The following is a 288358-nucleotide window of genomic DNA, read 5'->3' as shown; positions in this document are numbered from 1 at the left end:
GTATGACATCACATCTGGCTCTGTTTCAACCAATCGAGTTCTTTTACAGCGAGTTAAGTAAAGCATTTAATTATGTGCATTAGCGTCGGTATGATTTATGCGTCAGGCTGCCAGGAGAGAGTCGAGAGATTCGAGAGAGTCGAGAGAGTCAAGAGAACGTGTTCGTACCGCTGCAGAGTCCAATAACTGAGTGTTTTACATCACTGTAGTCCTTGTTCTAGTCTCTTTTTTACACTAATAAAAGAACACCACACTTTACCACATCATTACCATGTTAGTATTATTGCAGTGATGTGAAGCGTCCACTTACCAAACATCATCTGGTAAGTAAGTCTGTCTCCTATGGGGGTATTTTTCCATTAATAAGTGGGGTAGGAGTGGGTTAATAAGGCATACAAATCAACAGATGAGCTACAATGAGTAACTGTATACCCACAAAGTTGATCCACACAATAGGTGTAGCTTATTGGCTGTGCCCCTGTGTACAAAGCAAGCTCTATAAATAAGTATATGATATGAACAAAGCTCCAGCGTCCTGCACAGAGCCCTGACCTCGGCCCCACTCAACAGACTGTATTTTAAGGGCGTTTGTTTTTTAATTAGATGTACAACAAGCTCACAGTCAGGTGTCCAAATACTTTTGGCCATATAGTTTACTTACAGCTAGGTAACATTTTCAAACATGTCGATGCTGTAATACTGAATCACCGAACACTGTCATACACCCACAGATGACCGCTGAGTCACACGCGCTCCGGTAAGCCGCCCGGATCAGAATGATCGAGTTAGAAATGAAGTCACGCTGTGGTGATTTCATCTCACGTAAATCTGAAGCGTCCGTGTGTTTACTGTCGGTCGTTTAATGAAAAAATTCGAGAGATGCGCGTACCTCAGGCGCCAGATACTCAGGAGTCCCACAGAACGTCTTCATGGTGGCAGCGTCAGTGATGCCCTCCTTACACAGACCGAAATCAGTGATCTTGATGTGACCGTCCTTATCCAGCATCAGGTTTTCAAGCTAAACACACACAATGATGCAAGGACAATAAGCCATATATAGATCTATCAGTTTTATGTTTGTTTGTTTATTAGGACACATCCATGACAGGAACGGTAGTCACTCATTACACAAGATTCATCACTTCTCAAGGTTATATTGAACACAGTCATGGACAATTTAGTGGGAGGAAACCCACACAGACACGGGGAGAACATGCAAACTCCACACAGAAAGGACCCGGACCGCCCCACCTGGGGATCGAACCCAGGATCTTCTTGCTGTGAGGCGACAGTGCTACCCACTTAGCCACCGTGCCGCCCTATCAGTTTTATGTTATACTGATCATATTTCACCTCTACTGCTGCAGACCTCCTCTCCTGACCAAAGAGGGTCATAACCAACACCCCCCGTCCTGACACGAGTGCAGTACCAACCGCTTATTTTCACCTGTACTAGACAATCTCCGGTATCCCCCGTCTCTGTGCAGGGGGCATCAATCAGCCAGCAGTTATGAGGAATCCCACCCTCGAACCAGCCAATCATTGTCCGTACAGGCATACAGCCGGCCAATAGCAGGGCTGAGATTCAAACTTGCGGGTTTAGACCTGGTTCTAGGTTTTCAGACTCTTTCAAAGTCCTGCATGAATAAAATCTCTCTTCTCAGTGCCTTTACAGTGCAAGCAAGCAAACCAATCAAAATAAAATCTGCACCTCAACTTCATGTCAAGTCAAAAATACAAGGAAGCAATACTGGATCAATAATGAAAACAGCACAGTGAGCTGAAGTACCAATTATTAATTATTATACTTATTTTTATACCTATTACTATTTAAATACAGTATTAATGTATTCTGGTAGCCAACCACAAACCCTGATCTCAGCGGGGCTGTCAGCTGGCCGGGAGTCTACACAGACATGATTAGATATGTCATGGTCAAGGACTGGCTCCCTGTCTATAATATTCCTGCCTTGCACCCAGTGTCTTCCGGTAAAACCAGACCTGCCGCAAGTTTGACTGGGATAAAGCAGATGATTAAAATAAAATAAAATATTTTTCTATTTTCAATTTCCCCCAAAGAAGCCATGTGAAAACTGTCCAATAACGGAACAGTACCCCTTACTAACTAAGTCCAGATTTAATACCGTGTATGGACTGGAGAATTTTAACCAAACACCAGCAAACTAAAATGCACCTGACATGCAGGATTAATAAGCCCAGCAATTTCATACAATAACATTTTCTTTTGTTTTTTGTTTTTGTTTTACCCACAAGCTAAAACATGATCACATGAGACATTTTCAGCTTGCAGAAGAAGCGTGGACGTGAGTTGTTCACCTTGAGATCACGGTAAACGATCTTCGCCGAGTGCAAATAGTCCAGCGCCGAGACGATCTCAGCTCCGTAGAACCGGGTCCGGTTTTCCGAAAACACTCGCTCCCTCGACAAATGAAAAAACAGCTGCAATAGAAACACGGATAAATCAAACTGGGGCGGACGAACCAAGACACGCACGCTTCATTTTTCTAAACACAAACTGCGGGACTCCTCACCTCTCCACCGTTGACGTACTCCATTACAAAACACAGACGGTCCTTGGTTTGAAACGAGTACTTTAGAGACTGTGGGAGAAAAAAAGAACAAATGACGGTATGTTTCAGCTCATAAAAACACCAAGTCCTTCCCGTTTTCATGTATGCTGCAGTGTGGGGAGAAGAGCGGTCAGATTTAACCAAAAATACTCACGGTTAAAAATGGATGTCTAGTGTTTTTCAATACCCTGCTTTCAGTCAACGTGTGAGCCACTTCATCCTGGAAAGAACAGAAAGACACAAGATAGAGTGAGATAATACAGATCTGATTATGTATTTTGTCCAGGCTGCTCACAGATTTTGCCCTTCCTGAGGCAACTGTCCTATTCATATCCGGGCATGGGGCATGGGACCAGCACTGACAAGTGCACCTCCTCAATGGCTCGGCTGTTTCGGCCCGTCTTTTGTTCAAAAGGTTGAACTTTTTGGTCGTAATTCCAAAATGTCTGTTTGGTATAAAAACATCACCAAAAGAACACCACACCCACAGTGAAGCATGGTGGTGGCAGCACTATGCTTTTGGGCTTTATTCCTCAGATGGCTCTAGTCAAGATTTACATTTTTAGCATTTAGAAGACATTGACTTTTATTCAAAGTGAGACTGTGACAGTATACTGTCTAAGCATTTGAGGATTAAGGAGCTTGCTCAAGGGCCCAACAGTGGCAACCTAGTAGTGGTGGGGCTTGAACCAGCAACCTTTTATTTACTAGTCCAGAACCTTAACCACTAGGCTACAACTGCCCTACAGTTCCTAGGCTACAGCTCCAAATATCAGTCAATTCTGGCACAAAGCCTTCAGACCTTTGCTTAAAATCTGACGATGAGGAATTTTAGCTTTCAAAGCTTTTAGTACAACAATTTTCAGCGCCATGTTTAACAAATATGTGTCATTTAATGGCAAGACAGGTATTACATTTCTGTCAGCTTATTTTTTCAGTGTCTCCAATTAACCTGACTGCACGTCTTTGGACTGTGGGAGGAAACCGGAGCTCCCGTTGGAAACCCACGCAGAAAGGACCCGGACCGCCCCACCTTGGGATCGAACCCAGGATCTTCTATGTGAGGCGACAGTGCTACCCAGCTAACCACCAGGAGAAAAAATTCTAAATTGAATGTTTTTCATTTGTGTAGCGTTCCAGTGTCTCACATTTACTGGTTAATCTGCACTATGAGGCGTCCTAGCAATCCTACGGCAATTCAGTTAGCACTTGCTTAGTCTAAGTCCAAGATGTCAAGTCAAGTCTAACGCTGCTAAAAACACGACTCGGGGTACTGAGTTTGGCAAACTCCCAACCAATTCTGTGGACGTTGGGGGTGGTGGGGTTCAAAACACGGCTGAGACTTTTCGTATTCGAGACGGCTGGATGTTCTAGGTTTACATTCAACTAATAAGGTAGCTGTGCTGTGTATTATAGCTTCTATTTATTCTATCATTCAGTTTATGAGCGTAATTTAATGACTACTATAAAACGTGGCTCTTTTCTTAAAAAATCTGTGAAATTCCAATTCCGTGAAATTAAGCTCATCTTCCCGTAAAATTAGTAGCACCCTAATGATTGTAGGGGGGTGCTGCAGTCTAACCTTGGCGACAATGACCTCCTTCTTCAGGATTTTCATTGCATAATAAGTTCCGCTGGCCTTCTCTTTCACCAGAATCACCTTCCCGAACGTGCCTTTGCCCAGAAGCTTCAGGTAGTCAAAGTCATTCATTGTCTGATGGAACAAAATAAAAAATAACAAATAAAAATACATTTACATGCTCAAGAGCCCAACAGTGGCAGCCTGGTAGTGGCAGGGCTTAAACCAGCAACCCTTCAATTACTAGTCCAGTACCTTAACCGCGAGGAACAGAGAACCAGCTCTTTTCCTTCTCCTCACCTTTCGTTTGTGGTGGCTGATGGAGATGTCCATCTCCTCTTCGCTGACGATCTCGATCTGGGTGGTGGGACTGCACAGGATTCCTTCCTCCTCCTGCTTGGCCAGCTTGTCTGCGACCATCTGAATCGCCTCCACCCATTCGTCCCTGTCAGCATGGAAACAGTCAAAGATGGCTTCGCAGACTCAGGCATTTATTAAAAAAATTATTTCTTTGCATTTCTTAGGTTTTTTTTTTACATTACACAAAGCCAGTGAGTGGAAGATGATTAATTCTTATTTTTACATCAGTATAATGGGGGAAGGGGCATTCTGAGCATGCCTGAATATTGAGGGATGTGTCCCCCCCAAATATATTGTGATTATGACCTTGCTTTTATATAAATCAGTGCTTCTACACTTCAAGGGCACACAGGTGGCACAGTGGTAAAGTACACTATCCCACTACTGCTGAGAATCTCAGCGATGCTATCGACCAGTCTGGTGTCTGCATGGACATGATTGGCTAATGTCCACAGCGAAAAGATAGCGAAACAGCCTAGCCATTGAGAGGTGCACCTGTCAGGGCTCTCTCAGTGCTGGTCCCAAGCCCAAATAGAAATAGGAGGGATATGTCAATAAGGGCATCCAAAATAAAAACAGACCCCTAAATACAGGAGGAGCCGAAATGAAAAAAAGTGTCCTGCTCATGAGCCCTGGCTGCACTTTTTCTTGTCTGGTAGAAGCTCCTGTTACTGTTGTTACTATCGAAAGTGATTTGTTCATCTGCATGTGGTGAAATTGTGCTACAGCGACACACTGGAATGATAAAGCGACGCGGAGGATGTAGGCTCGTGTTGGTGTCATAAAAATCTGGTTCCATTAAGATGGGGTCGCCGCCCAAAACAGAGCGACGTGTAGCTAATATAAGTCAGCGGCTACGTTCCCATGCATAGACTTTTATCAGCCTGACTGCAGACAATCGAATCCTCGCCTTAAATCTTTAATTCCTTCCTGATTAGACGTGATCCAAACTGTACGTAAGAGCACGTGTAAGACGGCGTAAGACGGCTTTTAGCGTAAACGTTGCCATAACGATGAGAAGCGCAGACGCCCCGCCAATAATGAACGTACGTTTCTTATATGTATGATAATGAGCAGCTTACATGAATGAAACCAATGTCCACCAAATCATTAATAACCCTAATAACAGTCCTTGTTTTTGTATCAAAAGAAATGTCCCCCACAGAACAGCTTCACCCACAGAACAACATCCCACCCACCCCAAAGCCCAGCGTCCCCACAGAACAACGTCACCCACAGCACAGCGTCCCCACAGAACAGCTTCCCCCACAGAACAGCTTCCCCCACAGAACAACGTCACCCACAGCACAGCGTCCCCACAGAACAGCTTCCCCCACAGACATAATACTGTAGAAACATGATTGGCTAGTTTTGGTGGGGTGTAGTGTGGGGTGGTATCTTTTACTCAGGACGTTAGCCAGGTAAACCTGCTGGCTCTGTTTTTACCCCGCTGTATCTCAGGATGCACTCACCTCTCCTCAGGTGAATCCACGTGAAAAGTGCGCTCAATCACAGTGGTCCACTGTAAACATCTGATGATGAAGGTGTTGGGCTTCGGCCTCTCCGTTTTCATTAACTGACACTCTGAGAGAGAGAGAGAGAGAGAGAGAGAGAGAGAGAGAGAGAGAGAGAGAGAGAGAGAGAGAGAGAGAGAGAGAGAGAGAGAGAGATGGGAGGTGGCATTAAAAGCTGTGAAGTGTAGGATGTTTATCTGACTGAAATGTGAAGTGTTGGTTGTTTGGACTGGTCACTTCGCTACACGGTGATGTGAAGAACCAGTTGAAGTGAAGTTCTCACCAGTCTGAACAGTAACGGAATCTGAAACGTAAGTATTTGACTCACAGTGAGTCAGCAGGCTGTCAAAACACTACAGATCACGGCTGTGACGTTCTGCTGCGCTCTTCAAGGACTGAACGCAAACACTTAACATGCTTTTGGTGTAAAAGGAGGGACGATTATACAGAAGAGAAGCAAATTCCCGACGTTATGTGTGCTGAGGGATCTGAGGGGTCTTTTCTTCCAAAGCTTTTAGATCTTCCAACAGAAGAACGATTCAAAACACACATCTTACTCCAAATTAAATTCGTTTATGAGTACAGAATCAATTCTGGGTGGCACAGTGGTGCCTCACAGCAAGAAGGGTCTGGGTTGGACTCCCCGACTGGGCAGCCAGGGTCCTTTCTGTGTGGAGTTTGCATGTTCTCCCTGTGACCATGTGGGTTTGGTTTCACAAGTCCAAAGACATGCAGTCAGGCCAAATCAAAGCTATTAAAAAGTGCCATTAGTGTGTGTGTGTGTGTGTGTCTGTCTTGTGAAGGACTGGCAACCTGTCCGGGGTGTTTCGTGCCTTTCGCCTCGCCAATCAATCAGACCCGCCGTGACCCTGACCAGTATAAAGCAGTGGTAAATTGGACAGTGAATGAATGAAAGAAAAGCAGGGATGCTCACTGGCCACTGAGAAGTTATTCAGCGGGTAGGCGAAGTCCACGTCCTGAGGCTTTTCCTTGTAGCCGATGAAGGAGCCGTCGGTCTTCAGCAGGAAGTAACGCGGCCTCCAGTTCTTTATATACTCGCCTGCACCAACAGAGAGAGGAACAGCGGTCTGGTTAGGCTCTGGTCTAAAGAACACAAGACCTGGACCCCAGAGCAACAGGAAAACATCCAGGACCTGTTACTTGTTAGCATCAGGCCAATTGTACGTGAACAACTTTGAGCCGACACTTTTCTGATCAAATATGATACAAGAACTAGGGTTAAGGGCCTTGCTCAGGGGCCCAACAGTGGCAAATAACCTTTCGACATTGACCTTAACTGCCCATTTTGCTCATCTGAACTGGATAGTGAGCGTCCCATGTTTACATTTAGCAGATACTTTTCTATCCAGGGGCACTAAAGTACACTAGCCCACGACTGCTGAGATCAAATCCTAGTAATGGGGCTGAAACCACTGACCTTCTGATTATCAGGTCAGTTCATCAGACTGTAACACCCGAATGTAATGATTAAGAGGTGCGTCCCAATACTTTTGTCCCTGAAGTGCATGCTCTGGATCCCTCTCACCTCTCTTCTGCACCCATCCTTCCTTCACCACGTTCTGGTCGTTCATGTTGACGCCGAGCTCAGGGTTCAGAGGTCAGGGGGGAGCCCAGTGCTCGTCCTCTTCTCTTAGGGTCCCCTGTCCCGACCCTGCCACCGTGCTTCCTTCTTCTTCCTTTCTTTCCCTTCTGCTTCGGCCACCGCTCGGTTTTCACACGTCTCTCTCTCGTGGGACCCTTCAGTCCCTCAGAAGTCGAATCGGTCTGGAAGGAAGTGACCAGAGGAATAAAAAAACGAATAGACGTACGTATAGACACCCACACACATGATTCTAACCCTGCTCCCATAGAGCTCCCCTCTCTCGCTCTCTCACAGGCCTTTGCATGAGAAATTAAGTCATTGTTAAGAGGCGACGTGGGTTTCCCACCCCTCCCCGGCGGCTCTCTCTCCGCCTAACCTTCCTCCCTCTCTCGCCCACACTCTTTTTACAGACCCTGAAGTGAAAGACTGATCTGAGAGCGGTCGGTGGTCCTGCATACTTCCTGTACATGACCTCAGATTTTTGCCCTTTGTTTAGGGGGCTAATTAAAGCGAGTGACTGTTTGACACCGCACATATAACCCAAATATAACCTGTACCTCAGCTCAGTCAGGTTTATCATTTAATTAGATGAATGTTATATATTATATATGTTATAACTCTGGATGCTCTTCCTGATGCAACCCTCCTGCTGATCCGGGCTAGTGATCGGCACTAAGTGTGCACTTATACACCGATCAGCCATAACATTAAAACCACCTCCTTGTTTCTACACTCTGTGTATCTGTGTATGTGTCCCCACAATGGCTAGGTTCACGTAACGCCATGCACCTTCTGTATTTGTGAGTCCAGCCCCGGATTCAAACCCCCAAAACTCAGGTATGTTTGTTTGATTCTTAACGGAATGACAGCTGCTATGGCTATTATCATGGCTGAATTATTTATTTATTAGGATTTTAACGTCCTGTTTTACACTTTGGCTACATTTGGACATTTTTGTATCTCTAATTCACCTCACTTGCACGTCTTTGGACTGTGGGAGGAAACCGAAGCTCCCGAAGGAAACCCACACAGATACGGGGAGAACATGCAAACTCCACACGGACAGGACCTGGGGGTTGAACCCAGGACCCTCTAGCTGTGAGGCGACAGTGCTACCCAACGAGCCACCGTAAGAAAGACTCCACACGCTTGGGTGGCACATTAGTAAATTAGCTAGTCCAGTACCGCCGGGATCCAGGGTTCGAATCCCCAGCAGTGTTATCTGCCATCCATCCATTGACTCATTCAAATACCCAATGACTCATTCAATTACTCATTAATTTAACTTTCCATTCATTAATTCATTCAGTTATCCATTCACTCATTTATTCCTTCATTAATTCACTCGTTCATTCATTCAATTATCCATCCATCCAATTATCCATTCAATTATCCATCCATCCAATTATCCAGCCATCCAATTATCTATTCAATTATCCATCCATCCAATTATCCATTCAATTATCCATACAATTATCCATCCATCCAATTATCCAGCCATCCAATTATCTATTCAATTATCCATCCATCCAATTATCTATTCAATTATCCATCCATCCAATTATCCATTCAATTATCCATTCAATTATCCATCCATCCAATTATCCAGCCATCCAATTATCTATTCAATTATCCATCCATCCAATTATCCATTCAATTATCCATCCATCCAATTATCCAGCCATCCAATTATCTATTCAATTATCCATCCATCCAATTATCCATTCAATTATCCATCCATCCAATTATCCATTCAATTATCCATCCATCCAATTATCCATTCAATTATCCATCCATCCATCCATCCATCCAATTATCCATTCAATTATCCATCCAATTATCCATTCAATTATCCAATTATCCATCCAATTATCCATCCATCCAATTATCCATTCAATTATCCATCCATCCATCCAATTATCCATCCATCCATCCAATTATCCATTCAATTATCCATCTAATTATCCATCCATCCATCCAATTATCCATTCAATTATCCATCCATCCATCCATACAATTATCCATTCAATTATCCATCCATCCAATTATCCATTCAATTATCCATCCATCCATACAATTATCCATTCAATTATCCATCCATCCATCCATCCAATTATCCATCCATCCAATTATCCATTCAATTATCCATCCATCCAATTATCCATTCAATTATCCATCCATCCATACAATTATCCATCCAATTATCCATCCATCCATACAATTATCCATCCAATTATCCATCCATCCAATTATCCATTCAATTATCCATCCATCCATCCATCCATCCATTCAATTATCCATCCATCCATACAATTATCCATCCAATTATCCATCCATCCATCCATCCATTCAATTATCCATCCATCCATCCATCCAATTATCCATCCAATTATCCATCCATCCAATTATCCCTTCAATTATCCATCCATCCATCCATCCAATTATCCATCCAATTATCCATCCATCCATACAATTATCCATTCAATTATCCATCCATCCATACAATTATCCATCAAATTATCCACCCATCCATCCATCCATCCATACAATTATCCATCAAATTATCCATCCATCCATACATCCATTCAATTATCCATCCATCCATACAATTATCCATTCAATTATCCATCCATCCATACAATTATCCATTCAATTATCCATCCATCCATACAATTATCCATCCAATTATCCATCCATCCATCCAATTATCCATTCAATTATCCATCCATCCATACAATTATCCATTCAATTATCCATCCAATTATCCATCCAATTATCCATCCAATTATCCATCCATCCATCCATCCAATTATCCATTCAATTATCCATCCATCCATCCATCCAATTATCCATTCAATTATCCATCCATCCATCCATCCAATTATCCATCCAATTATCCATCCATCCATACAATTATCCATTCAATTATCCATCCATCCATACAATTATCCATCAAATTATCCACCCATCCATCCATCCATTCAATTATCCATCCATCCATACAATTATCCATCAAATTATCCATCCATCCATACATCCATTCAATTATCCATCCATCCATACAATTATCCATTCAATTATCCATCCATCCATACAATTATCCATTCAATTATCCATCCATCCATACAATTATCCATTCAATTATCCATCCATCCATACAATTATCCATCCAATTATCCATCCATCCATCCAATTATCCATTCAATTATCCATCCATCCATACAATTATCCATTCAATTATCCATCCATCCATCCATCCAATTATCCATCCAATTATCCATCCAATTATCCATCCATCCATCCATCCAATTATCCATTCAATTATCCATCCATCCATCCATCCAATTATCCATTCAATTATCCATCCATCCATCCATCCAATTATCCATCTAATTATCCATCCATCCATACAATTATCCATTCAATTATCCATCCATCCATACAATTATCCATCAAATTATCCACCCATCCATCCATCCATTCAATTATCCATCCATCCATACAATTATCCATCAAATTATCCATCCATCCATACATCCATTCAATTATCCATCCATCCATACAATTATCCATCCAATTATCCATCCATCCATCCAATTATCCATTCAATTATCCATCCATCCATTCAATTATCCATTCAATTATCCATCCAATTATCCAATTATCCATCCATCCATCCAATTATCCATCCATCGTTATCCATTTATGCATCCATCCATCGTTATCCATTTATGCATCCATCCATCCAATTATCAATTAATCATTTATTTATTCAATTATCCATTCATTCATTGTCTGTTTTACCACTGCTTTATCCCGGTCAGGGTCACGGTGGGTCCGATTCATTGGGCGAAAGGTAGGAAACACCCCAGACAGGTCGCCAATCACAGGGCATGCACGTGCACACACACACACACACTTTTCTAGTAGCTTCACTTAGCCTGACTGCATGTTTTTAGACTGTGGGAGGAAACCGGAGTACTCAAGAGGAAACCCACATGGACACAGGGAGAACATGCAAACTCCACACAGAAAGGGACCCTGGCCACCCTAGGAATGGAACCCAGGCCCCTCTTGCTGTGAGGTGACAGCAGTAAACATCCACTGGGAATCATACACACATGCATTGTTCCTTCAGCCACTTTTACCACATTCACATTTGAAATGTTTCGAGTTAGAAATGAAAATGAAGTGTTTATCAGCGGTCACTGAAGCGAACGACGGGTTTAAAAAGAATAAAAAAGCCAGCGAGCTCGGCCAGTGTCAACAAAAGCACCGGCCTTGGCCTCGACCACGACCATTCCTGCGCTGAAGTCTTCCTGCTCTATTGTTCACCGCTTCCATCCAAAAAACTGCTGTAGGTGAGGTAATGAAGAAACCCAGCCACAAACAAACTAATAAAACCTCTCTGGCTGTGAGCAGGTGTAAATCATTGACCGTCACGTCGTTAAATAGTTTATTCTGCAGTTATATAATCAAACACGACAGAAACCAGTTCAGTTATAGATTCTTCAGTCAGGACTTCAGCCTGGTCACTGGATGCAAACACAGGAATTCGTTCTGAACCGTCTGTTGCAGGGCATCACACACTTATTCACTCATCACACACACACACACACTTCCTCAATGGTATGTTTTCGGAATGGGAGAGGAAACTGTACAAATGTACACAGATGGAAGGAGAACATATCAAATTACACACGGATGTTTTGCTACCCTGCTGCGGCAAAATGCAGTCAGGTTCATTGGAGCTACTAAAATTGTCCTAAAATTGTGTGTGTGCCCTGTGATGCACTGGCAACCCGGGGTGTTTCCTGTCTTTTGCTCTATGAATCAGACCCACCACAACCCTGACCAGGATATAGCAGTGGTAAAACAGACAATGAATGAATAAATGTTTGGTACAACAGACACAGAGATGTAACCAGATTTCTAAATGTCATGAAAGCTACATAAATACAAGGAAAGCATTCCCTGAAGAGTGGAGGCTGTTATAGCTGCAGGGAGGAACATTACTGCCCATAATTTTGGAATGGGCGCTCAGGGCCTGGTGTCCACATACTTCTTAATACATCTAGTGTATTAGATTAGCTATAGGGCTACTGTACACTAGAGGTGGGTGATATAACAATAATCCTTTATCACAATATATATTAAACATAGCTTGTCAGACACCTCATTCCAAATCTATGTGCATTTATATACATTGAATTGCTCCATTGATCTTTTATAGTTTTAAACTCTATTACATCCCAAAGTGTGCCTCAGAGATTCAAACCTAGAACCTGGGGAGGCTCATTAAAGCTCACGAGACTCAGGGACATGGTCATGAAACCAGTTTGATATGTCTTGTGCTTTTTGAGACAATAACAACACCGTGGAATGACTGTGGCATTCAAATAATGCTTGATTGGTATTAGAAGGCCCACCAGTCTATTTATTAGGCTGTCCATAGGTCCGGTTTTAAGGTGGACACGCCGGTTTTCCATCTGCCTGTCCGCAGTCCAGCGCAGTGCCTGGACGGACACGTATTTGTCCTCGTTTGGAACTACTAGATGCTCGTGACTATTATAATTGATTCTCCTGCCATTGGATTAAAGCTGCACTTTCTGTGAAGACGTCCACCACTCGTTATTTACTAAGTTTTAATAATGATCACATTGTCGACACGCCAAAATGAAAAACAACGTTCAGCTCTGAGTGGTCGTCTCACCACACGTTCATTTTGTACTAAAGTATCACGAGTGGACGTGGTGATATTCTACAGGGTCCCTAAAGTCTGGACACATAGGAAATATCACTAACTATAAATACACACACATACATATTAAATTATGTTAAAGATGTTATTGATTTATATTCTAATGAAATAAAATGTTGTAGAAAAATGTATTACAAATTTATTGAAATTATGCATTTTGTCTGTGTGTCCAGACTTTAGAGACACCCTGTAATTCATCACAATAATATCAATTAAGGTTTGTGTGCTGCAGCACCATCCTGACTACCCACTGCCATGCCCTCCTTATCTGGGGTCTAATGAATAGAAGATATATAGATAGACAGAAAAACAGACAGACAGATAGAGAGTAAGATACAAAGAAAGCTAGATAGACAGGCAGACAGACAGATATATTAATATAGACAGACAAAGATAGACAGACAAATAAATAGACATTATAGATAGAGAGAAAGATAGAAAGATAGACAGACAGACAGAAACAGGCAGACAGATATATAGATATAGACAGACTAAAAGATAGATAAAAAGACAGAAAGAAGGAAAGAAAGATAGATAGACAGGCAGACAGACATATAGATATATACAGACATACAGAAAGATACAGACATACAGACAGAAAGACATTATAGAGAGATAGACAGATAAACAAAAAAAAACAGACAGATATATAGATATAGATGGACAGATAGATAGAAAGACAGGTAGAAAAAAGATAGATAGACAGACAAACAGACAGACAGATGGAAAGACAGATAGATAGACAGTCAAATATATGTAGATAGACAGACAGGCATATAGATATAGACAGACAGACAGATAGACATAATAGATAGACAGACAGATGGGTAGATTTTATAGATATTATAGACAGAAAGAAAGACAGGCAGACAGACAGAAAGAAAGATAGACAGACAAACAGACAGAAAGATAGATGGATATACATATATAAATATACATATAGATAGACAGACAGACAGGCAGGCAGACAGATATATAGATATAGACAGAAAAACAGAAAGATAGATAGAAAGACAGACAGACAGAAAGATAGATAGACAGGCATACAGACAGATATATAGATATAGATAGATAGATAGATAGATAGATAGATAGATAGATAGATAGATAGATAGATAGATAGATAGATAGGCATACAGTCAGATATATAGACAGAAAGACAGATAGACATTATAGATAGAGAGAGAAAGATAGATAGATAGACAAATAGACAAACGGATAAATAGATAAACAGGTAGGCAGACAGATATATAGACATAATAGATAGACAGATGGGTAGATTTTATAGACAGACAGAAAGAAAGACAGATAGAAAAAAGATAGATACAGACAAATATATATACATAGATAGATAAGTAGATAGATAAACAGACAGATGGATGGATAGACAGACAAATATATGCAGATAGGCAGACAGATATATAGATATAGACAGACAGACAGACATAATAGATAGACAGATGGGTAGATTTTATAGATATTATAGACAGAAAGAAAGACAGGCAGACAGACAGAAAGAAAGACAGATAGATATGCATATATAAATATACATATAGATATATAGACAGACAGATAAAAAGACAGACAGACAGACAGTGCGGCATCATGTTGATAAGGCCACAACACGAGCACACAATCGTCGCTTGAATAGTAAAGCACAGCAGCCTGCCACAATAAAAGCATGATGAATATCAGAGCTCTGACCGGCTGGATGTCATTCATAAAGCTCAACCCGAACGTGTCGGTGTGTCTGTGTGTTTTGGAGGGGAGGAGGAGGAGGGTTAACGTGATTGAAAGTGATGCACAATGGTCGCGGCCTGCAGTCTAACAGAACAACAGCACAAACAAATAAAGCCCGGAGCGTCAGACGCACAATGCGCCTCATTCACACCGGACAGCCGCTGACCACAAACATCAGAACCGTCCAGGGCAAAAACATCACTGCTGTCATGTTCTCTACATGTTAAAGCATCACATACTAACAGTAGCATCCTGACTCGTGATGGAGAGGAGGGGAGCTCACACACACACACACACACACACACACACACACACACACACTAGGGTGGACGCACAGAAAGCGGCCTGCACACACACACACACACACACACACACAGGGGCGCACTCGTTCCTCCGTCCATGCAGACATCCTCATTCATCCAGCCCAACAGCTCAGCTCAGCCCAGCCCAAAATAAACACCCCATCCGACCATCTTATTACCTCTGCAGACAGCGCGGCCGGTTTGATCCCCACTCGCCCTCTTTATTCCGGCTTTTTTATTATTAATATTTATTCCCGAGGAAAATCCCAAGCCGCTCACGGAAGCGCGGGGAGCCGTGAAGGTGGCATCGCCGCTCCGGATGAACCGAATGACCCCCCGGCCGGGAGCGGGCAGATAAACGGATAGAAAAACGGGATTGATAGAAGACGAGGCGAGGCAGCAGAAAGAAAACGCGAAGAAACGCCCGCCCACAGCCACCCTCCTGACCAATCAGCGGCTGCTCCTGGATGGACGAGGTTGCCAGGTCAACAAGAATAGAGCGAATTTCCAGAACCGCCCGAAGCACTAGGCTGAAGAAATGTTCATAACAGGGGCGTAACAACAGGGGCGTAACTACAGGGGGGGCAGGGGGTGCAGGGGCAGGTGCACTGGGGCCCCTGGCAGGGCTGAGATTCGATATGATGTATTCGAGATCCCAGCCCTGGTTCCAGCGTGTGTTTTTACCGCTGCGCCACCTGAGCGGCAATGGTAATATACTGTACATATACCAATATACAGTGTATCACAAAAGTGAGTACACCCCTCACATTTCTGCAGATATTTAAGTATATCTTTTCATGGGACAACACTGACAAAATGACACTTTGACACAATGAAAAGTAGTCTGTGTGCAGCTTATATAACAGTGTAAATTTATTCTTCCCTCAAAATAACTCAATATACAGCCATTAATGTCTAAACAACCAGCAACAAAAGTGAGTACACCCCTTAGAGACTACACCACTAAATGTCCAAATTGAGCAATGCTTGTCATTTTCCCTCCAAAATGTCATGTGACTCGTTAGTGTTACTAGGTCTCAAGTGTGCATAGGGAGCAGGTGTGTTCAATTTAGTAGTACAGCTCTCACACTCTCTCATACTGGTCACTGAAAGTTCCAACATGGCACCTCATGGCAAAGAACTCTCTGAGGATCTTAAAAGATGAATTGTTGCGCTACATGAAGATGGCCAAGGCTACAAGAAGATTGCCAACACCCTGAAACTGAGCTGCAGCACAGTGGCCAAGATCATCCAGCGTTTTAAAAGAGCAGGGTCCACTCAGAACAGACCTCGCGTTGGTCGTCCAAAGAAGCTGAGTGCACGTGCTCAGCGTCACATCCAACTGCTGTCTTTGAAAGATAGGCGCAGGAGTGCTGTCAGCATTGCTGCAGAGATTGAAAAGGTGGGGGGTCAGCCTGTCAGTGCTCAGACCATACGCCGCACACTACATCATATTGGTCTGCATGGCTGTCACCCCAAAAGGAAGCCTCTTCTGAAGTCTCTACACAAGAAAGCCCACAAACAGTTTGCTGAAGACATGTCAACAAAGGACATGGATTACTGGAACCATGTCCTATGGTCTGATGAGACCAAGATTAATTTGTTTGGTTCAGATGGTCTCAAGCATGTGTGGCGGCAATCAGGTGAGGAGTACAAAGATAAGTGTGTCATGCCTACAGTCAAGCATGGTGGTGGGAATGCCATGGTCTGGGGCTGCATGAGTGCAGCAGGTGTTGGGGAATTACATTTCATTGAGGGACTCATGAACTCCAATATGTACTGTGAAATACTGAAGCAAAGCATGATCCCCTCCCTCCGGAAACTGGGTCGCAGGGCAGTGTTCCAGCATGATAATGACCCCAAACACACCTCTAAGACGACCACTGCTTTATTGAAGAGGCTGAGGGTAAAGGTGATTGACTGGCCAAGCATGTCTCCAGACCTAAACCCAATAGAACATCTTTGGGGCATCCTCAAACAGAAGGTGGAGGAGCGCAAAGTCTCGAATATCCGCCAGCTCCGTGATGTCGTCATGGAGGAGTGGAAAAGCATTCCAGTGGCAACCTGTGAAGCTCTGGTAAACTCCATGCCCAGGAGAGTTAAGGCAGTTCTGGGAAATAATGGTGGCCACACAAAATATTGACACTTCAGGAACTTTCACTTAGGGGTGTACTCACTTCTGTTGCCGGTGGTTTAGACATTAATGGCTGTATATTGAGTTATTTTGAGGGAAGAATAAATTTACACTGTTATATAAGCTGCACACAGACTACTTTTCATTGTGTCAAAGTGTCATTTTGTCAGTGTTGTCCCATGAAAAGATATACTTAAATATCTGCAGAAATGTGAGGGGTGTACTCACTTTTGTGATACACTGTACATACCTGGAAGCTAATAAACTGGGTGCAGCACAGCAACATGGGTCCTCAGGACCTGGGATCAATCCATTTTACATTTACATTTACGATGCATTGGTCCAAAGCGACTTACAGCACTGTGACAGTAATTTGTCTGAGCAATTGAGGGTTAAGGGCCTTGCTCAAGTGGTGAGGCTTGAACCAGCGACCTTTCGATTACTAGCCCAGTACCTTAACCACTATAGGCTACAACTGCCCTGCACACAATCCCTGCACACAGTCACTGTCTAAAGAATCTAAAGAGTTCCCTCACAGCGAGAATGGTCTGAGTTTGATTCCCTGACCAGGCAGCCAGGGTTTTTTCTGTTTGTTTGTTTGCATGTTCTCCCTGTGTCTGTGTGTTTGTGGTGTTTCCTACCTTTCGCCCAATGAATGAGACATTTACATTTGCAGCATTTAGCAGATGTCTTTTTTCAAAGCAACTTACAATTAAGGCTGTATACACTGCAAGCAATTAAGGGCCTAACAGTGGCAACCTGGCAGATGTGGGGCTTGAACCAGTGACCTTCCAGTCACTAGCCCTGTACCACTAAGCTACCACTGCCAGATTAAACGTTCATAATGGCTAGTAATGTAAATCAACAAATTATACATAGTGGGAAGCTAATAGACTAGGTGCCGCACAGCAACGTGGGTCCTCAGGACCTGGGTTCGATCCTTGTCTTAGTTTTTTTTTTCTCAGAGGTGCCACAATGGAGAGAAGGGCTTGAATTTAATTCCCTGACCAGGCAGCCAGAGTCATTTCTGTGTTTGTTTGCATGTTCTCCCTGTGTCTGCGTGGGTTTCCTCTGGGTGCTCCGGTTTCCTCCCGCATATCCAAGCACCAAACACATTGCCCTGTGTGTGAATGTGTGTGTGTCTGCCCTGTGATGAACTGGCGACCTATCTGTGGGGTTTCCTACTTTTCTCCCAATGAATTACACCCACTGTGAGCCTGACGATGATACACCGTTGGTAAAATAGACAACCAATGCCTGCAACAGACTGGAACCTTTAATAGTGTGTTATCCTGTTTGGTGCCCAGTGTTTCAAGGTGGCACCAGAACCATAGCAAACCTCAACCAGGATGAAGTAGTCTGTGGAAATGAATGAATAAATGTCATTCACATTCATGACATTCAGCATACGCTTTTATTGAAAGCAACTTAATTCATCCAGACAATTGGGAATCAAGGGCCTTGCAACCTGGCAAATGTGGGGATTGAACCATTGACCATGTGATTACTAGTCCAGTATCTTAAGTGTTTAAATCCACCTATTGAATTCAACATTTGTTGGATTTGTAAAATCAGGGCCAAAATAAAACTCCCCCTTTCTTGTCAAGGCTCAGAGAACAAGGTTTGACCTGAGCTGGTTCGCCTTTGCTGTTAATCAGTGTAAAATCCACAAAATGCACCATTCCTGACAGTCTTACAGACTTTTCTATCAAAGTCTACAATTATTTCATTGTTTTAGGGATATTTCAGTTGGTGAGGCATCAACCATCTAAAAAGCATTTTTTTATTTATTACTCTCATGGTCTTACCAGCTAATCAGTATTTCAAGCTTGAGGTATCATTTCACATTTGTGTCCACATCATTGCTTTAACTTACCAGAACAAACTAATAAAATAGACATGTTGTATTTTTGAACACTGTGTACCATTCTTGTAAATCCTTTCCTTCCAAGACCAAGAAAATACTGTATATTAACAGCAAATCCCCAGCAATAACTAGGCCACAATCTGGCAACACTGGGTGACGTGAAGCAGAGCACGATAAGATATACCGTCTACACATCTGTGTAGTGTCTGATTCAAACAGCTGGATTGTATAACATAACTGAGTTCTGTATACTGTATACTATATAGCAATCGACTTGTATTTACTGTTTAACATAACTGAGCTCTATATGCTGTATAACATAACTGAGCTCTATATGCTGTATAACACAACTGAGCTCTATATGCTGTATAACATAACTGAGCTCTATATGCTGTATAACACAACTGAGCTCTATATGCTGTATAACATAACTGAGCTCTATATGCTGTATAACATAACTGAGTTACAGTATATATGCTGTATAACACAACTGAGCTCTATATGCTGTATAACATAACTGAGCTCTATATGCTGTATAACATAACTGAGTTCTATATGCTGTATAACACAACTGAGCTCTATATGCTGTATAACATAACTGAGCTCTATATGCTGTATAACATAACTGAGTTCTATATGCTGTATAACACAACTGAGCTCTATATGCTGTATAACACAACTGAGCTCTATATGCTGTATAACACAACTGAGTTCTATATGCTGTATAACATAACTGAGCTCTATATACTGTATAACACAACTGAGTTCTATATGCTGTATAACATAACTGAGCTCTATATGCTGTATAACACAACTGAGTTCTATATACTGTATAACACAACTGAGTTCTATATGCTGTATAACATAACTGAGCTCTATATGCTGTATAACATAACTGAGCTCTATATGCTGTATAACACAACTGAGTTCTATATGCTGTATAACATAACTGAGCTCTATATACTGTATAACACAACTGAGTTATATATGCTGTATAACATAACTGAGCTCTATATGCTGTATAACACAACTGAGTTCTATATGCTGTATAACATAACAGAGCTCTATATGCTGTATAACAACTGAGTTCTATATGCTGTATAACATAACTGAGCTCTATATACTGTATAACAACTGAGTTCTATATGCTGTATAACATAACTGAGCTCTATATACTGTATAACACAACTGAGCTCTATATGCTGTATAACATAACAGAGCTCTATATGCTGTATAACACAACTGAGTTCTATATGCTGTATAACACAACTCAGTTCTATATGCTGTATAACATAACTGAGCTCTATATGCTGTATAACATAACTGAGCTCTATATACTGTATAACACAACTGAGCTCTATATACTGTATAACACAACTGAGCTCTATATGCTGTATAACATAACTGAGTTCTATATGCTGTATAACATAACTGAGTTCTATATGCTGTATAACACAACTGAGCTCTATATGCTGTATAACATAACTGAGTTCTATATGCTGTATAACACAACTGAGCTCTATATACTGTATAACACAACTGAGCTCTATATGCTGTATAACATAACAGAGCTCTATATGCTGTATAACACAACTGAGTTCTATATGCTGTATAACACAACTGAGTTCTATATGCTGTATAACATAACTAAGCTCTATATGCTGTATAACATAACTGAGCTCTATATACTGTATAACACAACTGAGCTCTATATACTGTATAACACAACTGAGCTCTATATGCTGTATAACATAACTGAGTTCTATATGCTGTATAACATAACTGAGTTCTATATGCTGTATAACACAACTGAGTTCTATATGCTGTATAACACAACTGAGTTCTAAATGCTGTATAACATAACAGAGCTCTATATGCTGTATAACAACTGAGTTCTATATGCTGTATAACATAACTGAGCTCTATATACTGTATAACACAACTGAGCTCTATATGCTGTATAACATAACAGAGCTCTATATACTGTATAACACAACTGAGCTCTATATACTGTATAACACAACTGAGCTCTATATGCTGTATAACATAACTGAGTTCTATATGCTGTATAACATAACTGAGTTCTATATGCTGTATAACACAACTGAGTTCTATATGCTGTATAACACAACTGAGTTCTATATGCTGTATAACATAACTGAGCTCTATATGCTGTATAACATAACAGAGCTCTATATACTGTATAACACAACTGAGCTCTATATACTGTATAACACAACTGAGCTCTATATGCTGTATAACATAACTGAGTTCTATATGCTGTATAACATAACTGAGTTCTATATGCTGTATAACACAACTGAGTTCTATATGCTGTATAACACAACTGAGTTCTAAATGCTGTATAACATAACAGAGCTCTATATGCTGTATAACAACTGAGTTCTATATGCTGTATAACATAACTGAGCTCTATATACTGTATAACACAACTGAGTTCTATATGCTGTATAACATAACAGCTCTATATACTGTATAACACAACTGAGTTCTATATGCTGTATAACATAACTGAGTTATATATGCTGTATAACACAACTGAGTTCTATATGCTGTATAACATAACTGAGCTCTATATGCTGTATAACATAACTGAGCTCTATATGCTGTATAACATAACAGAGCTCTATATACTGTATAACACAACTGAGCTCTATATACTGTATAACACAACTGAGCTCTATATGCTGTATAACATAACTGAGTTCTATATGCTGTATAACATAACTGAGTTCTATATGCTGTATAACACAACTGAGTTCTATATGCTGTATAACACAACTGAGTTCTAAATGCTGTATAACATAACAGAGCTCTATATGCTGTATAACAACTGAGTTCTATATGCTGTATAACATAACTGAGCTCTATATACTGTATAACACAACTGAGTTCTATATGCTGTATAACATAACAGCTCTATATACTGTATAACACAACTGAGTTCTATATGCTGTATAACATAACTGAGTTATATATGCTGTATAACACAACTGAGTTCTATATGCTGTATAACATAACTGAGCTCTATATGCTGTATAACATAACTGAGCTCTATATACTGTATAACACAACTGAGCTCTATATACTGTATAACACAACTGAGCTCTATATGCTGTATAACATAACTGAGTTCTATATGCTGTATAACATAACTGAGTTCTATATGCTGTATAACACAACTGAGTTCTATATGCTGTATAACACAACTGAGTTCTAAATGCTGTATAACATAACAGAGCTCTATATGCTGTATAACAACTGAGTTCTATATGCTGTATAACATAACTGAGCTCTATATACTGTATAACACAACTGAGCTCTATATGCTGTATAACATAACTGAGTTCTATATGCTGTATAACACAACTGAGTTCTATATGCTGTATAACACAACTGAGTTCTATATGCTGTATAACACAACTGAGTTCTAAATGCTGTATAACATAACAGAGCTCTATATGCTGTATAACAACTGAGTTCTATATGCTGTATAACATAACTGAGCTCTATATACTGTATAACACAACTGAGTTCTATATGCTGTATAACATAACTGAGTTCTATATGCTGTATTACACAACTGAGTTCTATATGCTGTATAACATAACAGAGCTCTATATACTGTATAACACAACTGAGTTCTATATGCTGTATAACATAACAGCTCTATATACTGTATAACACAACTGAGCTCTATATACTGTATAACACAACTGAGCTCTATATGCTGTATAACATAACTGAGCTCTATATGCTGTATAACACAACTGAGCTCTATATACTGTATAACACAACTGAGCTCTATATGCTGTATAACATAACAGTTCTATATGCTGAATAACATAACAGAGCTCTATATACTGTATAACACAACTGAGCTCTATATACTGTATAACATAACAGAGCTCTATTTACTGTATAACATAACAGAGCTCTATTTACTGTATAACATAACTGAGTTCTATATGCTGTATAACATAACTGAGCTCTATATGCTGTATAACATAACTGAGCTCTATATGCTGTATAACATAACTGAGCTCTATATGCTGTATAACAACTGAGTTCTATATGCTGTATAACATAACTGAGTTCTAAATACTGTATAACATAACTGAGTTCTATATGCTGTATAACATAACTGAGTTCTATATACTGTATAACATAACTGAGTTCTAAATACTGTATAACATAACTGAGCTCTATATGCTGTATAACAACTGAGTTCTATATACTGTATAACATAACTGAGTTATATATGCTGTATAACATAACTGAGTTCTAAATACTGTATAACATAACTGAGTTCTATATGCTGTATAACATAACTGAGTTCTATATGCTGTATAACATAACTGAGTTCTGTATACTGTATAAAACAACAGAGTTCTGTATACTGTATAATGTAGCTGAGTTCTATAATATATCTATATATTGGTTATATATATCTACATATACCCAAGTTCTACATACTTATATATCTTAAAACATACCTGAGTTAGGTATAGTGGTGTTAACGTAGTGTGGCGTTCATGCAGTCCAGTTAATGACTGTAGTTCGTTGCTCTGAACACTTAATGACCAACCCTAAACCAGTCCATTAATGGTGAGAGAACCTTACTGAGCAGATATTATTTGGGTGGTGGACCAGTCTCAGCACTGCCAACACGCTTTAATAACAAGGTCGTTTTACTGTAGGCCAGTTTACATTCTACATTGTTCTCTGCTTCCCTCCCAAAAAAATATAACCGGAGGTTCCTGTGAGGGAAACGACAGCCACATAAATCACTCAGTCTGCTTCAGGTTGTCTGTGGCCGATTTTAGGTTAAGTAATCATCAAGTAATCGTCTCCAAAGTGGTAAAGTGGTAAGAAAATCAACTCTCAGACCTATAATCCACCTTCACATCTGAACCGAGAGGATGACAAACCAAACCTGGCTCATAACTCAACAAATAAAACCTCATTTAAGCTCTGTCAAATATAGTGATAGTTTAATACATGTGAAACCTCCACTGGGCAACAGTTTATTCTTGTTAGTGTAAACAAATAAGGTGAAAATATTTCTGAAGCAAGCAAGTGTATCATATGTCTTAGAAAAACTGCATAAAAACACAGATCCGGACCGATTTGTTTACATCCTTCCTGCAGACACTTTATACTCGCTAACTCCATCCCATTGTAGCCTTTAACTGAAAAAAATAAATCATCATAATAATGATGTCAAGCACAATTACACAGCAGATTTTCCATGTTTGGACAAACCTCCAGTTTACCGAGAGGTATAAATTGGACAGCAAATCAAAAAATCTGTCAGTATTTAATCCTCAGCAAATTCTGCCTGATGTACAATTAAGTGAAATGAATACAGGATTCAAATCCTTCAAAATGATTCTTAAACACAGTAAGTACTTTTCTTCTGTACTGTACCTAACACGTTTTGTCTGCACAGACAGAAACAAGGCTCCATTATGTGGTGTAATAAATTCTGATGATTGTATTGTTACACTTTATAAGCACTGATGAGCTTAGAGAAATGCACATCTTAGACTAAGCTATCATTAATCACACCTTTGCTAACAGTAAATTTATAATTATGCTGGTTAAAAAGATTTAGGAAATGAATTCTGACCATGTGTGGCATTGGGTAAGGTTACTACTAACCATGTAGGTAGGAAAATCTCTGATAAATTACATCTTATTGTTTAAAATATGTGTTCTGTCCAGGTCTGTCATGTGTTCCTTTAAGATACACAAAAAACCTTTATAGTAAAATTGGTTCATCCATCCTTTTTATGACACCCCCCCCCCCCATACAAAAATGTGTCCTAGTCTAGTCATATCCAATTACTTGACCATATTTTACCTCTACTGCTGCAGACCTCCACTCCTGACTGAGCAGGATTAATATAGAAAAATTTCCATCATCTCCCATCTCTGTGCAGGTGCCATCGATCAGCCAGCAGAGGTCATAATTACAGCAGTTTTGATGAATACCCTCCGGCCCTCCCTACCTTGGACGAGCCAATCATTGTCTGTATAGGTGAGTTTGAGATGTCAGCGCTGGTGTGCTAGTGTGTTTTACTGCTGCACCCTCTGAGCGCCTTTACATCCATCCTTTTGTTGTGTTGCAGGAGACCCGTGATGGTTACTGCGTCTCTGCTGTGCCCTTACACTACTGTAATGGGCGTATTAACATCTTTAAAAATAAAGCATGTGTGGTGCCGCCTCTCGTTAGACATGTGAAATGAGACAGGATACACAGGACCTGCAGTTTTATCATGCTTTAATGATTTAACAGCAGCTACTGGAACTACTAATATTTATAGTGAATTTTTTAATTACAGTTATAAAAAGGAGTTTAATTTGTGTGATTAAAATGAAGAGTGAGATTGGGGATAGAGTTGGGATTAGTGATGTTGTATTTAACAGGTGGAGAAGTACTGCAGGTCCACCATGTTCTTACAGCTCTGGAAAACCCCATCGAAACTGCAACACAGATAAAAATCAAATATAAAATATAGAAATGAGCAGAACTAATAACAATCATAGTTCAATTAAAACAAAGTCATCTTTTAACATGAATCTTTACATGTTGTATTATTTACTCACTATTTCTTGATCAGCCCTTCAACTGGACCTTGGAGCTTCCCAGCTGACAACCTGTTGTGGTGCGGTACACAAATTACAGGTTACAGGTATTATAAATATTGTAGTTAAGAGAATAAAAACAGAAAACAGACCATAATAGAAAAATATATTTAACAGTGTTGTCACGAATCAAGCCTCTATGCTCCTGGAGTTTGTTTGTTTATGTGCCACGCCCCTCTCTCCAGGAGCACAGGCTGGAGTGTTTTCAGCTTGAAGCCAACACCCCTCTCTATGATTGGTCCCATGCTAATTATCCACAGCTGCACCTCGTTGAAGAGGTAATGCTTAGGGCATTTAAGAAGGAGCTGTGGATTCTGCATTTAAAGCTATTTTGACTTGTCAACACGTCTAACACATCTCTTTAAAATCTTCCATATGAAGATCATGTTGTCTTGATCACATTTAAACACATCTGATAAGCTAAAAGAGTTTCCACACCAACATGAGAACAAACGTTATCCATGCTGAAGTACCAGCTGCACCACTGTGCTGCTCCACATCCATTATACAGTAGTATTAATATTAAATATAAAAGAAAATAAGCTTAAACCACTAATACATCTAAATAAAAAGCACAAATTGAATATTTTCTGTCTTTATTTTACTTATTTTTACTCACGTTTTGTTTAGGAGGGTCCCCATGCAGGTGATGTCATCGCTGATGTCGTCATTGAGGAAGCCTTAAAAGGGAAACATTAATCAGCAATGATAATAATAATAATAATAATAATAATAATAATAATAATAATAATAATCATTCTAGGTGGCATAAAGAGGTGGTAAAACAGACAATGAATGAACGAATGAATGTAAGAAATCTGTTAAATTTACACTGAAATATTTTAACCACATCTATCTATCTATCTATCTATCTATCTATCTATCTATCTATCTATCTATCTATCTATCTATCTATCTATCTATCTATCTATCTATCTATCTATCTATCTATCCATCCATCCATCCATCCATCCATCCATCCATCCATCCATCCATCCATCCATCCATCCATCCATCCATCCATCCATCCATCCATCCATCCATCCATCCATCCATCCATCACATGCGTCCAATAATGTCACTGTTCCATTATTAATTTTAAGTTGTAGTAATTGTATAAGGAAACAGGGTGTGTAGGTGTGTGTATGTGGGCAGGAGATTGGCGGGTGGCACTGATTGGTTTCCACTGAATAAGGCTGCGTTTCCCATTGGTTACTGCTCAGTATTTACTCTGATTATAACGATGGACCTGACTGTGGATTTTAACGACTAATAAATACAATAATAGAGTCGATGTGAAGCACTGGGGTGTGTGAGTGAGTTATTTTGTACTTACTGTCACAGGTCACGTTGCAGAGATTCAGAGATGGTGCGGCGGCCCCTGACGTACAGGCGATGCCATCAGGCAGCTGGAACAAACCATACAGGGTCCACATGACGTTCTCACTGGATTCCTCACTGGATTTGTGACCTGATTCCTCACTGCTTGACCCTTGTGCAGATGTGCCACGACATCCGATGCAACCTTTTCCTCCTTTTTCTCCTTTTCCTCCTTTTTCTCCTTTTCCTCGGTTCTCATTGCTTGAGCCATGTGATCTGGTGTGGCGTGAACGGGAACCGCCTCTTGGAGCGACGACTGGGTTGATCGTAGTGAGACGAGAACCTTGTTTAGTCATCTTGCCACTCTCATTACTGGATTCTTCATTGGATTCTTCGCTGCTCGACGCTGGTACAGATCTGCGGTGTTTGCCACCACGACCTTTTGTGTCATGGGAGGGTTTTTTGGGGTTATTGCCACCACCCATACCATTATTTTTGACAGGATGGTTACTGTGAGAACCGTTTCCAGACATGGAAGAGTTGTGGTGTGGTGCTTCTGTGTGATTGGATTTTACCTCGTACTCATCATGGTGCTCACTGCTTGTCCCGTGTGATCTGCCCCGGCGTGGGTGGTGCCCACCTCCTCTTTGGACAGCATCTGGGGCTGGAATGGAATCAGAACCGTTTTTGGGCTTCCTGAAGGTCTCCTCACTGGATTCCTGGCTGCTTGAGCCTGATGCGGATCTTCTGTGACGTCCACCGTGACGTCCTGCGGGGAACATGTGAACCTCTGGAGCAACGATCTGGTTGATGGCGCTGGTGTTAAAGCCAGAGCTCAGCTCCACATAGCACACGACTGTGGAACAAACAGAGAAGATGAATGAGGTGCATAGAAGTCAGATGGGTCATGAGGTGTTTACCCACATTTCTATTATACAGTGTTCTTCAGTATTTTATTTCTACAGTCCTTCATTTCTAGTCCTTCATTTCTACAGATATTCATTTCTACAGTTATTGCTTCTACACTTCTTCATTTTTAAAGCGTCTTTCATTTCTACAGTCCTTTATTTCTACAGTCCTTCATTTCTTAAATTCTTTATTTCTGCAGTCCTTTACTTCTACAGTTCTTCATTTCTACAGTTCTTCTTTTCTACAGTCCTTCATTTCTACAGTCCTTTATTGTTTGTTTTTGTTGGTGATTCCACACACAGTGCTTTGAAAAAGTAACTTCATTTCATTTTCATCAACCACTTTATCCTGGTCAGGATCACAGTGGACAGATTCCACTGTAAACATTGGGTGCAGGGCAGAAATTCCCTGGATGGGGCGTCAATCCATCGCATGGCTTTGGCCATACCTGTTTGTCAGACAAAGCCAATCATGTCTGTGTAAACGCCCGGCCTCTATCACAGCTGAGATAGTGTAACAGACCTCTGCAAAACCCCAACACCTCAATTGCCAAATGTTATTTGCAAAACTGAACAAAGCCAGATCTGATTTTATCAGTCCTGTAAAGCATAAAAAGTACTTATCTTTCATTTTACTTTCAAGTCAAACAGACATTTTAAAGTTTCTACAGGAACACCATGGTCAAATTGAGGAAATCATCAATTGGCTTCCAACAGAGAAAACCTAGATCTGAGGGAATCAAGGTGGAATGATGTTTTCATGGTGCAGCATTTAGTCTCCAATACAGATCGACCCCTGTTCTGAAAACATCTAAATATACAAGTGCACACACGTTAAAATCAGCTGTTTATTTCACTCACTCTTCGCCACCGTGTTGGTTTGGTTCAGCACGCTTTCAGGTAGAGATGAGTTGAGTTGATCCCTGAGCTGACACTTGTCTATCAGCAGACCCTCACATGCAGCGGGTCCCAGTAACAGCACTGTCAGCCCTGCCAGCACCGCCAGCGTATTCATCTCAACACGACCCTTCATGATGCGATGCGTCATCCCTAACTGTGCAGGTTTGAATCTGGGACCTGTTTTATAAAGCACGTGAAAGTGCTGAGTCACTGAGATACATGTGAGATGTGCAGATCACAAAGAGTTATAGAAGTTTGGTCAGGTTTTAAGTTACATATGTCTACAAAAATCTGGAACGAAGTGTGTGTAAAGCAACCAGGAAACAATGTGCTATTTTGGTCTCGGAGTGTCATTAATATCTTAGTATGAATAGAGTTCAGTCATGAAAGGGTTGAATAATGCTCTTTTGTCACTAACTCACACCTAAGCTCATAAAAAAGAAGATTCTTTGTGGATGAAGAGAACTAGAAAAATCAGGTGATCGAAACCCAAAAGAAAATACACAGGAAGGTGCAATTAATGATTCAGCAATTTACCTACAAAACCCTATTAAGTGGTCGTTACAGCGGACCCGTCTTGCATGCTAGACTCTGCACAGTTTTTAAACAAGATGACCTTTCTGACAAGGAAAACACTCCTATTTTTAATTTTGCTAGGGACCAGCACTGAGAGAGCAAACAATTAGAACCACCATCCAAATATGCTGTCAAAAAGGCTCTGATCCTTGAGGACATGATGAACTCTACACAACATCTAAATAAGTCTGGTAGCATCTTGTACCAGGACGTTACCAGCAGATCCTTTTAATTCTGTACGTTGTGAGGTAATCGTCCAGCAGTGCATCCTGGTCCTATCCTTTTTTTGGGAATATGGCAATCTGATCATTACAAACACAGCTGAACAAATAAGTTCAATTAGACTGTCTAATCATGTATTGTGCATGCTGTTTACTCTCACTTACTCACTCACGTTTAGTAGTTTCACCACCAGGGGGATCTACTGGCACTGTCCTTTGTTAAATTAATAATAACAATAGAAATAATAAGAATAGTAATAACAATAGTAGTAGTGATAATAATAATAATAATAATAATAATAATAATAATAATAATAATAATAATAATAATAATAATATTAATAATAATAATAATAATAATAAGTAGAGATGTGCATTTCCTGAAGAAAATGCGAGTGTGATTGCGGTGCAGCAGGTGGGCGTGGCAGGTGAGAGGGAGTGCGTATCCCCATGCTGTACTTAAGTCGGGGTGTCATCAGTGGGCTTTACGATTTAGAGTTGGAACAGCGTTGATATCTCGAACTTTCAATAAATGAATGGAAGTAAATGGGGCCGAAAGATGGGCATGGCAGGTGGGTGGGGGTTCGATTCCCCATGATGTATGTGAGTGGGGGTTACAACAGTGGGAAGTGAGTATCTAAATGCTGTATAGAAGAGCAGCAGTGTGTGTGTGTGTGTGTGTGTGTGTGTGTGTGTGTGTGTGTGTGTGTGTGTGTGTTTAGTGGGGCGACTCTATCTGAATCCTGAATAATACCTACTGTATATATCACGTCAATGGGTTTTGTTCATTGTCCACCAGAAGAGCTCATGAATCTGACCATATAAGGTTCCAGATCAAATTTCCACAGAACACGAGACTCGTAAATGTCCTGGTCAGGAAAATACAGAACAGAAAAAACTGGCCGAAGAAAACCCAGTCATACTTCTAATTAGAACACAAAGAACCTGAACATTTTATTCTATTAAAAGCACACTATCAAACAGTGGCATGTTCAGCTGTCCTGATTGTCCCTGATAATAGATCAGTGTCCGGGAGTCCATGAGAACAGAATTGGTTATGTTTTCAAGGTAAAAGGGAATTTCTTTTTGTTGGCTACTCTTACAGTTGGACCCTGAATTCCTAACGAGCTGAGACGTGCTGGGAATCGAATGTTTTGTTCTGTATACAGGCACAGATTTATGTATATGCACCTTTTTTAAACAGTATTATGGGATGTCAGTTGGCACAACAATAATGGCTGAGAAGAACTGATGAGTAATCAAAATAATTTTAAGGGTGTGAATTTAAAAACATTTTAGACATTTGAGACATGAAATCTCTCACAACAGATTACATGATTAAGCAGAATAGATTGTTTGTTTGTTTATTAGGATTTTAACGTCATGTTTTACACTTTTGGTTACATTCATGACAGGAACGGTAGTTACTCATTACACAAGATTTATCAGTTCACAAGGTTATATCGAACATAGTCATGGACAATGGACAAACTCCGCACAGAAAGGACCTGGACCGCACCGCCTGGGGATCGAACCCAGAACCTTCTTGCTGAGAGGTGACAGTGCTACACACTTAGCCACCGTGCCGGCCAGAATAGATTGTATTTTAATGAAATTGTAGAGATATGTAAGGCATATATCTCTGGCAGCATTGTGGCCTGTCTGTTCCGAGTTCGGCATGTTCTATTGTCTCTGTGTACAGCTTGCCAGTCCATCACAGGGCACATACACACACACACACACACACACACGCACACTTAGAGCAAATTAATAATGAACATGACAAATGGGTGCGGACACACAGAAAGGACCCTGGCCACTCGGCCCCAGGAATCGAACCCAGGCCCTTCTTGCAGTGAAGAGACAGCACAATCCACTGTGAGGTAATAATAGTAATAATACATGTTATGCAGTTAACTCATGTATTAGGGCAGCGGTTCCCAAAGTGTGGGGCCCTTGGGGGCGCAGAAGCATGGGGGGGTTGGTCTGACTGAAATTAAGCATGGTACCGATGTTTTTACTAGATCGGGGAGCTTAATACATCGATCACTCAGTACATCGTTCCTCATTCAACAGCTCAGCGGGACTGACTTGAAATGTGGCCGCTGTTTGGTTAATTTGCGGTTTGTTATCATAACTACACCTCAGCCCGCATAAAGCACTGCGAATCTAGAACGTTTTCTAGACAGTTTGGAACTTCCACATGTTTGACAGCTGTTTCGGGTCAACCTACCTGTGTGAATCAGCCTTTTCTCACAAGAAAAAAATGAAGTGTAAATATGGGCCCATCCTTACACCTGAAAAACTGCTTGAGCATCAGCAGCTCTTGTCCAGATACATAAACATGTCTGATACCATTTAGAGCAAATCATCAGAAAAAAGTCAGTGTGATTTATCAGTCACTTGCCCTGTGAAGCTGAATATCAATACAGGAACTGAAGTGCATTTAAATAAGCTTCAAAGCTTTTCTGAAAAATGATCATGATGACATGATGACTACTGAAACAGTAGATCTCAAGCCATGAAGGTGTGGGCACCCCAGTCTAGATGTACAGAATGAAGAATAACTGACAGGGATGAAAATAAAAACATGAAAAACTTGAAGTGTCACAAATTGGCACAGATTGAACTTTATTACTTTATTTTGTTGAAACGGGATGGGGGGGGGGAACCACTGTATTAGGGTTTGCTTAAGTTGTTTATTTTGATGCAATACATTTATTTACATATTCAAGATAATTTACGTTGTTCTCTCTTTACAGCAGGAATATGACACACTTTTTTACCAAGCATACATAAAAATAGTAATATAGTTTGTACATAGTTTATAATAATTATTATTGTAATAATAATAGAAATAGAAATAAGAATAGTAATAATAAGAATAATAAGAATAATAGTAGTAGTAGTAATAATAATAGTAATAATAATAATAATAATAATAATAAAAATAATAATAACAATAATAATACAAATAATAATAGTAATAATAATAATAACAATAATAACAAAAATAATAATAGTAGTAATAATAATAACAATAATAACAAAAATAATAATAGTAGTAATAATAATAACAGCAGCAATAATAATAATAATTATAATAATTATAATACTTGGGATGATGAGCTCCTGTACTCTAGCTGTACCCGAAATGAGTACGCGAGAGCGGTCAGTATGTCCAAATACATAGTATACACAAAAAGGTACGCGAGAAGTACCCGGATGATCTACTTATTGGGCAGCCATGTTTGAGTATGCAAACGATGCACACTTGTGGTCCACTGATGTATCCCATAATGCAACTGGAGCTGCGTAGGCGTTTGAAGCGGAATAAGAAACAAGAAAGATGAGCGGAAAATGGAGAGTCCTCTGTTTACAAGTGTAAGTAAGATAAATAAAATAAAAAATTTAAAGACGAATAAATAACAAAAAGACGATAAATATCCAAAATTTTTGGTTTGTAATGAGTCTGTATCTATGGTGATCTTACGTCCTCACGTCCTCACATCATCACTTGACGTTGGTAAGATGGCGGATGTAGTACGTAGCGGTGTTGTGTGCATACTGCACACTTCTGTACTGAAAGTATGTACTTTTTTACTGGCCAAGTAGTGCGTACTTCCTCCAATCTTTTTTTTAATTTATTATTATTAAATGTAAACAACAATTGAACATAGTTACAGTAAAAAGACATAAGTTCAATATTTATCATTCGTCAGAGAAAGAGAAAAAAAAAAGAGAAAAACAATAAACAAAAAATAATACCATTTGGCATTCAGATAAAATTGAAAAGCTTTAACAATGAAATTGATCTAAAACACTTCTTAATTTGGCTTCTGTCAGAATTTTACCAATGTATCTGTATAGTTATACAAGTCCGTTCTAACAAAGGTCATAAATGTAGGTGTTTTCCTTGCAAATTTCATTTTATGTATATAAAATATGGTTAAGCGCTCTTCGGGGTTAAATAAATAAAACATGTTGGCCTTTCAGAGGAATTTCCTTACCACATCTTATTTTTAAGTCTAGAAAGAGATCAACCCAGAAAGAATATCAAAATACACAATCAAAAAATAAGTGTTCAATGGTTTTTGTAGTCCTTTTACAGAAAACACATGCATCACTCACATCATAAAATTTACTCAGAATTGCATTTACAGGGTGGCATTAGTGTAAAATGTTATAAATCAGCTCTTTTATTTTGTTATTAAGAACATATTTGTAAGGGAGAGTCCAAACTGAGCTGCTGTTTTTCCTTTGTTGAGCTGACCACTGGTAAGTTATTATGGAGTGGATTTAACGGATAAGAGCTGCCTTATGAAATTATTATTACATTTCTTATCTATTATATCAACCCCATTCAAAGCTATAACATAGTTAGTTAAAGAAAAGTCTGTTGTTGTCTTATAGTTACTTTAAGTAAAGAGAGAAGACCATCAGAAATAGAGTCACAAACCTTCTTAATTCAGTAATGGAACTAAAAAAAAAAACAAATCTGTTACAGAAATCAAAGTAGGAAATAAAATTATAACAATCATCAAGTAATACTTCCGTGATTCCGGACGCAGCTTCTGTCTCCTGCCATGCCCCGAGCCAACACCCCTTTTCTGTTTGGTTCCCTGAGACTATTAGCTCCAGCTGTCCCTCATTTCAGGGAGTATAAGAGGGGAGCTGGGGGAAACCTCAGTTGGAGGGTATTTGCTTTACTCTTGCTTTGTTAGCCCTGTTTAGTTATGTGTCACCTTGTTTAATTTGTGTGTTCACTTTGTCTAGTTTAGTTTTTTTTTGTTATAAATAAATATTAGTGTTTCTAGTACATCTCTCCGTGTGTGTCCGCCCCTTTGTCTTGTCTTGGCCACACAGCGTGACAATACCTATATATCACGTCAATGGGTTTTGTTCATTGTCCACCAGAAGAGCTCATGAATCTGACCATATAAGGTTCCAGATCAAATTTCCACAGAACACGAGACTCGTAATGGTCAGGAAAATACAGAACAGGAAAAACTGGCCGAAAAAACCCAGTCATACTTCTAATTAGAACACAAAGAACCTGAACATTTTATTCTATTAAAAGCACACTATCAAACAGTGGCATGTTCAGCTGTCCTGATTGTCCCTGATAATAGATCAGTGTCCGGGAGTCCATGAGAACAGAATTGGTTATGTTTTCAAGGTAAAAGGGAATTTCTTTTTGTTGGCTACTCTTACAGTTGGACCCTGAATTCCTAACGAGCTGAGACGTGCTGGGAATCGAATGTTTTGTTCTGTATACAGGCGCAGATTTTAGACATTTGCGTCATGAAATCTCTCACAAATGATGAAAATAGATGAAATTGTAATTGAGATATGTAAGGCATATTTCTCTGGCAGCTTTGTGGCGCAACAGTGTTGGTGCCATATACGCAGCTCCAGGAAAGTTTTAGTGTGTCGGTTCAGAGTTTGGCATGTTCTATTGTCACTGTGTACTCAGGTTTTCTTAAACATACCAAACATATCAGGAGGGTATTTGGCTAGATGGCATTTCCAGTAGATATGTGTGAGATGAAATGATGCCCTGTCAAGAGTATTCCTGTATGTGCATTTTTCATTCATTATCCTGGTCAGGGTTACGGTGGGTCTGATTAATGGGGCAAAGGGCAGGAAACACCCCAGACAGGTCACCAGTCCATCACAGGGCACACACACTTTTAAAAGCAATTTAATAATTAACCTGACTGCATGTCTTTGGACTTGTGAGAGGAAACCGGAGCACCTGAACACAGAAAGGACCCTGGCCACTCGGCCCAGGAATCGAACCAAGGTCCTTCTTGCAGTGAAAAGACAGCACAATCCACTGTGCCATCGTACTACCCCACGTACATTATAATAAAGGTAATAATAGTAATAATACATGTTATGCAGTTGACTCGTGTATTAGGGTTTGCTTAAGTTGTTTATTTTGATGCAATACATTTATTTACATATTAAAGATAATTTACTCTCTTTACAGCAGGGATATGACACATTTTGTACAAAGCATACAGAAAAATAGTAATATCGTTTGTACATAGTTTGTTAGATTAATCTTTAAATATATAAGCATAATTTCTCTTAGTAGCACAGTAAGAAAATTATCTACATTCTACAGCCTGATCATTTACTATTTAAATTATTGCACTTTTTAACCCATTGCACCAAGCTTTAATATATATTTCCCCACAGAAGCGAAAAGCCCCACAGCTGGCAGAGAAGGAAGCCGATTGTCAGAATGCACATGCCGTGGTTCAAATGTGCTTAACATTCAGAGGAGTACTGGGAGTACACCGCAGCTCCACATTCACCCTGGTGCAGCATGCGGTACCTGCAGGAGACAGAACAGAACGCACAAGGTGATTGCAGCAGTTTTGTACAGCTACGTGGTTTAGCAGGTTCATTCAAATGTCACAAAATCCACTAAATCAGGTCCTAAGTGAACTCAAAGTTTTACACGTTGGGAATTCGTCGGCATCTGCCTTGCCCGCCCAAGTTACTGTAGGTGAGCTATGCTACATCGTCCTCAGTTAACCATTAAAAACACAACCATACAGGACAAGTACAAATGTGACAATTTAATTGGCCTTTAATCTGACTAACTGTGAACCATGTAGCTACATTTATGTAAATAGAATATCTACACTTTCACAGTACAATGAAATTCTTTTTTACGTATCCCAGTTTGTTTGGAAGTTGGGTACCTATAGAACAATTCAGTGTCTCCAATTAACCTGACTGCATGTTTTTTGGGCTGTAGGAAACCGGAGCTCCCGGAGGAAACCCACACAGACACAGGGAGAACATGCAAACTCCGCACAGAAAGAACCCGGACCTCCTTGCCTGGGGATTGAACCCAGGACCTTCTTGCTGTGAGGTGACAGTGCTACCCACTTAGCCTCACAGCAAGAAGGTCCTGGGTTTAATTCCCAGGTGAAGCACCCCAGGTCTATGTTTGTTTCCTATGGTTCCTATGGAGTTCCGATTCCCCTTCCACAGTACAAAGATTCCCAGTGAATTGTATATACAGTGGTACCTTGTAACTTAACATCCCCTAAACTCAAAATCTTTAAAACTCAACATGTTCAGTTTGTTTTTTTAAATGTATTTATTTAATTTTAAATTAACAATGAACAGTCGCTTTGTTCAGTGCTTGTCTTGAGCGGTGTGGTAAAACGTCATCAAAGTGTTCATATGAGATGAATCTGCATTTGTGTGGAATATCCATCAAATCCAGTCTGAAAGCTCCACGTGTATCTGTGTTTATCTGGATTTTCCTCACTGTCTCACTTTTAAACTTGTGTTACAGCTCGAGCTTCTGAGAAATTGTAAGAATCAGCTTTTTATTTCAGTGTTTTTATATTATATTTGTGTTATTTTCAGTGTATAAGTTTCAAAAATAACCTCATTATTTTACATTATAGTAAAATATACGGCATTCCAGTGGTCCATGGAACGCATAAACAGGTTTTTCATACATCCTAATGGGAAAAAATACCTTGAAACACAACGTCTTTCAAGGTACCACTGTACTAAAATTGGCCCTTGAACTTAAATTATGGGTAACCTGTAACTACCTGTCTTGTTTTGAAAACATGAACTTAAAATCCTAATAATTAAATAAATAAATAACGCTCGGTTGCACACAGTGATCTACAGCCTGGTGGATTTTCTGGGTTTGACTGGTTAAATCCAAATTGATTTAATCACTTTGTTAGTTCTTGTCACTACTTACATTTTCTTGATGAGTGCTTTACTCTGTTCATGAGCGCTGGTTTTGTTCCTGTTGAAATGATGGAAAAAAGGTTGATTATGTTGCAGATTTAAGACTTTTAAAAAAGAAAGAAACAGAACAGAAACAGATGAACAGGCACAGAGTTTCCTTTTCAATTCCCATATATATATGAGAACTGCACTGTTGCGAACCCAAAGGCACTGCAACGAGTGGTGAAAACGGCCCAGTGCATCACAGGGACTTCACTTCCACCCATTAAGGACATCCAGAGGAAACGCTGTCCCCTCCCACCCTGCACACAGACTGTTTGCCCTTCTGCCCTCTGGCAGGTGCTTCAGGAGCCTCCGGACCAAGACCAGCAGATTGAGGAACAGCTTTTTCCCCAGAGCTGTCTCCTTACTGAACCCCCCACATCTCTCCTCCTGGTAAAGGTTGCACTACAAACCTCTTCTGCTTAGTATAATATATTATTGGTACATACCTCATACCTCATTTGTTCATAATTTCCATCTATACCGTATACATCTGTTTACTATGTTTTAAATATACATTCATCTATTATGTTCATAGCACCTTAATCTGTATCACTTTAATCTGCACCTTAATCTGTATATTATGTCTATAGCACTCCCATCTATATATCATGTTTATAGTACAGTACATTCAATAATATATTCACCTGTATATCTTGTTCATACCACATACCATATCCTGTAAATAATGTATATCGTAGATACTGTTTATCCTGCACTTGCTGCTTATTGCACTTCTGGTTAGATGCTAAACTGCATTTCGTTGCCTTGTACTTGTACAATGACAATACAGTTGAATTTAATCTAATCTAATCTAACCTAACCTAATCTAATATGGTGATTTTAAAGTTAAAGGCTAACAAACATTTCTCTAGGACACCACAGTACCTTTTCAGAGGGCAACTGATCACACTAATCACTCTATTCTGTACAGACAGGTTTGCAAATGCCTACAACTGGCGAGCATCATTTTTAAGTCCTACACAACAATAGTGTAGATAAACAAAGTAAACTGACCACTCATTACTTACATGCTGTTGATGATGGTGCCCACACAAGCGATGTCATCAGTGATGTCGTCATCTGTGAGTTCTTTTAAGAAAGACAACAAATTTAGAATAAATCAGACATTCCAACTTGTTTAGAAGCTGTTTATTTAAAAATGCAACAAAATATATAAAGGGACACTTCAACACCCCCCTCCCCAATTCTCATCTACTCATCTAGTCTCCTTTATCACTGAAGCTTGCACCTACACCAATCAGCCATAACATTAAAACCACCTCCTTGTTTCTACACTCACTGTCCATTTTATCAGCCCCACTTACCATATAGAAGCACTTTGTAGTTCTACAATTACTGACTGTAGTCCATCTGTTTCTGTACATACTTTTTTAAACTACTTTCACTCTGTTCTTCAATGGTCAGGACCCCAACAGGACCACCACAGAGCAGGTATTATTTAGGTGGTGGATCATTCTCAGCACTGCAGTGACACTGACATGGTGGTGGTGTGTTAGTGTGTGTTGTGCTGGTATGAGTGGATCAGACACAGAAATAACACCTCACTGTCACTGCTGGACTGAGAATCGTCCACCAACCAAAAATATACAGCCAACAGCATCCTGTGACCACCGATGAACTCAAACAGCAGCAATAGATGAGCGATCGTCTCTGACATCTACAAAGTGGACCAACTAGGTAGGAGTGTCTAATAGAGTGGACAGTGAGTGGACACGGTATTTAAAAACTCCGGCAGCGCTGCTGTGTCTGATCCAGTGAGTGTAGAAACAAGAAGGTAGTTTTAATGTTATGTAATGTTAAAATGCTCGGGTTTTTCCATTGGTTCTCATGCACCAGATACTTTGCATACTCGCTAGTCGTGCTGCTGTGTATATTACTCACTTTCACAGGGCAGTTTGCACAGGTTCTGTGAAAATACGCCGCTTGAGCTGCAGGCAACACGGTCAGCCAGTTGGAAAATCCCATACAGGGTCCATTTGCGGTCCTCGGCACTTCTTGCGGGTCTGCGATTGCCAGCAGTGATGTTAAGCAGTTGACTGGGCTTTGGTTCCATTTGGGGTGGACTGTGGGCAGGGGCGCTGGGCTGTGATGGAGGAGGAGAACCTCCATGCACTGAAGCTTCTGGTGGACCGCCACTAGGGAGGATGAGCTTTGCTAGAGTAGAACTTTTAGGCATGGGAGGTTGAGTGGGCCTTGGTTCCAGTTGGGGTGAACCATCAGCAGGGCGACTGGGCTTTGATAGAGGAGTAGAATCTTCATGCATAGGTTTAATGGACCTTGATTTACGCTCGGGTTGACCTCCAGCAGGTAGGATGGGCTTTGATGAAGGAGTAGAACCCAGAGGCATGGGAGATCCAGTGGACCCTGGTTTCAGTTGGGGTTGACCGCTAGGAGGGTAGTTGGGTATTGATGAAGAAGTGTAACCTACAGGCATTGAAGGTGCAGTTGACCCTAGTTTCAGTTGGGGTTGACTGCTAGGAAGGTAGATGGGCATTGATGAAGAAGTAGAACCTAGAGGCATGGGAGATCCAGTGGACCCTGGTTTCAGTTGGGGTTGACCGCTAGGAAGGTAGTTGGGTATTGATGAAGGAGTAGAACCCAGAGGCATGGGAGATCCAGTGGACCCTGGTTTCAGTTGGGGTTGACCGCTAGGAAGGTAGTTGGGTATTGATGAAGGAGTGTAACCTACAGGCATTGAAGGTGCAGTTGACCCTGGTTTCAGTTGGGGTTGACCGCTAGGAAGGTATTTGGGCATTGATGAAGGAGTAGAACCTAGAGGCATGGGAGGTCTAGTTGACCCTGGTTTCAGTTGGGATTGACCGCTAGGAGGGTAGTTGGTCATTGATGGAGAATTAGTACCTTCATGCATGGGAGGTCCAGTGGACCCTGGTCCCCATTGGGGTTGACGGCTAGAAGGTTGAGGACCACCAAAAGTAAAATTGGTGACCACTGGCTCGCTCTGGTTGATTTTGTCAGGGTCAAACATTTCCTCAGTGTAATTTGGGGTGGTGGAGTTAAACTTAGGCACAAGTGTTGGGTCCGGCTTTTTAGCAGATTGTGTCGTCTGGGGCTTCTTGACACCTCTGGTCTTGCGACCCTTGTGGTCATCCTCCTTCTCATCCTGAAAGGGAACCTGCTTCACCAGGCTGGTGTTAAAGCCAGAGGTCTGCTCAGCATGGCATGCAACTTTGAAAAAGTGACAAGAAAAAAAAGCCTTGTTATAAGATGCACTTGTTTTACTCCTATTACTGGATAAAATGTATTTAATTATGTAAAATTAGTTTTATTTTGAGTGGGTGATTTTTCTAGTTCCTGTTGTTTCAGTTGTTTACAATGTTGTTTGTTTTTTCTCCACTCACACAAACCCAGAACTCCAGCCATGCAAATACTGCAAATTTGCAATGGAAAACCCCAAATGCAGAATAACACACCCTCTGCATTGACTTCATCTGCTAGTCTCAGGAACTGCAGTATTTGTACTTCTCTTGTTTGTTTGTTTTGTTCATTTTTTATTTTATTTTTTAGACTTTTAAGCACATTTCTGTGAGTAACAAATTATAACAAATACAGAGCAAATACTGACCCTATATATTTATATAGCAAAACTATAAACAATAGGGACAGTGGTAGCCTAGTGGGTAGAGCTTTGGGCTATCAACCGGAAGATTGGCGGTTCAAATCCAGACTCTGCTATGCAGCCACTGTTGGGTCCTTGAGCAAGGCCCTTAATCCTGTCTGCAGGGGCGCTGTACGATGGCTGACCCTGCGCTCTGACCCCAGCTCCCAAAACAAGCTGGGATATGTGAAGAAAGAATTTCATTGTACTGTACACAAGTATATGACAAATGAAGTATATCTTCTTTTTCTTATGTTCTTACAAACATTAATAAATGCATTTCCTATCATTGATAACAAAACAAATAAATAAAATAAGTGTTAATATTATTTTGAATAATTTTAATAAAATAAATAGATTACAAAACATTCTCTTGATTATGCAAATAATCTGGAATCTGCTGATAGTTTTTTTTTTAAATAAATGATATAGATTTCTGACAATCTTATAGTTTATAATAAATTATTTATACCCATAAAATGCAAGTAACTGCATATATATATATATATATATATATATATATATATATATATATATATATATATATATATATATATATATATATATAGAGTATATATTAGGATTTTAACATCATGTTTTACACTTTGGTTACATTCATGACAGAAACGGTAGTTACTCATTACACAAGATTTAGTCATGGACAAAAAACTAAAGTGTTAATATTATTTTAAATTATTTTATTAAAATAAATAGATTCCAAAACATAATTTTTCTCTTCATTATGCAAATAATCTGGAATCTGCTTTTATAGTTTATAATAAATTATTTTATATATAAACACACACACACACACACACACACACATACAGTATATATATATATATATATATATATATATATATATATATTAGGGCTGTCAAACGATTAAAATTTTTAATCGCGATTAATCTCAGAATTTCATATAGTTAATCGCGATTAATCGCATTAAAAAAAATCTGTGTAAATGTTATAGAAAACAAGGATTTTTAAGTGAAATGTTACAATTAAAATGGTGAACACATTTTATGCTAAATGTACTTATGTTAAAAACTGCTGGGACAAGAGAAAACTGTAAGGGAGTTTTATTCACTCACATACTAGGCAGTAAATGTCAGATTGTAGGTTAGAATTTCTCCATCAGCAAACATTGTAGATCAGCGGTGCTTTAGGTGGGATAAGGCGTAGTTATTGTATCAGACTTGTCTGTGGTTGTATCGTGACGATGGTTTGATGGACGTTTCTACACGAAGTGAGTGTGTTTTGACCCTTTGGGGCTTCCATAGTTTATGAACTAACGTGCTCGACTCAGCTTTCCGGTATTCGGTACAGAAGAAGAAGTTAATTAAGTGTAATAAAGTGTTCTGCTCCCGACAACTTGTGAATATAGCGTGTATTTATTTCTTTATTATGCAAGTGCATCACTACCACGATCGGTTACATTATGTTAACAAACCGCAAATGAAAAACGGTGGCAAGTCCGACATTAAAACGTTTGTTCTACCAGTCAAGTGTCAACATGAACTAGAATTTGCGTTAATGGCACTAATTTTTTTAATCGCGTTAAATTGAGGTCGCGTTAATGCGTTATTATCGCGTTAACTTCGACAGCCCTAATATATATACAGGGGTTGGACAAAATAACTGAAACACCTGTCATTTTAGTGTGGGAGGTTTCATGGCTAAATTGGACCAGTCTGGTGGCCAATCTTCATTAATTGCACATTGCACCAGTAAGAGCAGAGTGTGAAGGTTCAATTAGCAGGGTAAGAGCACAGTTTTGCTCAAAATATTGCAATGCACACAACATTATGGGTGACATACCAGAGTTCAAAAGAGGACAAATTGTTGGTGCACGTCTTGCTGGCGCATCTGAGACCAAGACAGCAAGTCTTTGTGATGTATCAAGAGCCACGGTATCCAGGGTAATGTCAGCATACCACCAAGAAGGACAAACCACATCCAACAGGATTAACTGTGGACGCAAGAGGAAGCTGTCTGAAAGGGATGTTCGGGTGCTAACCCGGATTGTATCCAAAAAACATAAAACCACGGCTGCCCAAATCACGGCAGAATTAAATGTGCACCTCAACTCTCCTGTTTCCACCAGAACTGTCCGTCGGGAGCTCCACAGGGTCAATATACACGGCCGGGCTGCTATAGCCAAACCTTTGGTCACTCGTGCCAATGCCAAACGTCGGTTTCAATGGTGTAAGGAGCGCAAATCTTGGGCTGTGGACAATGTGAAACATGTATTGTTCTCTGATGAGTCCACCTTTACTGTTTTCCCCACATCCGGGAGAGTTACGGTGTGGAGAAGCCCCAAAGAAGCGTACCACCCAGACTGTTGCATGCCCAGAGTGAAGCATGGGGGTGGATCAGTGATGGTTTTGGCTGCCATATCATGGCATTCCCTTGGCCCAATACTTGTGCTAGATGGGCGCGTCACTGCCAAGGACTACCGAACCATTCTGGAGGACCATGTGCATCCAATGGCGGTGCCGTGTATCAGGATGACAATGCACCAATACACACAGCAAGACTGGTGAAAGATTGGTTTGATGAACATGAAAGTGAAGTTGAACATCTCCCATGGCCTGCACAGTCACCAGATCTAAATATTATTGAGCCACTTTGGGGTGTTTTGGAGAAGCGAGTCAGGAAACGTTTTCCTCCACCAGCATCACGTAGTGACCTGGCCACTATCCTGCAAGAAGAATGGCTTAAAATCCCTCTGACCACTGTGCAGGACTTGTATATGTCATTTCCAAGACGAATTGACGCTGTATTGGCCGCAAAAGGAGGTTCTACACCATACTAATAAATTATTGTGGTCTAAAACCAGGTGTTTCAGTTATTTTGTCCAACCCCTGTATATATATATATATATATATATATATATATTAGGGCTGTCAAACGATTAAATTTTTTAATCGCGATTAATCTCAGAATTTCATATAGTTAATCGCGATTAATCGCATTAAATAAAATCTGTGTAAATGTTATAGAAAACAAGGTTTTTTAAGTGAAATGTTACCATTAAAATGGTGAACACATTTTATGCTAAATGTACTTATGTTAAAAACTGCTTGGACAAGAGAAAACTATAAGGGAGTTTTATTCACTCACATACTAGGCAGTAATACTATCCAGCAGAGACCCTTGACTTCGTATAAATGTCAGATTGTAGGTTAGAATTTCTCCATCAGCAAACATTGTAGATCAGCGGTGCTTTAGGTGGGATAAGGCGTAGTTATTGTAACAGACTTTTCTGTGCTTGTATCGTGACAATGGTTTGATGGACGTTTCTACACGAAGTGAGTGTGTTTTGACCCTTTGGGGCTTCCATAGTTCATGGACTAGCGTGCTTGACTCCGGTATTCAGTGCCGTAACAGAATAAGTTAATAAAGTGTTTTGCTCCCGACAACTTGTGAATATAGCGTGTATTTATTTCTTTATTATGCAAGTGCATCCCTACGACGCTCAGTTATATTATTTTAACAAACCGCAAATGAACAACGGTGGCAAGTCCGACATTAAAACGTTGGTTCTACCAGTCAAGTCTCAACATGAACTAGAATTTGCGTTAACGGCATTATTTTTTTTAATCGCGTTACATTGAGATTGCGTTAATGCGTTATTATCGCGTTAACTTCGACAGCCCTAATATATATATATGCAAATTAGACTTATCAGGTAAAATATAAATACAGGTGTCCATTATAATATATATGGGTTATCTAAGTAGTATGAAATCATTACAAGCTTAAATAAACATCTTAATAATAATTGTTTTAAATTTTAAAATGTTATATTAATGGCAGTTCCGATTATAACAAGTTTTACAGTACTTTAAGAGTCCTTACCTTAACATATTTATTAAAGCTGCAGATCATAAAAATATATAATAGCAAATATAGACTAGTATAAAGACTAGACTAATATAAAGATTAGTAGCAGTGCTAGTAGATGTAAGTTTAATATTGGTAAACATTGTTTATTTTTTATTATTTTATTAAATCACTAAATTCAGGTTTATATTTCCACACACTGATGAGCTCAGCAACGACAGAGCAAATCCTGTTTATTTGTTTGTTTATTGTTTATGCAGACACACTGTGTGTAATTCCTGTTCTGTATTACAGCGACACTTTAAAAAATGACATCTATTTCTGAACTCACGCTGAGCCACCTCGTCCACTTCATCCTGCAGGTTTTTGGGTAGATTGGACCTGAGTTGGTCCATCAGCTCACACTTGTTCATAGTAAGTCCATCAGACACACTGGTACCCAGTACCAGCAGCAGGGCCAACGCCTTCAGCATCTTCACCCCCACACGGCCCATCATACTGCAGTGTGTGAGTGTGTAGATCACCTCTGTAAATCTGGACCTGTACCTGCTATTTAAAGATGTACCAACCCTCCGCCCATCCACACACCGTCCCAACCCCTCCACCACCACCCTCTTTCAGGCGATTCGCTGTGTCCTGCTGAGTCTCTGACTGACTTTCTGGACTCCAACGCTGCCTGGTGACAGAAAATGCAAAAGATCTGGAAGGTTTGATCTAATTACACTTTGCATGAGTCAGGTGTGTGGACTTTACTATGGTGTTATTTTACAAACAGACTGAAATTCATCAAGAAATGAAATTGTAATATTCCAAATGAAATAAAACTTCTGAGGAATTTAGAACCAGGCTGGGAAAGGTTGTTTCCCCTGGTCATGTTATACACGAAGAGGTTATTAACATGATCCTTAATGCTCACAAATACAAACATGACAGACAAAAGCAAAAAATAAATACAAAAATTAACATTTCTAATGTTTTCACTTATTAACTTTACAAAGAGGAGAATCAGACAACGGCGACTATGGACTTTTAAGCAGCTTAAGTCTCTTGTCAAGCAAATTCTGACCCAAATAGGGCAAGTATGAGGCAGTTTTGCAGGAACAACCTTTTTTATTTAATGTCATTTATACATTCCAGGAAAATAGAGATGAAAATGTATTAAGTGGTTTGATGAACAGTGTTAGCTCAGTGGTTGAGGTACTGGACTGTTGGGGCGGCACGGTGGCTAAGTGGGTAGCACTGTAGCCTCACAGCAAGAGGGTTCTATCCCCAGGTGGGGCGGTCCTGGTCCTTTCTGTGTGGAGTTTGCATGTTCTCCCCGTGTCTGCGTGGGTTTCCTCCGGGTGCTCCGGTTTCCTCCCACAGTCCATAGACATGCAAGTGAGGTGAATTGGAGATACAAAATTGTCCATGACTGTGTTTGATATAAACTTGTGAAGTGATGAACCTTGTGTAATGAGTAACTACCGTTCCTGTCATGAATGTAACCTAAGTGTAAAACATGACGTTAAAATCCTAATAAACAAACAAACAAACTGGACTGTTGCTTGGAAGGTCACTGGTTTAAGCCCCACCTCTTTAGGTTGTCACTGTTGGACCCCTGAGCAAGGAGCAAAGGAAATAAAGATTTAGCAATTAGAGAAAATAATTACAGATACAATCGGGGAGAGTACACGTTCACATTCACCTCTTTTTTGCTTTATTTCTTGTGTTTTTTTGTCCATAAATCATGGCGGCTAGAAGATGTAGTACATCACTGGTATGTACATCAAAATCTTGAGTAACTTTAGGTCTGAATATGGCAAAATCAACGTAATCCACAAAAAATGTGAAAAAATGACCACAGATGAAGCCAGATTTGCTGCATGCAAATCTGTACAGGGTGTGCAAATGGGCAGAGCTGAGTAATGCAAAACAGCCAGCTGGTGGAAATGCAAAAAGCTACCTGTGTCTACTTCATGTACATCACGAGATTGCAGCATATCCCAGACTACAGCTCCTGTAACTGCAGATACTGTGTCATTTGGATGTGTATTGTTGGTTTAACCGTTTATTTGTAAGGGACTTGTGTGGCGGTCTTGGGATTCTGTGACTGTTATTTAATGTTTGGTAAAATACTAAGGTGTCTATAAACTTTTGGTAACTTGTCCTTCTCCTCTGACCTCTGTGTTACAATATAGGGGCTCATTTCAGTAAAGGTTAACCACAGAACCTATCTGTTCCCCCTCTGAATGTTAAACACCCCAACACACCTAACCATTAACTTGATTCTCACTCACTCACTCACTTTCTTAACCGCTTATCCAGTTAGGGTCATGGGGGGGTGCTGGAGCCTATCTCAGCTTTTCAATGGGCGCAAGGCACACAGTAACACCCTGGACGGGGCGCCAGTCCATCGCAGGGCAGACACACATACACACACCTATTCACCTATAGGGCAATTCAGTGTCTCCAATTAACCTGACTGCATGTTTTTGGACTGTGGGAGGAAACCGGAGCTCCCGGAGGATACCCACGCAGACACGGGGAGAACATGCAAACTCCGAACAGAAAGGACCCGGACCGCCCGCCTGGGGATCGAACCCAGGGCCTTCTTGCTATGAGGCGACAGTGCTACCCACTTAGCCACCGTGCTGCCCCAACTAAGCTTGGAAACAGGCTCACATTCTCACGTACATGTTATCTCCTCTATATAAACTCGACCCTCCCTGTAATAAACTGGAAGCTGCTTCCTGTGCACACTCATGTTTTGCAGGGCTCTTTCTCCCAGACTCATAGTAGCAAATAACACTGGAGTGGAAAATCAGAGCACCAAGATTTCTTGATGTTCTAACACTTAATAATGGACTACAGTCGCTAATTTCACTGCCCATATACAGCCAAAACACATGAGCGGATTAGTAAAAGATCATTTAGATCATTTGTGTTTGGCGATGGCAGTGGTAGGATTAGAGCAGAAGGTGTGCCCTGTGTTTAGAGTTTCTAAACATATTATTGTGTAGGCTACAGGATTCTCACATGCAAATCACATGCTAATTTCTCCAAAAATAACCACTGAGTCACTCATGTGTTAGTAAAACTTCTCATGTGCACCATAGGGACGGAAGACACGCCCTTCTATGTAAATAATATTGTTCGAAACATACCTAGTATAGTTGTTTATGAGCACATTTAAGAACACAGACGTGTAGCTGGAGATTCTCCTGTTTTAACAAACCTATAATACATTAGTAAGATCAATCTAAAAACAGTGAATTCATTGTTTTGGTCATTTTACACTATTTCAAGACACTAGTGGTTGTGATGAATGGTAACGAGAATACGGGTTGAATTAAGGGACTTGAGAAACATTCAGTGCAAGATGTAAACACACTATATGTCTTCTAATTATTAGATTCAGGTGTTTTAGCCATTTACATTTTCCAAGCATTATATTGCCCAAGCAAGAGCCCAATAGTGGCATCCTGGCAGTGGCAGGGCTTAAACCAGTGACCTTTTGCTTACTAGTTTGGTACCTTAACTGCTAGGCTACAGATGCCCAAATTGGGCAAATCCATATTAATGCACATGCTTTTGGAATAGGATTTTCCAACAATCTGATAAGTAGGTGTCCACATACTTTTGGTCGTGTATTCTATTTTGAGTGCCATAACCAATGATGTGCATTGATAAAATAATAATTCCATACTAATACAAGTCTCTCTTGTGTAACTCTTTATCTACATAGGTACTAAGTGTTTACTCCAGTATTCTCTGAGTGGGCGTGGCCGCTGTGCATTACATAACTATTGCTGGAATGTTTTGTATATTGCACAAACTAATGTATGAGAAGTATGTGCCCTCCTGCACATATATAATATATACAATAAGGTCACCTTGAGCTCTACTGACTTTAATGTTTTAAAGGACATTTATATGCGACTAGACTGCAGGGAACAAGTTACCATGGTAACAGGGCGTGGCATCCTGACTGGCTGGAATTCAAACTGGACTGAGCAAACGTGAACAAACGTGACTGAGCGTCCACACATCTACATCACATTCAAATAAAAAAATCGGTATGAGTGGATCAGACACAGCAGTGCTGCTGGAGTTTTTAAACACCTCACTCTCACTGCTGGACTGAGAATAGTCCACCAACCAAAAATATATCCAGCCAACAGCACACCGTGGGCAGCGTCCTGTGACCACTGATGAAGGTCTAGGGATGACCAACTCAAACAGCAGCAATAGATGAGTGATCGTCTCTGACTTTACATCTACAAGGTGGACCAACTAGATAGGAGTGTCTGATAGAGTGGACAGTGAGTGGACACGGTATTTAAAAACTCCATAACAGCACAACACACACTAACACACCACCACCATGTCAGTGTCACTGCAGTGCTGAGAATGATCCACCACCTAAATAATATCTGCTCTGTGGTGGTCCTGTGGGGGTCCTGACCACTGAAGAACAGGGTGAATGTGTATGTTCTACCACGGATGAAACTGTTAGGCTGTGAAAGCGAGTGTTTCCAGAAGATGGCAGCGTTGTTCTCCAAATATGAATCGTCTCTAAATTGATTTCTGGTGTTGGTGAACTTAAGTGGATCACCTGTGCGCTCAGGAGTTTGGTGCAGTTTTGAGAAATGGCTACAACGCGGAGGATTCAACTAACTACTCTGGCAAACGAAGATGTAGTTCCTCCTGCCTCGGAGAGCCATGCGGTACAACATCTGCCCAACAGCTCGGTGTTAATCACACCATCGGAATCAACCAAACCAGACAATGTCTCCTCGATTAGATTGGATCTGGTTCTGTTCGAGTCTGATGATCTGCACTGTCCTGAGTTTTACTATTCTGAGCTCATCTTCAAGAAAATGAAAGACAACCTGAACACGGTTTGCATCAGTCAGGTGGAAATGGTTCAGTAAAATAAGGTCCTACAGAGTCCAAGTGGTGAAAATCAGATTGTTTTCTTTCTTATAGGTGACAGGTAATAACAGTCTTGACGTGGTTTTGGAGGACAAAGAGAAAGATGAGCTGTTGGTGCTGGCAAAAAAGTTTGAAGAAAAATATGTGAGTCCAGGGAAGGAATTCAACATGTGGGTCATTTATTATCAAGAGTCAGGTTTTCTTATGCAAAATAGGGTTATTATTTGGGTCATTCCTACAATTTGGTGCCTTTTGTGTCTCCAGTACTGATCACTGTATTTATTAAGTAAATTTTAAACAATACAATTTCTAAACATCTTACTGAAATAATGAAAATGAACACTTTCAAATACTAAACACAATGTTTTCAACCCCCCAAATGACTGTATACATTTTACACTGTTGTTATCTGTTAGATAGCAGAGGTTTTCCCAGTGTCCCCAGTGCTGTACATTCTGATTTAGTGATGATATATGAGGTTAATCATGAAAATATCTCAGTCTTTCAATACTGTTTAAAAGGTTTTGCTTAAGTCGCTCTAAACCCTGAATTTTTTTTTCCTTAATGAGTTTGATTTTATTGCTGATTATAAGAGTTTTTCACACGTCCCTCAAGTGGCTGGTCCACCCTGTTATTTCTTACTACTGTCTCTTAAAATGAAGAGCTGTTTTACATACTGACATCATTTCCTGGAGGGAAAACAACTGTGGAAGATGAGTGGCTTATTAAACTCCTCATTTTAATGTTGTTTTTTCCACATTTTATCCATAACATGTCCACCCTGTTACGGGATATATGAGAAAAAACAACACGATTTAATCATTTTAAAAATATCACACTAAAAAGCTGAGAATTCTTTGTCTGAATTCACTTTTATGCTAGCATGGTTTTGCTCACTTGCTAGCTAATGGCTATTTTTATGTCAGAATGTCCACCCTGTTATGGTCCACGCTGTTATGGTCCACCCTGTTACAACCTAACACGTAACAGGATGGACGTCACGGTGTATATGAGGTACATGTGTAATTTAGCTTGACCAATATTAGTTTGGAAAAGTATAGCACGTCCTTTTTATAATAAAACATGAAAAACAAATTAAAACAGTGTTTCGGTTTCAAAAAGTTTTAAGGTCCCAGGAATGGCCCGTATACATGGTAGAAATTGTATGTTGGAACAGGTGTATGTTTAATACAGTGCAGTTATATTGATGTAGGCTTAACAGCTATACAAAGCCTGCCCTTGACTCTAATTACCACAGATATTTAAAATGTATTTGAACTAATCAAATATTAATTTGTATATGAGTTTGACATCCCTTTTGTCAAGCATTTTCACTTAATTCCAGTTTTGTCAAGCATTGTACTTTTCAGAAGATAATCTGAACAGATACGGTACAGTATTTAATTATAAGACTGTTATGTTACACTGTCTAGCTAATGACCCTAATATATACTGCACATTTAGTGGAGTAAACTTTAAGTTTGATTTCTCATTTCATGCTTTATGGGTTTATGGTCAAGCAGTTTACCAACCAACTTTTAACTCAAGACCTTTTCATCTGCATGATATCATGCTGCCTATAATTAAGAAATTCTTCTTTTTCAAATGAACCACTTTAAGTTTTCTTAATGCATTTGAGATGTTCTCATAGAACCATGAATTATCAAACAGCATGGGATAGATAGAAAGTGGTGTTCATATCCTAAAAGTCTAACCACGTTTACACTATCTGTAATGAGAACTTTGGGGCTCATTCTAAAGCTGGAATGAAAATAGCCATTTGAGACACAGATAGTTGTAATTTAATATTACAAATGCAACATGGTTCTTGTCACCAAATATGTCAGAAGAATTTTGACCATTTTGTATAGCACTTGAAGTAGATAGTACTTAGCCACCAAATGACTGTTGTGGGGAGTCTCATACAAAGTGGAGTAGAGGATAGTGTTTAAAGTGTAACTTCTGTGTTATTTATTATTAATGTAAAGCATTTAGACTGCAGGGCTTCTTATAAACTTTGGATGTTCACACTGCAAATCACAAATTTGATTTGTCTCTTCGTGTGGTCATTAGCCTGCTGTTTGCTATGCTAATAACACGTTCCTTCCTCTGTGAGTAGTGCAAAGGCGACGAAAACAAAATGGCTTTACCACAGTGTATCACATGAGGGCAGCGTTTAGTTATTATTATGAATGGATTTGGTGTCAACAAATCACTTTTTTGCCCATTAGGCATGAAATGTTCATGTTTTGGTTGATTACACCACATCTTTATTGCTACAGGCTGAGGTTCTGTCCTCCTGGCTCATCTTACTGGTTTCCATTTGTGTTGTTGCTGATTTGCTGCATAAAATACAACCTGTTTGAAAATGTTTGGCATGTCTAGAAATGTGCTTGGCAACAGTTTAAAGACCTGCACTGATGTACATAAAAGCAGTATCAAGCTACTTAACCCCGTGTTTGCATGGGTTTCCTCCGGGAGCTCCGGTTTCCTCCCACAGTCCATAGATCTGCAAGTGAGGTCAATTGAAGATGTGTTTGAAATTAAAAGACTTGAACTGATGACTCTTGTGTCATGAATGTACCCAAAGTGTGTAAAACATGGTGTTAAAATCCTAATAAATAAATAAATCTGCCTGCATTTATGTAGGGTGGTGATCCTAACCAGCGGAAAGACAGACTGCAAGATTTGGTGGACATAGGCTTTGGATATGATGAATCAGACTCCTTTATCGACAACTCCGAGGCTGTAAGTTAAGTATGTTTCTGTGTCATTTTATACTGTTTTTCCAAAAGTGTTAATCAAATTAATGAAATTTGTGTGTACGTTCACTTGTCCGTTCAGATCCCATTAACCTATATCTGAATTCATTGAAACGTTGATTGCTGGCCAGGCCTTCTCGTTTAAAACCAGTGCCTGACCTGACGAATGCTCATTTGTAAGATTGTGCAAAAAAGAATCATCAAACCCCATTTTAACCCTGTTGTTTTAAAGTTGTACATTTAAAAATCTTATCTGTTGTCCACATATTTTTGGCTTTATAGTGTATTTTGTTTTCATTGTTATCTGCATGGGATTTGTCCTACGATTTCTTTTTATCAATGAATAGATCTATGAAAGCAAATGTTTCCAGAAGATGACGGCATTGTTCGTCTTTTAATTGACTCCTGGTTTTCCTTGTTTAATATTTTTGCCAAAGTATGACGAGCTGGTTCCTGCCTGTCTTACAACCAAACTTGGAGGATTTTACATCAACTTTGGGACTCTTCAGTTCCGACAAGCTTTGGATGAAGATCAAGAAAACGAGACTGATGACTTTGAGGAAACTATCAAACCAAAGGTATGTAGACAGAACTGATTGGAAGAGCTCTGAAGTGGCATTAGGTCATTTATTTAAAGACAGGGATGTTTCTAACCATTTGGGTGACCTGTGCATACTTTTCTGGGTTAGCATCTAACTGTGCTAGTTTGACAACCTATTCCAAAATCATAGACATTACTATGGGCCTCCTGGCAAAGACTTTCTCCAAAACTGCTTGTGGTGTTCCTCTGTGTGAATTTGTGCACATTTAATGTCAGACGCTAATATGATTTAAAAAGTTTTGGCTTGCTTCAACACAACTGTAGTTTCTCCAGACCAAAATTGTCAAAGCATGTTTTTATAGAGCTTGCTTTGTGCACAAAAGTAGTCACGCTAAAACAGAGAAGGGGCCTTCCCCAAACCGTTGCCACAGAATACGAATCTTTTATTTCATAGAATTCATTATATACCTATTACATTTATTTTAATCAATTGTTGTGGCTAAAACATAATTGTTATGTGAGTTGCCCACATACTTCTGGCTTTTTATTGTGTGTTGTGTTGCAGTGTTTTCTGTTGCTTGACTCCTTTACTTAAAACATTCAGGGTTTTGCCCCCCATAGAAACGAAAACTCAAAGACGGAGTGGAGGCGAAGATGAACAAGAAGAAGAAAAGGAGAGAAGAGAAGCAGAATGAGAAAGAGAATGTGAAGAACAGGTTCTTGTTTGTAGATAAAAGTTTTAAGTTTGGCAGATGTCTTTGTTGCTTCTTGAGTAAAACTGGCTTGTCTGTGTATTTAAGACAATGAATGAACGTATCAGAATTAATATATTTTGATTCGTACTTCTGTCTATAGTGTACTGACTGGTAAGCAACCAGCTGAGAAGAAAAAGAAAAAGGCCAACAAGGAGTTGAGCATTGATGGCATGCTGAAAAAATTCCACAAGGAGAAGATACAGCAGCTTGAGATGTTTAACCTGAGAGGAAAGGAGGCACCTGAAATAGCCAGCTGTGGACCGGCCAACCAGGTCAAGGTTGCAGAAGAGTCTGTTCCAGCCGATCCACTCCTGACACTTATTAGTTCAGCCAGTGCAGGTGACCTTCTCCAAGCAGCGAATACTGTAGATCAGGATTTCGACCTGGACGGGCTGCTGAGTGATGATCACAACAATGGTCATCCTGTCATGGAAAAGAACCAAGAAGCTTCAGTTGTATGCCAGCCTGTAAAGTCTTCATGCTCACTTCTTGATGGCTTACCTTCAACGCTGGAGCTATCCATCCAAGAACTTGCTCAGGTATTGATTGGTTTGAATTTTGACAGATTTATGCTTTTGGCACTTTTTGCAGGTAAGTTGATGAATGTCCACCATATAGTCAAAAATATGCAGACATCTCTTCAAATGATTGGGTTCAGGTGGATCAGCTCATGCATACTGAGTTTCAGGAAGACATGATTTGACAAATTTGGTCCAGAGAAAGCTTTGGGAGGAACTGGAGCCAGGTCCTTCTATTCAACATCAGTACCTGCCCTGACACACCCCTTGATCTTGTGGAAAGCTTTACTGGAGAAGTTGAGGTTGTAGTAGCTGCAGGAACATGGCTTTGTTTTGAAATGGGCAAATAATTCATAGGTCATTGTTGTGAGTGAATGTGTGAAGGTGGCACAGTGGCTGTCGGTAGAGTGTGTGCTGCACTATGGCATAGTTACAGGGTTTAGGCCTAGCTTTCCAAATACTGTCTGCAAGGTTTTATATATTTTTGTATTCATTGGGTTTCCACCACATACTGTAGTTTCCAACAACCTCCCAAACAGAGAACTATGGAAGTTGCAGAAGTTGAAATGGCTGCTTTCATTCACCCCCTGTATCCCTGCTAAGGTTTGGAACCCAGTCCGGAGTTTTCCACTGCCTTGTCCCTTGCGGTTCCATGCAGTGCCAGACCCACTAAGACACTTGGCATGATTATGAATATACGTATAATAATGACAGAAATGAATGTGAGATGCTGGTGTGGTTTTGGTATATTCCAACCTTGTTCCCAGTGTCTCCAAGGTTCATGTTACATCCCTAATCAGGACTTGCAGTTGCTTAAAATGAGTGAAGGAATAAAACGATGACTGTGTGTAATTTTTTCAATTAGGGACTTAAAGAAACTGAAGAAGGGAACAAAATGGAGATCTTTGCTCCAGAAATAAACCATGTTTTGCTAAAGTAAGTCACCCCAAAGCTTTTACATCACTAAACTGGTAGTTCATTATATTTACCTTTTGCAGTAATGTTACAGAGTCTGTAAACTGTTTCCCTTTGTGGGGTTTTTGTTCTTTAGTATGTCGTTTAAGTCCAAGGAGCTGTCCGATGAGGTGCGTTCCAGAACCTTCTCGTACCTGGCCTCACAGCTTTCCTGCAAGAAAGCTACTCTGGTTAAGAGGGCGAAGAAACTACAGCTTCTTCAGCTAGTCAGTAACCTTAACTTGGGGTCTTTTTATCCTGACTGAGTTTAGATATTTGGAATACATTTAGGGCAAGCATGTGCTTCCTTCTGTTTCCAGACTGCAATAACTCGGAGTGTCTAATGAGCACCTGAAGTGGTCAGAGATAGGGGTGAACTGGCTGTTCTGTATATGATGGCTCTCAGACACCCATGATAGCCAGTGTCTTTGATAGGATGAAAAGAAATGTCTTCTACCAACTGTAGAGAAGATCCAATTATGATCTTATGGACTCCCTGCCAATGATAAATCTAATTTCTAAGCATAGACCATAAATACAAACTATATAAATACAAACAGTGTAAGCAAGTCTTCATTTGCAGTTACTTATGACTGTTTGGTGACCTGGGGTTGAAGCAAGGCTTAATGGTTGTAGCTTCCAGTTGAAGTAACTTGTTGAGCCTTAATTGATTCTTTAAGGCTTGTTAGGCAGGTCAGTTGGAATTGAGCCGCTGGAAGCTCGAGTGAATTATATTTTCTGATTCTTTAAACATTGTGCTAATGCCCAACAACCATTGGCTTCTCCAGACTGCTAACTGAAGAGCTAATTATTGCTTGACAACACAGGAGGGGCTATAAAAAGGTACAACTGTTATGCCAATTACAACGCCATTCAGTGACTGAGGGAGGGAACTCAAACGTGAATATTTCAGCTTGTATATCTTATCATATAATGTAGCTCAGAAACAACTTGATTGTATTTATTTTTTCCCATTTTCAGGATGATCAGTTAAGAGATCTGCTTCAGAAACTGAAGGATCTGGTTACCAGTGCCATGCCTGAGCAGATTGACCATTTCAACAACAGTTGCCAGGCGTTCTCTAAAGCCAGGGCCGCACGGTACGATGCAAATTGTTCGATCACACGCGAGATTGTTACTGCATAATCATTTTAACAGATGAAATCAACATGGGTTGTGCAAATCATTCAGTCTTGTTTCTATTTTCAGGCTAGAGGCTGAGAGAGAACAAAAACCCATTGATGGATCTGATGAAGAAGAGGAAGATAAAGGTGGGAAACGTGTGTTTGGACCTCGCAAGAGATTTAGATGGACTGCAGAGATCAGGTTTTGTTCCTATTTATATTTTGACTAAAAGAAAGTGTCCATTTTATTGTAATTCCCCTGCCGCATATGGGACATCCACACTGAGAAGGGCTACGGGCTAGCACACAACCTTGGGATGTGAACCCCACTTGGGATTGCCTGAGATGCTGATGGGTGTGTCTTTCACACCCTTGATCATACCAGCTACATAAATATGAGATTTTTTCTTTCATTGATGTGACTGTTAAATGTGTTTATATGCACATGCTGCTAAAAGTATGAAGATTTTAGCTTTCTAGAATTGTCAGAGAAGGCCTGTGCAAGCCCAGCGTGGGCATTGTACAATTAGCTGAGGTCACCAGAATACCACCAGACTGGTCGTGCCACCACTCTAACTCAGTTCTCCTTGGTGTTTGGGCACTGGAGCACTCAGGTTTTTTTTTCTTTTTTTAGGTCTACAGTTTGCTTGTGAATGTTCTAGAACGTACTCAGAATCATTGATTTTTATGGTGTGCTTTCAGGGAGTTGTTGTCCGAGGCGGTGAAGTTGAAGATGAGCAGCTATGAGCTCGAAGCTCCTTGTAGCCAGACACTGGAGGATCACCTCAAGTCTTTTCTGGAGGCTGATGTGAAAACACTCTGGCCTAAAGGATGGATGCAGTCCAGGTGAAGCTCTATACATGTAATGCACTTTTAGTAACCCGCTGGTACAACGCAGTGTTTTTGTAACCCATAAAAATACACACGTTCTGAAATGACTTCTTGTACTGCATGAAAGTTCATAGTAAAATCACTTTGGTTCTAACAGGGTTTTAGCATATTTGTGTTCTTGGACTGTTGTCTACTTAAACTAGAGTAATTAAATGTTTACTATGGAAGCACCTTTGTAAGTCGCTCTGGATAAGAGCGTCTGCTAAATGCCGTAAATGTAAGTAAATAAATAACGGGCACAGAAGGATTTTTTTTTTTTTTTTTTTTAAACACTTCTTGGTAAAGATACATGGCACAACCAGTAATTAGGTTAAAAGGGAACAAGCCATTTCACATTGGTGAGAAAGGTGTTGCAGAACTCTATAAAAGCTGTACTTTGTGTTTACTCATGTTCTGTTTCTTTATTTAGAGTCTCGATTATTGCCACATATGGCTCAGTTGTAAAGTACTAATGTTAGTAATTTGTCGTGTCGAATTTTATATCTGACGTGTTTATAAATACCAAGTCAAAAGACTGTATGATGTATCATGTGTAAACATGGTGTACCTGTGCACCGGAATACAAAGAAAACGTGATTGATATTTTGTCTCACTACAGGATCCTGCTGATTGAAAGTCGTAAAGTACATTGCCACATCACGGGTGTAATGTAAGCGTAATTTCAAATCTTTTATTTACTGATACAAATAGTACAGTACAATAAGAAATCAGTTAGGAATCCCGAATAATCTGATAGAAATTTTCAACTCAACACTATAAAAAAGTAATAAAATTTCTTGCAATAACTGAACTAATCAATCAAAAATCTAACGAAGCACCTCTCAGCCACAATTATTAATTACATGAAGACATGATGTTAAACCCCTTAATCAACAAATCACGGAAAAAAAAAAACTGAGAACTTACATATGAAGATAAATAAAACTAAGATGAAACAAGAAAGACTAAGACTTGGAAAATAAATAAATAAAATTTCAATGATCCTGCCATTAATGTGACCAACGTGTTAACATGGCGTTAAACCATAAAATAAACAAACAAACAAACTAATACAAATAGATGTTGATTTCTTACCAACATGATTAAACATAAATAATATTTAACATTTTGTTTTTCAGGGCACGGAAGAAATCGATGACTGTTCCTAAAGCTAAAAAGGTAAGTGTTTTCCCATTAGCTTTAGATAGTTTAGTGGGGCTATTGTTGTAGCCTAGTGGTTAAGGTACTGGAGTAGTAATCTGAAGGTCGCTGACGCAGCCAACCCCACCACCGCCAGGTTGCCACTGTTGGGCCCAAGAGCAAGGCCCTTAACCCTCAATGGCTTAGACAATATACTGTCACTGTACTGTAAGTCACTTTGGATAAAAGCTTCTGCTAAATGCTGAAAATGAATTTTTCAGGAATTTTAATCTCCAGTCATTAAGGCCCAGTGTTGAAGCTTTCCCTGTTTCCAACACTTGATTTAGCCTATATGGGGTGAATAATTCTTACAAGTTATATTAAGTTGTGCAGGGAAAAATTAACATTATCTTGTGTTCACCCGCCTGTTAACTCTTCTTTGTTTACTTTGACCAATTAATCAAAGGCCCAAGAAACCAACATGAAGGTTCAGTCAGTCCGAACAATCAAGGAACCACCAGGAGGCAGTTCACTACCCGAGCTTCTGCAGGAGGATGGCGAGGTGGAGGAATCCACTTCTGTAGAGACGATCTCTTCTGAAGCAAATTCAGTGGTCAACACAGGTACTTCACTGCCCGAGGTGCCTGTGGCTTCAACTACTAGGCATTCGCTGGCTGGTGGCAAACATGAAAAGCTGGTACTCAGTGTTTCACCTGCTAAAGGAGAATGTGCAACAGGGCCAGGCATGGTAAGTGTAGAAGCCTGGTTCTACGTATTCTAGGGTCTGGGTACAGTTACATACTGTTATGGTTCTCATGGTGTTCCAGCACAAACAAATTGGGAAAATCAGCAATATTGTGCTTTAATAGTGGGATGGGATAAAATAATTAGACAGAAACATAGTACCTATTTTGCCATTAAATGACACACGTTAAACTTGGTGTTAAAACCCAAATAAATAATAGTGGGATGACATTGTGGGTGTTCTGGGAACCAGTGTTCGAACTCGTGAACAGCCTTGTCATATTCCGTGTTGGTGGTGGCACGGTGGCTCGGTGGGTAGCACTGTCGCCTCACAGCAGGAAGGTCCTGGGTTCGATTCCCCGGTGGAGCGGTCCGAGTCCTTTCTGTGTGGAGTTTGCATGTGGGTTTCCTCCAGGGGCTCCGGTTTCCTCCCACAGTCCAAAGACGTGTAAGTGAGGTGAATTGGAGACACAAAATTGTCCATGACTGTGTTTGATATTACAACTTGACCTGATGAATCTTGTGTAATGAGTAACTACCGTCCCTGTCATGAATGTAACCAAAGTGTAAGACGTGACGTTAAAATCCTAATAAATAAATACTCCAGGCCACCCTAATTAGGATCAGTTGGAAAATCATTTTCAGTAGTCCAAATACTTGTGGCTATATAGTGTGGATGTATTGTTGTAAACCTAATAACTTTAACCTAAAGTTTAATATTGACTGTAGATGTTTACATACACTTTTAAGGAACATGTATTTCATGGAAGCCTCTGTATTTTAGTGCTTTCTGCAACTATTCCTTTTAAGAGTGGGGCATCTTATCAGATTAGTTCTATTAATATGGGCTCAGAGAAGTCACCAGCAAAGAATTAGGAGGCTGTGCTGAGGTTGTGGACATTTTTCAGAACAATTTCATCACCATAGATGACACCAATGACACGAGGAAGGTTCTTTAGGAAGCACTTATTATTAATGATCGTTTTAACATGACTTGACTGCATTTCTGATGCAGCATTTGATTTTGATATGTTTGTTTTTAGGCAGCCATGGAAGCTTCTTGTGGAGATCCGGACCTCCCGACTCCATCACTTTCACTGCAAGCCTCCTCATTTTATTCGAATGTACCACAGACCCGGGTTTCGGTCAGCTCCACACCTCTGCATGCTTTACCTTTCCCTGGAGAAGTTTATACCGGCGACCCTTCTGAACAAACACAGACCTGCAAAAACTCAGTACTTACCAGCGAAGCACCTGGAGTTTTACTGTGTGGTTTTACACAGGGTGAGTGAGCAGCGCACTGAGCAGCGCACTGAGCAACAATACTGATTTATTATTATTATTTTATTGGGAACTATAATTCCTGTTTCTCTGTAAAACTCAGATGAAGGTGAAGTCCATGCAGAACTGCATTAAAGGCTCGACTTCAGGAAGCGTTTTCAAGAACCGTATGGTTCAGTTACCAATGGATGTTAGGAGTATTTGAAGAACTAGAGTCCAGCTGAAGCACTTAATTTTCTGCACTTTCATCAAAGTATTCACCTTAATATATAATAAACATATTAAAAACTTAATAAATAATTTAATATTTGTTAAATGATACTTTATTATTAGTGATGTTAATTACTTAAGCACAAGACTGCATGTTTTTCTATTTTTTCTTGTAAAAATCATTAAATTAGTGTCTATTTCCATCTGCTGACACTGTTTATGCAGCAATTGATCTTTTTCTCCAATTATGAGACCTGGATGGAGCCAAACCAAAGTTTACATCTGGTCGTAAGTTTCAACAGACATCAATTATTTATACGTAACACAAAGCGACGCTCGTTCTAAATGAAACACAAGCTGTAAAAAGCTGAGTAAAAGCTTTTTGTTGATTGTACTTTTTACTTTGCACGTGAATAACTATTTAAGATGTCTCATTAATAAGCTAAACTGTTTTTTTGGCAATCGTTATGAAATAAAATATTCTAATATTATGTACAGTGTGATTCTTTATTCACCCAGATGTGTGTCCAGTTTCCATTAAACACAATATTTAAGCTTCACCACATTACTGTAAACTATAATGGCAGTAGAATGCTTGACTAATGGTGTCCAAATGTATTGGTGATGGGAGCAGCATGATATGGAGCTGCTTATCTACATAATAACTAGGATGTGTTTAAAATGTCCCATTTAGTCAAACTAAGCTGTAGTGTGGTTTCAATTAAAGTTATTTTCCTTCTATATGCTATAAGGCTTGTCTTAATTGTTTTTATCTTTATAGAGAAATAAATACATGATGCTTTTTAATATGGTTTATGTTTTTTAAATTTAAATTAACAAGATCTGGCAGTAAACAAGGGGTTCATGTTATGGTTATATATTTAACTACATCCTGAATGTTTTTATATTTTATTTTACTACTATTTATTGATTGTAGTTTTCAAGAACTTGTGTTTTTACCCGTTACTGGTCTGGTTTATACTTTTTTTTTTTTTTAATGCATTTTCTCCCCCTTTAGTGTTCAATTGCATCATGCTTCCTCTCCGCCTATGCCGATCCCTGCTCTGACCGAGAAAATTGAAGCTAACCCACGCCCCCTCCAACACGTGGGCAGCAGCCGTATTCATCTTATCACCTACATTTTGACGAGTGCAGTGCAGTGCAGCTCAGCACTGTGTATGGAGGGACACACCCTGACAGCACTGTTTTCTCATCTCTGTGCAGGTGCCATCAATCAGCCAGCAGAGGTCGTAATTGCATTAGCCATGAGAGAGACCCTATCTGGCTTAGTCCCGCCCATATCTGAACAACAGGCCAATCGTTGTTCATGTGGCCGCTCAGCCTCAGCCAGCAAGGCAGAGCTGAGATTCGATACGATGTATTCGAGATCCCAGCTCTGGTTCCAGCGTGTGTTTTTACCGCTGTGCCACCTGAGCGGCCCATATTCTGATTCTGATGAACTATACATTTCACTGCTTATAAACGTTCTTGTTGCCACAGTACTGAACTGAAACTGCATTAGATGAACTAAAAGTAATGTTTTAATAATATAAAAATGTTTTATTTACCAAATAAAGTACAATGAATTACAAACACACTGTTGAAGGGATATTTATCCACTTTGGAGCAGCATTTATTTTAAACCAGCTATGGTTTGTTGCATAGCGTGTCCTAAAATACAAAAGGTGCAAACAATATTTCTTTGGTCTTAGATTCTTGGGTGGGACAAGTGGATGTTCTCAACCATTTAATACTATTGTTTTAGATACTTTATTACTATACATTAATGCATTGGTGTTGTTTCTATATTGTTTACCTTTGTGGACTTTTACAACCCAGCTGACAAATGAGCAAATTACTACTGTAGATACCCAAAGGAAGTGTATATTAGAACAATAAACACATCTCTTTTATTTAGTCCAGCAATGTAAGACAAACAGATTCTGAGGATATATTTTACCAGCAAATTTGTGCCAACCCCGACAATTTCCTCTCCACTTCCTTTGTCGACACTGCTTGTGGTTGCTTTTTAGTTTTCTATGTAAATAAGAGCAGCTCATTCATGTGTGTTCTTAGTAATACATTTTACAGAGTTGTTTTTGTGTTGTTCTAATTAGAACCACTGTATTCCAGGTGATTTAAGTGGACTATATAAAGTGAACTTAAACATGTATTGGTTTTCTAAATATGTTTAATACATACGTGCCAACAGTCTCATTCAGATGCTTTGTTTGAATTTGTATAACCAAGGACATTGTGATTTGCGTATGAAAGGCCACTGTGCGCCACAGGAGGTGGAGCTGCCGTCATGAAGGTTTGAAACACAGAAAACTGCAGAACTGCTCAAGTTGATAGTTTTGATAATGACAGATTATCTCCAGGTTTGTGTTCCACAGGCATTTACTGCAGACTTATTTATATCATTTTATATAATTATTTATACATGGGACAGTGGTAGCTCAGTGGTTAAGGTACTGGACTAGTAACCTAAAGGTTGTCGGTTCAAACCCCACCACCAGGCCCAGGTTGCCACTGTTGGGCCCCTGAGCAAGGCCCTTAACTCTCAATTGCTCAAAAAAAAAGTTGTGTTCAGTCATAAATGTAAGTCACTTTTGATAAAAGCGTCTACTAAATGCCGAAAATGTAAATGTACATGAATACAATAATCTTTCATTTATTCATTTACAGCAGCTGATTATTTGATCAGGTTCTGACTGTCTGAGATCCCACACATTTATTTATTTCTCTTTCCCATTCAAACCTTGTAGATGTAAAGTCAGAGACGATCGCTCACCTATTGCTGCTGTTTGAGTCGGTCATCTTCAAGACCTTCATCGGTGGTCACAGGATGCTGCCCACGGGGTGCTGTTGGCTGGATATTTTTGGCTATTCTCAGACCAGCAGTGACAGTGCGGTGTTCAAAAACTCCAGCAGCGCTGCTGTGTCTGATCCACTCATACCAGCACAACACACTAACACACCACCACCATGTCAGTGTCACTGCAGTGCTGAGAATGATCCACCACCTAAATAATACCTGCTCTGTGGTGGTCCTGTGGGGGTCCTGACCATTGAAGAACAGGATGAAAGGGGGGTAACAAAGCATGCAGAGAAACAGATGGACTACAGTCAGTAATTGTAGAACGACATAGTGGAGCTGATAAAATGCACAGTGAGTGTAGAAACAAGGAGGCGGTTTTAATGTTATGGCTGATCAGTGTATAAATCTAACTTATTATTATAATTATTGTTATTATTATTATTACTTTTCTAAAATAGTCCTAAATCAAGTCATTATTTGTGGGTTTGTCTTTTTATAAACGACATGATTTTCTCTGTGTCAACTGCAGTGCTTTTACGGGCAAACCTCGGTAAACACATGATTCTTTACATCTTATTTACATTGCCAATGGACAGGCAAATAAGGGCACCACCCATTTCTCCAGTAAAGTGCACCTATGCTCAATCCCTTTAATTTGAGTAACAAAAACAAGGTAGGGCCCTGCTTCAACCGTGGCATCAGGTGCAAACGATTGAATAGTCTGTTGGGTTCCTACATACGCTGGTGCAGTTTCTTCACTACGTACCACTGTGCTGATCTTGGATAGTCTGACAGACGTAGCAGTAAGGTGAGTTTGCTTTCTTCAAAATTGATTTAATGTCATAGATAATATATACCTTTGGACATGTAGTCTATATTTTAATTACATTTAAATATTTTATTTTTAATGACTATGTTTAATACAACTGCAGTGGTACCCTAGAATAAATCTGATGCCCATTTATGGCCTTTCCCAAAACATTGATCTTCTCATTTGAGACTCATATTGTGACTAGTGTAATTTACTGCTGCCCCACCCGAGCGCCCATGATTAAAACAAGTTTTCTAAAATCCGCAGCCTACATTATTCATTTTAGTGATGTAGAAAGTCCTACATCATCATTTAACAGTGTAGAACAGCCTCTAAATTCATTATTAGTGATCATGATTGACTTCAGCAGGTGAATTATCTGTGCCCATATAAACAGGGCTAGTTTGATTGCTTGTCAAAACATGAAATTTGACCAGCTGATGAGGTGGCTGGTAACAATTCGTACTTACCAAATAATATTTGCTGGTTAAATGCTTTAGTAATGAACCATAAATCATGATCCTATATTATGGAGCATCTGACCCCCGACACAGATCAATAGCCTGGTGGTGGACACCACTCCTAACTGCTGAGCTTAAGTGTTTTAGCCTCACCCATTGCCAATAGTAGTATTAGATTTATTTACTTATTAAGATTTAATGTCTTACACTTTGGTTACAGTCATGACAGGACAGATAATTACTGGTTACACAAGATAGTTGTATTAGATGAACTATATAAAATAAATGACATACGTCCAACTTTCTGGCAGTTTGTGGACGACACACTTTCCAGTTCCAGCGTGATGTGCAAAGGTTGGTCTGGAGGAACTTCTGTAATCTGCACAGGCCCTTTTAGGATATGAAAATTAAAAGCAATATCAGTGCCTGACCTCACAAATACTCATTTGACTGAATGGGCACAAATTTCAGGGGGTCTCTATGGTTTTGGAATGGGATGAACCAGCTCAATCATGAAGTGTACTGTACTATATGGTCTGTTGTTGGACAAGGCTCGGCCTGCAACTGACGTTCCAATTCATCCCAGAGGTGTTAAGTGGGGTTTAAGCAGTGGAGTTCCTCTAAACCAAACTTGTCAAACAGTGTCTGAACGCAGGAACAGGAAAGGGCCTTCCCCAATTTCTTGCAACTATTTATATATAGGCAAGTCTAGCCTAGAGGTTAAGGTACTGGACTAGTAATGAGAAGGTTGCTGGCTCAAGCCCCAGCACTGCCAGGTTGCTGCTGTTGGGCCCTTAAGCAAGGCCCTTAACCCTCAATTGCTCAGACTGTATACAGTACTGTAAGGTAAGTTGCTTTGGATAATCTGCCAAAAGCAAAAAAATATACTCCTGTGAGCAGTACTTGTGACTACAAAATTTGTATCATTAGGAGGAGTGTCTATATACTTTTGGCTATACTACATTTATTTTTGGTCCTTTGATTTGCTTTCAGATGGAGGAGCTGGACGAGAATCAGCTGAGAAATGAGGTGGAGAGTCGCAAACAGCAGCTGGAGTTTCCGAGAGAGAAAACCTCAGTGACCATTCCCGAGTGAGTGAAGACGTTCTAGTGTGAGGGTCGCTCAGGTGGTGCAGGGTAAACTCGGGTTCGAGTCTCAGAGATGCCGCCGGCCTGGTCGGTGTTTAGAGGAGGGAGGGCAGGACAGGATATTCACAGCATAGTGTTGCAACAGTGACTCCTACTGGTTGGTTGAGTGGTGGAGGACTACAGAAAGCATAGCGTGTTCCTTCATACATGTTTTTTTTTTTTTTTTTTTTGCTGAGATGTAATTCCATGCATTGTGCCGCCCCCGACGCTGGCCGAGGAGAGCCACAGACTACCACAACTGCATGGCACCAGTAAAACCCTTTTTGACACAATTGCCCAATAACGTCAACAGCACTGCCTGGGATTTGAACTTAAAACTACTACACCATCTGACCACTGCCCCACATTGATTGGGGAAGAGTTAGCTTAGTGGTTAAAGTACCGGATGCTTGATTGGAAGGTCTCTGGTTTAGCTGAAAGCGTCAGATAAATGTCGTAAACATCAACTATAACAGTAATAATTAAGTCAGTAATAATTTACATTTAATTACACTTCTATCCTAAGCCACTAGTCCAGTACCTAACCAGCTAGGCTACAACTGCCCTAATAATGAAGCATGGTTGCCATTCACGCCTTTCTTCATCCTCTCTCTTCCAGCCTGATCAAATGGATCGAAGAGAAAATGCCCGAGGATCCGATTATGAACGCCGACTTGCTGAAGACCAACCCGTGGGTGGAGTCTGGAAAATGTGTGGTGCTCTAGTCCAGCAGCGGCAGCTCTTCAGATGTGCTATGTTTTTTGTTTAACGTGTAATTATTAAAATGTGAACGACTATCGACTGTCCAAATTCTGCTCTGTAAAGCAACCCGGAGAGAAATAAAGATGCTGATCATTCAAGAATATTTATTTAGATAGCGTGTCAATATACATCTCACTGTTTCCTCCTTTAAATACTTCAGAGTAGCTCCCTGATGTAAACGTTGTGCCGGACGGCGTTGGAGACGCCCTCGTTGAACCTGAACCAGACGTCGCTGTTTCCGACAGCTTTGCCGAGCTGAAGCGGCCCGCTGGCTTTCCCATCCTCGCCTGGAAAGAAACCGAACGGAGATACGAACAGCGCAATTTAATTACTGAGTAGTGTCAGATTCTACCATTCTTTAAGATTCTTTACCCACAGATGTGTGAATTCACCGCCACATCACGATTTAAAGGACTTATAGGGAAAGTAGCACCGCTGGCACCAAGAGGACAACACGGAACCCCCATTCTTTAAAAGAAACACGTCCCGTAGCCGCGATCACACAAAGATTTTGATCCATTTCCAACACTGTTAGATTTTTTTTACACAAAAATCTAGCACTTGATCTCCTGAAGGTGAGCAGGTCACACTGTGCTTTCCCAAGACCAAAATAGATTCTTACTCACGATCAAAAATTATCGCAGTATAACTCAAATTTATTTAAATAAAAGCATAACGTATATCGCATTCTTCCAAACAGTTTTTGCATTGTACAGATGTGCTTGTTAGGGACGTGCACTTCAGGGCAGTCTAGGATTGTAACGATTTCTGCAACTGTTCTTTCTCTTTCACTAAATAAAAATAAATAAATAAAAACGTTCGCATCATTTGTCCCGACGTTTGTCATCATTCATAACTTTAATCAGCTGGATTAAAAACACACATGTACAGCAACCTGAGAAGGAAGGGTCGTCTCTTGCCCAGTGCCCCAATGTGAGATGTGATCCAGCTGCTGCAATCAGCTGATCTTACAATATCTACTGCTGAGTAAATGGCATAGTAAAGCTTGCTTGACTGTAAACAGCGTTTTCCACATTGCAGTACCTTTTAATACTTGTTTTTGGACCTTTAAAAAAAAAAAAAAAAGCATTCTCTCCCCTTTTTCTCCCCCTTTAGCGCGTCCAATTGCCCACTTTGCATCACGCCTCCTCTCTGCCTCTGCCGATCCCTGCCCTGACCGAGGAGATCGAAGCTAACCCACATCCCCTCCGACACGTGAGCAGCAGCCGTATGCATCCTTCCACCCACACATTGACGAGGGTTGCGCCACCTAGCGTTGCGTGCGGAGAGACACACCCTAAGAGCACTTCTTTCTCATCTCCGTGTAGGTGCCTCTAATCAGCCAGCAGAGGTCGTAATTGCACCAGTCATGAGAGAGAGAGACCTCATCCGGCTTAGTCCCACCCATCTGAACAACAGGCCAATCGTTGTTCATGTGGCCGCTCAGCCTCGGCCGGCAGGCAGAGCTGGATTCGATGCGACGTATTCGAGATCCAGCTCCGGTTGCAGCGTGTGTTTTTACCGCTGCGCCACCTGAGCGGCTGTTTTTGGACCTTTTTGACCAATTTCCTCTAAATTTTCTTCCTGACCAGTGAGACTTTTGCAGTTTGGAAGAACAGAGTGGTCAGTAGCCCTAACACAAACATTAATAGATGAATAAACACTAATGAATGAACCTGCAGTGGAGGTGACCGCAGGCTTCTCTTTCGGTATGACAACTCGTCCAAAGAAATCCGTTTCAGGCTGGAAGAAAAAAACAATAAATCAGGGTTAAAACGTACATTTTTTTATGATGGATGAATGACCATGAGGTACCATGCTGCGTATCACCCACCTTACTCTCCACCACAGTCTGTTTGACGATGTTTGCTAGGCGCTGCTGGTGGTTCCTGCTGCTCTGCTGCTTGGCCTGAGGTTTCTTCACCTGTTGTTGTTCCCTGACCGCCTCTGTCTGAGAAAAAAAATATACAATTAATAAAACGCCGGTGGTTTATATATAATAACCGTCCTTTTATATCTGTATTATTTAGGTGGTGGATTATTCTCAGCACTGCAGTGACACTGACATGGTGCTGGTGTGTTAGTGTGTGTTGTGCTGGTATGAGTGGATCAGACACAGCAGCACTGCTGGAGTTTTTAAACACCGTGTCCACTCACTGTCCACTCTATTAGACACTCCTACCTAGTCGGTCCACCTTGTAGATGTAAAGTCAGAGACGATCGCTCATCTATCGCTGCTGTTTGAGTCGGTCATCTTCTAGACCTTCATCAGTGGTCACAAGACGCTGCCCACGGGGCGCTGTTGGCTGGATGTTTTTGGTTGGTGGACTATTCTCAGTCCAGCAGTGACAGTGAGGTGTTTAAAAACTCCAGCAGCGCTGCTGTGTCTGATCCACTCATACCAGCACAACACACACTAACACACCACCACCATGTCAGTGTCACTGCAGGGCTGAGAATGATCCACCACCTAAATAATACCTGCTCTGTGGTGGTCCTGACCATTGAAGAACAGCATGAAACAGATGGACTACAGTCAGTGATTGTAGAACTACAAAGTGCTTCTATATGGTAAGTGGAGCTGATAAAATGGACAGTGAGTGTAGAAACAAGGAGGTGGTTTTAATGTTATGGCTGATCGGTGTATAGGTCAAGCCTAAATCCATGACACATGCAATTCCACTTTCTTACCAACAGATGTCGCCACAACAATGAGGCAAGGTATATAGTACAATGAAAGTGCTGCTTGTTCTCTTTATGTATGAGTAGTAGATTTGTATTATTATTCCTTACATTGTTATTATTATTATTATTACAAAATCTTCTAAGATTATGGGATGTTGAGCCTCAACACCACACCAAGGTGGGAATATAGGTGGGGGAAAAAATCTGATCATTTATTTAGAAGTACCCTTCAAAATATCCTCTAATACTCAAAACGATCGGTATCACACATTCACATGGACTCAACACATTTAAATATGTAAGTTATTACACTGTGGTATTGTGTGTTGCTGCTGCGTCACACCTTCTGAGGGTTGCGCTTCTGCAGGTTCCGCTCGACCCTCCTCATCCTCTCCAGCTCCGTCTCTCTGGCGATGAGCTGCTTCACCTGATAGGTCAGCTGTCTCCGAGGGGGCAGCCCGGAAAAACGCACCACGTCCTCTACGTTACTGTTCGAACGTCGGAAAAAACAAACACAACCGTAAGACTAACAGTTTGTCTCTGAAGGCCAGATCAGGAAACACTGCACTGCTTTATTAGTTTACACTGTGTGCAATAGAGAGGTGACTCTTTGCACTAACAGTCTGAAATATATATATATAATATATATATTATATATATATATATATATATACAGTGTATCACAAAAGTGAGTACACCCCTCACATTTCTGCAGATATTTAAGTATATCTTTTCATGCGACAACACTGACAAAATGACACTTTGACACAATGAAAAGTAGTCTGTGTGCAGCTTATATAACAGTGTAAATTTATTCTTCCCTCAAAATAACTTAATATACAGCCATTAATGTCTAAACCACCGGCAACAGAAGTGAGTACACCCCTTAGTGAAAGTTCCTGAAGTGTCAATATTTTGTGTGGCCACCATTATTTCCCAGAACTGCCTTAACTCTCCTGGGCATGGAGTTTACCAGAGCTTCACAGGTTGCCACTGGAATGCTTTTCCACTCCTCCATGACGACATCACAGAGCTGGCGGATATTCGAGACTTTGCGCTCCTCCACCTTCCGCTTGAGGATGCCCCAAAGATGTTCTATTGGGTTTAGGTCTGGAGACATGCTTGGCCAGTCCATCACCTTTACCCTCAGCCTCTTCAATAAAGCAGTGGTCGTCTTAGAGGTGTGTTTGTGGTCATTATCATGCTGGAACACTGCCCTGCGACCCAGTTTCCGGAGGGAGGGGATCATGCTCTGCTTCAGTATTTCACAGTACATATTGGAGTTCATGTGTCCCTCAATGAAATGTAACTCCCCAACACCTGCTGCACTCATGCAGCCCCAGACCATGGCATTCCCACCACCATGCTTGACTGTAGGCATGACACACTTATCTTTGTACTCCTCACCTGATTGCCGCCACACATGCTTGAGACCATCTGAACCAAACAAATTAATCTTGGTCTCATCAGACCATAGGACATGGTTCCAGTAATCCATGTCCTTTGTTGACATGTCTTCAGCAAACTGTTTGCGGGCTTTCTTGTGTAGAGACTTCAGAAGAGGCTTCCTTCTGGGGTGACAGCCATGCAGACCAATTTGATGTAGTGTGCGGCGTATGGTCTGAGCACTGACAGGCTGACCCCGCACCTTTTCAATCTCTGCAGCAATGCTGACAGCACTCCTGCGCCTATCTTTCAAAGACAGCAGTTGGATGTGACGCTGAGCACGTGCACTCAGCTTCTTTGGACGACCAACGCGAGGTCTGTTCTGAGTGGACCCTGCTCTTTTAAAACGCTGGATGATCTTGGCCACTGTGCTGCAGCTCAGTTTCAGGGTGTTGGCAATCTTCTTGTAGCCTTGGCCATCTTCATGTAGTGCAACAATTCGTCTTTTAAGATCCACAGAGAGTTCTTTGCCATGAGGTGCCATGTTGGAACTTTCAGTGACCAGTATGAGAGAGTGTGAGAGCTGTACTACTAAATTGAACACACCTGCTCCCTATGCACACCTGAGACCTAGTAACACTAACAAATCACATGACATTTTGGAGGGAAAATGACAAGCAGTGCTCAATTTGGACATTTAGGGGTGTAGTCTCTTAGGGGTGTACTCACTTTTGTTGCCGGTGGTTTAGACATTAATGGCTGTATATTGAGTTATTTTGAGGGAAGAATAAATTTACACTGTTATATAAGCTGCACACAGACTACTTTTCATTGTGTCAAAGTGTCATTTTGTCAGTGTTGTCGCATGAAAAGATATACTTAAATATCTGCAGAAATGTGAGGGGTGTACTCACTTTTGTGATACACTGTATATATATATATATATATAGTGAGCTGCCTTGCTGTCTTACTGCATACACAGGCAGCTGCCTCAGTAGAGAGGATTCTAATAAGTCATTGACTTATAAGGCAGGTCATTCAGACGCACTACTTAGACAGCGATTCCATCGGGTTTCACTTACTAAGCTAACACAGTTAGCATCATGCCATTCAAACCAATGGGATGAGGTGGCACAGCGCGCTAGCGTGTCAACTAACATCTCCCGTCATGTACCGAAGACGGTTAAATTCACTGACAAGCCCGAATTTGCAAATAAAAACACTTGTGCACCCTTTGATCACGAAGGACGCTTCGCATGCTCCCTCGTTCTTGAGTCAAAATAGCGTTTAAATTTTAAGATACCTCACTAGTGAGGATATTAAGGCATCTAGGATTTCGAACAGCCTCATTCTCGGGAGCGCGTGTAGGATGACGTAAAATGCGTCTATGTAGAGAGATGACTAGCTTTTCGAACACACCCTATCTGATCTGATCGCATATTGTGCCCTCGAGGCGTTTACTCCAGTGTTGCCAACTTAGCGACTTTGTCGCTATATTTAGCGACTTTTCAGACCCCTCTAGCGACTTTTTTTCAAAAAAGCGACTAGCGACAAATCTAGCGACTTTTTCTGGTGTTATTGGAGACTTTTGGAGACTCGAACGTAAAAACTGTTATATAAAATTATATTGTTCTGCAGTTACTGTCCTCAACGAGCAGCGGGTCGAGCTGCCGTGAGCCCCTCCCCCGTCCCAAAGCACGGGCGGTCAGTATCACAGTCAGGGTTGCCAGATTGGGCGTGTTTCCACCAAAATGAGCGGATTTTGTTGGAAATTGGCAGGAAAAAACACACTTTGGCAGGTGGACAAAATTTGGGCTGGTTTGTAATTATTTTGGCAGCTTAAAATATAAATAAAAAAAGCTATTGCTAAAGCAGGTGGAATATAAATAGGTCTCCCTTCTCCCTACCTTCTCCCACCACATCCAACCCGTTGTCAAAAGTTTGATTGACAGGTTATTCTTTCCAGTCCAAGACACTGTTGCCCCGCCTATCAATACACTGATTCATATGTTAGACAAGTGATTTGAGTTGAATATGAAGGTAAGCAAGTCTCGTACATACAACCTCTCATATGTACGAGAGGGCAACCTTTCTTTGCTTGCAAGTTTATTTTTATTTACTTGCAAAGGTTTGTGTGTCCTAACAAATCATTCATTTTACAAACTTGGCAGGCTACTTTAAAGACATGCAAGCAAAAATAATTTGTCCTTTATAATGTATAATTACTGATCTGTACATTTTAAGATATTAATTTGTAGGTCATGATGGTTTAACTGGTTTATTATTTGTGAAATGCTAAACACCATCTGCTTATCCTGTGTTTTGGGCGTTTTTTCATGCATTTTGGCTGAAAATTACTGTCGCAATCTGGCAACCCTGCCCAGAGTAGCTCAGTGTTTTCTTAAAAAACAAAAACAAACCAAGAATTAACAGAAGAACGTTCATCTGTAGTTCTAAACATATTTAGGGTGTTTTTACCCACTTTTTGTCTCTCCCACGATGTTATTCCTCTCTTCTACAGCGTCAATTACATGCAAATGGATCAGATGCAAATTAAGCGATGACGTCATTTAGCGACTTCTAGCGACTTTTAGGACAGCCAATAGCTACTTTCCTTACTGAGGAGTTGGCAACACTGGTTTACTCACGGCTCGAGTACGTAGGTGTACTGGCCCTCGGGGGTGCGTTCCTGTCTGTAGGTCAGGTTATAGTTGATCATGGTATCGATGAGCTCACAAAGCTGCTGCTTCTCCCTGGTGCTGTACAGCTGAGGATTGATCTGCAAAACAACGACACACAAGCGTCAAGTACGGCGCACAAAGGCGAAATAACAAACCATCAAAGACTCTGACGTACCGGCCGTAGTTTGGGACAGATGAGCTCCAGTAGGAGGCTGAGGATCTCCATGCACAGGCTGCTCTGGCAAATTCGAGTCCGTATTGCAGGAGGGATCTCGGCCAACATGGCAACGACAGCGTTCTTGGTCTGCTGGGTTTTCGTTAGCGCCTGAAAATAGTTCGGATCGTTCGGTTACTCAACTATCACGGAAATACTGCACCAAGTAACCATGAACAAAGAGTCGGACACTGGAGCGGACCAAATTCGCCACCTACAAAAGAGACTGATGACTTTGAGCTTTTTTTTTCTCCCAATCTAGTCATTTCGGCCTCTAGCACCACCCCCGTGCTGGCCGGGGAGAGACACATACTAGCACATGCCCTCTCTGGCCACTTCTCTCTACCAATGGCTAAAATTCGAACCCCAGACTTCGAGGTATCAGACTGCTACTCCACTGTGTGCGCGCACTTTTGATGGGTCTGTGATTAATTATTTGGCAACTTACATCCAGCCTCTAACAAGAATCTGAAAAGTGTTTTGCTTTACGTGCTTTCAACCAGGGTTGCCAGATTTGAACCCGTTTGCAGGCATGGTGTGTATTTGTGTCATGATGATAACCCAAACACCTGGCAACCCTACTTTGATCATGAAATCCACACATAATGTATTTTATTCATAATAAAACATACAATTATAAGGGTTATTCTGCATCAAATTTCTTTTTTCACAATACGCACAAGCAGGGCTAGTTTGAGTTTCCCCGTTTTTACCTTGGCAAGAGACCACTGTTCCATGTAGCTCTTAATATGAGCTGTTAACTAACCTTATTTATATAGGCAAAAAATCACAAATAGAATAAGGAGGCCATTTAGAAGTTTCTATACCACAAAATGGCAAACAAATTTGATGTGCTTGTATGTTCGACCCAGAGGATCATTAAAATAAAATAAACAATAATAATGAGCGTATAAATGAACTTAATTAGCCTCTATTTACCAAAAATTGAATAGGACCCGGCCACCCCTACTGAAAGGCTCGAACTGCTCTTACCTCATACTGACTGTTGGGGTAACTGATGCGCGGGACATTGTTGGCGGCGAAGAGGTGGTGGAACGCGGCCGGGAGGAAGGGCAGGTATCGCATGAGCGAGTAGTTCTGTCCGTGCATCACGCATTCATTGACCGTATCGGAGAAACAGAGCCAGTCCAGGCCTGCACACACCCCCAACATACTGGGGTCCTTCAGCTTCATACTGAGGAAATTATCGTACAGACCCTGACAGAGAGACGGAGGAGAAGTGATGGATTAATACGCTGAGTTGTTGAGCTCTGAAGACGGGCAGCTGCAACAGCGACTCCTGCTGTCTGCTCGAGGTACCTGTGCGAGTGGTGGAGGAAAACGAGGCATAGCATGACTCTCGCTGAGAAAATCCACCAATGGCTGGTGTGTGGGGAAAAAAAGACTCCCCAAAAAAAGTGCTCCCCAAAGATACAGTTCACAGAACTGGACAGAAGTCACTAATGCAGTGGGGAACTAGATATATCCAAATAGGAAAACTGGGGGTGACAAAGTTGGCTTTTGATCAACAGAAATGTAAGTAGAAAGAGACTAACTATGGTTTAATTATTTATTTATTTCCAATTACCCATTACAATCCCACCCTTTATGCACACGCTGGCCAGGCAGAGCTGCAGACTAGCACCAGGACACTTCTTTTCACCAGACAGGTGTATGGAAAGTCAGCCCTCCCCTATGTGTACAAATCCGGGACTAAGCAAGGCACACTCAGACTTTCAATTACTGTCTGACACCCAGAGCCAGAAAGGAATTCAGCCCAGAAGACACTTGCTTCTTTACACCTGTCAGCAGTGGAGTCACGCTGTGCCCTATGTGTATCCTCCACCACTCAAGCAAAGAGAAATGCAACCTGTTCCAATTAACCTCAGATTGGACACGCAAAACACAGACAACAAGGTTCAAACCCAGGTTCCCGAGGACCCATGTTGCTGTGCCACCTGCTGTGCATTTTTACTTCTAATCAAATAACACCAATCAAACATATAAAAATGCAGAAATAACGTTTACGTACTTGCGTGAGCTTCTCGTGTTCTCCACTGGATGACACCAGGTGAAGGATATGCTGAAGCCTCTGGCTGGTGTCTCTAAGCCCCGCCTCCTCCAACCCCCCAAAAGCATCTCTGCCAATCCGCTTCCTGAAATACGTAAAACGAAATAAATCAGTCACATGACTCCAACCTAAATACGGATCGAAAAACACCTGATGCGCTAGCTATCCAGACCCGGGTTCGAGTCTCAGCGGTGGCCGTAACAGTCTGGCCGAGGTGCAGGTGGAGAAATACAGACAGTGTAGCGTGTTCTTCCGTACACAGTAAGGAAATCTAATGTACTGCCTCAGCCACGCCCCCTAAAGCATGTACGTATGTCTGTATGTAAACGTCTGGTCAATACTAAAATAACCACTGGGAATTCGAACCCTGGATCCCAGCAGTAATGGCCTAGCGTGATTTACCGCCTGCATTCCTACACAGAACACCGACATGTTCAATGTATTCCTCTACATTTCTTCCCGGCACCTCAACCAGACAGTAGGAGTCGCTGTTGCTGTTGAGTATGTTAATTGCCCAAGCAAACCAAGAGACTCGAACCCGAGACCCTGGTGCATGTGTGTATATAATGAAAACCACATATAACTTAGTCTTATATATACAGTAAATAGGTTTGGACCTTTTTGTACGTGGAAGCTGAAAGATTTCTTGCCAGACGGAGAAAAGTCCCTTGTTCTGATCCTTTAACCCGATGGACATAGAATTCACCATCCGCTGATCCAGCTGTTTCTGACCGCGACCGTGTAAAAACTGACACACACACACAATGTTGTCTTTAAAGTAGGCAAGCACAATTTATAACATGATAAGAAATATTTATATATACACTACCGCTCAAAAGTTTGGGATCACTGTGAAATTTTCTTGTTTTCAATGAAAACACACATGAGATTAGGAAATATAGCTAATAAACAGGACATGCAGACATTGTCTGAGTAAAAAAAAATTATTTTGATGGAAATGATGACCGTGTACTTCAAATTTAGCCTTTATCAACAAAAGCCACCTTTTGCAGCAATTACAGCCTGGCAGACCTTAGGCATTCTAGCTGTCAATTTTCGAGGTAATCTGATGTGATTTCACCCCATACTTCCTGGTGCATCTCCCATGACATGGATTGGCTTGATGCAGTCTTCCTCCGTACCATACAGTCCAGCTGCTCCCACAACAGCTCAATAGGGTTCAGATCCGGAGACTGTGCTGGCCACTCCATTACAGTCAAAATTCTGGCTGACTTCTTATTTCTTAAATATTGCTGACACATTTTGGAGGTGTGTTTGGGGTAATTATCCTGTTGTAGGATGAAATTGGCCCCAATCAAGTGCTGTCCACAGGGTATGGCATGGCGTTGCAATGTCTTGTGGTAGCCTTCCTTCTTCAAAATCCCATTCACTCTATATAAATCTCCTATTTTACCACCTTCAAAGCATCCCCAGACCATCACGCTGCCTCCACCATGCTTGACAGCTGGCATTAAGCATTGGTCTTGCATCTTTTCATTGTTCCTGCGCCTCACAAATGTTATTCTGTTTGATCCAAAGACCTCAAACTTGGACTCATCTGTCCACAACACCTTCTTCCAATCTTCCAGTGTCCAATGTCTTTTCTCTTTGGCCCATCGCAGTCTTTTCTTTTTATTGGCCAGTGTAAGGTATGGCTTTTTCTTGCCAATTCTGCCATGAAGTCCAGCATCCTGAAGTCACCTCTTCACCGTTGATGCTGACACTGGTGTTTGACGGGCTCCATTTAGTGCAGCTGTCAGTTGACAACCTGTGAGGCGTCTTTGTCTCAAACTGCACAGTCTAAGATATTTATCTTCTTGTACAGTTGTGCATCGGGGCCTCCCACTCTTTTTTCTGTCCTTATTAGGGCCAGTTTGTGCTACTCTCTGAAGGGAGTAGTTAACAGCATGGTAAGATATTTTAAGTTTCTTTGCAATATCTCGCATTGAGTAGCCTTCCATTCTTAACACAACAATAGACTGACGAGTCTCTAAAGAAAATTGTTTCTTTCTGGCCATTTTGAGCCAGTAAGCAAGCCAACAACTGCTGATGCTTCAGATACTAAACTAACCTAGAATGTTGTGCTCCCTTTTATGCTCCCTTATTAGTATAACGTTTTTCAGCTGTGCAACAAAATTAAAAAAGGGTTTCCTAACAATCAATTAGCCTAATAACATTCTTAACTTGGATTGGCAGCCAAACCAGGAGATTGAGGCAGAGGACTAAGAATGGCTGATAATAGGACTATATGCAAAATAGGCCTCTATACAAAAATAGGCTTCAATGCAAACATTTTCATTCTTCAAAAATCATCTGATACATTTAAAATAATTGTGTAATGGACTAAATTGTTTGTGAATTGCATGAAAATGTGTTTTTCTTTGGAAAAGAGGGAAATTTGCAAGTGATCCCAAACTTTTGAGCGGTAGTGTATATATATATATATATATATATATATATATATATATATACTGTGTATATATATATACAGTGTATCACAAAAGTGAGTACACCCCTCACATTTCTGCAAATATTTCATTATATCTTTTCATGGGACAACACTATAGACATGAAACTTGGATATAACTTAGAGTAGTCAGTGTACAGCTTGTATAGCAGTGTAGATTTACTGTCTTCTGAAAATAACTCAACACACAGCCATTAATGTCTAAATAGCTGGCAACATAAGTGAGTACACCCCACAGTGAACATGTCCAAATTGTGCCCAAATGTGTCGTTGTCCCTCCCTGGTGTCATGTGTCAAGGTCCCAGGTGTAAATGGGGAGCAGGGATGTTAAATTTGGTGTTTTGGGTACAATTCTCTCATACTGGCCACTGGATATTCAACATGGCACCTCATGGCAAAGAACTCTCTGAGGATGTGAGAAATAGAATTGTTGCTCTCCACAAAGATGGCCTGGGCTATAAGAAGATTGCTAACACCCTGAAACTGAGCTACAGCATGGTGGCCAAGGTCATACAGCGGTTTTCCAGGACAGGTTCCACTCGGAACAGGCTTCGCCAGGGTCGACCAAAGAAGTTAAGTCCCCGTGTTCGGCGTAATATCCAGAGGTTGGCTTTAAAAAATAGACACATGAGTGCTGCCAGCATTGCTGCAGAGGTTGAAGACGTGGGAGGTCAGCCTGTCAGTGCTCAGACCATACGCCGCACACTGCATCAACTCGGTCTGCATGGTCGTCATCCCAGAAGGAAGCTGACGCACAAGAAAGCCCGCAAACAGTTTGCTGAAAACAAGCAGTCCAAGAACATGGATTACTGGAATGCCCTGTGGTCTGACGAGACCAAGATAAACTTGTTTGGCTCAGATGGTGTCCAGCATGTGTGGCGGTGCCCTGGTGAGAAGTACCAAGACAACTGTATCTTGCCTACAGTCAAGCATGGTGGTGGTAGCATCATGGTCTTGGGCTGCATGAGTGTTGCTGGCACTGGGGAGCTGCGGTTCATTGAGGGAAACATGAATTCCAACATGTACTGTGACATTCTGAAACAGAGCATGATCCCCTCCCTTCGAAAAATGGGCCTCATGGCAGTTTTCCAACAGGATAACGACCCCAAACACAACCTCCAAGATGACAACTGCCTTGCTGAGGAAGCTGAAGGTAAAGGTGATGGACTAAACCCAATTGAGCACCTGTGGCGCATCCTCAAGTGGAAGGTGGAGGAGTTCAAGGTGTCTAACATCCACCAGCTCCGTGATGTCATCATGGAGGAGTGGAAGAGGATTCCAGTAGCAACCTGTGCAGCTCTGGTGAATTCCATGCCCAGGAGGGTTAAGGCAGTGCTGGATAATAATGGTGGTCACACAAAATATTGACACTTTGGGCACAATTTGGACATGTTCACTGTGGGGTGTACTCACTTATGTTGCAGCTATTTAGACATTAATGGCTGTGTGTTGAGTTATTTTCAGAAGACAGTAAATCTACACTGCTATACAAGTTGTACACTGACTACTCTAAGTTATATCCAAGTTTCATGTCTATAGTGTCGTCCCATGAAAAGATATAATAAAATATTTGCAGAAATGTGAGGGGTGTACTCACTTTTGTGATACACTGTATATATATATATATATATATATATATATACTGTATATATATATACAGTATATAACTTATGTGAAATTGATGAATTTGTGCTTCCAACAAGAATAATAAAAAAAGAAAGGATGCTGTAAAATTCTGAAGGATTTAATGTAGAATTATGTGATTTTACTTTATTTATTTATTTTGTTTTACACCGTGCCTACACCGTGGTTATATTACATGCTATTTTGCTGCGTCACACATTCAATTAAAATGGTTTCAGCAGTTCTTTAACTCTTTTTTTTTTTCCCTTTTTCTCCGCCTTTAGCGCATCCAATTGTACAATTTGCATCGTGCTTCCTCTCAGTCTATGCCGATCCCCACCCTGACGAGGAGATCGAAGCTAACCAACATCCCCTCCGAAACATGGGCAAGTGAGTGGGGCAAAGCCGGATGCATTTTTGCCACCCACACATTGATGAGTTTGGCGCCACCTAGCGTTGCATGCGGAGAGACACACCCTAAGGGCGCTCTTCCTCATCTCTTGTGCAGGCGCCTCTAATCAGCCGGCAGAGGTCGTAATCGCATTCTGACAGAGAGAGACCCACATCCGATTCTTTGTCCCGCCCCCCATACAGCCGCCCAGCCTCGAACCGGTGAAGCAGAGCTGGATTCGATACCACGTACTCAGAATCCAGCCCTGGTTGCAGCGTGTCTTTTTACCGCTGCGCCACCTGAGCGGCCAGTTCTTTAACTCTTCAGACAACAGACAGTCTGCATTTAGCCTTTCTCTACAGTGAGCATGTTTAGGATCAGGTTTTGTTTTCCTTTCTTAATCCGACTTCAACAAAAGTTCACCCTCCTCATCTTTACTTCCCTCCTCTGTTGTCTCTCACAGAGAGCTGTATGGCGTACGGAGAGTCCCGCAATGCTATTCACTTGCGCAGGCGTTTCGAAAATCGCATTTGCAGCAGCAACCAGGAACACCATCAACTGCCCTTCCTTCAGGCACGGCCAATCGTGCCCGACTGTTAGACGTCCGGTACATTGCAAGCAATTGAGGGTTAAGGGCCTTGCTCAAGGGCCCAACAGGGGCAGATGTGAGACTTGAACCAACCACCTTCAGATTACTAGCCCTTTTACCTTAACCGCTTAGCTATCACTGGCCACTGGTGTAAGAAGAGCTGGTGTCATTCTTCCTGCCCGCTGTTCCAATCAAACATGACAAAAATTAGAGATAAAATATTTTATGCTTAGCACTCCAGCACACGTCTTCTTCGTAACATACTTTGAGAACCTCTGCTCTGAATAATATGAAAGGCAAACCTTCATCTCATGATTTTCAAGAAATTTGAAGCATTAAGCATTTAAGCATTTGCAGCGATCACCAAAAAAGACAAATCTTGGTGGGACAATAAAAAAAACCCTGTATGTCTGATGGTGAAGTCTCAGTTCTTGTATTTCGGACACGTGCACGTGATCACCTGTAACGTGTTGATGCAGGAACGGATGTCGTTGTCCGTCTTGTCACACAAGGCCATCAGAGCGCCCGTGTCGGCCTTCATACCCTGCTGTCGTGTGATCTAACACACACACACACACACACACACACACAAAATAGACATAAACCAAATGTTCTGTTCACACAAGCTCTGCTTCAATTCATTCACTATAAACACAAGTATGTGGACACCGCTCCTAACTACTGAGTTCAGGTGTTTCAGCCACGCCTCCTGCTATCAGGTGTACGATATTAGATATGTAGGATTATATAGAATTATATGGTTCATCACTGGGTTTAGACTGACTGTTCCAGCCTGCACAGCGGCACAGAGCCATGCAATCAACCCCATTATCAAATCTGGGATGAACTGGGATAACACTTAGGACCCAGGCCTTATCAAACAACCTCACTAATGACTCATTGGGCACAAATTCCCACACACTCACTAAATTAAGCTAACGGTAAGTCGTCCACATACTTAACAGAAATGAAGCTCACCTCGGCCAGTCTCTGTGCCAGCCGGGATTGCTGCGTCTGGGGAAACGTTAAGAGAAACGCCTGCTGCCTCAGCGGCCTCAGGGCCGGAGTGTATCTGTGGAGACAGACAGGGCAGAAGTGTGTAAACGGCTTCACTAAAAGGAAGCATTTCATTGGATAAAAAAAGACACGGGGGGCTCACAGGTCGTTGCAGATGCAGATGATTGGCCGAAGAAGCACAGACTCTTTCTTTTTCTTTTTCTTCAGGGGATTAGAGGTCGAGTCCTCTCCTTCTCGACTGTCTTTCCTGTTCAGAGTCGCTAACAAGATGTTGATGGCAGCCTGAAGCAACCGCACACACAGAGCAGATCAACGATTATTATTAACTATAATGCAAACCGCTATTCTAGAGAAGTTGGGACAGTAGGTGAACAGTTAAAAAGAGTTAAAAAAGAAGATATTTGAAGTTAAAACAGTCTGTTTCATTTTCAAATATCAGTGGTGCTATCAGCTGGCCGGCCGTCTACACAGATTTAATTGGCTGTATTTTGGGGAAAGGGAGGAATCTGAAGCCCTGAAATAAATTGCTGCCCTGTCTTGGTATTCCTGCCTTATGCACAGTGTTTCTGGGTAGAATAGGACCCACTGTGACCCAGACCAGGATGAACTGCTTAATGAGAATGAAAAAAACAAAGGTACTTTTTCTTTTTAAAAGTGCAAGAAAACATTATGGAACACATTTATGGATGAGTTAGGAAGACCATAGGGAATTACCTGTTTATTATTATTTATTTATTTATTTATTTGTTATATTTTTATTATTATTAGTTATTTTAATTTGTTTAATTTTGTATTTATTTTTCTTCTTCTCTAATTGTATTTTGTTTGATCATCTGTTTTGTAATTGTGTGTAGGGGTTGATGTTCATGTTGTTCTTCATGAAAAAATATATAAAATAACAAAAAAAGTGCAAGAAAACAATAAAGCAGTTCAAGAAAACGGCTTTTCTACTCTTCAGTGCATAATATTATTAAAAGATGGGCTCAGGAAAACTGAATAAATAAGTCTTACGTCATCCCAAAATGCAATTTAGGATTTTGCTATGGCACACGAAAGAAATGTGTCAATAACGTCCAGAAACGCCACCTTCCCTGGGCATGAGGTGACCCGAAATAGACTGATGCACATGTGACAGGTCATCCTCTCTATTTATAGAAATATTAGAGGTCTATTCAGATTCCCTATTTAAAAGATCGAAACCCAGAATATGAGGGTGCATTAGATGCCCGTTTATCAGTCCATCATTAACACCGAACATGCTGCCGTTTAGATGCTTGCTTTAATATGGTGACACAAAGCCCCAGACTGCACGTGTTACAACAGCATGGATGTGTAATTACAGAGTGCAGGTGTCAGACTTGCCTGCCAGGAGTAAAAAATACAAGCAAGGCTCATGCTGCTGTACAGCTAACGACTTACACGACGGAAACAATAAACATGAGGGAAAAACCTTAAGCACTGTGTTTTTACTGATATTTCACCTACTGTCCCAACTATTCTGGAGCAGAGTTATGTAACAATAATAATAAAAAAGAAATAAGTCACGTTACCGAGGGAGCGCCGTCGATTTCATCAATCACCAGGCAGTTCGGCTTCTCGTTGGCACCCAGGACCGACTTCATCTGCGTGGCAGTGTAGATACGTTTCTGGAAGAGCTCGGCACTGCGGTCGTCACTGGATAAAAGAGAGGGTTTTAAACGTGGGGTCAACATGTAAGGTGAGACATGCTACGCTCTCTGTATTTCTCCACCGCTCGAGTCGGGGCCCTAACCAGACAGCAGGCCCATGGTCATTTAATTTATTTATTTACATACGTGTCATTTAAAGGCAAAATAGGTATTATGTTTCTGTCTGTTTAATTTATCTCGTCTTGTAAAGCTCACTCGACTGTGGATAGTGCCACAGTGTCCAGCAGCTTCTAATTAAAGGCGGAAGTGTTTGTCGGTGGTTCTTGGGTCACAGGTAGCCATCTAGATTAAAAAAAATTACCTCCAAGCACAAAGTAACGATTTGGATTTTCTTCTAGACAGACAAAAAGACAACTGTTCCATGTATTTTACGATGTGTGCAGTCAAACTAGCCCTATTTATATGGACATGGAGAGGTCACCCACTAGCTACAGTCAATTAGCTAAGAAGAAATTTGGAAGGCAGGTCACTTTTAAAGTTAAGTGACCTTACAGAGGAAAGCAAATAAAAGTGATGTCTGTATATTTTTGACCCAGTTGACCCAGCGGATTCTTGGACAACCTTCTGTTCTGGTCAGTTAGTCCCACAATTAGAACAGTAGCAGAAATGAGAGGTGGGTGGTTGGGTGGAGATGGAGGTCTTTACCTGGCATTGATCTCCACTACGTTATATCCTGCATGCTTGGCGATGATATGGGCTAACGTCGTCTTCCCGAGTCCAGGAGGCCCGGACAGGAGCGCAACCTAAAGAGAGCGAACATGAATCAGTAAACGCCTCCAAAATTGTGGAATCGGGGGGTCACTAGAGGCTCGGTGCAAATCTGCAAGAGCTTTAGGGTGGGAACAACCCTGAAGAACCCTAATTAATGTTCTAAGCTAATGTAAAGCTACGTCAGCTGTAGTACACTAAATGAGTGCATTTTTAATGGTATAGTTACACACTATGTAGCACAGAATGCTGTTTGAGACGGGGTCTGTTTCCAGCTTCGTTAAACTGGCACCCAGCTAACAGGGCAGCTACACAGCCTGGCATAGTTAAGCCCCGCCTCAGGCACGGCTTCCATGCCGGCCAAGACGGACGACAGACAAGCGCACACACCCCGAATGAGCCGTGTGAAGCAGGCTGGCTCTTCTTTTCTACAGCCAGCACTGGACCGAAGTATTCTTCCACCACTCGTGCAGACGCATTGCCTTGGTGTTAGAAATTCTGCATACAGGAGCCAGGAGACCGGGTCGTCATCCAAAAAGTCTTTATTAACACATACAGACGTATGGGCACAGCTTGGAAGACCGACACAATCTAACTAGGCAAATTTTAGGGAGACTTTATCTACACTCGAAATGGGGGCAGGAATTAGGAAAAAGAGGAGGAGGTTAAGGGCAAAAGGGACTACAAAGGTGAACAAAGACCTTAAATTTGGGCCGTTTGTACTGGTCCAGCTCCGCCTCCAGGATCTCCTCAGTAATCTGGCTTTTAGTCTTAAACCGCTGATTCTGATTCTGGTTTTGCATCTTAGGCGGGTTCGTCCGGGCCTCCGCTACAGGCGGCCGAGGCTTCTTCTCTACACCGAAAACCACCGTGTCCCAAAGCTTGAGCCATTTCAGAAGACAGCGATTGGTGAACTGAGGACACAAACACACAAACCCATTAATCCCAGTAACAAGCTCAAAAAGTCCTGCGTGCATCACAGATACACTTACTATATGTTCACTAGGGATGTAACGATACGATTCACGATACTGGGTTCACAATACGATTTTTTCCAAATTATGACAAAGTTTCCTTTTATTATTTCTCTTGAAAAAAGAAAAAAAGAAAATAAAACACTGTATTTGTGCTTATCTTTTAACTATCTAAATAATGAATGTCCTTTTATTTCTGAGGTAGGTACAGACTATGCAAAACAATTTTGAATTAAGCCTAATTAGGCAGAACAACCTCGAATCTGGCAACCAGGCGTATAGCGCCAGTGACGTCAGCCAGGCGAGGTGTATAGCGCCAGCGCCCTCTGCTGTTTAAAGTGAATATCGATTCATTATACATGTCAAATTGATTTGAATCGTGGAATAATTGAATCGGTTATTAACTGCCTTGTGGTGCATCGTTATATCCCTATTATTTACATTACATTTGTGGCATTTTGCAGATGCTTTTATTCAAATCTTAAGCAATTGAGGTTTAAGGGCCTTGCTCAGGGGCCCAACAGTGGAAACTTGGCCGTGGTGGGGGCTTAAACGGGCAACCTTCTGATTACTAGTGCAGCACCTTAACCAACGAGCTACCAGTGATATGGACACATAACAATGAGCCTGTTGGGCATCACCTACATTTATTTGCTTATGGGAATTTGTGCCCCTTCAGTAAAGAAGAGCATTCGTGGATTCAGGCTCTGTGTTATATAAGAAGGCCCGGCTCACAACAGACATTCTGATTCGTCCCAAAAGCTGGAGATCCTGACTCAACTTTGCCCTCTGCCCTCCCCAAAGCATGGTAATCTAGTCAATCTCTTTAATTGCAAACTGAAAAGACGCAAAGCTGCATTTATATATCAGACGTGACCAATTGTGCCTGTTGAGCACTTGAGGACTAGCGTATCAGTCTGTCGCACCAAACAAACGTCTGTTTTATAAGATCTTTACCTGAAAATCAGACATTATTTATATGATTAAAAGTTTTGACTCATAGTGGTGAGACTTATGACTCACCAGTGTTAATTTCGTTGACGAATGATTTTCGCACAAATTTGATCTAAACCCGGGAAGACCAGACTAGCCTGTGAACTTTCTTTACTCATGGAACCAGGTTAACTCCACAATGTCAACAGGGAGAAAGAGGAGAGTCGATATATGGACACATGTCTCATTTGACGTCGTGAAAAACAAGACGATGTGTAAACCATGTGGGGCGACGATCTCGGGTAAAAACACAACAAATCTGAAACAACATCTGGCACTGCTGGCAGTATAATGGCAACATAACGGCACAGCTGCTTTAACGGTACCCAGTTTTATAAAGAATGTAATATGCAATTTGTTATGAACAATGCATATATGTTTCAGGCAGAGCAGGCCTACTGGTCAAATAAAGATGTTGTTTGAAATAAATTAAATCTGGTTTTGTGTGTATTGCATATTCAAACATTAATAATATTCCATAACTGGTTTAAAATGTTTCATTTTGTGTAAGTGTATATAATGACTTAAATAATTTAAGGGAACTGATAAAAAAGCATTTACATTTTACACCCTTTATATGTATTTTAGGGCGGCACGGTGGCTAAGTGGGTAGCACTGTCGCCTCACAGCAAGAAGGTCCTGGGTTCGAACACCAGGTGGGGCGGTCCGGGTCCTTTCTGTGTGTGGTTTGCATGTTCTCCCCGTGTCTGCGTGAGTTTCCTCCGGGTGCTCCGGTTTCCTCCCACAGTCCAAAGACGTGCAAGTGAGGTGAATTGAAGATACTAAATTTGTCCATGACTGTGTTCGATATAACCTTGAGAATCGAATAAACTTGTGTAATGAGTAACTACCGTTCCTGTCATGAATGTAACCAATGTGTAAAAACATGACGTTAAAATCCTAATAAACAAACAAACATATATTTTAGTCGACTGAATCGACTGTATATTTATTCGACTATATTCTTAAGATAATTAGTCGACTAAAACTAGACTAAAACTAAAACAATTCAGATGACTAAATTATGACTAAAACTAAATTACATTTTAGTTAAAAGACTATGACTAAAGCTAAATCAAAATTTGCTGTCAAAATTAACACTGTGACTCACGTCATCGCTCAGGAGCTCCATGTAATGCTTGGGTGAAAAGCGGTCGACCCACAGTCGAGAGGACGAGGCTTCATCAGGAGCATCACGTTCCTCATCCTCGGCGTTCTCCGGCTCCTCGTCCACAAGGAGCTCTGGATCTATACCGCTACAGACAATAAAACTGTGATCTGGTATGGGACGTTTAAATCATGTGAAGATATTTATGGCAAACATTTGTGGCATTTGTTCAACTGTTTAATTGTTGAGTTGGTCATGTTCTTACCACAAATGGACGGAGGAATTAAGACTGGAACTTTTTGGACCCCAGACAAATATTTTTATGCAAAAAATAATTCATACTTTAAAAACAGGCAGTTGTAGCCTAGTGGTTAAGCTACTGGACCAGTAATGAAAAGGTCACTGGTTCAAGCCTCACCAATTCAAGGTTATCACTGTTGGGCCCTTGAGCAAGGCCTTTAACCCTCAATTGCTTAAACAGTATACGGTAACACTACTGTAAGTCACTTTGGCGATTTAGTTCAAAATCAGGTTCACAGAGTATCAGAGAATTCTTCAGGAGAATGGAAGATCATCAGTCTGCGAGCTGAAGCTGAGTTACTGGGTTATGAAGCATCACAATGAAAAGAGCAGAAATCGAGATCCACCTCAATTCCTCACACGCCTAATTTGAGTGAACCTGTGCCCACTGTATGCTCAGATTCCTGTTTTTGGTGGAACCTGATGTGGATGATGATTTTCTGCTCACCAGATACCACAGAGTAATTTTCATTGCATGTTTATGTTTTACCAGCGTTTTATCCTGGTCAGGGTCACAGTGGGTCTGGCTTCCATGAAATCACTGGCCGCACTGGATGTGTGGCTGCCTCTAGAATAGTGGTCCCACCCCCTCAGACATAGCCAATCATGTCTGTGTGTAGATGCCCGATTTGACGATTGCACCGCTGAAGATCCCAGTACTAGCATGATTTACCGGTACGGTGAGTGAGCTTGAACCAGTCTGACTGTTTCCCTGTGAACTATCTCATCAAGAGGAGATTTTCCCTGCAGAACTGCCGCTCACTGGATGTTTTTTGCACTATTCAGTGGAAACTCTGGATACAAGTGGAATGGCTGTTCCTAATGAATTGGTCTACCTGTTCAGGAGCTCCGTCAGCCTCTGTGATTCTTCCACCAACTGACGGTGACGCTGCGGAACAAGAACATCCGTTAAAATACGACGTCTCTGACACTCAAGGTTATGACGTGAACGTGTGCGGTTCTTACTCTCTCCGACGCTTGCTCTCTGAGAACTTCGATAGGCACAGCCAGCAGGCCCAGGGCATTATAGGAATTTCGGAAAAATCGTGGATCTGGCACCTAAGACAGGACACGACTTATTATACATTTCGTTTAGACACAATTGTTCACATCTTCATTATTGTGCCACCAACCATATGAGCCTCTAGGCAGCAAACTGCGGAAGAGGGATTGAAATCGAAGCCCTTCCAGCTCACAATTTCTAACGCCTGGAAAGTCGTTAAGAAACGCTTTTCAAGGCCGCTCAGGTGTCACAGCGGTAAAAACACACGCTGGAACCAGAGCTGGGATCTCGAATACATCGTATCGAATCTCAGCTCTGCCTGCCGCCTAAGGCTGAGCTGCCACACGAACAGCGATTGGCCTGTTGTTCAGATATGGGCGGGACTAAGCCGGATGGGGTCTCCCTCTCTCTCATGACTGGTGCGATTACGACCTCTGCTGGCTGATTGATGGCGCCTGCACAGAGATGAGAAAAGAGTGCTCTCGGGGTGTGTCTCTCCGTACACAACGCTGAGCTGCACTGCACTCGTCAAAGTGCAGGTGATAAGGTGCATACGGCTTAGCTTCGTTCTCCTCAATCAGAGCAGGGATCGGCATTGGTGGAGAGGATTGGCCACCGAGTCTGCTGGGTGGGAAGACACCAGAATAAGTGGGTGGGGTCTTTACACGCTGTGTAAGAACCCTGATTAGCAGACTGAGGCGTCTGTGCAGAAGTGGATGAGCCCCATGTGCGAAAAAGAAGGGGTTAAGGGACTGCACACACGTCATAAGGGGCGTGGAGCAGGCAAATATACCCTCCTCGAGCACAATCAGGATTCCCAGCATCACACATAAACATCTACAAATTTTTCACTTGACTGTCCGTGTGTACAGCAGCGTCCATCAGCACCTTGTCATCCTGCTCCTCCTTGCTGCTGAGATAAACCCGGTTTCCCTGAGAGTCTGTGACGGTGACGTAACTTCCTGTAGCCGGTGGGCGCTTCAACACGTGCCGCGTCGCTTTCTGTGTCCCTGTCGCCCTCTTTGGAGATTCCTGTAGCACCCCAAAGCCACTGATGTCCAACATGCCAAGCGTCCCAGCGGCTGCCGGTCGTTCGGGGGAGAGGGTGCGCGCAAATGCAGATCTGTACGAAGAAGAACATACGTTTACATGTTTGTTTATTATATATCATCACAAAGATTATTCACCGACACCTTCATCCACTACATGACCCAGTCACGGACCCAACCCTAGATTTCAGTTTCAGATCAGTTTGACTAGCGTTGTACATTACGTGGTGCTACCACCACCATACTTTAGAGCAGGGTTGTTTTTTTTTCAACTCGGGCAACACAAACAATGCATCTTACACTCTGGTTTGCTCTGCACAATCTGATCCCACTGTGATTTACAAGACGTAACATAAAGCCTCTACAAGGGGGCGTTCACATACCAGTTTATTCATTATTATTGTTCTCTGTGAACCATTTTTTCCGGCTCTTGGCGACCCAGGGTTTGAAAAATGGTGCTTTACAGTGTCCCTTGTTACGAAATAGGCGTGGCTATGCACATTTTGGGAGGTTATGTAATGTGAAAGCTAAGATTGTGTTTGGTTAGCAAGCCACGTTTTACCTGGTCCTTTCTGACGTCTGATAAACCTCGGGCGAGGACGGTGGAGTGATGTCATCACCGTTAGCCGCATTAAACTGGAGCTTTTTGGCCACATCCTGCTTCTGCTTCTTTGCCTTGGGGGCTGAAAAAAAAACCATTTCATGTAATTGCATTTATTCTGTACACTTGGGCAATGGGTATATCTAAAACTCTATCCTGTACTTATAATTAGAAGGGGTGTCTACATACTTTTGCTTGTAAACTACACAGGACATTAATGGTATCACTTTTGCAGCTGTTCTTTCTTTGTGACTAAATAACTGGAACACACTTTCAAAAATGAGACTTCTTCTCGGTACATACAGCTGGCGACTTCTCTGTGCCCGTATAACAAGGGCTATTTTGACTGCGCATGCCAGACTGAACCCCAGGCATTGCAATGAAAAAGTTACCTTCCTGAGAGCTCACCTGAAGACACATCCTCTGTACCAACAGTGGGTCCAAAAGCACAAATGCATGGAACAGTGGCCTCTCTTCAGGGTCGAAGAGAAAACCCAAATGGTCAATTTATTATGACAGAAAATTTGTTCATATGGTCAAGTGCATTTCAAGAACCACCAAATCTGCTCTGTCTAGTCCAGTCCAGGACTTGCAGTGTCTGAGGGAGGGCGGTTGAAAAGGGTTTCACCTTAATGCGGCCACAACAATGACTCCTGCTTCATGCACGAGTAAACAAAAGCATAGTGTTACTCTGTATTCACTGGGAATTCACTGCTGGCTGTTGTAAAGAATCAGCAAACGACTTCACACGCATTTGGAGAGGCCAGGTGCTAGTCTGCACCCCTCCTTGGCCAGTGCAGGGGTGGAACAGGTGTCAGAGGAGCTGGACTAGGTGTCTAATTCCGAGATCTGTTCATATTTTTATATTCATTACTCTATACTGACCATCTGTCAACCGTATATACTCACTTAGGGACTCGCCGCTTCCGTACTCGTGTTCTGGACCATCAGCAGGTTCCGTGGTAGCCGGTTTCTTTAAAGCTGCTTCACCAGATGCGATGGCTTCTTCGAACGTCTGCGCTTTCTTAATTCGTAACTCCGATACCTTCGTCTCACGGGGGGGTCCGACTGCAAACATGAGAGAAGTAGATCAGAACTTGAGATCAGTATGATGTCATATTCACCATCATTACCACAGTTATGAGCAAATGCATTAAAGTGTGAAAAATCACACATCCTTTAAAAATGTTAGGTTTCCAGTTCTTTGAGGGATAAAAGGTTCAAGAACTTCTGATAAGGGTTCAACTGTTCTACACGGTCTGAGCTCTTTATTATATGCACAGCATATGTGGCCAAAAGTATCTGGACACCTGTTTAGATCTGACTCAACATCCCATTCCAAAACCACAGGCATTGGTTTGAGCAAACTCTACAAAACTCTGTGGAAAGTTCCCCCAAGGGAGCAGAATGTCTGTGGGAATTTGTGCCAATTCACTTTAAGAAATAAGCATCTGTAAGGTCAGCCACCATGGCCAAAATGTTGGCCAACAAACCCGGTCTTGTTTTCATCAGCGTTCCAGTTCATCCCCAAGGCGTTCAGTGAGATTAATAAGATTCAGTGAGCATGGTTAGTTACTAAAAACAAAGGTCTGACAGCATTGCCTAACTACATGTGAAAGCTGTGGGTGCCGCACTGTGGCACGGGTCCTGAGGACCTGGGTTCGATCCTCACCCCTGGTCTGTGAGGAGTCTGGCAGGTTCTCACCATGTCCATGGTACGCCAGTTTCCTCCCACCTTCCAGATCAAATTCACGTGGAAAGTGAACTGGCTGCCCTGAATGACCTCGGGCAGTCCAGGACGCACCGAAATATTGACCTCCAACTTAGTGAGTGCCGCACAGCAGCATGGGTCCCAAGAATCTGGGTTCGATCCTTACCTTCAGACACTGTCTGTTGGGAGTTTTACATGTTGGTGCCTGCTTTAGGTACACCATTTTCATTCCACATTCTAAATTCGTGCAGAAGTTAGACTGGTTGCTTATATTTCTTGCTGGTAGTACAGGACGCACCGCCACCCTGACCAGGATGGGGCGGGTAGCGACGATTAACAAGTAGTTAGTTGCTTGACTGATCCACTAAGGTAAACATGAACGCTATGCCCAAATGACACATAGCTCCCTACATTTGGGCACTACATGTGATACAGTACATATGACATCATCCCTATCTAGTGCACTACACTACTAACACATATCCATTTGGGATTTAACCCACTTAAAGACCTAGCGGTTAATTACACTTTAAGACTAAAATTTTACGTTATATTGACATATTTATTGATCGTCGACGTCACTATGATATTCTTCCATGTATTTTTATAGTCTGTTATGTAAGTAAATCACTTTAATTTATTTAAAAGTGACTTACAGTCCATTTCAGCCATCACCTCCAGCTCATCTGCAAACTGTTGCTCGAAATCATCCTCAATCCCGTACATTTCATCATATTCGTCCATTTTAGACACCAAAGTAGAATTAAAAGGTCTTAAATTAACTTAAATGTAAACAAAACACAACAATACAGACACAACTGGAGTTTTCCCGCAAAATATTCATCAGGCTGCACATACATCCGGGTCATGTTGTAATCTCTCGATAGCCCCGCCTCCTGTAGCTCAGTGACAGGCTGTGTTCCAAATTGCACACAGGCCACCAAAAGTATGTGGACACCTGAGCGTGGGATTGTTGGACATCCCATTTAAAACCACGAGCATTTAAGTGTAGAATTTCTCTCGGGGTCTGGAACGTGTGGCAGCTGTATTGTCCAAATATTCATTCACACAAACTCTCAGTACCATGTAGGGCCTAGCGGTTAAGGTACTTGACTAGTAATCAGAAGGTCACTGGTCCAAGCCCCACCACTGCCAGGTTGCCTCTGTTGGGCCCTTGAGCAAGACCCTTAACCTTCAATTGCTTAAAAACTATACTGTAGTCGGTGGCTAAGTGGATAGCACTGTCGCCTCACAGCAAGAAGGTCCTGGGTTCGATCCCCAGGCGGGGCGGTCCGGGTCCTTTCTGTGTGGAGTTTGCATGTTCTCCCCGTGTCCGCATGGGTTTCCTCCCACAGTTTAAAAACATGCAGCTAGGCTACATTTACATTTTACATTTTCAGCATTTAGCAGACGCCTTTATCCAAATCGACTTACAATACAATTACAGTATACAGTGATCACTGGTCCAGCACCTTAACCACTAGGCTACAGCTGGCCCAATTGGAGACACTGAATTGTCCTAAAGGTACCCGGCCGCATGGATGCATGAACCAGTACACTGTGGTGCCGGTCCCAAGCCCGGATAAATAGGGAGGGTCGTGTCAGGAAGGGCATCCGGCGTAAAAACTGTGCCAAATCAGTAATGCGGATCACGATCCACCGACGACCCCTAACGGGAGGAAGCCGAGGAAATGGACTGTAAGTCGCTTTGGATAAAAGCGTCCGCTAAATGCAGAAAATGTAAATGTACAGGCCATAAGTGTTTTTCATATGCACTGTGGTTACTGTATTGATTGTTTTCCATTGTTTGCTCTGTGTTGCACCCTGGTCCTGGAGGAATGTCCTTTCGTTTTAATATGTACCCGTATATAGCTGAAATGACAATAAAGCCTCTCTTGAACTCTTGATGTGCTTATACTGTTTGTGAAAAGACACTTTTTGATGCTTGCATGTACAGTGTATCACAAAAGTGAGTACACCCCTCACATTTCTGCAAATATTTCATTATATCTTTTCATGGGACAACACTATAGACATGAAACTTGGATATAACTTAGAGTAGTCAGTGTACAGCTTGTATAGCAGTGTAGATTTACTGTCTTCTGAAAATAACTCAACACACAGCCATTAATGTCTAAATAGCTGGCAACATAAGTGAGTACACCCCACAGTGAACATGTCCAAATTGTGCCCAAATGTGTCGTTGTCCCTCCCTGGTGTCATGTGTCAAGGTCCCAGGTGTAAATGGGGAGCAGGGCTGTTAAATTTGGTGTTTTGGGTACAATTCTCTCATACTGGCCACTGGATATTCAACATGGCACCTCATGGCAAAGAACTCTCTGAGGATGTGAGAAATAGAATTGTTGCTCTCCACAAAGATGGCCTGGGCTATAAGAAGATTGCTAACACCCTGAAACTGAGCTACAGCATGGTGGCCAAGGTCATACAGCGGTTTTCCAGGACAGGTTCCACTCGGAACAGGCTTCGCCAGGGTCGACCAAAGAAGTTGAGTCCACGTGATCGGCATCATATCCAGAGGTTGGCTTTAAAAAATAGACACATGAGTGCTGCCAGCATTGCTGCAGAGGTTGAAGACGTGGGAGGTCAGCCTGTCAGTGCTCAGACCATACGCCGCACACTGCATCAACTCGGTCTGCATGGTCGTCATCCCAGAAGGAAGCTGACGCACAAGAAAGCCAGCAAACAGTTTGCTGAAGACAAGCAGTCCAAGAACATGGATTACTGGAATGCCCTGTGGTCTGACGAGACCAAGATAAACTTGTTTGACTCAGATGGTGTCCAGCATGTGTGACGGCGCCCTGGTGAGAAGTACCAAGACAACTGTATCTTGCCTACAGTCGAGCATGGTGGTGGTAGCATCATGGTCTTGGGCTGCATGAGTGTTGCTGGCACTGGGGAGCTGCAGTTCATTGAGGGAAACATGAATTTCAACATGTACTGTGACATTCTGAAACAGAGCATGATCCCCTCCCTTCGAAAACTGGGCCTCATGGCAGTTTTCCAACAGGATAACGACCCCAAACACAACCTCCAAGATGACAACTGCCTTGCTGAGGAAGCTGAAGGTAAAGGTGATGGACTAAACCCAATTGAGCACCTGTGGCGCATCCTCAAGTGGAAGGTGGAGGAGTTCAAGGTGTCTAACATCCACCAGCTCCGTGATGTCATCATGAAGGAGTGGAAGAGGATTCCAGTAGCAACCTGTGCAGCTCTGGTGAATTCCATGCCCAGGAAGGTTAAGGCAGTGCTGGATAATAATGGTGGTCACACAAAATATTGACACTTTGGGCACAATTTGGACATGTTCACTGTGGGGTGTACTCACTTATGTTGCCAGCCATTTAGACATTAATGGCTGTGTGTTGAGTTATTTTCAGAAGACAGTAAATCTACACTGCTATACAAGTTGTACACTGACTACTCTAAGTTATATCCAAGTTTCATGTCTATAGTGTTGTCCCATGAAAAGATATAATGAAATATTTGCAGAAATGTGAGGGGTGTACTTACTTTTGTGATACACTGTATATACACTATGGGTTGAAGGTTTTAAAACACCCTAATTTGTTTCTTTATATGTTTACACGAATTAACATGATCTGAAAGTTGCATAGAACAAAGAAAAAATTTAGATTTTATTTTAAGAAAAGACTTTAAGAATGAAATCATGGAATCGTTTTGTTAAACAATATTTAATCTTAATTTGTTGACTCATTAAATTAGCCACATTTTTGCAGATGTGATAGCTGAATATCTGTATTTTTGTCCTCAATATAATCAACGAATAAATGAAATATTGTTCCAAAAAGATCTTCCCAACACTTGCAAAAGTTCAAAAAAATTGAAACGTTTGAATCCCTCCTGCTCCAAAATAAATAAATAAATAAATAAATAAATAAATAAAAGAATGGTCACGGCTACTGGCTACTGTGACTCACAATGTGCAAAGTTAACTTCTTGTTACAGCCTAATAATACAAACAATAAAGCTATTATTTCTATTCATTAGTGCATTTGTGTGGCCCACAAGACCAGCTTTTGTCTACTGTTGTACCCATTGTGGCCCTGTTGACAAAAAAGGGAAAACATTGACATGGTAACTGGCCTGAGTTTAGGGTTTCCGTTTGGGACCTGCTTTCACTGTCGTTCCCCCCAAAACTTTTATAAGCAACACCGATCATACAAAATATATCAAGAGTCAAGAGAGTCAAGGGAGGCTTTATTGTCATTTCAGGTATATACAGGTGCATACTGAAATGAAACAACGTTCCTCCAGGACCAGGACCAGGGTGCAACATAGAACAAAAAGTGCAAGACAATACAATATACAGTGCAGATAGACAACAGTGCAATAAATACAAAAGGCCTAAAATAGATACAAAAGACATTTCTAATTTGAAAAAGTAATTAAGGGAGACAAGACTAGAGACAAGTGTTGGTCAGTACATGGTACTGAGTATTGATTGGGATCATCCTAAATTAAATCTCTTTCAACGGGATACAAAATGGGTCAATATATTTTTTAGTTGGTAAATCAGAATAACTTTGCATTCTGGAACAAACAAACCCTTAGTGAGAGCAAGGTACAAGGTAAACAAAGCCACCTGACCACCTAACTGTAGGCGTCCAGCATTCAGGACCTGTACTGTTACCTTGGTGAATGGTGAGTGTGTTAGTGTGTGTTGTGCTGGCATGAGTGGATCAGACACAGCAGCGCTGCTGGAGTTTTTAAACACCTCACTGTCACTGCTGGACTGAGAATAGTCCACCAACCAAATATATCCAGCCAACAGCGCCCCGTGGGCAGCGTCCTGTGAGCACTGATGAAGGTCTAGAAGATGACCGACTCAAACAGCAGCAATAGATGAGCGATCGTCTCTGACTTTACGTCTACAAGGTGGACCGACTAGGTAGGAGTGTCTAATAGTGGACAGTGAGTGGACACGGTGTTTAAAAACTCCATACCAGCACAACACACACTAACACACCACCACCGTGTCAGTGTCACTGCAGGGCTGAGAATGATCCACCACCTAAATAATACCTGCTCTGTGGTGGTCCTGACCATTGAAGAACAGGATGAAAGGGGGCTAACAAAGCATGCGGAGAAACAGATGGACTACAGTCAGTAATTGTAGAACTACAAGGAGGTGCTTTTAATGTTATGGCTGATCGGTGTATAATCACGTGTTATAACCAAGTAACAAGAGTTATAATACAGTATATAGACAAATAGTACAAATGCTTGCTGCTTCTAACAACTTTCAGAATATTGTATCACAGTGTTAATATCGTCTCGGTATCGGTATCGGTATCGTATCGTCAATACGATCAGTCCTGATCACTAAAGCTGATCTTACATCAGCAGAGCAGAAGCGCCGCTGTTATTATTCCACGTGTTTCAAAGTGACGTCCAGCTCCTTCCAAGCCCCGCCTCCCGACGCCTGTGATTGGTGGATTCCGCCGTCACTCAGAATAATAGGGGGTTTGTAATGTTGACCCTGATCGGCGTCAGTGGTTCCGTCCCATCACGGAAATATGTGTTGTCATAATAATATGGACACACACAGTTAATCAAACACTCGGTTGGTTGCATTTGAATACGCGGGTCAGTGACTTCTAACGATGGAGCGCTTTCTGTTTTAGTCGGCGTGTAAAGACCTGGAAAGTTGTGTCCAGCAGATCGCGGATGATGATGATGATGGACCGGACCGGACGTCTCTGTCTGTGCGTGCTGATCTGTGTCGGTGTGGTCGCATTGCAGGTGAGGGTTCGGTCCCAGCCGTGTGTTTACCGGGGTGTCAGTGCTGAGACGGATAGACTTCCAAGCTGTGGGTCTATTTTTGGTGCGGGTGCGTCAGTGAGCGCTTTTTTACGACTGAGCGCTGTCACAATTCCAACTCCATTATAAAGAAAAGTTTTAAACGTGTGAATGTGGACCGTTAAGAGCGAATAAACGCGATTTTGTTCGATTAATCGACTCACTGATGAGTTTGTGTCACGAGCTCGGGACCCGCGAGCCCTGTAGTGTTTGTATCGAGCGCTCGCGCACTGCCGGAGCGTTGTTTTGGCCCGGGAGCGCGCGTGCAGCCCCGGCGTGGTGGTGTTGCATGGCGTCAGATAGTATAGCACAGTATGGAACAGTATAGCACAGTATAGCACAATATAGAATAGTACAGCACAGTGTAGAATAGTACAGCACAGTATAGCACAGTACAGCACAGTATAGTATAGTATAGCACAGTATAGAACAGTATAGCACAGTATAGCACAATATAGAATAGTACAGCACAGTATAGAATAGTACAGCACAGTATAGCACAGTATAGCACAGTATAGCACAGTATAGTATAGTATAGCACAGTATAGCACAGTATAGCACAATATAGAATAGTACAGCACAGTATAGAATAGTACAGCACAGTATAGAACAGCACAGCACAGTATAGCACAATATAGAATAGTACAGCACAGTATAGCACAGTACAGCACAGTATAGTATAGTATAGCACAGTATAGCACAGTATAGTATAGTATAGTATAGCACAGTATAGCACAATATAGAATAGTACAGCACAGTATAGCACAGTATAGAACAGCACAGCACAGTACAGCACAGTACAGCACAGTATAGAACAGTACAGCACAGTATAGCACAGTATAGCACAGTACAGCACAGTATAGAACAGTACAGCACAGTATAGCACAGTATAGCACAGTACAGCACAGTATAGCACAGTATAGAATAGTATAGCACAGCACAGCACAGTATAGTATAGTATAGCATAGTACAGCACAGTATAGTATAGTATAGCACAATATAGAATAGTACAGCACAGTATAGCACAGTATAGAACAGTACAGCACAGTATAGAACAGTACAGCACAGTATAGAACAGTACAGCACAGTATAGCACAGTATAGCACAGTACAGCACAGTATAGAACAGTACAGCACAGTATAGCACAGTATAGCACAGTACAGCACAGTATAGCACAGTATAGAATAGTATAGCACAGCACAGTATAGTATAGTATAGCACAGTACAGCACAGTATAGAATAGTATAGCATAGTACAGCACAGTACAGCACAGTATAGCACAGTACAGCACAGTATAGAATAGTATAGCATAGTACAGCACAGTATAGCACAGTATAGAATAGTACAGCACAGTATAGAACAGTACAGCACAGTATAGCACAGTACAGCACAGTATAGCACAGTACAGCACAGTATAGAATAGTATAGCACAGTACAGAATAGTACAGCACAGTATAGAATAGTACAGCATAGTATAGAATAGTACAGCATAGTACAGCACAGTATAGAATAGTACAGCACAGTATAGCACAGTATAGAATAGTACAGCACAGTACAGAATAGTACAGCATAGTATAGAATAGTACAGCATAGTACAGCACAGTATAGAATAGTACAGCACAGTATAGCACAGTATAGAATAGTGTAGCATAGTATAGAATAGTATAGCACAGTACAGAATAGTACAGCACAGTATAGCACAGTATAGAATAGTGTAGCATAGTATAGCACAGTATAGAATAGTATAGCACAGTACAGAATAGTACAGCACAGTATAGAATAGTATAGAACAGTGTAGAATAGTACAGCACAGTATAGATCTGTAAATGTTGTGTTGTATATCAGAGTATAGAGTTGTACATATTGTGTTATGTATTATAATATAGAATAGTATAGAGCTTAACCCTCTTATCTCCAGCGCTCTGACCCCAGTTTCAGAAGAAGCCAGGCCATGCGGATAAAGCATTTCATGGTACAGTACACGTGTAGACGTATACATGAGAAATAAAGGCGTTCCAGCGGCCCGAGATAATCATTATGCGTCCACACCCCAACCTGCCTTTGTCTTACTTGAGGAACTTGTTTTCAGGATTAAACAGGCAATAGATTTGTAACCAGTCTCTGTGTACCTCATGCAGTCTGGGTGGGGGTGGAAAGGTGTAATTACCGCACCTGTCCAAACTTTACTGCACCCCAGTCGTCCTGATTCGACTCCATAAATTCAACTTCCATAAATCCAACCTCTGTGATCTAAAAGACAGAAAAAAGCTGAAAGCAACTTCCAAAGACAAATTGCTCTCTTATTGTAAGGCAACCTCTATGTAAACCTCCAGTGTAAAGCTCGCTTGACTGTGGACAGTGTCTCATGTTCCAGCAGCTTCTAATTCATGACCGACCCAGGCCAGCTTCCTACGATGGCACTCTGTTCTTCCAGACATGGGCGGAGACCGCTGTTCCGTGTACATATTAACGGATCCAGTCAAACCATATGGGCACTGAAGTCGACACTGTCTGTTAGGGGCTTGACACGTGCTTCCCTGTGTACATGTGGGTTTTCTCCAGGTTCTTAGTTTACCCCCCACCTCCTAAAATAATGTGGTGGATTTGCCATGCGTAAATGAAAGTGTGTGTGTTGACCTGTAGTGGACTCGGGGTATTACCAGACCCACTGGGACCTTGACCAGGTGTAAGTAAACATAATTGACTGATTCCAGTCAAAGCAATATGCATTTTGAAAGCGTAATATGTAAATCCCCAGTGACTATCCAGTCAAATATTGACACTGTATCCGCCATTCGCCTCACTTCTGTCGGCGAGGGCCTTTCCTAAGACTGAGGCAACAGTTTAGGGAAGGCCCTTTCCTGTTCTGTGACTGTGTCCACCTTGTGCACAACACAAGAGGAACTTCACTGACCTGCACAAAGCCCTGACGTCCAGCCTGCTGGTTGACATACTAATGGGCATGATTTTGTAATGCAATGTCAAACAGGCTCACGGTCAGGTGTCCACATACTTTTTGCACAGGTGTCCACATACTTTTTGTACAGGTGTCCACATACTTTTTGTACAGGTGTCCATTTAGTTTTTGCACAGGTGTCCATTTAGTTTTTGCACAGGTGTTTGGATACTTTTTGTACAGGTGTCTGGATACTTTTTGTACAGGTGTCTGCATACTTTTTGTACAGGTGTCCACATACTTTTTGTACAGGTGTCTGCATACTTTTTGTACAGGTGTCCACATACTTTTTGTACAGGTGTCTGCATACTTTTTGTACAGGTGTCTGGATACTTTTTGTACAGGTGTCTGCATACTTTTTGTACAGGTGTCTGCATACTTTTTGTACAGGTGTCTGCATACTTTTTGTACAGGTGTCTGCATACTTTTTGTACAGGTGTCTGCATACTTTTTGTACAGGTGTCCACATACTTTTTGTACAGGTGTCTGCATACTTTTTGTACAGGTGTCTGCATACTTTTTGTACAGGTGTCTGCATACTTTTTGTACAGGTGTCTGGATACTTTTTGTACAGGTGTCTGCATACTTTTTGTACAGGTGTCTGGATACTTTTTGTACAGGTGTCTGCATACTTTTTGTACAGGTGTCTGCATACTTTTTGTACAGGTGTCTGCATACTTTTTGTACAGGTGTCCACATACTTTTTGTACAGGTGTCTGCATACTTTTTGTACAGGTGTCCACATACTTTTTGTACAGGTGTCTGCATACTTTTTGTACAGGTGTCTGGATACTTTTTGTACAGGTGTCTGCATACTTTTTGTACAGGTGTCTGCATACTTTTTGTACAGGTGTCCGGATACTTTTTGTACAGGTGTCTGCATACTTTTTGTACAGGTGTCTGGATACTTTTTGTACAGGTGTCTGCATACTTTTTGTACAGGTGTCCACATACTTTTTGTACAGGTGTTTGCATACTTTTTGTACAGGTGTCCACATACTTTTTGTACAGGTGTCCGCATACTTTTTGTACAGGTGTCCGGATACTTTTTGTACAGGTGTCTGCATACTTTTTGTACAGGTGTCTGCATACTTTTTGTACAGGTGTCTGCATACTTTTTGTACAGGTGTCTGCATACTTTTTGTACAGGTGTCTGCATACTTTTTGTACAGGTGTCTGCATACTTTTTGTACAGGTGTCTGCATACTTTTTTGTACAGGTGTCCACTTAGTTTTTGCACAGGTGTTGGGGATACTTTTTGTACAGGTGTCCGGATACTTTTTGTACAGGTGTCCGGGATACTTTTTGTACAGGTGTCCGGATACTTTTTGTACAGGTGTCTGGATACTTTTTGTACAGGTGTCCACATACTTTTTGTACAGGTGTTTGTATACTTTTTGTACAGGTGTCCACATACTTTTTGTACAGGTGTTTGTATACTTTTTGTACAGGTGTCCGGATACTTTTTGTACAGGTGTCCGGGATACTTTTTGTACAGGTGTTTGTATACTTTTTGTACAGGTGTCCACATACTTTTTGTACAGGTGTTTGTATACTTTTTGTACAGGTGTCTGGATACTTTTTGTACAGGTGTCTGGATACTTTTTGTACAGGTGTCTGGATACTTTTTGTACAGGTGTCCGGATACTTTTTGTACAGGTGTCTGGATACTTTTTGTACAGGTGTCCACATACTTTTTTGTACAGGTGTCCACTTAGTTTTTGCACAGGTGTCTGCATACTTTTTGCACAGGTGTCCGGGATACTTTTTGCACAGGTCTCCGGGATACTTTTTGCACAGGTGTCTGGATACTTTTTGCACAGGTATCCACATACTTTTTGTACAGGTGTCTGGATACTTTTTGTACAGGTGTCCACATACTTTTTGCACAGGTGTCCAGGATATTTTTTGTACAGGTGTCCGGTAGGTAAGCAGTAGATGGAATGTAATAATAACCAAACGGTACAGGAAACCAGAAGGTTTGAGTTTGTGAAAGGAGCGGCTCAGGTGACACAGGGAAAAGAGGCTTTCGGGATTTATGAATCATGAACTATTCTACACACACACACACACACACACACACGCACACACACACACACACACACACACACGCACACGCACACACACACTCGATTGCTCCTGCACATTTGCAGAATTAGCTCACTATCTGCAGCAAATATAGGTGTGCTCCTATTATTTCGGTTGAAGTAAACGTTCAAACCCTGCAGACACACTTTCCTAACTTTTAAAGTCTGTGTGTGTGTGTGTGTGTGTGTGTGTGTGTGTGTGTGCTTTTGATCGACTGTTGAGCAGGATATCCTGGTTGGTGCCAACATAATGCAATACAAACACACACACACACATAAACACACACACACTCTGGGAACACAGTGGAGGTTTCCAACAGCGTCTCATATATCAATTATTTTTATACACTGTGGCCCTGAAGCTTAACACACAGCTAGACATTATATTAAACCCCGACCCTGGGATTAAGTCTCAGTGGTGCCACTGACCTGGTCGGGTATTTTACCTGTTGCCTCAGTGGAAGAATACTTGTGTAAAGCGTGTTCCTTCTCAAATCCGCCTCCGGGTGGTAAAAGGAAGGGCTCAGTGGCCTCACATTTAGTGATATCAGATCATATTACTTTTTTGTTCACTCAGGGGTCCAGGTTTTGTGCTCCGTACACCAATATAAGAAGGATCTTCAAAAAGTTTACACACTTGTATATTTTGGTAGGGAACGATGAGGGCGGGACAGGAGGAGTAGTGATCGGTCGTGTCTGAGAGACTGAGAGACGCTTATAGTCCGGATTTAGCTCCATCTGATTTCCACCTTTTTGGACGCTCAAAGAAGCTTTAAGGGGAAGAAGATTTTCATGTGGTGATTCAGTGGCTACACGCTCAACCAAAAAACGAAAATGCATTGGAAGGTGACAATGTAGAAAAGTGATTTTTACCCAATTGCGTTATGCTTCCTCTCTACTGGTGCTGACCCCCGCCCCGATTGAGGACAGCGACAGTAGCCGACTGCATCTTTTCACCTGCATGAGGCGAGTTCATTTGCGGATCAGCTTTGTGTACAGAGAGCCACACCCTGATCAGCATTATTCCTCAACCATTGCATCAGTTATGAGGTCCCTATCCGTCTCTTCCCTCCCTGTATGAACAACAAGCCGATCGTTGTTCATGTAGCCGCCCAGCCGGATGACAGAGCTGAGTTTCGAACCGACGGGTTCAAAATGTCAGCTCTGGTGTGCTAAGGTATTTTACCTTATTTTACTACGTCATTTGTTTGTGAAATTCTTAATAATTAGAGTTAAAGCCGCTCAGGTGGCGCAGCGGTAAAGTACGCTAGCTCACCAGAGTTGGGTTTCTAGATGCATCGTATCGAAACTCAACTCTACCTTTCCGACTGGGTTGGGCGGCAGTATGAACAACGTTTGGCTGTTGTTCAGGGTTAGGGGTAGAGTCGGAGCATAGGTCCTCATAACTGGTGCGACTGCGGCCCCTGCTGGTTGACTGACGGCGCCTGCACAGGGCTGAGGAATAACACTGAGGGGGGTGTGACCCTCCGTGCGCAGTGTCTCTCGGTGTATGAACTCGGCTCGTGCGGGTGAAAAATGCAGGCTGTACTGATTGCGTGCCGGAGGGTGCGCAAGTCAGTTGAATGGCGTCCTCAGTCAGCGGCGAAGGGTCGAACCAGTATAGAGGACGCAGTTAGGGTAATTGGACACGACTAGAATAGGGATAAAAGTTGGTCGAAAAAAGTGGGGGAAAAAAAATAAATAAATAGAGTTAAAAAAGTGTGAACACTTTTAAAAGATCCCTCATATGTGTTTTTTTCACATTGGCCTTTGATACAAACAGTTTTTAAGTAGAAGCCCTGCAGTACATTTCAGCTGATAGTCAGTCAAAATAAAACAACACATATTAATTATTAATGTCTTTGTGTATTAATGTCTAAAAACAAAACTATTATGATGGTAAAGTTAAAAAATTAAAATAAATATGATTGTTTACATCACTTATATATGTTGCAGAACAATTATTGGTCAGTGGTTGTTCAGTGGTTAAGGTACTGGACTAGTAATCAGAAGGTTGCTGGTTCAAGCCCCGCCACCACCAAGTTGCCACTGTTGGGCCCCTGAGCAAGGCCCTTAAACAGCTTAAACTGTGTCAGTCATAATTATAAGTCGATAAAAGCGTCTGCTAAATGCTGCAAATGTAAAAATGTTAAGCCTCTTTCGGGCTGTTTTTATTTTTGTCTGATTTGTCCCTTTTCTTTTCTCTCTCAGTGTGAAGGAGGGAGCTCGGTCACTCTGCCCGAGTCTTTACTGTTCGTCTCCACACTGGATGGGAGTTTACATGCCATCAGCAAACAAACCGGAGACATCAAGTGGACGCTGAAGGAAGGTGCGTGTGTGTGTACACACGTGTGCTGACGTGTCGCTCAGTCGTTTGGTGTTCTTGTTTCTTTTGGAACACGTTATTTATTTATCTTTTAGAATTTTAACGTCATGTTTTACACTTTGGTTACATGGCAGGACAGGTAATTACTGCTTACGCATGATTAATTAGTTAAAGTACAATTTAGTGTCTCCAATTCACCTCACTTGCACGTCTTTGGACTGTGGGAGGAAACCGGAGCACCCGGAAGAAACCCACACAGAGACGGGGAGAACGTGCAGACTCCACACAGAAAGGACCCGGACTGCCCCACCTGGCAATCAAACCCAGGACCTTCTTGCTGTGAGGCGACAGTGCTACCCACCGAGCCGGTTCATTTCATTTTTCATTTTACACTTTGAACAGGGCGCCAATCCATCCGAACCTTCCCCCTGCTCAGAAATAGCCTCCTTTGCGGTCAATCGCGTCTTTGCGGGTGCCTGGATGGTCGGTAGCACAGCTAAAATTCTGACTCGATCACTGTTGTGTTTTATTAGCAGTTTACAAACTGTCCCAACATTTTTTTGACATTTTCAAAAGCATGAAGGTGTTGTGATTAAATTGGTTGAATTTGCTCAAATTTACCAACACAAATTCCCAGAGGAAGTGATTATAAATGATTTATATTCAGATCATGTGATTTACCAAGAATTGTCATTTTATTTCTTTTTTTTTCAGATCCCATCATTCAGGTTCCAGTTTATCTGCAAGAGTAAGTGTTCTACTGACTATGTCTATGTGTCTGTTCTACCCTGTTGCCTGTCTGTGTACACTATATGGCCAAAAGACTAGTAGACACATATAACCATAGACATTAATACTTATGGCTTTAACAGCCTGTAACCAATGAAAAGGCTTCACTAAGATTTGAGAGTGTGTCATGGGGAATTTCTGCCCATTCAGCTAAAAGGGCACATTATTGGACATGATGGTCAGACTCATAATCAAGGTTTTCAAGTTGTTTTCAAGTCGACCTGGCCAGCTGGTGTTAGAACGGATGGACCTTGCACTAAATTTGGAACAAGGAAGGAATATTTTCAGAAACCAGCCCTGAGTGGCTTTAGGTACCAATTTTTACTATTCATACAATTGTCTGTACCTGCAGAGTACATGGAACAGTGGGAACTTTAACCAAGACTGGGGAAAAATCCAGCCTCTAATCGTATGCTGGGGGGGCATTTGTCTGGTTGATTAGAAGTAATTTAGGAGCTACATAAAGACAGATATTCAGTTTTTTGCACATTATCCTCTAATCCAGGGCAGTTAAGGTACTGGTCTAGTGATCAAAAGGTCGCTGGTTCAAGCCCCACCACTGCCAGGTTGTCACTCTTGGGCTCTTGAGCAAGGCCCTTAACCCTCATTTGCTTAGACTGTATACTGTCACAGTACTGTAAGTCACTTTGGATAAGCGTCCGGAAATGTAAATGTAAATATAATCCAATGGCATTGTGTAGCTTGCCTGGCCGTGGTCAGTGACACCTGTATTTTACAGCTTTTAATGCATTTTTTGGTGGTTCTTGGACGATGGGACCACTGTTCCATGGACACCTTTACTTACAGACTGCTTAGAAATGGCTCCAACTCGTGAAAATCCATAATCCAGTTCCTGAGATTGGTTCAGAGGTCCCTAGACTTTCTCACTAAACTCAAAATAAATGCATGTGTAACCTGCATGCACACCTGTTCATCTGTGTGCTTTTTCTTAGACCAGGTTTCCTACCTGACCCTAATGACGGCAGCCTGTACGTGTTAGGAGACAAACACAAGCATGGTCTGATGGTGAGTGGTTGTTTTTTAAAGCTTGTCTGTGTGTATATATTTGCATCTGGATATTTTTTACTATGAGAAGAATATTCCCCTCTGCACAGAAACTGCCCTTCACCATTCCAGAGTTGGTACAGTCCTCCCCCTGCAGGAGCTCAGATGGAATCCTCTACACAGGTGAGTGGAATTAGTCTCAGAGGTGCTACCAGCCTGGCCGGGCACTCGACAGACATGGTTGTTCCACATATTTCACCCAGTTTAATCATTGCCAATTTCCCTAATGAAATATCACCCCACCCCCTAACAAGCACGTGGTTGCCGGCCACATCTTTTTACCTGCCAGTGGTGGAGTCTCACAGAAACCCGTATAGCGCGTGGAATGAAAACTAAACCATTAGTGCAGGTGTTTTGAGGAGATAGGCAGTGAAATGAAACTCTGATTGAACAGTAGCAGTAAAACCCAGTCAAAGCCCTCACTCAGGCACAGCCAGTTAATAGCACTGCTGGGATTTGAACCCGTAAGCTCGAGATTCCGGCAAAAGTAGCCTAGCACACAACGATTGATTCTTTTCATTGTAGCTGCAACAGCGACTCCTGCTGTCTTGTCGAGGTGTTGATACACACACAGCATGACTCACCATTCTCTGTAAGAATTCACTGCTGGCTGGTGTAAAGAATCCCCGCGACGGGTGCTAGTCCGCGTCCCTGTGTTTTGAACTGCTGTATTAGCGAGTGTACAGGTTTAAAAAAGTAAGTGCCCCCTCTGTACTGTGTGTGTGCTGTGCAGGTAAAAAGCAGGACACATGGTTTGTGGTGGACCCTCAGACCGGTGAAAAGCAGACAAGTTTAAGCACCTCGTCCTCGGACTCCATCTGTCCCTCGGCTCTCCTGCTCTATATTGGACGTACAGGTAAGTCCGAGCATCGTTCGTCTCGGTATAATGTTTGCTTTACAGCCAAAAGTAAAGTATGTGGACTTGCTTTCCAAAGCCATGAGCATTATTGCATTATTATAGCCCTGTTTTGTGCCTATAACAGCCTCCACTCATTGAGATGTTAGTCCTGATGTCTGGCTCTTGCAATGCAGGTTCCAATTCATCACAAAGGTGTTTACTTGGGTTGGGATTGGTGCACCAGTACACAGCCATGCCGGGATCTGGTTGTAATCATATCTGAAATCAGATCTGGTGGAAACTCGATTTAACGGATTTCAGATTTAACGGGAAAAAAAATCTGGAAAACCCGAATGTCCGGTCCGATTGTTTAAAATTATCGTGAGAAGCGAACCAAGACCAGTCAGTAATTATCCTCTAGCTGGCGCACGTCTGTCTGTTTACATTTGTTCTCGCCTTTTTCTCTGTGTTTTATGCTTCATTTTTATGTTTTTGTATATTTTCACACCACCTTGAAAAAGAAAGCTCGCTTCTAGTGCCCCCTCACCCTTTTAGTCCGTTAAATCGAGGTTCCACTGTATTTAATTGACAACTGATTGAACATGATTAAAAAGGGTGTCCACATACTTTTGGCCACATGGTAGACCCACTGTTTCTGTGTTCACCTGCCACAGAAAGTTGAACTGTGTCATGGTTTAACCGTTTTTCTGTCTCTGTGTAGAGTACATGATCACTATGTACAACACAAAGACGCAAGAACTGCGGTGGAACGCGACCTACAACGACTACTCTGCTCCTCTCTACGACGAGCAAAAATATGATTACAGTAAGTTCTACACTTTGCTGTGTGACGATGCTGGTTGGCTTGCCGTTGCGCTTCCCTGAATGGCACACTGCGCACCTTTGCCGTGTTGGGCTTGCAATTTTTGCGCTTGCCACGACGCTCAAAACGCAATATGCTTCTCATGTGAATGCGCCCTAACACTTACCATCTTGTTTACATTGCTCGCCCCTTGTTGACATCACTCGACACTGCTGTGCAGTGTGGCCTACGCAAGCCAAACAAGTTCTCGTACCCACGTCAAGTTAAAGGGAAACGTTGAGTTTAAGGGTACAAATTTCTCGATGAAGGGCGTCGAGTTTCAAATATTTTGAGTTTAGGGGACGTCGAGTTACAAGGTACCAGTGTAATTAATATAACAGATGTCATACGACAGTTAGCAATGGGTTTTAATGCCTTAATACCGAAGTTTTAATGCTTTGTTTGGTGTGTGTGCGTGTGTGTGTGTGTGTGCACGCTCGACAGAGATGTCCCACTTCGCCTCGGCGAGCGACGGCCTGGTGGTGACCGTGGACCGAGACTCGGGTGACATGCTGTGGATGCAGAAGTTCGACTCTCCCGTGGCGGGATTTTACCTTTACACTCAGGACAGCCTGCGGCGGTTACCTCACCTCACCGTGGCTACAGAGACGCTCCGATACCTCACGTTCATGGCTCAAAACACACACTCACACACCGTCAGGTGGACCTACCAGTTCACACAGGAGCAGCACAGCACCAAAACCAAACTTGTGTAAGACGCACACACACACATTTTCACTCTGTGTTGCAATAGAGACTGATATTTGTATTAAGCAGCACAATGGTTTGGGACGGAGGCGTGTTTACCCCTGTGTTCTGACATCTTTCTTATTAATGAGACTTTTTTTAATGGTTTGGGAACTGAGGACACTAATTGTTGCCGTTTTTTGCCCATTCTTGCTTGATATAGTTTCAATAGGAGACTGCAGGCAGGCCGGTCGAGCACACACACACACACACACTGAGTCTGTCTAAAACGTAGTGAGCTGGCCACTCAGGTGGTGCAGCGGTAAAAACACACACTGGAACCAGAGCTGGGATCTGGAATACATTGTATAGAATCTCAGCTCTGCCTACCGTCTGAGGCTGAGCGGCCACATGAACAACGATTGGCCTGTTGTTCAGGTGGGCAGGACTAAGCCGGATAGGGTCTCTCTCTCTCTCATGACTGGTGCAATTACGACCTCTGCTGGCTGATTGGTGGCCATTGGTGGATGAGGATGAAGTGTTCTTAGGGTGTGTCTCTACGTACACGTAGCTAAGCTGCACTGCACTCGTCAAAGTGTAGGTGATAAGATGCATACGGCTGCTGCGCACGTGTCGGAGGGGGCGTGGGTTAGCTTGGTTCTCCTCAATCAGAGCAGGGATCGACATTGGTGGAGAGGAAGCATGACGCAATCGGGCAATTGGACGCACTAAAAAGGGAGAAAAGGGGAGAAAATGCATAAAGAAAAAAATATATATAAAAAAACGTAGTGAGCTGCCTTGCTGCCTCAGTAATGATTATTTAGATTATTTAGACGCTCTACTTAGACAGAGATTACACTGATTACGTCACCTCAGTTTTAGCTTACTAAGCTAACACAGTTAGCCTCTGGCCATTCAAACCAACGAGCTGAGTCGACACAACCGCTAGCTAATGTCTCCCTTCATGTACCGAAAACGATTAAACTGTCCCTGATGAGCCCGAATTTACAAATAAACGACACAGGTGGCGCAGCGGTAAAAGACACGCGCTGCAACCAGAGCTGGATTTCGAAGGAGCGTCGTTTCGAGTCCAGCTCTGCCTTCACGGTCGAGGCTGGGCGTCTATGGACAACGATTGGCCGGTTGTCCGGGTGGGGGGCGGGACTTGAGACCGTAGGGGATGCTCTCTCAGGAACGGGGCGGTCGCGCCCTCTGCTGGCTGGTTGGTGGCGCCTGTATGGAGACGGGAGGGGGTGTGGCGGGGTGTGTGATCCTCCGTGCACAGTACTCTGCCACGCTACACTCGTCAAGTGTGGGTGATAAGACGGTCGATTGGCTGTGCACGTTTCGGAGGAGGCGTGGAACGGCCTCGTCAGCCCCAATCAGGAGCAGGAATCCGCACTAATGAGAGGATGATAGATGGGACGAAATTGGACGTGCTAAATTTATTAAAAAAAAAAAAAAAAGAACTCCGTTGGTTGCTCTTAATGCATTTCATTCGTCCGCCATGTTTGCGTCTGTGTAGAGAGAGCGCTGGGTTTTCAAACAGACCCACAGTCTGTGTCTGCAAAGCCAGGCCAACCTGTCTAACAGCTTTTTCGACTGAATGGGCACAGATTCCTATACACTCACACACACACACACACACACACACACACTCACACACTCCAAAATCTTGTAAAAACCCTTTCCAGAAGAGTGGAGGCTGTTATAGCTGTAAAAGCCAGTTTTATATTAATTCCAATGGATTTGGAATAGGACAGCACAGCTCATACCCAAGCTTATGGTCAGGTGTCTACATACTTTTGGCAACACAGTTTATTTCTACCCTACCATGTGACTGTAGAGTTTGTGTTTCATGTTGTTTCTTTTCAGTCCGTCTCTGTACGTTGGGAAGATGGATTCTCACCTGTACGCTTCCACCTCGCTTGTCCATGAAGGCGTCACTGTGGTGGTGAGTTTTCCTTTAGATTGTTTTGTAAAAATCTGGCAACCCCAAGATTTTGTCACATAAATGATCAGTATTCAGGGCATTTGGGTGGTGCAGTGGTTTATTACACTACGGGTTCGAATCTCAGCAGTGCTATTGGTCAGTCGGGCATACACACAGACATGATTGGCTATGTCTGAGGGAGGAGGGATGGCCAAAGCCCTGCAATGCATTGGTATTCCTGCCTTACTACCAGTGTCTCACAGTGGAACACAGTGGAACCGGACACGCCCTGACCCTGACCAATATAAAACATGAAGTAATAATGTGAAGATATGAAAATGAGTGGTCAAGTATAATTTAATAGGCACTTAAACAGGTCTGCCATGAATCAAAAGCTGCTGGAATACCGGTGACACTGTCCACAGTAAAGTAAGCTTTACATCAGTAGGCTGTACAGGAATTACGCTTATGTTCCTGATCTTTTTTTTTTACATTTACACATTTACATTTTCAGCATTTAGCAGACGCCTTTTATCCAAAGCGACCTACAGTACAGTTAGAGTACACAGTCCGAGTAATTGAGGGTTAAGGGCCTTTCTGAAGGGCCCGACATCAGTAACCTGACAGAGGTGGGGCTTGCCTTTTTTGTCAATGTGATCAAGATTTAAATGTTTATGTTTTCTCATGCCAGTATTTAAGCCCTTATCAGTTTAAAGCTCACTTGACTGTGGACGGTGTCTTGGATTACATCTGATGTTCCGGACAGATTTCCACTCAGCACAAAGTGACAGCTTGGGTTTTTCGCCTCACCACGACTGCCCAAACAAGCCCTGTTTATATGGGCACAGAGAAGTACGTAGGTATGAACATGTTCACTCATTACAGCTACTGACATCTGACCTGCTTGTTTTGCCCTCAGCCTCACGGCCTCACCCTGGCACGGATCGAAGGCCCGACCACGGTGGACGTGACGGTGGGGAACGGGCGGGGCGAGTGTGAGATCACCCCCAGCACTGACGTCAAGTACCCACCAGGAAGCACCAACCCGCTGCAGAACCAGTGGCTGCTGATAGGTTCGAATCTCGCACTCGCACTTACAACACCACTCCTATTAGCAACTAACAACACAACCAACTACCATCATTCCTAACTTCCAAAAGTTTGTGTGGGAGGATGTGGGAGGGCAAAATTATGCTCTGATGTGCTACATTTGTTAAATTAAATACAGTGGTATCCTGAAACTCAACATTAATTGGTTCTGAGAGTGGCGTTGAGTTTAAAAGGCGTCGAGTTTCAGGGTATTTTTTCCCATAAGGATGTTTGGGAAACCTGTTAATGTGTTCCATGGTCCCGTGGAAGTGCATATAATTTAATTCATTCATTTTCTTATCCGCTTATCCAATCAGGGTCGTGGGGGGGTGCTGGAGCCTATCCCAGCTTTTCAATGGGCGCAAGGCACACAGTAACAGCCTGGACGGGACACCAGTCCATCGCAGGGCAGACAGACACACATACACTCACACCCAGTGTCTCCAATTAGCCTGGCTGCATGTTTTTGGACTGTGGGAGGAAACCGGAACTCCCGGAGGAAACCCACGCAGACACGGGGAGAACATGCAAACTCAGCACAGAAAGGACTCAGGCCGCCCCGTCTGGGGATCGAACCCAGGACCTTCTTGCTGTGAGGCGACAGTGCTACCCACCGAGCCACCGTGCCACCCTGCCACCCGCATGTAATTTAGGCTAATGTAAAATAATGGGGTTGTTTTTGACACTTGACATGTGCTAAAATAACACAAATATAATATAAAAACACAGAAATACCATTGAAAAACAGTTTAAAATCAATAAAAAATACTATGAAACCTCAACGAAGGGTGTCAAGTTTCAAAGATTTCGAGTTCAGGGGACGCCGAGTTACAAGGTTCCACTGTACTTTATTAATAATTACTATTAATTAGCAAATATTGGTCAATAGAGTGACACAAGTATAGTGATAAAAACTCAGCCAGTAAGATTATAATACTGATATTACTGTAACATAGATAAATTTGATACCTGTACCATCATTTATGTATGTGTGAATGTGTGCAGGCCACCATGAAGTTCCTCCTCTGGCTCACACCACCATGCTAAGAGAATTTCCCGAGAACCTGCAGCGCTCAGGTGACGTTATTCCCCCTCAAGGATCGGCGTCCTCGTATCGGCCTGGACTTAAACCAGTGAGTCACACCGACACCGGTGTAGGAACCAGTATACAGTGCCGTGAAAAAGTGCTATTTCTGCATCACATTAAACTGTTCCAGATCCTCGTACAAAATGTAACATAACCCAAGAGGAATAAGGTTATGAAGCACCAGAGTGATGACCTGATATTTTTCTTGAATATATTCTGCTGTAGAGCTTATGGTTTCATCAACTGTGGCAAGTCGCCCAGGTCTGAAGCAGCAAAGCATCCCTACACCAGTACACCACCAGCTTCATGATTAACTGTTTGCATAACATTCTTCTTACGCTAGATGTAACTATGCTTATGACTCTCTCTTCAGAGAGTTCCATATTTAAGGGTTGTTAAGGTGTTTAAACACAAATGCCAAAGCTGAACCTAGCCATTGGGGAACATATACCAGTGCATCCTTAGTGCTGGTCCCAGGCCCAGATACTGTACATTGGAGGGTAAAAACTGCGATCGAATGATCTGTTGTGGCGACTCCTAACAGGAGCAGCCAATTGAATTGCTATAATGGCTCTCACTGTGGTTTGCTGGAGTCCCAGAGCCACATATACAGTACTGTATATGTCATTTTCTTTCTTATTTCTTTCTAATTTGTTATTGTGGCTTAGAGCTGCTTTTTAAGAACGTTTAGCTACTTGACATTGCTGAACAGGTTCTGTGTGGTTAACGGCTGCGGTACACTAGCCTGGGTGCGTGTGTGGAGGCAAACTGAACCCAAGGACTGTTTGTTTGTTTATTAGGATTTTGACGTCATGTTTTACACTTTGGTTACATTCATGACAGGAACGGTGGTTACTCATAACACAAGATTCATCAGATCACAAGGTTATATCAAACACAGTCGTGGACAATTTAGTGTCTCTAATTCACCTCACTTGCACGTCTTTGGACTGTGGGAGGAAACCGGAGCACCCGGAGGAAACCCACGCAGACACGGGGAGAACATGCAAACTCCACACAGTAAGGAGTGGACCTCCCCACATGGGGATCGAACCCAGGACCTTCTTGCTGTGAGGCGACAGTGCTACCCACGAACCCAAGGACTGAGGGGGTGATTATGTTTCCACGTAGTGGCAGTTGCTATAGGATGAACATTAACTTTAGCTGTTTTTTCTGGTTGTGTTGTTTTCTGCAGTCGCCACCAGTAAAACGTCCAGGCTCTTACCCCACTGTACCCAACTCTTTGACCTCTGACCCTGTGACTCTGGTGGTGGTAACGCTGCTGCTGGCTTCATGGTTGGCTTACTTATTCAACTACAAGCTGGTAAGTGTGTTTATGAATCTGTATTTTGTTTATCACTTCATGGTCGGCGGTCTCGTAGCTCATTTTATGTAAAGCTCGCTCGACTGTGCACAGTGTAACACATATTTAACCGCTGCGTGTCCGATGCAGGTCTGTTTTTTTGGGATTTTTGAAAGGATCCATCCATGTCATCGTCTTTACTCTATTTTTCTCCAGCAGGCCAAAAAAGCCGAGAGATCAGGTGCCCGAGAGCCGGTGGATTCCAGGCCGCTGATGGATAACACCAGTCAGACCAGTCAGGTTATTCCAACAGGAAATGAGAAATCCTCCTCATCGAATCACATTACTGGCGACGGGTCCGAGCAGAGCGTCCAGTCGTCTAGTCCAACTCGGCCGTATAGGAGCAGTCACGACTCCACAGGAACAGCCAATCATCAGAGACCGTCGGAGGGTAAGAAACTTCCCATATACATGCTGTCTTTACATTTTTTTTTGTGGTAAACCAGTCTAATAGACCAGTTTAGACCAAATTATATGATTTGTACTGAATTTTCACCATTTGTGTTTTGAAAGTTTGGTGTCACAGATTTCATGTGTGTGTTTCAGATGGTCAGCCTGAAGTGGTAGAAGTGGGTAAGATTTCCTTCAACCCGTCAGAAGTATTGGGACACGGGACAGAAGGAACATTTGTGTTCAGGTCAGCGATGTCATTTCTTCTCGTAACGATATTCATTGTATTTAGGACACAGCCTCTGTATACAAGTTGCACCAGTTAGAACGCAGGCTGGGAGATATTGAATGTAATGTTGAAGCGATTGGCACCAGGTACTTTAAATACACTGTAAAAAAAAAGTATTTGGACACCTGACCATGATCATGTTGGACGTTTAGCGGACGCTTTCATCCAAAGCGACTTACAGTACCGTGACAGTATATATTGTCTAAGCAATTGAGGGTTAAGCGTCTTGCTTAGGGGCCCAACAGTGGCAACATGGCTGTAGTGAGGCTTAAACCGGCAACCTTCTGATTGCTAGTCCAGTACCTTAACCACTGAACTACCACTGCCCTACAAGTATGTGGACACCATGAGTATCAGATGTCATTACAGTGTAATTTAGCAGACACTTTTTATCCAGAGCAAATTACAGTCTTGACCAAATACAACTGAGGGTTAAGGGTCTTGCTCAGGGGCCCAACAGTGGCAACCTAGGAGTGGTGGGGCTTGAACCAGGGACCTTATGATTACTAGTCCAGTATGTTAATCTCTGAGCTACCACTAAAGCAGAGTAACTGCCGCTCTTCTGAGAAGTAGATGTCTGTGGGAATTTGTATTCATTCAGCCAAATGAGGATTGTATGGCTGGGCACTGATGTTGGTCAAGAAAGCCTCAGTTGATGTTCCGGTTCGTTCCAAAGCTGGTCAGTGGGGCTGAGGTCAGAGCTCTGTGCAGGACACTGGAGTTTCTTTAAAGAGAGTTTTTCTTCATGTCTTTATAGAGCTTGCTCATGCTGGAACAGGAAAGGACCTTCCCTAAACTGTTACTGCCAAGCTGGAAGAATAAAATTTCCTTCTGATTAGACCTGATTTGATTTATAGACACGCTTTTTTTTTTAGCATTTAGCTGACGCTTTTATCTAAAGCGGCCTACAAACCTGTGACAGTATAATGTCTAAGCAATTGAGGGTTAAGGGCCTTGCTTAAGAGCCCAACAATGAAAATCTGGCAGTGGTGGGGGCTTGAACCAGCGACCTTTCGATTACTAGTCCAGTACCTTAACCGCTAGGCTACAACTGCAGTTTTCACAAGAGTTGAGGCTGTTATAGCTGCATGTCTGAGCTCATGCGTAACATTCAGTGGTTGTACGTACAGGGGTCACTTTGACGGACGGCACGTGGCGGTGAAGCGCATCCTCCCCGAGTGTGTGGAGTTCGCCGAGCGTGAGGTGCAGCTGCTGCGCGAGTCCGACGAGCATCCCAACGTCATCCGCTACTTCTGCACCGAGCGCGACCGCCAGTTCATCTACATCGCCATCGAGCTGTGCGCCGCCACCCTGCAACAGGTACGTACGGGTGCATTCCGGTCTGCCCATGTAGAAAGCATATAGACACATGATTTATGTTTGGGTCTTTCAACCAGTGTCCCAACTTTTTTGGAAAACTGTTGCAGGCATTGCATGTGTTTCTGTTTACAAAACGTAATGAAGCTGATCAGTAAATACATGGGGGATCTTTTCTTTCGGCTTTCATCAAAGAAATAAATGTTTAAAATAATGAACTCACCACAGATTCTTCTTTTTACTGCGTTTTACAAAATGTCCCAACTTTTTTTTGGAAATGGGGTTTGTAGAAAACGAGCCATTTGTCTTTTTACAAATCAGAATTGAGAATTCGGCTAAAAAATGAACATTGGGCGGCACGGTGGCTCCGTGGATAGCGCTCTCGCCTCACAGCAAGAAGGTCCTGGGTTCCATTCCTGGGTGAACGGTTCGGGTCCTTTCTGTGTGGAGTTTGCATGTTCTCCCCGTGTCTGTGTGAGGTGAATTGGAGATACAAAATTGTCCATGACTGTGTTTGATATTAAACTTGAACTGATGAACCTTGTGTAAGCAGTAACTACCGTTCCTATCATGAATGTAACCAAAGTGTAAAACATGACGTTAAAATCCTAATAATAAATAAAAATGAACATGAAACCCTAATGTGCACTGAACATCTTTGTTTATAGTACGTTGAAGACCCAAGCTGTCAATATTCCATGCTGGACCCAGTGACCCTGCTGGAACAGACTATGTGTGGCCTCAATCACCTGCACTCGCTCAACATCGGTGAGTCCCCATCACCACACACTTCATAGTCACGGTACGCAACATGTGATGCCATACTGTTCTTTCTATGTGCCTGAATGGTTCCAAAATATACATACAGCCTCTCAGGTGGCGCAGCGGTAAAATACGCTAGCACACCAGAGCTGGGATTTCTAATACATCATATCGAATCTCAGCTCTGCCATCCGGCTGGGCTGGGCGGCCACATGAGCAATGATTGGCTGTCGTTCAGGGATGAGAAAGTCAGACCAGGGTTCCTTATAACTGGTGCAATTACGGAGGCGGTGGCTAAGTGGGTAGCACTGTCGCCTCACAGCAAGAGGGTCCTGGGTTTGATCCCCAGGCGGTCCGAGTCCTTTCTGTGTGGAGTTTGCATGTTCTCCCCGTGTCTGTGTGGGTTTCCTCCGGGTGCTCCGGTTTCCTCCCACAGTCCAAAGACGTGCAAGTCAGGTGAACTGGAGATACAAAATTGTCCAGGACCGTGTTTGACATTAAACTTTGTGAACTGATGAATCTTGTGTAATGAGTAACCACCGTTCCTGTCATGAATGTAACCAAAGTGTAAAACATGATATTAAAATCCTAATAAACAAACAAACATTGAAAACAATGAAAATTTGAAATTTATATTCCAAACACAAAGCTGCGTGTAATTTTTATACAACAAAAGTGGTGTATTACAGCTTTAATCTAACTTACAAACTCCAGCAGACGGAGATACAGTAAGGACACAGTAATGGTTACTAATGTTGTTAACTTGTTGACCACTGGGTGGCGCTGTAGATTACAGGAAGCCAAATTAGATTTGCTCAAAGTGTGACGGATTGCCTGAAGATTCGCCATGCGGCCAAATGAATGTGGACACCCTTTCCTAATCACTGAGGCACAACGTTTTAGCCATACTCATTGCCAACAGGTGTATAATATCACAAATATATAATAATTTCTATCCTTCTAACTTCGTCTCAGCAGTTTAGGGAAGGTCTGAAATCACTCGGTGCTTTTTAGAAATAAAACTTCCAACGGTAATTCATATCATTTCTTCCTTTATTTCAGTTCACAGAGATTTAAAGCCACGGAATATCCTCCTCTCCACGCCGGGAGCGCTGGGCCGAGTGCGAGCCGTGATCTCTGATTTCGGGCTGTGCAAGAAGCTTCCAGACGGCCGACGTAGCTTCAGTCTGCGCTCTGGGATCCCTGGAACCGAAGGCTGGATCGCTCCGGAATTACTCGTCGATGCTGAGAAAGGGAACCCTGTACGATACCAGTACATACCAATAACACACAGTAATGAGAAAACAAGGGATAGATAGATTAGACAGACAGACAGACAGACAGACAGACAGAGACAGACAGATAGATAAACAGACAGACAGACAGACAGACTAGATAGATAGATAGATAGATAGATAGATAGATAGACAGACAGACAGACAGACAGACAGACAGGTTAATGGATAGATAGATAGATCGATAGATAGACAGACAGACAGACAGACAGACAGACAGACAGATTAGATAGACAGACAGACAGACAGATTAGATAGATAGATAGATAGATAGATAGATAGATAGATAGATAGATAGATAGATAGATAGATAGATAGACTACAGACAGACAGACAGACAGATAGATAGATAGATAGATAGATAGCCATTTTTATTTGGTGTTATTTAATATACTTGACACTCACCAACCACATTGGGAACAAGTGTCTTGAATGTTCAAGAGGGGCTTTATATCAGCTATATACAGATACATATTGAAACAAAACAACGTTCCTCCAGGAGCAGGACCAGAGTGCAACACAATACAGAAGTGCAAAACACAGTACAATAAATACAGAAGGCAAGGCAAGGCAAGGCAAGTTTATTTGTATAGCACCTTTCATACACAGTGGCAATTCAAAGTGCTTTACATAAGGAAAAATTAAAAATTAAAAGCATTAAAACATTCCTGAGATCTAGAACCTCAGAAAGACTTCTTGCAAACATTTAGTTACAATTAAAAACATGAAATTCAAACAAGAGAGATAAAAATTAAGAACTTGAAAAATTAAAAGAAAATATTGTAAAATATACCCTACAATTTGGTAAATACGAAATTAAAACAAGAGAAATAAGCAAATAAAACATAAAAACTAAAAGAAAATATAGTAAAATATACCTTACAGAAGACATTTCTAATCTAAAGAAATTAAGGGGACGGAACTAAAGACTACAGTAGTGCTACTCTTGGTACAGGGTACTGAGTAAATGATGAGTAAAGGAGTAAATTAGGTAAAAAACGTGTCATCATTGACCATTTTATGAGCTACACCAACCCAAAGGTGCATTTTGCAGGTCCACATTTACTGACTTTATGTACCAATCTGCTGCTCTGCACGTTTTGTCACGACCCTGAACCCCATTTATCAATCGGAAACAAACCCCATAGGACCCCCACTGACCAGATGATGCTTGGGTGGTGGACCATTCTCAGCAGCAGAGCACTGATGGCTGTGGTTAATTACGCTCGCCTACTGCAGCTGAGATCCAGGGTTTGAATCCCCAGTGGTGTTATTAGCTGGTTGGGCGTCTACATACAGATATCACATGATAAACTGCACCACAATCCTCTCTGGTCCTGAGCCCCATACAAACCTCTGTCCTAGGGGATGGATGGGATGCACTAAAACATGTACAAAAGCTTTCAAACAAGTATAATAGTAATTAATAAAATTATATTATGTGACAAATATGACAATATGTGAATTTTAGAAGGAAATATTTGCAATAATATTTGGTTGAATATTTGTTTTCCTTCACTGCATTTAAGACACTCATTATAGCAGCTTATATATCGGTCTCAGTCACTGTGTTTAAAGTTTTTCTGTCTGTATTTTTCATCCTACAGACGAGCGCAGTGGACGTCTTTTCAGCCGGGTGCTTGTTCTATTACATGGTGACCAAAGGGCAGCACCCGTTTGGGGACACGCTGCGGCGTCAGGCAAACATCCTCTCTGGGGCCTACAGTCTAGAGCACTTCATGGAGGATATACACGGTGTGTGTGTGTGTGTGTGTGTGCTTACGTGTGTGTGTGTGTTCTTGTTTACATTACATTATACATGTACAGTGTATCACAGAAGTGAGTACACCCCTCACATTTCTGCAGATATTTAAGTATATCTTTTCATGGGACAACACTGACAAAATGACACTTTGACACAATGAAAAGTAGTCTGTGTGCAGCTTATATAACAGTGTAAATTTATTCTTCCCTCAAAATAACTCAATATACAGCCATTAATGTCTAAACCACCGGCAACAAAAGTGAGTACACCCCTAAGAGACTACACCCCTAAATGTCCAAATTGAGCACTGCTTGTCATTTTCCCTCCAAAATGTCATGTGATTTGTTAGTGTTACTAGGTCTCAGGTGTGCATAGGGAGCAGGTGTGTTCAATTTAGTAGTACAGCTCTCACACTCTCTCATACTGGTCACTGAAAGTTCCAACATGGCACCTCATGGCAAAGAACTCTCTGAGGATCTTAAAAGACGAATTGTTGCGCTACATGAAGATGGCCAAGGCTTCAAGAAGATTGCCAACACCCTGAAACTGAGCTGCAGCACAGTGGCCAAGATCATCCAGCGTTTTAAAAGAGCAGGGTCCACTCAGAACAGACCTCGCGTTGGTCGTCCAAAGAAGCTGAGTGCACGTGCTCAGCGTCACATCCAACTGCTGTCTTTGAAAGATAGGCGCAGGAGTGCTGTCAGCATTGCTGCAGAGATTGAAAAGGTGGGGGGTCAGCCTGTCAGTGCTCAGACCATACGCCGCACACTACATCAAATTGGTCTGCATGGCTGTCACCCCAGAAGGAAGCCTCTTCTGAAGTCTCTACACAAGAAAGCCCTCAAACAGTTTGCTGAAGACATGTCAACAAAGGACATGGATTACTGGAACCATGTCCTATGGTCTGATGAGACCAAGATTAATTTGTTTGGTTCAGATGGTCTCAAGCATGTGTGGCGGCAATCAGGTGAGGAGTACAAAGATAAGTGTGTCATGCCTACAGTCAAGCATGGTGGTGGGAATGCCATGGTCTGGGGCTGCATGAGTGCAGCAGGTGTTGGGGAGTTACATTTCATTGAGGGACACATGAACTCCAATATGTACTGTGAAATACTGAAGCAGAGCATGATCCCCTCCCTCCGGAATCTGGGTCGCAGGGCAGTGTTCCAGCATGATAATGACCCCAAACACACCTCTAAGACGACCACTGCTTTATTGAAGAGGCTGAGGGTAAAGGTGATGGACTGGCCAAGCATGTCTCCAGACCTAAACCCAATAGAACATCTTTGGGGCATCCTCAAGCGGAAGGTGGAGGAGCGCAAAGTCTCGAATATCCGCCAGCTCCGTGATGTCATCATGGAGGAGTGGAAAAGCATTCCAGTGGCAACCTGTGAAGCTCTGGTAAACTCCATGCCCAGGAGAGTTAAGGCAGTTCTGGGAAATAATGGTGGCCACACAAAATATTGACACTTCAGCAACTTTCACTAAGGGGTGTACTCACTTTTGTTGCCGGTGGTTTAGACATTAATGGCTGTATATTGAGTTATTTTGAGGGAAGAATAAATTTACACTGTTATATAAGCTGCACACAGACTACTTTTCATTGTGTCAAAGTGTCATTTTGTCAGTGTTGTCCCATGAAAAGATATACTTAAATATCTGCAGAAATGTGAGGGGTGTACTCACTTCTGTGATACACTGTATATATAAACAAATTTGGAATTGTAGTTGGGATGGGGGCAATATAAGAGTCTATAGAATATTAAAGTTCTACATTTGACAGTAAGCAGATGAATTGGTAGCAATTAAGGGAATCAAATCAAATTAAATCGAATCACGTCACATTAACACAGGTGTGAAAGGTGAGTGAAAATCTTAGGTGCATAGTCCCTCACAGTTGCAATACACATTAATTACAAAAAATGTACACATTAAATTACATAGAACTTACATAAAACTAGCACCATTTGTTCAATATGTACAGGTAATGATTAAAGACTCTTTATGTACAGATGTACAAAAATTATGAAATGTGAATGAATATAAATATATAAAATTTGGAATAATAAGTCTGAGATGTACAGATATTGTACAAGATATGAATTTACATGGAATGTGTGCAGGTGTGGTGATCATGAGTATAAAAAGGCGGATCCAGACTCTAGATTGCTAGATTTAAAATATTTCACGTCCTTCACAATCTACTGTACATGATATTGTGAAAAGATTCAGGGAATCCATAGAAATCTCAGTCCGCCAACTGTTGAGTGCTTGACCTTCGAGCCCTTAGACAGCATTGCATGAGAAACCATCATTTTCCTGTGATATAGGGGTTCCTTCAGAAAACCGTTGTCAGTTAATGCAGGCGCCGCTGCATCAAGAAATGCACGCTTATCTCAGAAGGTCTGAAAGTGCACATGCAGATCGTTATTAGCAATCTGTGATGGTGTTAGGTATGATACATGCATACACCTTTTCATGGAGGCGGTATTCTCTGATGGCTGTTGCGCCCTGCCACAAAGCACAAATGCTTCAGAAATGGTTTGAGGAGCACAATAACGAGTTTGAGGTGTTGACTTGGCCTCCAGATTCCTCAGATCTCGATCCAATCCAGCATCTGTGGGACGTGCTGGACAAACAAGTCTGATCCATGGAGGCCCCACCTCACAACTTACAGGAGTTAAAGGATCTGCTGCTGACATCTCGGTGCCAGATACCACAGCACACCTTCAGGGGTCTAGTGGAGTCCATGCCTCGACGGGTCAGGGCTGTTTTGGCAGCCAAAGGGGGACCAACATAATATTAGGAAGGTGGTCATAATGTTATGCCTGATCGGTGTATATTGTAATTTTAGAGGGAAATAAACTGCCATTAAGGAGATAAAACACGGGTAAAAATACCTCTGTTTTAATTTTGCTGCTAATTTGTTTATATTCTTCTATCAGATGTTTAATATTTATCTTTTATTTATCTTATATTTTTTGCCTGTTTTGGGGGGGTGTAGAAGACGTCATCGGCAGGGATCTAATCGAACGAATGATCAGCGCGGAGCCTGAATCTCGTCCCTCCACGGCCTCGGTTTTAAAGCATCCGTTTTTCTGGAGGCAAGAGAAGCAACTCCAGTTCTTTCAGGTTTGTAAAAATGCGCTGGACAAAAAGTCTTGAGCCCAGTGGTTTTCGAGGCGGAAACGTTTTAACAGGATCTGCTTCTGTTGCAGGATGTCAGCGATCGTATAGAAAAGGAGCCCGCAGACAGTCCCATCGTGGTCCGATTAGAGACGTCAGGCAGATCGGTGGTCCGAACTAACTGGAGAATGCACATCTCAGCACCCCTACAGGCTGGTAGGTGGAACTGCAGCGGTGGAGGAATACAGAGGGAGTAGTGTGATCCTCCTGGATGGAGGTTGCCAGAAAGCACAGACACACTCATTAACCTCTGGTGGCATAGCAGAGACTCGCACAGACACAGTTGACCCTGTCTGAGGGAGGGCAGGTCTGAGGGGGTATAATTTAATGGATATAGTAGCGTCGTTCTCTATACATTTTGCATAAATCCGCCGCTGACTGGGGTAAAGATACAGCCAGCGACTTCACACGTGTCACATGTGTATTGTGCTGCCCAACAGAGGGTTCCAGAGTGCACAGGGGAATGGAGTATATCCAAATTGGGACACAAAAGGGGGAGAAGAACAGCACATTTTCTTTCATGTTTACGTTTGTGGAGCTCGGGTGGCGCAGTGGAGAATGCCGCCAGCCCACTACTGCTAAAGTCCAGGGTTCAAATCCCAAATCCCCAGTGGTGCCGGTCGGGCATCTGCGTACACTCATGATTGGCTATGTCTGGGAAGGGAATGGGGGTTGTTAGCCAGGCTCCTAGCCAGGACTGGAGTCTGGGGTGTGTTACTGCATTGTGCCCAGTGATTCCAGGGAAATAAGACCCACTGTGACCCTGACCAGGATTTAATGTTGGCAAAACATTGACTGTTTCTTTCTGTGTCCCAGATCTGAGAAAGTTCCGCACGTATAAAGGGAACTCCGTCAGGGACCTGCTGCGCGCCATGAGAAATAAAGTGAGTATTCATTTAATAAACGTTTAAAAATCGTTTACACTGTGTGAGCAAAAGTATGTGGACGCCTGACTGTGAGCTTATTAGAAATCCCATCCCAAAACCACGGGCTTTAATATGACGTTCGCTTCAACTGTTCTTACAATGGCTGTTCCGATTCATCCCAAAGGAACCTCACTCAAACCATCAAGTCGTGTTTTTATGGTCCTGAATCTGAGCACGGGGCGCGGTCATGCACGGTCATGCTGGAACCGGTGCTATATCATTGACTTTTGAAGAATTAAAAGGGGCGTCCACATACTTTTGACCATGTACTGTATCTATAGCTTGTCATACAGTAGGGGTCTGTCTGTAAACTTACTGAGCTGCCCACCTGATCAGCTGCCTCAGTCGAGAGGATTCTAATAAGACATCGAACTCATAAGGCAGATTATTTAGACCAGGGGTTTTCAACCTTTTTGGACATGCGCCCCCCTTCGTGTGCCAACCGCGAATTCGCGCCCACCGCCAAACTCGAACTTGCGCCTCAACAAACCCCCCCCCCCCACCACCACCACCACCACCACCTTCGTCAACCATCGCACAGAAACCATTGCGAAAGCTCTTGACAAGCTAAAATAACATAATTAACGTTGTGCACATCACACATACGATGCAGTTTTGCTGATTGATAATATCACTTCATAAAGATAATAAGAGTCACACAGAATGTTCCAGTAACTGGTGTTTATTTAAAACCGCAACGTTCAATAATAACAGTAAAAACGGAGAGATAACTGAGAAAAGAAACTTACGCTTTGCTTAAAATGAATCGACTCCTGAATCACTTATATCGATACTGTGAACAGAGCGTCTCTCTTAAACACACACACACACACGTCCTATAACAGCTGTCGTTGCTTTTGTCACCGGTTTATCTTCACTGTTAGCCCTATTTTTAGGGGTTTTTTCAGATTGAACTGGATAACATTAAACGTGCGTGTGTGCGTGGTCAGTGAGACTAATCAAATATGTCTCCTGTGGGTGAAAAATGAATTGCTTTAGTTTTAGAAGTAAAAAAATCTCGTAATGTCACGCTCCCTGGTCAGGCACTCGTGCCTCCCCCCCCCCAGACAGGTATGGCACGCCAGCTAACGTCTCCCTCCGTGTACCGAAAATGCTTAAACTGTCCCTGACGAGCCCGAATTTACAAATAAACGACACTCGTGCACCTTCGTGCAAATTAAAAAGAACTCTGTTGGTTGCTCCGCATTCGCCCGACGTATTTGTAAAGTCGTGCCGCACTGAATGCTGGGATTGCCCTCAGCGCTGAGGAAACGTCGGACGCTCCCTCGTTATTCAGTCAGATCATCACTCAGAATTAAGGCGCCTCAGTAGGGAGCTAGGAATTTAGACACGCCCTCTTCTCAGGAGTGTAGGATGACGAAGGCAAGGGGGCTGAAATTATTCAATGGATTTTATCTCGCTTGTGTTTCTCAGAAGCATCATTATCACGAACTTCCCCCCGAGGTCCAGGCGGCGCTCGGCGAGGTCCCGGAAGGCTTCGTGGCGTACTTCACCTCCCGTTTCCCACGGTTACTGCTGCATACACACTCTGCGCTGAGCATCTGTGCTCCGGAGAGACCGTTTCACCCCTATTATCACCATTAACACAGACTTATTAATGGAGTGGATCGCTTTTAGGCCGTCGAAGACGAAGACGAGGAGAAATCGCGCTCACGGAACTGAAAGATTCGTCTCTCCTTCTGATTCGTGGTAGATGTTTAGCTAGGACGTTCGCATGGCTGAGCCTCCTGTGATGAACTGCCATCCTGTCCACAACACTTCTTTTGGAGGAGAACTTGCAAACCTGCTGATGACCCCCCGGTCTGCTCCGTGCCTTTAATCCACAACATCCTGAAGTGACCATCTCAGGTCTGATTAGCTGAAGGACGTGAGCCAATTGATTTAGCGGTGGATTAGGACCTCTGAAGGACTCACTGAAGGACTGGGCGTGGTTGCAGCTGGTGTTATTGTTCAGGTCAAACATTTGGAGGACAGCAGGCGCTGTTTGTTAGCTGTTGTCATGGATGCACCGTGGAAGCGTCGCCTCTCCTTGGCACCCGATGAGGTTTTAACCCTGAATGTCATGATGATTTCACAACTGAGGTTTAAAAATCACACACACTTCTAGGGGACGTGACATTCTTGGGACTTTAATCTTTAATCTTTAATTTTAAATATCATTAGGATCAAAAATACACAAACGGCAACTTTAATTAGTTTGCTGGTGCGATAAAGTCAGTCCTTGCCTCCTAATTCCTTGTTAGTGATTGTAATTACATCTCTGTGCCCTTATAAATAGAACTAGAATGACTGCAATGCATTAGCCAGTGGAACAGTGGTCTCTTTTTTTTTAAGTCGGTAATAACCCACCAATTAAAGATGCAGCCGGTCAGTCCTTTTTTAACAGCCTAAGATCTGGAAATATTACAAACCTGCAGCCTTTGGTCCGAGTCCTTGGTACAACGAAACTTTCGCTCCACTACGAATACGAAATCGTTAAAGTCAGTATTAACTTAAGTCCGGATGAATCCAAAGCTAATGGCTGATGACTGACCTAATGTGCTCCTGCCAACGTGTCTTTTTGCAGCCCACAAAGAGTTTATTTACCCTCATACAGTTTGCGCCTTGTTTTAATCTATGTTCAGAAGTAAGAAATACTGAATGTCGTATTGAGCTGGTCAGTAGCGCTGGTGTTGCCAAGACCCAAACCATCTGAGTCTGAGACAATACCAAGGACCTTACCGTCTGGGACAAGACCGAGACTCATTTCATCTAAATGATCAACGAGTCGACTCTTTTTAAGACCGAATACCAGCTATTTGATTCAGTATTGAAAATCTAGAAATTGTGCAGGTAAATGTAATAAAATTTTGAATTTAAAAAGCTGCTCCTTATCTGAAAAACACAGCTAAACTAAGACCTCATTACCGAGAATCACCCCACCAGATGGGGTGGTCCTGGTCCTTTCTGTGTGGAGTTTGCATGTTCTTCTTGTGTCTGTGTGGGTTTCCTCCGGGTGCTCCGGTTTCCTCCCACAGTCCAAAAACATGCAAGTGAGGTGAATTAGAGATACTAAATTGTCCGTGACTGTGTCCTTGTGAACTGATAAATCTTGTGTAATGAGTAACTACCATTCCTGTCATGAATGTAAAACATGACGTTAAAATCCCAATAAACAAACAAACATTACCGAGAATCACAGCAAAATTACATCCTCATTACCGAGAATCACATCAAATGTATTTGACCTCACTACAGAGAAATACAGCTAAGAATTTTAGCCAAAGAATTTTAGCAAACAGCACCTGTCATCAGAGTCCCTGACCGTCATCTAGGTGCTTTTCCAACATTATCTTTTATTGTATTAGCAAAAAACCCCCCTCTCTGTAGTTCCAGCCAATGAGAAATCTGCTCTAATGTAAATATTACCTTATTTACATTAGAGCAGATTTCTCATTGGCTGGGACTACAGAGCGGGTGTTTTTTGCTAATACAATGACTAGATTACACTAGATACAGTGACTAGATTCTATAACGTTGGTTTTTTATATCACATAATTTGTCACGGTTTGTTTTAAATCTGGTTGGTTGGAGATTTTTTTAAATACAAGTGGAGAAAACAAAAGGGAAACATGTTTTACAGGCATTAAAGCCACTGAAAAGACATTTGTTTTTAATTTGTTCTTTTGGCTGTTTAAATCCGCTGGTACGAGCTAGGTTGCTCGTATTATTCATGTCATCGACAGCAGCTCTACAGTTCTTCTGTTTACAGTTTTGATGCAGCATGACCTGGTGTTACAAGGCTTGTGTTTCAGACTACTCAGTATTTTGATAATGACTGTATTTTTCCAAACATTCAGCTATTCTGCAGACCTTTTGTAGCTTTCAAAGGTGTATAAATCTGGTGATTGGTGAAATCATGAAAGTCACATGACGGTGTTCATCAGCCCACCACATGGTGCCCCGTTTATTTTGTCCTTGGACCTAATGGTTTCCACCAAGTGATAATATCATTATGGATCCCTGACTGGGCTTAAGGGTTGGTAGAAGACATTATGGGTTAAAGGAATCATTCAGCTCTGCCCAAACATGAGTAAGAATTAGTCTTTATTTGCTCAGGGGTCCATCTTCAGTATACATAAAGATTTGACTCCCAGCATCGCCTTGGTGTCTAATCAGCAGGTTTTAGACTTTTAGACTTCTATTATTTTGCATCACTGGAACGCTTCTGGAAATTTGTGTTCCTACATGGTCAGACAGTTCCTAAATGGTCCGGAGTCAGGTACCTTTTCAAAGGTGTATAAATCTGGTGATTGTTGTGACCATGAGAGTCACATGACTTCAACACAGTGTTCATCTGCCCACTTTTATTAAGTGTTTGCACCATAGGATGCTCCATATATTTAGTCATTGGACCTAATGGGTTCCACCAGGTGCCCATACCATTATGGATCCCTGACTGGGCTTAACGGTTGGTAGAAGACATTATGGGTTGAAGAAATCGTTCAGCTCTGCCCAAACATAAGGAGGAATTTGTCTTCATTTGCTCAGAGTTCATCATTGATATACATAAAAATCTGACTCCCAGCATTGCCTTGATGTCTAATCAGCAGGTTTTACCTTGGACCTCTGATGTTCTCGGCTATGTCATTCAGACTTCTATTTTTTGGATTCACTAGAACTCTGTTATTTGCTTCCAGCTACTTGTGATGTGAAATCTCACATCATTTTTACATATCACATGCTGTTTATTGGCAGTGAATGGAATAAAACTCATGTACAGCCGATTTGCTTTATTTAAGTCAGGCTTTATTTTCCTGTGGTGTTACCATTTTTTGTCCACCTCTTGTACTGTCATATTTTACACTGAATTGTGCCCATGAACTGCATTTGATATCATTTTATACATTAATTGCTGTATTCTTGATTCAGATAGCTAAACAGCTATAAAAAAGGTTTTTTTTAAATAAAATTTTAACCGAATAGCCTTTTCATGTCGAGAGAAAGGGCCGATGTATAGAACGATTGCTGTATACATTACTTTGGATTTATTTATACTCTCAGTTACATGAAGTAAAGTGTACTGTTTTAAATGTTATATTTTCACTATAAATTGATGCCTTTTTAAACCAGACTGAAAAATAAATGTCACTGTAATTAATCCCTCAACGCTTCAGGTCGTAATTGCTTTCTCTCAGTGATGGAACCATTGGAGTGCCATTACAAGTCCATCATTCAGACATGAACCTGCATTGGTTTAGCACATAGTGTCATTCTACATCATTTAGTAACAGGTCAGCTTCAACTCATGGACAGACAACCTCACATTCCTAGCAAGCATTTTCTGAGAAGTAGAACTGGCTCATGAATAGCAAGTTGTCCAGGTTGCCATCACAAAGCGCCCTCACAACACTGTGCTCGACTAAAACGTGTGTGCTGAAATATGAAGTGATTTCTTGCAAGTGGGAAAAGCTTTCACATGAACTGGGGACTGCAGTGTAACATGTTAAGAAAGCGCTAGAGCTAAACAGCGTGATTTAGCCAATGAGAGAGGTTTTACATCATGTTTTACACACTTTGGTTACATTCATGACAGGTCAGGTAGTTACTGGTTACACAAGATTCACCAGTTCAAGTTTAATGTTAAACACAGTCATGGACAATTTTGTATCTCCAATTCATCTCACTTGCACGTCTTTGAAACCCACACAAACACGGGGAGAACATGCAAACTCCACACAGAAAGGACCCTGACTGCTCCACCTGGGAATTGAACCCAGGACCATGAAAGAGGATGAAAACAGGAACATCAATGCATGCCAGTTGCTTTAAACCCAAATGGAAGGTCAGTTTCTGAAAGTCACTTAAGATTTGGCTAATTCACTCAGGTTTGAGATGTTTTGGAGTAGAAATAGCCATATATTTGTTTCTTCTCCGACAGTTTTCAGTGATTTTTCCAATCAAAACTAAATATTGTTGAATATTGACAGCTGGCCTGGGAATCTAAACATTTTAAAAAGGAAATTCACCAAGCATGTATTTCTCAGCTCTACTTATTCCAATGTCAATTCAATATATACAGTAGACCCTTGAGTTTTGAACGGTTTACCATACGAACATTTCAGGTTACGAACGATCTTTTTCAACGTAACATACGAACAAATTTTGGATTACGAACCGAAATTAGTGAAACACGTGACGTTACGAACAAGTTGACTCCGACCGTCTCTCTCTCTGTGTATATATATACAGTATATATATATACACAGTGAGCTAACATTCGAACAGCGGACGGTAGTTTTATTTGATATTTTGTAAAATTCAATATTAAAATTTCCCCAAAGAAGGTGCAGAGGAAGCGTAGTGGTGAGAAAATGAAAAAAAAAAAAAAAAAATCACTATTTGTTGTTGTATAATTACTCCTGCCAGGAGGTGTCACTGTATCAGACAGAGGGGACAGTGAGTGATGAGAGAGAAGGAGGAATTCAACTCGGTAAAGTATTCTTTCTTTCGTGCAATTACACCTACAAAATACAACACTACTGAAATAAAGAAAGAAAATTTTTAAAAGATTTATTGTTTCTGGTTGATACATTTTATAAAAAAGAAGGAAATGTATTATGGTGTATGATACAGCACACGTACTGTACTGAAATGTGATTTATGTATGTACAGTACAGTACTAATGTGTATTATTGTTTATTATAGAAATGTCTATTCAATAATTTAAGATTTAAGGGAAAATATACTCGTATTTATAACAAAAAAGAGCATTTAAGACATTAGAAAGGTTAGGGAAGGGGGGGGGGTTGGGAGGTCTGGTACAGATTAATTCTGTTTACATTATTTCTTATGGAAAAAAAATAGGTTTAACTAACGAACATTTTGACTTATGAATTTAATTGGGTCTGAAGGGCTGTTCTTAAGTCAATGTAGCCTAACGGTTAGGGTACTGGACTAGTAAGCAGAAGGTCGCTGGTTCAAACCCCACCACTGTCAGGTTGCACTGTTGGGCCCTTGAGCATGGCCCTTAACCCCCAATTGCTTAGACTGTTTACTCTAAGTCACTTTGGGTAAAAGCGTCTGCTAAATGCTGAAAATGTAAATGACAGGAACGATAGTTACTCATTACACAAGATCCATCAGTTCAAGTATTTAAATGTCAAAGCCATGGACATTAAGTCATTTTGTATCTCCAATTCACCTCATTTGCATGTCTTTGGACTGTGAGAGGAAACGGAGCTTCTGGAATAAACCCACAGACATGAGGAGAACATGCAAACTTCACACAGAAAGGACCCGGACTGCTTCACCTGGGGATTGAACCCAGGACCTTGCTGTGAGGCGACAGTGCGACCCACTGAGCCACCCTTTGAATATAGATCATTAAAAAGCATTTGGTGTAGAGAACACGCCAACACAAGAGCTTTATTAAATGGGCACTTTAATAAAATCTCAATAACTTGTTGATATTATCCAGTCTAAAGCTTTTATACATATGATAGACGAAGAGTAACTGAGCATCTTAAAAAGAACAAACAGTAAACAGAGAAAAACATGATGCAGCAGAAAACGACCACGTTCACATTAAGCTTCCCACCCGAATGGGACGGGAGGAGGGGAGAGAAAGGAAAGGACAAGAACAAGAAACAGGACTAGGTACACAACCCCTATGAGGAGGGTTCACAGGGTTCAGTCACGCAAATATAAGACTTGTAAAAAAAAAGAAGAATCCACGACCGGTCGGTAGACTAGCGGGCGGCGGAGGCGGCGGGAGCGCTGGCTGTGTTCTTACAGGACAGCAGCTTCTCCACCATGCTGCGGGCGTAGCGCATGCGTGAGGCCAGCTCCTTGCAGCAGCCGTACTCCTCGATCAGGCTAATCTTGTAGGTGCAGAATTCACGCCGCTCGTTGATGTACGTCACGGCGCCCATCAGCGGGCACAGGATCAGCTTTGTGTGGTCCTGAAATAAGAGCGGGAGAGGGTTTATATACCAAAATACCAAATGGACAATTTTGTATCTCCAATTCAATTTCACGTCTTTGGACTGTGGGAGGAAACCGGAGCTCCCGTAGGAAACCCACAGACACGGGGAGAACAAGCAAACTCCACACAGAAAGGACCCAGACCGCTCCCCACCTGGGAATCGGACCCAGGACCTTCTCGCTGTGAGGCGACGGTGCTACCCACTAAGCCACTGTGCTGCCCTGAAGGAACCATGGAAGCGATACGAACCTGGAAGAAGTTGATCTGGACGGTGCCGTTGCTCAGGTGCAGCACGATGGCGCTCTTCGTACGGAACCAGTGGCGGAGGTAAGGCAGGCGGGTGAGCTCGTCGCCGTCGCGTGGCGTTATGTTGGCGCCCGCTTTCAGCAAGTGCTCGCTCATGTAGTTCCTGAAATACCTCAGCAGCGTGATCTAATAAAGAAGTAATAAAGAAAGAAGGTGGTCATGAGGGTGAATCCCAGTACAACAATCCCAGTCCTAAACACTGACCGATCGTGTACGCACCTTTTTGGCGAGCGTGGCGGGATAGGAGCGGACGCTGAGGTAGGACTCGGCGGTGTTGCGGTCGATGTACTGAAGGCTGTCGCCGTCTTCGTACATGATCAGACGGGTGGAGTCGTTGAACAAGACCCCGACGCTGTTATCGCACAGCTGATAACCTGGTATAAGAAGCAGTTTGTTTAATGTTAGAGGTTTAAGCCATGAAGTTAAAGACACGCTGTCTAGGTCAGGCCAGGCTTCAACTTAATTGGTGTATGATTAGAAGGCCACTCAGCAGACTGGCTACTGTTAAATTCAAGAATATTCTGATATATAAACGTTATGCATTTTAAATGCATTTAAATATGGTACCATAGTTATCTGCAGTTTTCCAGATTAGCTCCACTAACAAGTAATTTTGTCTTAATCCTTTGAGTTTTGAATTATTATTTGCGTACTGTTGATTTTTTATTAATATATTGACCACACCAAACATTTAAGTGATCTGCCTGGTGGGGCCAGTGTTTAACTGGACCCACCGTGGCCCTCAACAGGATCATGTGTTTGTTTATTAGGATTTTAGGTTACATTCATGACAGGAACGGTAGTTACTCATTACACAGGATTAATCAGTTCACAAGTTTATATAAAACAGTCATGGACAATTTAGTGTCTTCAACCGGAGCACCCAGAGGAAACCTATGCGGACACGTGGAGAACATGCAAACTCCACACAGAAAGGACACGGACCGCCCCACCTGGATATCAAACCCAGGACCTTCTTGCCGTGAGGAGACAGTGCTACCCACTTAGCCACGCAATACGATTGTTAAGATCTAGGAAAAGGTCAGGAAATTTTGCCCCAATATTTTTTGTAGAACTGTTTTAATTTGGCTACATTAGGGAGTTTTGTTTGCAAAACAGCATCTTCATGGGTTTTAAATCAAAACGGACTCAAACTCATTCATTCATTTCATACCAACAGATCGTTTAGACCCTGATCCACCCCCGGTGCTCACTGGCAACTCGACTGTAGATCAGACATCACGGTCCTGTCTAAATTCTCTTTATTAAAGCTCACGAGTACGACTACTCACCGAGACCATATTTATCTGAGTAGTCGACCCATTTGCTGATCCAGAAAACGGGATTGCAGGCTGGGTCCTCAGCTTCCTCTGTTTTAGAAAATAAATATAAAGAATAAAGAGTCAGTCCGGTACACATGTATACAAGTGCATGTAGGAAAATATTCAATGTTATCTAATGCTGTTTACAACTGAATAGATCTATACAAATCACCAGTGATTGTAAACACCCACACCATCACAGCAGTGTGTGCTCGTTTCTTAATTCTAGATCAGCTGCTATGGCTATTACCGTGGCTGAATTAGAGGTTACATCTATAAAATGTCGATGTTGATATGTTTCTTAATAAAAATTTATATAAAAGACTGTATATATGGATTAGGGTGGTCGAGAGTGATTTTTTCATTCCTTATATAGCATTTTACACCCTCACAGTTAGTCATATTGCTTCCAGTTGTTTGTACGGGGGATTCATGGACAAAAGAAACAACCTTGTCTGATGAGTTCTCTCTCCGATGGTCTGGCTGTGTTGACGACTGTCAGCTGCTGCAGCATGTCAGTCAGGTGGCAGTCGGGCTGTTCGGCTCCCTCCCTGTACACAACCATCCAATACGTTGTAACATCAAAAGCGGAACCGCATTATAAAGAGGGCAAAGAGACGAACTCTGACCTTTGTGGTTCCTCCTTTTGTGGTTGCTCCACTTTTCCCATTTTCTCAACTGGACTATCTGTTTCTGCGTTGAAAGTCAGGTTAGGCAAGTTACAAACCCAAAGCATACAGTGTGACAAATATAAATGTAATCCGTATGGTCAGAATGTATGTGAACACCTGACCATGAGCTTGCTGGACACTTCATTAAAAAACCATGTACCTTTATTCAAAGCTGTGAGGGGTTTCCGATGCAGGCCGGCCTCCAGGCTGGAGGGAGCGATGGAAAACCTCGGAGGTACAGTGAGGCAGGAAGTGGGCAGTCTCAAGGGAATGTAACCTGAGGTGAAAAACTCGTCTGAAAGCAGGTCTGCCACAGAGGGTCGGAGCGTGGGGTCTGCGTGCAGCATCCGGCGGATTAGTGCAGCCGCCACTGGGTTGATGTGCTACGTGTTAAGACAAAGAAAGCAAGAGTAAATGTGTGACAGTAAAATAAACAGCCAGTTTTAGCAATAAGGTTTTTATATGTACACTATGGCAACACTATTTGCTGGATTTAGGAATAGATCTCATTTACTTTGTACTATTCCAAGGATTTTTATTAAATCTGCATGAAAGCACATCGAGAGGAATAGACCAGGAGAAAATGCAAACTTTTAAACCATAGAAATAAGAAAATAAATCCCAGGCTATTACAGAATCGGCTTCATCCCATCAAAGATCAAGCAACTGTGTGTTCACTGCTCCTTTGTGAAGTATAGTTTATTTAAGTTTTACATCACTTTATACACAGTGTTACTTATGGCATGATCGGTGTTTAATTCTTCTTTTTTCTTATTGTGAGGCTGATGTATTTTAGTCACGTCCCAGATATTTGAAGTTATATGCGTATTATGGACTAAAAATACATACTTAATGCTAATTAAATAGCCATATATATGTACATTAGAGAGACATTTATACATAACCATAACAAAATACATGCAATCATTCACTAATGATAAAGCAAACCATCTAGATTAGTTCACTACTAACCCTGGGTATGGTGTACTCATTCTTTTTGATGCGGACGTAGGTCTCCTTCAGACAGGATGTCTCGAATGGTGGCTTACCAACCAGAAGTGTGTACCTTAAATAGATAAATAAAAAGTACATAATTCGACATTCCTGTTTAATTTGGTCAACTTAATGTTGCAAAGACCAAAATATAGACAAAAATGGGTCAAGAACCTGACACAGGTACATGCTCTTTTTAGACCCATGTTAGGGCCAAAACCACCTAATCACATCAAGCCCTGTTTACAAAATGCTTGCAGTTATACAGAAAACATCAAAATGTAAACCAGTTACGATCAATAAAAGGCTCTTACAGAATGCAGCCCAGGGACCAGACGTCCACCTCGAAACTGTGGCCTTTTTTGCAAAGCACTTCAGGTGCGATGTAGTTCGGTGTGCCACACAACGTCTTCTTCCGCTCGCCATCAAACTCGATCTTGGTGGCTAGGCCAAAGTCACCTAGAGAAATATGGGTAATATGACTTACAAGAAGTAGAATTCGAAATGTACAGACATACCATACCAAATGTACATTTGAACATGCAGGTTTTATTGAAAGTAAAAAAGTAGGACTTGCCAATTTTAACCTCCATTTCATCATTGATAAACAAGTTGCCCAGTTTAAGATCACGGTGGATAACTCTGTTGTTATGGAGGTAATGGACACCCTGGATGGTATGGCGCATGAAGTACCTCGCCTCGGGCTCAGTTACAGCTTTCCTACGCTTGTGAAGCTCTAAAAGGGACTGGAACAATAAAATAGAGACATGTCAACACATGTAATCATTAAACAGCTCAAAGTTGTTTTAACTCAGATCAAGACAATAGTCATACATGAAATCATGAAATGTTCTGTTGGTTTTATAAGGACTGGACTGAATTATATTTAGCACACTGGAAATGCAAACATTACAGGGTAAAACAGGATGTCTTGGATTTAAATGCACCAACATTGCAAAGAATGTGATTTTTTCTTTTCTGCTGATTTTAACAATAAGCATACAATAACTAACAAGGAACTGCATTATAGATTTTCTTCCACTAGCAAATTGTTAAGGATCATATTGCTAGAGCCATTTTTTTCAAGACAGATAGATAACCAGTCACTGAAATTTGACTGGGTGTTCACAGACTTATCAGAACCAATAATAAAAGGGTCTGTCGTGAATTTAAATTTGAATCTGCTAGAACATAAGTGACACTCCACACCTATGGTCTTGGAGGATGACCAGCAAGGAAAAAGCACCTGTATCATCATGAATACCAACCTCTAAGCCTATGGTGAAGCTCAGTTGAACTTTGACAGAATGGGGTTTTATCCTGACAAAAATTTCTCCCCCATCCACTTACCTGATAGGGTATAAAGCACTTATTTTGTTTGTTCGTTTGAATTTAACACCGTATCAGCACATTAAGGATGCAACCTATGTACCACGGTATAAATAGCCTCAGTCTGTCATTTTAAAACATTATAAAAGATGTAGTAGATTTAAATGTGTCAAAAAGGTCAGTGTTTTCGCTGGTGATGTTTTCAGCAGGTTTTATATATCGTTTTCGGTAAAGACTCTCAGTCTTTCTGTGTTTAGTGCCGGGCAGTCAGTCAGTGTGTGTGTTTGTTAGTGTGGATAAAGGACTTATTTATATGGGCACAGAGGAGGCACATTTTCAATCACTACAATGGGCTCAGGTCATGCCAAAGCCAACTTTACAACTGTATACATTTATACAGCTGTATGCTTTAGCCATTGATCTTATCCTAGAGAATTATAGTACTGGTTTTATTGGGTTTTTGGATGATTTTTTGTGGGAAGTTTATTTTCTTAATAAAATCCATCAGTAGGAAACATGTGACCTTGGTACGTTACTGTTAGCATACTTTAGCTTGGAAACGTTGGACAAACTGAAATAAAAACGCCACTTCATTAAACCATGATTCAGTAAGTAAAGGAACACGTAACCACTAAAATATTGTATTTTTATGTGCAAAATGCTTAATAAAACTTAAATGATTTAAAGGTTTTTAAATTAGCTTCGCTCGAGCGAATTCAAACTGCGAGCTGAAGCGTCGGCTGTGACGTCACATCCGACGGTTTAAAATCCCATTTTGAGCCAGGACGCCGGCTGGTAACCTGCTTTAACGTGTAATTATATACATTTAAAACTACATATTTACATTATTTACCACTTCTGTATGTTTTATTGTATTCATAAGCAAACATTTCCACAGATGAAGATAAATAACTCAGACATTGTTTGGGATTAGCTAACGTTGAGTATGAGTATGGTCGCATACTAACGTACTAAACAGTATGTGAACCATACAGAGTCAATGCTATTTTTTAACGTACTAGACAAGTATGCAGTACGTAGTACGCAGTACTAGTATGTAGTGCAGATTCACTTGTTTTAGACCACTGGCTGAGGGAGAAGATAGTTTGCCAGTAAACTAGCTTTAGTTAAGAGTATTTACTCTATAAGATCATTCTTAAATGGTTAGTACTCGCTTAAAGAGGCAAGACTTGATGTAAAAGCCACACATCATGGCCAATATATATATATATATATATATACACATGGCCATCATATATACCTCATGATGCCTTTGGAAATAAATTAAAATATACCAAAAAAACTGATCCAAAATTCACTGACTGACTCAGTTTAACTCCAGGCTTTAAGTATAACCAAGAACTAACTGGGAAGCAACCAAGCCATATTTTGCATAGTTTAATCAAACCCTAAAATGTAGCCCAAAGGGGCCGGTTCCCTAATGGTTCCCTAAACACTATAGCTAGTGCTCATATCTAAAAGACCAATGGTCAGTTCATTTGGGTGATTATTGTAGAGCGGTTAAGGGCATACACTTATTGGGAACCAGCCGAGCCATAGTTTACATATTATTGGACAATTTGAACTATGATTTTGGGGAATTACTGGGTAATATAACCATTAATGAATTCCAAACTGAGTATTGATGCATATGCAATGTTCCAGCAATTATTAAGAATTAAGGATTGTATCACTAGAGTCATATTGCCAAGAAAGATAACCAGTCACTGAAATTTGCCTAAAGGTTCAGACTTAATTTCAAACCATGTTCTGCTAGAACATAACTAACACTTCAAACCCAAGTATGGTCTCGAAGGATGACCTTTAAGGAGAAAAAATCATCATGTACATCATGAACAGCAACCTCTAAGCCTATGGTGAAGCTTGGTTTGTGTTGTCAGACCAACATTGGCTAAAAACAAAATCCCCCACATGTTTTTGAACTATGATTTTAGGAAATGATTGGGTGATGGAACACTTAATGAATTCCAAACTTGATGCATATGCATATGATCTTGATGCATATGTAATGTACAGTAATGATTATGGATTGTGATTGAAATTTGCCTGAATGTTTGGACTTAATTTCAGGGCCTGTCATGAATTTGAATCTGCTAGAACATAAGTAACACTTCAAACCCAAGTATGGTCTTGGAGGATGACCTTTAAGGAAGAAAGAACATCATTAATGCATTCCAAACTGAATCTTGATGCATATGTAATGTACAGTAATGATTAAGGATTGTATTTGAAATTCGCCTGAATGTTTAGACTTAATAAAAGGGTTTGTTATGGTTTTGGAGGATGACCTTTAAGGGGAAAGAAACACCTGTAAGCCTATGGGGAAGCTTGGTTTGGGTTTATATCCCAACATTGGCACAAAAAAAAAAAATCCCCCACATGTGTTTGAACTATGATTGTGGGAAATTATTGAATGATAAGCCTTAATGAATTCCAAACTGAATCTTGATGCATGTGTCATGTCTATAGTCTAAGAAGGGCAAGTTAACTGAATTCCAAGTGGCACAGTGCCCCCTACACACCCTAAGTAGTGCACTACAGGGTTGCCTGTACATGACATGGTAAACTTACCCTTCTTCTACAGATCTCCAACACAACAAACACGAAGTCGTCGTCCTCGAAGAAGCCATGAAACCCGACCACATGCGGATTATCCAGACTCTTGTGGATGGCGATCTCGGTGCTCATCTTCTCTTTCTGATGCGGCTTCATTAAAAGCGACTTGGGAACCACTTTTCCTGCAAAGACCTCGTTCGTGTCCATGTCCGTGATCTCATAGCACCTGGCAAAGCCTCCTTTACCGAGGAAGCGTCCCCGCATGTAGTGCTTTCTGGTGCGGGGATCCACCAGGATATCTGGGATCTCCTTCAGGAGAGCAGATTTGGGGTCGGCGTGAGAGGAAGGCTTCACCGCCTTCGCCATTCCAGCGCTCATCGTGAGAGAAAGTGCACCAAAGAGGAGTTATATCGACCTGAATTATCAAAATATCCGAACAATCAGAGATGATTCAAGTCAAATCAAACCAGCCGCAGATTTCAAATCAAAACTAACGCGAAATCGTCCTAAACCTAACGCGACCTTCACCCTGACAAAGTGTACAAACGCAGCTTTAACTTATTTAACACTAAACATAGCGAAACATGTTAAATAATAAAGAAACAGAGTAATAATAAAGAAACAGAGTAATAATAAAGCCCCGTGGTGTGTGTGTGTAGTGTGATCCAGCTGCTCTGTTGTAAATGCCTAATGCAACATTTTAAATTCTGCCCTGTTCGTTAACGCCGCGTCTGATTGGCTCTCCCGTGAGCGCCTCCTCTGATTGGTCCTCGCGCCTGCCTCGCTCTGATTGGCCGCTCCGATTTGAATTTCCAAGAGCTTCAACTCGACGTGATCAGTACAGGATCATGGAGGAGCGGCGCTTTATTCATAATACAAGTCCTGGCACACAGGCGGGGTGTGCAAGTCTGGACATTATTGAAGTACAGTACATTGTAATACAAGATTAGTATGTATTTGTATATTAGCACATTGTAGATTGCAGTGGCAATTTATAATCACTCACACTTGCTGGTGCCATGCATATCTAAAAGATCAAAAATCGATCACTTGCAATGCCAATGCATTGGGATAATAAATGTAATGCACTCCGATCAGCCATAACATTAAAACCACCTCCTGTCCACCAGGTGCGTGGGCAGAGTGAGGAACACTATCAAGGATGTTTCTCATCCTACCCATGGACTTTTCACCTTACTTCCGTCTGGCAGGCGTTACAGGAGTCAAGTCAACTTTCGTTATATAGCGCTTTTTACAATAGACATTGTCTCAAAGCAACTTTACAAAATCCAGGACCAACAGATACAAAACCCCCTGTTGAGCAAGCCGAGGGCAACTGTGGCAAGCTCCGCTCTCATACCAGCAGGCTCAGGAAAAGAACCCTGCTAAACTCTACCACTCCAATGTAAAAATATCACTGCACATGTACCACATTGAACTCTGTACTTTTTACAAATTTATCATTTCAACTGTATATACCATCAGTATTTTTCAAATTTGCACATGGCACTGGTGCACTACTTACCCCAGCACAACAATAATGTATATACTGTACATATCTGCTATACTTATATACTTCACTTTATTCTCATTCATTACCCATTTATGTAGCCACTTTAGTCACCTTCCATTACTCTGTAAATACATATTAGTCTATACACTGTACAATCATCATTATCTGTTTAATATCAAAATTTTCTGTTTAATATTCTTATATGTCTCCTCATTTAACTTATCTGGTCACTTCTGCACTTTACCTGTATTATATATGTAAATAATCTCTATCTTGCACTTCTGGTTAGATGCTCCTGCATTTCGTTGGATCTGTACTTGCTTACTCTGCACAATGACAATAAAGTTGAATCTAATCTAATCTAAAATCCTAATAAACAAACAAACATTATGAAAAATATTGAGTTACTGACAGGATTGATATAAGTTTTGTTTATTCATTTACAAAAATGTAAGCAGAGCACAGCTCCCATATAAACCTTTACAGCTCTGAAGCACCACTGGCACATAAACTGTCAGGAAAAAGAGTCTGCGTTGTAAATTTGGACGTACAGCATCACTGTAAAACATAACATTAAATCTTAATAAACAAACAAACATTATGAAACATATTGAGTTACTGACAGGATTGATATAAGTTTTGTTTATTCGTTTACAAAAATGTAAGCAGAGCACCGCTCCCATATAAACTTTTACACAGATTTACAGCTCCAGCACTTTTGGTTTACAGCCCTAAAGCACCACTGGCCAGTGGCGTAACTAGGAGCTCATGGGCCCCAGTGCAAAAAAAACTAAACTTTGGGCCCCCTCAACAAATGTCAGATATATATATTATTCCATATTGATATTATTCCATATATATCAGTGATTGTTATATATTTGCTGTTTGGCTTGCCATAATACATGCATAATACCTGCAGCCAATGGGGGGGTAGTGAAGTGGGTGGTTGAGTTCTTGTCGTGGAGGAACCCCCCCCCCCCCCCCCCCCCTTGCCATGGGCCCCAGTGCACCTGCCCCCCCTGTAGTTACGCCACTACCACTGGCACATAAACTGTCAGCAAAAAGTCTGCACAGCATCACTGTGATGCATAAGATCGACACACACGTGCATGTTCATGTATAGTTATAGTTTTTTATGACACGACGCAGCTTTTGTTCTTCCTCATGGGCGCTTTCTTGCATGATGTGGCCCCGCAGTCCCTGTCCATGATCTCCGTGCGCCTGCGCAGTGCCGGACTCACCCGACTGGGCAGCTGTGCGCGCGCCAGCAGCTCGCGGAACACCGACACGACGTTGTGGCCGGTGCGCGCGGACGCGCTGACGAACCCCGCGCTCCACTCCTCCTCCACGGCGCGCATGGTGCACGCGGTCTCGGTGCGGCTGCGGCTCACCAGGTCCGCCTTGTTCTCCACCACGGCGACCGCGTCGAACGCCTCGCCCTTGAGCTCGGTGATCTCGTCCCGCAGCCGGCGCGCCTCCCGCAGCGACTCCTCATCGCGCGCCGAGTACACGATCGCCAGCGCGTCCGCCGCGCGGATCCGCAGCGCGCGCATGGCCGGGAACGCGTAGCTGCCGCTCGTGTCCAGGATCTCCAGGCGCACCCGCGCGCCCTCCAGCTCGCACTCCAGCACGTGCAGCTCCTCCACGGTGCGCGCGTGCCGCGGCTCGAACCGCTCGTGCAGGAAGCGCCCGATCAGTGCAGACTTCCCCACGCCGGCTGCGCCCAGGAACACGATGCGCACCGTCCGCCGCTCCGGTACCGACAGCGAAGTCATACTTTCAAATCGCCTCAGACATTCAATTCTGGTCCCTCAGACACGAAGGAACCTCAATACTTTGGCTGTAGCGTCCAAGCCAGAAACTAGGAGCATCAAACAAACCTCCCAGCCTCCTTATATTCATCTGAACCGCCCCCGCCTGGACAGTGGTGACCAATAGTGTGGGCGTCTGGATGCACAGCGTCACAAGTGTGTCTGAATTTAGAACTTTATAATGAATACATTCATATTTAATATATCTAATCTTCCATGTTGGGTGTAATAACAAGTGCAATATGTAATTTATTTACAATAAGTGCAATAACCTAATAAATTTTGCATATTTTTTATGTATATATTATTTTTTAGATATTTTTTAGAGTAAATAACTACACACTATGTGCAATATTTTTTACTTAGTTGTATTTCTTTCTGTTTTTCCTGTGTTCATACTGCTGTAACAAGTTAATTTCCCTAAAGGGATCAATAAAGTCTTATCTTATCTTATCTTATCTTATCTTATCTTATCTTATCTTATCTTATCTTATCTTATCTTATTTATTTATAAAGAATATTTTTTATATTTCTTTCGTATTCCAGCCCACTGCAGTGACAATTTATAATCACTCACACATAGCCTAATCCTCTGAAAAGATAACAGAAGTATCACATTGTACTATTTTATAATCATTTATTTATTAGGATTTTAACGTCATGTTTTACACTATAGTTACATTCATGACAGGAACGGTAGTTACTCGTTACACAAGATTCATCAGTTCACAAGTTTAATGTCAAACACGGTCATGGCACCTAACAGCAAGAAGGTCGTGGGTTCGATCCCCAGGTGGGGCGGTCCGGGTTCTTTCTGTGTGGAGTTTGCATGTTCTCCCCGTGTCTGTGTGGGTTTCCTCTTGACTGTGAACCTCACTGCACGTCTTTGGACTGTGGGAGGAAACCAGAGCACCTGGAGGAAACCCACACAGACACGGGGAGAACATGCAAACACCACACAGAAAGGACCCGGACTGCTCCACCTGGGTATCGAACGCAGGACCTTCTTGCTGTGAGGCAACAGTGCTACCCACCGAGCCACCGTGTCACACAATTTTTCATATGTTATAAAAAATAAAAAAAATGTTTATTTTATTTTTATTCTTTTAGAGCTTAGGTCTATTTTTGCACTACATAGACGTGTTTTTGGTGTATGTGAATTGCTGCTCTAACGCTGCAACTTCTCTTTGGTGATCGATAACCAATCGATCATAAATCTAATGCAGGCTTAATCATTTAATAATTATTGTTTATGTTTTTATAATTGATAGAACCATGAATTTTGCTCTCTACCAAAAAATCCTAATAATCTAAACTAAGTTTTAAAGTGAAAAGTCCTGAACCCACTCTGAATGCTGTGGCGGGACCTTAAATAGACAGTTAATGCTTGAAAGTAATCTGATGTGGCGAAGAAGAGTCCACAAGCAATGTGATTGGTTGAAGTTGTTGCTGCTAAAGGTGGAAGAACCTGTGATCAACTTTAGTGGACTGTTATTCTGTCACAGTTACAGCCCGCTCCAAGCGGACATCTATTTGTTTTTTCTTATTTTATATTCTTCATTCAAAACTTACAGTGTATCACAAAAGTGAGTACACCCCTCACATTTCTGCAGATATTTTATTATATCTTTTCATGGGACAACACTATAGACATGAAACTTGGATATAACTTAGAGTAGTCAGTGTACAGCTTGTATAGCAGTGTAGATTTACTGTCTCCTGAAAATAACTCAACACACAGCCATTAATGTCTAAATAGCTGCAACATAAGTGAGTACACCCCACAGTGAACATGTCCAAATTGTGCCCAAATGTGTCGTTGTCCCTCCCTGGTGTCATGTGTCAAGGTCCCAGGTGTGAATGGGGAGCAGGGCTGTTAAATTTGGTGTTTTGGGTACAATTCTCTCATACTGGCCACTGGATATTCAACATGGCACCTCATGGCAAAGAACTCTCTGAGGATGTGAGAAATAGAATTGTTGCTCTCCACAAAGATGGCCTGGGCTAAAGGAAGATTGCTAACACCCTGAAACTGAGCTACAGCATGGTGGCCAAGGTCATACAGCGGTTTTCCAGGACAGGTTCCACTCGGAACAGGCTTCGCCAGGGTCGACCAAAGAGGTTGAGTCCACGTGTTCGGCGTCATATCCAGAGGTTGGCTATAAAAAATAGACACATGAGTGCTGCCAGCATTGCTGCAGAGGTTGAAGATGTGGGAGGTCAGCCTGTCAGTGCTCAGACCATACGCCGCACACTGCATCAACTCGGTCTGCATGGTCGTCATCCCAGAAGGAAGCTGACGCACAAGAAAGCCCACAAACAGTTTGCTGAAGACAAGCAGTCCAAGAACATGGATTACTGGAATGCCCTGTGGTCTGACGAGACCAAGATAAACTTGTTTGGCTCAGATGGTGTCCAGCATGTGTGGCGGCGCCCTGGTGAGAAGTACCAAGACAACTGTATCTTGCCTACAGTCAAGCATGGTGGTGGTAGCATCATGGTCTTGGGCTGCATGAGTGTTGCTGGCACTGGGGAGCTGCAGGTCATTGAGGGAAACATGAATTCCAACATGTACTGTGACATTCTGAAACAGAGCATGATCCCCTCCCTTCGAAAACTGGGCCTCATGGCAGTTTTCCAACAGGATAACGACCCCAAACACAACCTCCAAGATGACAACCGCCTTGCTGAGGAAGCTGAAGGTAAAGGTGATGGACTAAACCCAATTGAGCACCTGTGGCGCATCCTCAAGTGGAAGGTGGAGGAGTTCAAGGTGTCTAACATCCACCAGCTCCGTGATGTCATCATGGAGGAGTGGAAGAGGATTCCAGTAGCAACCTGTGCAGCTCTGGTGAATTCCATGCCCAGGAGGGTTAAGGCAGTGCTGGATAATAATGGTGGTCACACAAAATATTGACACTTTGGGCACAATTTGGACATGTTCACTGTGGGGTGTACTCACTTATGTTGCCAGCTATTTAGACATTAATGGCTGTGTGTTGAGTTATTTTCAGAAGACAGTAAATCTACACTGCTATACAAGTTGTACACTGACTACTCTAAGTTATGTCCAAGTTTTATTTCTATAGTGTCGTCCCATGAAAAGATATAATGAAATATTTGCAGAAATGTGAGGGGTGTACTCACTTTTGTGATACACTGTATATACGGTATGTGACAAAAACCAGTATAAACCAAATCTGTGTTCACAGGCTGGAAATGATGCCGTTAACACAATATAAACTGGTATATTTGCTAATCCTGTATAAACCCAGATGGTGTGTTGTGTATTATAGGCTATTCCTGCAGCCTCGTGCTGCTCTGATAAAGGTTATTACATTTTACACATCAGCAAACAGTCTTTATCTGTACGCATGCTGTTAGCGATCATTCATCAGTTAATTATTACACTAATGTATAAATAAGTCCATTTAAATGATTGCTGAATATTTATATTAAAAAAAAGAATAAATAGAAAAGACTGTTATGACCCAGTTACACTATTTGCCCATAAGTATTTAGACACCTATTATAATTATTGGGTTCAGGTGTTTTAGGTGAATGGCACAGGGTCAGAAACAAACAACAGACACACTGCCATGAAAAAGTATTTGCTCTCTCCTGATTTACACATTTGTCACATTAAACAGTTTCAGATCCTCATATACACTGATCAACCATAACATTAAAACCACCTCCTTGTTTCTACACTCACATTCCATTTTATCAGCTCCACTTACCATATAGAAGCACTTTGTAGTTCTACAATTACTGACTGTAGTCCATCTGTTTCTCTACATGCTTTGTTAGCCCCCTTTCATGCTGTTCTTCAATGGTCAGGACCCCCACAGGACCACCACAGAGCAGGTATTATTTAGGTGGTGGATCATTCTCAGCACTGCAGTGACACTGACATGGTGGTGGTGTGTTAGTGTGTGTTGTGCTGGTATTGTTGTTGTGTTGTGCCCGGCCGAAAGCTCATTTCATTTTCATCATCGCTTTATACTGGTCAGAGTCGTGACAGGTCCCATTCCACTGAAACACTGGGCATCATGCAGGAATACCCTGGCTTGGCTTTGGACACCTCCTCAGACACAGCCAATCAGGTCTGTGTAGACGCCCGACCAGCCAATAGCCTAACTAAGATTTGAACCCTGTAACAGGCCGCTGAACCACCCGAGCGCCATGCTTAAAAATATTACTTTAGATAAACAGATTGTGTTATGAAAGCTTATTCTAATTTTTCCATGGGTGTGTTATTTTGGCTATTACTATTACTTATTTATTTAAATTTAGTGATGCTGCTCCTCAGGGAAAACAAATTTGACACCCCTGGTCTATCTATAGATGGATGGATGGATGGATGGATGGATGGATGGATGGATGGATGGATGGATGGATGGATGGATGGATGGATGGATGGATGGATAGATAGATAGATAGATAGATAGATAGATAGATAGATAGATAGATAGATAGATAGATAGATAGATAGATAGATAGATAGATAGATAGATAGATAGATAGATAGATAGATAGATAGATACTTTATTAATCCCAAAGGAAGTTAAGGAAGAAGATTCATCACACAAGATTAATCAGTTCACAAGGTTATATCGAACACAGTCATGGACAATTTTTGTATCTCCAATTCACCTCACTTGCACGTCTTTGAACTGAGGGAGGAAACACACACGGACACGGGGAGAACATGCAAACTCCACACAGAAAGGACCCGGACCGCCCCCACCTGGGGATCGAACCTAGGACCTTCTTGCTGTGAGGCGACAGTGCTACCCACACCCCTGCTCTGAGGAGATCTCATGTGTGTGTGTGTGTGTGTGTGGGGGGGGGGTGTTATGATCATATTAAGATCATAACCTTTTCTTTTCCTCCCCTATCCTCCCGGTACATCAGCGGAGAGAGCGTTCGTATTTCCATTTGATTAATATTAACGATGCAACTTGCAGTCGGCATGGCAACACAGGGTTACCTCAATGCACCCTGGTCCTTCTCACAAAACAACCAAATATGAGCAAAGAGGCCAAGTGCACTTAGGCAAATTTGGCTTTGTTTTTGCCTTTTTAGACATTTATTTAAAGTATTACCTGTACCTGCACTCAGATATACCAAATGCATTGTGTAGAAGAGTTGCAGTATATGGCCATAAGTATGTGGACACCACTCCTCAGCTATAGCCATTGCTAACAGTTGTGTATAAAATCATGACATTTACATCTTTAGCATTTAGCAGACGCTTTTTATCCAAAGCGACTTACAGTACTGTGATCGTATACCATCTAACCAACTGAGGATTAAGGGCCCAACATGACAACCTGGCAGTGGTGGGGCTTGAACCAGCGACCTTTTGATTACTGGTCCAGTACCTTAACCACAACATCAACATGTTGTTTCAGCAGGACTACATGGAAAGTTGCAGTAACCTAACCTCAGCCCCCACCTAACATCTTTGGGATGAATTGGAACGTCAGTTCTTCTTGTGCCTGACCTCACAAATGTCCTTTAAACTGAAAAGGCACAAATCCCCACAGTCAGACTTAGAAATCATGTGGAAAGCCTGCTCAGAACAGTAGCCGCAATAAGGGGTAGGATGCCCTCATGTTCATGATCAGGTGTCCAAACCTTTTTGGCTGTTTGGGTCGAGTGACTCATGACAGGAAAACAGGAAACGTTTGCCACGGTGGGTGAGTCACGCTGACCCTGCGGCGGCTAATCTCCTGGGATTAATGTTCTGGTAAGACGACCTCCTACACACTTTTCCTCCATAACAACAAATGTTCCTGTGCCATGACGCCAAAACTTTGGGTTCACACAAAACCCACAAAACTAGTATCTCAATAACTCAAAAACTAGTATCTCAATAACTAGTATCTCAATAACTAGTACTTTACTCTACACAGCCATCATAGAGTCCATCGTCACCACATCCATCACAGTGTGGGGCAGCGCTGTCACAAAACATGACACCAAGAGACTGCAGCGCATCATCAAGTCTGCAGAGAGGACCATCGGTGTAAAGCTGCCCACACTGCTGGACCTGCATGCCTCCAGAACCAGGAAGCGTGCAGAGAAAATCATCACTGACCCGTCTCACCCTGGCCATCACCTGTTTCGGTGCCTTCCATCAGGCCGACGCTTCAGCCACATGAAGACCCGAACGACCAGGCTACAGAGAAGCTTTTATCCAAACTCCATTACGCTCATGAACAATTGAACACTACTGTACTGTTAATACTCGGGACACTTGCACATCAAAAACTACCTCTTTCATTTATGTAATGGCATACACAGGATTTTCACCTTTACTTCCATTTCATATTTATATATTTTTATATTTTCTATAGTTTTTATATTGCACCAAACTGCACCTTTTTAAAATTACAATGTAAATTGCACATGCTAAATGTTTACAATGTTTTCTATGTTTACAGGTATGAATGTGTGTGTTAGAGAGAGTGAGCTGTGTGAATAAGATTGTCTTTACTGTATTTTTTCGTGCACTGCAAGCATCTGTGTAACCAAAAACAAATTCCTTGTATGTGTGAGCAAAGCCCGATTCTGATTCTGATTTATAATATCTCAATAGCTAGTATCTCAATATCACAATAATTAGTGCTTAGTGCTTCAGTATTACTGTGCTTCATACAAGGTTCATATAAACAATTCATGCCCATTATCCATGCTAGTACCTCTCATATGCTTCTAGAGGACATGGCTATGTCTAATGTAGATGGGGGGTTACTCCTGGCTTGTACTCACCCCAAACTTCCCCAGGATGAAGCAATTAATGAAATAAATGCAAATGAATAAGTAATTCACTTCTCAAAAGAAACTTTGGCTTCACTTTTTTGCAGAACAGCTTTATAATCAAACACACTGCTGCAGCGTTTTATTTAGGTTTGAGTCTGGCCATTTGTTAAATAGCCATTTACATGTGAATTTGCTTTAGTGTTTCGGATCATTGTGCTGCTGCATAACCCCATTGCACTTTAGGTTCAGCTAATGGACAGATGAGCTCACATTCTCATAAACTAGTTCCTTGACAGTGATAACAACTGGACAGGGTGTCAATCTGTGACAGTGGTAGCCTAGTGAGTAGAGCTTTGGGCTATCAGTTGAAAGGTTGAGAGTTTGAATCCGGGCTCTGAGCCCCTGAGCAAGGTCCTTAACCCTCTCCGTACGATGGTTGACCCTGCGCTCTGACCCCAGTTTCAAGCCGGGATATGTGAAGAAAGAATTTCGTTATACTGTACATGTGTATATGTGGCAGATAAAGGTATTCTATTCTCTACTGAAGGGCTTCACACCCTAACCCATTCACTGACTCACACCTAGGGGCAATTGGGAACTCTGAAACTCCTTACAGGCTGCTTGAGGTGTCTGGAGCTGGGCGGCATCCACACCACCAACTCCAGGACTGTTCCACCCTCACGTTTCAGACATCACGCAGCGAGCAAAATGACATCGTTTACTTCCAACTCGACTGGAAAGTTATAAAAAGTATATACACAAACAAATACATATACACAACTTCAAAAATACAAGTTTTATTTAATGATTTAATAAATAAGCATTCGTTTTTAAATGTATTACAGGGTACTGTATCTCCGTGGAGCTTGTTATCGATTACTCTGGTCTGCTGTGTACAATAGCGGGAACTTTGTTATGGTTCTGTGTGAGGACGTCGAGCTGACAGATTTGATTTGTGTATTAAAATGTTAACATTATAAACTGCTCGAACTGTACACCGTGTCGTGAATTTCTGGTAAAGAAAAGTTGCTGTAAGTTGTGCTACACTTTAATACCCTGTCAGATGGAAATACTGTAGTTTTGTGTTGTAGAGTTGTGGCCGAACTACAAATGCATCTTTCCTCCCTTCAGTAGTGCACTTAATAGGAAACGAAGTCATGTGTCTAACGCCTATTTAGTGCACTTCATTTTCAATAAGAGGTTAATTTGGGACACAGCCCTCAAAGCCTTCTAAATATCACTACATGAAAGAAAATTGTGCTTGATTCAGGTTGTACTTTGTGCTAGAAGTAAAAATATATTTTATTAAGATTATTTTGAAAATGTTTATCTGTAATATTGTAATTTTGCTTCGTTATAGGTGAGGTAAGAATGTCAGAGGAAATTCTCACTGGTGAAGACAAGGAGAAGGTAAGTTATCCATACAGTTGAAGTCAAAAGTTTAAATACACTAATAACAGTCATATATTATTTTTAATAAGTTGTTCAGGTATTCAGAAAATGTGTACAAAGCCATGTATTGTATTTATTAATGTGGAATGGCCTCCTAATCGAGAACAGCCAATGTTTTTTTCTGTGCTCATATAAATAGGGCTAGTTTGTCTGCACCCAACAACGAAAAGCCTTGTTACAAAGCTTAGAAAGTGGATCATAGATTTCTCCCATTTTTCTCCCTATTTAGCGTAGTCAATTTGTCTTCCGCTGCTGGGGATCCCTGATTCCATTCATGGTGGGCAGTCCTAGCGGACCCCTTCTTTTCGCCCATGCATTCTGCACAGACGCCTTTATCTGCTAATCAGGGTCCTTGCACAGCGTTTGAAGACCCCACCCACATAGTCCGGTCATACCGTCCTAGCAGACACGGTGGCCAGTTAGTGCAGAATCTCTGCGCTGGTGTGCTAGCTGTGCCACCTGGGCGCCCTGTGGATAATAGGTTTTAACAAGCAACTTCAATTCAGATCATCAGTGATGTCTGTGGAACAGTAGTCTCTTTGCCAAGACTGAGAGAAAAACCCAAAGTGTTACGTCCTGCTGAGAGGGAATTTGTCCGTAAGGTCCAATTAAAACCAAGAACCATTTAAAAACGCATCTGCCTTGAAATGAACACTGTTGGTTTACAGGTGTCATTGTCCACAGTCAAGACTGTGTTGCTTAAAGTCAGTCCAAAATCTGCATCCTGTAGTTTAACTGAAGCTGGTTTGTGATCAGAGACAAGAAAGAGTATGTTTTTAAACCACAATTCGATGGCCAAGGCTCTGTGATGAGTTGGCGTCCTGTCCAGGGTGTGTTACCAAAGAAGCAGGACCCACGGTGACACTGGACACTGACCAGGATAAAGCGGTGGAAAACATATAAATGGAAAATGGAAACAATTGGGTATTTGAGCAGAACAATAATGTTAACACGCCAGTGCTGGTTTTGGATTTACCAGTCAGGCTATATTTAGGTTTGTGCCAGTAAACCAAGAGGATGAATGATATAAAAAAGGTAGATTAAAATGAAGCGCTAAGGGACATATAACCAGATATTAGGGGTGCTATAGGGGTATTTTTGGCCCGGCAGATTTTGTCATATGTTTAGGAAACACGCAAAACACTTCTGAAATAATTGCTGTGAAGAGCGTGTTCAAATCATTCAGTTACAGTTAAAAAAGACAAGCGTCTGTAAACCTTTGACTAAATCTGTATATGCACTATACCTTAGTGACTACGCTGTGCCATAGTTGGCTTATAATAAACATTTTTATCCATGTTAAAGCTGAAGAAGCGACTGGAACTGCTGCAGAAGGAGTACGAGAGAACGGCACAGAGACTACAAGTAAGTATGAGTGTGTACACCATATAACCAAAAGTATAGACAAATAATTATTGAGTTCAGTTGTTCCAATCACACGTATTGCTACCAGGTGCATCAAACTGATTATTTACTGTATATATAATGAATTATGGGCTTTAATAATTGTGGCATTTTTGGGACTGTGCACACGCTGTATTGCTTTTTGTTTTATCGCTGTGCATTTGGAAATGTATGTATATATTGTTCGTAGAGAGCAGAAAGGAGAGAGGCAGTGCGCAAACATGTGCAGAAAACGATCTCTGATCAAAATCGCCTGTTGCAAATCAACACCCCGGCCGTTCTGGAGCAAAGCTCTTCCTCTTCCTCGGTATCATCGGACCTGCTGTCTAACCAGAATTTGCCTTCCGAGACCAGTGAGTATCGTTTAATTTAACGTGTACGATGTCGTTCTGTATGAGGACGCAGACTGTATTACAGACTCGATACATATTTGAATGATCTTTTAGAAATCCTGTCACTCTGCCACAGTGCAGCTCCTGTCCACACGTACTTAGACCCAGTTTGCAGCTGACCTTTCCAAAGCTCCTCCAATGAGACGAACTGTTTGATATGAGGCTGTAAAAGTGACTCAGGCTGTACAAACAAAACTTAACGTGACTTATTGTAGTAAAACAACGAGTGAGGGATTTCATTAGTGGAGGAACTTATGAGCAGTAATAATGAAGATTATACTATTATAATAATTTTGTGCTCCTGTCTCCTTCTTTTAGTACATTAAACCACTTTGAGCTTTTTTAACAATAAGCATTTTGTTTTATTTATTTATTTATTTATTTATTTTTCTATTTTATTTAAACATTTTCTCCCAATTTAGTGTAGTCAGTTTGTCTTCCGCTGCTGGGGGATCCCTGATTGCATTCGAGGTGGGTACATTGGGAGGTGAGCAACCCTTAGCGGAACCTTTTTCACCCATGCACTCTGCACAGGCGCCTCTATCTGCCAATCAGGGTTTGAAGACCCCACCCACATAGTCCGGTCATCCCACCCTAGCAGAGACGTGTCTGCGGCTGGCACTGCCAATCGTGCCCGCTAGATGGCACCCAGCCGACCAGTGGCAACACCGAGTTTTGAACCGAAGAGTTCAGAATCTCGGCGCTGGTGTGCTAGCGGATTATCCCGATAAGCGTTCAGCGTTTTAGACTCTCGGAAAAGCTGATTCTGATTCTCACAATTTCTCAGAAGCTCGAGCTGTAACACAAGTTTAAAAGTGAAACAGTGAGGAGAATCCAGATAAACACAGATACACGTGGAGCTGTAACCCTGGATCTGACGCTTATTCCACACTAATGCAGATTCGTGTCATATTCACACTGATGAGGTTTTACCTCACCGCTCAAGCCGAGCGGTCAGCCAAGCGTAACACGCTTCTCCTGTGAATGTTGAGCCCCACCACTGCCAGGTTGCTGCTGTTGGGCCCTTGAGCGAGGCCGTTAACCCTCAATTGCTCAGACTCTATACTGTCACTGTACTGTAAGTCGCTTTGGATAAAGGCGTCCGCTCAATGCCGAAAATGTAAATGATGTAAATGCGCCCTTACAGTCCAGCTTCTGTCCAGATGTTGAGATTCACCTGCTTATGTGTGTGTGTGTGTGTGTGTGTTTCTCATCAGCTAAGGTCCGTTTCGATCTCCCCGAGGGCTCGGACGCTTCATCCCTTTCCTCCCTGAAGTGCAGACGGAGCCCGAGCCTTCGCCTGCGATCCAAACGCAGCCGCCTGCGCCTGCAGATCAGGGAGAGGGAGTCCGATACCGACGAAAGCCAGGAAAAGGTGAGAGGGGGGGCGGAGGGGACGGACGAGACGAAGAGAAGAGAGGGAGCGGATAAAGAAAACCACCAGGACGCGGAAATTGTTGGAGATCTGGACAGAGGACACAAAGAAGAAAGGAAACAGGAAGCTGAGACGAATGAAGATGAGAAGAAGGATGAAGATAATTGGAACCCTGATCATCTGAGTGCAGAACGGTCCTCACCAGAACACTCAGCTGTGGAGATGCAACCAAGCAGCCAGTTAGAAGCAACTGCTGATCAGAATTCCCACTCGGCAGATATTCCTAAACAGTCCGATGAGGTGCAGATCTCCACCCACTCGGAAAACCAAAACGGTGCAGCTTCGGCAAATTCGGACGTTTTGAGCTCCTGCACGTTAATCGAGGGCCTGCCCTTCCCCGTCGAGTACTACGTGCGTACGACCCGGCGCATGGCCTCGGCTCACTCCTCCGTGGACATAAACGCCGTCATCCAGAGCCAGCTCTCCAGAGGGCGGGGCAGGCGAAGGTCCCCTAAAATACAGACGCCCGGCCCGCGACCGGACGGCGCGCCTCTCGAAAAGCCCGGATGCAGAAGACGGGGGGCGAGAGGGCGTCGAGGGCGTCGAGGGCGCGGGCGAACCCGAGACTCCGAGTCTGACTCCTCCGCTCACTCCGAGGCAGTCCCGTCATCGGACCCTGGGCCGGATTTCAAGCGTCTTTCCGATTCTCAGCTCTACCTGGACTGTCAGCTCCTGCCTGATTCCGAGGTGTATCCCATTTTTAGGAAGAGGCGCGGCCAGGCGGGTACGTCTCAGTCTGGAGTGCAGGCAAACGGTACATTTGAACACATTTATGCACATTTACGTTTTCGGCATTTAGCAGACTTACAATTATGACCGAACACAATTTTGAGCAGTTGAGGTTTAACTTGGCGGTGGTGGGGCTTGAACCGGCAACCTTCTGATTACTAGTCCAGTACCTTAACCACTGAGCTATCACTAGAGGGTTTTCCATCCACCAACTTTTTTCAAACCTGGATGGAGAAGCTCAAACTTCGAAAAAAGACACAAATATCGCAAAAATAAGTTTTCACTGCGTAATTACGCTGCGCTATTTCTTCTGCCTCCTGCGCATTCGGTAATACGATGTAATGTTTCATTCGTTTTGATGTTATTGCTTGGCATACAGCGTGTACACTACGGTGAACTGTTGTTACGCTCACGCCGAACGTCTCGCCCACCACCCTGTACTCCGCACGAGTGGCCGGCTTGTACAAGGCAATAACGATCCTCTTTTCAGTTGGCACGGGTGTCCGGTGACTGTAAACTTTTGGCTCTACAGATGACCCGATCATGGTGCATAGCTCATCTATTTTTTCCCCACTTTCCCCCCCCCAATTTTTATCCCTATTCTAGTCGTGTCCAATTACCCTGATTGCGTCCTCTATACTGGTCCGACCCTTTTGCCGCTGACTGAGGACGCCACTCAACTGACTTGCGCCCCCTCCGGCACGCAGCCAGTACAGCCTGCATTTTTCACCCGCACGAGCCGCGTTCATACACCGAGAGACACTGCGCACGGAGGGTCACACCCCCCTCAGTGTTATTCCTCAGCCCTGTTCAGGCGCCGTCAGTCAACCAGCAGGGGCCGCAGTCGTACCAGTTATGAGGACCTATGATCCGACTCTACCCCTAAGCCCTGAACAACAGCCGAACGTCGTTCATACTGCCGCCCAAACCAGTCGGAAAGGTAGAGCCGAGTTTCGATACGATGGATCTAGAAACCCAACTCTGGTGCGCTAGCGTACTTTACCGCTGCGCCACCTGAGCGGCTTACATTCTTGATCAAAAGCTCGTCTGAAAAATGGTTCTGCACAATGTGCTCCCAAAATTGTTTAGTACGTTTACGTTCCCAGATGCGAGGTGAACGTCGCTGTGGCACGGAAACAACATAACCATAAAAAGATGGCAAATGGTTGTAAATATTATTCTACTTAAAGCAAAAACCGAATTAAATCTCTCCATCTTGCTCGTTTCTCTGCAGCGCGTTTACACGTCATGTAAAGGTTTTTTCGCATAACTGTAGTTGATGGAAACGCAACATTTTTCGCTTTTTTTTTCTGCCGATATTTCGTAAATGCGCATTACACTTGCGAAACGTTTGGATGGAAACCAGATTACTGCCCTATATATATATAGACGCACAGTACGGTCTTAAGTATGTGGACACCTGACCGTGAGCTTGTTGGACTGCCCATTCCAAATCCATGGTTATAACTATGGAAATATTGGACTGTGTCTGTTGGAATTTTAGCCCGTTTAATCAATTTGATCCTGGATGGAAAGAATCTGGCGCAAAGCATGTTCTTTTGGGCCTTGCTTCGTGCAGAGGGGCACAATTAACTCATTTATTTTATGACCTGAACTCTAGCAAGGGTGTCCACATACTTTTGGTCATATGGTGTGTTTTTTTGAAAGGTCAGTGACTTCAGTGAATGTTTTCTTCGTGGCTAAATATTTAAATCACAGTTTTTTTCATGCATAATAAGGGGCAAACTTTGGTTGGGCATTCAAGTACCGATTTTGGAGCAGAGGCTTCTTTAAGGCTTGTCAAGCTTGCTTGACTGTGTACAGTGATACCTCTGTTCTAGCAGCTCCTAACTCATGGTAGACCCTTCATAAGGTCAGCATAAGGTGACAGTTTGGGGTTTCCCATTCGCTTCCTAATTAGTGCACTTGAACTAGGCCTATTTATACGTGCACAGAGAAGTCACCAGCCGTATTCCATGCTTTTTGTGCTCTTCTTCTCCAGATGTTCCACGTCTTCTGCCTCCGTTGAGTTCCCTGGACCACCGGAACCTCGGCCACGTGCTGACGGTTTTCGACGTGCAAGACTTTCACCTGCCGGACGATGAGTTCGGCCGCCTGAAGTTAGAGAGGCTGTGCGCGCCCGGTTCGAACCCGGAACCCTTGGTGCACGGCACGGGTAATAACTTTAGGAGGAACGGGAATACCGGCGGTCACGAAGCACGGCGGGCGGAAAGCGAACGGTTCGTTCAGGAGCCGCTTCCCTGCAGCGCGACTTTAGAAAACAGCCTTCCTTTAAGTCAGCTGACTTCCACCGTCCAATCACAGGCTGAGAGCGGACAGGCAGAAAGACGTCCTGCGCACACGGGGGATGATGCGCAGACGTTCCTTCAGCCTGATACGAAAACATCCCAAAGCTGTTTGATGCTAAATCTTAGCATGTCTTTGACGTCGCACACCCAGCAGGTCGATCCTGGCGCCTCCTTTATCTCTTTGGGCGCGAGCCCGGACCGTTTCGTCCCGTCCTCTCCTTCTGACCCGGGAGTTTGTCGCTCCTCGAAGCAAACCCATGCTGAAAACAGCAGAATACATCAAACCGAAGAGCTAGCTAAACCTGGAAATGACGAGTTTGAGGTCAAACAGGCTGGTGGAAGCATGGCCGAGACCCACGGTCATCATAATCTCTATGATAAAAGAGAGCATGGCAGCATGTCCAGGGTCAAAAATGTTCCTGAAGTGGAAATCCAGGCTCGTAATCAACCGAACGATGTTCACAGACCGATCGATAGCTCTCCTGGTTTGGAAGAAGACGCTCAACTCGGGTCTGAAGTGGACAAGGAAGCCACCGAAGAAGATCCCAGTCTAGCAAAGCAGGGTCACATGAGCCCAGATGTGGAAGTACGGGCACTTCCAGACGTTTCTCAGGAGATGAATATTAACAGCGACATTTTATTCTTTCCTGAAGATAAAAAAGCAAACGGCAGCGAGTCTGAACAAGCAAACGGCGTCTCGACGAGCCCTCGATCTGAGAATCAAGATCGTGGCGTCTCTGAACTCGTTGACGTAGAGCAAGACCATCAGTCAAGTTTTCCTGAAACTAGGGGGAATGCCAGGCTGCCCGACGATGTCTTGACTTGCGCAGTAACAGAAACTAGCGAAATTGGTCATGAAATCGACTCTGGAGCCAATAAGAGACATAAGCTTGACATCGGATCCCAAACCAGGACTGAAGATCAGGCCGACCTGGACAACACGTGTGGAGATGAAGATATTCACAAGAGCAGCGGTTCAAACAACGAGACCTTGACACTTTTTGAAGACCCGGTCCAACCAAGAGCTGATGAAGAAGCTGGTTTAACTTTTAGTGCGGACGGAACCAGAACGGACGCCACAGAATCCCAAATCCGTCAATTCCGTTCTCGTAGCGCCCTCCGGAAAACCCATACGCTTAAAGTAAGTGGTAATATAGCAGTCACTGTTTTTCTCTTATGTTACAAGTCAGGGGTGTCAAACTCATTTTCACTGAGGGCCACATCAGCATTATTGTGGCTCTCAAAGGGCCGATTGTAACGTATCCTGCTGTGATTGCAGTCTGCTGTTTTTCTTGGAGGCTGAATTCTGCATTTATATCGTCCTCCTTTACCACAGACACGGCCTCATAACACAAGAGACGCACCGGTTTTTCTTCCTGAAGCACAAACTTGTTTTCCCTTTCATTAAATTTCCTCCTTCTGCTTAATTTTCTTACTTATCTTCTTGTACATTTTAGGATCATGTGTAAATATGTGTAACATCATCTACTGGCGGGATGTGTCACTTTGCAGGTCACAAAATCAGCCTGCATTTTGAAAGATGCAGTTTATTTAGGATTTTACAGTGTATTTTTAAGACAATCATTCTGCCCTCACTAATAGTTTATCCCCCTTTCTCAGCTAGACAGACAGACAGACAGACAGCTCCCTTCAGAATACAGTCGATTTTATTTGCTTCCCAGCTGTGTGATACACTGTGTGCATCAAAATGAAGTAAAAATACAAACAATAAAAACAATAAAGAACTTAATACAGTAAAAGCACACAGCTGTAGTCAAGTGTTACATCTGGTACAATATGAGATTTAACCAAACGTAAAATAACGCTAATGAGTAAAAATTTTGTGTAAAGATTTGTGTTTACATTACTGACTATGCTACTTCACGTTCTCTTTGCCGTAAAAGTCACATAGCGAAGGTCAAAGTTAATTGGCATGACTACGATGTCACGGTTGTCTCTTAAAGGCGCAGGAGTCCCGTTAAATTATAAGCGCGTCTCTGTAACGACTCGAACCATCACAACAATCATACAGTCGTTAAACCTCTCACGGGCCACAAAAAATGACGTGGGGGGCCGGATCTGGCCCGCGGGACGTGAGTTTGACACCCCTGTTATAAGTTATAAAAATGTTATAGAAATATGTGGACACACGTATAATTTAATATATAGTGGTGGAAAAACCCTTAATGAAATACGTCTCGTGGATTATGAGTAGAAAAGGGTTTTATTCTTGTCTGCAGTAAATGTGATAAGAAGGAAAGTAAATAATCAGCCTTTATACTCCCATCAGTGACCTTATATTCCACCGTTAACAGAGATTTCTTAGCTAGAACACAGGAACTGTTTAACACAGGAACTGCGCTGTGCTGTAAAGGCATGGTTTGACACTTAAGCATGGAGGAACTCCAGTGGCCTACAAAGAGCTCTCATTTCAACCCTATTAAAACTGTTGGGATGAATTGGGAAGCCCTGCAGAAGGTGGTGTTATGGGCAACTCCATGTCACTGGACTCCATGATTTTGGATTGGTCAGGTGTCCACACACTTTCGGCATGTAGTGTATCGTATATTGTGATATGTGATCACGGCTGTGTGTGGATAACAACAAGCGTGTCTCCGTGTCCAGGCTCTGGATGGAGCTTGTGTGTTGGATGTGTGCGTGGTGCGATGGTCAGCTGAGGACTGGTGTGTGTGTGTGGCCGGTGAGTGGAGTGTGTGCGTCTGGGCCCAGAAAGCAGGCGTGCAGCAGTGGGATCTTCTACACACTTGGACCTTTACGCAGGTAAACACACACGACACATAACAACCTTCTATCACAGCGGTTCTTCACACGTGTTTGAGTGTGCGGGTACTGGCGACCCTCCGCGGCCAGCGTGGGGTCGGTGCGGGCAGCAGAGAAATCATAACTGGGAATTGGCAATGACTAAATTGGGATAGATTTGCATTTGAATTGAATAAACATAATATAGTGGTGCTGCACTTTTGACGTCTGATTCTGTGTGTCCAGTCGGTCATCTCTCTTCAGGAGGTGCCGGATGGTTTCGGGTTGCTCTGCGTGTCTTTGGGAAGGCTGGAGATCGTGGAGGCAAGGTATGACACACACACATGAGGCATAACATTATGACCACCTCCTTGTTTCGACACTCACTGTCCATTTTATCAGCTCCACTTACCATATAGAAGCACTTTGTAGTTCTACAATTACTGACTGGAGTCCATCTGTTCCTCTACATACCGCGCCCCGTGGGCAGCGTCCCCAACAGCGCGCCATGGGCAGCGTCCCGTGACCACTGATGAAGGTCTAGAAGACGACCGACTCAAACAGCAGCAATAGATGAGCGATCGTCTCTGACTTTACATCTACAAGGTGGACCAACTAGGTAGGAGTGTCTAATAGAGTGGACACGGTACTTAATAACTCCAGCAGCGCTGCTGTGTCTGATCCACTCATACCAGCACAACACACACTAACACACCACCACCATGTCAGTGTCACTGCAGTGCTGAGAATGATCCACCACCTAAATAATACCTGCTCTGTGTGGGGGTCCTGACCATTGAAGAACAGGGTGAAAGGGGGCTAACAAAGCATGCAGAGAAACAGATGGACTACAGTCAGTAATTGTAGAACTACAAAGTGCTTCTATATGGTAAGTGGAGCTGATAAACAAGGAGGTGGTTTTAATGTTATGCCTTGTCTGTATATATATAATTTATAATATATAGCAAGGCCCTTAACCCTTAGTCTTGGGTCCAGTTCTGTAAACCTGGTTGATCTGTGTGCGGTGTGTTGGTGTTGGTGTTGCAGGATTCTCTGCTGCCCCGGAGTGGACGGCCCGTTCTCTCAGGCTGACCTGTGTAAAGATGCTCTGCAGGCTGTGCTCGCTGTGTCTGGCTGTAGGGTGACGTGCTGCTCTTCTCCCAGACCTCAGCAGATAGTCCAGGTGTACACACTCGCTCGGGATGGCAGGTAATGCCAACACACACACACACACACACACACACACACACACACACACACACACACTTACATTACTTACAGTATGGACTATATAAAACATCAGTACACAAAGCAGATTTCAATTATATCAGCTTCTGTAGTATGTTTTGTCTCTGTTATGGACTCGGATCAGTGTTTTGAGGTTATAACAGCAGCAACTCTTCTGGACGGGAGTCAAGAAGCACGTCTGAGGTCAGACAGTAGTGTTGGGTGATTAACCCTGGTTTGTGATCAATGTTCCAGTCAGTGTATGTACTGGAGTCCCTACACGTCTCGACAAACCATGTCTTTTCGACCCTCACTTTGTGCACAGGGGTCCAGCCATTCAGAAACTGGAATTTCTGAATGATATGGAAAATAATAAGTATTTAAAATATGTCAATTCTTTCTCTGGCACCAGACTTTTGAGTGCCCGATTGTGCTGAACGTTTTAGAGCCCTGTGCTCTTCTTCAAGGTAGCGTGCTGAGAGAATTAATTGCACGGGGGCCACAGAAGCAGAATGCTCGCCCCTCATCCGCTCGTCTCTCCGCAGGGTATCTTATACACGTCCCCTGGCCTCCTGTAATCACAGCGTTCAGACCCTGGCGGTCGTGGAGGGAGAGAAAGACGCTCTGATCGGCTGGACCGAACGTAAAAACCTCCTCATTTGGTGAGAAGTACTTTTCCGCTCTTGTTTATATTAATTTACGTGCACTTTATCATCATGATATTAATAATTTAGGCCTTTTTTTAATCCCAGGAACATGAAATCGGGGCAGCTGCTGCAGACTATCCGACTCTCGGAGACTGCGCCCACGGCGACGTGCCTGAGAGGATACTCCTACAGGGTAGGCATGACTTGGGTTGCCAGATTGCAGCATAGTGTGACGTCTATAATCTGCAATCATGTGTCCAATAATTGGCAATACCTGCAGGAGAGAAAAAAAAAAAGGCCATTAAGTCTGCTGGGTGGGAAAAGACCGGACCGAAAAGTGGGTGGGGTCTTTAACGCAGTGCAAGGACTTTGGTTAGGTGCCCGAGGAGCCTGTACAGGAAGGGACACGACCTGAGTCTTCGGCAGTGGATCGTTACGCAATCATGTCTGATTTTAATGCAGTGACACCTGAGAGATCATGGGCATTTTACGTTATTATTCACTATTGGTCTTTACCACAGAGAGGACTCAGGATTCTGGGAATCTTTCAATAATGTTATGGGCTGTAGATTTTTAATCACTCTTGGCAGTCCAGCAACCTGTCAGCGGTTCGTGGCTTGTCCCTCCTCAGATCACTGTCTGTGAGCACTTCTTGCTCTTTCGGACCTTATGAAAGTCCCTTGTTTTTATTTTCATCAACTATGCTATCCTGGTCAGGGTTGCAATGGGTCCGGTTCCATTCAAAACCCTGGACAGTTTGAACCTAATAAAACAAAGACTGCGTTTGCTCTGGCGATCGATCAAATCGATTATCACTGTTTGTGCTTGTGTTCTGTGTGTTCCCTCTCTCCCAGGGTGTTCTGTGCGTCCTGCTTCAGCGAGCGGGCGCTTGTGCCGAAGACGAGGGTTCCGCTCTGTTCACCCTGATCGCCACAAATCCACTTACAGGAAAACATTCCACCCTGACCTCCATCACTAACCCGACCACTCACGCTGAGAGGTGAGAGAACCTCGTACAGACCCGTACAGTCTTAAGGTTTCGCTTAAATGGGTATGTAAGTATTTGACGTTCTGCGTATCTCTCAGGTTGATGGATGGCGATACGTGTGAATCGGCTCTGGCCGGAGTTTTCCAGTCCGGATATCTCGCCGTCTGGGATCTCCGAGGAGGCGCCTCGTGTGTGTATGCAGATAAACTGGCAGAAGTGTGTCGCCTGGCACGGTGGGCGGGGCCAAACGTTCTACTCACTGGATATCTAAACGGCGACGTTAGTCTCTACCAGTATAAACCAGTATACTGATGCACTAGTGAAATTAGTGGATGCGTTAAGTATGTGGACACTGAATGTGAGCTCATTCCAAAACGCTGAGCATTTATTAACTGTGTTCTAAAAAGCCTTTTGTTTTCTGGCATTGTTTTCCAGAAGATTTTTGGAGGTAGGGGGCATGTGTAAAAACAATGTGCCTGTTCCAGTTTACCCCAAAGGTGTTTACTGGGGTTGAGGTCGGTGCTCTGTGCAGGCCACTGGACTCCAGTTCCTCCACACCACACTCAAACCAAGTCTATGGAACTCGCTCTGCACACAGAAGCAGGAACAGGAAAGCGAACGTATACAGCTGTTAAAAAGAGGTGTGGTAGGCGCCCAGGTGGCGCGGTGGCATATTCCGCTAGCACACCAGCGCCGAGATTCTGAACTCCTCGGTGGCTGGGCGCCATCTAGTGGGCATAATTGGCCGTGCCTGCAGCAGACTGCTAGGGTACTGGACTATGTGGGTGAGGTGGACCATAATTAGGAGATAGAGGCGCCTGTGCAGAGTGCATGGGTAAAAAAGACGGGGTCCGCTAGGGACTGCACACGGGTCGGAGGAGGCGTGAGCAGGAAATATACCTTATTCAAATGCAATCAGGTATTCACAGCAGCGGAAGACAAATTGACAACGCTAAATCGGGAGAAAAATGGGACAAAATGCATAAATAAATAGAGAAAAATAGGTGTGGTTGGGGTGTCCACATACTTTTGGCTACATAGTGTGATACTTAAAAAAAAAAATCCAACTTGAATGTACCGTTCTGCTTCGTCTTTGTGTCTGTTCTGTATCAGTGTAATAAAAGTTTTAAATTTGTTAAATAAACGTCCTTTTAAAAGTCTCGTCTTTGTGCCTTTTGGAAAATCTCGCGTACACCTTTCTCCTCAGAGTTTAGTCATTTCCAATTCCCTATAACAGCTTCTCTGATGCTTGCACTGCCCTCACACTGACTGAGAGCCACAGACTTTGGACCAGACTGTACTGTGCAGTGTAAAAAGGTCGTTAGTGAACCTGTAGTTTAACCTAAGACTTGTTGTCTACTGCCACCATGCGGATTATAAGATAAATAACCATGACTTGCCGTTTCTGGCTTAAAAATTCATGGCTTAAATATTTGTCCCATTATTCATGCGGCTAAGGTATGAGTTTAGAACAGCAGAAATCTGGCAACCCTAATAATAACAGACAGTTGCTGCCTGTAAGGTATAATATAACTTATATATGTAACTTATATACAGGGGTTGGACAAAATAACTGAAACACCTAGTTTTAGACCACAATAATTTATTAGTATGGTGTAGGGCCTCCTTTTGCGGCCAATACAGCGTCAATTCGTCTTGGAAATGACATATACAAGTCTTGCACAGTGGTCAGAGGGATTTTAAGCCATTCTTCTTGCAGGATAGTGGCCAGGTCACTACGTGATGCTGGTGGAGGAAAACGTTTCCTGACTCGCTTCTCCAAAACACCCCAAATTGGCTCAATAATATTTAGATCTGGTGACTGTGCAGGCCATGGGAGATGTTCAACTTCACTTTCATGTTCATCAAACCAATCTTTCACCAGTCTTGCTGTCTGTATTGGTGCATTGTCATCCTGATACACGGCACCGCCATTGGATGCACATGGTCCTCCAGAATGGTTCGGTAGTCCTTGGCAGTGACGCGCCCATCTAGCACAAGTATTGGGCCAAGGGAATGCCATGATATGGCAGCCCAAACCATCACTGATCCACCCCCATGCTTCACTCTGGGCATGCAACAGTCTGGGTGGTACGCTTCTTTGGGGCTTCTCCACACCGTAACTCTCCCGGATGTGGGGAAAACAGTAAAGGTGGACTCATCAGAGAACAATACATGTTTCACATTGTCCACAGCCCAAGATTTGCGCTCCTTGCACCATTGAAACCGACGTTTGGCATTGGCACGAGTGACCAAAGGTTTGGCTATAGCAGCCCGGCCGTGTATATTGACCCTGTGGAGCTCCCGACGGACAGTTCTGGTGGAAACAGGAGAGTTGAGGTGCACATTTAATTCTGCCGTGATTTGGGCAGCCGTGGTTTTATGTTTTTTGGATACAATCCGGGTTAGCACCCGAACATCCCTTTCAGACAGCTTCCTCTTGCGTCCACAGTTAATCCTGTTGGATGTGGTTTGTCCTTCTTGGTGGTATGCTGACATTACCCTGGATACCGTGGCTCTTGATACATCACAAAGACTTGCTGTCTTGGTCACAGATGCGCCAGCAAGACGTGCACCAACAATTTGTCCTCTTTTGAACTCTGGTATGTCATGTTGTGTGCATTGCAATATTTTGAGCAAAACTGTGCTCTTACCCTGCTAATTGAACCTTCACACTCTGCTCTTACTGGTGCAATGTGCAATTAATAAGGATTGGCCACCAGACTGGTCCAATTTAGCCATGAAACCTCCCACACTAAAATGACAGGTGTTTCAGTTATTTTGTCCAACCCCTGTATGTAGTTATAGTTATTCTGCTGCTGTTAGATTATACAACCAGCACTGCTCCAGACAGATCGCGTACACACACACTTTAAACTAAACATAATGTGCAACATTCTTCATTTTTTACCATGTGCAATTTTAGAGTTAATGTGCACTTATTTGTAAATATTTTTTCCAGAGTTTTTTTTACTTTTATTGTTGATAATTGTCTATATTGTTATACATTGTACTGTTAATTTATCTATTTTTTTGTACTGAGTGCCTTGCTATCCCTGTGCTGCTGCAACACTGTGAACTTCCCCACTGTGGGACTAATAAAGGATTATTTTATCTGTAAGACTTGCTTTCGGACAGAAACACTAGAAACTGGTTGAAATATGAGCAGTGTGACATGTCAGCTAGGGATTGTTTTCACCCTTTTTGGTGCCTCAAGTTTTTTCTGGTAGAGTCACCATTCAGGGTGTAAAAACATTCATTTATAACTTTCTGATAGAGCTGAATGTGCAGTAAAGAAAATTTGGAATGATTGCTGAGTGTTTGAAAGCAGCTTTAAGGTGTGAATGTATATGAAAGGCTTAAGATAATTGTGGGAATGAAACAAAACAAATCTACAACAACCCTATGATAAAATGATGATGACTTCTGATGACCTCCACTTCTATTCAACATGTAACTAGATTCTTTTAATCTTTTTTAATCCTCCGTTGGAGTATCACTGCTGTTTGTACTACCTCTGTTCTGAACAAGCATAATCCGGCCTTTAGACACATGTACATTTTTGGCATTTATTTGGCAGATGCTTTAATCCAAAGAAACCTACAGTATACAGTCCAAGCATTTAAGAGTTAAGGGCCCTGCTCAATGGCGCAACGGGCGGCACGGTGGGTAGCACTGTCGCCTCACAGCAAGAGGGTCCTGGGTTCGATCCCCAGGTGGGGTGGTCCGGGTCCTTTCTGTGTGAAGTTTGCATGTTCTCCCCGTGGGTTTACTCCGGGTGCTCTGGTTTCCTCCCACAGTCCAAAGACGTGCAAGTGAGGTAAATTGGAGACACTAAATTGTCCAGGACTGTGTTCCATATAACCTTGTGTGAACTGATCTTGTGTAATAAGTAACCGTTCCTGTCATGAATGTAACCAAAAGTGTAGAACATGACGTTAAAATCCTAATAAACAAACATAAACTCAATGGCCCAACAGTGGCGGGGTTTGAACCAGCAATGCTTTGCTGACTAGTCTAGTACCTTAACCGCTAGGCTACAACTGCCCCAACACAGTTCTGAGCAAGTATCCACATGCTTTTAGACGGAGTTCTAAACAAGCATAAACCTGCCTTGAGATGGAGTTCTGAGCAAGCATTATACATCTGTTAGAAACAATTCTGAACAAGCCATCCTGGCAACCTGGCAGTGGTGGGGTTTGAACCAGCAACCTTTTGCTTACTAGTCTAGTACCTTAACCACTAGGCTACCACTGCCTAAGCATAAACCAGCCTTCAGATGCAGTTCTGAGCAAACATAATGAGCTTTTTGCCTCACAGCAAGAAAGTCCTGAGTTTGATTCCCAGGTGGAGTGTATTATTATTATTATTATTATTATTATTATTATTATTATTATTATTATTATTATTATTATTATTATTATTATTATTATTATTATTATTATTATTATTATTATTATTATTATTATTATTATTATTATTATTATTATTATTATTATTATTATTATTATTATTATTTATTATTTATTAATTATTATTATTATTATTATTATTATTATTATCATTATTATCATTATTATTATTATTAGTAGTAGTAGTATAGGGTGGCACAATGGCTCGGTGGCTCGGTGGGTAGCACTGTCGCCTCACAGCAAGAAGGTCCTGGGTTTGATCCCCAGGCGGGGCGGTCCAGGTCCTTTCTGTGCGGAGTTTGCATGTTCTCCCCGTGTCCGCGTGGGTTTCCTCAGGGTGCTCCGGTTTCCTCCCACAGTCCAAAAACATGCCACCAGGGTAACTGGAAACACTGAATTGTCCTATAGGTACCTGGCCGCTAGATGCACAAACCAGTGCATTGTAGTGCCGGTCCCAAGCCCGGATGAAATAGGGAGGGTTGTGTCAGGAAGGGCATCCGGCGTAAAAACTGTGCCAAATCATTAATGCGGATCACTATGCGCCGAGAGCCGACCCCGCAACCGAATGGGACAAAGGCCGAGGAAGAAGAAGAAGAGTAGTAGTAGTAGTATATTGGGTAGCACTGTTGGCTCAGCAAGAAGGTCGTGGGTTCGATCCCCAGGCGGGGCGGTCCGGGTCCTTTCTGTGTGGAGTTTGCATGTTCTCCCCGTGTCTGTGTGGGTTTCCCGCGGGTGCTCCGGTTTCCTCCCACAGTACAAAAACATACGGTCAGGTTAATGGGAGACACTGAATTGCCCTATAAGTGAATGGGTGTGTGGGTGTATATGTGTGTCTGCCCTGCGATGGACTGGCGTCCCGTCCAGGGTGTTACTGTGTGCCTTGCGCCCATTGAAAAGCTGGGATAGGCTCCAGCACACTCTCCGTAACCCTGATTGGATAAGCGCCTGAGTGAGTACTTTATTGCAATTTACAATATGTCCCAACCTTTACAGAAATGGGGTGGCTAGGTCACTCAGTGAGTGGGTAGCGCTGCCGCCTCACAGCAAGGGTTCGATTCCCAGGTGGGGCGGTCCGGGTCCTTTCTGTGTGGAGTTTGCATGTTCTCCCCGTGTCCGTGTGGGTTTCCTCTGGGAGCTCCGGTTTCCTCCCACAGTCCAAAGACGTGCAAGTGAGGTGAATTGGAGATACAACATTGTCCATGACTGTGTTTGATATTAAAAACTTGAACTGATGAATCTGTGTACCCAGTAAGTACCCACAGCTTTCAGACGCAGTTCTGATGAGTGCGCTCCTGTAGGCGGCGGTAAACAGACGGAGTTGGAGCTGCAACCATAAACTCAGAAGAAAAAACGAGGAGAAGCTTTTCTGTTGCATTGTGGGAGGAACAGGGGTGAAAGATGGCGGCCCGCGTCCTGTCCCGGTGTGTCCGGTCACTGCAGCGTGCTCCGGCTGTATTTAAAAACAATGCGTGTGTCGGTGCGGCGCAGGTTCGTCTGATCCAGGAGCGCGGATTGATCCAGCTGCTGGCGCTGCACAGACCCGCACTAGTTCAGGTGAGAGGAGAGCAGAGGACAGTGAGGGGACATGAGATGACCTCCCCAGATATCTGCTCTCATACTGACCACACCGCTCATTATCATAATTAATATTATAATTAGAGTTGGGATCTGTTTTTATTCATTATTATATAGACACACGTGCTTTTATATTCATACTGGATCTGATGTGTTGGGTTAGTGCTGCATAAGTGCTGCGTACAGCCGCCATGGCTCCTCACAACTCTATTCATTTCTATTCCTACACTGAATTTAAACATTTTAAATCCTGTAGAACAGAGAATCTCATCCTTATGGTCATTTCATAAAGGCAAATGAGAGAAAAACATATTTTACAAGATTCTGTATGCCCCTGGTTCTGACCCAGTGGGCCCTTTATAATAATCAAATAATAATAACTACAAATTAAAATTCATTTGTGATGTGGTGACCTAAAATACAGTGCTACCTTGAAACTCGACCTAAGTTGGTTCTGGGAATGGCGTCGAGTTTAAAAGATGTTGAGTTTTAAGGTATTTTTTTTCCATAAGGATGTATAGGAAGCCTGTTAATGCGTTCCATGGTCCCGTGGAAATGCATATATTTTAGGCTAATGTAACATAATGAGGTTGTTTTTGACACGTATACACTGAAAATAACCCAAATATAATAAAAAAACAGTTAAAATTAGTGGATAGAACAGATAAGCAGTAATAATTAAGAGAGGTTTAGTGTTTCTATGTCGTTCTTTTAATATGGGAAATGTTCAGGATGTTAGTCTGTACTAGAATTACGTTATAGATCCTGTTTAGCAGGTAGAAGTTTCTCCACAAGTGGGAGCTGTTGGCACACTTACAATGTAATTTGCATTGGTGATGGTGTATTTTATTTATTGCTCTTAAATGCCTTTGATTCAATTGAATTATTATAGGAAATCAGTTTGTCTTTTAGTAAACAGTCATGATGATTAGAATTCACAATGTACCATTGACAGCTTCACTTATGTCTCAGTTTGTGTAATGTAAATAAGACATGACGATTTGATTGCTCCATTCAACAAGTAGACTTTCAGGAATTACCTTCAGTCCAAATATGGACAGTGCCACCAACATTCCAGCAGCTTCAATATTTATTTGGCAGTTTGGGTTTCATCTTGACCTTGGTAGGAGTCCACTGTTCCGTTTACATTTTACATTTACTTTTTATATGGACACAGAATAGTCACCAGCTGAACTCGGAAATGATTGAAACCGCTCAGACATGCTTGTCCCTAATAAATAAATGTAAACTAGTGATTTGAACTGCACTGGTGCACTTGGTTCTCAAATGTTTATCTGTTTTGTCGTTAGACCCCCCGGGTAATGCAGTGGCGGCGGTACGGTGACCTTCCACCTTTAACCTTAGACTCCATCCGAGACCGCGTCCTCTACGTGCTCAAGCTGTACGATAAGATCAGTCCAGAGAAGGTAAGTGATTGAGGTCCAACTCTGATTTTGGGGAATTAAATGCTAGCTATAAACAAAATATGCTTTTGTGTAAATGCAGATATACACCATATGTCCAAAATAATTCGGACACCTACCCATGACCTTGTTGGACGTCCTATTTCAAAGAAAAATGGTATTAAATAAACAGAGAGTGACCTCTATGTGACCTTTCAGCTATAACAGCTGCCACTCTTCTGAGAAGGCTTCTCACAAGACTTTGAAAGTATGTCTGTAGGAATTTGTGCCCATTTAGTCAAAAGATGACGGCAAGTCTATGGCCAGGCATTGAAAGCCTCAGTTGATGTTCCAGTTCATTCCAGAGCTGCTGAGTGGTGCTGAGCTCAGGTTTGATCACACCGCTGGAGTCTCTATAGAGCACAGTCATGCTGGAACAGGAAAGGGCCTTCCCTAAACTGTTGCTGCAAAGTTGGAATCATATAATTTCCTTTATATAATTGATTCATTACACCTGTTAGCAACTGCTGTGGCTGAAACACATGAATTAAATAAATAGAAGGGGTGTCCCAAGGGGTGTATTCCATATAGTGTATGCAAAAGTTTGTGCACCCTTGGCCAAATTACAGTTACTAATGGTTGGACTGGCCTTTTTAGTAGGAAAGCATGTCCTGTTAGCGCTGTTTGTAGGTGGACGTGTTAATTATTTTCTGTTTTTTTTTATCAGTGGACATTATCTGACCACAGGACACTGCTGGCTTTATATTTCTGGTTTGAGCACCGTTGTCAGTGACACTGAGGTGTTGAAAAATCCCAACAAAATCCCAACAACTAAGAATGGTCAACCATTCAAACATCACCTCATCTCCTCAGTGATTTTGTACAGATTTTTGTACACAACAGATCTGACCATACGCTGCTTTGATAGACGATGGCTGCCGTTTCATCCCTCATCCCTCTGATTGCTTGACCTTGGTGTGGAATGTTTCTGTTTCAGCTTCAGGCCACGTCTCACTTCATGAAGGATTTGGGCTTGGACAGTCTCGATCAGGTGGAGATCATCATGGCCATGGAGGACGAGTTTGGTTAGTACCAGTGTGTTCCTGGGACACTATAGAGCACGTAAATGTACAGTTATAGAAATTAAAACCCTCGTCTGAACTAATGTTTGTATATTCAGAGTTACTACGCTAGCTCACTACCACTGGTATCCAGAATTCGAATACACACAGGTGCTATCGGCCGGTCGAGCTTGTACATCCAAACATGATTGCTATGGTCTCTCAGGAGGGACTGGCCCTGTGATGGATTCTGGGCTTTGTAACGACTGGTTAGTGTGGGGAAGCCCCCTTGAAGAGAGGCTAATGGAGCTTAGCTACTCGCCCTGTCCTCCAACACACACACACACACGACCAGTTCAGGGTAATGGGAGTATTTATTAGGTATAAGAGCGTCCACTCTTCCACTCATCACAATCCTGGATAGCAGGGGTAGAATAAAACAGTCAGGCTACAACCTGAGCTAATCGCTATGCGTGCTTATCTATCGATGTCTGAACGCTCTCTCACTTAAAGGGACCGTTACAGCTTGCACCCAGTAATTCCGTAGAAACCAGACCCACCACGATCTGAACATCACCCAGGTGGGAACCGATGTTCCTCCTTCATAGTTCCCCATGAATCTAATTCTTTTCACTATTTGACTCTCTTGTAAATTGGGAAATTTCATCAGTTTCTGACTCCTGGTGGATTCACAGCTCTTCCCAGTTTCATGTGTATGAAGATAATGACTCACTGTGGTTCAGTGAAGTCTTAAATAATTTAGAATGGTTTTGTAACCCTGGGACAATAGTGGTGCTCTGACCACAGCTTCCAAACAAGTACACGTATATATGACGAATAAAAGCGTTCTAACCTCTAAAATCATTACACTGCATAGTGTTCCTGTAAACACTTTAAGGTGACTGCTCGACATTAATGATGAGGTGTAGACGTGGGATTAAACCTGTTCTCCTAATTTGCCGAACTGATTGATTCAGTGACCAAGCAGGCACCTACATTTGTACCTGGGTGATACAGGTGTTGGATAACTTTGTGTTATAGGAGTGATTGCGTTTGTCCACGGCATCGTTTTGCTAGTGAGCCGTTTAATCCCGTGTGTCTCTTTCCGTCTCTGTAGGTTTTGAGATTCCTGACACAGATGCGGAGAAGCTGATGACTCCTGATGAGATCGTCCAGTACATCGCAGATAAGAAGGACGTCTACGAATGAGCTCTGCTCGTCTGCTGTAAGTCAAAATGTATTAGAAATACGTAAGATGATCCTGTAAACCAGAGGTCCCCAACCTTTTTTGCACCACGGACCATTTTCATATAAGATATAATCTTACGGATCGGCGGGGGCAGGGGGATAACTATACTGCTCACAAATCACCTTTTTGTCGCTGCAATGAGACGCTGCTTCCACCTGGGGGTGATATGAGATGATAAACACCCATGTGTTGGAAATGGAAGCAGTGTTTTCAATCTCTAATTATTTATTCTTTCTGTGTGTCCCATGGACCGGTACCTGTCCACGGCCCGGTGGTTGTGGACCACTGCTGTAAACAAGCCGTCAGTAGCTTTATCATGAAATAAAAACAATGTCACCAGTGTCAAATATTGTCTAAATATAACATGTTGAACTTTAATCATCTAATTATGTATTCGAACCTCTGTTTGGCACCTCGGTGTTCAAAGAACTTTGCTCTAAGATTTTGAGGTTTAGGGCAGGGCCACAAGGTCTGTCTCCAGGGGGCAGTATTGTATTCCTATGCTTGCTACCTCGCTTGCTCAGTCGATTTTCTCAAAAAATGATAATAAACGTTGAAATGCAAAACACACAGATTTGAAAAACAAACAAAAAAAGGTTCCTGAGATATCATTTATATTTGTTGTAATCTAGTTAGATGAGAAAGTGTTGACTATATTTAATAGATTATTTATCTCCTTTTTAAATGAATTCAAGTGAAATTGAATTGGATTTGGGTGTTTTTTAAAACTAGTAATGTGTTTATATGCTCAGGGACTGTAGGTGAAAATGATCTTGTGAGCTAACTATGGTGCAGTGAAGAAGGTCCTGGGTTCGATTCCTTCCACAGCTAAAAAACGTGCAGTCAGGTGAATTGGAGACACTGAATTGCCCTGCGATGGACTGGCGCCCTGTCCAGGGTGTTAGTGTGTGCCTTGCGCCTATTGAAAAGCCTGCGCGAGAGTGAGTGAGTGAGCATTGTCCTTGACAAATAAAAAAAATATAAAATGAAATGAGCCAGTGAATATACAAATTCAGCTTTATGTACAAAAGGTAGGACAGAAGCAGGATGGTATTTAGTTGAACACAGCACGAAGAACAGATATATAATGTTTAATTAGCGTTTGTAATGGGTTTAAATACACACCGACTCTGAATTTGATTTATGCGACACATTCTGTAAGCCTTAGAGGCTCTTGGAACTTCAGAATTGGTTTTAATTACCAAGTTAATCTATACTCAGTCGTAGATTGGATTAGACTCATGTGTCCGTCTTCTTTCTTTCCAGGTACAGATTTTTGTTTGGTGAGACTCGATGGCTACAGCGCCCGTCACTCACTGCGTATTGTGTTCAGATGTTCCAGTTTATCTGTTTCTCCTGTTTTGGACTTTGAGATTTGCAGAACTGCTCGACCTACTGCAGAATGTTAGGATGCATTTCATTATTCATAAAAACAAAAACATGTTACCAAAATTAAAGCCTTTACATCCCTTATTCATCCGGTGTGTGTGTTAGTATTTTGTTTGTGCCTTAATTCAGTTCATTAATGAGCAACTGGACCAAACGTGTCATGTTTTGTTTCACGATTAATACAGCTCTCGGATTATTTACACCCTGTGTGGACACCTGACCAACCCCTGGACATCTCATTCTATTTAAACCCTTAAACAGGCGGCACGGTGGCTCGGTGGGTAGCACTGTCGCCTCACAGCAAGAAGGTCCTGGGTTCGATCCCCAGGCGGGGCGGTCCGGGTCCTTTCTGTGCAGAGTTTGCATGTTCTCCCCGTGTCTGTGTGGGTTTCCTCCTGGAGCTCCGGTTTCCTCCCACAGTCCAAAAACATGCAGTCAGGTTAATTAGAGACACTGACTCGCCCTATAGGTGAATGGGTGAATGGGTGTGTGTATATGTGTGTGCCCTGTGCCCATTGAAAAGCTGGGATAGGCTCCAGCACCCCATCCCCCCCAAATAAGTCACAAAACGTGTCAAAAATATACATACAACAATCTGCAATTTACATACAGCACGTTTTATGTGTAAAAATTCAACAGTGCAGTATAACATTGGCCTTTGACGCCTCTGTATTTGTTTAACTACAGTTGGTGACCTGTGTCCATATCAATACGGCTATAGTCTTTTGTTTTAAGAGTGAATTTGTTTATTTCTTGCCAGTAAACCATTAAAAGCTTCATGCTTTGCCAGTTTGGCATGCTTTTCAGTACACAGGTCAGTAGGTGGTATTGGTTAAAATATATGGACTAGACCTTTGGTTGACTTAAAGGGAGGTGCAGCTGGGACTAACGGAAGCTCCAGCACCCCCCGTTTCCTTCTATGTAGTAAGCCTGGATAACGTTTCCTTTTGAAGTTCCATTAAGCGTTTTCCCTCCTTCTGTGTTGGTGTGTTGTTGGACATTGTAGCTTCAGGCATTTCCATATGTAGGTCTGAGGATGCTGTTCGATTTTGGGCTCTAGTGTTTGTGCACTGGGGTAATAATGTGGACATCACTCCTAATAAGCACGCTTAGCCATAATTATTGCTAACAGCTCAATGAAATTCATTTAATAAAAGAAATGATGTGATTTCAGCCAGCAGTTGTAGGAAAAAGCCTTTTTCTGGGTCCATGAAGACATGCATTGAATAAACTCCAGTGACCTTTAAGATTTGAACACCAACATTTGTGAGCCAGACCTTTTTATTCAACAGTTGAGCTCTTTTTGGATGTACACAAGTTCCCATAGGCACAATATAATATCTTGTGAAGCCGTTCTAGAGAGTGGAGGCTGTTAATGTGTTGGGATGGTTGCAGCTCTTTATTAGTGCCTGTAGTTTTGGAATGGAATGTCCAACAAGGCCATGGTCTTGTGTCCACATAAAGTCTCATTAATAGGAAAAGTGATGTAAGACAGTGGCTTTTTTTAAGTGTGTTGCAGGCATCATATTTATAAATTTTTAAATGTTTAAAAAAAACAATACAACTGGTTAGTGAAAACATAAATCTTTAAGAGGTTCAAGAAGATTAAGAAATAGCACATTATTGTTTTAGATAGATGGACAGATAGATAGATAGATGAATGGATAGACTGACAGACAGATAGATAGACAGACAGACAGATAGATAGATAGACAGACAAACAGGACAGACAGAGAGATAGATAGATAGATAGATAGATATGGTGGGTAGCACTGTCACCTCACAGCAAGAAGGTCCTGGGTTCGATCCCCAGGTGGACCGGTCTGGGTCCTTTCTGTGTGGAGTTTGCATGTTCTCCTCGTGTCTGTGTGGGTTTCCTCCGGGAGTGAATTGGGTATGCAAAATTGTCCATGACTGTGTTTAATATTAAACTGTTTTCTGTCATGAATGTAACCACAGTGTGTAAAACATGACGCTAAAATACACTTATTAGCAATGCCTGTTGCTTAAGCTTGATCTAAAATGCGGGAGTCCATAAACTTTTCTGACCTTCATCTCTTCTGTAAGCTCTTCTGTAGAGGTGAGAACGGTTTCCTGTGCTGCTCTCCCACTGCGCCAGCCCCGAGTGATGCGCTAATCACACTCACATGCTGCCGCAACGCTGCATCCAGCCGCACGCGTAACAGCCGCTTCAGTCTGTGCGGGTTCAGTTCATTAAGCAGCTCATAAAAACGCTTTAAAAGTGTGTGTGTGCTGCAGTAATGACTCAAAACTCCAGTCGAAGTCGAACAGGACGAACTTTAGGGGGATTTTCGGTATTTAGAGGCTGATATTTATGGAAGTGCTTCGGTTTCTTCTCACGGGAATGTTTCTCCTCACAACATGCGACTGTTCACGTTTTCTGTCCTATTCACCTTCATAACAGGTAAGTGTTTACAGCTCAGTTCTTCATTTTTTACGTTTATTTCTGTATAAACTTGGAATATTTGCCACAAACACACCTTAAAACTGTAGCTGAATTATCAGTTTAGTTTTACAGACTTCGAAATAAAGGTTTGGACATCATGAAGAGAAGAATCAGACCACGACATCCACTGGTTGTTGAGCAGTTGAAGTAAAAATGTGCAAAAAATGTCAGTTTTTAATAGGAAAGTTGATGTAATACAGTGGCAAAAGCCTCCGTCCCAACTTTTTTGAGTGTATTGCAGGTATCAGATGTATACATTTGTTTATATTTAGAAAATACAATACAGCTGGTCAGTGACACTGGAAATCTTCTACAATCTGTATTTTGCTCAGGTTACTCAGGTTGTCTTTGTCATATATAAAAGTTTGTTTGATGTAAAACAAATATGCAAAACATAGAAGAAATTTAGTAGGGGGCAAATACTTTTTCACATGACTGTATGTAGGAACCAAATGCAACATAATACAAGAGAGACCATCTCAGGTCTCACAGCATTTATAAAGGTATGTTATCGTAAGTGGAACTATTATATTTGTTATTTGTTTTTTGGACAGATGAGGTAAACACGGACTGCGGTGGAACCATCGATGCTTATCAACAGAGGACCGGCTCGATTCGGTACTCAACCAAGATAAACTCGTTATTCAAACGATATCCAGCGGTTTGTACTTGGATTATCGATGCTCGGGTGAATCAGACTGTTTGGATCGAAGTCCTTGACCTGGACAATGACGCGCAGGTCCGGATCCAGTTCGAGAACAACTCGGTTATCTTGAAGGACCACGACGAACAGGACGAGCACGTGTCATTCTCAAGCACTGGAAAGACGACGGTGGAATGGAGTTGGGAGGATGATGTCGAGCTTCCACGGGAGTTACACCTGAGTAAGTCTACAAAACCTCCGATGTTGTGATAAAGTATTTGCCCCCTTTGCTTGATTGTTTCATATTTTCCACACTAAATGATTTCGGTTTAATAAACATGCAAAGTTTTGTTCACCTAAAGGAACAAGTCAGTCAACATCTGTATTACCCTTGTGAAAAGTACCTGACACCCTCCACCACTGCATCTAAACACAGTTTTTGGTGTCCAGGTATAAAATATTTGTTTAAGGTCTCGCCAAAGCATTTCTGTTGGGTTCTGGTCAGGGCTTCAATTTACTCCCTTTTTCTCCCAATTTAGCATCAGTTTGCTGCTGGGGACCCCGAAACACCAATCCCTTCTTATTCACCCATACTTTGGTGGATTTGCTGGGGGCGCCCGGCCGAGATTCGAACCTGGGAACTCCGAATCTCGGCGCTGGTGTGCTAGTGGATTATCCCGCTGCTCCACCTGGGCGCCCTAATGCTACAATTTATTTTTGCCAATAGTAATGACACTTCTCTTCATGATCTCATCGGATCTTTTATGACCTGATTGATTTGTCCTGAAGCCCTTAGTGAAGTTTCAGTGAGCCGCCACTCCTAGGTAGATTCACGACCACTTTAAATCTCCTCCTTTTGGAGATAACGGCACCTACTGTGGTTCATTTGTGTCCTAGAGCATCGGAAATGGTTTTATTAGTCTTTATTTCATTTTCATATTTTGCCACAGCTTTATTCCGGTCTGGGTTGTGGGCGCAATGCCTATTCATGTCAATCCATTGTAGGGCCCTGGCCCTCCCCCCCCACTCTCAGCCAGTCATATGTGTATGTAGACACCCAACTGGCTGATACAGAAATTTGAACCCTGGATCCCAGCAGTATTCAGTAGGGGGCTAGAGTAATTTACTGCTGTGTTGTTTTTCAGCTGTTTGGAATGATGGAAATTCGAGACTGACCTGGCTACATTTTTAAGATGTATATTTCACGATGCTGGCTAAAATTAAGCTTGCGGTGTTTAATTAGCCTACACATTAACCGCACAACCAAAAACCTTTACATGAGGGTGATACGCATGTTGGTTAATGTTATAACTTGCTTAGTGTGGTCTGAAATTATTTAGTGTGACAGACACGCGGCATATTTAAGCAGGTCGTTTAAAAAAATTGGCAATTTTGCCTGTTGTGCTCTTGGTGTGATCGTAGCAGGATGCAAATCTATTTATTTTCCTGCAGCATGTGTTTAAGCGAGCGTGTACTTGGAATGCGGCATTTCCTTCGTAACTGAATTCTTTGCCCTTGAAATGCATCCAGAATTCCTGTTTCCTTACATATCCGAGCGTTTGTGTTTGTTTCTCAGGATTTAACACGTCAGAAGGGGGTCCCGATTCGCCCCACGTTCCATACACCCACTCCGACAGCGACCCCGTTTCTCCCTCTCTGGACGGTGCCGTCGGCGTAACCCGCGTCCCAGACGTCTCTGGGTTCAGGAGTGCACCCCTGAGCGCAGGCGTTCGGCAGGGCGGAGGGGAGGCTGGATCGGACGATAAGTACGGATCCCTGTTTCCACAGGAAGCCGCACACAATGGGCAGGAAAAGCCTGGAGAGGCGATCCCTGACCTCGTGTACGCCGTCGGCCGCTCTCATCGTCATACACACACGGTTTCTAGCTCTGAAAAAAAACCACGGGCAGAACTTTCCGGGCGTACAATGGGCGCATATCTGAGCGAGGACGTACGCGCCGAGTTCGTCACACAAGAATCTCAACCGGCTACTAAACAGATAGATTCTCAGGAGCATAACGGCATCAGGAGGCTTGTAGGCTCTGCGCCCGTGGTCAACGATGTCTGGAATCAGCCGTTGGGAACTACTGTTGGTTCCACAAACCAAAACGGAGCTTTAAAGAAGAAAGAAGAGAAAGGAAGAACCGATTTGTCACCTTTATTGACTCATAATGACCAAAATGTTCCTCCTGAGACACGTGATGTCACAATGATGCAGTCAGCATCCACAGCCAATGGTAGAAGGAATCAGCCTGATCCTGGCACTCTTGGTACCACCTCAGAAAAGACTGAAAGGAGACGACTGAATCCCTCACCTAGAGCGACACACACAGACCAAAACTTTTCTCCTCAGACACATTCGCCAGTTTATGGAGGTGGTACCACATCCACATCCACAGCCAATGGTGGGAGGAATCAACTTCATCTAACAACCCTTGGTACCACACATGAGAAATCTAGGCCTCATCGTGCTTCAGGCATTTCCAATAAAACATCTGTGCCAGTTTTTAGAAATAACATCACAACGATGTCAGCGGCATCCACTCCTGGCACCGCACAGATGCCCTCGCCAACAGTCGAAGATCTGAACACAGTTAGCACCAAAGACCAAAGTTTAGAGATGGAAAGAAGACGACTGAATCCCTCACGTCGAGCGACACGCGCTGACCAAAACGTTTCCCCTCAGACACACTCGCCAGTTTATAAAGGTGGCATCACAGCGATGCCATCCACACTTACAGCCAATGGTGGGAGGATTGGTACCACACCTGAGAAATCTAGGCATCATCGTGCTTCAGGCACTTCAAATCGAACACTCGTGCAAGTTTTTAGGAATGACATCGCAACAATGTCAGTGGCTTCCACTCCTGGCACCGCACAGACGCCAACAGACGCCACCGTTAGTGCCGGCTCTCGCAAATCCAGTCACGAGGCTTTCAAAACCGTCGCGGTCACTTACAGAGGTGGCGTCCCTGTGATGTCACAAGCTTCCATGACCAATGGTGGAAGGAATCGGCCTGATCCTGGCACTCTTGGTACCACCTCAGAAGACAAAAGTTTTGAGATAGAGAGGAGACCTGGAGCGACACACGCTGACCAAAACGTTTCTCCTCAGACACACTCGCCAGTTTATCGAGGTGGCACCACAACGATGCCATCCACACATACAGCCAGTGGTGGGAGGAATCAGCTTCATCTAAAAACTCTTGGTACAACACATGAGACATCTAGACCCGTGCCAGTTTTTAGGAATGACGGCACGGCGATGTCGGCTGCATCCGCTCCTGGCACCGCGCAGACGGCAACAGACGCCACCGTTAGTGCCAGCTCTCGCAAATCCAGTCACGAGGCTTTAAAAACCATCGCGGTCACTTACAGAGGTGGCGTCCCTGTGATGTCACCAGCGTCCACGCCCAATGGCGGTAGAATCTGGCCCGGTTTAAATACTCTTGCTAATACACGTTCTGAAACGGATGCCGGTAGAGCCAATCGTTCGCCCCGATCGACCCAGATGAACCAGGGCGTGTCCTTCAAACCCAATCAGACGGACTTGCCAATATTCAATCTGTCGGACGTTTCTAATCAGACACGTTCTGCATTTTACGATGATTCGGACGCCTCTAACAGCACAGATGGCTCACCTTTATCAACTGTTATCCAAGATGTTTCTAATCAAACGCATGTATCCGTTTTGGAGGAATCAGATCCCGTTAGCAGCTCCCCTCCTGCTGCATCACATGATCAGACCAATACGTCCAGACCAGTATTATCTGATCACGACACCGCTCGTTCCTTGGAGGATTTTGATCATTCTACTGCTACGAGTACGAAGGAGACGGATTCTCCTGAATTGTATAGGTCTACGTCTTTGCCCAGCACTACCAATCAACCGAGTTTTACCAAGACGTTTGACCCTACCACAGCTCACGTTAGCCCCACTAGCGCCTCCACGCTTCCTACAGAGTCGTACTTGGCAACTCTATCCTCACGCTCGCCAAACACAGATGACGCCAGTGCTACCACCCTTCAATCCAGCTCTACATATCCAATCATCGCCACCACCACTATATCCACTGTGACCTCTGGCTTTTCTCCCAGGGTTCCGATCACAACCGAGGCTCTGTATGATGACCACAGCACTACTGTACTGCGTGCAGATTACCCTCTTACCACGTCTGTTCCTCCAGGAACGGCATCAACCGAAGCCGTGGATATCGTCCCTGACCACCGTTCGTGGACTTTCGGGACCGACCTTTTGACTCCAAGTCCTCCTGATACTCATTCCTCTTCACCCACTCTCGAATCAACACGCTCGATTAGCACAGCTCAAGACGATTCTAGCACCACCAAGCTGTCACACTCTACAGGTCAGCCTACCACGACTACCACGTGGTCTGGAAGCACAGAAACAGCCAATCAAAACACACACCGCCTGACCACAAGTGTCCAAACTCACATTTTGTCAGAACCGCCCACTAGAACCACCCAGCCGATGCAGACCAGCGAAGGTTCCTCCAGCTCCAAACCTGGAACACAAACCTCATTGATGTCGGTCAGTAAGAGACCTTTGATCCACCCAGGAACAGCCCGAAATGACAAAGACTGGGCACACAACGTCAGGGTGTTTGTCCTAGAAGACCAGCCAGCGATCGCTAACGGTGGGCAGCGTTTAGTGTATTGTTAGCATTAGCATCCTGTACATACATCCTGTTTATGTGTAGCACACAAGAATGCGATTGTTTCTTATACCAGTGGCTGAAATTTTGTCGACGCCTGAACATGACCTTAATGAACGTCTCATTCCAAAACCTATAGCTATAACACTCACTCACTTTCTTAACTGCTTATCCAATTAGGGTCGATTAGGGGTGCTGGATCCTATCTCAGCTTTTCAATGGGCGCAAGGCACACAGTAACACCCTGGACGGGGCGCCAGTCCATCGCAGGGCAGACACACACACACACCCATACACCTATAGGGCAATTCAGTGTCTCCAATTAACCTGACTGCATGTTTTTGGACTGTGGGAGGAAACCGGAGCTCCCGGAGGAAACCCACGCAGACACGGGGAGAACATGCAAACTCCGCACAGAAAGGACCCAGGACCTTCTTGCTGTGAGGCGACAGTGCTACCCACCGAGCCGCCGTGCCGCCCTGCAGCTATAACAGCCTCCTGTGTCTGTGTTCAGTAGCATGGAGGTCATGGCACCAACACACGTCCCTGTGGACCTTGTTTTTGCACAGCCGCACAGTCGAGGAACCGGACGAGGTTTTCCTGCCTTGGTTTCATTGGTTTTACCCACTTGTTAGCAATGGATGGGACTAAACTCAATCCACACTTGAATTCAGTCATCTGGGAAGGGGGGTGTCCACATACTTTTAATAAGATAAGATAAGACTTTTTTAGAAGGGTGGTAACACGAAACAAACGTGTAGCCCCCTTGTGGAGGCTTTATGTTACATCTTGAAAACCACAGTGGGGCCAGATTGTGGACATATTCAGTCTGATGAACAGTCAGTGATTATGGGGTCTGGTTGTTGTTGTATTGTATGTTATTGTTATTGTATTGTTATTTTGGTCAGGTAGTGTATTTGTGTGATGTTATTTGTTGTTGTTTGTTGTAGTGGAAACCTTCCAAGTGCTGCTGCAGGTGATACTGGAAGATAACTCACCCTCATATGAAGGACTCGTGGAGGTACCGAAGTTCACATCATCGTCTAGCTCAGCGTTTCCCAACCTTTTTTTCATCACGGACCGGTTTCATATAAAATATAATTTCATGGACCGGCAGGGAAGGGAGGATTTAATAAGATTTCTCACAAACGATGTACAAATGAGCTGTTTTCACTGCAACGAGAAGCTACTCCCACCTAGGGGTGACAATAAGACAACAAACACCCGAAATAGAAGCAGTGAAAACTGCTTTTCTAGCGATCTGTAATTGTTCATTCTTTCTGTGCGGCCCGGTAATAAATAGCCCATGGACCGGTACCCGCCCGCGGCCCGGTGGTTGGGGACCCCTGGTCTAGCTGATGCCTGCTTATGTCAGAGGATCTCCTGCCAAACGTTAAGCACTTTAACTGTCTGCATAGTGGGTTTATGCCTCAGTAGAGAGGATTCTAATAAGACATGGAACTCATATGGCAGATTATTTAGACGCACTACTTTACGTTATCGCAATTTTAGCTTACTAAGCTAACACAGGTAGCCTCAGGCCATTCAAACTGACTAGCACGCCAGCTAACGTCTCCCTCCGTGTCCCGAAAATGCTTCAACCGTCCCTGACGAGCCCGAATTTACAAATAAACGACACTCGTATAATTACACCTTTATACAAATTAAACATCAATGAGAATTTACTTACATACTTACTCCGCATTTATTTGTCCGCCATGTTTGTCATTTTTTGTGAGAAAAGTCATGCCGCACTGAATGCTGGGATTGCCTTCAGCGCTGAGGAGGGATCAGACTCTCCCTCGTCATTCAGTCAGATCATCACTCAGAATTAAGGCGCCTCAGTAGAAGCAAGCCATAGCCTAGTGGTTAGGGTTCTGAACTAGTAACCAGAAGGTCGCTGGTTCAAGCCCCACCACTGCCTGTTGGGCCCTTGAGCAAGACTCAACCCTCAATTGCTCAGATTGTATACAGTAATAGTACTGTAAGTCGCTTTGGGTAAAGGCGTCTGCCAAATGCTGAAAATGTAAATGTAATGTAAATGTAGAAGCATTTTAAGGTATCTGTAAGTATTTAGACACGCCCTCTTCTCGTGAGTGTAGGATGACTTAAAATGCATCTATGTAGAGAGATCACTAGGTTTTCAGACAGACCCATATACTCGAACCTGTGCTAAACCGGCCTGCCTGGTTTCTGTAGAGACACAGTATCAAGTGGTGGAAGAATACTCCAGTGTGGCGCGTTCATCCGTGTGTGCTACGGCTCTGTTATTAAACTAGTAATGTTATTGAACTTGATCACATTACTACACCTATTAATTAATTATTGTTCCTCCTCTCCGTGTGCAGATCGAGCCATTTCTACAGAGAATAGAGGGATACCAGAGCCAGCACGTGACCTGGCACAGGTAAGTCACCAACTTTCGGAGTGTTGGTATTTTCCTCTGGCTGGTTTCTTCTGTCTCTGCATATCACTAAATTGTTTCAGATCCTTGAACCATGTTAAACATAAGATGACAATAATCTGAGTGTAAATGGGGCGAGTTGAGCATCACCAGAGGTAGCCCCACACCTGCAAACAATAAAAATGAACCCAGCTGACTGGATGCTTCATTAAGGTGGAACAGTACTGTGGCTGAAGTGCCACAGACAAAAAAAGGGAGAAAAAATAATGCCTAAAATAACAGATACTAAATAATACAAAAATCAGAGAGTAGTTTTTGGAGTGTGTCTGTGGGAATTGGTTCCCGAGAAGGCCTGACTCGCAGTCAAGATTCCAGTTCATTCCCTTTGCGAATGATCTATTTTATATAAAGGAATTCACACAGCTGGTAGTGTTGGGCAAAGCTAAAACACCTGAACTTGATAAAAAGGGCAGTGCTAGGACAGCTGTTAAGATACTGGCCTCGTAATCAGAAGGTTGCTCATTCTAACCCCATGTAAGCCAATGTTCCGCTTGCTTACACTGCTTGAATGTAGTCTTGTTAAACTGTTGTTTAGTGGACCAGCGTTCCAGTCGGTGGTCACGTTCGGGACCGCAGAGGCCGTCTCCTGGCTCGGAAGGGCGGAGTCTCTTTTGCAGAAGGCGGGGCTGAGACCACTTCCTGCAGAAGGGATATTTGTCGGTGGCGTCCGAGTGAAAAACGTCACCGTAGGTGGTAAGTCATTTATTTTACCATCATCTATCATCCTTCACTCCGTTCATAGGCCTATAATATATAGCCAAATGTATGTGGACAGCTTGTGGACAGTCAGAATTGCTCGACTGACCTTTTGATAACACAAAACCGAGTAGTGGAGGATACACATAAGGCATAGCAGGACTTTTTGTGAGAATCTACTGCTGGCTAGTGAAAAAGAAGCAGCTGGCGACTGCTCAATCGTGCTCTCCTTGGCCATCGTGGGGGTGGTGCAAGCGGCTGAGGAATTGCAAAGGGGAATTAAAAATGACTGGGTTGGGAGAAAAAAAGAGTGAAAGGCCTCCCAACATTCACCCCCCTTCCCTCAGGAACAGTGGCATTCTGGTGGCACAGTGAAACCCAGATCTCAGCAGTGGTGGGCATGCTAGCGATCTGGGTTCGAATATAAATGGGTACTTAGGACCTGGGTTTGATTTTTGCCGTCTGTGAGAGGTGTGGCATGTGCTTCCCTTGTTTGCATGGGTTTCCTCTGGGTAGTTCACTTTCCTCATGCCTCTTAAAACATACTAGTAAGTGGATTGGCTGTCTAAAATATGAGATGAACTGACGCCCTGACCATGTTGTGCTCTTGCCATGCCAGTGTTTTCAGGTTTCCCCGGACCCACCGCAGCCCTGACCAGAATAGAGTCGTTAGTGATAATGAATGAATGAATGAATGTCTTTTGTCTCTCTCAGGCCTGCACGGCGACGTGTGCGCCTGGTTGTTTTCCTGCCCGTTCGGGTTCCAGTGTGTCTCTTCGGAGGGCAATGCCAGCTGCAGATCTGTGTGCCACTCCGGGTACTGTAAGCACCAGGGCATCTGTGTTCACAGAGCTGGGCAGCCTCCAGTCTGCCAGTGAGTGCCATGCTAGTTCAAATGCACACGTACTTAATATACACCGATCAGCCTTAACATTAAAACCACCTCCTTGTTTCTACACTCACTGTCCATTTTATCAGCTCCACTTACCATATAGAGGCACTTTGTAGTTCTACAATTACTGACTGTAGTCCATCTGTTTCTCTACATACTGTTCTTCAATGGTCAGGACCCCCACAGGACCACCACAGAGCAGGTATTATTTAGGTGCAGTGACACTGACATGGTGGTGGTGTGTTAGTGTGTGTTGTGCTGGTATGAGTGGATTTAAACACCTCACTGTCACTGCTGGACTGAGAATAGTCCACCAGCCAACAGCTCCCCATGGGCAGTGTCCTGTGACCATTGATGAAGGTCTAGAAGATGACCGACTCAAACAGCAGCAATAGATGAGCGATCGTCTCTGACTTTACATCTACAAGGTGGACCAACTAGGTAGGAGTGTCTAATAGAGTGGTCAGTGAGTGGACACGGTGTTTAAAAACTCCAGCAGCGCTGCTGTGTCTGATCCACTCATACCAGCACAACACACACTAACACACCACCACCATGTCAGTGTCACTGCAGTGCTGAGAATCATTCACCACCTAAATAATACCTGCTCTGTGGTGGTCCTGTGAGAGTCCTGACCGTTGAAGAACAGCATGAAAGCAGGCTAAAAAGGTATATAGAGAAACAGATGGACTACAGTCAGTAATTGTAGAACTACAAAGTGCTTCTATATGGTAAGTGGAGCTGATAAAATGGACAGTGAGTGTAGAAACAAGGAGGTGGTTTTAATGTTATGGCTGATCAGTGTATATGTGTGTGTGTGTGTGTGTGTTTACTGTAGGTGTCCTGTTGGTGAAGACTTCTGGTTCATGGGTCAGCGCTGTGACCTCCGTATGACCCGACAGCGACTGGCCGGCGTGTGTTTTGGAGTCCTGGCTGCCGTTGCAGTGCTCATGGCGGTCCTTGCTTACCTGGCCGTGCGCCGCTTTAAGACCATGCTGGCACAGGCCAAAGCAGACCAGACGCAAAGCAGGTAACACACTGAAATACACCAGATGGCCAAAAGTATGTGGACACCCCTTCTAATCGTTGAGTTTTAATGTGTATAAACGAATTAACATGCTTCCAACTTGTGCACAAATCGAGACGTGATTTGAAGAGTTTGGAGTGTGGAGGAACCTCGTGGCCACCATGAAACCTTGACCTCAATCCTACTGATCACTTTTGAGATGAAGCAGAATTCTACTTTATACATACAGAAACTTCTGTAAAGTTCTAGAAAGTTCTAGAAAGTTAATTAATAAGTCCATGGAACAGTGGTCTCTCACCAAGGTCAAAAAGAAACTTGCTGGATGTTTTTTCAACTTATGTTTGAATGACTTTTGCTTGCTATGTATTTAAGATGAATAATCCAGTAGTTTCAAAACGCACCTTCTCAAAAATTCTACATTATACATACAGAAACTTCTAGAACTGTAAAGTCCTTTAATTGGCCTCCAATTACACACCTATTAAAAAGTCCATGGAACAGCGGCCTGTTGCCAAGGTCAGAATGAACCCCTAATGTGTCTGCATGGTCAGAAGAAATCCAGCCACCAGCAACTGGTCTTCCATGAATCAGAATCTGCTGGAACTTGTGTTGGAAATCGTGTTTCAATCTTCCCCAGATACGAAGCATTTCTGCTTGCAGAACTTCCACTCACTGGATGTTTTTTTTACTTGTGCTTACTTATCCAGTTTTTTTTTAAACATACCTCCTCAAAACTTCTACATTATACATACAGAAATTTGTGTCATGGTGCCTAGTAAGAAGTCCATGGAACAGCAGTCTCCTGCCAAGGTCAGAAAGAAACCCCAAGGTGTCTGAATGGTCTGAAGTAATCCAGTAATGCAGTAATGCTTGCAGAATTGCCGCCGGATGTTTTTTTTTGTTTGTATGACTTGAATGGCATTTGCAAGTTTTACCACTCTGAATAATCCAGTTTTAAAACGTACCTCCTCAATGGGTGATTATCATTGCATTTGAGTTTCACCAGCCTCTACAGTGCATGCTATTATTGAAAGATGTTGATGAAGTTAAAGGAAGGTCTGTGTGTGAAGTTACCGCAGGTTTAACCACTTTGATGAGCTGTCGGCTCGTTTCTGGCAAAGGTCCTGGCCCGGATCGGACGACTCGCTCGACAACGTGGCGTTCAGTCGCTCGGACGAGTTGCTGCACATGAGGGCGCTGGACCGCCCCTGCTGTTACCATGACGACACGCTCTCCATCGCCTCGACGTACCCGGGCAGCGCTTCGCACGTCAAAACTGTTTATCCACACAGGTACGGAGGATGTGTGGCTGATATAACGTGTATAATTAACGTACAATAATGTACGCTACATTACGTTGCCACTGTTGGGTTCCTGAGCAAGGCCCTTAATTCGTAATTGCTTGAATTGTATATTGTCACAAATGACAACGATGGTGTCTGCACAGAGACGGGGGTAATGGAGACTCTCCGTGCACGATACGGATCTCCATATGATAAGAAGCGGTTGGCTGCTGCAGGGAAAAAATGGGTCAGAGAGAAATAATAATAATCATAATAATAATAATAATAATAAGTAAACTTGTACGTGAACACCCCCTTGTGGAGGCTTTATGTTACGTCTTGTAAACCACAGTGGGACCAGATTGTGGAGTAAGATGCTTTGTTTGTGTTGCCTCGAAGGGGGGTGTGTACAGCCCACTTCAGGCAGGAGTGGGTGATCGGATATGACTAAACTGGGAATATTTTGTGTATCATTCAGTTCACAGTATCAGTGGGATATGAGCACATGCAGCCTCGCCGACTGTGTGATCGACTCAGGAAAGGCGAGCGATCTGTCCGTGTGCAGCTGGCCCATCGAACCCATTCAGTGGACGCCGTTCCCTTTGCTACAGCAGCTCAACCAAAATACAACCACGGTAAGTCTCTCTCTCACACACACACACACATGCTCGATTATAATACGTAGATGTTTGACGATCTTTTTTGTGTGTTTTGTGCCCATATCAGACAAAATCCTCTCGCTCTCGCTCCTACTGCGAGGGAATGGAACTGGTGGACATGGAGAAGAGCCGGACTGCATAACGAGGACTGATGTCTGTTTGTTTATTAGGATTTTAACGTCATGTTTTACACTTTGGTTACATCCATGACAGGAACGGTAGTTACTCATTACACAAGATTCATCAGTTCACAAGGTTATATCAAACACAGTCCTGGACAATTTAGTGTCTCCAATTCGCCTCACTTGTACGTCTTTTGACTGTGGGAGGAAACCGGAGCACCCGGAGTAAACCCACGCGGACACGGGGAGAACATGCAAACTCCACACAGAAAGGACCCTGGCCGCTCCAACTGGGGATCGAACCCAGGACCTTCTTGCTGTGAGCCACCGTGCCGCCCCACGAGGACTGATGAACTTGGCTGACTGAAGCCTGACCTAAGCAGAAATAACTGAAATGGTGCTAATGAGCTGTTTTCTTGATATACGTTGATAGTCTCACCATTTTTTCTGGGATTATTTCTATTAAATATCAGTTTTGACAGATCAGTGAGTGACCACTGTTCGGTTTTTGGTGTAGCACAGTACATAATCGTCCCATTTCCCTTTTTTTAGTTAATCTTTGCATCTAAGCTGATGCATAAAAACGGTTGCAGGATGCAATTATGGCTGCAGTTGCAGACACACTGATAAATAACATTTTTGGGAGTATATTTCACCACACTAAAACGTTTAGTAGCAATGAGAACGTGTTGTGTTATCTGCTGCTCTCATGTGTCCATTATTGTGCAATGCACCATTAACAAAATGCTTATGGTACTACAGCGGGGACTTTTGGCCAGTAACGCCGATTAAGGAGCTCATAATGTTTGCAACCCAACCACGACCCAACACATTACTGTACAGAGTGGTGTTTCCCATGGTGTGTAAGCTAATTAATGTAATAATTAAATATTCAAAGATTAAAACTGATCACATTAAATGAATTTTACTATTCACACATTTTGTATTTCAGCATGTATTATTATTATCATTGTTGTTGTTGTCATAATAATAATAATAACTATAATAATAATTATTTATAAATAATTAAGTGCTGTCAAGTCTATTCCGACTCCTGGTGGATCCATTCTAGTCCTTTCAAAAGACTGGGCCATCACAAAAGTTTAAAGGCATCAAGGGGTCTGTCTTGAACTGTTCCTCATTCGCCCACCATATTCGTCATTTTTTATGTGGAAAAGTGGTGCCGCACTGAATGCTGGGATCCCTCGTTATTCAGTCAGATTATCACTCAGAATTAAGGCACCTCAGTAGGAGCATTTTAAGGTATCTAAGAATTTAGACACGCCTCCTCGGCCTCCTAGGATGATGTAAAATGCGTCTATGTAGAGTACAGAGAGTGATACGTCTAAAACTGTGATCGCAGTTTAATACACCAGCCCAGCACCTCAGAGTCTTAAACTGTTCATAATAAAAAGATGAAGGCCAGATGGGTCGTAGCATCTTTGTTGTCTGGTTGAGACACTGGACTAGTGTGGCCTTACATTCTGAGATTTGAGAAACATGGACACTTAAGATCCAAGAAAAAAAAAACAGACAAAAGGTTAAAGATTAAAAATTTTATTGTACAATTACACTGGTGTTGTTCTCCTAGTGGCGGTCACTGAGCTCGCCATGACCGTGCAGTTATTGATGGAGTTCCCATCGCCTACCTTCACCACGGGAGCTCTGACCAGGCCGAAGCGTTTCTCCGAGACCTGGGCATGCGAGACGCCGCCGTTCTCCACTCTCAGCGAGGTCTGTAGCATCTGCGCGTGCCTGACGACGGGACTGTGAGCGTGCATGAACGTGGCCGGCGAGGCCTGTGCGTACCCTTGATCTGCCCCCAGCGAGTACAGTGCAAACTCGTTCCCGCGGTGGGCTGGGGCACGGGGTGGGGTATTCACACGGGTGCGGTAACGTGAGCGGTAGCTAGAGGAGCGGCGCTGCTGGAGCGAAGAGTGGGCAGGGGGCCGGGCCGTGCGTCTGTGGCGGGGGCCGCGGTGCGCGTCTATGAAGAGGTGCACAGTGAGCGCGCCCACGGTCTCTGCGATGACGAAGGAGAACGCACCACAGTAGAAGCTCCAGCCGTACCAGTGACTCCGCTTGGACTCGCTCTGGTTTGGGTCACCGGAGTTGGCGGAGATGTACACGATGATACCGATGATGTTGCTCAGCCCTGTAACGTCCACACACAGACAGAAGAAGCCTTGTGTTACTAGTTTTGTGAATTTGTGTTTATCTGTTTGTAAACAGTGCTTCGTTAACAGCCCACATATTTATCTATCCATCCAATCCATCAGCTCAAACAACCCTCCACCCACCCATCAGATCCATCCAACCAACCATCATATCCATCCATCCTTTCACCCAAATACCCCTTTACCCATTCACCAGTCTATTCCAAATCCCTCCACCCTTCCATCTATTTAGCCATCTATCCATGCACTTATACCCAACAACCCATCTACCCCTTCTACCTAAACAACCCTCAACCCATCCACCCACTTAACCAACCATCTATCCTCCATTCCACCCTTACAACCCTCCACCCATTAACCAATCTTTACCAGATCCCTCCAACCTTCCATCTATCCATTCATCCATCCATCCAACATCTCAAACAACCCTCCATCCATCCATCCATCCTTTCACCCAAATATCCCTTCATCCATTCACCAGTCTTTACCAAATCCCTCCACCCTTCCAACTATTTAGCCATCTATCCATGCACTTAACCAGCCGTCTATCCTCCATTCCACCCTTACAACCCTCCACCCATCAACCAATCTTTACCAGATGCCCCCAACCTTCCATCCATCCACCCACCCATCCACCCAAACAAGATCCATCCTTTCATATATCCATTCATCCATCCATACACTTACACAACCCAACCATCTACCCACCTTTTCACTCAAACAACATTTACCTATACATCCATACATACCACCATTCATTCCATCCATCCATCTATTCATTTACTCAACCATCCATCCTATCACACAAACAAGCCCACTTTTCATTGTACCTATGTGTAAATACACAGTATATTCCAGCCTTGTGACCAAGATAAAAAAAAAATCTGTTGTTGTCTTTGTCATCAGTCAGTTTAACCATCCAGCATGTCATCGTACCCGCTGAGACGAAGAAAATGCCGGCGCTCAGGATGACGTTGTGGCGGTTCTTGTAGAATTCGCTGGCGGCCACGCACATTCCACCGATGAACAGCAGCCCGACACTCATGATGGGGAAGAGACTCGAGGCACGTACTGCCCCTGTAATGAACACACACGGCCATCAACTAAGAGAACCAAAAGTACGTAGACAACTTAGCATAAACATGTTGGACATCCCATTCCTTAACCAGAGGCACCTAAACAGGACTTCACTCATTTGGAAAGGCTTGTAACAAAATTTTAGAATGTGTCTGTAGGAATTCGTGCACAGTTTCCTCATAATAGTTGAGATCAGGTGTTGCAGACCCATTAGAATCACTGCATGGTTTAAAATGTGCACAAACAGTATGGGGAGGCACTGAGTGGACCTCTATGTTTGAAGCGAGGTCCATAGAGACATGGTCTGATGAGTTGAGGTTGGAGAAACCAGCAGCCATGCTCAGAGCCCTGACCTTAAACCCCAGCCATCTTTGGGATAAATTGGACATCGATTCCAGAGGCTGGAAATGCTCACAAATGCTGTTTTGACTGAAAGGGTGGCACAAATCCCAGCTGACACAGTCAGAAAGATAAAGGTTGTAATATTTGCAGTGGGGCAGGTAACAAGGTCTTCATATTAAGGTCCATGGTTTTGAAATGGGACGTCCAAGAGGCTGTCAGGGACTATCAGGCGGCCACATACTTTTTGGTCATAGTGCATATAGGGATGAGTGACAAATTAAAGGAAAACCTAAGTAAATGTATTGTCACTGACTGGGAATGCCAACTAGGAATGCCAACTAGGAATGCCAACGCAAGATAAGACGAGATGTTGTTGTAGGGTTGCAGTGACTAGTCCACACCCACAGGCACTGGAAAGGTCATTGTCATCCTTTACCATCTTTTACCATATTCATAACAAGTATATACACCAATCAGCCATAACATTAAAACCACCTCCTTGTTTCTACACTCACTGTCCATTTTATCAGCTCCACTTACCGTATAGAAGCACTTTGTAGTTCTACAATTACTGACTGTAGTCCATCTCTTTCTCTGTATGCTTTGTTAGCCCCCTTTCATGCTGTTCTTTAATGGTCAGGACCCCCACAGGACCGCCACAGAGCAGGTATTATTTAGGTGGTGGATCATTCTCAGCACTGCAGTGGTGGTGTGTTAGTGTGTGTTGTGCTGGTATGAGTGGATTTAAACACCTCACTGTCACTGCTGGACTGAGAATAGTCCACCAACCAAAAATATCCAGCCAAAAGCGCCCCATGGGCAGCGTCCTGTGACCACTGACGAAGGTCTAGAAGATGACCGACTCAAACAGCAGCAGTAGATGAGCGATCGTCTCTGACTTTACATCTACAAGGTGGACCAACTAGGTAGGAGTGTCTAATAGAGTGGACAGTGAGTGGACACGGTATTTAAAAACTCCAGCAGTGCTGCTGTGTCTGATCCACTCATACCAGCAAAACACACAATAACACACCACCACCATGTCAGTGTCACTGCAGTGCTGAGAATGATCCACCACCTAAATAATACCTGCTCTGTGGTGGTCCTGTGGGGGTCCTGACCATTGAAGAACAGCATGAAAGAGGGCTAAAAAGGTATGTAGAGAAACAGATGGACTACAGTCAGTAATTGTAGAACTACAAAGTGCTTCTATATGGTAAGTGGAGCTGATAAAATGGACAATGAGTGTAGAAACAAGGAGGTGGTTTTAATGTTATGGCTGATCGGTGTACCTAGATGTATGACGTACACCAAGAGGACGGCCTACACCTGAATGCTTGACCCCTGCAATAAGGTGTCATGTGGCTCTTTTTTGGCCGTGTGGGATCAGTACAATCATATTCTGATTGATCACCTGATCAATCTGATCCATCATTACTATAAAAACACTGATGGTGTTCCATCGTTCCAGGTTTCACAGACTTGTGGGATCTTTACCCCGGTGCAGTAAAGCCGTCCTGGTGTGGTGGCTTATAGCACAGTGCGTAGCGTTCTATTGTTTTCCTTTAATTTGTCACATACTTGAGGTGAAATCAGGGAGCTGTAGGTACTCACGGAGCAGGTATTCCGCTGCATCCTGTTCATATTCAGCATCTTCTGGGAGATGGTCGATGCTCTTACAGACCCCGATCAGCAAACCTTGGAGAAACGCATCGGCACACGGTCAGATAATGAACAAAACTAATCTTTCATTTGAATGTACAGCCAAAATGATGTGTACATTCCTTCTAAGTGTTGAATTTAGGGTGATTTAGGGTGTAGTTTCAGCCACACCTATTAACGACAAGGATATAAAGGTTCCCAAGGACAGGCTTGGTGAGGAGGAACTTCAGTGGCTCTGATGAACAACTGTGGGATGAACCGGCTAGTCGAGAGCGATTAAATAGTCATTGTTGGGTGACCACACTGGATGGGCAAGCTGCCTCCATAGGTGGTGGGACGGCGCCCTTTTGAGTGAAGCGTTACAATACAGATGGGCTGCGTCAGTGATGGTGTGGCTACTCGGCTCTTTTTTACATTGTGACAGTATATTGTCTAAGCAATTGAGGGCCCAACAGTGGCAACCTGGCAGTGGTAGAGCTTGAACCAATGACCTTTTGATTACTAGTCGAGTACCTTAACTGCAAAGCTACAACTACTAAGTGTATACTAAGCTCCTCCCTTTATAATCTGTCTGTTTGGAAAACGTGAGTTAGCACACAGTGGTGGACCGAGTAGCTGAGTTGTGATAACTCTGTTTTCACATCTGAGTTTTTGCTTTATAGTTTCATACCTTCGCTGATGTCCTTGTGGGGCGAGCGCATGGCCATCTGAATTTTCCAGCACTTGCTGGACAGAGTGACCCGCCCCATTACAAGATCTGATCTGTTCTCATAAGTTTCTGTATATGAATGCACTTGTGTGGCCAGTGTGATGTCATGTCATTTTCAGAAAGGTTGAGAACCGCTGCCGTGAAGAGACCACACAGCCTAAGTGGGATCGGTCACGTCGATGCCCTTTTAGCAGCCCGAGTGCTTCATTACACTTTCCATTAAAAGCATTGATTGAGACCGGCGGATTTGGGTCAAAGGGACACTCGCTATACACTGATCAGCCATAACATTAAAACCACCTCCTTGTTTCTACACTCACTGTCCATTTTATCAGCTCCACTTACCATATAGAAGCACTTTGTAGTTCTACAATTACTGACTGTAGTCCATCTGTTTCTCTACATGCTTTGCTAGCCCCCTTTCACCCTGTTCTTCTGTGGTCAGGACCCCCACAGGACCACCACAGAGCAGGTATTATTTGGGTGGTGGATCATTCTCAGCCCTGCAGTGACACTGACATGGTGGTGGTGTGTTAGTGTGTGTTGTGCTGGTATGAGTGGAGTTTTTAAATACCGTGTCCACTCACTGTCCACTCTATTAGACGCTCCTACCTAGTTGGTCCACCTTGTAGATGTAAAGTCAGAGACGATCGCTCATCTATTGCTGCTGTTTGAGTCGGTCATCTTCTAGACCTTCATCAGTGGTCACAGGATTCTGCCCACGGGGCGCTGTTGGCTGGATATTTTTGGTTGGTGGACTATTCTCAGTCCAGCAGTGACAGTGAGGTGTTTAAAACTCCAGCAGCGCTGCTGTGTCTGATCCACTCAAAACCAGCACAACACACACTAACACACCACCACCATGTCAGTGTCACTGCAGTGCTGAGAATGATCCACCACCTAAATAATACCTGCTCTGTGGTGGTCCTGTGGGGGTCCTGACCATTGAAGAACAGGGTGAAAGGGGGTAACAAAGCATGTAGAGAAACAGATGGACTACAGTCAGTAATTGTAGAACTACAAAATGCTTCTATATGGTAAGTGGAGCTGATAAAATGGACAGTGAGTGTAGAAACATGGATATATTCATTATGGGTGAGGGATCGAAGGTCGCAGGTATTCAGTTTTGGTTTTTCAGAGCTGTTATGGACTGTAGATGGTAAAATTCATACATTTCTCACAATTGTGTGTCTTGCAATCATGTTTTTAAACTGTCGGCCTACTGACTGAGCCTTCACAGCATCACCCGACACTGTTTCGTCCATGTTCATGTTCTATTATTAGCATAAAGTAATTCCAAATCAATTTAACAAATGGCAGCGACTTAAAATTGACCAGTTTTAGGATAAATACTGTACATGCATATACTGTAGTAACTATGTGTTGAGTGCTGTAGGGAAAACAGCTGACTAGCTGTGTATTTGTGTATTCTGAATAAGTAGCCTAGTAATCGAAGGGTCGCAGGTTCAAGCACCACCACTACCAGATTGCCGCTGTTGGGCCCTTCAGCAAGGCCCTTAACCCTTTATTGCTTAGACAATATGCTGTAAAAGTACCGTAAGTTGCTTTCGAAAGGGCCAGCTGTTTGGTGGACCATTTTTTGGAAGATTGATGGTCCAAGCCTCACAGCCGTCAAGCTACTACTGTTGGGCCCTTGAGCAAGGCCCTTGACTTGCAGCATGGTATCATGTCTTAATTGGAAGTCAATTTGGAAAAGAAGCGTCCACCAAACATTTTAAACGTATATTTTGATCACTTGTGTCCCAAAACCGTCCACTGTCCACTACTGCCGGTGGGATATGTTGGAGGGTTTGGACCAGCTTCATATGATGGAAATTTACAAATGTATTTTTTTTTCTTATCTCCTAATTTAGTCATTTCCAGTTCCCGATAGTAAATTTGTTGCCACTTGCACAACCCTCGATCTAATCAGGGAGAGCCAGATCACCACACGCCCCGTCCGACATGTGTCCGATCTATGACAGCTGCTTATAAACAGCCAGTGTTGGGTTCCCACACAGAGCCTTATCTCATTTGGAGAGCCACGCTAAGCTCCATACGACCCCCCTTCCCATTGGAGAAGCAGTGAACTCTGCCGAGATTCAAACTTGCGAGTTCGAACCCTCTGCAGTGGCGTGCTACCATGTTTGAGTGAGATAGGGTTGATGTATCGTTACCTTCCATGCAACACTGGCGCCAGAGGCCCGAATGTGTCAGCACCTCCTCGTTTTTGTGGCTGGTGTCGTTGTCACCCGTACTGTCGGTCCGGCACACGCCCGGCTCGTAGAGCCAATAATCCGTCCCGACAGCGATGGTCATGAGGCTGAAGGCGGTGAAGGCTCCGGCCGTGGTGATGAGCATCTGCGCTCCACGGCTGCACAAGCGCATCGTTCTGGATCTGGATGAATGGATCAAGCCATCAAGATAGGAAATCCATTCTGGTTTCTGTGTCCTCTGCTGTCATTTCGCTCTACTTTTAGCACTTGTAGAAATGCCACACTTTCAGGGAACCCTTGAACTTGAACGAGAGCACGTTGTCCACGTCTTCAGCTAAAGGTCAGCAGCACCGGACTGTAGTGAAAGATCCATTTTGTTTGGAAGATCTGAGCAGGCCCGTGTTGGCTGTGCTCACTCCATGGTGCAGTTGCAGAATGATGTGTGTGTGCGTTGTGTGTGTGTGCGTTGTGTGTGTTGTGTGCTTGGGTCACTTTGTGTCCGGACTGCCCCGTTTTAAGCGGTCAATATTATGAATGAAACCAGCTCTGTGTGGTGGTTGCCATTCATGACATGAAATCCACTTAACAGCAGTCGGTCTTTAGAATTTAGATTTTCTACCACCGTTTTATCCCACCCGCTGGTCAGGGTCTCGGTGGGTCTGGTTTCCCTGAAATCTCTGGATGAAATGCAGCAACACGCAGTGCCTCGGTCACACCTCCCCTCTGTATGTAGACACCTAACTGGCCGATAGCACCGCTAGGGATTCGCACCCTGATTTCCAGAGGTAGTGGCCTTGCGTAATTTACCTCTGCACAATTTGAGCGCCCTACCAACATTCTACTTACCATGTAGATGAAGTTTGTGGGTATACAATCACTGATTGTAGCCCATCTATCAATCAGAACACTTTGTCACCCTCCTGCACCCCACGTATTAACTGAAAGGGACCCCCATTGACCAGGTGATGTTTGGATGGTGGATTGTTCCCAGCACTGCAGTGACACTGACATGGTGGTGTGTGTTGGTCTGGTGTTCTGATTGTAGCAGGTCCAGCAATGTTGTTGGGATTTTATACCCTGTTTTATACCTTCCTGGCTCAATGGTTGAGTGAGTCCACAGGACCATGGAACGCATTAACAGGTTTCTCATACATCCTTATGGGAAAAAATACCTCGAAACTCAACGCCACTCCCATCACCAACCGACGTCGAGTTTTAGGGTACCGCTGTATTAGTTTTTGTATTAGTTTAACAGTCATGGTGCAGGAGGTTGGAGTCTCTTGACCACGACAGTATCCAGCAGCCTGATGGAGGTGTGTCGGCTGACACGACACCCCTGAAACTTGCTTCCCAGAATGCATTTAACACGCAAAACAAACGGTTTTGAAAATTTTCTCATTTTATTCATTCTAAACACAAACATGCAAAAACATCCATCGACATCCATCGGCTGACCTTCCCGTCGTCCTCGGTTTGCATTCCGTTGCTCTGCTGTCCACTCGCTTTGGCCTTTGCATAGTAAAAACTTAAGATCCGGGAGGGGTTGGTACAGGAAGCCCTTTAAAAAAACCCACTCGTTTAAGCCAAGTTCAAAACCAACAAAGAACCTCTGCACTATCCCATATGTAAACATCTGTAATGGAATGTTTATTGTAATGACAGCTACAGATTTATTCATTCATTCATCCGTTCCTCGAAGACTGAAGGAAGCGAACATGTTCACCGGCTACATTATCAGCACAATGTTTGCTCATATGGAAGACGAGGATGCACCCTATAAATAATTTCACTTTTTAACCTCAGAGGATCTACGCTAACGACCGATCCGAGCACAATATCAAGACGTTTGGTAAATAGACGATCCGATAAAAGAGCGAGCGCTCTAGGAAGCATGCATAGGTTAGACTACAGCTCATTCCGAACACAAAGTGGACAGAGTCAGGTCCCCAAAATACTGCATACCAACACAAAACCATGTGGGGTGTAAGAGAGACAGGGTTTTTAGGTTGGGTGACCGGTATAGTCCTTCAAATCAAGATCGTACAAAAAGAAACGTCAAATTTAAGTGAGATGTAGAGGTGGAGCTTGGATGGGAACTGTTCTCTGTAAGTTAAATTAAAGTCGTGACTGAATGACTGGAGCACAAAAGCTAAAACAAACAAAAATAAAACATTAAAAACGTTTTTTTGCTACTTCTGTGTCTGTTGTGGCCCAGATACCTTGACATTTACTTGTAAAGTGTTTTAATGCTATTTTGAATTAAGCTCTCCAGGTCTAAGGCACCAAAGCAGCTTCATGCCATGATGCTCCCGCCGTCATGCTTCACAGTTTGGCTACACTCATGACAGGAACGGTAGTTACTCATTACACAAAATTCATCAGTTCACAAGGTTATATCAAAAACGGTCTAGGACAATTTTTGTGTCTCCAATTCACCTCACTTGCATGTCTTTGGACTATGGGAGGAAACCGGAGCACCTGGAGGAAACCCACGAGGACACGAGGAGGACATACAAACTCCACACAGAAAGGACCCAGACCGCCCCACCTGGGGATCGAACCCAGGACCTTCTTGCTGTGCTACCCACTTAGCCACAGTGCCGCCCCAGTTTGGATGTCAAAGGGTAACTAGAAGGGTTTGTTCTACCTTAGCGAACCATCCTGCGAATTGGGTTCATCTTCATTTCTTGTAGGTGCGCCTGGCACCTCCATGGCATGACGCAACCAGCCCAGTTACAAACCTGTATTTTTTTTTTATGCATTTTCTCCTGATTTAGCATAGTCAGTTTGTCTTCCGCTGCTGGAGGATACCTGATTGCATCCAAGGAGAGCATGTTGCTTGTCACGTCTCCTCCGGCACGTGCACAGCCCTCCTCTTCTTGCCCAATCAGGGTCCTTGCACAGCGTATGAAGATCCCACCCGCATAGTCCGGTCGTCCCGCCCTAGCAGACACGGTGGCCAGTTAGTGTCTGCTGCAGGCACTGTCAATTATGCCTGCTAGATGGCGCCCAGCCGACCGGTGGCAACGCCTAGTTTCGAACTGAGGAGTTTAGAATCTCGGTGCTGGTGTGCTAGTGGAATATCCTGGGCACTTGAATATCCTGGGCACTTGTGAAATGTTTTGATACTATTTTGAATTAAGCTCTCCAGGTCCTAAGGCACCAAAACAGCCTCATGCCATGATGCTCCCACCAGCATGCTTCACAGTTTGGGTGTCAAACCTAAATCATGGTTGTTTAAATGGATAACTAGAATGTATCTCTGTAACCTTGTTAGTTTGTGGATATATAGCCAGGGTTTGTTCTACGTAAGCGAACCATCCTGCGAATTGGGTTCATTTTCATTTCTTGTAGGTGCGCCTGGCGCCTCCATGGCATCCCATCCAATCTATCCAATTACCCAGTAGTATTTCTCCTCCACTGCTGCAGACCTCTACTCCTGACTGAGAAGGGCTGTGACTAACACACACACCCTTCAACATGTGTGCAGTACCTACAGCTTCTTTTCACCCGAATGGACGGGTTTATACGGAGATCCGTATCGTGCACAGAGAGCCAAACTCTGATCTCCATTATCCCCCGTGTTATTGTGCAGGCGCCATCGAACAGCCAGCAGAGGTCGTGATTTCAGCAGTTATGAGGAATCCCCTCCGATCCTCCCTCCCTCTATCAGACAAGCCTATCGGTGTCCGTATAGACGCCCGGCCTGCCAGTTACTAATCACGATTTAAAGGAACAATTATGTCCTATTATTATTCACTTATACAGACAGTGTCTAAGACATACAGACTTATTCCAGTATGACAACTGTTGAATTCTCAAGCTCAGAGTTAGCTAGAAGACTGGTGGTAACACTTTACACACTTTTTACCCAAGATTTACACTGAGGAGCTCTATTTTAGCTTTAGTTTTAACAGATACACGACTACCTTTGACCCTGGCGGTGGTCTGGAACTTAAATGGCTGGGAATCATCTGGGAAACTGATTAACGCAAGAGAACACGGAGAGAGGCGGCAAAGAAATAAAAGGGGTAGAATAATTCTCATGGAGATGACGAGACGTTCTCATGGAGACTATGAACATTAAGCACTGTTCTCTCCCCTCAATTGCAGCTCAGGTGTGGAGCTCGAAGGTTTACAGACACTTGTAAGGCGCACTGGGTCAGGGAGTTTGGGAGGTCCTGGTAAAACTCTGGCTGGATCTTTCACCACTTTACTTAAGAGAATTAGGCTTGACATTTCCAGTACAGTCCACATATTTTTGAACAGAATAGAATCCATTTATGTATTCTGGAAAGGATTCTAGCAATGGATTTTAGCAATATTCCAATTCCAGTGGCAGCAGAACAGCCCTAGTGTATAATGCTACCACCACCATACCTCATACCTGGTAGTAGGTACGGTGTTGTTGGGTTTAAATGCCTTTTTTTCACTCGAGCTTCACGATGCCGATCTTGCACAGCATGAGCTCCTTTTTTTGCTTCTTGGCCCTTGACAGCATCAAACTTGCTTGACCGTGGGCAGTGCCAATCATGTTTTATGTTTTAATAGCTTCTTATTCATGGCAGACCTGTTCTTCGGGGAGGAGGGTGATTCTTGGAATTCATCTGACCACTTGGACAATTTTCTCTCAACATAAGGTGACCACTGTTCCACGCAGTATTTGTACACATAATCTTGGGACCTGTTGTCTAGAATCAGTGCCAAGAAACATTTCTGATGTATATATCTATGACCAGGCTCTTTTCAGAGCTTCCTAAACTTCCCCATCGTAATGCTGGAGGCTCAGTCTAATGGTGGCAGAGAATTTAACCCTATTTATATGAGCACAGAGAAGTCACCAGCTGTACTCTATCTGCACCGCCAGATGAGTCGTCTATGTTGCTGTCTATATAGTGTTTCTTCTCTTCTTTTGTCAAATTAATGTTCACTATATGGCCAAAATTATGTGGACACCTCTAACTGTGAGCTTGTCAGACAACCCATATTAACACCACAACCATTAATACTGAAGGTGCCTCGCAACAGGCTTGTCTGCTGGAATTTTTGGCCATTCAGTCAGAGTCAGATGTCCTGGCTCACAGTCAACATTCTAATTCATCGAGAATACATGCAGTAGGGATGAGATCAGGCTCTGAGCAGACAGCTGGAGCTCCAGCACATCATACTATGTCTTTCTGGACCTGCCATGCTGTTGCCACAGCATTGGAAGCTACTAATTTACTCTACGCTTTTCAGTTTGGACCCCACAATGCCGCTGAACCTTACAAGTGTCTGGAAACGTTGAGGTCAACTGTGAATCCGATACTGAGGACAGAGGACAATAAAACTCACGAGATCAAAACGAGATCAGAAAGAAAAGGCAGGTCTTCTCCGCCCGGACGGGTGGGAGGGATTCTAATGCTCGGCTGGTGTTACACCTGGATGACGAACTCTGGGTTGGTGTAGGAAAAACCTTGGAACTCGTTCTGGTCCAAGTTCATGATGAAGAGTTTATCGGTCGGGGTCAGCTCAACTGCCATCTTGGTGAATTCCTTATCGAAGTTCCCAGTGTCACGCTGGTTTTTCTACAAGGGAAAGAGGAAGGAAAACAGACACGAGTCACTTACAGAGTGAATTACATCCTACCACAAAGTTTGTGAACCCTCTGAAATGACCAGATTGTCTGAATTTAATAAATTCTCCTTTAACAGCAACTTACACAATGATGTTCTGGAACTTGATCGGCTCTTTGAGGGGTTGGACTTGGCAGTTCCAAAACACACTTGGTTTGTGGCAAACTAGCCCTATTTGAATGAGCACAGACTAGTCACAAGCTGTAGTCAATCATAACCGCCTTCCTGGCTCAAGTTTTAACAACAGTATGGGACAGTATGTTACCAGCACTGGTGACCACACCAGGAGTCCTTATGGCGTCCCACAAGGTTCTAGACTTGGTTCAATCTTTTTTTGATTATTCAGGGGGCGGCACGGTGGCTCGGTGTGTAGCACTGTCACCTCACAGCAAGAAGATCCTGGGTTCGATCCCCAGGCCGGGCGGTCCGAGTCCTTTCTGTGCGGAGTTTGCATGTTCTCCCCGTATCTGCGTGGGTTTCCTCCGGAAGCTCCGGTTTCCTCCCACAGTCCAAAAACATGCAGTCAGGTTAACTGGAGACACTGAATTGCCCTATAGGTGAATGTGTGTGCCTGCCCTGCGATGGACTGCCGCCCCGTCCAGGGTGTTACTGTGTGCCTTGCGCACATTGAAAAGCTGAGATAGGCTCCAGCACCCCCCTGCGACCCTAACTGGATAAGCGGTTAAGAAAGTGAGTGAGTGATTATACAGGTTCCCTAACCCTCCAAAACGTCCTACCTGTGCTGTCCCTCTTATAAACCCCTTCCTAATCCTGTCCATCATCACTCCCACAGCATCTTCATCTCTGCCACTTTTTGTGCCACTCATTGCACATGGTTGTTATGAGAAACTAAAGTGATTTCAAAGGGTTTACAAACATTTTTCTGCAAATGTAAATAAAAAACAAGAAGAATGATTAAATTCCTTCACCTTTTTCAACACACGACCAGAAGATCATGATGGTGTAATGGTGTCGAAAAGACGCATCTTTTTTTGGTGCGTCTATTTACTAACGGTCATTTTAAACTTCATAAAGTATTGCTATATTTCGATTGCGCCAGCACTTCATAGATTCCTATACGTGTCCTCAGAACTCAAGCATTTTAAACTCCACAATCCACGAACCAGAACACAACGTGAAGCAGAAAGTTCAAGACGTAGCGCAACACCAACACATCAACTCACACCAACCAGTTTCAACACACCAGTTCCGCCACAGACAGACTTTTAGAGACGTAGAAACCATTAAAGAAAAAAGAAGAGCAAAGAGGTGGAAGACAAACACTGAAAATGAGAGTCAGTGACACTTTGTTAGGAAGCTTACGGACAGCTTTGAAAGTTTGTGTCACCAAATGCCTTCAGTACTCTATAAGGTCAAAAGTATATGTAGTATTTTAGGAGTTTAAGTGTTCCAGCCACACCCACTTCTAATAAGTGGTCGCTGGTTGAAACCCCACCGCTGCCTTGTTGCACTGTCAGGTCCTTAAACCTCAATGGATTTGACTGCTGTGGATAAAATCGTCTGCTAAATGCCGGAAATGTAAATCTGAAACATCTGGAGGTCATGCTCGTATAGGTCTGTTAGCCGGACTCTGCGCCACAGGTTCCTGCAGTACAGTCTGAAATTTTCATACCCTCGAGCCATGCAGGTCACGGCAGTCCTGAGATGATAACTTTACAAACGGTTCTTTTTCTGTGACTGAATGATTGAAACACGTACCTGGTCTGGTGGCGGACGAAGTTCCACAATGCTGTCCTTCGTAATCATAATCGACTCCAGCTGATGACTTCAAGGTGCCCACATAAATAGCGCTAGCTTGACCTCGCACCATCATGGTCTCTCACCCAAACCATCTCGTGATGCTTAAAAGATGATGCTCACAGTCTTTAAGGAGTGGATTTAGAAGCAGATTGTTGTTTTTTGGACAAAAGCCTATGACCATGCAAAGCTCGCTGGACTGTGGGCAGTGGTACCTGCGTTCATGGTCAAGGAGCTTCTAACTCATGTTGTTACCTGGATTGGATCTGATCATGCATGACAACCATGGCAGATTTCCTCTCAGCATGAGAATTTGGGTCAAAGACCACTGTTCCATGCCCATTTTAATAGGTGCAGTCAAACTAGCCTTATTTATACGGACAAGGAGAAGTCTGTAGTACCAGCTGTAGTCAACTGTGATCACTAACAAGGACTTCGGAGGAAACAAGCAGGAACTAGTTTCTCAGATGCCTTTATGTAAAGGTACAATGTAAAGCTTGCTTGGCTGTGAGCAGTAAACTACTGTACTGACAACTGTTTGAACAAATTACTACATTTCATTACTTCAAAAAGATTTTATTTAGGCGACGTGTGATTTGTGAAGATCTGCTTTCTGAGATCTGTACGGAGCTCCCTGGACTTTCTTACTGTAATGTGTTTGTCTTAAACTATTTGTATGGGCACAGAGAAGTCACCAGCTATGACATAAACAAATAAAGGAACGCCTTATTTGTCATATATACAGTATATATGTATACACGTATATATGACAAATACATTTTACTTCCAAATATCCCTGCTTGTTTGGAAGCTGGGGTCAGAGCGCAGGGTCAGTCGTAGTATGGCTCCCCTGGAGCCGAGAGGGTTAAGGGCCTTGCTCAAGGGCCCAACAGCCACAACATTCAGACTAGTGGACCAAATTTCTACCCACTAGGCTACCAATGTCCCAATACTTATAACAGAACAGAAATGAATATTTATTATTAATATTTTGGCACAGAACAAGAACGGAAAGGCAGAAATTTTGAGACATGACCTTTAGAAGTGTATCAGCTCAGCACCTCGGCTGTACCAATGCACATCTGGGTCATTCCGACAATTTGGTGCCTTTTGTGTCCCCAGTACTGATCACTGTATTTATTAAGTACATTTTAAACAATACAATTTCTAAACATCTTACTAAAATAATGAACACTTTCAAATACTAAACACAATGTTTTCTACCCCCCCAAAATAAAATGACTGTATATATACTGTTTTTATCTGTTAGATAGCAGAGGTTTTCCCAGTGCTGTACATTCTGATTTAGTGATGATATATGAGGTTAATCATGAAAATATCTCAGTCTTTCAATACTGTTTAAAAGGTTTTGCTTAAGTTCCTCTAAACCTTTTAAAGAATTTTTTTTTCTTTATGAGTTTGATTTTATTGCTGATTATAAGGGTTTTTCACACGTCCCTCAAGTGGCTGGTCCACCCTGTTATTTCTTACTACTGTCTCTTAAAATGAAGAACTGTTTTACATACTGACATCATTTCCGGGAGCTCAGATGATCTTTTTGGAGGGAAAACAACTGTGGAAGATAAGCGGCTCATTAAACTCCTCATTTTAATGTTGTTTATATGATTAACCATAACATGTCCACCCTGTTACGGGATATATGAGAAAAAGCAATACGGTTTGATCATTTTAAAAATATCACACTAAAAAGCTGAGAATTCTTTGTCTGAATTCACTTTTATGCTAGCATGGTTTTGCTCACTTGCTAGCTAATGGCTAATTTTATGTCAGAATGTCCACCCTGTTATGGTCCACCCTGTTACAACCTAACACGTAACAGGATGGACGTCACGGTGTATATGAGGTACATGTGTAATTTAGCTTGACCAATATTAGTCTGGAAAAGTATAACACGTCCTTTTTATAATTAAACATGAACAACAAATAAAACAGTGTTTCATTTTCAAAAGGTTTTAAGGTCCAAAAGGCACCAAAATCCCAGGAATGACCCACCCAAGAAAACTGAGTAGCATCTTAGACCCAGAGATGAAAAAATAATATTAATATTCTATTATATTGATAGATTCTATCACAAAGAATGAATGTTTTAAGTAAACTAATGCCAAGCAGGTGCAAAAAATAAATAAAATAAATAAATGAGATGATTTAATCATATTCATGCCTTTATTTTATTTAATATAATCTGTCTTGGATGAAGAGCAATGAGAACTCAATGTGCATGTATGTGTTCACTATGGTCAATAGTATGTGGACACCACTTCTAACTTCTGATTGAGATGAACGAGCAGATGAATGAAATCAAATACGAAACGCATCCTAATCTGTACCAACACTTCAGGCGAGGACCTTTCCTGTTCCAGCATGACTGCGCAAGACACGATATGATACGAGTGCTATCGGGATGACTTGGAGCGTCGACGGCAGGACAAATGCCCTGAGGAACGCGCTTCCAGAGGGAAGGCGGCTCCGTATTAATGCCCTCGGGTTTTCGAAATGAAATGTCCAACCGGTTCACGGTCAGGTGTCCACATACTAGATCTAGAATGAAACGTCCTCGTACGGCAGCAGTCTCTTCACAGTGGAGCGCGTTATATCGATCGGAATACTGGAGGGCGTGGAAATCTGGGATATAAAAGTTATACAACACAAATTTGGCAGACAAATCACAAAGAGATCTGTGTGTGTTTTCTATTAGAACGCTTACAACAACACGCTGGGGATTAAAAGAAGGTGAAAATACTCAAATAGTTCAAAAGTCTCTAGAAATGATGAATTTCCAGTAATCAGATATAGAATCAAGGTTTTCTCTGGCGCAGTGGGTATTCCAGTTCATGCATGACGCCTAATATTCATGTGAAACTTCCCAAAATGACCCTCGGACGATCCACAACTTTGTTCTTGAACAATCCCTGGACGAATTCCAGGAGCCTACGCAGAGCCCTGACTTCAACCCCACTGGACTTCCTTAGGATGAATCGGAACTTCTGCAGTGAGCCAGGCCTCCTAGTCCAACACCTTTTCAAATCTAGCCGTATCCAATTACTCTGGTTTTATCTGTCCTCTACTGCTGCACATACTGACCCCAACCTTAACACACACCCTCTCAGACCACTTCTTTTCACCTGCACAGGGATCAGTATCACGTACGAAGAGTCACGCACTGATCTCCATTATTTACCATCTCTGTGCCATCAGTAATGTGGAATCCCTTCGGCCCGCCCTCCCTCAGACGTAGCCGATCGTGTGTCTGTGGAGGCGCCCGGCTGGCTGATAGCGGAGCTGAGATTTAAACTCCAGAGCTGGAACATCGTACGAGCAGCAGGGGGCGCCAGAGGATGACAGGTGAACTGGATACACACTATGTGGTCAAAGGTATTGGGACACCACTGATAATTACTGAATTTGTGTGTTTCAGCCACAACAGTTGCGAACAGGTGTAATAAATCAATGATTATATGCTTCCAAGTTTGCAGCAACAGGTTAGGGAAGGCCCTTTCCTGTTCCATGCATAAAGCGAAGAAACTCCAGTGTCCTGCACACAGCGTTGACCTCAGCCCCAATTAACAGCTTTGGAATGAACTGGAACATCAACTGAGGCTCAGTGACCAGCTACACAATTGCTCTGTTGACTGAACAGGCACAAATTCCCATACACAGACACACTCTAAAATGTTGTAAGAAGCATCCTCAGAAGAGTGGCCAAAAAGATCACATAGAAGTCACTCTATTTTAATAGCTCAGGTGTCCAAATACTTTTGGCCATATAGTGTGTTTAAATTGCCAGCCCAAAGTGTGTTGGAAGCCTGAAGAGAACAAAAATGTGGATGGTCTGAAGGTATCTAAGGACTGGTTTTGGAAACGCTGTCACACGTCCCGTCATAAATTCGCACCCCTGCTTTTCCTCGAGCTTTCATTTGGCACGGTTCTCTGGAGCAGTAGTATTATGTAAAATACACACGCAGGGCCCGGGAACAGGCTAACCTACATGAACAACCTGCTGAACAACATGATCAGCAGCAGTGAAGAGCTCATGGATGTTGCAGTTCTGTGAGCTTGAGTGGAAGAAAAGCTCAGACATTTTTTATACCTCGTGAAAAAATAATCACCCCTTTCTGATCGCCTCTGTCGCGCTGTATTCATCACAAAACCTTTTGTTCAGGTGACAAAGTTATTCAACACCTGTATCACCCAAACCGGCCAATAGCAGCAACGACTGCAATAATATCTGTCCTTCTAATATATATCTTTCCTGGGTCAATTTAGGTCAAAACTTTGACCGCCCTTCTAGAAGTGAACCTGCTTTCGGATTTTGGATCATCGTAGCGCTGCACACCCCGACTACACCTCAGTTTCGCTTCATGGACAGATGACCTTTTTTCCCCTATTATATTATATTCCATTTTCTCCCAATTTAGTGTAGTCAATCTGTCTTCCGCTGCTGGAGGATCCCTGATTGCAGTCGAGGTGGGTATATTGCTGCTCACGCCTCCTCCAACCCGCGTGCAGCCCTTCGCCCACATAGTCATGGTGGTCATGGTCATCCCGCCCTGGAGGCACTGCCAATTATGCCCGCTAGATGGCGCCCAGCCGACCGGTGGCAACGACGAGTTTCAAACCAAGGAGTTCAGAATCTCGGCACTGTGCTAGTGGAATATCCCGCTGCTAGAAGTGAACCTTCAGATTTTGGATCTTTGTAGCGCTTCACACCCCGACCACACCTCAGCTTCGCTTCATGGACAGATTATTTTTCTTAAAATGCATTTTCCTCACTTTTCCAATTACCCGATCGTACATACGGCCCCTCAAACATGTAACGTGCATCAGCCATTAATATGCATTCATCTCGGACCAGCCAGCAGAGGTCGTAACTGCTGCAGTTATGAGGAATCCCTACGCTCAGGGCACTGAGAGCCTTACACACTCACTTAGGGTGATTTTAGTAGCTCCAGTTGGCCTGACTGCATGTCTCTGAACTTTGGAGCACCCTGAGGAACACACATGAACATGCAAAGTGCACTCAGAAAGCTCGGACAGGAAATCGAACCCAGGCCCTTCTCGCCGTGAGGTGACAGCGCTACCCACTGGAATGGAATTCCTCTTGTCTTTTATATTTAACCTGATTCCCACTACCGCTGAGATTCGTGTTCTAATCTCAGAGATGCTATCGACCGGCCGGTCTACACTGACCCGATTGTCTACGTCTCTCGTTGGCTGAAGCCCTGCGATGGACTGGCACCCATCAAATATCGTTTGATGATCTAAAATCAGATATACGTTGACAGAGGCAACTGGAATGGGGTCAGTTACTTTTTCACACTGTAATCTGTCAGTTTTTAGATGTGTTAGATTTGATAAATAATGAATATTAGATACAGAAACTCTGACTGGCTTTAAAATGTGGCCAATGTTGATATTTTTAGAACAGTTTTACATTTCTAGCCAAAATCTCTGGACGATATTTAATATGAATCTGAATGAAACATGTAAAAAAGTATTTTTTAGTATTATTATTAATTATTATTATTATTAGGTATTATTGCACACCTTGAATGGGCAAATCTGTGTGTGTGTGTGTGTGTGTGTGTTTGTGTGCGTTTAAAATCAGTATCATCATTAATAATTAACCAACATAAATTGTACAAAACAAATGAAATGGAGTTACAGACTAGATCCACTGATAAAAACGATTCCTTTTCCTCTTGCGCTCGGCTTATTCGGCCTCAGTCATTCGGGGCTCCTCGGTCTGACTGGCCTCTGCAAATGCCACACGTCCCTACTGGCTACTTGGACTCCTGAGTCACGAATTCTGGGTTAACGTAAGAGAAATCCTGAAACTCCTGCTGGTCCAGGTTAAGAATCACTTCCTGGTCGGGCGGGGTCAGGACCGGAGGATGTCGGGTGAAAAAACGGTCAAAGTTCTCGGCGTCTCGACCGCACTGTGGAGAAGATGAGAGAAGAGAAGCAGTGCAGATGGAACGATGGAGGTTAAAAGAACAACAGAAGTGTGAGAAACATGATCAGTACAACTGAAACTGGCACAAAAGGTGAGGAACTGAGGCAGGGATTAAAACATGGAGACCAGACGAGATCCACCAGATCACTAAATCAAATGTGACCATCATGGACTAGATCTCTGAATCAAATGTGTCCATCATGGACTAGATCACCAAATCGAATGTGCCCATCATGGACTAGATCACTGAATCAAATGTATCCATCATGGACTAGATCACTAAATCAAATGTGTCCATCATGGATTAGATCACTGTATTGAATGTAACCAACATGAACTAGATTACCGAATCAAATGTGTCCATCATGGACTAGATCACTGAATCAAATGTGTCCGTCATGGACTAGATCACTGTATTAAATATGTCCATCATGGACTAGATCACCTGAATAAAATGTGTCCATCAAGGACTGGATCACTGAATCAACTGTGTTCATCATGGACTATATCACCTGAATCAAATGTGTTAATCATGGACTAGATCACCTGAATCAAATGTGTTAATCATGGACTAGATCACTGAATTAAATGTGTCCATCATGGACTAGATCACTGAATCAAATGTCTCTGTAATAGACTAGATCACTGAATCAAATTTGTTAATCATGGACTAGATCACTGAATTAAATATGTCCGTCATGGACTAGATCACCTGAATCAAATGTGTCCATCAAGGACTGGATCACTGAATCAACTGTGCTCATCATGGACTATATCACCTAAATCAAATGTGTTAATCATGGACTAGATCACCTGAATCAAATGTGTTAATCATGGACTAGATCACTGTATTGAATGTAACCATCATGGACTAGATCACTGAATCAAATGTATCCATCATGGACTAGATCACTGAATCAAACGTGTCGATCGTCTCCTGATGCTTTAATCCCATCCATTTTGTTTAATCATTTTAATAATCAAAAGAAAACAAACATGATTCACAAATGTCTGTAGAACATTTGTTTGACTTGTGGCTAAGATGTTACGATCATGGAGCTGTGAACGTTCGTGAGATGACGAGCCGGGGAGCGTGCTTCATGAATCTTGAAGTAGGCATGAACTGAAGAATTACACAATCTGATACGTCACAAAAGAACACCTATATAATACATATATTATACAGTGTATCACAAAAGTGAGTACACCCCTCACATTTCTGCAGATATTTAAGTATATCTTTTCATGGGACAACACTGACAAAATGACACTTTGACACAATGAAAAGTAGTCTGTGTGCAGCTTATATAACAGTGTAAATTTATTCTTCCCTCAAAATAACTCAATATACAGCCATTAATGTCTAAACCACCGGCAACATAAGTGAGTACACCCCTTAGTGAAAGTTCCTGAAGTGTCAATATTTTGTGTGGCCACCATTATTTCCCAGAACTGCCTTAACTCTTCTGGGCATGGAGTTTACCAGAGCTTCACAGGTTGCCACTGGAATGCTTTTCCACTCCTCCATGACGACATCACGGAGCTGGCGGATATTCGAGACTTTGCGCTCCTCTACCTTCCGCTTGAGGATGCCCCAAAGATGTTCTATTGGGTTTAGGTCTGGAGACATGCTTGGCCAGTCCATCACCTTTACCCTCAGCCTCTTCAATAAAGCAGTGGTCATCTTAGAGGTGTGTTTGGGGTCATTATCATGCTGGAACACTGCCCTGCGACCCAGTTTCCGGAGGGAGGGGATCATGCTCTGCTTCAGTATTTCACAGTACATATTGGAGTTCATGTGTCCCTCAATGAAATGTAACTCCCCAACACCTGCTGCACTTATGCAGCCCCAGACCATGGCATTCCCACCACCATGCTTGACTGTAGGCATGACACACTTATCTTTGTACTCCTCACCTGATTGCCTCCACACATGCTTGAGACCATCTGAACCAAACAAATTAATCTTGGTCTCATCAGACCATAGGACATGGTTCCAGTAATCCATGTCCTTTGTTGACATGTCTTCAGCAAACTGTTTGCGGGCTTTCTTGTGTAGAGACTTCAGAAGAGGCTTCCTTCTGGGGTGACAGCCATGTAGACAAACTTGATGTAGTGTGCGGCGTATGGTCTGAGCACTGACAGGCTGACCCCCCACCTTTTTAATCTCTGCAGCAATGCTGACAGCACTCCTGCGCCTATCTTTCAAAGACAGCAGTTGGATGTGACGCTGAGCACGTGCACTCAGCTTCTTTGGACGACCAACGCGAGGTCTGTTCTGAGTGGACCCTGCTCTTTTAAAACGCTGGATGATCTTGGCCACTGTGCTGCTGCTCAGTTTCAAGGTGTTGGCCATCTTCATGTAGCGCAACAATTCGTCTTTTAAGATCCTCAGAGAGTTCTTTGCCATGAGGTGCCATGTTGGAACTTTCAGTGACCAGTATGAGAGAGTGTGAGAGCTGTACTACTAAATTGAACACACCTGCTCCTTATGCACACCTGAGACCTAGTAACACTAACAAATCACATGACATTTTGGAGGGAAAATGACAAGCAGTGCTCAATTTGGACATTTAGGGGTGTAGTCTCTTAGGGGTGTACTCACTTTTGTTGCCGGTGGTTTAGACATTAATGGCTGTATATTGAGTTATTTTGAGGGAAGAATAAATTTACACTGTTATATAAGCTGCACAAAGACTACTTTTCATTGTGTCAAAGTGTCATTTTGTCAGTGTTGTCCCATGAAAAGATATACTAAAATATCTGCAGAAATGTGAGGGGTGTACTCACTTTTGTGATACACTGTATATACTGTATATCTAAATAACTATAATTGTGTACATCAGGTCTGAAAACCTTGGAATAAGCTAGTTAGTCGACTATACAGACCTGATACAGGTGAATACAGAAATAAAAAGCTTGTGCTATTAAATTTTTTTTAGATGTTAGCCAGCAATAAACCCCCTGTTACTGGTTACATCCCAGTTCATAACCTATTTATTTTTTAGTGATAATGCACCAAATGGTTCAAAATTAGGAGTGTTGACGCTCAGGTGGTGCAGTGGTAAAACACGCTGTTCGTGAGTTCGAATCTCAGCTCTGCTACCGGCAGGCTGGGCGCCTATACGGACAATGATTGGCTCATCTGTATGGTTGGTTGGCCGGAAGGATTCCTCATAACCGCTGCAGTTACGACCTCTGCTGGCTGATCGATGGCGCCTGCACAGAGACGGAGGATGACGGCATACAGGGCAGTTGTAGCTTAGTGGAATAGTAATCAAAAGGTTGCTGGTTTAAGTCCCACCACTGCCACGTTGCTACTGTTGGGTCCTTGAGGAAGACCCTGAACCCACAATTGCTTAGACTGTACATTTACATTTTCAGCATTTAGCAGACGCTTCTATCCAAAGTGACTTACAGTACTGTGACAGCGTATTGTCTAAGCAATTGAGAGTTAAGGGCCTTGCTCAAGGGCCCAACAGTGGCAACCTAGCAGTGGTGGGGCTTGAACCACTGATTACTAGTCCAGTACCTTAACAACTAGGTCTCAACTGTAAGTCGCTTTAAATGAAAGCGTCTGGTAAATGCAGAAAATGTAAATAATACAGTTCTCCATATAAACCCGCCTGGTGCAGGTGAAAAGAAGCGGTCGGCAACTGCACGTGTCAGCTCTCCTCGGTCAGAGTGGAGGTCAGCAGCAGTAGAGAGGAAGCGAATGCAATTGGGTAATTGGATACAGACTATTATTGGCCAGAGTGGGGGTGGTGCATGCGGCAGAGGAATCGCAACAGGGAATCAGACTGTAAGATATAATATTTTAATATTTTTAACTGTAATCAAAGGTTATTATGAGCTATAAATGTCTATCAGCACATGCCTAGCACAAGAACGTGGTGAGTCAGTCATGCTGCATTTCTGTAGAAGTCGCCGCCTCTAACAGAAATGTGAAGTTCATCATCTATGGTTTAAAACTATAGATACAGTGAAAGCAGTGCAAGGAGATTTGATCACATGCCCTCCGGGGGGTCGGGTGGAGTTTTGTCAGCTAAGGTCTTGAGTAAATCCAACACTCACCTTCATCCGGACCGTCAGATATCATTTAAATACCACCAGACTGGCTGGCATCAGTTAGAAGCTTTAGGAACGTGACTGGCAGTGTACACGGTCAAGCAAGCTTCACATCAGCTTTCAGGCTGCTCCAAAATGAGCAAACACAAGGTGTACAGTGGTGATTAAAAGGTCGCTTGACTGTGGACAGTCCCAGCATTGGATGGCAGTCAAACCAGCCCTATTTCTACGGGCACTGAGAAGTCGCCGGCTCTAGGAGGACCAGAAGTGAGGCTAATTCACTAACAAACACAGTTAACTTACAAAAGAAATTCCAAGAGCGCCGTGATGTACGCGTCCCTCAAGTGTGCGTAATCATTTAACCGCTCACGTTTACCACCAGATAATACAGATAAAACAGAGTGGTGCGCTGACTTACTGCTTTGGGTTTGAACGGCGGTTGAACCTCTTTGTTCTGTAGTTTCTCCCAGTCCATGTAGCGGAAGAACGCGTGCTCTTTGATGTCCTGCTCGCCCTCCGGACCGCAGCCCAGACGCTTCCCCGGATGCTTGGTCATCAACTATAAGACACAAACGGCCAATCAGAAGACAGTACAGGTGAGCTGAGCGAGTGACACGACAGCTTTGCAACTTTCAACTTCATCCATCAAATACTCACTCATTCATTCACTCATTTACCATGCAAGTCCTGTTACACCAGAACACTGCAAGCTAAAAAACATACAGTACTTACACCATGACGTCTAATTAAACTCTGGTCGGCCGCTCAGGTGGCGCAGCGGTAAAAGACACGCGCTGCAACCAGAGCTGGATTTCGAGGGTGCGTCGTTTCGAATCCAGCTCTGCCTTCTCCGGTCGAGGCTGGGCGGCTATATGAACAACGATCGGCATGTTGTTCAGGTGACCAGGAGCAGGGACCGGCATTAGTGAGAGGATGATTGATGGGATGAAATTGGACGCGCTAAATTATTAAAAATAAATAAATAAATAAATAAATAAATAAACTCTGGTCAAAAGTATGTGGACTCCTGACCATGAGCTGGTTTTATGCAAGCAGTAATTTTGTGTTCATGTTCAAATCAGGATAAACCAGCTAAAGGAAGCAGAAATTGATTCAGCTATGGATTGGTCATAGGTAGCTTTGATTTAGTTTATCAAAAACAGGCCTGGTCAGGCACTCAACAGGCAACCATGGAATCTGGAATCCATGACCCTCCTCTGAGGTCACAAGTGCAAAGGAAATTAGACATATCTAAATTTCCAGCCACAATTAGCTTCAAAGCCTATCACCGGGTTCGAATCTCAGTGGCGCTATCAGCTGGCCGGCTGATGGAGGAATGACCAAAGCCTTGCGACAGATTGGCGCCCTGTCGAGGGTATTCCTGCCTTGTGTCCAGTGTTCCCCCGATGGACCCGGCCCTCCACGACCATGACCAGGATGAAGTGGTTGGAATAAATTACAATGCTCACCAACAAACTCCAAAAGTATAAAGCCTTGTGGTCATGTAGGGCCCAATTTTGTCCCCAAGTGAAGAGCTGGACATCAGATTGCAGTCATGAGCTCAGTGGGTAGCACTGTTGCCTCACAGCACGAAGGTCCTGGGTTCGATTCCCAGGCGGGGCGGTCCGAGTCCTTTCTGTGTGGAGTTTGCATGTTCTCCCCGTGTCTGCGTGGGTTTCCTCCGGGAGCTCCGGTTTCCTCCCACAGTCCAAAAACATGCAGTCAGGTTAATTGGAGACACTGAATTGCCCTATAGGTGAATGGGTGTGTGTGTGTGTGTCTGCCCTGCGATGGACTGGCGCCCTGTCCAGGGTGTTACTGTGTGCCTTGCACCCATTGAAAAGCTGTGATAGGCTCCAGCACCCCCCTCCCCATAATTGGATAAGCGGTTAAGAAAGAGAGTGAGTGAGTGAGCTCATGGCTGCAGTACTAACTGAAGCACAATGAATGACCATTGGAAGTGTCCAGTGTGTGTGTGTGTGAGTGTGTGTGTGTGTGTTCACATACACCCTTGCATATGGCGACGGCCTCCTTCGACATGGATTTTGGGTAGGACACGTGGTGTTCCATGATGGACTGGAAGAGCTCATCTTCATCTTCACCATCGAATGGAGGCTACAAGAAAAGGAAACACATGAAGTCCAAATGATAGAATAACGGACTGGCTATTATTTCACGTTAGCATTTAGCATTACCTGCCCCGCCAGCATTTCATAAAGCAGAACTCCGTAGGCCCACCAATCCACGGACTTCCCGTAAGGTTGATAAGCGATGATCTGTGATAGAGGAGACACGGATGAACCACCTGCATGAGGGTTTATTTATTAAACCATCCTTCTCTGCCTCCTTTCACCATTTACCCTCTGCGACTTCTTATTAATCCCTGAAGGTCATTTTACCACTTAATTCACTAAATAAACCCTTGACAATTATGAGCATTCATATGGATTTGCAGCTATAACAGCCTCCCATCATTTGGAGCGACGTGGCCAGACTTGCTTTAGCCATTAGCATCCATTAGCAGGCAGGTGCAATTGCATCTGACCAGCTCATGCTTCAGTTTTGATCCCAGTTCAAGGTTTTGATTAAATAAGTAACTCAACATTCAAGCACTGAGCGGGAATAGCTAATCCTCCACATGGTCAGCAGTGGAGGTCCAAAAAAACCTCCAAAAAAATCGAAAGATAAGCAACTAGTGTGACGCCCCCAGTCCATGACCTTCTCTAAGTGTTTATCTCAACAGGAAACACCTGGAAGTCCAAATCAACCGACGAGAAAAAAAAACTCCCCCCCCCCAGGCACAGCGTACCTCGGGCGCGATGTAGTCCGGAGTTCCGCAGAAGGTTTTAGTGGTGATGCCGTCTACCATGTTCTCCTTGCACATACCGAAGTCTGCGATTTTAATGTGGCCCTCGGAGTCCAGCATCACGTTATCCAGCTTCAGATCTCTGGACACACAAAGATTAAAAAAGCAATCGGTGAGCAGCTTCAAATCATCAGCAGGACATGGTAGTGTAGTGAGTGGTGCATCTGATTGTACTACGGTTTAGTGGTGAATCTGACTGTACTACGGTTTAGTGGCACATCATCTGTATCTCAGGTTAAGTTTTACATCTGCTATAAAGGTTTGATTTTGTAACTGTGGTTTATTGGTGCATTTGCTTGTACCAGGGGTTTAACAGCACATCTGGCTAAATGTGTTATGTGACTGTAGCTTGCATTTAGTGGAACATCTGACTGTAGCTTGGTGTTAGTGGTACATCTGACTGTTGCTTAGGTTTGGCGGTAGATCTGTAACTCTGTACACCTGTAGCTCAGGTTTAGTGGTGTATGTGACTGTAGCTCAGGTTTTGATGGGGTATCTTACTGTAGATTGGTTTTGGTGGTGCATCTGACTGTAGCTCAGGTTTTGGTGGTGCATCTGACTGTATCTCAGGTTTTGATGGTGTATCTTACTGTAGATTGGTTTTGATGGTGCATCTGACTGTATCTCAGGTTTTGATGGTGTATCTTACTGTAGATTGGTTTTGATGGTGCATTTGACTGTAGCTCAGGTTTTGATGTTGTATCTGACCGTAGCTCAGGTTTTGGTGTTGTAACTGACTGTAGCTTGGTTTTGGTGGAGTATCTTACTGTGGATTGGTTTTGGTGGTGGGTCTGACTGTAGCTTGGTTTTAATGGTGTACCTGACTGTAGCTCAGGTTTTGATGGTGTACCTGACTGTAGCTCAGGTTTTGATGGTGTATCTGACTGTAGCTCAGGTTTTGATGGGGTATCTTACTGTAGATTGGTTTTGGTGGAGTATCTGAATGACTGTAGCTCAGGTTTTCATGGTGCATCTGACTGTAGTTCGGATGATCTGATTGTAACTTGTGGCATTCGAGACCATATTTCAGAGGTTATGCAAAGTTCTCACCTGTAAATGATTCCCTTTAAGTGAAGGAAGAATAAACCAATGGCAATCTCTGCAGCATAGAACCTACACACACACACACACACACACAAATATGTTCATTAGATATTTAAATACACTATATATGGTCAAAGGTTTATGTGTCTTATCCACATGCATTACTAACAGGTGGATAGAATCATTTATATAAAATAAACTGTTTATTTCTCATTTTTCTGATAAGAGTTTGGGGAAGTGCTTTCCTGATCCAGGTGATTAAGATGCCGACTGCTAGTCATGAGTTCTCGTCCAACAACAGTGTCTGACCGAAACTCTACACTAATATATTATGTTTTGGAATGAGATGTCCAGCTAGCTCTACGTCTGTGTGTAAACAAATAGTGTCTGTAGTATCTGTTACCATCTGTGTGAAGGGGGTTGGGAGGGGTGCATACTTACACAGCATGGGGCTCCTTAAATTTCCCTACTTGCTGGATGTGGTACATCAGGTCTCCACCGTTGATATACTCCATCACAAAATATAGCCGGTCCTACACCAACAGACACCAGAGATGTTCACAAGTCACAAAATAAGAGTCAGAGTCAAGTCACGAGTCTTTGGACTATACGAGTCAATCTAACATACACAAAACATATATTGAAAATGTAGCGTAGAAATAAACAAATAATCTTTAAGTTCAGATAAAAAACAACAACAGATTAGCGAGTGTATTTTGCCGTTTTACTTAGTGCCTTTACTTTCCTAGGTACCAGTTAAAAGCTTCAGCTGATACGTTTTGTTTTCATTACCAAACAAAAGCGCTTGATAAATCACGGCACAGCGGCCAAAATCCAAAACACAGAAAAGCAAATCATAACCGCTGCTTACCTTAGCTTCTGTTCTTCCAGATGCTATTAAATTTATAAGCGTGTGTCCAATTAGGAATAGAATCCGTTATTTTGTAAATGTGCTTATAATTAAAAACCTCCAAACTTTCCCCGGTTGTGAAGTAAAACAGGAAGTCGTTAGAAAGCCGATCGAGCGTTTCATTACCACGTCATCTGTGTGACGCAAACTGAATAAATGCAAATAACAGCATTTCTTACTAACAATTACAATCAGAAGGTCTGATTGGTTCAGAAAGCGGTTCTTACAATCATTAGCACCAATTCTGTAGGAGCGTTCCATTCACATTATCTGTTCCTGTGAAGTGCACTACGTAGGGTATTCCACCATTTTAAGTGAGATTCCGATCCAAAGGAGGGAGTAGGGAGCGACGCTTCATTACTATGCCGGAAGCTGGCCGGAACATTTAGTCATTGCGTGCGTTGCGGGTTCAGACGGCTGCAGCGTTATCAAAGAGCAGAAAAAGACACGAATCAGAATGATGTCGGATCATATATATATATAACTGTCACACGTAACTGATGTTAAAACATACTGACACTAGAGACTTTTGTCGTATACATGTCATTTTTTGCGAGTCACGAGTCGAGGCCGAGTCATTTGAAACGAGTCCGAGTCGAGTCTAAAGTCGCTGTGTGTGCGACTTACATGCGACTCGGAATTGAGTCCCCACCTCTGACAGACACACATCAACCGATCGAGCATTAACAGCACTAACACTGTGGTTCTAGCATTGCTTGTTTGTAAAGCTTGTTTGACTGTGGACGGGTGTCTGTTTTCCCCCAGTCTTAATAAGAGAGCACTGTTATGTGTGCCTTTTAATTGTTTCTGTCAAACTGGCCCTATTTATGTGGACGCAAGTCTCCAGCATTCATTGATTTAGACAATACGGTCAAACTGCCCTCATGACTTTGTACTGTGTACATCAGTGTCTGACCTGATGAAGAGTGAACGCTTGAGACTCCATGTTAATACCGATGCCCATGGTTTTAGAATGAGGCGTTTAACAAACTCAAAGTCAGGCGTCCGCATACTTTTTTGGCAATTCGGGTTCATACTAAAATGCTAAGATGAGCAGGAACCTCAGCTGTAAATGAGGAACCAAATGTCGATTTGAATACGTGTGTATTTGTGTCACAACCTGAAAGCAGAAGTAGTGAACGAGGTTTGCATGTGTGTGGCGTTTGGCGTGTGTACCATGGTCTGAAAGCAGGAGTGCAGCTGGGTCAGGAAGGGCGGCTTCCCAGAAAGCGCTAGAACTCTCTTCTCCACCATGGTGCACTCCACGTCGTCGTCCTGGATCACCACGTCCTTCTTCAGGATCTTCACCGCGTACAGTTCATCCGTCCCTTTACGCTCGGACAGCATCACCTACACACGTGCGGAGTGAGAAACCCGAGAACATGTTAAAGTTCCTGTTAGATTCGAGGTGTCCCAATGACCCATCTTTTCTGTACACTACGCTGCCAAAGGTATGTGGACACACCTTTTAGTGATTGGGTTTGGGTGTTTTTACAACACCCACTGCAAACAGCAGGACTGTGTCACTGTGTACAAAACACCTTACCTCAAACTCACTGAACACCTATGGGGTGAATTGGAATGCTGATAGTGAACCAGGTCTTTTTTTCTATTAATTTATGCATTTTCTCCCTTTTTCTCTCCATTTGCATTCGAGGAGAGTATATTTTTCACCTTTTTTTTTATATATTTGCTTCGGTGGATTCGCTCTTCCACTTCTGTACAGGCTCCTTGGTCTGCTAACACAGTGTTTGGAGACCCCACCCATTTAGTCCGGCCTTTTCCCACACAGCAGACATACTTTTGGTCATATTGTTTACGCTTCAACTGTTGATAGCTAGCAGCAGGTATCTGGAGGTACACAAATACTGAATTCTATTACAGGGATCTACCTATTTAAACTGGTGCAGTCAAACTACCCCTATTTATATGGGTAAGCGTTACCTTGCCGAAGCTGCCTTTTCCCAGGACCATGATGAAATTAAAATCGGAGAGCTTCACGTGATCCTGGTTGCCGTTGGCGTCGTATTTGGAGATATCGTTGGACGTCGAGCTGTCTGTGTTTTTGTTGCCTGGACCAATCAGAGCTCTCTGAAAGAAGCAAAAACACAGTTGGACCCTTGAGCAAGATCCTAAATTTAGAGTTAGTGGGATTGTGTCCTGTCTGCTAAATGCTTGAAGGTGAACAGAAATGTATTACGATTACCATGACAACCATACGCTACCATACCTCAAATTTCTGCCGTAGTTCCTCGCTGCCCTCTTCGCCGTCCAGCTGGACCGGGACATTGAAATATTCGCCTTCTTCCTGGCTCAACAACTTAAACCTAGAACACACAGGGTTCACATAAACTTTCTAAACAATCTGGAACTCCGTGGTTCTAAAGATCACCAAGATCTCACAAGGAAAAAATAAAGTTAAATGAAGACCTTACCAGCCGCTGACCCCTTGCTTCTGAAGCTCGGAGATTCCAAAAGAGAGAGAGCCCATGAAGTCATTCCTGCTGGTCAGATCCCAGTCCCAGATCTCCACTGACAAACGCCTGTCCTTATCTGTATCCCGCAAGTTGCTACAGGAGAACACGAGCAAAAGAACATTCTTCAAACATACAGATGATACAGAGGACGTGACATTCCAGGCAGGTATGAAGAACTGAATGTTTTAGCCAGGTAATTGTTAAAAAGTAACGGCATCTTTTGGCATTTTGCTCGCCTCTTACTGTCATGGAAAGAAAAGCAAGAATGGGTCGAGGTTTAAACATGTTACTCAGTGATTTCAACATCTACAGTCAGTGATAGCTCAATGGTTAAGGTACTGGACTAGTAAACAGAAGGTTGCCGGTTCAAGCCCCGCCACCACCAAGTTGCCACTGTTGGGTCCCTGAGCAAGGCCCTTAACCCTCAATTGCTCATCATGTTCAGCTCATTGTGTAAGTCGCTTTGGATAAAAGCGTCTGCTAAATGCTGAAAATGTAAATGTAAATGTACAGTCCATAACATTATTAAGAGACTCTAAGAATCTAGAGAAATCTCACCAGACTGTTAAATCAGTGTGTGACTTTACTGAACCCAAACTTGTATTACACTTAAACATATCCATGTAGCACCATCGCTATTAACATTTCTACATATATATTACACCTGTGCAATAACACAGCCTGCCCATTTCGAGGGAAGATGTGATAGGTCAATTTGCCTGCAGTCCAGACCTGTGTTATATCAGATGCTACTTCAAGGAAAAGTGACAATCAATGTCTGCAGTTTTCTAACAATTACAGAATGTTGTTGAAAGCAAATGGTGATGATCTAACTTTTTTGGAACATCCACGCATCACTGCTGTTTGTTTCCATAACATTTTTCCTGCTGTCCCAAGTTTTTTGGAACTGGAGTTTGTACAATAAACAAACCAAGGCTGTACGTACAATGTAAAGGTTTCGTTCCAGGTGGGGTTGAGCGAACACTTGATGGTTTTAGTTTTCTGCTTGCTTTCACTCTTGGGGTCGGGAACCAGCTTGAGCTTCACGTACGGGTCCGACAAGCCGTTCGGGTCCATGGGCACCAAGTTGCGAGCATCCCGGACTGTGATACAAAAAGTATACAAATTACAAGTAGGTAAAGATAAATATTACAACATTCTTTATTAAACATGACTTTTCTGTAAGCTGTATAGCCAAAAATATGTGGACACCCCTTCTAATTTCTGAAGTCATTTGTTCCAGCTACACCCATCGCTCAGTTGTATAAAGGTAATTGAAAGCTCTTTTCTGTTCCTGTATGACTGGTTTGAAAAGATTAATGTGGAGGAACTCCAGTGGCCAGCACAGAACCATGACCTTAACCCTATTAAACACTGTTGGAATTGGAATGTTGACTGTGAGTCATTAATATCAGTGTCTGGTCACATGAATACTCCTTTACTAAATAGGTACAAATTCTCATAAGCACAGTCCAAAATATTCTGGAAAGCCTTCCAAGAAAAGTGGAAAAAAGAGAAGGCCCATGGTTTTGGAATGGGTGTCCACATACTTACCGATAACTGGAGTATTTTTGGGAGTATGTCTGTGGGGAATTGTGCCTTTGTTTTGAAAAGTATTTGTGCTAAGGCACTGATGTTGAACGAGAAGGTTCCAATTCATACAGAGAACTGGAGTTCCTGCAGACTAAACTCCTCAGCACCAGGTATTTATGGGCTAGAACTGTGCACAGACATACAGTCCAGCTGGAACAGGAAAGGTCCTTCCCTAATGACAATGCATGAATACAGAACTGTACATCGCTACCATAAGGGAAGTGTGTGTGTGTGTCTGTGTGTGAGAGAGTAAAAGATGTGGGCCGATCGTTGGTTAATTGATTTGATAATGTGTTTTGCAGAGGGGTGCGTTTCTGCCCCCATCGTCCCCACCCTGCCCCACCCCCCTTCAGGCTCTGTGTTGTTGGAATAGATAAAACACATATTGATTTAGAAAGCCTGACAAAAGTCATACATGCAGCCTTAAAAGAGAATCCACATTTTTTCTGGCTCCTCCTTTTAATTTAAATGTATTCTATTCCCTCTTATACTTGGGATGCACTCTGACCTAGAAGGGCTACAGGATAGCACATATTCTACTTCTTTTTACAGGCCAGTGGTGATGTACAAAGGACTACACTAGGCTCTCTGTATTCCTCCACCAACTCATGCAAGAGCCTCAAGCAGACATAGATGGACGAAGGCGACTCCAAATCCTCCCTCTTCTCTGTTAGACTTAGCCAATATGTCCAAAAATAAGTGGACACCTGATTGTGAGCTTGTTGGACAAACAATTCCGAAACCATGGGTGTTGTCATGCAGCTGTAACAGCATCTGCTTCTCTGAGATGGCTGTCCACAGGATTTTGGAGTGTGTCTGTGAGAATTTCTGCTCATTCAGTCAAAAAAAAAAAAAACCCCACAGAGGCACAGTTTTGCCCCAGAGTTGTAAGATCATTTTATAAACCTGTATACAAGAATGAGGCTGAAAACACCTAAACTTGATCATTTGTTGGGATGTCCACGTATTTCGGCCCTATATTATTTACATACAGATGTGTTATGATGTGGGTCACTCACTGGTTACGGTAAGCGTGCTGTCTTTAATTGCAGCGATGATGTGCAGTCGTCCTCTTCTTTCTGTGTGATCCGTCCCACACAGGCTCGGCACGTTGGTCACGCATCGCTTATGAATGTTCATCATACAGTCTGAATAAACACAGATACACCAGGTTACACCAGTTTCACTTCACTACAGACAAAAAGAATACTTGTCTGTAGCGAAATGAATATACGTATATGTTTGTTTGTTTATTAGGATCTTAACGTCATGTTTTACACTTTGGTTACATTCATTTACACAAGGTTCATCACTTCTCAAGGTTATATCCAACACAGTCATGGACAATTAAGTGTCTCCAGTTCACCTTACTGCACGTCTTCGGACTGTGGTAGGAAACCGGAGCACCCGGAGGAAACCCACACGGACAAAGGGGGAACATGCAAACACACAGAAAGGACCCGGACCGCCCCACCTGAGGATCGAACCCAGGACCTTCTTGCTGTGAGGCGACAGTGCTACCTACTTAGCCACCGTGCCACCCATATATATGTATATGCGTGTATACAGTTAAATACATGTATAAGCATATACATAATAATCACAACTTTCACATTATGTTACACTATATTATGTTCAGTTCTTGCACATCTCCTCCTTGTAATTCTGCAAATTTTTTAATTCCCTTTTTCTACTGTAAGTTGCTTCTATTTTTCTAATTATAATTTACATTTATATTTTATTTTAAGTTGTCTAATTTTCTTTACTTTTTACATACAATAAACCCATTTCTATTCTGGATTAATATCTATTATCCAATTTTGTCTAAGCAGTCACAAAAGCATTTCACTGCCAGTTGTACTGTGTATTAACTTTAATTTAAAAACCATATTATAATCCGGAATTGTCCATTATTTTAAAATAAAAACCTAAAATGTCTATTTTAGAAGAGTGTTAGCCCATCTTGGACATATAACCAAATATCAAGTTAGCTGTATGGGTATTTCTTGACTTTATTCCAAATGCCCAAAATAAACTAGAAATTGGGTTCCAGTCATTCACAAAAATAATAAATACGCACTTTGACACATAATACATGCTTCTTACAAGTGTATGTAATATTTTACTGAGTTTTACTGTACATTTACCAAGCTAGCGTTATTTCAGCTAAGCTACATTGTTAGCATAGCAGGCTAAAACGATGCTGTACTGCGGTGTTTAATTTTACATTCATGCGTAACAGTGTCACATCAGCCACTAGATGGCGCTGCTAACACACTTCTTATAGCATTGCACTGCATTCTTGTGTGGTGGGGATAAATATGGGTGTGTGTGTGTGTGTGTGAGGATATTTATGTAAATGTATGAATGGGTATACTGTATATGTACATGTGTGTGTTTGCATCAGTGTGCAGTGTGTGTATAGGTATAAGGATGTGTGTACATGTGCGACTAGTGTGTGTATTAATGGGGGTGTGTGTGTCTGAATCAGTGCATAGTTTTGTTTAAGTAGGTGTGTGTGTATGTATGTATGGGCGTTTCCATGTGTGTGTGTGCTGGTATGGGTGTGTACAGATAGATACGTGTGTGTAAATGGGTAAGTGAATGTGTGTGTATATAGGTAAAAGTGTATAATGTGTTTATGAATAGTCGTGTGCATGTATGAGTGTAGATGTACTGTATATGTGTGTGTAAGGGTGTGCATGTGTGTCTGTGTGGGTGTAGGAACAACATGTGTTTTTGAATCATATATATGTATGTGTGTAGAGGTATATGTGTGTAAGGGTGTGTGTGTGTGTGTGTGTAGGAATGACGTGTTTTTTGTAATCACTGCATAGGTACGTGTTGGTATGTATGGGTGTGTATAGGTATGTGTGTAAATGGGTGTGTGAATGTGTATATATAGGTAAAAGTGTATAATGTGTGTATAAATAGTCGTGTGCATATATGTGTATGGGTGTAGTGGTATATGTGTGTGTAAGGGTGTGTGTGTGTGTGGTGGGATGTAGGAACGGCATATGTGTTTTTGAATCACCGCATAGGTAGGTGTTGGTATGTATGGGTGTGTACAAATATGTGTGTCTAAATGGGTGTGTGAATGTGTGTGCATATAGGTAAAAGTATATAATGTGTTTATGAGTAGTCGTGTGCATGTATGTGTGTGTATGGGTGTAGAAGTATATGTGTGTGTAAGGGTGTGTGTGTGTAGGGGGGTGTAGGAACAGTATATGTTTTTTTTGTAATCACTGCATAGGTACGTGTTGGTATGTATGGGTGTGTATAGGTATGTGTGTGTTTGTATGTATAGGGGTATAGACGCGCGCGTGTGTGTTTGCACGGATGTGTGTTTGTATGTATGTATAGGGGCATAGACGTGTGTGTGTGTGTGCGTGTACTCACTGTCACATCTCATTCCCTGGTGTAAGAGTCCATACAGTAGAGAGCCACAGTGATCACAGAATGTGGGACTGGAGTAGGTGTGCACCTTAAATCTGTGTTTACTGCGGGGATCCTGTAACACACACACACACACACACACACACACACACACACCGAATGAGCACAAATTCCCACAGAAAAACTTCAAAATGTGGTCCTTTGAAAAGGACTGAAGGCACTGTATTAATTCTTATACTTTTAAATGGGAGGTCCGGCGAGCTCATGGTCAGATGTCCACATACTTTTGGTCACTGTGTATTAAGAGGCTTGAGTGTAGGTCAAAGTTTAAATGTTCTCAGTTTGTAACTCTTATTAACTCTGTTAATGCGAATCTCTGATGCCACGGGGTCGACGGTTAAACATCGGTGTGATCGGTTATTCATTGCTCCTGTAAGGACGTGGTGTTCAGGTGTGTAGATTTTGCAGCAGGGCTAAACTGTTTTGCCAATGGTGACGTAAAGCTCGCTTGACCATGGACAGTGTGACATAAATGGATGGCGGACGGATTCCATCTGACCATCCGGACAATTGTTTGCCGTCGAGCGAGAGGTGACGGTTTGTTTGCATTTACTTTCATTTGTTTTTAATAGTGCAGTCAAACTAGCCCTATTTATATGGACACAGAGGAGTCACAGCAGTCGGTAAATCCTAAATTACCAACCAGATTGTTCTATTTTTAGTTCCTCGTTCGGCTGCTCACAGACGTCTGTGGTTGTCGAGTGTTTGCACAAGGTTTGAAGAGTCTGGAATTCGTTACAACTATGGAATGCTGCTTAAACGTTTGCACATGCAACAATTATTAGGACGCCCACAGTTCTGCATACAACTGTGCACAGACATCTATGAAGATCTTAAAAGGACTGAAGGGGAACACCCGCTGGAACCAGAGCTGGGATCTCGAATACATCGTATCGAGTCTCAGCTCTGCCTGCCGGCTAGGCTGAGCGGCCACATGAACAACGATTGGCCTGTTGTTCAGATATGGGCGGGATTAAGCCGGATGGAGTCTCTATCTCATAACTAATGCAGGTATGACCTCTGCTGGTTGATTGATGGCGCCTGCACAGAGATGAGAATAGAGTGCTGTCAGGGTGTGTCCTTCCGTACACAGTGCTGAGCTGCATTGAAATCATCAAAGTGTAGGTGATAAGATGCATACGTGTCGGAGGGGGCATGGGTTAGCTTTGTTCTCCTCAATCAGAGCGGGGACCGGTATTGGTGGAGATATAATAAATATATAAAATATATATATAAAAAAGGACTGAAGGAATGTCCTTTTTTTAGGTATTGGTGTCTACAAACTTTTAGCTTTATAGAGTTTTTTTTTCCAAGTCAAATGATTTGCCGATTCAAATGAGCTTTTCCGAATAAGTCAAATGCAAATGCTAAGACATTTACCTGAACTACTGTTACAATGCAAATGTTCTCTGGAGAAACACAAACACTTTCCCTATTCTCTCGCCACCACTTTCTACTTCCTGTTTCCATTTTTATACACATCCTGTCTTTATCAATACACCAAATATTTCACTTCATTTTTACTGCAAAAGCTTTTCTGATGGGACTTCGGGGTTTGATTGTGTGTGTGTGTGTGGGGGGGGGGGGGGGGGGGGTGTTTGCTTTTACTTTTCTATTAGTAATTATCTAACAATATATATTTACAGTATTAAAGCTAAATCTTATGTTGGTTTTATTTTTAATGATCCACTAAGTGTACCTTGAAAAAAGGGGCCTTGGAAATGTCAGCATCGACCAATGAAAAATAACCTACTTAAAAATATTTATTTTAGAGCAGAACCTTTTTTGCAGCAAGGACCGGTTTCATATAAGATATAATTTCACGAACCGGTTTCATATAAGATATAATTTCATGGACCGGCAGCGGCGGAACTGGAACGAGACACTGGAACGAGACGTTGCTCCCACCTAGTGGTGATTGGACACAAGAACACCCGAAAACTTTTGGAAATGTAATTGCTCTTGTAGCGATCTCTAATAATGTATTCCTTCTGTGCGGCCTGGTAATAAATGACCCACGGACCGGTATCGGTCTGCGGCCCGGTGGTTGGGGACCTCTGTTTTACAGCACTCGTGTGGCGCAGAGGTAAAATCCTGCTGACATTTCTGCTGTGAGGCAACAGTGCTACCCATGGAAGCAGTCCACTGCTGTGGTCCTGCTGCACGGTCCAGACGAGCCTCTCTTTCTTTCTCACAGCTTGATGTCTTCTCATCGTGACTGAAGCTGAGCTCGACTGTTGTCGTGTGAGCCGCCTGGTACGTAAACCGTCGCCTCTCAGAAGCTTTTGTTCCGACCAGGTTGTGGCTTTGAGTCTGTAAGACCTCTTCCTGTTTCCCCCCGAATCAAAGTGCCTGTGTTCTGATTGTGTAACTTAATGTACTTCCAGTTTGCTTCTGTACTTCTGCACGTTTTCATACTATTTCATATTGAACCTAAACAGCTCGTGTGTCAATAAACACTGTAAAAATGAAGCCGCGTCTGCGAGTGGCGCAGTGGTAAAACATGCTAGACCACCAAATCTGAGATCACATCCTCTTGAATTTGAATCTCAGATGTGCTATCAGCCGTCGGGTCGCCTGCATGTACTCGTGATTTGTGAGGTTGTGTGTCTGTAGGGGGGAGAGACATCGACTAAAACAGGGTTCCTCGTCGCTGGTGCAAGTGCTCTTCTCTCACAGAAAAATAAACATGGCTGACGGGGTGGAGAAACGAATGGAGTTATTTTCAAACGTAAATAAAATATTACTGATTTTTAACTTGTATAAACTTGTACCGAGTGTTTTTATTTGCAAGTTCGGGCTTGTCAGGAAATTTAACCGTTATCGGTACATGAAGGAAGATGTTATATTGACGTTAGCGTGCTGTGCTACCTCAGTTTATTGGTTTTAATGGCAAAATGCTAAATGCTAAACGCGAAATGCGAAACCCGATGGAATCGCTATCTAAGTAGTGCGTTCGAATAACCTGCCTTATAAGTCACTGACTTATTAGAATCCTCTCTACTAAGGCAGCTGCCTGTGTAGACAGTAAGACAGCAAGGCAGCTCCCTAGGTTTTCGAACACACCCTACGACTTCAGACTCGATTCGTACTCGTTTCAAATGACTCGGACTTGACTCGTGACTCGCAAAAAATTACTTGTGGACAGCAAAAGTCAGCAACATTAGTTACGTGTGACAATTATATATATATATATAGTGATGAAGTGTCGCTCCCTACTTAAAATGGTGGAATACCCTACGTAGTGCACTTCACAGTAATAGATAATATGAATGGAACGCTCCTACAGAATCGGTGCTAATGATTGAAAGAGCGCTTTCTGAACCAATCAGATCTTCTGATTGTAATTGTTAGTAAGAAATGCTGTTATTTGCATTTATTCAGTTTGCGTCACACAGATGACGTGTTAATGAAACGCTCGATCGGCTTTCTAACGACTTCCTGTTTAACTTCACAACCGGGGAAAGTTTGGAGGTTTTTAATTATAAGCACATTTACAAAATAACGGATTCTATTCCTAATAGGACACACGCTTATAAATTTAATAGCATCTGGAGGAACATAAGCTAAGGTAAGCACTGGTTATCAGGGGTGATTTAATGCACGGGCTTACCTGGGCTTCAGCCCAGGGGCCCCGAATAATTGAGGGCCCTGGATTGGCTGTTTTATTTTTGATTTATTTTGTTTGTTATTTTGGTTAATAAGAATGGGGAAGCTTACAAACCAATGATTTTGTAAATCGTTTACACGTTATTCATATTTCTGACTGTTGATTGGCCAGATAAACTCTAACGAGCTGCTGTAATTCTGATTGGTGGTTTCAGTTAAGCAACGTGAACGTTAGAGCAAGTATGTGAGTGACATTCAGCTCAGCCAATCAAAATGCAGCACCAGGTTTATACACATGAATTTGTGAATTGTGAACATCTCTGGTGTGAGGTCACGACCCTGGCAGGTGAAAAGAAGTGTCGGGGGTGAGAGAGAGATACGTTCCAGTTGGGTGACGTTCAAATACTTTTGGCTGGTTGTGTACATGCGCCTCGCAGGTGTAAACTGCCATCAGCTACTGAAACACGACGCTACGGCTAATCAGCGCCTCTCATCGCAGGGTGTTGCTACGCAGGAAGAAGCAGCGCCAGCATGCGTTTGCAAACCACAGCCGGCCGTCACATAATCACGTCCGTAACGCTGCGTGCCGGGGTCGCGGTTACGACGTGCACGTGAAGCTACGCGGCCTCGTGCACTCTTGATACTCGCGCTGTTCTCCGAGCCGCTATGTGGCTGGCTGCTGCGAGTAGATCGAGCCGAACACAGGAAGTTTATTTTCCTCTTCTCGGTTTGCGTGTGTGTGTGTGTGTGTGAGTGTGTGTGTGTGTGTGTGTGTGTGTGTGTGTGTGTGCGCGTTCGATCTCATCTTTGGAGGAAGTGTAGGTATATAAATAGGCATTTGAGAAAAGTGAAAGAGAACATCTCGCGCCTCTGTACGCGAGGGTGGGTGTGTGTATATGCGAGCGCTTCGCAATTGTCATTTCTAATGTAAACTGTGTGGTCAAAAGTATGTAGACACGCCTCCTGATCAGTGACTTTTACGCCCGTTACTAACAGGTGTATACAATCGGTCACATTAAATCAATTCGATGCTTCGGGATGAACTGGAACGTCGACTGTGAGCCAGGCCTTCGCGTCTACCTGACTTCACGTATGCTCTTTTGATTACATGGGCACAAATTCCCACAGACACTCACCAGATAGTGAGAAAATCCTTCCTACAGGACTGGACGAGTTAGGTAAGAGCGAGTCTACTGTACATCAGTGCCCATTGTTTTGGTCATGTGCCCACATACTTTTGGCCATATAGTGTATAAGAGAGATGTTTTGTTCAGTCGTACCCTCATACGTCAGGGTCTCTGTTCCTACATGCGACCTGCAATTACCTTTTTCCACTTTATACTGGTGCCAAGCTATGTGCACACTCCATAGCCAAAAGTATGTGGACACCTGACCATGAGCTTGTCGAACACCCCATTTCAAAACCACATTTACATTTTCAGCATTTAGCAGACGTCTTTATCCAAAGCGACTTACAATTGAGACTTTACACATTGAAAGCAATTGAGGGTTAAGGACCTTGCTCAAGGGCCCAACAGTGGTAAGCTGGGAGATGCGGGGCTTGAACCAGCAACCTACTAGTCCTGTACCTTAACCGCTGAGCTACCACTGCCCCTACGAGCTTTAATTTGGATTCCTCGCCCACCTTTGCAGCTCTGCTACAACAGTTGGTACTGTTGAAAAGTCTTTACACATGATTTTGGAGTGTGGGGTTAGGTACAGATGTTCCAATTCATCCCAAAGGTGTCCGGTAGGGTTGAGTTCAGAGCTCAGTGCAGGCCGATGGAGTTTGTTTACGCCGAGCCAGTCAGTGCCTTCCACAAACTGTGAAGCTTATCACTGATGGTGTACACCTGTTCATGATGGGCGTGGCTTAAACACCTGAATACACAGGAACCTTGATTTAACAGACTAAAAGGGGGGAACTGGAGCAGCACTGGTGCATAACTAAGCACTTGAACTTGCAAAAATGAAGCATAAAACACAGAAAAAGGGCAAGAACAAAGCGAGCCTCCCGACAAAATAAAGTTTATCGCTCATGTAAACAGAGAGACGTACGCATGCTGGTCTTAGGACCGGACATTCGGTTTTCCAGATTTTGTCTGTTAAATCTCGGTTCCTCTGTACTTCGAAGGCGTGGCTGTGTAGTGTGTGTGTGTGTGTGTGTGTGTGTGTGTGTATTTATGTATTATCCGGGGCCCGGACGTGCAGACAGGCGGGTGTGAGATGTGAGATGTGAGACTGGAACTTACGTCTGACGCCGGTCCCTGATCGGCTCCCGGACACGAGAACGTGACGAACTCATGGCAGCGCTTGTGCACCACAAAACAGCAAACTGAGCACAGAGGGGGGTAAAGAGAAGAGAAGAGGAACAGATTTAGTACAGGAATAAGAACATGAGGACATACATTCGTCGTAGGGTGTGGGTGACTCATTAGGAAAGGGTTCGAATCCTTTTTTAAAGCCAGTCTATGAGGGCGGAGTTATGATGGCTATGAAAGAGGTGGTTCCCAATTCACTGGCTCGGTGGGTAGCACTGTCTCCTCACAGCAAGAAGGTCCTGGGTTCGATTCGAGTTTGCATGTTCTCCCTGTGTCTGCATGGGTTTCCCCCGGGTGCTCTGGCACAGTTAAAAATTGCCCTGTGTGTGTGTTTGCCCTTTGATTTATCGTAGTCAATTTGTCTTCCGCTGTTGGTGGATCCCTGATTGTAGTCGAGGTGGGTATATTGCTGCTCACGCCTCCTCCGACCCGCGTGCAGCCCTTAGCGGAACCCTTTTTCACCCATGCCTTCTGTACAGGCACCTCTCTATCTGCCAATCAGGATCCTTACACAGCATTTGAAGTCCCAGCCCACATAGTCCGGTCATCCCGCCCTAGCAGAAACGTGTCTGCTGCAGGCACTGCCAATTGTGCGTGCTAGATGGCGCCCAGACGACCGGTGGCAACGCAGAGTTTCGAGGAGTTCAGAATCTCTGCGCTGGTGTGCTAGCGGAATATCCCGCTGTACCACCTGGGCGCCTCGACACGTTTTTTTTGTCCAAGGGAATAAAGGCCTCAAAAAGTCTTGGTAATGCTGGTGCTTTGGAAGTACAGCATTATTATTGTCTTAAAACCATCAATGAGAACCAGCCTGAGAAACCAGACCGACGACGTCACTGTGTCTGCATCAAACTGTTGATCACACTGAGAGGGAGGGTGCAGTTTTCTTTAAGCTTTTACAATGGACATTAATATGAGATAGCAGCTAAAACAGCGTCCACTCTGTGCCTGTTTTTGGAGTGTGCCTGTGGTCATTTGGAGCCCATTGAAAGAATTGAGGTCGAGTTCTGGTCTCTGTGCGGCCCTGCTGCATGTAGACGCCAAAGGTCCTTCCCCAAACTGTTCCCCAAAATGGCACTTACGTAATTCGGTTAGGAAATCATGGAAACGATAGCGCGGCCGACACCCGGGCCCGATCATCAGAAGGGGTGTCCACATACTCCAGACAAACTGAAACTAGACGTGTTGGTTGAGCAAACGTGACAAAAAAAGCAGGAAGTCGGTTGCGTTACGCAAAGTGGGAACGGAATTGCATCACTGGGGGTCTTTCCCCAAACTCCTCTTACGAATGTGTAGAATTTTTCAACATCAATTCCAAAAAAGTTGGGACAAATACAGCTGTATAACCTGTATATACACCGATCAGCCATAACATTAAAACCACCTCCTTGTTTCTACACTCACTGTTCAGTTTATCAGCTCCACTTACCATATAGGAGCACTTTGTAGTTCTACAATTACTGACTGTAGTCCTGTAGTCTGTTTCTCTACATACTTTGTTAGCCCCCTTTCATGCTGTTCTTCAATGGTCAGGACCCCCACAGGACCACCACAGAGCAGGTATTATTTAGGTGGTGGATCATTCTCAGCACTGCAGTGACACTGACATGGTGCTGGTGTGTTAGTGTGTGTTGTGCTGGTATGAGTGGATCAGATACAGCAGCGCTGCTGGAGTTTTTAAATACCGTGTCCACTCACTGTCCACTCTATTAGACACTCCTACCTAAAAATATTCTTTTGTCCCTGCTTTTTGTACAAGCAGGGACGTTTCTTAAGGACAGAAGCATGCGTTGTCGTCTGAGGGAGTGTTGTTGAATTGTCCCTGTCTATATACGTACTTATGGTTTTTGATTTTTGGATCTACTTCTCATTATTTTTCCACGGTGTACAGCCTTGAACTGAGTGTACTATTCTACCAAGACACACACACAGCATTGTATTTCAACCTTGGGCTAATCACAGAACTAGTTTTAATCAGTTTAAACACACACACACACACACCTAAACACACACACACCAACAAACACACAAACACCTAAACACACACACAAACACACACACACACCTAAACACTTACACACACACACATAAACACACACATACCTACACACATACATACCCACAAACACACACATACCTACAAACACACAAACACCTAAACACACACACAAACACACCTAAACACCTACACACACCTAAACACCTACACACAAACCTAAACACCTACACACACAAACACACACCTAAACACACACACACCTACACACACCTCAACACACACACGCACACACCAACACACACAAACACACCTACACACACAAACACACACACACACCTAAACACTTACACACACACACACATAAACACACACATACCTACACACATACATACCCACAAACACACACATACCTACAAACACACAAACACCTAAACACACACACACACACCTAAACACCTACACACACCTAAACACCTACACACAAACCTAAACACCTACACACACAAACACACACCTAAACACACACACACCTACACACACCTCAACACACACACACACACACACGCACACACCAACACACACAAACACACCTACACACACAAACACACACACACACCTAAACACTTACACACACACACACATAAACACACACATACCTACACACATACATACCCACAAACACACACATACCTACAAACACACAAACACCTAAACACACACACAAACACACCTAAACACCTACACACACCTAAACACCTACACACAAACCTAAACACCTACACACACAAACACACACCTAAACACACACACACCTACACACACCTCAACACACACACGCACACACCAACACACACAAACACACCTACACACACAAACACCTACACACACCTAAACACCTACACACTCCTAAATACACAAAAATCTACACTCACCTACACACACACAAACACCTACACATCTACAACACACAATCACCTACACACAAACACCTACACACACCTAAACATCTACACACACCTAAACACACACACACCTAAACACACACCTAAATATCTACACACACCTAAACACAAACAAAAACCTACACACACCTAAATACCTACACACACACACACACACAAACACACACACCTAAACACACAGCTAAACTTACACACACCTAAACACTTACACACACCTAAACACTTACACACACCTAAACACACAAACACCTACACATACACCTCTAATGACCTACACACACCTAAACACACACACCTATACACACCTAGACATACACACCTACACACACACACCTACACACACCTAAATACCTACTAACAAACACACACACCTAAACACCTATACACACCTAAAGACATACACACACACACACCTAAATACCAACACACACACACAAACACCTACACACACCTAAACACACACACCTATACACACCTACACACACACACCTACACGCACACACCTAAATACCTATTAACAAACACACACACCTAAACACCTATACACACCTAAAGACATACACACACACACACACACACAAATACCTACACACACACACACACACACACACACACAAACACCTACACACACCTACACACACCTACACACACCTAAACACACACACACACACACACACACACACACACACACACACACACACACACACAAACACATACACACCAAAAGGGATGAGTGTGCAGTGTGAATTTAGATTGCACCTTTCAATCAAACCTTACAGGGAGTAATACTTCAGTAGGCATACTTCTGTCCCAATATGCCTCTGGATTTTCAATAATATTATGGACTGTAGATGGTAAAAACCCTTCATTCTTTAGCACTGTGTGTGTGCAGAACTGTTGTACTTAATCTGTTGGACTATTTACTCATGCAGCTTTTCAGAAAGTGGCAAACACTGACCAATCCTTGCCACTGGAGTTCCTTCAAAACTAAATAAATAACTAAATAAATAGATAAACGGCCGACCCAAGTCTTTATGGAGCTGCCTTTGTGCACAGAAGCTCAGTCATGCTGGAACAGGAAGGGTTTTCCCCAAACTGTTGCCACAAAGTTGAAGGAACATGATTTTTCGGCCTCGTAGGAAGAACTCGTGCAGGCTCGAGCACGTATATGTGCACACATTCCAGATTTCAGCTGAAGACCTTGCAGGAATAACGCCGCGCAGGAGCGTGGGTGGTAGCTATAAACTTGGGCACTGCACACACACACACACACATCCAGAATAGTGAGTCACGGCGCTTACAAAACATGCATCACCTCCAGCGTCTCTCACACACGTCACAGACACACGCACAGATGTCAATGTGCTCCCGCACCGGAACCTTGACCAGTCCGTGTAAGCGCACGGTCGCTTCCGTCTCGTCTGCGTCGGCGGCCGAACACTTTCGCACTTTCTTCTCCCCGAAAATCCACTCCGAGAGATTTCCACGGCGATCTGTCAGCTGTTGCCTAGCAACAAGGCCCAAGGGTTAAACTGGGAAGAACCACCCACTCTTCAAAATGACAACATCCAGTCTCGCGCACACACACACACACACACACACACACACACACACACACACACACTGCGTCGTAGTGATTTCTGCAACACAACGCCATGAATCTTCAATCAAGCCGTTTATGTAAAACACATTCTGGACTCCTGGTGTCCTTTCATCTGTCCGTCTTTTCATCCGCCCGTCCATCAAGGGCGACATCTTATATTCACCGTGAGTCAAAAATAAGTGGACATCAGTATTTTGGCCCATAACTTTGGCAAAATTTAAGCAGGTCAGTCTAGCACCTGCACTCTTTTACTACAATGCCACGGTGTTGTGACGTGCAGAATGTGGCTTGCTGATGTCCTGCTAATCTAAGCAGGGACGTTTCTCATGGACAGAAGCACAGTCTGAGAAAGGGACGTTTACTGATATGTTAACACTGTTTTTTTTGTCTTAGGTCTTTAGATTTTTTCAATACTATTATGGACTGTGGGACTATTCATTCATGCAGTTGTAGTAAGGGTTGTTATTCTAGCTGTAAAGATCACACACAGGTCGATCTATTTTAATACTATTTGTTTTTGAAATGGTGAGATACTTGTGTGTTGTGCTGGTATGAGTGGATTTAAACACCTCACTGTCACTGCTGGACTGAGAATAGTCCACCAACCACAAATATCCAGCCGACAGCGTCCTGTGACCACTGATGAAGGTCTAGAAGATGACCGACTCAAACAGCAGCAATAGATGAGCGATCGTCTCTGACTTTACATCTGCAAGGTGGACCAACTAGGTAGGAGTGTCTAACAGAGTGGACGGTGAGTGGACACGGTATTTAAAAACTCCAGCAGCGCTGCTGTGTCTGATCCACTCATACCAGCACAACACACACTAACACACCAGCACCATGTCAGTGTCACTGCAGTGCTGGGAATGATCCAGCACCTAAATAATACCTGCTCTGTGGTGGTCCTGTGGTGGTCCTGACCATTGAAGAAGAGGGTGAAAGCAGGTTAAAAAAGCACGTAGAGAAACAGATGGACTACAGTCAGTAATTGTAGAACTACAAAGTGCTTCTATATGGTAAGTGGAGCTGATAAAATGGACAGTGAGTGTAGAAACAAGGAGGTGGTATCGGTGTATACTCCTGTTACCAATATTCTGTAATGGGTTATGAACTGTAAAAGTGGAATTAGGTTTAAACTGTTGGATTATTCACTCATGCAGTTTTTCAGAAACCGGTGCGGCCAGTTCCCCCGATCTAGTCGTATCCAACTCTCCGCTCATATTTCACCTCTACTGTTGCTAACAGGGGTAAAAAAACAACATACAATCAATTTCCTTCCAACTCTGTGGCAGCAATTTAGGTAAAAGCACTTTCCTTGGTTCCCAAGAGCCCAGACCTCAACCCCAGTAAACACCTCTGGGATCAATTTAAACATGGACTGCAATGACGGTGGCTCAGTGTGTAGCACTGTCGCAGCAAGATGGTCCTGGGTTCGATTCCCAGGTGGGGCGGTCTGGGTCCTTTCTGTGTAGAGTTTGCATGTTCTCCCCGTGTCTGTGTGGGTTTCCTCCGGGTGCTCCGGTTTCCTCCCACAGTCAAAAAACGTGCAAGTGAGGTGAATTGGAGACACTAAATTGTCCATGACTGTGTTTGATGTCCTGTCCTAATAAATAATCCTAATAAATAAATAAATGAAGCGGGGTCGGGGAGGTGTTTGAAGCAGGATTCGCTGAATGGGCAATGGTAGCTCAGTGGGTAAGATACTATACTAGTAATCAGAAGGTTGCCGGTTCAAGCCTCACCACCACCACTGTTGGGCCCCTGAGCAAGGTCCTTAACCCTCAATTGCTCAAACTGTATTCAGTCATAATTGTAAGTCACTTTGGATAAAAGCGTCTGCTGAAAATGTAAATGAATCTTTTGATAATATCATGCACTGTAGAGGGTGAAACACCTGCAAAAAATCCCTGCAATTAGTTGTTGGTATTGAATTAAGCATCGATATTAAACTGGTTGGTTCTTCTCTGCAATCTCTAAACACTTATGTTCATAAAGATTCTGGTCTTGTCTCAACTTTTTATAGAGGCTTCGATTTAAGAATGAAGGTGTATTTTAAAAAAACAACTCGAAACAAGTCAGAGGTAAAACATTTAATATCTTGTCTTTGTTTAAATTATTTCAATTTTATCTGCATTTTACATATTGTCCCAATTTTCCTGCCATTTCTGGGGGCTGGGCCTGTAGGTTGACGACGTTGCCAGCGACTGCAGAATCCCCCCCTTCTACAGTATTTCTAAGCCAAGATTTTACCGCTACCGAGTTCCAAATGCTCGATTAATCCCTAAATAAATGACGCTATGAGGAAACTTTTGTGTAGTGCACTTAGACTTTTGGCACCACTGAGCTGTAGATATTTAAAAGCTCTGCAGCAGCACTTTCAGCAGCTCGTCTGCTTCCTCATTCGTCTCTCTAACACGCTCAGATTTTTCTCCTGTTCAGACTTGCAAACCAGTGCAGCCGAACACGTTCCTACCAGGCATGAGACAGATCTGGGATTTCATCTTCGTCCGACCTGTTTTTTACCCTCATCTGTACTCCGCTATACAGTCAAAAGTATGTGGACACGCCTCAGCATAAATGTCACGCTTAAGTGTTTTTAAATGTAACAGCAGCCAAAAACAAACCGAGTAAACAGGAAACACCGTTAATTAAAGGATCATTTTAGGGATCTGGCATCAACCAGCCCTATGTGAAGAAGTATTTGCCCCCTAATCAATCACAGTCGGGCACCATCATACCCACTCACACACACACACAAAATAAAGATGGGCACGACACACTCTGCAGAACTAGACCTGAGTCGAACAGTGGGGCACCATCATAGCCACTCACACACACACACACACACACACACACACACACACACACACACACACACTTGAAATCAAGATGGGCAGTCCAGAATTAAACTTGTCAAACAGTCGGGCACCATGATACCCACACACACACCCACACACGGAATAAAGACGGGCACGACACACACTGCAGAACTAGACCCGAGTCGAACAGTTGGGCACCATCATACCCACTCACACACAGCCACACACACGGAATAACAACAGGCACAATACACACTGCACCTCAGTCGAACAGTCGGGCACCATCATACCCACTCACACAACCCACTCAAACACACACACACACACACACACACACATGAAATAAAGACGGGCACGACACACAGAACAAGACCATAGTTGAACAGTCAGGTCCCATCATAACCACTTTTACACACACACACACACTACAGAATTAAACCTGTTAAACAGTCAGGCACCATGATACCCACACACACGGAATAAAGACGGGCACAACACACTGCAGAACTAGACCTCAGTTGAACAGTCGGGCACCATCATACCCACTCACACAGACTCACACACTCACACACACTCACACACACTCACACACACTCACACACACTCACACACACACACAGACTCACACACAGACTCACACACAGACTCACACACACACTCACACACACATGGAATAAAGACGAGCACAATACACACTGCAGAACTAGACCTGAGTCGAACAGCCGGGCACCATCATACCCACTTACACACAGACTCCCACAAACACTCCCACACAGACTCCCACACAGACTCCCACACAGACTCACACACAGACTCACACACAGACTCACACAAACACTCACACACAGACTCACACACAGACTCACACACAGACTCACACACAGACTCACACAAACACTCACACACAGACTCACACAAACACTCACACACACTCACACACACTCACACACACACAGACTCACACACAGACTCACACACACACTCACACACACACTCACACACACATGGAATAAAGACGAGCACAATACACACTGCAGAACTAGACCTGAGTCGAACAGTCGGGCACCATCATACCCACTTACACACAGACTCCCACACAGACTCCCACACAGACTCCCACACAGACTCCCACACAGACTCCCACACAGACTCCCACACAGACTCACACACAGACTCACACACAGACTCACACAAACACTCACACAGACTCACACACAGACTCACACAAACACTCACACACAGACTCACACACAGACTCACACAAACACTCACACACAGACTCACACACAAACACTCACACACAGACTCACACACAGACTCACACAAACACTCACACACAGACTCACACACAGACTCACACACAGACTCACACACAGACTCACACACAGACTCACACAAACACTCACACACAGACTCACACAAACACTCACACACAGACTCACACACAGACTCACACACAGACTCACACAAACACTCACACAAACACTCACACAAACACTCACACACAGACTCACATACACCTTTGCATACATGTCACGCTTAAGTGTTTTTAAATGTAAAGGTTAAGCTTTTGGCACACCGAGTAAACTTAAAACACTGTTTATTAAAGGATCATTTTGGGGATCCGGCATCAACCAGCCCTGTGTGAAAAAGTATTTGCTCACCTATAGTTTATCAATCATCTAATATCAGAATAAATTCTGGACAACATGAGAAGGATCGTCATTAAAATAGATCCGTCTGGACTCAGGACCTTCCACAAGGTGCAATAAGACCAATGATGAATCTTCCCGAAAGTGGCCGGCCACACTTCTCATGAGGGCTCATGATGAAGCTGGACAAGAACTGGGCTTTAATATGTAGCTGCCCCCTTTAACAGCTTTTAACAAACTGTGTCTTCTAACCCTCGCTGGAACATGAAAGGTCCTTCCTCAAACTGTTGTCGCTTGTTAAATGACACTAATCATAACATTTATGAAGGGCGTCCAAATACCTGTGGTCATATCATGTACATTAGAGGATCAGATCTAAACCAACCCAGCATTTCAGAGCCAGTAGCAGCTCGTCTGGTCAGTCCACTTTCTACCCAGAAATACTTTCATCTTATCAGACGACATTAATCGTCCAGTCTGGTTCAGAAAAACCACGGCGGCGTAAATCATGCTTTTATAACCAGAGATTTTTTTCTGCTTCTCTCCTCCCACCCACCCACATCTGCCCTGATACGACGGCTCCATCTGATTCATGTTTCGCTTTTACAAGTACACACACACACACACACACACGGAATACAGACGGGTATGACACACACTGCAGAACTAGACCTGAGTCGGGTACCATCATACCCACTCGCACGCACGCATGCACGCACGCACGCACGCACACACACACACACACGAAATAAAGACTGGCTCGGTACAAACTGTAGACCTAGACCTGAGTCGAACAGTTGGGCACCATCATACCCACTCACACACACACACACACACGAACAGTCAGGCACAATCCTACCCTCTTACACACACACGAAATTCAGTCGGGCATGACACACACTGCAGAACTAGACCTGAGTCGGGCATCATTATACCCACTCACACACACACACACACACACACTCGAAATGAACTAAACCTGAGTCGGACACCATCATACCCACTCATACTTACACCCTCAAAACAAAGTTGGGCACGACGCACACTGCAGAACTGAGACAATCATACACACACACACGGAATAAAGACGGGCTCTGTACACACTGCATAACTAGACCTGAGTTGAACAGCCGGGCACCATCATACCCACTCACACACACACATGAAATAAAGACGGGCACAATACACTGCAGACCTACAGACCTAAAGTCAAACAGTTGGGCACCATCATACCAACTCACACACACTCACACACACAGAATAAAGATGGGCACGAAACACACTGCAGAACTAGACCTGAATCGAACAGTCGGGCACCATCATACCCACACACACACACACACACACACACACACACACACAGCAGAACTAGACCTGAATTAAACAGTTGGGCACCATAATACCCACTCACACTCACACACACACTCGAAATAAAGACAGGCACGGCACACACTGCAGAACTAGACCTGAGTTGAACAGTCAGGCACCATCTTACCCACTCACACACCCACTCACACACCCACTCACACACCCACACACTTGACAGTCATTCAGTCCTTCGTTGTCTTACCTTGGCACTGGAAGCCCTGCTTGCCAAAACCCCTGCAAAAGAAAACAAAACCTGCTGTGAGATTTAAGCACAGAATTAAACTGTCACATAAACACTCAGATACACTTTATGGCCAAAAGTATGTGGACACCTGACTGTAAGCTGATGTCTGTGTAGGAATTTGTGCCCATTTTGTGAAATGAGTATTTGTAAGATCAGGCACAATGAACCACAGTGCTGCAAAAAGCCAATGATTGTTTATTAAGTACTAATGTTATTGACATGTGGTGTTTAAATACTTCTGTACCCTTCAGTACTGTGTGGCCACTTCAAAATAGCACTGGCATTAATATATAGCTGCCCCGTCTCTTAGTGTTTGTGTGTGTGTATAGGAAGGGGTGTATTAGAGGGCTTTCCACATTTTGGAGTGTGTCTGTGGGACTTTGTGCCCATTCAGTTGCTTGTAAAGTCAGGCTCTGGTGTTAAACTGGAATGCCTGGCTCGCAACCATCATGCTGGGGTTCCTGTACCCTAAACTGTTTTTATTATATCATTCATTTTACCCACCTGTCAGTAATGGGTGTGACTGAAACACCTGAACTCGATAACTAGGACAGGTGCCCACATACTTTTGGCCTTGTACAGTATATTGTTTCAAAGACGTGTCACAGTTATGAACATGCAGAAATTCTCATGAACAGAATGTAACTGAAACAGGCTGAAACATGTTTGAGTTCCACTGAGGTACAAATATGAGGGGAAACGGAGGCCAAAAACATGCCAGTTTATACTGCCACACAGCTGTGAGGAACCTAGTTGGAAACAGACGCCAGTGTTTTCCACCCTGCAGCTCCAACACAGTGAGGAGGACGATTAGCTGGCAATATTCTCTAACAATCTCTAACAAGCTTAATGCTTTATACCAAGTAATGGAACAATGAGCTCACCAGATCTCAACATCTATGATTAGTCACCAGGCGTCAGAAAAACAACAATCATGAAAGTGCTTCTGTGGTCTGATAAAGACCTAAAGGCAGAGCTTCACTGTTGGTTTGAAGAACCTGTTTGGTCTGGTTGAAGTTCTAGGATGTTTCTCCAAAGGCCCTGGCATCTTGGATTTCATGAAGTACCAGGAGACTAAAAAATCTGACTATCTTTGCTAAGAAGCTGAAGGTAGGCTGTGGTTGGACCTTTCCAGTGTACGATGATCCCAGAGGTGAGGTGTTTTTCAGACTACTTGCCATATTATACGGCATCAATATTTACATTTACAGACCTCTGCACACACTCCATATGGCCTAAAGTACATCCACACTGCACCATGACCTTGTTGGACACCTTATTTGGAAGCCATGGGCTTATTTTGCAATATTTTGGTGTGTCTGTGGGAATTTGTGAGGCCTGGCACTAATGTTAGACTGGAAGGCCTGGCTAGCGATCCTTGAGCTGGCCACCTGAGTTCCTCCACACCAAACTGTAAAATTATGTCTTTACGGACCTCGCTTTGGGCACAGTCATGCTGGAATAAAAAAGGCGTTCCCCAAACTGTTGCCAGTAAAAGGGAAGCATTGATTAATTGAATATCATTAATTTCATACACCTAGGGTGCTCGGGTGGTACAGCGGTTAAGTAATCCCACTGCTATCCCACTACAGCTGAGATCTGAGAATCCAGGGTTCAAATCTCAGCTGCGCCATCAGCCGGTCGGCATCTAAATAAACGTGATTGGCTAATCTCGGCACTCTCAGTGCTGGTCCCAAGCCCAGATAGAAATAAGAGGGTTGTGTCAGGAACGGCATCCAGCATCTCGTGTTGTTGTTGTTTTTTATTTTTATTTATGCACATTTATGCATAAACAGCATTTGGTAGCTCATGAGCTTCTGTGGGCTGTGTCCCAATCCACATCAGACACACCTGTGCGGCTGTGTGGAAAACATACCAAACTCCTGACTGACAGTGAGCAGAGACCAGGATCGTACAACCTTTGTTCCAAAATTATAGGGACATTTGGTCCTCGCAAAAATGCTGCAAATCTGCACATGCATACAAGCACAAACACGCCGCCCGCACATATGAGTCTTAAGATTTTTCTCATTCCAAACTGCACTCGCGGCTGCGACTGCTTGCACGACACGCAAGAAATGGCTAGAATGCGCCTAGAATGTTGTTAGTCCGCTACCTAATCTCGACATAGCGGCCCGGCTAAGATTTATTAAGCCTCCTAGCGGGCGAACGTATTCGTCTGCCGCACCATCTAAACGCCCGTCAATCCTTTCTTCATGGGGACCATCGTAGCGACACCTGTTACTTCATTATGAGGACATTTTGGTCCTCACAGTGACAGTTGGAAAAGCTGTACGTATATGCAAACACTCGTGCTAGCCTGTGCATTTGACTGCATAGCAGGCTCCTGCCCACACACACACACACACACACACACACACACACACACACACACACACACACACACACACACACACACACACACACACACACACACACACACACACAGTGGTTTCACTATATTTGCAAGACATTTCCATTCTCCTGTCGGCAAATTTGCATACAAAACTGTCCCACATTGATACCACTAATAGAACGAGTCCACATAATCCTCCTTATTCATTTCACTTATCTCCTCATCATGGTCAGAGTCACAGTGGGTCCTGTGCCAATCGGACACCTGATTTACACACTCACTGTAGCCAATCCACCTACTGACATGTCTTTGCAGGCTTGGAGAAAAAAACTACTGTGCCATTGTGCTGCCCCAATCCTCATAATGATGAGCTACAAACCTGCATACCCATTGTGTATGCAACACACACACACACACACACACACACTTTATTTACTGTATACGTAAGATATTTTATACAGTGGCACAGTGGTGCACAGCAACAAGGGTTCTGGGGATCCAGGTTCGATCCTCACCTCCAGTTACTGTCTGTGAGGAGTTCTGTGTGTTTTTTTCCATATAGGGCAGGACAGGACTAGTAATCAGATGGTTGCCGGTTCAAGCCTCACCTCTGCCAAGTTGCAACTGTTGGGCCCTTAAGCAAGGCCCTTAACCCTCAATTGCTTTGACTGTATACTGTCACAACTGTTTCCCTCTGGGATCAATAAAGTATTTCTGATTCTGTAAGTTGCTTTTCCATTTAATGGCCAGTATTGAACCGAGGTCCGAGGACCCCTGTAGATGTGCAGCACCCACTGTGCCATTGTGCTGCCCCAATCCTCATAATGATGATACAAACCTAAACGCCTACTGTGTATGCAACACACACACACACTTTATTTACTATGTACGTAATGTATTACCATTTTATACAGTGGCACAGTGGTGCACAGCAACAAGGGTTCTAAGGACCTAGGTTCAATCCTCACCTCCAGTTACTGTCTGTGAGGAGTTCTGTGTGTTTTCCCCATATAGGGCAGCTGTAGCCTAGTGGTTAAGGTCCAGGACTAGTAATCAGAAGGTTACCAGTTCATGCCCCACCTCTGACAGGTTGCAACTCTTGGGCCCTTGTATACTGTCACAACTGTAATTCGCTTTTACATTTACATTTTTGCACATGAAAACGACCACGGCCAGTACTGAACCGAGGTCCGTGGACCCCTGTAGATGTGCAGCACCCACTGTGCCATTGTGCTGGCCCAATCCTCATAATAATGAGATACAAACCTGCATGCCTACTGTGTATGCAACACAAACACACACACTTTATTTACTGTATACGTAATGTATTACCATTTTACACAGTGGTGCACAGCAACAAGGGTTCTAACGACCTGGGTTCGATACTCACCTCCAGTTACTGTCTGTGAGGAGTTCTGTGCGTTTTTCCCATATAGGGCAGCTACAGCCTGGTGGTTAACTAGTAATCGAAAGGTTGTCGGTTCAAGCCTCAGTATTCAAGCCAGTATTGAAGCCAGTATTGAACCGAGGTCCGAGGACCCCTGTAGATGTCCAGCACCCACTGTGCCATTGTGCTGCCCCAATCCTCATAATGATGAGCTACAAACCTGAGCGCCTACTGTGTATGCAACACACACTTTATTTACTATGTACGTAAGGTATTACCATTTTATACAGTGGTGCACAGTAGTGCGCAGCAAGGGTTCTAAGGACCTGGGTTCAATCCTCACATTCAGTCACTGTCTGTAGCCTAGTGGTTAAGGTACAGGACTAGTAATCAGAAGGCTGCTGGTTCATGCCCCACCTCTGCCAGGATGTAACTTGGGCCCTTGTATACTGCCACAACTGTAAGTTGCTTTTACATTTTTGCCATTGTGCTGCCCCAATTCTCATAATGATGAGCTACAAACCTGCACGCATACTGTGTATGCAACACACACACACACACACACACACACACACACACACACACACACACACACACACACACACACACACACAGTTTATTGACTGTATACGTAAGGTATTACCATTTTATACAGTGGCACAGTGGTGCACAGCAACAAGGGTTCTAAGGACCTGGGTTCAATCCTCAATCCCATCTCGTGTGTGTTTCCTCCAGAGTAATTTCCTTCCATCTCCCAAATAACATGCCGCAGGTGGATAGGCCAATATCACCAGACCCACCGCAACCCTGACCACGATGAAGCATTTGCGTAAAATGATTTAACGGACGCGTTTTTCATTCTCTTGTGACACCACCAGTCTGACATACTGGTGAATACGAAATATAAGCCGAACATTTACGCACGCATATAGGCGCGCACACACACACGCAAACCGCATAGCGCGCGCACACACACACACACACACACACACACACGGACGGACGGGGAACGCACGACGCAGACGCAGGCTGCGGGGGTTCTCACCAGATGAAGTCGGTGCAGTGGCTGCAGAAGGTCGGCTGCTTGAAGAAGCGCGCAATGAACTTGTGGTCCTTCACTTCGTGCACGTTCTTCTGCCGGAGCGCTCCCTGCCGGGCGAAGCCCCGAGCGGCCCCCTCATGGAGCCCCGCCGCTGGGTCGGCCATGTCCACACGCAATCCGGCGCGACGGGGATCCGATTTCTGTCGGTACCGAAACACAACTCTGTCGGTCGACGGACGCGCACAGCCAAGCGCTCAACCCCGGGCTTCGCTTCCCTGTTGGGGCAGGTGTCAGGGTTCCACCCCCTCCATCCGTCTCCTGCTTTCTGATTGGGTAGAAACGGGGGAGGGCCACGCCCCTTCTTCAGCCCTGCCGTGCACAATGCTGCATTGAACCACAGTTCGGGTTCGAACCGGGCCGAAATGAGCTGCACCGCAACACTACACACACTGTCCTTACAGATAGCGGGTCGAATAGCGCATTAGGCGGCCGACTGCGACCTCCAACCGCACACTAACGCACTGAGGAGTATGTAAATAGCCGAGGGAGGATGCGCACTGTGTAGTAGGCGAGTATGCGTTATGACACCTGATCAGCAGCCTACAGGTGGCGTAGCGCACTACTTTATGATGCTATATCACGTTTAGTACGCTGGCGATGGTTTCTTTCTCTCTTTTATTTGAGAAAATGTCCTCAGCGTGTCTGTCACATGGTTTATCACCTTCTCAACAATATTATTCAGTCATGTGAGCTTACAAATAACCACACAAGTGAACTGAACCAGTGGCGTAACTAGAAGCTCATGGGCCCAAGTGCAAAAAAAAAAATGGGGCCCCCTCAACAAAAAATATGGGGCCCTCTCAACAAATTACATATATATAGATGCTGATAGATCAGAATGAATTAAAGGTAGGTGAAAAATGTTTCAAAATCTAAAAAGATATAGTTAAAAGTATTTGGTATGAAACGTCATTGATTTAACTTATTAAGCCAATCAGAAGAAGTTAATAATGCGATATAAACAATGATTATTGGGATTTTTTGATTTCTGACCCTTTTGGATAATTAATTAAACAGGTCAAATTGACGAGAAACGAACATAACAGGAGGGTTAATTTAGTTTTAATCTTTATTCTTTATTTTTAAGATTTTCTTTTAGGCACACATACATGTGTGTGTATTGTGTATATGTATATACTTTGTATTCCTATGTTTATTTATTGTATGTGTAAGCGTTGTGGATTGCTACTCAATTTCGTTGTACACTGTGCAATGACAATAAAGACATCTTATCTTATCTTAGTTATTAGTTTTGTTCTGCTTTAATAATCAACGCAAAGCTATCAAGTCATAGCAGTCTTGGAAATTTCCTTGATTTAATATTAGAAACAAGTACTTCTTGTTAAAAAAACATTTCAAGTCACACTAAATGAGATTCAACAACGCCCTGTCCTACTGTATATGACACACAGTGTACCTAATATTTTATTAAGATGCTTTAATGACAGACTTGCTAACTCACTGTTAAGTAACATCATCAATCACAAAATAATTCAGTGTGGAGTTTGCATGTTCTCCCCGTGTCTGTGTTGGTTTACTCCGGGTGCTCCGGTTTCCTCCCACAGTCCAAAGACGCACAAATGAGGTAAATTGGAGATACAAAATTGTCCATGACTGTGTTTGATATAACCTTGTGTGAACTGGTGAATCTTGTGTAATGAGTAACTACCGTTTCTGTCATGAATGTAAAGTGTAAAACATGACGTTAAAATCTTAATAAACAAACAAACAAACAAACCCAGAGACTGTCCTGTCTGATTCAAACACAGACATGATGTTATGTTCTCTAGTCCAAGAACATGTTAGGAAGTAAAGAAGTAACTACAGTAGCAGTAGAAATGGCCAGCGATATCCAAAGGTTATTAATTAGTAGTAGTGTGGTTTGTCATTCCTTATTTATGACTGTAGACTATAAAATTGCTGCTGCAGATTTTAATTGCTTGAGTGCAAATGAAAAATCCCAAGATACTTGGCAAAATCCCTCTTGGAAGCATCTGTGCTAGCTGCTACACCATCGTAAATATGGCCAGGCTAATTTATGTTTATTGATATGAATTAAATTAAATGGCCTTCTAATTACTTCTTGGGGATTACAGTTGACTGCAGCCATTACAAAGTACATAGAACAATATTCTCTTTGCCTAGGTCGGGAAGAGAACCCAAAGGGTGCATCCCAAAATCTGTAATTGATGCTTCCTCGATTTTTAGCTCCTATGTGTTTCATCCTGTGACCTAAACACCAATTAAAGTCGGTCATCTTGAGACGTGCTCTGACAGATCGAGTAAGTCGGAGGCTTCTGTATCCGGAGCGATAATACTTTCATGGTGTGCTGATGGTGCAGGTTGCATCTGGAACAGTTTTCAAGCCATGATGGGACCAATCCAGCGCTTTTAGGTCAGCACGGGCAGCACGGTGGCTAAGTGGGTAGCACTGTCGCCACACTGCAAGAAGGTCCTGGGTTTGATAACCCAGGTGGGGCAGTCCAGGTCCTTTCTGTGTGGAGTTTGCATGTTCTCCCTGTGTCTGCGTGGGTTTCCTCCCAGTGCTCCGGTTTCCTCCCACAGTCCAAAAACATGCAGTCAGGCTAATTGGAGACACTAAGTTGCCCTATAGGTACCTGGCTGGATAAACCAGTGCATTGTAGTGCCGGTCCCAAGCCCGGATAAATAGGGAGGGTCATGTGTGTCAAGAAGGGCATCCGGCGTAAAAACTGTGTCAAATCAATAATGCGGATCACGAGCCGCTGGCGACCCCTAACGGGAGACTGTTTTATGTAGGAACTTAATATCAATACATTACCACGTTACCAATAAATGACGCCACTTTAACAAGGAAGGTTTATTAAGTAAGGACATCTCATATCATGTCACAAGAATAAGTTGCAGGATATCCTAAAAGCAGGAAAAACAGCAGTTACAATAAGAGCAATAAACAATACTGAAAACAATTCAGTACAACCGGAGTGCTTCACAATGATTTCAGTACTATGTTCTGTGAAAAGAAAAGATAAATGTTAAAATTTAGGGCTGTTGTGCTGCTTCAGTACTTAAAACCTTTATTTATTTTTTAATTTTTTTATTTATTAACCACTTTCCTGTTTTCCTGGTGCTGATTGCAGTATGTCAACACCATCTAGAAACACTGGTGTGCAAGGCAGGAACTCCCTTCTCAGACATAGCCAATCATGTCTGTGTAGACACCCGCCAGGCCAATAGTGCAGCTAATGCCAAGTTCACTCTACAGGACTTTCCGCTGTACGCTTCACACTGGATCTCTTGTAATCGCGAGTCTTTCAAGTCGGTGTATATTTCAGACTACACGACTGATCTGTGATAGGGGGTTTCACACCATCTATCACCAACTGGAATCACAGGCGAGCTTCTCTGGTCTCCCAAACTACGTTTTGTCATGAAAACAAACACGAGAAGTGACGAGGGGGTTAAGTGATACCACGCCCAAAAATGCACGTCAGCAAGTAGCGAGCGATCAAAGTTTGTGCGCTGATGTGCAGCGTAAAATCAAAGGGGAAAAATAAATGAATCTGAGTGGATTTGGCAACGCGACCAGCAGGGATTGTTTTGTTCTGTAGTGAGTTTTATTTTTTTGTAATGCAGTGTTGGTATTATGTTTTGGCGTGAACGATAAGTTCGCAAATATTGTAAAGCTTGTGTGTGTGCCGATGTATTCTGATAGAAACTATATCATCCACCTCACCACACTCATTGCCAGTCGCAACTGACTGATCCAGATATTCAACATGCTAGATATCTCTCTTCAGTCGGCGAGTGCTCGGCGAGCCACTCGGATCGAGTCGTTGAGTAGTTCACACATAGCGATTGAGAGCTGAGTTTAGATCGCCGACCGAACGCCGAGTTGCTCCCAAGCTGCCACATCTGTAGTGTGAACTAGGCATAAGGTTCAAACCTGGATCTTAATGGTAGTGGGCTAGCGTAATGTGCCCAGAATGTTTTTGTATTTATTATTGTTAATGTAATAAAACTGAGCATTTAAACAGTTTTCCTTACTGATTATAGCTCATTTGTTGCTGGGGGCATTTTGTCTATTCTGTTTTTGTATGGGTGGTAGTATGTTCTCAAGCACTTTAATGTCACTGCTTGGTTGGACCAACCTTGACAGTGATTGCAAATAAAGAATGTACTTTATAATCATTAATCAATCAGTTTTTAATCTTTTGGGATGTTTGGAAGTCGAGCAATGCTTATGGTGATGGGTTGCTACTGGTTGGACGACATATAAAGACGACAGTATTAGGACTCGTCCCTCTTCAGTACAGCTCGCAGAGTGCTCCAAAATTCCTCTTTCCTTTCGTCCTCCTGAGGCCACTCAAGATACGTCCTGGAGTTCATTATCTTGCGAAGCTTGCAGAAGCGTTTCGGAATAGTCTCCTTGGGAATCGGTTCCAGCAGGATTAGGACGGCCGAATCATCGTGCTCGTCCACGATCCGAAAGTGTGAGAAGTCCAGCTCGTAGCGGCACCATTCGCTCGTCACGAAGTGCTCGGACAGGACGAACAGCGTCCGGTAGCTCTTCTCGATGGACTCGATGATGTTGTCGACGATCCAGCGGCCCGCAAGGAAGTCCCGCTTGTGCAGGCAGAGGGAAAACGAAGGCTGAGAGCTCTCTAGCTCTGGAGCCAGGATCTCCTCGACCCACTCGGCGTCGTGTTGACTGTACGACACGAAAGCGTCGTAGCGGAGATTTGCACCTCCTCTGTGGATTGCCGGTTTACGTTTCGCTTTCAACCATGCCATGGTCATCTGGAGATACCACAAAACGTGAAGCTTGTGACAGACGACCGCGGTAATAACTAGGACGAGGACAATCAGGACACAAAGGATGGACACCGCAGGGATCATGTAGCACTCGAAGACTGACCACCGAGCGTGATCGACTCTTTGACCCCTAAATGTGAACGGGGAGTCACACACGTAGCTCTGATGACCGTCCCTGAGAGTAATCAGGTGATCTACGTCTGTTTTAAAGAACGCTACAAACTCGCAGGTGCAGACGAAATTGTTGTGTCCGGCTTCCAAAAACTGCAGGGTATTAAAAGCCATGAGTTCAGTCTTGTTAAACATATTTATTGTGTTTCTTTGAATGACCAACATCTTCAAACCGGGAAACCTTCCACCATATGGAAAGTGAAGAAACCGGTTACCTGAGAGTCGGAGCTCGACCAGGTTTGGGAGTTGGAGTTGGAACACGGTCAGATCGTTTTCGCTGACATCCAGAACAGCCAGGCTTTGTGGAAGGCACGGTGTTACACTACGAAGCTTTGTGGAAGACAGATTCATAAACCTTAGGCTTGCCGGCCACGTGCATTTTTGCGGCATTGTCGAAAAGTCATTGTGGCTCATGTCCAGAAACGTGAGCTTCTCGAGGCTTGTCACCAGGTGGGACATCAGCCCAAGAGATTTCAGCGAGTTGCTGCTTACATTCAGCACGTTTAGATTGTGCATTACACCTTTGCCGTCGCATAAAGACTCTCGAATTGTTAAATCTGAGAGCAGGTTTTGACTCATATCCAGGTACTCCAGCTTCTTCAGGAGATAACTGGTAATGCAGGGAATAACGAAAACAGTGCAGTTTATTACTGATATCTCAGTCGGATGCTTCAAAAGAAATTCTAACTGCAGCATGCTGCTGAAGCTGATAAAGCCCTGGATTTCTAAATTACGGACATATATCGTGCGGAGTTTTTCAAAATGAGTCCAGGAAGCGTTTCCCCACATGCCTCCACCTTTAAACTTATTGTCCTCAAGTCCTAGGTAAGTTAACGGTGATCCATTCAAAGCTTCAAGACAATAGATGACTCCCTCGTCTGTAGCCCTCATGTTACGAAGGGTAAGCCTGGCGGTCTGGCCTTTCCTGACCTCGATAAACGGTTGTACGGATTCATTTGTCATTAGCACAGCGTCTCTGACGGTCAGTGACGTCCCAGGGTACGAAACGTCCCTGAGGATCTTTGAGACAAGCGCCGGGTCTGTTTGAAACAAGGCTTGAAGGCTCAATGTAACTTTGCTGATAAACTTGGTTCTGAAACTGCCCTGTTCATACGAGCGAAGGCTCCCGCCAACGAACATCATCTCATCCAGATGAGAAAGTGTACTCAGCACATGTCGCTTGACCTCCCTGATTACAGGGTTGCCGAATTTTAGTGTGCTCAGTTTCTGTGCAGACTGGAAAAGAGGGACAGACCCTACGGTTGTGTATTGGTTTCCCAAAATGTTCAGGTGCTTCAGAGACCGGAGCTTGTGGAACCAGGACGCTGAAACGTTCCTCAGGTTGTTAAAGGATAGGTCCAGTGTTTCAAGGTTGAGCTGCGAGCTGAATGCATCTTTATGGATCTTGGTAAGTTGGTTCTTGTGCAGATTTAAAGTCCTCAGGTCACCGTACACGCTCAGATCCTTCTGCTTAACGGACTTGATGTCATTAAAGGACAAATCAAGGTCAAGAACGTTTTCAGGCACTATAGGCACGTTCAAGAGATGCTTGGCAGAACAGTTGCAGAAGCGACGTTCATCACAATCGTCACAGTTTAATCCTGGGGAAGTCAAAACGTGCACCCAACTGAGGCTTAAAAGGATGAATATGGACAGCGATGTCCTCATCCTGTCCAAAAGAAAACAACAGTATTATATTTAGTTCAGGACATTATGAACAAAGAGTTAGTTTAATGATTTAGACCTTTAGATCCTTGACAGCAACAAAATACAGTGGTATGCAAATTAGATACAAATTAAATACAAACTTTTTCATTTATATTTATAGGTTACAAAATTAAAAACCATTATGGCCGCTCAGGTGGGGCAGCGGTAAAACACTCGCTAGAACACCAGAGCTGGGATCTCGAATACATCGGCTGGGTTGAGCAGCCACATGAACAACGACTGGCCTGTTGTTCAGATAGGGGTGGGATATTAAAAGCCGGGTCTCTCTCATACCTAATGCAATTATGACCTCTGCTGGCTGATTGATGGCGCCTGCACAGAGACGGGAAAAGAGTGCTGTCAGGGTGTGTCTCTCCGTACACAGTGCTGATCCACATTGCACTCGTCAAAGTGTAGGTGACAAAATGCATACGGCTGCTGCCCACGTGTCGGAGGGGGCATGGGTTAGCTTTGTTCTTCTTAACCAGAGCAGGGATCGGCATTGGTGGAGAGGAAGCATGACACAATCAGGCAATTGGACGCGCTAAAAGGGAGAAAATGCATACAAATATATATATATAATAAACCAATATGCCAGTCAGTAGTGGATAAATTCTGTGGAAATATAGTAAATAACAAAGACAAAAGTGGTTAAACATTCGTTTTCTTCCTGCAGTTTATGATACCTGGATGAGAATGTAGGATCCATCCAGTAGATGGCACCAGGACTGAATGATTGGACCCTATAGGTCTTGTTTGCTTTATGGATTCAGTAGATGTTCGCTGCTGAATGGTCTGACGGGTGTTTATATTACTCATTGTACTGGGTAACAGAATTAAGAGGGGTACTGCTGTACCTCTCTACTTTCCAATCAGTCTTAGTGGCACAACTGTGCATCACAATAAAAGCCTGTTCAACACCAAATAGATGAAGGATTGTGGAGCCAGAGCGAGACAGCTCTGTGTAGTTGGCTAGTGCTGGTTGGTGAAAAGAAGCGGCTGGCAACTTCACGCCAGTCAGACACATGACGCATCAGGGCTCTTTTCTGTTCTGTTGGCACTGTCTTACATTCATAATGAAAGTGGAATTAATCATAATGGTAATAATGTGAGATTGTTCTCTGTTTCATAAGGGAAGCTGTTAAAAAAAGGAAGCCTGAGCGTGAACTGCACATGATTGTTGCATGGCTGATTACTTTTGGATTTGGAGTGGTTGATGTCCAAACAGATTTACTTTTGAAGCATTTAGCAGATATTATTTATCCAAAGCAACAAAGCGACTCACAGCAAGAAGGTCCTGGGTTTGATCCCCAGGCGGGGCGGTCCGGGTCCTTTCTGTGCGGAGTCTGCGTGGGTTTCCTCCGGGAGCTCCGGTTTCCTCCCACAGTCCAAAAACATGCAGTCAGGTTAACTGGAGACACTGAATTGCCCTATAGGTGAATGGGTGTGTGTGTGTCTGCCCTGCGATGGACTGGCGCCCCATGCAGGGTGTTACTGTGTGCCTTGCGCCCATGGAAAAGCTGGGATAGGCTCCAGCACCCCCCTGCGACCCTGATTGGATAAGCGGTTAAGAAAGTGAGTGAAGTTAAGGGCCTTGCAGTGGCAACTTGGCAGTGGTGGGGCTTGAACTAGGGACCTTCTGATCACTAGTCCAGTACCTGAACCACTGAGCTACCACTGTAGCACAAATACCTCAAGATGCGAAAAATGCATAATGAATAATTTAACACATCATAAATATAAATCACAATCAATACGATTTGAACAGCCCATCATCAGCTAATGTCTTATTAATATTTTGAACAACCCGGTTTTGTTATTTGCTAATATTTAACATTTAAAAGCAGCAGTATATCAATTTGCTTGTTATGTGTTACCTGACTGCCTCGTCCGGCTTGTGCTGTTCCTGTCGACAAGCTGCAGTTTGGCAAAAGTGTCTAAAACCTCAGAACAATAAGCAGATGTAAAGTTACATCACAGGAAGAACCTAAAACCACAGCCTAATGCCCAATGGTTCTGCATCATGAATGCAAAGTGTGGATACTAGCACTGCTGCACACGGTTCATGTTCTGCCATAATACAATCTGTTATAAAATTCTTATAATCATTTTCAGCGCTGGAGCCTGTTTGCTTTCACTATTGAATCTATTTCATTTTGCCAGCACGTTTTGTTATGAGGTGTATTACTATTTATCAATTATTAAAAGAGGTTATTTTGTTTTAAATGCTTTAAATAAAGCTTCTTACTCATTCTGACAAGTCGCTGGTATGTACAACATGTGATAGCTCGGTATGTTTCACTTCAGTGATCCGCGCTTGCATTTTGAGCATAAGAAAAGAGGAAGTTCGGCTGGTCGAACACAAATATCGTATTATCGTATGACTTGTGTGGTCAGTTTTGTTAATTTAATGATGGCGAATGCTGTACTGAAAAGTTATTTAGATGCCATTTCTAGCTAGTGGGTTTGGCTGCCTTACATTTGCATTCTGGCATTGGACAGACGCTTCTTATCCAAATCAACTAACACAGGATCAAATTCAGGCAACGGAGGGTTCAGGGCCCAAAAAAGGCAGCTTGTTGTTTGCTTGTTGATTTATACATCCTGTACAAAGTCTTGCTACAAGAGTGGAGCCTGCTATAGCCTGAAATGAGGGGCGACTCCATATTAATGCGTTCAACATACTCATGGGCAGGTGTCTATTTACTTTTGGCCATGTTCACTCATTAGGTGGCAAAGCTGCATTAAAAAGAGGAAGCGAGTACTTGTGGTGAGTTATTTTGCACAGGAAACACAAAAACAACACATCGGTTCCCTTTTAGTGCCAGGACAAAATCACAGTCCATTCACCTACTGAACACTACATAATATATATAGACTTCGCCCCTGTGTACACAGCCAAATCCACAGAGACGTGGCTTGATATGATTGGAGGTTGATGTGGAGGAACTCCAAGTGTCATTACAGAGCCCCTTTCTCAACACTCATTGAACAATGTAATAGCGAATCAGGCTTTCTCATCCAACATCAGTGCTTTATTTGACTGAATCTGCACAAATTCTCACAGACACACTTTAAAATCTAGTGGAAAGCCTGGCTAGAACGTGTCTGTATTGGGAAAGGGGGTGTTTGGAGCTCTACATTAATACTTGTGGCTTTTATTTAGGATGAACAACAATCTCATGGGGGTGCTCAGGTGGTGCAGCATTAAACTACACCGACCAAGCATAACATTATGAGCACTGAGAGGTGACATTTACATTTACATTTTCTGCATTTAGCAGACGCTCTTATCCAGAGCGACTTACAGAAGTGCTTCCATAGTGAACATTTCATTTCTCAAGTTTAAGTAAACAACAGTCGAAGAACACAAATCTGCTGAAACCTGTTAGAACTTAGTAAATAAGTACAAGTCAGCTTAAGTGCTCAGTAAAAAGGTGATGAAGGTTTTTAATCGTTTTTTAAAGACAGCAAGAGACTCAGATGTTCGGACGGACAGAGGAAGTTCATTCCACCACTTGGGTGCTAGAACAGAGAAGAACCTTGATGCTCGTCTTCCTTTAGTCCTGGGTGGAGGCTCAAGTCGAGCGAGACTAGAGGCTCGGAGGTTGCGTGGTACAGAGCGGGGTTTGATTAGACCACGAAAGTAGTGGTGAAGTGAATAACACTGATTATCTCTTCATCACGGCACCTGTTAGTGGGGGGGATATATTAGGCAGCGAGTGAACATTTTATCCTCAAAGTTGATGTTAGAAGCAGGAAAAATGACGAGGGCCGAATTGTGATGACTAGACGACTGCGTCAGAGCATCTCCAAAACTGCAGCTCTTGTGGGGTGTGTCCCGGTCTGCAGTGGTCAGTATCTATCAAAAGTGGTCCAAGGAACAGTCGTAAAGCAGCGACAGGGTCATGGGTGGCCAAGGCTCACTGATGCACGTGGGTAGCGAAGGCTGGACGAGCTACTGTAGATCAAACTGCTGAAGAAGTTCACGCTGGTTCTGATAGAAAGGTGTCAGAATACACAGTGCATCACATTTGCAGGGCTGTTTTGGCAGCAAAAGGAGGACCAACACAATATTAGGAAGGTGGTCATAATGTTATGCCTGATCCGTGTATGTTAAACCCGCTACTGCTGGGATCCACAAGTACTGTTCTTCTCATCCAGTATCAGTGCCCGATGTCCATATAAACTTGAAAGGCATGGCTGTGGTTGGATTTTCTTAAACTCTTAATGATGGACTAAACTGAGCTCGCAGGTATGGACAATGAACATTTCATTGGCTTGATTTGAATGCTCTTCAACTGGATTTTTGTTTTGTTCTTTGGACAGTCATTACCATACCGATAGACCTAGAAAAGAAATTCACTATTTATCCTTGTGAAGTTGGAAAACAGCTGAATGACTCTGTTTATAGGAGCCAAACACTTTTCCTTTCTTATAGTCTTGGTTATATTATAAGGCCTAAAATTAATAACTGTTTGCAGGGACATAAGCACTATGGTGGCACAGTGTAATAAGTCGTTTTACCGACATACTGAAGGTTAAAGCGCAGGTAGGATGAATCTGGTGTAAAAAGTAAGCAATTGTGACCTCTGGTGCTCAATGTAGGAATTACAGTTTGAGGATTCGACAACAATTTCTCTTATACAACATTAAAATTTTTATTTACTTTAACTTTCGCAACTGTTCCTTTCTGTGACTGAATGATTGCAAGACAAACAGTCTATTTTATCAGCTCCACTCACCATATAGAAGCACTTTGTAGTTCTACAATTACTGACTGTAGTCCATCTGTTACTCTACATGCTTTGTTAGCCTCCTTTCATGCTATTCTTCAATGATCAGGACCCCCACAGAGCAGGTATTATTTAGGTGGTGGATGATTCTCAGCACTGCAGTGACACTGACATGTTGGTGGTGTGTCAGTGTGTGTTGTGCTGGTATGAGTGGATCAGACACAGCAGCGCTGCTGGAGTTTTTAAATACTGTGTCCACTCACTGTCCACTCTATTAGACACTCCTACCTAGTTGGTCCACCTTGTAGATGTAAAGTCAGAGACGATCGCTCATCTATTGCTGCTGTTTGAGTCGGTCATCTTCTAGACCTTCATCAGTGGTCACAGGACGCTGCCCATGGGGCGCTGTTGGCTGGATATTTTTGGTTGGTGGACTATTCTCAGTCCAGCAGTGACAGTGAGGTGTTTAAAAACTTCATCAGTGCTGCTGTGTCTGATCCACTCATACCAGCACAACACACACTAACACACCACCACCATGTCAGTGTCACTGCAGTGCTGAGAATCATCCACCACCTAAATAATACCTGCTCTGTGGGGGTCCTGACCATTGAAGAACAGCATGAAAGGAGCTAACAAAGCATGCAGAGAAACAGATGGACTACGGTCAGTAATTGTAGAATTACAAAGTGCTTCTATATGGTGAGCGGAGCTGATAAAATGGACAGTGAGTGTAGAAACAAGGAGGTGGTTTTAATGTTATGGCTGATCGGTGTACATCCAGCTTCTTGTGATCACATTCAGTGATTCATTTGTTGGTGTGAACAGTTCTGTTATGTCATTTAGCGTTGTAGCGTGGGTAGTTTAATAACTTAACCAGCTCTAGTCTGGGCGGTGCCACCGGGCTGAGGCCAGACGCTCAAGAGACAGTGAGGGAAAGCTGGATGGGGTTTAGCCTCCTTGGCACTGCAACAGCAACCATTACTGTCTGTTTCAGGAGCTGACATGAGTGGTATAGGAATTAAGATGGAGTAGTGTGGTCCTCTGTACATTTACGTGTGTCAGACCTGCACTAGGGTCTCATGAAGCAAGAAAACAAGAAACCTCGTGACTTTTTGTGCCTGTAAAACTGGTTTGACTGCCCAAGAAACTAAAATTAGTTTTGAGTGAACTAATACAAGGCAACATTTTATTATTTTTCTTAGTTAAACATTTGCATCTATTTTGTTTACCCTGTGTACCCTATGTGGACACCCCTTGCTAACATAATTAGGTGTATAAATCAGTATTATAACCTGAATTATATGTTTACAACTTTATAACAATATTTGAGGGAAGGTCCTTTTCCTGCATGACAGGGTTTAATAACTTTGGTGGTTTGTTTGTTTGTTTATTAGGATTTTAAGGTCATGTTTTACACTTTTGGTTACATTTATGACAGGAACGGTAGTTACTCATTACACAAGATTCATCAGTTCACAAGTTTATATCTCAGACTCCAAAGAAGCTTTATTAGCATGACAATTAAGGACATTCGTATTGCAGTTTTCATTCCATATATATCGAGTTTCATTTTATATATATCAAGTTTCATTTTATATATATCAGTTTTCATATTATATATATATCAAGTTTCATTATATATATATATCAGTTTTCATTTTATATATATCAAGTTTCATTATATATATATATCAATTTTCATTATATATATATATCAGTTTTCATTTTATATATATCAAGTTTCATTTTATATATATCAAGTTTCATTATACAGTGCCTTGCAAAAGTATTCAGCCCCCTTGAACTTTTCAACCTTTTGCCACATTTCAGGCTTTAAACATAAAGATATGAAATTGTAATGTTTTTTTGTGAAGAATCAACAACAAGTGGGACACAATCGTGAAGTGGAACGAAATTTATTGGATATTTTAAACTTTTTTTAGAAATAAAAAACTGAAAAGTGGGGCGTGCAATATTATTCAGCCCCCTTGCGTTAATACTTTGTAGCGCCACCTTTTGCTGCGATTACAGCTGCAAGTCGCTTGGGGTATGTCTCTATCAGTTTTGCACATCGAGAGACAGAAATTTTTGCCCATTCTTCCTTGCAAAACAGCTCGAGCTCAGTGAGGTTGGATGGAGAGCGTTTGTGAACAGCAGTTTTCAGCTCTTTCCACAGATTCTCGATGGGATTCAGGTCTGGACTTTGACTTGGCCATTCTAACACCTGGATACGTTTATTTGTGAACCATTCCATTGTAGATTTTGCTTTATGTTTTGGATCATTGTCTTGTTGGAAGATAAATCTCCGTCCCAGTCTCAGGTCTTTTGCAGACTGCAACAGGTTTTCTTCCAGAATGGTCCTGTATTTGGCTCCATCCATCTTCCCATCAATTTTAACCATCTTCCCTGTCCCTGCTGAAGAAAAGCAGGCCCAAACCATGATGCTGCCACCACCATGTTTGACAGTGGGGATGGTGTGTTCAGGGTGATGAGCTGTGTTGCTTTTACGCCAAACATAACGTTTTGCATTGTGGCCAAAAAGTTCAATTTTGGTTTCATCTGACCAGAGCACCTTCTTCCACATGTTTGGTGTGTCTCCCAGGTGACTTTTTATAGATATCTTTGAGAAATGGCTTTCTTCTTGCCACTCTTCCATAAAGGCCAGATTTGTGCAGTGTACGACTGATTGTGTCCTATGGACAGAGTCTCCCACCTCAGCTGTAGATCTCTGCAGTTCATTCAGAGTGATCATGGGCCTCTTGGCTGCATCTCTGATCAGTCTTCTCCTTGTTTGAGCTGAAAGTTTAGAGGGACGGCCGGGTCTTGGTAGATTTGCAGTGGTCTGATACTCCTTCCATTTCAATATGATCGCTTGCACAGTGCTCCTTGAGATGTTTAAAGCTTGGGAAATCTTTTTGTATCCAAATCCGGCTTTAAACTTCTCCACAACAGTATCTCGGACCTGCCTGGTGTGTTCCTTGGTCTTCATGATGCTCTCTGCGCTTTAAACAGAACTCTGAGACTGTCACAGAGCAGGTGCATTTATACGGAGACTTGATTACACACAGGTGGATTCTATTTATCACCATCAGTCATTTAGGTCAACATTGGATCATTCAGAGATCCTCACTGAACTTCTGGAGTGAGTTTGCTGCACTGAAAGTAAAGGGGCTGAATAATATTGCACGCCTCACTTTTTAGTTTTTTATTTCTAAAAAAAGTTTAAAATATCCAATAAATTTTGTTCCACTTCACGATTGTGTCCCACTTGTTGTTGATTCTTCACAAAAAATTACAATTTCATATCGTTATGTTTGAAGCCTGAAATGTGGCAAAAGGTTGAAAAGTTCAAGGGGGCTGAATACTTTTGCAAGGCACTGTATATATATATCAAGTTTCATTTTATATATATCACTTTTTATTTTATATATATCAAGTTTCATTTTATATATATATCAAGTTTCATTTTATATATATCAGTTTTTATTTTATATATATCAAGTTTCATTTTATATATATCACTTTTTATTTTATATATATCAAGTTTCATTTTATATATATATCAAGTTTCATTTTATATATATCACTTTTTATTTTATATATATCAAGTTTCATTTTATATATATATCAAGTTTCATTTTATATATATCAGTTTTTATTTTATATATATCAAGTTTCATTTTATATATATCACTTTTTATTTTATATATATATATAAGAAGTTTCATTATATATATCACTTTTCATTTTATATATATCAAGTTTCATTTTATATATATCAAGTTTCATTATATATATATCAAGTTTCATTTTATATATATCAAGTTTCATTATATATATATATCAAGTTTCATTTTATATATATCAGTTTTTATTTTATATACAGTGTATCACAAAAGTGAGTACACCCCTCACATTTCTGCAAATATTTCATTATATCTTTTCATGGGACAACACTATAGACATGAAACTTGGATATAACTTAGAGTAGTCAGTGTACAGCTTGTATAGCAGTGTAGATTTACTGTCTTCTGAAAATAACTCAACACACAGCCATTAATGTCTAAATAGCTGCAACATAAGTGAGTACACCCCACAGTGAACATGTCCAAATTGTGCCCAAATGTGTCGTTGTCCCTCCCTGGTGTCATGTGTCAAGGTCCCAGGTGTAAATGGGGAGCAGGGCTGTTAAATTTGGTGTTTTGGGTACAATTCTCTCATACTGGCCACTGGATATTCAACATGGCACCTCATGGCAAAGAACTCTCTGAGGATGTGAGAAATAGAATTGTTGCTCTCCACAAAGATGGCCTGGGCTATAAGAAGATTGCTAACACCCTGAAACTGAGCTACAGCATGGTGGCCAAGGTCATACAGCGGTTTTCCAGGACAGGTTCCACTCGGAACAGGCTTCGCCAGGGTCGACCAAAGAAGTTGAGTCCACGTGTTCGGCGTCATATCCAGAGGTTGGCTTTAAAAAATAGACACATGAGTGCTGCCAGCATTGCTGCAGAGGTTGAAGACGTGGGAGGTCAGCCTGTCAGTGCTCAGACCATACGCCGCACACCGCATCAACTCGGTCTGCATGGTCGTCATCCCAGAAGAAAGCTGACGCACAAGAAAGCCCGCAAACAGTTTGCTGAAGACAAGCAGTCCAAGAACATGGATTACTGGAATGCCCTGTGGTCTGACGAGACCAAGATAAACTTGTTTGGCTCAGATGGTGTCCAGCATGTGTGGCGGCGCCCTGGTGAGAAGTACCAAGACAACTGTATCTTGCCTACAGTCAAGCATGGTGGTGGTAGCATCATGGTCTTGGGCTGCATGAGTGTTGCTGGCACTGGGGAGCTGCAGTTCATTGAGGGAAACATGAATTCCAACATGTGCTGTGACATTCTGAAACAGAGCATGATCCCCTCCCTTCGAAAACTGGATAACGACCACAAACACAACCTCCAAGATGACAACTGCCTTGCTGAGGAAGCTGAAGGTAAAGGTGATGGACTAAACCCAATTGAGCACCTGTGGCGCATCCTCAAGTGGAAGGTGGAGGAGTTCAAGGTGTCTAACATCCACCAGCTCCGTGATGTCATCATGGAGGAGTGGAAGAGGATTCCAGTAGCAACCTGTGCAGCTCTGGTGAATTCCATGCCCAGGAGGGTTAAGGCAGTGCTGGATAATAATGGTGGTCACACAAAATATTGACACTTTGGGCACAATTTGGACATGTTCACTGTGGGGTGTACTCACTTATGTTGCAGCTATTTAGACATTAATGGCTGTGTGTTGAGTTATTTTCAGAAGACAGTAAATCTACACTGCTATACAAGTTGTACACTGACTACTCTAAGTTATATCCAAGTTTTATTTCTATAGTGTTGTCCCATGAAAAGATATAATAAAATATTTGCAGAAATGTGAGGGGTGTACTCACTTTATACACTGTATATCAAGTTTCATTTTATATATATCAAGTTTCATTATATATATACAGTATATATTTACAGTATATCAAGTTTCATTTTATATATATCAGTTTTTATTTTATATATATCAAGTTTAATTTTATATATATCAGTTTTTATTTTATATATATCAAGAATCATTATATATATATATCAGTTTTCATTCCATATATATTGAGTTTCATTCCATATATATCAGTTTTTGATATATATTTCCTGTTTGGCTGCCATAATATATATATGTGTGTTATATCAATTTTGTATCTCTAGTTCACCTCACTTAAATGTCTTTGGACTGTGGGAGGAAACCGGAGCACCCGGAGGAAACCCACATGGACACGGGGAGAACAAGCAAACTCCACACAGAAAGGACCCAGATCGCCCGACCTGGGGATCGAACCCAGGACCTTCTTGCTGTGACGTGACAATGCTACCCACTTAGCCACCGTGCCACCCTAACTTTGGTGGTGACCACTTATTATTGGCAAAGATTTCTAAATGAGATCAACAAGGTCATTTTCAGGTGTCCACATACTTTTGATCTTTGGGGGTTATATGTATTTTTGGCATTCTCACTTCTCTGGAATCCAACAGCAAACACAGAGAACAGCAGTGAAGATCACAGGAACAGGAACAGATGAGTCACAAATGCTAATATTTCTAACAGAGAATGGAAGTGAACTGTCGCTCGTTTCTAGGGCATAAAAACGTGTAAACTGGTGGATTGCAAGCTCGTTTAAGAGCAATTAATTGGCCTTTTTTATAATCCTCCCTTTATTACTCCATAAATCAGCCATTTCACCTGCAGGTATTATGGCTTCCCTGGTTTGGAGACCCTGGGTTTAAAGCAACAAGCCAGGCATAAACAAAGTCTTTCTGATTGGTCAGATGTTTATTTCCTGAGACACACTGGGCAGTTTGTGGTAATTTTAGAACTAGGCTGGCGTCTGACTAGGATGGAGGGCACTTAATGCACAAAAGTATGCGCCTTCCCCCCCGAATCATTACTTTCACTTGAATTAGAATCCACTGCTAAAGCAAACAAGTGCACAAGGCTCGGTCCGGTCCATTAAGATTAAGACGTGGTTTGAGGAGAACTCCAGTGAGCTTTGCTTCAATTAAAAAGTCGATTTCCTGCCAGACCTGTTTTATCCAGCATCACCGCCTGAAACCACACGTGCTCTTTTATCTGAATGGCTACAAATTCCCACGGATACTTTAAAAAATGAAGGTTTGGCACACTATTGTCCATTTTATCAGCTCCACTCACCATATAGAAGCACTTTGTAGTTCTACAATTACTGACTGTAGTCCATCTGTTTCTCTGCATGCTTTGTTACCCCCCCTTCATGCTGTTCTTCAATGGTCAGGACCCCCACAGGACCACCACAGAGCAGGTATTATTTAGGTGGTGGATCATTCTCAGCACTGCAGTGACACTGACATGGTGGTGGTGTGTTAGTGTGTGTTGTGCTGGTATGAGTGGATTTAAACACCTCACTGTCACTGCTGGACCGAGAATCGTCCACCAACCAAAAATATTCAGCCAACAGCGCCCCTGTAGGCAGCGTCCTGTGACCACTGACGAAGGTCTATAAGACGACCGACTCAAACAGCAGCAATAGATGAGCGATCGTCTCTGACTTTACATCTACAAGGTGGACCGACTAGGTAGGAGTGTCTAACAGAGTGGACAGTGAGTAGACATGGTGTTTAAAAACTCCAGCAGTGCTGCTGTGTCTTATTCACTCATACCAGCACAACACACACTAACACATCACCACCATGTGTGTCACTGCAGTGCTGAGAATGATTCACCACCTAAATAATACCTACTCTGTGGTGGTCCTGTGGGGGTCCTGACCATTGAAGAACAGGGTAAAAGATGGCTAACAAAGCATGTAGAGAAACAGATGGATTACAGTCAGTAATTGTAGAACTACAAAGTGCTTCTATATGGTAAGTGGAGCTGATAAAATAGACAGTGAGTGTAGAAACAAGGAGGTGGTTTTAATGTTATGGCTGATCGGTGTATATCCTCGTTGTTGATTCATGGACTGTAGTTCGATACTGTAGTTTAGAATAAAAACATGCAGTGATAGATGTACACCAACAGAGGGCAGTGATGCGATTCTTCTCAATTTAGATGACTAATGGTCCCGCTCCTGTGGTTCTCACCCCACCCTCCTGACATGTTTGGATTTTCCTTTTGTTGAAATCCCATCATGCTGGTGACCATAATACTGGTCATTCATTACCTTGAGTGCATAAAGAGTGAATAATAAAATACTCTAGTCTGAATCAACACATTCTCAAAAAGGTATTGAGAGTTTCCCTTAGGTCCCTTAAAGGGAGGTCCTTTAAATATAAATGTGCACTAAAGCTGGAAGTGTGTGATTGATTTTATGTAGGGTGACCATATTTTGGTTTTCAAAAGGAGCACACTTGGCCGTGGGTGGATGGGTGTTGGATTGGCAAAGTAATTTCATGTAGTTGGTGGCATCATGGCAATGTGTGTGTGACAAATGCATCAATAACCATGCAACTATGTTATTAAACTGAATAAATAAACAGCTACTTTTTAACAAGACAACTATGATGGCGTCCCCTCGTAGTCTGAGGATAGGTCTCCAGTGCGATGCTTGGTTCTCCGTCAGTGTTTGGCTCTCTGATGGCTGGTGAGGCCAGTTCTTGAGGCAAACATTCCTGGACATTTTTCACAGGGGATTGTAAGAGCTCGAGGTTGCCGTGCTCTTTCCTTCCTCCGTTGTCGTCTCGCTTCCACATCCGCTCTTCTGTTGGCTTCAAAGAGTGTAATTCCTTGTTTGACAGCTCTTCTCCACAGAGGTCTTTCTTGAGTCAATGCTTCCCAGGTGTTGGGGTCAATGCCTGTGGATTTTAGGGTCCGCTTTAACTGATCTCTGTAGCGTTTCAGTGGGGCACCGAGGGGTCGCTTCCCCGATGCGAGTTCACCAAACAGGATCCGTCGTGGGAGTCGATCTCCTGACATGCGAGGTACGTGGCCTATCCACCGGAGTTGATGTTTCATGATGGATGCTTCAATGCTGACAGAGGAAGCTCTTTCCAGCACAGAGTTATCGGTCACATAATCATCCCAGTTGATGTTGAGGATGGCTCGCAGCTTCTGTTTGTGGAACTGCTCCAGCTTCTTCCGATCTGCTCGGTAGAGGGTCCAGGTTTCACATCCATACAGAAGAGTGGATGCGACGACGGCGTTGTTGACCATAAGTTTTGTTTGTTGTGTCAGATCCTTGTTACGGAACACACGGCTGGTGAGTCCTCCGAAGCCTCGATGTGCTGCTTGGATTCTGTTTTCTATGTCCTTAGATGATGTGCACTGGGTGGACAGGATGCTGCCAAGGTAGTGTGTTTATTCTATTTTTATATTCTTCTTATTCTAGGTTTGTTGTTTTAATTAATGTTTAGTGTTGCACCATGGGTCAGAGAGTAACGTAATTTCAATCCTCTGTATGTCCTGTACATATTGCAGTATTGACAATAAAGCAACTTTGACTTTGACTTGACTTTGGTCAACACATTCTAGGGTCTTCTCGTTGATTGAGATGCTGATGTCTGGTAGGGAAGTCCTGGGAGGCGGTTGTGCGAGGACCTTGGTCTTTGAGGCGTTCACGGTCATACCAAAGTGTGTGTGTGCCGTGTTGAAGTTGTTGACTGATGTTTGTAAGTCTTTGACTGAGTGGGTTGGTGCAGCGTTGTCGTCTGCATATTGCATTTCGGTGATTTTGAAGGTGGAATCCAGGCTTCTGGATCTCAGACAAGATAACTAACAAATGCCTTTATGGTCAGATAACATTTTAATTCAGCAATTCGCCCTAAACAATAACAACAACAAATAAAACAGTTAATCAGTAGATCTATTTCGACAGAATGTGGTGCTGTCACGGCTTCCGATAACGTTCAATAATCTTAGTGCTTCCCTCATCTTAGTGGGACCTGAAAAGAAAGGTGAAATCAGTGCAAAAACACTTAAAGAATAGCACACGTAGACGGATACATTCCCAAAAAGTAAGAGGTGTTATAGCTCCAAAGTAGGAATGAGGAGGGATTGGGGTCTCTAAACAAAAGCCCAGTGTTTATTTTTTTAAATAGAATGACCAACATGTTCATACTTTCGACCATTTGTATAGCGCACACAGACCACAAAAGCCAAATCCCGGACATTTTTGGTGATTTCGAAATCTGGACCGGATGCATTTTTTAGGTCCAAAAAAAGGACATATCCGGAAAAAAGAGGACATCTGGTGACCCTAGTTTATACACATGCTAGAAATAGATATGGCTGAAACATCTGAACTTAATACTTAGGATTTTCTCCCTTTTTCTCCCTTTTAGTGCGTTCAATTGCCCCATTGGCATCACACTTCCTCTCCACCAATGCCGATCCCTGCTCTGATTGAGGAAAACAAAGCTAACCCACACTTTGATGAGTGCAGTGCAGGTTAGCGTTGTGTACGGAGAGACACACCCTGACAGCACTCTTTTCTCATCTCTGTGCATTCGCCATCAATCAGCCAGCAGAGGTCGTAATTGCACCAGTCATGAGAGAGAGAGACCCCATCCGGCTTAGTCCTGCCCATATCTGAACAACAGGCCATTCGTTGTTCATGTGGCCGCTCAGCGTTAGCCGGCAGGCAGAGCTGAGATTCGATACGATGTATTCGAGATCCCAGCTCTGGTTCCAACGTGTGTTTTTACCGCTGCGCCACCTGAGCGGCCCTGTTTGTTTGTTTATTAGGATTTTAACGTCATGTTTTACACTTTGGTTACATTCATGACAGGAACGGTCGTTACTCATTACAAAAGATTCATCAGTTCACAAGGTTATATCGAACAGTCATGGACAATTTAGTGTCTCTAATTCACCTCACTTGCACGTCTTTGGACTGTGGGAGGAAACCCACACGGACATGAGGAGAACATGCAAACTCCACACAGAAAGGACACGGACCGGCCCACCTGTGGATCGAACCCAGGACCTTATTGCTGTGAGGCGACAATGCTGCTCCATCCGTTAAGCTGATGTATGAGGAAGAATGATGTGATTGGTGTGTTTACATTACAGAGCTGCCAAAGCTGGACTGCAAAGCGAATCAAATAGTTTACTCTGGTAATTCCCCGGCGTAGTTTGGATTCATACACATAACCGGTTTTTCAGTGATGGCTAAGCCTATTGTACCAGGCTCAAGTTTCAGAGATACTGATTGATTGTATTGTAATGTCTGTAAGGATAGGAGTAATTTCTTCATACCTTTTTTAACCTAACCTCTAAATAAATAATCATAATTTTAAACTATATTAAGTATATTAAACATGTTACACTGAAAACTTGTGCTATCAGGGGTGACAGAATTCGGAGGTGATCTCTCAAACACTCTGCAGGTAGTGAAGTTGATTACATAAGCTCTCTCACCGTTCACCCACAAAAACATTTAAAAACACGTCTCTGCCACCGCCACAGCGAAAACTCATCTTGGTCAGGTGCCCAGCAGACACAGTTGGCAAAGTCTGAGGGGAGGAAAGGTCAGATGGTCAGGTGTCCACATACATTTGACAAGAATCTGATCAATGTGTTTGAACAAAGTCACACATTTGTGTACACCGATTATCCATAACATTAAAACCACCTTGTTTCTACAATCATTATCCATTGTATCAGCTCCACTTACCATATAGAAGCACTTTGTAGTTCTACAATTACTGACTGTAGTCCATCTGTTTCTCTGCATACTTTGTTAGCCCCCTTTCAACCTGTTCTTCAATGGTCAGGACCCCCACAGGACCACCACAGAGCAGATATTAGGTGGATCATTCTCAGCACTGCAGTGACACCGACATGGTGGTGGTGTGTTAGTGTGTGTTGTGCTGTTATGAGTGGATCAGACACAGCAGCGCTGCTGGAGTTTTTGAAAACAGTGTCCACTTACTGTCCACTCTATTACACACTCCTACCTAGTTGATCCACCTTGTAGATGTAAAGTCAGAGACGATCGCTCATCTATTGCTGCTGTTTGAGTTGGTCATCTTCTAGACCTTCATCAGTGGTCACAGGACGCTGCCCACGGGGTGCTGTTGGCTGGATATTTTTTTGGTTGGTGGACTATTCTCAGTCCAGCAGTGACAGTGAGGTGTTTAAATCCAATCATGTCAGTGTCACTGCAGTGCTGAGAATCATCCACCACCTAAATAATACCTGCTCTGTGGTGGTCCTGTGGGGGTCCTGACCATTGAAGAACAGGGTGAAAGGGGGCTAACAAAGTATGCAGAGAAACAGATGGACTACAGTCAGTAATTGTAGAACTACAAAGTGCTTCTATATGGTAAGTGGAGCTGAAACAAGGAGGTGGTGTTAATGTTATGGCTGATCGGTGTATGTAGATTATTACTTGAATAATAGGTGCAGCTAAAGAATTTAATATTCTGAAGGGTTTGCAGGTTTTTTTGTTGCCGGAGGTGATCCACCGTGTTAAATAATTTTACCTTTATATAACCAACACCATGTTATACCAGATTGCCGTGTTTAGATAATGAAGCTCATTAATGTCACGTCTTTGTTAGATACGGTCTCATTGTGAAAGTGAAGCCGTGTTTTCTTTTACCATAGAATACAGAAGTACTATATATAAAATTCTCTTTAAATGGAACAAACACGATGGAAAAACAACACAAACCGCAACCACAAAAGTGCTACACCTCACATAATTTAGCGTCAGGTGGTGTGTGCGCGTGTGTGTGTGTGTGTGTGCGCTCAACAGCCTGAAACAGGAAGGATAAAAAACCCCAAATGTTGTTTTTTTACTTTGTACCCTTAAATATGAACAAAACCGCTGTATAATAGGTATAAACGAAATTATTTGCACTGTGTCACAAAGCAAAGCTGATTTATGCAGCACTGTGGTTCAGTGTGGTCCTTTCTCTCCTGGCAAACTAAAAATCCCCGAAATCTAAGCCTCCGTTTATGAATTCACAATGAATTCAGATCAGGTGATTTAAATGATCTAGGTCATGCAGTCATCTTCACTTTCTTTTTTAGAAACCGGTCTTGAGTAGATGCTTTTATACAAAGAGACTTACAGTAATGACTGAATTCCACTGAAAGTGGAGGTTAAGGGCCTTGCTCAGGAGCCCAACAGTGGCAACTTGGCAGTAGTGTTTTTTTTTAATATACTGTATATATACACTATATTGCCAAATGTATTCACTTTATTCACAGTATTCATTGAATACAGGTGTTCCAATCACTTCCATGGCCACTGGTGTATAAAACCAAGCACCTCGGCATGCAGACTGCTTCTACACACATTAGTGAAACAATGGGTCGCTCTCAGGAGCTCAGTCGACTGTAAGTGGTATTATAACAAAGTGAAAGCGATTGGGAACGACAGCAACTCAGCCACGAAGTGGTAGAGGCCATGTAAAATAACAGAGTGGGTCAGTGGATGCTGAGGAACATAGTGCCCAGAGGTCACCAACTTTCTGCAGAGTGAATCGCTACAGACCTCCAAACTATATGTGGCCTTCAGATCAGCTCAAGAACAGTGTGTAGAGAGCTTCATGGAATGGGTTTCCATGGCTGAGCAGAGTCACCTTACAACACAAAGCGCAATGCAAAGCGTTTGGAAGAACGGTCAAAAATTCCCATAAACACACTCCTAAACCTTGGGGAAAGCCTTCCCAGAAGAATTGAAGCTGTTATAGCTGCAAAAGGTGGCGACATCATATTAAACCCTATGGATTAAGAATGGGAGTCACTCAAGTTCATATGCGTGTGAAGGTATAGACGAGCGAATACTTTTGGCAATATAGTGTACATATTTTATGCGTTTTTCTCCCATTTTCTCCCAATTTATTGTAGTTAATTTGTCTTCCGCTGCTGGGGGATCCCCGATTTTTTGCAGTCGAGGTGGGTATATTGCTGCACACGCCTCCTCCGACCCGTGTGCAGCCCTTAACGGAACCATTTTTCCACCCATGCACTCTGTACAGGCGCCTCTATTCGCCACTACGTTTGAAGACGCCACCCACTTAGTCTGGTCATCCCTCCCTGCAGGTACTGCCAATTATGCCCGCTAGATGGAACCCAGCTGAGTTTCGAACCGAGGAGTTCAGAATCTCGGTGCTGGTGTGCTATTCCAGCAATTGAGGGTTAAGGGTCTTGCTCAGGGGCCCAACAGGGACAACCAGGCAGTAAATCATAATCATAAATTATAGTGTTGTACTGATTTAAATAAATCATAAATGATATCAAATATTTCTCAGAACAAGATCAACGTTTGATGCTTGAACGTTAAACGCTTCCCTGAGTATTGTGTTTTTCCACAGGCGCCTCAGCAAAACTACTTGGGCGGCACATGTTCTTTAACAGTGCTGCGTTTTCAGACTGTTGACCCCATTTTACAGGAATCCTGCTGTGCGACTGTAAAAGAGTGTATTTCACAGAATGTAAGCGTCAAACCTCATTCCAAAAAAATGGGACAGTAGAAAAAATGTCAATAAAAACTGACGGCAATCATTTTTAAATTTACTTTGACCTCAATTCAGTGGTTTTGTGTTTTACTCACCGTTCCGGCTTTTCAGGAATTGCACTTTGTACACTTTGCACTGTGTACTCATGTTTTAATTTAGAGAATAAAATAATAATATTAACTAATAATTTATCTGTAATTTATTTATGTGACCACATTTTATACAGCTAAAGAATTAATAGTCTAAAAAATAAAGTTATGGATGCATCAGGTAACCCTACGTGGGATCCCAACCACAAGCTTGAGAACTGCTGCTCTATGGCAGTTGTAGCCTATCAATCAGGGTACTGGATTAGTAATCGACAGGTTGCTGGTTCAAGCCCCATCACTGCCAGGTTGCCACTGTTGAACCCTTGAGCAAGGCCCTTGACCTTCCATTGCTTAGACTGTATACTGCCACAGTACTGTAAGTCCTTTTATCTAAAGTGACTTACAGTAATGACTGAATTCCATGCAAGCAATTGAGGGGCCCAACATGGACAACTAGATAGTAGTGGGGACTGAACTGGCAACCTTCTTATCACTAGTCTGGTACCTTTTATCTTTGCTTGTCCTGTTTTTATAATTTTATGATGCTCCCACCTCTTCAGGGTTTGGGATTCTTGATGTCGTACTCACACACAACCCAACTTTCACCAAATATTATCAGCTAAATTATTAGCCAAAGAGTTCTTTCTTTGTTTCATCTATCCATTGTTCTGATTTTCTTTACTGCTTGCGTGTGAGGTTTAGACTCGTTAGCAGCGTCGTTTTGCACTTGGTGCAGTTTTTATAGTTCTTTGTTTCTGTTGTTCATGTTGCTTCCATGACTTTTGGTTTCCATTTGAATTTATTAGTTTGTATTAGTCTGAGAGCACAGTGTGAAGTCCTAGGTGTTGTGACTGTACGGGGATGATTTGTGGTTCGGAGAACTTTCCACTTGTGGTTCATTGAACCAGTTGTTCCTCATCTTTGAAATTCATACTTTTCCCCAATGTGGTCTAAATGTATTTCCAGTTCCACACTACAGTTCCTCTGTTGCTTGTACTTTATTCGACTCTCCATCCCTCAGACATAGCCAACTGTGCCTGTTAAGCACCTGACCAGGCTGGTAGAACCACTGAGACTTGAACTCTAGAGCTGGAACTCTCCAAGGTGAAAGGCTCGCATTTTACACTGCTGCACCACAAACACGCTCCTGTGTTTAAGTAAATAGTTATTGATAAATCCCTGAAGAACAGACCTGTATTGCTCTGTGAATGGAGTGAAATGGGGTCCCCCTCTAAAAACAAGTAATTTTTAGATTTGCTAGTATATTTCCCTTCACCTCCATCTCCCCAGTGACCAGTTGGGACCCTTGGATGGATCCAACCCTCTTAATCAACTTTTTAAGCTGTTTTTGTAATTTATGTCCAACACACAGTAGCATCAAAGATGGAACTCCAAACTACAGAATTCATAACGGAGGTTAGTAGCAGCGGACCCTACACACCGAAGAACCATGTTTGCCATGCCTGGGCACTCAGGTGGTGCAGCGGTAAAACACGCTAGCACAACACGGCTGACATCTCAAACTCGTGATTTGGTGCAGGTGAAAAGATGCAGTCGGCTACTGCACACGTGTCGGAGGGGGCGTGTGTTCGTCATGACTCTCCTCAGTCAGAGTGGAGGTCAACATCAGTAGAGGGGAAGTGTAATGCAATCGGGTAAATGGATACGACTAGATGGAACACCAAACTACAGACTATCAACTGACCCTACACACCAAGGAACCTTGGCCTTTCAGATAATAATGTTGGCCTACTTGTGATCCCAACAACAAGATTGAGAACTGCTGCTCTAAGGCAGTTGTAGCCTATCAATCAGGGTACTAGATTAGTAATCGACAGGTTGCTGGTTTAAGCCCCACCACTGCCAGGTTGCCACTGTTGGACCCTTGAGCAAGGCCCTTGACCTTCCATTGCTTAGACTGTATACTGCCACAGTACTGTAAGTTGCTTTACAGTCACAATAATGTAAATGTATCCTATTGCCTACAGTATATATACACTACAGTCCAACACACTATATAGCACTATAACCATATGCATATGGACACATGACCACAAGCTTGTTAAACCGCCAATTCCAAAAACATGAATAATAATGTTGGCCTTGTCCCTTTTCGTTCAGGTTGTCCCTTAGGTATCCAGGATTTAAAGCTGGGGAAACCTCTTCGTATGCAGATATACCACAACCTTCTTTGTCTTACTGGGATTGAGTTGCTGTCTAAGAAGTTATAATCAGGCTGTAATAGAAATGACTTCAAGTGAAATTACTACTGTTTATGATCTGTGTAGAGCTCCCTGAACTTTCCCATTGTAGTGTTTGTGACGAAATCAAACTGGCCCTCTTTATATGGGCACAGAAAAGTCACCAGCAGTAGTTACACACAGTTGATAATGTTGAATTTGGAAGCCATGCACAAAGTAAACATTACTGCACCTATTTTGTTGCATTTGCATTTTTGTCCCTGCTGACAAAGGAAATGAATTCCAAGCCTTCACTCCCAGAATAAAAACAGCTGCAGAAATCACTGCAAGATCACGTTACATGAACTGTATGCAGGTTTTAGTCTTTCCGGCATCCAAGAGTATGAAACTTTCAGAGGTTTGTACAGCTGAAATCAGGGAGGAGTATAAATAAATAATTAATTATAACAAATATTTCTCAGAACAAGATCAACATTTGATGCTTAAATGTTAAACACTTCCCTGAGTATTGTACTTTTCCACAGGCGCCTTAGCAAAACTACTTGGACGGCACACATTCTTTAACAGTGCTGCGTTTTCTCCACTTTTTCTCCCTTTAGCGCGTCCAATTGCCCGATTGCGTCATGCTTCCTCTCCACCAATGCCGATCCCTGCTCTGATTGAGGAGTACGAAGCTAACCCACGCCCCCTCCGACACGTAGCCTATCAATCAGGGTACTAGATTAGTATTCTAGTATTCCAGGTTGCCACTGTTGGACCCTTGAGCAAGGCCCTTGTCAAACAGCCAATGAGAGCGCAAGATACGGCATGAGGGGAAACGCAGGGGAGGAGTGTAAAAAGGTGGGACAGGGGCGTAATATAGTTTATATCAGAATACATCAGCACACACACAAGTTTTATACAGTATTTCTGATTTTATCGTTCTCTACAAAACACCCACGCTGCATTGCAAAAAATATTTATTGACCTCCAACTCACTATAGTACAATCCATACTGCTCACGTAGCCAAATCCACTCAGATTCATTTATTTTTCTCCTTGACTTTATGCTGCACATCAGCACACAAACTTTGATCGCTCGCTACTTGTTGACATGCATTTTTGGATGTGGTGTCATTAAACCCCTCATCACTTCTCACGCTTGTTTTCGTGACAGAATGTAGTTTGGGAGACCAGAGAACTCGCCTGCGATTCCAGTTGGGGATAGATGGTGTAGTGTGTGACCCCCGGCATGGTATTTAATGTTTGATTTTAGAGCAATAACAATAACTGTTCCTGCTGCTCCACCTATACTACCGTAATGATGTAAATAATCGTACTTATCTGCAGCACCAGTGGAATGTTATCACTGTAATCAGTGTGGTTATGCAACATCAGAACTCTGTTCCACTTGTGATCCGTCACCAAGCTTTGATTGAGAGATAACGGTGTTTCCCTGTTTCAATTTTGTTGAACTTTACTGTTCCTTTGTTGGAAATTTCCGAGTACATTTCATGGCCAAAATTATGTCCTGAGCCACACCCGTTGCTCCTGGATTTCTACGGTCTCCAACTTTGCAGTATGAATGCATAAATTGAGGTTCATAAAGACATGGTTCTAATCTTTTCTGGATTACCTGGAGTGTCTTGTGAGCCAGAACTGTTCATCCTACATCAGTGTTGCAGAGACAAATGTTCTTTGACGGAAAAGGCACAAATTTCCACAGACACACTGTGAATTCTCATTGGAAGTCTTATCAGAAGTGTGGATGGGAGGGTCGCAAGAGAGGGGAACTCCATTTTAACGTCCAACAAGTTGACGGTCAGGTACAATGGTCAATCAGTGTTCCGACTGTTCCCAAATGTGTTCGGTGGAGTAGAAGCCACCACTATGATTGCTTTGTGTACAAACACACAGGGAGCGGTGTGATGGCTAAGTGGGTAGCACTGTCGCCTCACAGCAAGAAGGTCCTGGGTTCGATCCCCAGGTGGGGGAGTCCGGGTCCTTTCTGTGTGGAGTTTGCACGTGTCTGCGTGGGTTTCCTCCCACAGTCCAAAGACGTGCAAGTGAGGCGAACTGGGGATGCAAGATTGTCCATGACTGTGTTTGATGTAACCTTGTGAACCATGTGATGAGTCTTGTGTGATGAGTAACTACCATTCCTGTCATGGATGTAACCAAGGAGTGTAGAACATGACGTTAAAATCCTAATAAAACAAAACAAACAAACACACTGGAACACTGTGCCCACATACTTTCGGTCATGTAGTCTTTGTTCATTAATAGAGCTTAGAAATAAATGGTCATGAGCGACTTTAGGGGTTAATCGCTAAACAGATGCTTAGATGCTCTAGAGAGCAGAGTTGAACCACTGAAGGCTTTAGTGGACATTCGCAGCACTTTGTGGTCAATGCAAAACACAACAGCCATTCAAAGTAAACAGAGTAAGAGCCGTAATGGGATCTGACTTTCTGTTCCTGATAAGAACATGAACTGCTGTATTACTTATAAGAATGGATAATACTGTAGATTGGTGCTTTTTCTGGGCTGTTACTGCACTGCGCTCAGTGATTCTGGGTAAACCAGACCCCCTGCGACCCCTTTAACCACTGCAAAGTTAAAGTGGTTGAAAACTTCAGTTTCAGTGAAATGGAAATGAAAGAATTACTTTATTTGGCTGAGATTAAGTGTTTTATCAGTTCTTATCAGATTAGGATCTGTCTCCTACATGAGGAAACAGGAGGTCAAATATTAACCAGCTGTTGCCGAATCCGTAGAATGGTGCAGCTTTTAGGGCTGTGTTTAGGCATTGTTAATCTTAAAGCTGCTACAGGATGCTGTAAGCGTTGATCAAATATTAGGAGTGAATGAAGTTCACATTTTTGATTCAAGACCATATTTCTTCTGGTTTTGAATTCTAGAACGAATGGACATGATTTTGGAGATTAGATTAAATTCAATTTGTCATTGTGCAGAGTAAACAAGTACAGATCCAGATGCAAGATTATTTACATATACACCGATCAGCCATAACATTAAAACCACCTCCTTGTTTCTACACTCACTGTCCATTTTATCAGCTCCACTTACCATATAGAAACACTTTGTAGTTCTACAATTACTGACTGCCTTGTTAGCCCCCTTTCACCCTGTTCTTCAATGGTCAGGACCCCCACAGGACCACCACAGAGCAGGTATTATTTAGGTGGTGGATCATTCTCAGCACTGCAGTGACACTGACATGGTGGTGGTGTGTTAGTGTGTGTTGTGCTGGTACGAGTGGATTTAAACACCTCACTGTCACTGCTGGACTGAGAATAGTCCACCAACCAAAAATATCCAGCCAACAGCGTCCCGTAGGCAGCGTCCTGTAACCACTGATGAAGGTCTAGAAGACGACCGACTCAAACAGCAGCAAAAGATGAGCGATCGTCTCTGACTTTACATCTACAAGGTGGACCAACTAGGTAGGAGTGTCTAATAGAGTGGACAGTGAGTGGACACGGTATTTAAAAACTCCAGCAGCGCTGCTGTGTCTGGTCCACTCATACCAGCACAACACACACTAACACACCACCACCATGTCAGTGTCACTGCAGTGCTGAGAATGATCCACCACCTAAATAATACCTGCTCTGTGGTGGTCCTGTGGGGGTCCTGACCATTGAAGAACAGCATGAAAGTGGGCTAACAAAGCATGCAGAGAAACAGATGGACTACAGTCAGTAATTGTAGAATGACAAAGTGCTTCTATATGGTAAGTGGAGCTGATAAAATGGACTAGAGTATATAACACACATCAGCTTGAAGCGTCTCTGAAAGCTTTTGTGTCCTGGTATGTAAAGCAGCCCTGAAAAAGCCCAAACCTGTTATGCTGAGAAGGACAAAATAAACAACACGTGTAATATTCCTGAAGTGACAGAAAAACCTGCTACAGTGAGCTGAAACTTACAACACGGATGCCAAAAAAGTTGGGACAGTCAGTAAAAAACAAATAAAAGCAGATCTTGTATGGGTATTTGATTAAAAACAGCACAAATAAGAGATATTTCTCATTTGATGGCTGCAGCAAATTTCAAAAAGAGTTAGGACAGGAGAAAATGTAAGACTTAGATGTTTGTTGAATGATAGGTAACACTTGATTCAGGGCTTTTCACAGGTTATATTAGGGTGTAAAAACAGCATTAACAAATGACTCAGTCATTTATGAGTGAGGATGGGCCGAGGTTCAGCACTTCTGAGACAATCTGCGTGAGCTGATTATCCAACAGTTAAAAATTGCAGGGCACTTTGCAAGGATCTCACCATTTACAGTCCAAAACATTGTTAAAAGATTCATATTTATTAACGTCTATGTTTTTGGAATGGAATCTCCAACACATATATAGTGTTTTTATACCAAACAACTATTTTGTGTGGTCAAATACTGGGCAGAATTTCTACATTTAAACACTATACTGTATGGTCAAAATTAACTGGACACATGATGAAAGTCACTGAAAAATGGGGACCTGGTTTCGATCCGTACACCCAGTCACAGTCTGTGATGAGTTTAGCATGTCCTCCCCATGCAAAAGAGGGATTGATTAGCCAGTCCTGACTGACTCTTGGTGGAAGTAAGAGTGAGATGCACTGTAATGGGTTGGTGCCCTGATCAGGATGTATTTCAGGGTGGCGCTGGACTCAATTTAACCCCGACCAGGCATTAGCAGTTAGAAGAATGAATGAATACTCTTCTCACATTATAACCCAGTGAATACTACTACTGTACAGTAAAGATAATGATGGTGATGGTAATAATAATAATATTAAAATAAGTGAAATGGTAGGAAAAGCAGAACAATAATTCTGACCATGTGTATGTAAATGATGTTCTGACGTTAAGCAGCTGGCTGAAGATCATGTGATTTATAGTAAACTGTTAGAGAGTGAAAGTGAAAGGATATAAACTTTGTGTGTGTGTGTGTGTGTGTGTGTGTGTGTGTGTGTGTGGTTTTAAAGCAGAGATATTTGTGTGTGTGTGTAAGTGTGGTTTTGCATTAACATTTGCAGGATTTTCAGACACTTTCAGTAAGTCGCTTTGGATGGAAGTGTCTGCATACAGTGCACAACATGGAGGATTAAGGGCCTCGCTCAGGGGCCCAACGGTGGTAACATGGTGTTGGTGGGGCTTTACATGCAACCCTTTGATCATTATTTTAGTACCTTAACCACAGTGTCAACACTGCTGTACTGTCTGTCTGTGTGTGTGTGTTAAAGGAATGCTTTATCTGTGTATGTTTATTTAAAGCAGCATTTTATCTCTCTCTCTCTCTCTCTCTCTAGAAAGCTTTTAATAGATGAATAAAAATTGATAGGGTGAAAGAGTGTGAGAGGAAGAAAAAAAGAGCACTGTAATAATTACCCAACGTATACTGTACTGGTAAGGCAACGTCTTCCCATCACGCTAATAATGAAGCAATACCAGAATATTCTTCTATACACCGATCAGCCATAACATTAAAACCACCTCCTTGTTTCTACACTCACTGTGCATTTTATCAGCTCCACTTACCATATACAATCACTTTGTAGTTCTACAATTACTGACTGTAGTCCATCTGTTTCTCTGTATGCTTTGTTAGCCCCCTTTCACCTTCTTCTTCAATGATCAGGACCCCCACAGGACCACCACAGAGCAGGTATTATTTAGGTGGTGGATCATTCTCAGCACTGCAGTGACACTGACATGGTGGTGGTGTGTTAGTGTGTGTTGTGCTGGTATGAGTGGATTTAAACACCTCACTGTCACTGCTGGACTGAGAATAGTCCACCAACCAAAAATATCCAGCCAACAGCGCCCCGTGGGCAGCGTCCTGTGACCACTGATGAAGATCTAGAAGATGACCGACTCAAACAGCAGCAATAGATAAGCGATCGTCTCTGACTCTACAAGGTGGACCAACTAGGTAGGAGTGTCTAATAGAGTGGACAGTGAGTGGACACGGTATTTAAAAGTCCTGACCATTGAAGAACAGAGTAAAAGGGGGCTAACAAAGCATGTAGAGAAACAGATGGACTACAGTCAGTAATTGTGGAGCTGATCAAATGGACAGTGAGTGTAGAAACAAAGAGGTGGTTTTAATGTTATGACTGATCGGTGTATATAACACATTTACAAAATGGTATACAGATGAAAACATGACAGGATAATTAAATATCTTTAATTAAGTAAGTTTAATTAAATTGGGTGTTTTAGGTAGAAACATTTAAAACGCTGTGATATGATCAGCTTCAGATATTATCCAGTATCATCTCCACGCCTCCACCCTCAGCAGGTCAACACAAGTCATTATAATATTCGTCTCTTCAGAGTTCCTTCAGAGTTCAATCCCACACCTTTTTTTTTTACCGTGTTTAATATTTAGCTCCTTTTGCTTTGCTGTGTTGGATAAAACTATTTTCTGTTAGTTCCAATTAAATGGGCTGTAGGCACAGACCCCACATGACATGACTATTGTGTTCACAGCACAATAATACGTAATACAGTGGACCCTTGGGTTACGAACGGTTTACCATACGAACATTTTGGGTTACAAACGATATTTTTCAACTTAACGTATGAACAAATTTTGGATTACGAACCGAAATTTGCAAAACACGTGACGTCACGAACAAGTTGACTCCGACCGTCTCTCTCTCTCTCTCTCTCTCTCTCTCTCTCTCTCTCTCTATATATATATATATATATATATATATATACTATATATAGTAAGCAAACATTCGGACAGCGGACGGTGTTTTTTCTGTGTTTTCTTTATATTTTGTAAAATTCAATATTAAAATGGCCTCAAAAAATGTGCAGAGGAAGCGCAGTGCTGAGAAAATGAATCTATTACTATTTGTTGTTGTATAATTACTCCTGCCAGTAGGTGTCACTGTGTATCAGGCAGAGGGGACAGTGAGTGAGAGAGTAGAAGGAAATCGGCTGCGTAAAGTATTCTTCCTTTTGTGCAATTACACCTACAAAATACAACACTACTAAAATAAAAAAGGAAATAATAGAGAAATATGAGGGTTATTGTTTTTGTTAGATACATTTTATATAAAAAAGACGGAAATGTATTATGGTGTATGGTACAGCACACGTACTGTACTGAAATGTGATGTGTGTTTATGTACAGTACAGTACTAATGTGTATTATTGTTTATTATTGTGTATTACAGGAATGTCTATTCTATACTTTAAGATTTAATGGAAAATATACGTGTATTTATAACAAAAAAGAGCATTTAAGACATTAGAAAGGTTAGGGGTAAGGGGGGGGGGGGTTTGGAAGGTCTGATACGGATTAATTCTGTTTACATTATTTCTTATGGGAAAAATAGGTTTAACTAACAAACATTTTGACTTAAGAACAGCCCTTCAGAACCAATTAAATTCGTAAGTCAAGGGTCTAATATATATATATATACGTATATACTGTAAATAATAAGTGGGTGTGTCCACATACTTTTAGCCATATGGTGCAGTTTCGTTTTAGCCCAGGTTGTGGTGTCAGGATCTTGATCAACCTGCCAGTCGCGCTCTTCATTCCACGATTCCACATGTTTGTGCTTAAACATGTTTAAATAAAGAGAAATAAAACCCCAGCTCCAGGAGGGGTCGGTTACGAGCCTCTCAGCCCATAAATACCGAGCAGGACGCACTTTCACTTTCACTTTTCTCAGTTTAGAAGAGACGACATGTTTCAGAGCAACGCATTCAGTAAGAATGGAGTAAAGCCAAGGGAAGCAGACGTCGGCAAGCTCAGGTTCGTCTACATTTCCATTTGATCATTTATAGACATGAATTTTGCATTAAAATGAGCAAGAATTTGTGCTGTATTGGTGGTCAATGTTGGCCGATTGATGGAGCACAGGGCGACGTTTTATCACTTTGGTTTTTGGCCAGTCCGTGAGAACTGTGGATGGTTAGGGTCATATGTTTTGGTTTACTGTTAATTCCAATAAAATTTTTTATGATTTTTACAGAAATGCATTCATTCAGGTAAAAACAGACCCGTGTTCTGATGTCATAATAATACTGCATACTAAATATAGCAGTTACTTAATTTAAATTGCATATTTATTTATATTTCAGTTTGGGGATTTTTTATATCGTATATAAAAATATATAATTATATATTATATAATATATATATAATTTTTTTTTTTTTTATTATTATTTTTTTTTAAGTAAGTCTCCTTGAACCATCAATTCTAATAATTTGTCATCTTAGCTGTTCATAATTCTGTGTCCACGTAAATAAGCAAAGAAAAGCCGAGCTGTGACCTTATTCTGAAACAGAAAACAAGCCTCACTTCTAATGTCGGGAACATAAAACTGGTCTGAAGTCTGTTGCTCATTAGATGGACAAAGAAAAAGCAGGGCAACATTTAGGACTCTACTGACCGTGCTTTGCATAATCAGTGTTTCAGTAGCTGGTAATTAGTAGCAGACTTTTATATTCAGGATCTAGTAGATCAAACTCAAAGTAGGGGTAAGGGTATTGAAGGGTTGGGTGATTGTCAAATGCAAAACCCTGACCATTAATATGCTGCCTTCCTTTGTGGCTTTAATGGACTCCTCAAGATGGTTTACCTCAAGATTTTTGTTTCTGTTAAATATAATGTCCGGTCAAGCCCTGGCAATGTTTATTATAATGTTTAAGGGGTGTCCACATACATTTGGCCATGTAGTGTATGTCAAAATGTAGACAGAGGAAAACAAATATTAAACATTTTCCATTCAATACTGATAGGAAATTAGACGCTCATCAGTCGAATGCAGGACCTTCTGCTTTTCATCCGCCTGCCAACGTGATTTCTTCTAAATTTCATACGCAACCCAGCAGAGCTGCAGAAGCGCAACCAATATGTTGAGACTTGCGGCGACTCCTCCTTTCCCTCGGCTAAAATCTTTTGTTTCTGTTTCTTCCACCAGTTATCTACCAGCCACTTGCACAATGGAGAAAAACAATAATGGTGCATCACAATGAGACACCGGAACCCTCCGACTCATCACACGACCGTGTCAAACTGTCCACCGAGCTTCCCTGTCCTCGGCTGGCTGCTCAGACTCATTTCCGCCCCTTTCGGGACCCGAAGGAACGTTCTCTTGTCACCCAGGCCACCCAATATCTGGGCAACAGTGGATTTTACTGGGGTCCTCTGGATGTCGATGAAGCCCATGCCCGGTTGGCATCCTTGCCCACTGGTACATTCCTCATCCGGGACAGCATGCAAACGGATGTGTTCTTCACCCTCAGTTACTGTTCCCCGGATGGTCCCACCAGCGTCCGGGTGCTCCTGAAGGACAGCGGATTCGCTCTGGATGGAAGCAAACATACTTTTCCGTGTCTCTTCGAGCTGCTGGAGTTTTACATGTCGTCACCCAAGAGGAGCTTGAAGCGGCCGTATCGTGGCGCCGTGCCACAGAAGCTTCAGGAGCTGTGCAGGAAAGCTGTGGTACGAACGTATGGCAAGGAGAACATCGAGCAACTCCCTGTAAGCACTGTCCTTAAAGACTTTCTGCACTCATATCCATTCGACATATGAAATGGCGTGTGTCTGTCAACGTAAACCACTTATGTATTAATATTCATATTTTATAGCAGCTAAATGGAACCTATTGTAATATTTTATTGTCTCACCTTTTGTTACCATCACGTGCACTACTACAGGGGACGGTCCTGTTTTATTTACCTGCTATGCAGATAGAATTTGTTTCAGTTCAGATTACCACCTGTAATGACATAGGAAAAGTAGCTGCTACCTTTGTTGTTTTTATCTGTAACATTTGGTAATTACACAATATGGTCAAACAAAAGTGGACATGAGCTTCTTGGACATCCCAAAACCCCAGTTCCCTAGATTTAGGTGCTAATTCAACCACTCAAGCCAAGACCTGAAGTTAAAAAGTGGGTTCTGTGCAAACTTCTCAAAATATGACCACGAATAGTCATACTGGAATAGGAAAGGCTGAAACAAAGTGAAAGCACACAATTGTTTTTATATCTTATATATTTACACCCCGGTTAGCAAACGGCATGGCTGAATCACTCGAACCTAACGATTAGGAGAGATGTCCACATACTTATGACCATATAGTGTATTACCGCTTTATAAAATGAATGTTTTTCACGTACTGTACAACCATTTCAGATTTTAAAGATGTCGACGTGTGTAAATAAATACATGAGTGTTGGTTCGATCTAGTGGTATTAGAAACCTGACATTCATTGGGATACGGTCTCGTTCTTTGACCACTTTAAGGTCCATGGACCCAAAATTTTGAGCATTTTGGTACTTCATGGGAAGCATATGAAACGTAGTAACTTTAACTGTACATTTTTAAGATTGCGACTATTTTGGTATTAAAATATAACTGTTTGAAATTTATAAAATAATATTTGTGTAAATTTGTACGTCGTTCTTTAAGCCATGTTTTGGTAAATGTGAACATGAATGATAGAAACTGGCTACTCGTCAGTATTATGATTAAAACATTAAACTCATCATCAGTGAATAAAAGTTTGTGAAGAATAAGTGAATCAATGGTGGCTGTTTTAATTCCACGACAAACAACATCCGCACACTCGACTCACACACTGATCTCTGGTTGTTACTTTTTATACACATTTTACACATTACACATTACGTTACACATTTTATATACTTTTTTTTCTAAATATTAATAATAATCAGTTTTATCTGAAATGTGCAGTCAGATAAAACATAAAAAGAGAGGCTGGGGGGCTGAGCTTTCCAGCAATATGTCAGTCAAGCTTCTGCACAAATCAGATACAGATAGGGTTGATTGTAAACAAACAGGCTGCTCCAAATGGAAAAAACCCAATTATATGCTTGTTCTATAAAGTCCACTCACTCACTTTCTTAACCGCTTATCCAATCAGGGTCGCAGATGGGGATGCTGGAGCCTATCCCAGCTTTTCAATGGGCGCAAGGCACACAGTAACACCAGTCCATCGCAGGGAACACACACACACACATTCACCCATAGGACAATTCATTCTCTCCAGTTAACTTGACTGCATGTTTTTGGACTGTGGGAGGAAACCGGAGCTCCCGGAGGAAACCCACGCAGACACGGGGAGAACATGCAAACTGCACACAGCCCCACCTGGGGATCGAACTCAGGACCTTCTACCCACTTAGCACTTAGTTCCTCTATACAGTTCAGAGTTTATAAATACATTTATGGTGTTTAGCAGGCACTTTTATTCAAAGTGACTTTTAAGTGTGACCATGTACAGTCCCAGCAATTGATGGTTAAGGGTTTTGCTCAAGGTCTGAACAATGCCAGTGGTGGGACTTGAACCAGCAACCTTGCAATTACTCGTACAGCCAATACTTTAATTGCTGAGCTACTACTCAGTCGTCATAAAAGTGCAGGACTAGTAACTGGAAGGTCACTGGCTCAAGCCCC

General features: G+C 42.8%; 14 protein-coding genes and 1 long non-coding RNA gene across 18 annotated transcripts in view; 7 read left to right on the top strand and 8 right to left on the bottom strand.

The window, feature by feature from the left end:
* akt3b (v-akt murine thymoma viral oncogene homolog 3b) overlaps nucleotides 1-15780 on the bottom strand; it is a 20469-nt gene extending 4689 nt beyond the window's left edge. Inside the window, exons 1-10 of the mRNA XM_063009359.1 lie at nucleotides 15630-15780; nucleotides 7591-7829; nucleotides 6979-7104; nucleotides 6003-6114; nucleotides 4471-4615; nucleotides 4174-4305; nucleotides 2746-2811; nucleotides 2553-2621; nucleotides 2338-2460; nucleotides 890-1018 (exon numbers count right to left, since the gene is read on the bottom strand). Of these exons, the coding sequence (XP_062865429.1) occupies nucleotides 890-1018; nucleotides 2338-2460; nucleotides 2553-2621; nucleotides 2746-2811; nucleotides 4174-4305; nucleotides 4471-4615; nucleotides 6003-6114; nucleotides 6979-7104; nucleotides 7591-7636 (948 nt within the window). The 5' untranslated portion in view covers nucleotides 7637-7829; nucleotides 15630-15780. The remainder of the gene's footprint in view (nucleotides 1-889; nucleotides 1019-2337; nucleotides 2461-2552; nucleotides 2622-2745; nucleotides 2812-4173; nucleotides 4306-4470; nucleotides 4616-6002; nucleotides 6115-6978; nucleotides 7105-7590; nucleotides 7830-15629) is intronic.
* Nucleotides 15781-49950: 34170 nt separating this feature from the next.
* ubn1 (ubinuclein 1) lies at nucleotides 49951-61083 on the top strand. The gene is made up of 16 exons (XM_063010823.1): nucleotides 49951-50217; nucleotides 50327-50380; nucleotides 52886-52984; nucleotides 53436-53576; nucleotides 54161-54255; nucleotides 54395-54833; nucleotides 55678-55748; nucleotides 55864-55993; nucleotides 56748-56866; nucleotides 56976-57092; nucleotides 57593-57736; nucleotides 58380-58430; nucleotides 58900-58939; nucleotides 59367-59648; nucleotides 60688-60928; nucleotides 61029-61083. Exons 1-16 carry the CDS (start codon nucleotides 49951-49953, stop codon nucleotides 61058-61060), a joined length of 2322 nt encoding a protein of 773 aa, XP_062866893.1. The 3' UTR covers nucleotides 61061-61083.
* A 3605-nt stretch (nucleotides 61084-64688) lies between these two features.
* On the top strand, nucleotides 64689-67233 carry gng13a (guanine nucleotide binding protein (G protein), gamma 13a). Its single transcript, XM_063010414.1, has 3 exons — nucleotides 64689-64764; nucleotides 66222-66319; nucleotides 66975-67233. The coding sequence occupies exons 2-3, from the start codon at nucleotides 66222-66224 to the stop codon at nucleotides 67078-67080; spliced, it is 204 nt and encodes a 67-aa protein (XP_062866484.1). The 5' UTR covers nucleotides 64689-64764; the 3' UTR covers nucleotides 67081-67233.
* chtf18 (CTF18, chromosome transmission fidelity factor 18 homolog (S. cerevisiae)) lies at nucleotides 67209-93129 on the bottom strand. Of its 2 annotated transcripts, XM_063010413.1 has the most exons (22): nucleotides 93033-93129; nucleotides 91575-91733; nucleotides 90627-90747; nucleotides 89904-90138; nucleotides 88979-89071; nucleotides 88849-88901; nucleotides 87716-87860; nucleotides 85339-85551; nucleotides 84575-84672; nucleotides 83792-83915; nucleotides 82384-82523; nucleotides 82203-82296; nucleotides 81685-81783; nucleotides 76772-76902; nucleotides 76116-76239; nucleotides 75077-75301; nucleotides 74045-74194; nucleotides 73837-73967; nucleotides 70146-70290; nucleotides 68952-69068; nucleotides 68794-68860; nucleotides 67209-67404 (listed from the first exon to the last, which is right to left on the bottom strand). In XM_063010413.1, exons 1-22 carry the CDS (start codon nucleotides 93118-93120, stop codon nucleotides 67274-67276), a joined length of 2883 nt encoding a protein of 960 aa, XP_062866483.1. In that variant the 5' UTR covers nucleotides 93121-93129; the 3' UTR covers nucleotides 67209-67273. The 2 variants fall into 2 exon arrangements, 1 of the variants encoding a protein (XP_062866483.1); XR_010014841.1 differs by lacking the exons at nucleotides 67209-67404; nucleotides 68794-68860; nucleotides 68952-69068 and adding an exon at nucleotides 73671-73703 and having other exon boundaries at nucleotides 70202-70290; nucleotides 73808-73967.
* A 4787-nt stretch (nucleotides 93130-97916) lies between these two features.
* On the top strand, nucleotides 97917-128604 carry ern2 (endoplasmic reticulum to nucleus signaling 2). The gene is made up of 22 exons (XM_063010468.1): nucleotides 97917-98160; nucleotides 105472-105589; nucleotides 106301-106334; nucleotides 107329-107401; nucleotides 107491-107563; nucleotides 108174-108296; nucleotides 109000-109104; nucleotides 109585-109852; nucleotides 111703-111781; nucleotides 112680-112833; nucleotides 113855-113982; nucleotides 115132-115260; nucleotides 115456-115690; nucleotides 115846-115936; nucleotides 117109-117298; nucleotides 117964-118063; nucleotides 119120-119319; nucleotides 120960-121107; nucleotides 124122-124249; nucleotides 124336-124459; nucleotides 125120-125187; nucleotides 126664-128604. Exons 1-22 carry the CDS (start codon nucleotides 98086-98088, stop codon nucleotides 126832-126834), a joined length of 2814 nt encoding a protein of 937 aa, XP_062866538.1. The 5' UTR covers nucleotides 97917-98085; the 3' UTR covers nucleotides 126835-128604.
* A 4052-nt stretch (nucleotides 128605-132656) lies between these two features.
* plk1 (polo-like kinase 1 (Drosophila)) lies at nucleotides 132657-140792 on the bottom strand. Of its 2 annotated transcripts, none has more exons than XM_063009804.1 (11): nucleotides 140430-140792; nucleotides 137086-137254; nucleotides 136823-136967; nucleotides 136488-136581; nucleotides 135676-135898; nucleotides 135474-135537; nucleotides 135295-135395; nucleotides 134815-134892; nucleotides 133742-133896; nucleotides 133466-133648; nucleotides 132657-133193 (listed from the first exon to the last, which is right to left on the bottom strand). In XM_063009804.1, exons 1-11 carry the CDS (start codon nucleotides 140790-140792, stop codon nucleotides 132981-132983), a joined length of 1788 nt encoding a protein of 595 aa, XP_062865874.1. In that variant the 3' UTR covers nucleotides 132657-132980. The 2 variants fall into 2 exon arrangements, with proteins under 2 accessions (XP_062865874.1, XP_062865875.1); XM_063009805.1 differs by having other exon boundaries at nucleotides 135474-135531.
* Nucleotides 140793-142961: 2169 nt separating this feature from the next.
* On the bottom strand, nucleotides 142962-143702 carry rasd3 (RASD family member 3). Its single transcript, XM_063010821.1, has one exon. The coding sequence runs from the start codon at nucleotides 143700-143702 to the stop codon at nucleotides 143061-143063; it is 642 nt and encodes a 213-aa protein (XP_062866891.1). The 3' UTR covers nucleotides 142962-143060.
* A 7800-nt stretch (nucleotides 143703-151502) lies between these two features.
* On the top strand, nucleotides 151503-165009 carry palb2 (partner and localizer of BRCA2). Its single transcript, XM_063009762.1, has 13 exons — nucleotides 151503-151540; nucleotides 151870-151919; nucleotides 153267-153326; nucleotides 153556-153718; nucleotides 154975-155946; nucleotides 157924-159371; nucleotides 160856-161011; nucleotides 161237-161319; nucleotides 162038-162199; nucleotides 162763-162879; nucleotides 162970-163057; nucleotides 163719-163864; nucleotides 163951-165009. The coding sequence occupies exons 2-13, from the start codon at nucleotides 151881-151883 to the stop codon at nucleotides 164162-164164; spliced, it is 3648 nt and encodes a 1215-aa protein (XP_062865832.1). The 5' UTR covers nucleotides 151503-151540; nucleotides 151870-151880; the 3' UTR covers nucleotides 164165-165009.
* A 4614-nt stretch (nucleotides 165010-169623) lies between these two features.
* ndufab1a (NADH:ubiquinone oxidoreductase subunit AB1a) lies at nucleotides 169624-175025 on the top strand. Its single transcript, XM_063009784.1, has 5 exons — nucleotides 169624-169818; nucleotides 171150-171266; nucleotides 172240-172327; nucleotides 173421-173528; nucleotides 174819-175025. The coding sequence occupies exons 1-4, from the start codon at nucleotides 169663-169665 to the stop codon at nucleotides 173510-173512; spliced, it is 453 nt and encodes a 150-aa protein (XP_062865854.1). The 5' UTR covers nucleotides 169624-169662; the 3' UTR covers nucleotides 173513-173528; nucleotides 174819-175025.
* A 1938-nt stretch (nucleotides 175026-176963) lies between these two features.
* On the top strand, nucleotides 176964-190808 carry si:ch211-14k19.8 (mucin-12). Its single transcript, XM_063010820.1, has 12 exons — nucleotides 176964-177021; nucleotides 177963-178292; nucleotides 179628-180112; nucleotides 180932-182708; nucleotides 183677-183747; nucleotides 185075-185133; nucleotides 185726-185883; nucleotides 186601-186760; nucleotides 187617-187808; nucleotides 188876-189097; nucleotides 189567-189723; nucleotides 189815-190808. The coding sequence occupies exons 1-12, from the start codon at nucleotides 176964-176966 to the stop codon at nucleotides 189887-189889; spliced, it is 3744 nt and encodes a 1247-aa protein (XP_062866890.1). The 3' UTR covers nucleotides 189890-190808.
* Nucleotides 190809-191436: 628 nt separating this feature from the next.
* On the bottom strand, nucleotides 191437-198224 carry cacng3a (calcium channel, voltage-dependent, gamma subunit 3a). The gene is made up of 4 exons (XM_063010431.1): nucleotides 198014-198224; nucleotides 195080-195163; nucleotides 192983-193123; nucleotides 191437-192024 (listed from the first exon to the last, which is right to left on the bottom strand). Exons 1-4 carry the CDS (start codon nucleotides 198222-198224, stop codon nucleotides 191438-191440), a joined length of 1023 nt encoding a protein of 340 aa, XP_062866501.1. The 3' UTR covers nucleotide 191437.
* Nucleotides 198225-199433: 1209 nt separating this feature from the next.
* On the bottom strand, nucleotides 199434-249443 carry prkcba (protein kinase C, beta a). Of its 2 annotated transcripts, none has more exons than XM_063010564.1 (17): nucleotides 249182-249443; nucleotides 244352-244383; nucleotides 233675-233757; nucleotides 227757-227868; nucleotides 225377-225505; nucleotides 223711-223867; nucleotides 222723-222857; nucleotides 222518-222614; nucleotides 222232-222378; nucleotides 221464-221637; nucleotides 219819-219910; nucleotides 219384-219446; nucleotides 218277-218415; nucleotides 217663-217743; nucleotides 217475-217582; nucleotides 215886-216026; nucleotides 199434-203619 (listed from the first exon to the last, which is right to left on the bottom strand). In XM_063010564.1, exons 1-17 carry the CDS (start codon nucleotides 249340-249342, stop codon nucleotides 203467-203469), a joined length of 2004 nt encoding a protein of 667 aa, XP_062866634.1. In that variant the 5' UTR covers nucleotides 249343-249443; the 3' UTR covers nucleotides 199434-203466. The 2 variants fall into 2 exon arrangements, with proteins under 2 accessions (XP_062866634.1, XP_062866633.1); XM_063010563.1 differs by lacking the exon at nucleotides 199434-203619 and adding an exon at nucleotides 207591-211382.
* Nucleotides 249444-253332: 3889 nt separating this feature from the next.
* On the bottom strand, nucleotides 253333-257819 carry tlr2 (toll-like receptor 2). Its single transcript, XM_063009652.1, has 2 exons — nucleotides 257788-257819; nucleotides 253333-255872 (listed from the first exon to the last, which is right to left on the bottom strand). The coding sequence occupies exon 2, from the start codon at nucleotides 255869-255871 to the stop codon at nucleotides 253508-253510; it is 2364 nt and encodes a 787-aa protein (XP_062865722.1). The 5' UTR covers nucleotide 255872; nucleotides 257788-257819; the 3' UTR covers nucleotides 253333-253507.
* A 12134-nt stretch (nucleotides 257820-269953) lies between these two features.
* LOC134328283 (uncharacterized) lies at nucleotides 269954-284541 on the bottom strand. Its single transcript, XR_010014728.1, has 3 exons — nucleotides 284382-284541; nucleotides 271567-271661; nucleotides 269954-270089 (listed from the first exon to the last, which is right to left on the bottom strand). It is a non-coding gene; the product is annotated as an uncharacterized LOC134328283 (long non-coding RNA).
* A 66-nt stretch (nucleotides 284542-284607) lies between these two features.
* Nucleotides 284608-286593, top strand: socs1b (suppressor of cytokine signaling 1b). The gene is made up of 2 exons (XM_063010383.1): nucleotides 284608-284681; nucleotides 285854-286593. The coding sequence occupies exon 2, from the start codon at nucleotides 285892-285894 to the stop codon at nucleotides 286465-286467; it is 576 nt and encodes a 191-aa protein (XP_062866453.1). The 5' UTR covers nucleotides 284608-284681; nucleotides 285854-285891; the 3' UTR covers nucleotides 286468-286593.
* Nucleotides 286594-288358: the final 1765 nt, after the last annotated feature.

This window comes from Trichomycterus rosablanca, chromosome 15 (genome assembly GCF_030014385.1).
Source record: "Trichomycterus rosablanca isolate fTriRos1 chromosome 15, fTriRos1.hap1, whole genome shotgun sequence".
Taxonomy (NCBI): domain Eukaryota; kingdom Metazoa; phylum Chordata; class Actinopteri; order Siluriformes; family Trichomycteridae; genus Trichomycterus; species Trichomycterus rosablanca.
The sequence above is the reverse complement of the archived record's forward strand: the minus strand, read 5'-3'. Positions and strand labels throughout refer to the sequence as shown.

What these genes read in the sequence shown, in the direction of transcription:
- ubn1 (XM_063010823.1), top strand. Translation starts at nt 49,951, where the DNA reads ATGGCTACAACGCGGAGGATTCAACTAACTACTCTGGCAAACGAAGAT. An exon ending in TCTAAAGCCAGGGCCGCACG is followed by an intron (nt 56,867 to 56,975) that starts GTACGATGCAAA and finishes TTCTATTTTCAG; the next exon opens with GCTAGAGGCTGAGAGAGAAC. An exon ending in CTGTTCCTAAAGCTAAAAAG is followed by an intron (nt 58,940 to 59,366) that starts GTAAGTGTTTTC and finishes AATTAATCAAAG; the next exon opens with GCCCAAGAAACCAACATGAA.
- gng13a (XM_063010414.1), top strand. Translation starts at nt 66,222, where the DNA reads ATGGAGGAGCTGGACGAGAATCAGCTGAGAAATGAGGTGGAGAGTCGC. An exon ending in ACCTCAGTGACCATTCCCGA is followed by an intron (nt 66,320 to 66,974) that starts GTGAGTGAAGAC and finishes TCTCTCTTCCAG; the next exon opens with CCTGATCAAATGGATCGAAG.
- chtf18 (XM_063010413.1), bottom strand. Translation starts at nt 93,120, where the DNA reads ATGGACGAATATGATGAAATGTACGGGATTGAGGATGATTTCGAGCAA. An exon ending in GGTGATGGCTGAAATGGACT is followed by an intron (nt 91,734 to 93,032) that starts GTAAGTCACTTT and finishes TCATGTTTGCAG; the next exon opens with TCGGACCCCCCCGTGAGACG. An exon ending in TGGAGCTCCTGAGCGATGAC is followed by an intron (nt 85,552 to 87,715) that starts GTGAGTCACAGT and finishes TTGTGTCCTCAG; the next exon opens with TTCACCAATCGCTGTCTTCT.
- ern2 (XM_063010468.1), top strand. Translation starts at nt 98,086, where the DNA reads ATGATGATGATGATGGACCGGACCGGACGTCTCTGTCTGTGCGTGCTG. An exon ending in TCATCAGAGACCGTCGGAGG is followed by an intron (nt 115,691 to 115,845) that starts GTAAGAAACTTC and finishes TGTGTGTTTCAG; the next exon opens with ATGGTCAGCCTGAAGTGGTA. An exon ending in CTCAGCACCCCTACAGGCTG is followed by an intron (nt 124,460 to 125,119) that starts GTAGGTGGAACT and finishes TCTGTGTCCCAG; the next exon opens with ATCTGAGAAAGTTCCGCACG.
- plk1 (XM_063009804.1), bottom strand. Translation starts at nt 140,792, where the DNA reads ATGAGCGCTGGAATGGCGAAGGCGGTGAAGCCTTCCTCTCACGCCGAC. An exon ending in TGAAATGGAGGTTAAAATTG is followed by an intron (nt 136,968 to 137,085) that starts GCAAGTCCTACT and finishes ATATTTCTCTAG; the next exon opens with GTGACTTTGGCCTAGCCACC. An exon ending in TCCAGATCAACTTCTTCCAG is followed by an intron (nt 133,194 to 133,465) that starts GTTCGTATCGCT and finishes CTCTTATTTCAG; the next exon opens with GACCACACAAAGCTGATCCT.
- rasd3 (XM_063010821.1), bottom strand. Translation starts at nt 143,702, where the DNA reads ATGACTTCGCTGTCGGTACCGGAGCGGCGGACGGTGCGCATCGTGTTC.
- palb2 (XM_063009762.1), top strand. Translation starts at nt 151,881, where the DNA reads ATGTCAGAGGAAATTCTCACTGGTGAAGACAAGGAGAAG. An exon ending in TGAGAGGATACTCCTACAGG is followed by an intron (nt 163,058 to 163,718) that starts GTAGGCATGACT and finishes CCTCTCTCCCAG; the next exon opens with GGTGTTCTGTGCGTCCTGCT. An exon ending in CCGACCACTCACGCTGAGAG is followed by an intron (nt 163,865 to 163,950) that starts GTGAGAGAACCT and finishes CGTATCTCTCAG; the next exon opens with GTTGATGGATGGCGATACGT.
- ndufab1a (XM_063009784.1), top strand. Translation starts at nt 169,663, where the DNA reads ATGGCGGCCCGCGTCCTGTCCCGGTGTGTCCGGTCACTGCAGCGTGCT. An exon ending in ACAGACCCGCACTAGTTCAG is followed by an intron (nt 169,819 to 171,149) that starts GTGAGAGGAGAG and finishes TTTTGTCGTTAG; the next exon opens with ACCCCCCGGGTAATGCAGTG. An exon ending in ATAAGATCAGTCCAGAGAAG is followed by an intron (nt 171,267 to 172,239) that starts GTAAGTGATTGA and finishes TTTCTGTTTCAG; the next exon opens with CTTCAGGCCACGTCTCACTT.
- si:ch211-14k19.8 (XM_063010820.1), top strand. Translation starts at nt 176,964, where the DNA reads ATGCGGGAGTCCATAAACTTTTCTGACCTTCATCTCTTCTGTAAGCTC. An exon ending in CTGTAAGCTCTTCTGTAGAG is followed by an intron (nt 177,022 to 177,962) that starts GTGAGAACGGTT and finishes TTTTTTGGACAG; the next exon opens with ATGAGGTAAACACGGACTGC. An exon ending in GGGCAGCCTCCAGTCTGCCA is followed by an intron (nt 186,761 to 187,616) that starts GTGAGTGCCATG and finishes TGTTTACTGTAG; the next exon opens with GTGTCCTGTTGGTGAAGACT.
- cacng3a (XM_063010431.1), bottom strand. Translation starts at nt 198,224, where the DNA reads ATGCGCTTGTGCAGCCGTGGAGCGCAGATGCTCATCACCACGGCCGGA. An exon ending in TGCAGCGGAATACCTGCTCC is followed by an intron (nt 193,124 to 195,079) that starts GTGAGTACCTAC and finishes TGTTCATTACAG; the next exon opens with GGGCAGTACGTGCCTCGAGT. An exon ending in CATTTTCTTCGTCTCAGCGG is followed by an intron (nt 192,025 to 192,982) that starts GTACGATGACAT and finishes TGGACGTTACAG; the next exon opens with GGCTGAGCAACATCATCGGT.
- prkcba (XM_063010563.1), bottom strand. Translation starts at nt 249,342, where the DNA reads ATGGCCGACCCAGCGGCGGGGCTCCATGAGGGGGCCGCTCGGGGCTTC. An exon ending in ATCAGGGACCGGCGTCAGAC is followed by an intron (nt 227,869 to 233,674) that starts GTAAGTTCCAGT and finishes TGTGTGTTACAG; the next exon opens with GATCCCCGCAGTAAACACAG. An exon ending in ATGAAATGCTGGCGGGGCAG is followed by an intron (nt 217,583 to 217,662) that starts GTAATGCTAAAT and finishes CTTTTCTTGTAG; the next exon opens with CCTCCATTCGATGGTGAAGA.
- tlr2 (XM_063009652.1), bottom strand. Translation starts at nt 255,871, where the DNA reads ATGAGGACATCGCTGTCCATATTCATCCTTTTAAGCCTCAGTTGGGTG.
- socs1b (XM_063010383.1), top strand. Translation starts at nt 285,892, where the DNA reads ATGGTGCATCACAATGAGACACCGGAACCCTCCGACTCATCACACGAC.